Source organism: Mastigoproctus giganteus, chromosome 2 (assembly GCF_048544385.1).
Source record: "Mastigoproctus giganteus isolate SK-2022 chromosome 2, ASM4854438v1, whole genome shotgun sequence".
Lineage (NCBI taxonomy): Eukaryota > Metazoa > Arthropoda > Arachnida > Uropygi > Thelyphonidae > Mastigoproctus > Mastigoproctus giganteus.
The window spans coordinates 187,749,947-187,992,864 of NC_143576.1; the positions used below are offsets into that span (position 1 = coordinate 187,749,947).

The window sequence follows — 242,918 nt, forward strand, 5'->3', positions numbered from 1 at the left end:
TTAAAATAAGTTTTGAAATAAAAGTTTAAGAATAAAAACTTTTAAATAAGTCTTATTTAAAAGGCTTATTTATTTAAAACAATGCATATATGAAAAAGTTACTTATAAAATGAGTTTTTCAAAGTACCTTTATTTTATAAATATTTTTAAAAATTTAAAGAATTTTTTTTAAAACAATTAAAGAATTTGAGGGCCAGAATTGATTCTGCTACTTACTTGCATTTGATTGAATTTCTGAAATCAAATGAATAATGTACGGGAATCAGATTGCAAATAAAAGCCAACAATTAATCTTCAAATGGAATCAATAATATTGTATGCTGATGTAATAATAAAGGTTTACTATTTTATTTTTTCGTATTGTGGACAATACGATGGCCACATAAGGAATTGAACTGCCAATGCATTCATTCGGAAATTTCGTGTCATATCAACAGCCCATTAGTGATTGCTATATTTAGCATACCAGACTGTGCTAGCTGAACACTACTACTAAAAAAATGGAAAGAAGACAAAGATAGAAATAAGAATTCCACTTACACAATAATCTGAGCAGAATGCAAAGTCCACTAACAAAACAGGGTAACAAAAGTCAAGAAAACATCCACAATAAACTTGTAATCTGAATTACATTATCCACTAGCAAATTATAATCCACATACCACACTTTAAACTTAAACAATAACAAGTAAGATATAAAATCAAAATAAATTAATATTTCATAACTATGTTCCGCTAGAAGTAATTGGCCACGATTTCATCTTTTATTATAAATATGTGGCATTCTCAACAAATGGTTAAGACAGCTGTTACACAAACCAGAGTATAGGCATACACAAAAGGCATACACTAGACCTCGGATCTCTCTTTTTTCTTTTTTTTATGGACACCCTTCTCAAATTCAAAATGTACTGAAAGAATATTAAAATTCACATTTACATCAGTTTGATGGCAATGTAAATTTCAAAGTTTTCTCTTTTTGATGTTTTGCTGTAGGGTTAAAAATTACCACTCATATGTGTTATGGACTTATGGTACAGTGCTTAGATGCATTTTGAGCACAAATATGCATTGTGGCTGTTTGTTTGTTATTTGGTTTTTAGGAGCATTAGCAACTAAGGCCACATTGCTCCGGGATATGCGGTGGTCATTCCCTGACCTTTCCGCATCTTCCGTATTTGGTGTTGACGGGCTCGAACCCCGGTCTAATCAAGAAGCGTGTGCTACGCACTGCTGCTCCTTCCCACCTGGCTACGGAGGCGCCATGCATTGTGGCACATCACTTTTAGTGCTGTTTTAAACTTATATGTATAAAAGGTAATGAACGTGTTAAAAAATTAAAACTACTAGGGCAAGGTCTGAATAAATCACAAAATGTGCAAATGCAAAATATATAAATCAAAAATTATATATGAATAAAAATTTCCAAATTAATAAACTGTAAATAATTAGATGACAAAAATAATACCTTCATTATTAGTCACTTGACTTGGCTGAGATGTTGGCAATTTTGTAAATGGTGGATGTTTTCCTTCTTGAGGCATCATAGATTTCTTACCATTGACATTCTGCAAATATATAGTTGCCAATATTAAAACTATATTTCTAATATTAGGCTGAATGGAAATGGTAATATAACAGATAACATGATTATCATATGATAACAGATAACATGATTATCATATTATAAATTACAGGCATACCTCGGTTAACGTTACCTCTGATAACGAAGCCTCGATATAACGAAGTCCGCAATTTCAAGCCCCATTTAACATAAAAAAATATTCCATTTTTGTTTAATCACCTGAAATCTAAACAAACTGAAGAAATTACGGAAACCTTTGGGGCTTCTCGTGGTTGGTTCGAGAAATTTAAAAAACGGGCCAGGATTCATAGTGTAAAATTAACAGGAGAAGCTGCAAGTGCAGATGTTGAAGCTGCAAATAAGTTTCCAGAAAAACTAAAGGAAATAATTGAACGTGAAAATTTTCCACCAAATTTGGTGTTCAATGTTGACGAAAGCGGTTTGTTCTGGAAACGGCTACCAACAAAAAGCTTCATTTCTATTGAAGAAAAATCAGCTGCTGGATTTAAAGAAGCCAAAGACCGTTTAAGTTACTCTTTGGATCAAATGCCTCTGGTGATTATAAATTAAAATTGCTATTAGTTTACCATTCAGAAAATCCGAGGGCGTTAAAAGGTAACATAAAAATGAATTTACCTGTAATATGGAAAGCAAATAGAAAAGCGTGGGTTACCAAGGAGTTATTTACTGATTGGTTTATTAACCACTTTTGTCCTGGAGTAAAACAGTATTGTCATAAAAACAAATTTGAAGAAAAAGCTCTTTTGTTGTTAGACAATGCTCCGGGACATCCTACTGATCTTAACACGTTGGACACATGCATTCCTGTCAAAGTTGTGTTTCTTCCAGCAAACACAACTTCCCTGATTCAACCATTGGATCAGGGAGTAATAGCATCATTTAAAGCTTATTATCTGCGTCGAACTTTAAGCGATTTAACTGAACTAGAGGATAAAGAGGAAATGACAGTTAAAACTTTTTGGAAAAACTACACCATTAAAAACGCAATAGAAAGCATTGATAGTTCTTGGAAAGAAGTCACTAAGAAATGCTTAAATGGAGTTTGGCGCAAAATATGGCCAGAAGTTGTACTAGAAGAAGAAAATAACATCCAAGAATTAGAAATGAAGTTATCCAGATGGCTCAATCAAATAGGTTTTGAAAATGTCGATGAAGAGGATGTTAGAAATTTATTGAATGCAGAAGATGATGGTTTTTCAGTGGAAGATTTAGAAAGCCTTGTTAGCAACGAAGACAAAGATAGTGAAGGCGAAGTTAAAGAAGTACCTGCCGAAAAAGTGTTAACAACCAAAGATTTAAAAAGGTGCTTAAATGATATTGAAAACGTTTTAAATTTTTTTAGTGAAAATGATCCTGACTTAGGAAGAAGTGTTATAGTTAAGCGATCAGTGTTAAATGCAATAACTCCGTATAGGCAATTGTTAAATGAAAGGGGAAAAAAGCATAAACAATCAACTTTAACCTCATATTTTAAAATGTGATTTCACTTTGTATGTAAGTTGACTGTTTATTTAATAAAACTTTTCTTTGTTCGAAAAAAAGCTTTTCATTTTCTTTACGTAGGAACGTATCCCTATTCTGGCCATAGTATTTTTACCTCTGAAAACGAAGTTTCGCTTAACGAAGTAATTTCGTGGAACGCATCCTATTCGTTAATCGAGGTATGCCTGTATATTAATTTATAATATGATAAAAATATGATAAAGGCAATCATCATAACAAAAACTACATAGAAACAAACACAATGTTTTAAAATCATTATTTTCCCTACACACATACCGCTCTAAAGATAAAGCACAAAAAAGAAAAAGCATGATCTAATTAAACTAACTATATTCCAATAGTATTATAATATATTCCTACTCCATAGTATTATATTTGATAGATGTCTTCCATTCTCCAGGAATGCATTCACTTACACTTGTCAAAGGATAACGAATTTTGGGGATTCAGCAACATAAGCTCAAAGCCAAAATTATGTGATCTTGAAATGAAAAAACACCCCATTTCATGCATTAACACCATTTTTGATATAAAAAATATATGAAAATGCAACACTCATTATAATTTCACCTCAAGATTGAGATAATTGTGAAACCCATAAACTGTGTAAATACTGAATTCACACCACTTGAAAAATAAATTAGTTTGCAGTCAGCTTCCAGTAGTTTCCAACCACCAACCACCCTCTGGCTAAAAGCAAATTTTTGCACAACTATTCTACAACTTTCTTTCCTCAATTTGAATTTATGCCCCCTCAGGTGCAGAATCTGAGCAAGAGGAAGAATCCCATCTGCATTGAGCTTGCTCAAACCATTATACACCTCAATCATGTCACCTTGCAGGTGCCTAGTCTCCAGAAGCTGCAACCACAAGGGCTCACATCTGGTGAGTATGGGCTTGGCACACCCAGGGTCCTGAGCTGGATATCATCATTCTTCTCTTTCTTGGTGATTCCCTTATACTTTTCTCTCTCTCTCTCTCTCTCTCTCATAGGGTAACTCGGGAATTTTTTTTTGGCTGGTGCATCATAAGTCTCAGGCTTCCTTGCACCATAAAGCTAATAATAATAATAAAATTTGAGAACTTAAGCCTTTCTTGGAAAAAGTAACCCTTTGTAACTGTGTTACAAAAATGTTCTAAATCTTTGCAACTGTGATGGCAGGTTTGCATTATAAAGGTCCCTGCCCACCCATCGATGATGAAGCCAACCAGCTTCGAACCGGTGCCGTCTGGGTGGCAGTGCCCACTGAGAATAAGTAACAGTAGTCTCCTCTACTAGAGAAGCATTATTTATTCAAAGTAGTGAAATACCTGGTACCTCGTTGTGAAGGCAGCCGGAATATGAGATAAAATTAAACAATGCCTTTACACTACATATGCAGTTAAATTTATGGGTAAACTATGGTGTATCTAAACCGATATTATATAGTTAATTTAAACCCATATCATATCATGCCTTGTGCATTTAATCCTCAAATAGTAATTAATGCATGTTTTCCATATATGATTTGCTAATATTAAAACTGATTTCTACGGAGTATGTTTAATGAATCCATATTCACAACGTTCACCTTTAAAAGTGGGAATATGCCGTATGTGTTAAATATTAAAATGCCTTCTAATTTACTTGTATAATAAGTTTTACCTTTATTTTTTATAGTATAGTTAAAAGATACTATACAAGTAATTTAATGATCATGAACATGTCAATCCATTCCCTAATGTCTGGGCTTTTGAAGCAATGAGTTGCTTCAGTACTATACAACAAATAAGCAGAACTAAATGAAAGATGTGGTGTACAATTCAATTCAACACATCAATTTCACTCCCTTTGATGACACATGGCACATTTTTTTTAAATAATTTGCTGATTTTGAGTAAAATGGCCCAGCTGTAATCATTGGTGGGGAAAACTACATTAAACTTGTAGCAAATAAATGATTAAAAATCCCAAATTAGTGATACACTTGCAAAGAACTGGAATTTTATAAAATTAACTCTGATTATTATAATTTCTTCAATTCCTCCAATACATTAAAAGAAGTTTAGATAACTAAGCAAAACCATAAATATATACACTGAGTGATCACTGAATTATGACCACCCCTATGAAAACTGAACGCAACCCGTTGACCACATGAGGTACAAAAGTGTGCATTTAGTCGACCTATAGTGTCGTGGTTCAGTAGATAAGGTGTCAGTGGTTCAGCAGGTAGTAAAATTCCGAGCGTGATGGGTAAAAGGAAGGATTTATCGGACTTTGATAAAGGACAGATTGTGGGTGTTTGACAAGCTGGTGCCTTGATTTCCCAAACGACTGAACTGGCAGGGTGTTCAAGGGCCACCATTGTTAAAGTGTACCAGGACTGGCGTCAAAATGGTCAAACAACAACCCGATGGCAAAACTACAAAGGTCAGCAAAAGGTTGATATTAGAGGTGAGTGCCAGGTCCAACAACTTGTACTGGCAAACAGGCACAGCACTGTTGAAGAGTTGCCTACCCAATACGTGGGCCAACCTGGCACAATATCTGGCATTACCATGCGTCGCACGCTCGCACGTATGGACTATACCAGCAGACGACCCCTATGGCATCCTCTCCTAACCAAGGTTCATCGGCGTAAAAGACTCGCCTGGTGCAAAGAGCATACAAGTTGGACGTTAGAAGACTGGAAGAAGGTGTGCTGGTCAGATGAGTCATATTATTTACTCTACACCGTGGATGGTTGTGTACTGATTTGGCATCAACAACACGAGGCTCTTCATTCATCATGCATGGTATCAAAAGTGCAGGCCAGTGGAGGCAGTTGTATGGCGTGGGGCATGTTTCACTGGCAGGAACTTGGACGCCTGGTGCATGTGGAACAACATATCAGTGGTCTCTGCTATCGTCAACTGCTTGTTGACCGTATACACCCCGCCACATTAAACTTTTTCCTGAATGGCAATGGTGTCTTCCAAGATGACAATGTGTCGACCCATCAGGCACTTGTGCAAGAATGGTTTGAGGAACGTAGTTCTGACTTCCAGCATATTGATTGGTCTCCCAACTCCACCGATATCAATCCCATAGAGCACTTCTGGGACACTATGGAAAGGCATATCAGGCATCTGGATACACCAATCACCTCCATACCTGTATTTCTGACCACATTACACACAGCTTGGTTGGTCATACCTCCCGAACATTTTCAACATCTTGCTGAATCAATGCCACATCATAAAGCTGCTGTACCGAGGGCAAAAGGAGGACCTATGAAGTATTAGGTAGGTGGTCATAATTCAGTGATCACTAGGTGTATAAAACTGGAGGGAAAAAAGATGTACATTTATAAGAAAATGTTAAAAATAATATATTTGCAGTATAAGGTATTAATATAAATTTACTGAATTTGTAATGGAAAACAAGAATTTACATAGCTACATAATTAAAATTTAGTAATTGGGAGAAATCGGGCACAAAGTTAATGAAAACTGCTCACCTTCCCATTCTGAAAACTTCTAATGCCACTACTGGGTGGTAAGCCTTGCTTTTGTCTCAGTTCACTGTTACCATAATCAGAGGAAAAAGAAAACTTTCTGTCGGCATTTCCCAATAATACATCAGGTGTATTAGCATTCTGTGGGTCTACACCAGAAGTTCTAATAATTGGAAATGTTCTATCTCTGCTTCTGGATGGAGGAGTACTGCAACCTGCTGATCCTGATGCTGCCAAAATCCATTCAACATCTGCTCCAATAGGAAGAAGCTGACGACCCTGATGACCTGCTGATGATGGAACTGCAAGTGCATAGCAAACAACACCATCTTCTGAACATCGTGGTAAAAGTCGGCGGGCTAATCTAGCTTGTACTGCTGCCATCAAACCATCAGCACTATAGTTCAATTCTATATTATCTAGTGATGAAACTAAAATAGCAAGTCCTGAGGGACCCATTGCTTGAGCTAAGACAGAAAAACATTCTAATGCAGCAAGTCTAACACGTTGCTTAGAGTCAATTAGCAGTGGTGATAAAAATTCACATAATGTAGAAAACTCAAAATTATAACTAGGGAAAGTCAGAACTGCTGCAGTTACTCTATTCACTATCTCTTCTCTCAGTCTTGAGTTTCGATGAGTTCTATATTCTAATAAAAATGTAAGAACTTGGCTGGGAGGGAAAAAATGCATCAGTTTATGCATAATGTGTATACAATGTTCTCTAATAACAATTTTACTATCACCAAGTCGTTTTAACAAAGAACCAATAATGGTTTGGAAATGTTGTTTTAACTTGTGCCTCATTTTCTCTATCAGAATTTCATACAAATTAAGTACAAGTACTACAACTTTAAAATTTGAATGCTCAAGAATCTTATCAAGCATGGTCAAAATATCTTCAATGTTATTAAGGAAAATTTCAAGATTATAAGTATTGCTTAAAATTGTTTTCATTTGTTCCAAACCTTCAACTTGTAATTTCAATTCCTCTGAATTTAGCTTACTTACAATTGGTAATTCATAAATACCATATGCAACACTATTTGCTGCTTTGCTAGAGGTTGCATCAGCCTGTAAGTCAGAGTTTTTATCAAATGGTTCAAAATCCAAATGATTCATGTGACTGGGCAAGTGAAAGTTTGAATAGAATTTACTTGACACCCTTTCATAGGTTTCAAATGTTTCTTTATCAATTCTTTGAAGGAAAGAATGAAATGCTGGTGTTCCAATAACACCTTCAAGTTTCTGCAAAGCCAGAAATATAGGATAAAAAAGTGCAGCATCACCATGAACAAGATGATTTGCTAGATTTTCAATTAAAATTGATAAATTTTCACTTGAAAAATCTTCATTAAACAGCATGCCAATACTTGTTACACATCCCTTCCTTGTAAGATAATCATGACTTTCTAAACCATGCTGTATAAATATTTTTTGAAAATGCTGCAAATTGTTAGTAAATCTTATGTACACATGAAGCACTTGGAGTGTGACTCGACGGACATTAAGATTATCATGGCCAAGATTTGCTATTATATTTGGTATTACCAAGGCAATACAGGGATCTAAATCTTCTCCAAGTTGAGGAATGACAGCACAGATTAAAAGAAGGCAATGATAACGCACTTCCCACCTGACATCATCCAGAACCTGCTGCAATGCTTCAAAAATGGAATACTTGCTATCATTTTGAAATAACATATAACCTTTATTATTCTTAACAGTTTCTCTAAGTAGACCTAAAATTTCAACCCTCTTGGAAGCATTTTTGTCCAAAAGATGTTGGATTAACGTTCTCGTATCAACATCATTATGCTTCTTCATAGTTATTCCAAAAGATTTCTCGACATTTGTACTTTCAGTATCGGTGAATATCATTTTCAATAGAAATTATGCAACTTGAAAAGTGACTAGAGCGGAAATGGTATAGCCATAAGAAGTTATATTGTATAATTATTTAAACATATGTAAACAACAGAAAAAAACTAAATGTCTATATTATTCATATAGACATGATTATATATTTATATACATATCTGTAAGAGCAATCGCAACTCTTCTTTAAATTTCAAATATATCACATGTTTTTCACGGAGTTATTCAAAATCATCTGTCTAAATTAAAGACAATTTGAGGCGTTTTCAACATTGTCGGATAACAGAGTGATATTGTTTTCTAACACTTTGCAATCTCACTGCACGACCAGATGGTGTACTAGCACATAACACTACGGCAGATATCACTGTCTTAAAGCATTACAATACCCAATTACAACCATCAGCATACCCCGACCACAGACTAGTATAGTACTTTGGGAGCCACACGAAGCCTACTTTGATTGCTAATCTCTATCGCGCAAAAGATGGCGCTTGAAGCCTTATTACCTCTCCTAGTTTTGGAAGATTTGATATCCAGTTTAAATATAAAATAGTAACGCAACAGGAAAAAATATATTTTCGGTTTATACATACAGACAGCAATATGGCAAGAGAAGTTAAAAAAAAATCATTATTTAAATTATTATTATTATTATATTTTTGGAGATTACAGCAAACATTTGTGTTCTGATGCGTGTGGCCTTTGCATATCCCAATAATACAGATTCTTTGAACACCTACAACTCTATCAACTCGTATTTTATAATTTAAATTTTTTTAGAGAAGGCAAATTGTATCAGAAAATAGAATTCGCAGGTAAAAATATATATATATATTTTTTGTTTGTTTTGTTTTTTTAAATACTGTATGGACAAATACAATTGCAACATGGAGAGGCCTATTTTCAGATTCAGTGATCAACAGTAAATCCAACAAGAGATTTTATAATAAATAAATATTAAAATGCTAGAGGAAAAATAAAATACAGTGTGTTCATACGTGTGTGGGTAAATTATATAAATATTACTTTGAATGTGTTATTATTTTGATCTGTTATTGGTTTTAGTATTATTAGGTGCAAATGACAAGGAAGTAAGCCTATATTGCATCTGCCAAAAAAAAAAAAAAAAAAACTACCCATCTCATCTGTCCATTCACTCTAATAATTAGATTGCCATCAGTATTTAGTCTTCTAAATTCATTCCAAGCCTTAGACCGTTCAATCAAATCATCTTACAAATGTATAGTTTCTAAGCACTGCTTTATGAAACATATGTAGAAGGTGCTGAAATGAATGCATATTACTTTATTCCTTTGTATACAAGTGGAGTTGCCACCTCTCGGGTGATATCAGTAATAATAGTAGCAGTTAGAATGCAGTTAAGTGTACTGTAGAAAGCAAGCTTAAATAACACCAGCAAAAAAAAAAAAAAAAAAAAAAGACTTCACCCATCCATACCCTCCAAGAATTTGTCTAGTTCTTCCTTGAATTTATTCAAGCCATCTATTAAGAAGCACATAAAATCTAAGTCAGTGCATCCTGTAGACATGGGTGAGCAGTACAGTGTTCACTTGGTTTGGTGTGACTTAAGCACTAGAAAAGCAAAAATGAGACTTGGAGTGTATAATAAGCCAAATGACTGTGATGACAACAACAGACAACTCTACAAAGAAATAGAGTGGGCCAGTAAATCAATATTTTATAATGGAGGATTTTAATTTTTCAGATATTGACTGGAATTTCTAGGTTGATCACTCACAGACTACCAAGACTTTTGGGGATTTATTGGATGGCTGTTTCCTATAGCAGTATGTTAGAGAGACAACAAGAGGGAGTAATACCCTTGATCTCATTATCAGCAATGATTATACATGCATTAAGAATCGGCAGATAACAGAACAAATAGGTGGCAGTGATCACATTGTGCTGATATGGGATTTACTTAATGCAACTACCATCAGTGGTAAAGGGTAGGGTTTTTGCTTTCGTACAGTGGTTTCAGACAGTTTTTAAATTCTATAGAGTGGGACCAACTGATGATGTTGCCAGTAACAAATTCTAAATGGGAAGCATTCAAGGAATTAATCTTGGAATCTTTTATTATTATTATTATTATTATTATTATCATCATTATCATTATTAGCCACATGGTGCAAGGAAGCCAGCGGCTTATGCTGCACCAGCCAAAAAAACTTTCTGCATTACCCTGAGAGAGAGAGAGAGAGAGAGAGAGAAGCAGAACGGAATCACCAAGAAAGAGAAGAATGATGATATATCCTTCATCAGCTCAGGACCCTGGGTGTGCCAAGCCCATACTCACCAGATGTGAGCCCCTGCTTTTCATGCCAACTAAGGAATACTGTTCAAGGTTCAGGCCTAAATGGATGTTAGATCAACTGAGACCCATGGCAAAGAAGAAAAATGCATGGGATTCATATAAATTATCAGACGACACAGAAGCCTATGGTAGATATAAGCTAGTCTGTAATGAGGTCACAAATTAGGTAAGCAAAGGCTGATTACAAGCAATCTTTGGAAAAGGATGCAAAGGCTTCTTTACTTATGTAAACTGTAGAAGGAAGGGGATGAATCAGATTGGTCCACTTGATATCAATGGTTCGACTGTTGATGATCCTGCTCAGGTAGCTGACAAACTGAATGAGTATTTTGCATCTACATTCACACATGAAAAATTCTGTAGGGAAATGGAGGCCAGTATCTTATGAAACTCTAAAAGGGTGCTAAATGATTTTGTAATTGTAATAACTGAGAGGAAAGTGGAAGAGAAATTGTTGAAGTTAAACATAAGAAAGGCACCTGGGTGGATGGGATCTATCCAATTATATTAAGGGAGGCAGCAAAGGAAGTAAGCAAACCCTTAGCTATAATTATGAGAGCATCTTTGGATTTAGAGGAGGTCCCCACGGACTGGAGATGTACGAATGTATCCCAAATTCACAAAAAGAGACAAAGGGTGACAGTGGTAACTACAGACCAGTTAGTTACTTCTGTTCCAGGGAAAATAATGGAGTCACTGTTAAAAGAAGTAATGCAGGATCATCTAGACAAGGATGCAATTATAATTCAAGCACAACATGCGTTTCTTAAGAAGAAATCTTGTCTGGTCATTTTGATTGGATACTACGATGTGGTCACAAAGGAACTGGATGAAAAAAATAATTTCGATATCAAATATTTGAATTTCAGGAAAGCTTTTGATACTATTTCACATAAAAGACTTCTATACAAATTGGAGCAGTTTGGCATTAAGTGCAAGTTACTGCTATGGATAAAGGGATGGTTGATTGCAAGAAGATAAAAAGTGGTAATCAATGGACATTGCTCTTCATGGACAAATGACATTATTGGATTTCCAAATGGTTCAGTGTTGGGCCCAATGTTCTTTTCCATATTTATCAGTGACATTAATAAAGGCATACAGGCTTAATGTCCAAGTTTACAGATGATACAAAGTTTGGCAGGGTGGTTAATGACAGGAATGAATGTATACTCCTGCTACATCTAGAAAAGTTAGGCAAATGGTTGTGAAATGGCAGAAGTTTAATATTGACAAATGAAAAGTACTGCATATGGGTAGCGGGTACTCCAGAATACATACTAACTGTGTGGTACTACACTCAGTTAGTAGAAAAATGAAAAAGACCTGAGGATAATTGTGCGGTCGAATATGAAACTCTCTGATTAGTGCAAACAGGATGCCAGCACAACTCATGGGGTTTTGTTAATTATGATGTACAGGAGTTTTGTTAGCAGTGATAAGGAGGCAATTGTATAAGTCAATAGGCAGGCCACATCTATAGAACTTCTCAAATGACTACAGAGAAGGGCAATGAGATTGGTTGGGGGGAAGGACAAAGGGGTGCAATTACCAAGAAAGGCTTCAGTTCTGCAAATTGGCACCTATGTGGTGATTTAATTGAGGTGTTTAAGGTGAATTGAGCAAGCTCAATGCTGATGAAATTTTTCAGACTAAGAATCAAAGAACTAAGATGATTAAAAATCTAAGAATCACACTAATAATAATCACATCTCAAATATTCTTTGGTATGAAAAGCCTAGTAGAAGCTACTAGGCTTTTCATACCAAAGAAATGCTGTTCATGACTTAGACCTAAATGGATGTCAGATGAACTATTGAGACACGTGGCAGAGAAGAAAATTGCATGGATGCATATAAATTATGAGGTGATACAGAAGTCTGCATCAAGTCACAAAGGAGGTTTGACAAGCTAAGGCAGATTATGAGAAGTTTCTGGCAAAGAATGCAAAGAAAAACAGCAATGACTTCTGTGATTATATTAACAGCAGAAAGAAGGGGTTGAATCATATTAGGCCACTTGACATCTATTGGTTAACTGTTGATGACTCTGGTCAGGTTGCGGACAAACTGAATAGGTATTTCACATCTACATTTACACATGAGGAATTCTTTAGGGAAGGGATGCCAGAAGTTTATCAGACTCTAATGAGGAACTAAATGACTTTGTGATAACCGAAAAGAAATTGGAGGAGAAATTGTTGAAGATGGACATAAAAAACCACCTGAAAGTGGATGGAATCTATCCAATTATAATAAGGGAGGCAGCAAAGGAGGTAAGCACACCCTTGGCCCTAATTATGTGAGCATCCTTGGACTCAGGTGAGGTCCTTTGGACTGGAGATGTGCACAATCTCTGCAGGCTGAATTGATTGACAAAGCTCTCATTATATATTCTCTGCTATTGTCTCTGAGCAGACGTGCCGACACTTTCAAATTTATCACTAACTCGTGCCTTTTTTTTCCAACATTGACCTGTACTTGTTAAGTAAGTCTGCAGATCTCCTACTCTTAATGTCATTAGTGCCAATGTGTGCAACAGTATCACCTTTTCTTTCCTTAAAAGATATCTGCTCTACAACATCATCATCTTATGCCCTTGGCAGACATACCCTGCTCCTATTCCACCTATCCTTTTTGTACAGTATATTTCCCTGTCAGTAGAGTCACTGACAACAACTAGCATCTGGTCGGACCAGTGTATTCTGCCTTGGGAATTGTTGCTCTGTTTCTTGATGATTAAGTGCAAGCTGTGGTATCACGTGGTTGTAGTATCACACAGTTGATAAGTTACTCTGGGGTTACTGCCACCCATGTGCAATACTTTGCATTTGTCAATATTAAACTTCAACTGCCATTTCTCAGCCCATCCACACAATTTTCCTAGACCTTTTTGCAGTAGCTCACCCTGATGACTGATGTTACACACTCTGCCTAACTTTGTATCATCTAAAAACACTAGACATTAAACCTGATATACCTTCATCATTATCATTGATAAATATTGAAAAACAACAATCTCCACTAATAACATTAGTCCATGAAGAGCAGTGCCCATTAATAACCACTTTGTCTTCTTCCACTTAACCATCCCTTCATCCATAGCAGTAACTTGCCCTTAATGCCACATTGCTGCAGTTTGTACAGCAGTCTTTTATGTGCAGTAGTATCAAAAGCCTTATTGAAATTCAAGTATATGATGTCATTTGGACATCCGGTCCAAATATTGAAATCCAAGTATATGATGTCAAAATTATTTTTTGAATCCAGTTCCTTGGTCACTGCATCATAGTAACCTATCAGATTGGTTAGACAAGACTGCCCCTTAACAAATCCATGCTGTGATTGTATTCCGGTCCAAATGGTTCAGTGTTACTTCTTTAACCAGTGATTCCATTATTTTTTTCCCTGAAACAGACTTTAAGCTAACTGGTCTGTAATTACCCATGCAGCCTTTTGATTGAACAAACTTCCATCTGTCATCATGGAAGCTGATAGCTTAAATAAATTAAAGGAAGACATGGACAAACCATTTGAGGCAAATGGATGGGTGAAATTGCAAGTTTTTTTTTTTTGGCTGATGCTGTATAAGCTTGCTTTCTTGCATCATACGCCTCTACAGGTGCTTAACGTTTGCAGATGATACAAATGTTGGCAGGGTAGTTAATAACAGTAATGAAGGTATGCTGCTGCTGCTGCAACAAGATCTAGAAAAATTATGCATATGGGTTGAGAAATGCAATTGAAGTTTAACATCAACAATTCCTAAGTTGTATATATGTGTAACAGTAATCACAGAATAATGTATCAACTATGTGGTTCTACTCTCAGGGTAGTGGAAAATGAAAAGGCTCAATGGGTAATTGTGCAGTCTTATATGAAGTTCTCTGAGCAGTGCAGACAGGCTGCCAGGACAGCTCATGGATTTTTGTCTTTGATATACAGGAATTTTGGTAGCAGAGATAAGGAGATGAATATTCCATTGTATGGGGACAATGGTTAGGCCACATGTTGAGTATCGCATTACAGGTCTTGAGACCTCATTTTAAGAAAGGTGTATTGCTGCTTGAATTGGTACAGAGAAGGGCAACTAGATTGGTGAGGGAAAAAAGGGTTGCTCTTACCAAGAAAGGCTTCAGTGCTGCAAATTCCAGCATCTGGCAGCTGTGATGTGATCTGATTGAGCTGTTTAAGAGTTGAATATTTTGAGCAAACACAATGCTGATGGGATTCTTCCTCTTGCTCAGACCATGCACGTGAGGGAGTATAAGTTCAAATTAAGGAAGGATGGTTGCAGGATAGATGTGCGGAATTTTGCTTCAACCAATGGGTGGTTGATTGAAAGCTTCCATCCATGTTCTGGACTTGGAGGGGGAGGCACCTCCGTAGCCAGGTGGGAAGGAGCAGCAGTGCGTAGCACACGCTTCTTGATTAGACCGGGGTTCGAGCCCGTTACCACCAAATACGGAGGATGCAGAAAGGTCAGGGAATGACTGCATATTCCCGGAGCAATATGGCCTTAGTTGCTAATGCTCCTAAAAAAAAAAACCAAACCAAACCATCTGGAATTGGATAGATTTAATAAATTTAAGGAAGAACTAGACAAACTATTGGAGGGTGAACTGATAAGCTTATTGGCAGAGAATAAAAATGCATGGGATGATTATAAATTGTTGGGGGAAGATATAGATTTCTACAGTAAGCACAAACTGTTATGTAATTAAGTTAATTGTTAATTGGGGGTTAGTTATGATAAGATAACTAAGGGTGCAAATAAAAAAAGTAGAAGGAATTATTTGCTAATTTTAACACTAGACGAAAAGGGATAAATCACATTGGTCCACCAAATATAAATGACATAACTGTTGATGATATGTTCATTTTGCATCTACATTCACACATGAAAAACTTTACAGATATTGATTTAGTAGAAGTCTCTCTAATAATGATTTTGAGTTAAATTATTTTATAATAATGGAAAGGATGGTGGAATAGTAGTAGTAGTGGCATATGATGCAAGAAAGCAATGTATGAGCTTATGCAGTATCAGCCAAAAAAAAAAAAAAAAATCACACCATTCCCTCCAAATGCCTGTCCAGTTCCTCCTTAAATTTATTCAACCTATCAACTTCCACAACAACAGATGGAAGTTTGTTCTAGCAATTAACCACCTGCTGGCTAAAGGCAAATTTCCGCACATCTATTCTACATCTTTCCTTTCTTAATTTGAATTTATGCCCCCTTAGGTTCGTAATCTGAACAAGTGGAAGGATCCCATCAGAATTCAGCTTGCTCAAACCCATTCAAGGCATTATACACCTCAATCAGATTACCGCACAGGTGCCTAGTCTCCAGCCACTGCAATTTGCAGAACTTAAGCCTCTCTTGGTAAGAGGATCCCTTCGTTCCCCTCACCAATCTTGTTGCCCTTCTCTGTACGCGCTCAAGAAAATCTACATCCTTCCTAAAATGAGGCCTCCAGACCTGTACGCAGTATTCACGGTGTGGCCTGGCCATTGCTTTATACAGAGGGACAATCACCTCCTTTTTCCTGCTAGCAAAATTCCTATATATCATTGACAAAACCCCATGGCCTGCCCTGGCAGCCTGTCTGCATTGCTCAGAAAACTTCATATCTGACTGCACAATTACTCCCAGGTCTTTTTCATTTTCTACCACCTTAAGTGTAGTACCACACATTTGGTACGTTTCTCGTTTCTCTGGGGTTACTTCTACCCATATGCAGTACTTTGCATTTGTCAAGGTTAAACTTCAGTTGCCACTTCTTAGCCCATCTGCCCAAATTATCTAGATCCTGTTGCAGTAGCACACTGCCATTACTGTCATTAACAACCCTGCCAACCTTTGTATCATCTGCAAACTTCGACACTAAGCCTGATATACCTTCATCAATATCATTGATAAATATACAAAACAACAGAGGACCCAACACCAAACCCTGTGGGACTCCACTAATAACATCAGTTCATGAAGAGCAGCACCCGTTAATTACCACCCTCTGTCTTCTTCCACTCAACCATCCTTTTATCCATTGTAGCAACTTACCCTTAATACCATTCTGCTCCAATTTGTACAATAGTCTTCTATGCTCAACAGTGTCAAAAGCAACAGTAGAAACTGTTGCAGCTAAAAGTGAACAAACGAGGCAGATGGAATATATCTGATTATATTAAAACAAACTGCAAAAGAGATGTCTCTACAGATTGGAAATATGTAAATGTATCTACTTATCACAATGGTTCAGATATCTCTGTGCCAGATTAACTAATGGAGTCGATAGTTAAGTAAGTAATGCAAGAACATTTTCTTATAAGTTGAACGATAAGACAATTGCAGCATGGATTTATTGAAGAGAAATTATGCTAGACCAATTTCATTGCTTAAACATGATATATCCCCCTCCACCACAGTCTAACAATTTTTTTTTTTTTTTTTTCTATTATAAAATGATGGTTTGCAGAATGGATGTAGTTTTTGGCCTCATCCAGAGGGTAATTGATTCCTATTATTGTAGAGTTAGGTATTTTTTAATGAATTTAAGAGAGTATTGGATAAATTAGGATTGGACAAATTAGAAGGGTAAAATTTACTATGAGGTCAACAGAAAGGAACTGGATGCAAAGAATAATTTCAGCATCATATACTTAGATTTCATTAAAGCTTTTGATTATCATATATATATTTAGTAATAAAAAAAATGAAGGAAAAAAAGTGAGGGAGATAGAGAGTGAATATAACTAATAGATAACTAAAAAATATGCATAATAAGGAATAAATAATTACAAAATTGATAAAATAAGATGTTGCCACACAACTTACAAAAATGCTTTCTAATCAGTTGCCAGGATTGCAAGCAAAATAGCAACCTGTGTCTTCATTTCTGATGTAAACCACAAGGCAAAGGGTAAAAAGCATAAACATAAATAAAATTGAGAATAAAATTTTGTAAACAACATAAAAATTACAAGGATTAAAAGGGGGGGTTATAAAATGTGTGTAAATTTTACAGTTGACACTGTGAAGATGAAAAATTAAAACTGGAATTGATAACAGAAATTTCTGAGACATACAGTATAACATATTACTCTAATACAAGTTAAGGTAAAGAGATTTGAAAACAGCTGAAAGTAAATAGCCTCAAAAGAGAGCAAGAGACTAGAGATAACACTTAGGCAAAGCTACCATCAACAGCTTGCAGAAAAAAATGAAATACAGATATAAAACTAAACAAAAAAAAAGCCGTGAATTAGGGTTGAACTTGAAAGTGTCTGCAATTCTGCCCAGACACGATAGGAGGGAGTATATGATGAGAGCCTTGTCGATCAATTCGGCCCTGGAGGGATTGTGCAAGGCTCAAGGGATAGAATTTTTTTCAGCCTGGACAGTACTTGTTAACAGGAGAGATTGCTTCTACAGGGATGGGATACACTTAAATAGAAAGGGTGCAAGAATTTTTGCTGATGCTATCGAGGCAGTGTTAGGTGGGTCGGAAAACTGCTAGTTGGGGGGAATACAAGGACTAATAGATTAACAGTAGCCACTGGCAGAGGTGGAAGTGATTCTTGCACTGCTTCTATTCAAATGAGCAGAAGTCTGAAAAACAAGATGCAGGATATTTCAGAGACTGCTGGTAGTCATTGCGTTACAAGTAAACACATGGGTTGTGTTAGGGTAGCTAAGAATAGAAACAGGTGCATGTATACCTGCGTGTACACCAATGCTAGGAGTTTGGTAAATAAATTTGATGAATTTGAGGTATTGCTCAAAACATCAAAGGCAGATATTGTTGGGATATCAGAGACGTGGTGTCACACAGATATAAGTAATGCGGAACTGGAATTTGGGGAATACAATGTATATAGAAAGGATAGACAGGACAGGAGGGGAGGAGGGGTTATGCTATTAATTAAGAAACACATAAAGTCAAAGGAAGTGAAGCCAGTTGACATCGATGGACAGGGCAGTGTCGAATCAGTTTGGTGTGACATAAGCATAGGGAAATCAAAATTGAGAGTAGGAGTGTGCTATAGGCCTAATGACTCTGATGAGTATAATAATATATTGTACAGGGAAATAGAGTGGGCCAGTAAATCAGAGAGTCTTATAATGGGGGATTTTAATTTCCCAGATATTGACTGGAATTTGTGGGTTGGTCACTCGCACACTAGCAAGGCTTTTGTGGATTTATTGGATGATTGTTTTCTACATCAGCATGTTCGTGAGGCAACAAGAGGGAGCAATACTCTTGATCTGATTATCAGTAGTGATTCTTCATGCATTAAGAACCTGCAGATAAATGAACCACTAGGTGGCAGTGATCACAGTGTGTTGAAGTGGGATTTACTCAAGGAGGTAACTATCATCAGAGGTAAAGGGAAGGGTTTTTGTTTTCGTAAAGGCGACTATGATGGTCTGAGACAGTATTTAAATTCTATACAGTGGGACCAACTGATGATGTTACCAACAGCAAACTCAAAATGGGAAGCATTCAAGGAACTAATCTTGGTGGCTACCAGGCTTTACATACCAACTAAGAAATATTGTTCAAGGTTTAGGCCTAAATGGTTGTCAGATGGACTAATGAGACATGTGGCAGAGAAGAAAAATGCATGGGATACATACAAATTAATGGGTGACATGGAAGCCTATGATAGATATAAGTTGGTCTGTAACCAAGTCACAAAGGAGATTAGGCAGGCAAAGGCAGACTACGAAAAATCCTTGGCAAAGGATGCAAAGAAAAACAGAAAGGAGTTCTTTACATACTTGAACTCGAGAAGGAAAGGGATGAATCAGATTGGTCCACTGGATATTGATGGTTCAACAGTTGAGGATCCTGCTCAGGTGGCTAACAATCTAAACGAGTATTTTGCATCTACATTCACGCATGAGGAGTTATTCAGGAAGGAGAATGATGTAGGTAAAGTAAACATTGGCAGTGAGCTGGATGATTTTGTAATAACTGAGAGGAAAGTGGAGGAGAGATTGTTGAGGATAAACATAAAAAAGGCACCTGGGGTGGATGGGATCTATCCAGTTATATTAAAGGAGGCAGCAAAGGAAGTATGCAAACCCCTAGCCATAATTATGAGAGCTTCTTTGGACTCAGGGGAGGTACCCATAGACTGGAGATGTGCAAATGTAACCCCAATTCACAAAGGAGGATCAAAGGCTGACACAAGTAATTATAGACCTGTTAGTTTAACTTCTGTTCCAGGTAAATTAATGGAGGCACTGGTTAAAGAAGCACTGCAGGATCATCTAGACAAGAATTCAGTTATAGCTCAGACGCAGCATGGTTTTGTTAAGGGCAGGTCTTGCCTGACCAATTTGATTGGATACTATGATGTAGTCACAAAAGAACTGGATGCAGGGAATAACTTTGATATTATATATTTGGATCTTAGAAAGGCTTTTGATACTGTTGCACATGGAAGACTGCTGCACAAATTGGAGCAGTGTGGCATTGGAGGCAAATTGCTGCTATGGATAAGGGGATGGTTGAGTGGCAGAAGACAGAGAGTGGTAATCAATGGACACTGCTCAACGTGGACTAATGTTATTAGTGGAGTTCCTCAAGGTTCAGTGTTGGGTCCATTGTTGTTTTCGGTGTTTATGAATGATATTGATGATGGGATATCAAGTTTAATGTCTAAGTTTGCAGATGATACAAAGGTTGGCAGGGTCGTTAAGGACACTACTGACGCTATGCTGTTGCAACAGGATCTGGAAAGGTTGAACAGATGGGCTGAGAGGTGGCAAATGAAGTTTAACATTGACAAATGTAAAGTACTACATATGGGTAACAGTAACCCCAGAGCAATGTATCAACTCTGCGGTACTACACTGACAGTGGTGGAGAATGAAAAGGACCTGGGGGTAATTGTGCAGGCAGATATGAAGTTCTCTGAGCAGTGCAGACGAGCTGCAAGAGTAGCTCATGGTGTCTTGTCAATGATATACAGGAATTTTTCTAGCAGGGATAAGGAGGTGATTATTCCCTTGTATAAGGCAATGGTTAGGCCACATCTTGAGTACTGTATACAGGTCTGGAGGCCTCATTTCAAGAAGGATGTAGAGCTGCTGGAACGGGTACAGAGAAGGGCAACAAGATTAGTAAATGGAACAAAGGGTTGCTCTTACGAAGAAAGGCTTAAGTTTTGCAAATTACAGAGTCTGGAGACTAGGCACCGGCGAGGTGATCTGATAGAGGTGTATAAGGCTTTGAATGGTTTGAGCATGCTCAATGCCAATGGGATTCTTCATCTTTCTCAGAATAATCACCTCAGAGGGCATAAATTCAAATTGAGGAAGGACGGATGTCGGATAGATGTGCGGAAATTTGCCTTTGGCCAGCGGGTGGTTGGTTGGTGGAACCGACTTCCATCACTTGTTGTTGAAGTTGATAGCCTAAACAAATTTAAAGCTCAACTGGACAGGTATTTCGAACGAACGGAGGGGTGAAATGGGAGAGGGTTTTTTTTTTTTTTTTTTTTTTTGGCTGATGCTGAATAAGCTTGCTTTCTTGCATCATATGCCTCTACTAATGCTAATGCTAATGCAATAATAGCACCTAGAAATATGTATTCTGGTTGAATATAAAAGGATATTCAACCAGAATCTAGAAATTTCTAAGAAAAAAATATGTTAAGTGAAACAATTCTTGGAATTCCTTTAAAGTGATCTCCTTCGTTGGTGCATATTCATCCTTGTTGCAGTTATCTTAATAGCAAAAAGATTATTCTGTTCAACATGTATGTGTTGGATTTTATGTGATTGTTATATAAATTGGAATAGTGTGGCATTAAGGAATGCTTCTACTACATAAAGGGATGGTTAAGTGTGATAGAAGATAGTTTTTATGAATGGTCACCATTCTTTGTGTGGTAATGTGATGAGTCAGATACCATAGAGGTGGTGCTGGTCCCCTTATTTTTTTAGTATTTATTGATGAAATTGATGTTGTTATTTCAAGTTTGACTAAGTTTGCTGATGTTATAAAGATGGGCATAGTGGGCTAATGGTAGTAATCATGAGAAAATCTAGATAAACTAAGCAGCTGGGCTGAAAAATAGCAATTGAGGTTTAACATTGATAAATGCAAAATACAGGGAACCACTGCTTTTCATGATTCCAATTACCACATTTTTCAAATTAGCGTGGTTTATATATTGTTACCAAAATTTATTTAACATGGATTAAAATTCGTTTAACACAGTCGTTTTCCAGATAGTTGCTCAATAGTTTCCAAGAAATTATTCAAATGACATACTTAATATTGATCAGCAACGTACATATGAAGACGATAACTGCAACAAGGACGAAAATGCACCAATGAAGGAGATCATTTTACAGGAATTCCAAGAATTATTTTCTCACTGCTGAAATTTTAAAACAATAACTTATGGATTTCGACCCTAACCTTGATCGCAGCATGCAAGTCCACTGAAACATAGACAATGATTTGAGCTGCTATAGTGGGATGTATACATAGAAAAGGAAACAAAAGAGCGTGCAAACTACTTTGGACAAATATTTATTATGGAAGTAAATTATGTATATGAACTATGTGTATAATAAACTGAATTGTTTCAAACATCTTGTTCTCTTTTATAATTATATTGGCAGTAGAAATGGTTATTTTAAAAATTTTAATAAAGATTTTGACAGCCCATTAGATGAATTACAGTATTTTCATTGGTTATTATATTCGATTAATGCATTTTCACTCAACACAGCATCTTCACCGGATACATTAACCGTATAAAATGGGGATTCCCTGTACTACATTTGGATTGCAGTAATCCCAGAATAACATGCTGTTTGAACAGTATCAAACTGAAAGTAGTAAAGTATGATAAAGATCTAGGGGATGATATTCAGAATTTTTCCTAGCTGTACAAAGAGGTTATTATCTTGCTATGTAAGGCAATGGTTAGACCATATCTGGAGTACTGTATATAGGTGTGGAAATCTTATTTTAGGAAAAACATAAGATCTGTTGGAAAGGGCATAAAAGGATATTCTTACCAAGAATGACTGGAATTCTGTAAATTGCCATCTCAGGATACTAGACATCTGCATGGTCACCTAACTGAAGTTTAAAAGTAGGTTTGCCAATGGCATCTTTACTTTTTCTGAAATGACATGCAAAGGGACATAAGTTTAAACTGAAAAATGGTTATTCAGAATAGCTATATGACTGTTGTATAAATTGGAGGAATGTTGCAAATTTTTATTCAGCTAAAGGATAATTGATTGTTGGAATAAAGTTCAACCAAATGTTCTAGAAACGGGTAGTTTGAATAAATTTAAAGGCTGGATAAATTGGGAGAATTGGCAGGTTAATTATTCATTTATTATTTTTTTGTTAGTGCTGTATGTATAAGCTTTGATTCTTTGCATTCTGCTTCTAATGCTAATTGTAATACTAATACTAAAAGGGAATTAGAAGGGTAATACTAATACTAAAAGGGAATTAGAAAGGTAATACTAATACTAAAAAGGCATTAGAGAACCAGAACATGCCCACACCTGTACTACATATTGTTCAAGGTTTAGGCCTAAATGGATGTCAAATGAACTAATGAGACACATGGCAGAGAAGAAAAATGCATGGGATACATATAAATTAATGGGTGACAAGGAAGCCTACGATAGATATAAGCTGGTCTGTAACCAAGTCACAAAAGAGGTTAGGCAGGCAAAGGCAGATTATGAGAAATCTTTGGCAAAGGATGCAAAGAAAAACAGCAAAGAGTTCTCTACGTTCGTAAACTCTAGAAGGAAGGGAATGAATCAGATTGGTCCACTGGATATCGATGGTTGAATTGTTGATGATCCTGCTCAGGTGGCTAACAAACTAAATGAGTATTTTGCATCTACATTCACACTTGAGGAGTTATTCTGGAAGGGGAATGCCATAGGTGAACTAAACTCTGGCTGGCAGTAATCTAGATGATTTTGTAATAACAGAGAGGAAAGTGGTGGAGAAATTGTTGAAGATAAACATAAGAAAGACACCTGGGGTGGATGGAATCTATCTAGTTAAGTAAGCAAACTCTTAGCCATAATCATGAGAGCTTCCTTGGACTCAGGGGAGGTACCCATGGACTGGAGATGTGCAAATGTGACCCCAATTCACAATGGAGGATCAAAGGCTGACACAAGTAATTATAGACCTGTGAGTTTAACTTCTGTTCCCGGAAAATTAATGGAGGCACTGGTTAAAGAAGCACTGCAGGATCATCTAAACAAGACTTCAGTTATAGCTCGGACACAGCATGGTTTTGTTAAGAGGAAGTCTTGCCTGACCAATTTGATTGGATACTATGATGTTGCTACAAAGCAACTGGATGCAAGGAATAACTTTGATATCATATATTTGGATCTTAGAAAGGCTTTTGATACTGTTGCACATGGAAGACTGCTGCACAAATTGGAGCAGTGCGGCATTAAAGGCAAATTATGGCTTTGGATAAAGGGATGGTTGAGTGGGAGAAGAGAGAGTGGTAATCGATGGACACTTCTCTTCGTGGACTAATGTTATTAGTGGAGTCCCTCAGGGTTCAGTGTTGGGTCCATTGTTGTTTTCTGTATTTATAAATGATATTGATGATGGTATATCAAGCTTAATGTCCAAGTTTGCAGATGATATGAAGGTTGGCAGGATTGTTAATTACACTAATGACAGTATGCTGCTGCAACAGGATCTAGAAAAGTTGAGCAGATGGGCTGAGAGGTGACAATTGAAGTTTAACATATGGAAAGCAGTAACTCCAGAATAATGTATCAACTCTATGGTACTAATACTAAAAGGGAATTAGAAGGGTAATACTAATACTAAAAGGGAATTAGAAAGGTAATACTAAAAAGGCATTAGAGAACCAGAACATGCCCACACCTGTACTACATATTGTTCAAGGTTTAGGCCTAAATGGATGTCAAATGAACTAATGAGACACATGGCAGAGAAGAAAAATGCATGGGATACATATAAATTAATGGGTGACAAGGAAGCCTACGATAGATATAAGCTGGTCTGTAACCAAGTCACAAAAGAGGTTAGGCAGGCAAAGGCAGATTATGAGAAATCTTTGGCAAAGGATGCAAAGAAAAACAGCAAAGAGTTCTCTACGTTCGTAAACTCTAGAAGGAAGGGAATGAATCAGATTGGTCCACTGGATATCGATGGTTGAATTGTTGATGATCCTGCTCAGGTGGCTAAGCTCCCTGAAGCCACCCTGCTCAGGTGGCTTTTTATTCTCTACCACTGACAGTGGTAGAGAATAAAAAAGACCTGGGAGTAAATGTGCAGACAGATAACATTAGTCCACGAAGAGCACTGTCCATTGATTACCACTCTGTCTTCTCCCACTCAACCATCCCTTTATCCATAGCAGCAATTTGCCTCTAATGCCACACTGCTCCAATTTGTGCGGCAGTCTTCCATGTGCAACAGTATCAAAAGCCTTTCTAAGATCCAAATATATGATATCAAAGTTATTCCCTGCATGCAGTTGCTTTGTGACCACATCATAGTATCCAATCAAATCGGTCAGACAAGACTTCCCCTTACAAAGCCATGCTGTGTCCAAGCTATAACTGAAGTCTTGTCTAGATGATCCTGCAGTGCCTCCATTAATTTTCCTGGAACAGAAGTTAAACTCACAGGTCTATAATTACTTGTGTCAGCCTTTGATCCTCCTTTGTGAATTGGGGTCACATTTGCACATCTCCAGTCTTATATCTGTGTGACACAACGTCTCTGATATCCCAACAATATCTGCCTTTGATGTTTTGAGCAACACCTCAAATTCATCAAATTTATTTACCAAATTCTTAGCATTGGTGTATACCAATGGTGCTTGAGGTTGTCAGTGGTCCTTGAGGTTGTCACAGACATTCTCTCAGATATGCCAGACAAGCTGTACTTACTACCTGGGAGTCAGAATGCTAATGGAACTGATATTTGGGTGACACTCAAGTCAAGTGGACCCAATTTCGGCAAAGTCCGGACAGTAAAGTCCGGAAAGCCAAATCCTCTGCTTGCACCGTCACGATGGTGGGACTGTTAGTAATCCTGGGTATAACCTCCATTCAAAAATACATGGTGGGTGACCACCCAGGTTTGAACCAACGTAAGCAGAGGTCGAGGTGTGGCGCCCACACCACATGGAGAAACGCCGCCCCCTCTATGTTACCAGGCAGTACTAGGTGGTAGATGACTCTCATCAACCGGTGCAATACCACCACTTTACTTATTGGAGGCTTGAAGTGGTGGAACCCATGTTTAGTCTATAGAGCTATCAACCCTTCCCCATCTCTTCCATCATGCAGTATGATTGATGACTTTTGAGGTTATGATGAACATCGTGGCGAGATCCAATATTCCTTACATTTCAAGGGTACAGCTCTAAAACAGTGTTCGCAGGCCAGCCGCTAGTTAGTACACCGGACCGAACCTATTGGTAATTCTGTAGGAGGTTTCCGGATCAGCTAGTGTATAATCTAGCTACCTCTACACTGCCAGATAGTGACTGGAGAGAGTCCGAGTAGCGTGTATTGGTATTAGTAATGGCTGCATGGTGCAAGAAAGCCTATGGCTTATGCTGCACCAGCCAAAAAAAAATCCGAACAAAACAATGATAAAAAAAATAATAAATAATAATAATTAATAAAAAAAAGGAAATTAAACCTATCATCCTATGCGCTTCCCTTACCCGAAAGTACTATCCAGATGACCTTTGAATTTCCCCAAACTGTCAGCCTGTACCACCCATGAAAGCAACTTATTCCAGTAATTTATAACTCGCTGGCTAAAATAAAACTTCCTGCAGTCCAATCTAAACATTTCCCCCCGTAACTTGTATTTATGTCCCCTAGTTCTAGCATCATTTATGATCTTGAAAATTTCGTCCTCATTCATTTTACTGATGCCTCTCAGAGCCTTAAACACCTCAATGAAATCTCCTCTAAGGTGTCTAGTTTTCAAACTCTGCAACCCACATATTTGAAGTCTTTCTTCATAAGGACGCCCTTTTGCCGATCTCACCAGGCAAGTTACCCGTCTTTGCACCCTTTCAAGAAGCTTGATGTCTTTCTTTAGGTGCGGTCTCCATACTTGAACACAGTATTCCAAGTGTGGTCTAACATAAGCCTTATATAATGGGATTATCACGTCCCTATCTCTACTTGCAAAAGTTCAATAGATCATCGATAGGACACCATGGGCCTTCCTTGCAACCTGTTTACAATGCTCCGAGAATTTCATGTTTGACCGTATCATAACACCCAAGTCCCTTTCCTCCAGTACTGGGTTTAGTTGAACTCCACCAAGTGAATAAGTTATTTTGGGATTACTGTTTCCCAGGTGTAATACCTTACACTTTGTTGGATTAAAGCATAGCTGCCATTTTTCTGACCATTCCTGAAATATATCTAGGTCTCTCTGAAGATGCTCAGCTTGACAGTGATCATTAACTACTCAACCAATTTTAACATCATCTGCAAATTTAGACATCACGCCCTCTATCCCTTCATCAGTGTCGTTTATGAAAATTAAAAACAACAGTGGTCCTAATACTGATCCTTGGGGAACCCCATTTCTTACATCAACCCAATCTGAGGAATAGCCATTTATCACAACCCTCTGCCTCCTGCCCTGAAGCCATCCTTCTATCCATCTAAGGATTTTCCCAGTGATTCCAACCTGTTCCAGCGTTTAAAGCAACTGCTCATGTGGGACTGAGTCAAAAGCTTTGCCGAAATCTAAATAAACAATGTTGAAATTATTCCCTAAATCCAGCTCTTGAGTGACCCTTTCGAAATAGCGAACCAGATTTATGCAGGGAGCATTGTTGAAGCCACATTATGTCAAGGATCTGGGTATATTCTTACTATGTGTACGCCATATCCCATTGTTTACTTGTACTGCAATGACTCCCAGCAGTCTCTGAAATACCCTGCATCTTGTTTTCCAGGCTGCTGCTCATTCCAGTAGAAGCAGTGCAAGAATCACTTTCACCTCTGCCAGTGGCTACTGTTAATCTATTAGTCCTTGTATTCCCCCAAGCTAGCAGTTTTCCGACCCGCCTTACACTGCCTCGATAGCATCAGCAAATATTCTTGCACCCTTTCTATTGAAGTGTATCCCATCCCTGTAGAAGCAGTCTTTCCTCTTAACAAGTACAGGCCAAGCTGAAAAAAATTCTACCCCTTGAGCCTTGCACAGTCTTTCCAGGATCGAATTGATCGACAATGCTCTCATCATATACTCCCTCCTATCGTGTCTAGACAGAATTGCAGACACTTTCAAATTCAACCCTAATTCATGCCTTTTTTTCAATAGTGACCTGTACTTGTTAAGTAATTCCACTGGTCTCCTACTCTTAATATCATTACTGCCAACGTGTACAACAATATCACTTTTTGTGCCCTTAAAAGATGATATCCGCTCTACAATGTCATCAACCTTTGCCCCTGGTCCTGTTCCACCTATCCTTTTTACATACCATGTTTCCCATTTCCCTGACAATAGAGTCACCAACAACTACTAGTTCCTGTGTGACCAGTGCATTCTGCCTTGGTGGTTGCTGCTGTGTTGCACAATGATCAAGTGCAAGCCCTGGCATTGATGTGGGCAGCTGAGAGCTTGATGGGCCCCTCAGTTTAGATCCTTCCAGGGCATCCACCCTGTCCTTCAAGCTCTCATATAGGCCCATAACAACGCTGAGTTGTTGCCTGATTTCCTCACACTCCTTACATCGCACACACACACACAAAGACATTCACTTTGACAATATCTTGTCCCGTTCCTTGATTGCTCCACAAACATCAAGCAAGCAATGCATTTTAAAAGATTTTTTTTAAAAGCTCTATTTCTGATGCAAACCTTGTTTTCTCCACACCTTGTTTTTCTTATACAATATATATAACAAGTGTATCTATATTATATCGGTGTAAATACACCATAGTTTACCCATAAATTTAACTACCTGAGTAGTGTAAAGGTATATTATATGAAATCATAATAATACAAAATGATATTATACTATGGAAAGGATATTACTGCTTAACACACAACTCTAGTGTCACTTTTGTAATGCCCATCACCAAGGTTACATGTTAAGACAACAATATTGACTCTCGTCTTTGTTTTTCTCTTTGAAAGGAGTTTCATGAATTAGGGCCACTGATAATCAGAAAGAACCCAATGACCATGATGAACATAAGTTAAGAGATAAAAGCAATAAAGGAATAGAAAAAAAAGAGAAGAGATAAAGAAAAGGAATAAAAAATATAAGGAGAGAGTAGAGAAAGAGTAAAGAAATCACTATATACACACAAAAATAATACAAGTAAAATAGATATGAATATTGTTGTATAATGCACAACCTTGGTGTCTTTTTCAAGAGTAAACCACCAAGATTACATGAAAATATGACAATATCATGTCTCTATTTCTGACGCAAACCTTGTTTCCCCACACCTTGCTTTCCTTATACAATATATATATCAAGTGTATCTGTATAATGTCGGTGTAAATACACCATAGTTTACTCATAAATTTAACTACCTGAGTAGTGTAAAGGCATCATTTGATTTTATCTCATATTGTGTCTACCTTCACAACGAGATACCAGGTATTGCACTGTTTTGAATAAATAACGCTTTTCTAGTAGAGGAGACTACTATTATTTATTCTCAGTGAGCACCACCACCACCGAGACAGCACCATTTTGGAGCTTTTTTGGATATGTGTGGGATAATAAATCTACTATCCTCTTGTCCCTATTAGACTTAGAAAAGCACAAGGGAGAGGGAGAGTTATAGTAAGAGTGGAAGAAGAAAAGAAACGGTGTAGAAAAATGAAAGGGACTAACTCCTTCAACTTCAACTTAGGGCCACTGATAATCAGAAAGAACCCAATGACCATGATGAACATAAGTTAAGAGATAAAAGCAATAAAGGAATAGAAAAAGAGAGAAGAGATAAAGAAAAGGAATAAAAAATATAAGGAGAGAGTAGAGAAAGAGTAAAGAAATCACTATATTCAGTGATGGTGCCCACTGAGAATAAATAACAGTAGAATAAATAACAGAAGAAGAAAAGAAACGGTGTAGAAAAATGAAAGGGACTAACTCCTTCAACTCACACCACCCAAAAACTCAAACTCCTCGAATAGGCAATGCTTCCCCAGTGGGGAAGACTGTTGTTACCTATTCTTGGAAACTCCGTGAATATCAGGCTCCCCAGACAGCACTGTTTCAAGGCTTGTTGGCCTTTCAACATGCCATTGCGGTTGTGAAGTTAATTCCACAATATGAGAGATGCCACATGGTGAAGATAATGATAATATTTTGAAGACTAAATGCACAAGGCATAATGTGTTATGAGTTTAAATTAACTGTATACTATCGATGTAAATACACCTTAGTTTACCCATAGATTTAACTACCTGAGTAGTGTAATCCTGAGTTAATTCCATATTATGGAATTAACTTCACAACTGCGATGGCACGTATGCATTACCAGTGTACATGCCCACCCACCGATGAGTGAGCTAACAAGCTCCAAAATGGTGCCCATTGAGAATAAATAACAGTAGTCTCCTCTACTAGAGAAGCATTATTTATTCAAAGTAGTGCAAAACCTGGTATCTCGTGAAGGTAGCCACAATATGAGATATAATCGAATGATGCCTTTACACTACTCAGGTAGTTAAATTCATGGATAAACTATGGTGTATTTACAGTGATATTGTATAGTTAATTTCAACTCATAACACATGCCTTGTGCATTTAGTCTTCAAAATATTATCATTATCTTCACCATTTGGCATCTCTCATATCGTGCAATTAGCTTCACAGCCGCAATGGCATGTTTGCATTACCAGGGCACCTGCCTACTCACTGATAAATGAGCCAATAAGCTCCGAAATGGTGCCGTCTGGGTGATGGTGCCCACTGAGAATAAATGACAGTAGTTTCCTCTACTAGAGAAGTATTATTTATTCAAAGTAGTGCAATATCTGGTATCTTGTTGTTAAGGTAGCCACAATATGAGATAAAATCAAATGATGCCTTTACACTACTCAAATAGTTAAATTTATGGGTAAACTATGGTGTATTGACACCGATATTATATAGTTAATTTCAACCCATAACACATTATACCTTGTGCATTTAGTCTTCATAATAACAAATGTATGAATGTATTTATCCATTCATATATACACACACCATATTCATCTATGATATCATTTTTAAATATATATGCTTCATTAAACACACATTCTAATATTTTGTTAGTAGCATACATCCATGCTTATCTTCTTTCAGTCTTTTATGTGAAATGGCAGTGTGAAAACAAGATGCTAGTTTCCTTAGATTAGAGAATAATATAATGTAATCCATTAGGTAGTCATTCATTGTAATCTATGAAAATTTCAATATAACTGAAGCTTGTGTAATATAAACACATTATTTATTCTAGAAATGGCTGGAACAAAAACTAAGGACTTGGTTATTGTTTTAAAAAGTTTAGAAGCTGTGACTAAGTCTTTATTATCACTTCAAGAAAAACAACTAAAATCAGCATGGAAAAACTCCTGTCTCCTTCCACTTACCCATAAATTTATCAATTGTATTGAGGAAGGAACAAGTTCTGTAATGACTAGAAAAACTTCAAAGGTAAGCATTAAATGATATGAAATTTTTATTGTGAGTTGACTTCTTATAATTATTAATTAAGTAAACAAACTTTTGCCCTTGATAAATAAATACCAAGTTGTCAAAAAAAAAAAAAAACTGCAGTTTGAATTATTTCACTTACATTATTGTTTTTGATATCATAACACTTCCAAAGTATGCAGGATTTTATTGCATCCATGTACACTGTCCTTAAGAGCCCATCCTCATAGATTTAAACTCTTATGGTCCTGGCACTTCTATCTTTAAAACATCCAGGTTGGTGGAGGTGGGGGAGAAATACACTGATTAATAGTTTAGTTTAATAACAGCTACATAAGCAAAGGTAGAAATGATTTTTGCATTTCTTCTATTGAACATTGCCTGTAATCCCCCACACCTTGCTTTTCATGTGAAGGTCTGGAAAGCAAGGTATGGGGGTGATTACAGACCTGCATAGGGCAGGGGATCCACCTTAGTCAGCAATTAGTGTTTTCTACTAAAACACAGAACTTGCACACATTCACTTGCTTATATGCTAATGCTAGAATTATCATAAATAATGTTTGAAGAGAATAAAGCACTCAGCATTATCTTGATTATCTACATTGGTATAATTATTTATTTCTGAATTGGAAATATGTGCATAATGGAGTCAAACATTTCATATTTTCTTACCACTTCTTCAGTGACTGCAAAGACAGTAACTAAAGGTTATTATTATTGAATTCTTAAAATTTTTAGTAGAATTAAAAGTTTTAGTAAATCAAGCTGATCTAATTCAAAAAAATTTTGGTTTTAATGTCAATTTTATATAAGTAAATAACATAGACGTGCATACAGGTGTGCCATGTGTGACCGGGCACATATTAATGTTTCAGAAAGGTGGTTTTTCATTCTAATTTAATTGCAAGATACGCTCTTTTAGTTTTAAAGTGTGAATTGTATTAGCAGTAAACACCAACTTGCATAATATAAATGCTGTTAGAAATGTATATAAACCCCACGTTCGCTTGCAGCATGCATTCCCACTATTGCGGCATTGTATTACCATTGGTCCTCCCTTCTATCTACTATTCTAGAAAATTCTTTAACCTATATAAGTGGCCTGTGCAGCATCTACAGTGTTTTTAATCTTTGTTGCATGCACTTTTCTACTGAAATAGCATAACAAGTCTGTAGCTTCATGTTTTAATTCAATCATATAATGTCCGCTTTTTTGCCGACCGGGCTAGCCGAGTGGGTAAAGTACCTGCCCGGCAACCCAAAGGTCGTGGGTTCGATTCCCGCCTCGGGCTTGGATCAAAGTACTGCAAAAACCTTGGGAAGTGCAATATGGCCACAGAAGCCGATGCGCCAACAACTACCAAATCAAAAAAAAAAAAAAAAAAAAAAAAATGTCCGCTTTTAATTTTAAAATATGGATTGGTTCATTATTAAGATAAAAATAGGAGCAAAAATCACACTGATCCAGCATTTATTGATAAGGGATTCAGAAACTGGCCTAGGGCTAATGAATGTTTTAAAAACTACTGTCAAATTGTAATGTGTTTTGCATGGTCAAATTTTATTGAAGGGGAAATCTATCAATGTATTGTTAAATGAGGGCAAGTAGATTTGTCTATAAACAAGAAGAAAAACGGTGCCCATAATTGAAGTGTAATGGAGCTACTGATTAATATTGTTTGGTGAAAGGTGGGTGATCATTTATGGGTCACAGTGAAAAGGCTGACATTTATGGAGAAAGATTTATTTCTAAATCTTGTTAATGTTTCAAAAATATGAGCCCATAATGCAGCATTTCCCAAACCATGGGACAGTTTTACTCATGGAGGAAGAGGTGGGGGGGTTATACAAATTCATTTAGCACCTTTAGGGGTCATGATATCACAAAGTTTGAGAACCCCTGCCATAATGGTAATGCATGTGCAAAATCCTCCTCGAAATGCTCTGCTGTCTGAGTAATTGCATCCAAAATGATTTAATTGTGGCCTTGCACAACTTTGTGCAACAAAAGATTGTGTCTTCACTAAATGGAAAAATGGTCTCAATAATTGCCAGTGACACTAGTGACTGTGGACACTATGAACAGATGTCTGTTGTGGTGCAGTATTTTAACAACAAAAAACATAGTCCAATTGACCATTTTGTGTTTGTTCAGAGACTATTAATAGTTGATGCTCAGTATATGTTTGACAAGTTAAATGACATCCTTGACAGTCTTAAAATTGGCTGGTCATCAGTGATGTCTGTTTTAATGAAGCATCTACTGTGTCTGGATATAATTCAGGAGTTTGAATGAAATGTAAAGAAAGAAACAGTAAAATATTATATATACACTGCTATGCACATTATTTGAACCTCATCCTAGTAGATGCATGCACTTCAAATGTGGACATGTGTTGTGTCTTACGCAAGGTGGCCCCTAAACATTAGTTTATCTCCACCATGGTTCTCTGTGATAATATACAAGACTCTATACAATGGCTAGAATGAGTGTAATGCTATGTTTGCATAGTGTGTGTGTGTATGTGTTGTTTAGCTGTTTCTGGCCGCTTTACTACCAGGAAGGCTGCTTCCCAGTACCCGTACATGCCACGATAAGGCGGGCCCAACTATACATGTACTAAACTAAATGTAATATTTCAAGCACACATAGGAATAAGTGCAAGTCATATGAGTGCAGCAGTCTCCTATAATCATGTACGGTGGTGAATACCACAAAGAATCCCGCATCCACTGCAGAAAGTGTAATAGCAATGGATGCCAGCAGTTCCTGTACCCAGGAAGCCCAAATCTGGGTACAAGCAGTTTAAAATCCCATCTCTAATAAACTGGAGACCAGCGAATCTTGCCCCCTAAGGGGCTAGCGAAAAAAAAAAAAAAATTAATGGACAAAATATTATTACGTTTCAAAAAATAAAAATAAATAAATAAAATAAAGAAAAAAAAATAATAATAATAAATAAATTAATTAGATGAAATGTTAAAATAATAATTATTATTAAAAAAAGAAAGAAAAAAGTAGCTTTGTTGAGTATAGAAGTCAGCTCAGCAATCCACATCGTCTGTTGAAAACCTGTGTGGCACTGCGGAACTGAGAAGGCATTTTGATTTGCAATAAGATGTCCTTCATTTCCAGGAGAGAAATTATGCACTGTACTAGATACTGTTTGTCTTAAATCTCGGTAAACTGGGCAGAAGAATAAGACATGACTCCAGTCTTCAAAGGCGCCGCAGAAACAGGTATCGTCATGTATAGATTGAATTAAAGAAGACGCGTGTTCAAAGAACCGTGACCAGTTTAGAATGTATGATGTAAGAAGGCTTGGGTAGAACCAAAACTGATTATTTTTTGAGGTAGTGAATTTAATATCAGGTATAAAACATCTGGTCACTGTGCCTTTGGTCGAGAAATTCCATCTCACTTGCCATCTTTTATGAAGCTCAGTCAACATTTCGCTTTTTCATTCTTTGGATCGGCAGTGGAATCATAGGTCAAATCGGAAAAAGTTAGAGAATATCGTTTACGAATATAGTAAACAAAGCCTTTGTATGTAAGATACAAATCCAGAGGTAACAAGCCTGCGATGACTTTCAAAGATGCAGTTGAAACTTTTCTACAAGTTCTCAGGAGAGCTAGCAAAAAGGTCCATTGGACACTGTCTAGTTTGGTTTGAACTGTAATAAGTTTGGTTCTGTGAAACCATATGCTGGCTGCATATGTAACGATTGGAATAAACACTGTGTAGTATAGAATTCTGAGGGTTCCCTTTTTAAGCCCCAGTCCTGCTGAGAGATTTTGAATAACATGGCTGCAAAAGTTTTAACTTTTTTGTAAAGATTCTGGATGTGTGGTAAGAATGACAGTTTTTCATCAAAAATAATACCAAGATGCTTATGAGTGGTAACAAGTGGCAGAGATACTCCATTAAACTTGACAACTGAAGGTCTATTATGGTCTAGTTTTCCATGAAATATCATCATCTTGGTTTTAGATGGTGACACTCTTAATTTATTTTTCAGAGTCCAATCCAGTTATCGAGTACAGAGTTAGCCCATTGTTCCAATTTGGACCTGGAATTACCATGTACTAAGACGAGAGATCGTCGGCAAAGGCAATCATTTGCACATCACCATGTTGGAGGGAGAAGACAGTCAATCATCAAGGACGAGGTTCCACACAAGAGGGCCAAGAATGGAACCCTGGGAACACCCTCGAGAAACAGCTTTGGATACTGACTGATGTTTGGATGTAGACAGTACATTCAGCAAAGTAACTTTTGAACAAAAGGAAGAGATGTCTAGAACAACGAGCGATTCTAAGGCGCCGTAAGACACTCTCCCCCCAAACATTGTCAAAGGCACCTTCAAAATCAATAAAAACTGACAGTGTATATTTGTAAGTAGAGCTATCAATTAATTTTTTCAATTCAAAAAACGCATCTTCACAACTACAACCAGGCTTAAATCCATACTGAAGAGAGGAAGATAGATTACTTGCGAAAAGAAGTTGATTACATCTGTATGCCATTAGCTTTTCTTAGTTACTTGCCTAAGTGGGGTAATAAAGCAATATGATTTAGGATCACTTGATGGTTTACCTGGTTTTGGGATTATTCTAATGAGAACAGACTTCCAAATAAAAGGAAATTCCTAGCTACAAGACACTTGTTGAAGAGTTTCAAAAGATGGTTTGGTCTAATGGAGAAGAATCTTTTTATGAAAATGGTTTCCAGTAGATCAGTTGCTAGTTATTTGTTATTACTCATAGAAGAAACTGCATTTTTAAGTTCTTCCATAGTAAATAAAGGAGTAGAAATGGGAGAATCACATTGCTCATTTTCTTTCCTAACTCCAGAGTGGTAGGCAGAGTCAAGAATTCTGTCATCATTGGGAAAAAGTCTCTCAAGTATTTGATTGGGTCTAGTTCAGAGTTTCAGTATTATTTGAGATTATTGTATAAAAGATATCACCAGGAGTTATTTCTACTGATTTTATATATAAGACCCCATGGATCTTGGTTTCCAGTTGTTGGCGCCTCCGTAGCCAGATGGGGAGGAGCAGCAGTGCGTAGCACACACTTCTTGATTAGACCGGGGTTCGAGCCCATGACCACCAAATACAGAGGATGCGGAAAGGTCAGGGAATGACCACCACATATCCCCGAAGCAATATGGCCTTAGTTGCTAATGCTCCTAAAAACCAAATAACAAACAAACAAACAAGTTTCCAATTGTATGTACAAAATTCTGCCAAGATTTGGCCTTACTATTATATATTGCTTTAGTATATATCCTCTTCTCATTTTTATAGTTTAAATATAACCTATTGACCTCAAGTAAAGGCTGTCTATTTTGTTTTGCTCTTTGATAAAGGCACCTAGCATGATGAACCTTGCAACGTTGAATTGTTAGCTCATTTGTCCACCACAGGGTACATTTTGTATGGAAAGCTTTCCTTTTGGTAGATTTTGTGATAGCTGTAAAGATAGTGTTTAAATTTGCCAATTAATTATCGTCAAGATGGTCCACAGAGTCTGTAGAATCAGACGGAAGATCTTTAAAGATTGATTTGTCAAAGTTTTTCCAAATTATATTTCATAGGGAAAATCTGATCAGATCATTAGGTGGAGCTGTAGTAGTTTTAGAAGAACATAGGTCAAAAGATATAAGTCAATGATCGGAAACTGTCAAATCTGTATATACATCCCACTCAGAAATTAGAGAAGAGATATATCTTGTTGCCAGAGTGACGTCGATGTTAGACTGCCCCAGAGTGCTACAAAAGGTAGAACGCTTATTTGGGAGATTAAAAACATGCAATCGATGAGCAAAAATTAAATCTTCTAATAACCGTACTCTGTGGTTGGTAGTTGCGCTATGCCACAGTAAAGATTTGAAATTTGCATCCATCAGGATAATAACAGGTTCTGGTAAAAGTTTCAGAAGAGTAGTTTGTAGGTACTCCAGAAATGGATATATATCTGAAGATGGCAGACAGTATAAAGAAATCAAGTAGAAGGACATAATTTCATTAGTAGCTTGTGTACAGGCATGCTGTGAGCAGAGAGAAGTGACGGTGAGAATGTCTAGATTTCTATTGAATACAATAATAGCTATTTTTGGATCTTCATGAGGGGATTTTATTATTCTGGAGGATAAAGGATAGCCTGTAATTTTACCATGATAGTGATATAGTTCCTGTAAACAAACAATGTCTGGAGAAAGGATATCTGCAAGTCTTCGAATTTCATTAGTTACTGTCTTAGATGTGTGGGCATTTAATTGACTGATTTTTAATTTGGTGGTCGAGAGTATAGATTCTTCAGCCTCGTCACTGTTGTGATCATTAGGACTGGATGGGAATAGTTCTTTATCTTACTGTTTCCATAGCTCTCTGGTATTCTGGACACAAGACATCTCTTTGATAAAGAGAGCTGTCTTCTTCTTTCGTTTACAATTGGCACATACTGCAGGGTCACTTTTGTTGGGACACTTCGAAAATACGTGCCCCAAACGAGCACAGTGTCCGCAAATCGGTACTTCATTTTTGCAAGAGTTAGACATATGTCCGTATGATAAACAACAGAAGCATTTGGTAACTATCATAAAGGCCTTAAATTTATGAGACATTAACCCTATAAATATCCTGTCTAGAGTGGAGATTTGTGAAAAAATACGTGGGGAAAGAGCAAGCACCCAATTTGATGTACACTTAGACCTTGATTTCGTTTTGAATTTAAATACAATCTCATTTCCTGTCTGGTCACGTGTAAACCCAAGGTCTTTTAAATTTTTGAAATACAAATCATCCAAAATTTCTTCCTTAGTTAAATTGTTATCTAGATCATAAACAATTATTGTAGGATTTAGTGTGCCTCTGAAGACAGATCAGCTTCAGAAATAAATTTAGAGGATGCAATAGCATTTATATCCTCCCTAGAGTTTGTCTCTATTATTATCCCATTGTTCTTGATAGCTCGAAGTGCCTTGATTTTAACCTCTTTCAGATCATTTTTTAGGTTTTTAATAACATGTTCCCTAACTTCGTGGCTAGTAGTGAGTTGTGAACCTTTACAATAATGAGGCCGCTTCGTAGGCTGTATTTGAACAGGCATGGAGCTTGAAGAACTGGAAAAAGGTGCACATACGTCGTCTGCTTTAGTTACTGTTTCATTTTCAGAAATAGAAGTAGGTGTAACTGTATTCTCAGATAAGGAATCCTTTAGAACACTGGCATAAGACCTTTTTTCAGGGATGTTTTGTACTTTTAGTTCTTCAATGCGCTTTTGTTGGAGCTGGTCATTTGACGTTTTAAGTTCTTCAACATTTTTATTTTGTAAATCTGTTTGAACCTTCAGTCTTTCTATTTCTACAATAAGTGACTGAGCAACTTGTTCTAAGCCACTCCAGGACTTTAGAATGGTCTTGGTCTGCGTTTTAAAACAGAAGTAGCTTTGATATTTTTTTTGCATTATTCAAATTCTTTATGCCTTCATGGAAGGGAGTTTGTATGACATGCAGTAATGGAGAAGATTTCATAAGAAGTAAGATCCCAGTGGAACACTTTGAAGTCACTGTCAAAAACAAAATGGGCATGTAGAGCAGAAGCAATAGCTGATATAAAACAAAATTACCCCATCGTTTTACAAGCTTTACAAGAGATTATCGAAACACCTTGCCTTGCTGATGCTAAAATAAAAGTCGAGGAGTCTTATCCATGAACTAAATTCAATACTGATATTTCAGTACTGGCCACAGACAGATACCATAACCGTAGATTCTACAAAGAAGCCTTTTTAATAGGAGACATAGATGATATTAACCACAATAAAGGATATAATTCAAATCGTCTTCTGTTAAAAGAATCTTCTATTAAAGAAGTCTTTTTAATAGCTTCACAACAATAAAAGACATATTAACCCCCTCCTCCTCCTTCCATGGTTGTGGTATCTGTCTGTGGTCTATAGTTATGGTATCTCATGGAGGAAGTACATCAGTACTGTGACCAGTACTGATGTTTTGGAAAATGCCCATTTGTGGTCCTCTGGCCATATATGAAAATCTGGGTCTTATTTGTTACTCCACCTTTTTCAATGTCATCCATGTGTTCTTTTACTCTGGGATTTTTTTCAAGGATTTTTTTCCTTGCTTTAGGGTAATCTCTACATTGTAGCCAGTATATAGGGTTTTTAGTAGTGATGGTCTGGGAGAGGAGGGTTTAATATGTTTTTTATTGTTGTAGTTTTCGTACATCTGATAAAAATTTCATGTTTTTTTTTGGCTATTTGAGCTATTTCTTCACTGATATATGGTACATAGGAAAGGTGATGAATTGTTTAGCTTCATCAGGAATATTGTTGGATAATTTTTCTGTTGTACTTTTTATCATTTTCAGTATGAGTTTATGTGGATATTCACAGTTACTGAATTATTGTAGGAAAATGCCTACAGGCCAAAGATGTGTCTTATCTGGAGGATTTCGTCCTTGAGAGTGTGGCCCTTGCAGAGGCATCAGGCCCTCAAAGCCTTTCAGGACACATATTTTTGTGTGTAAGGGATGGATGGACAAGAATTGAAGAATAGATCCTGTGTCAGTGTGTTTTCTATAAATTTGTGTTGTAATGGTGTTGTTGGTTCTGCTTAGTAGACTTGAACAGCATTATGATGAACCTGATCCAGTAGCAGAAGTGCACTTACCTGCCCTGGATTCACTGAGGTTTGTTGTTTAGAAGGATATACAAATACTTAGAAATATGCAGGTGAAATTTTCAAATAGTATATTGTTGAGTACCCCAAAGTCATAGCTGAACATATTCATCGGAATAAGCACAGCATTAATACTGGTAATGTCCAGATCATGGGTTTCTTCCACAAAACTGGACAGGCAAAATTAGATAGGTATTCCCCGTGAAGGTCAGATCCAATGATATCAGTGGAGTACAGAGCAATGCCTGCATAGCATATGTGAGTCTGCCTTACTACCGAAGATTTCCTCCTTGAGTCCTCTCCCCACAGAAAAGAGTTAATGATCACATTAACTCTTTTTTTCCATCCTAGTATTCTTATCACGAACTCACACACACACGTGTGTGTATGTGTGGTTTTCTTGCATGCATTTAATTGTATGGTCCTACATATACACCGACGAGCCAAAACATTATGACCAGCAAGTCGTTATGCAGATCGAATCAACTGCAGGTGAACTATGGCATATGCGCAGTCAGGACACGGTATAAAAAACACCTGATACTGAGCTCCGTTAATCAGTGTTACTCTTTTTCTTCAGATGGCAGTGGACTTACGCGAGTTTGACAAAGGCCAAATTGTAATGGCCTAGATGACTGGGTCGAAACGACAAGGCTGGTAGGGTGCTCGTGATCAGCCATGGTTAGTACCTACCGAAAGTGGTTCGAGGAGGGAAAACCGACAAACCACTGGCGAGGTGTTGGACGAACATGGCTAATCGATGCGCGAGGTGAGCAAAGGCTCTCCCAGATAGTACGTGGCAGCAGAAGGGCGACTGTGGCACAGCTTGCTGATAATTGGAATGCTGGTGATGGGAGCAATGTGTCACAATGCACAGTATATCGAACCCTGCTGAAAATGGGGCTGTGTAGCCGCAGGCCGCTTCGAGTCCCCATGCTAACCACGGTTCACCAGCGACAGCGCGTACAATGGGCACGCAAGCATCGAAACTGAACTTTGAATGATTGGAAGAAGGTCGTCTGGTCCAATGAATCACGTTTCCTGTTGCACCATGTGGATAGCCAGGTACATGTGCGTCATTTACCTGGGGAAGTGATGGTGCCTGGATGCACTGTGGGATGAAAACAAGCCGGGGGTGGCGGTGTCATGCTTCAGGCAATGTTCTGCTGGGATACCCTGGGTCCAGTCATCCATGTGCCGGCCACTCTACCACCTACTTAAACATCATTGCTGACCATGACAACAGTCTTCCCCTCTGGTGATGCCTTCTTTCAGCAGGATAATGTGCCATGCCACACCACCCGGATTGTTCGAGACTTGTTTGCAGAACATGAGGAGGACTTCCTGGTATTGCCCTGGCCTCCAAATTCCCCAGACATCAATCCCATCGAACCTCTGTGGTTTGTGTTGGAACAGCAACTCCAATCTGTGGCATCTCAACCACGGACCTTACAGGAGTTAAAGGATCTGCTGGTTACGTGTTGTTACCAGATATCACAAGACACATTTAGAAATCTTGTAGCATCCATGCCTCGCCAGGTACGAGCTGTTTTGGCTGCACGTGGAGGACCAGCATCATATTAGGTGGTCATAATGTTTTGACTCATTGGTGTACATACTTATGTATAAATACACTGCTCATCAAAATTAACAGACATGTATAAAGCATGGTGTAACTCATGTAGCTTGTAATGAAGTTTAGCAAAATTTGATATGTTGGTGTACCATAGAATAACAATGAAATGAGGAGATAGCGAGAAACTTCAGACAGGTATGAGGGACATTTATAGAGGTTGTATAAGAATTACCAAAAAGGTCACATTACAGAAGTCTATACAAGATGCTTGAAAATATGGTCATCAGTACGACATATGGTGTTATGTGACCCTTCCATTCTTCAACAAATCCATTCTTCCACCAGTGCAGACCTTAGTTTGCCAAGTGACCGAGGAGTTGGCTATCGGCGTGCAATGTGATGGCCAAGAGCGTCTCACATATGTTCGATTGGATTTAAATCTGATGATTGTGCTGGCCACGGCAGTTGGTGAATATTATTATTATTGTTATTAGCCATATGGTGCAAGAAAGTCTTAGGCTTATGCTGCACCAGCCAAAAAAAAATTTGAGTACCCTGAGAGAGAGAGAGAGAGAGAGAGAGAGAGAGAGAAGAAGAAGAAGAATGATGATATTCAGCTCAGGACCCTGGTTGTGCCAACCCCATACTCACCAGATGTGAGCCCCTGGGGTTTGCAGTTTTAAGATCCACCTGTTGAGCTCTATGTGCAGTGGCGTTTTCATGCATGAAAAGAAAATCTGGGGCAACTGGGTTCAAGGATCTGTTCTCGGTACCTCTGTGCAGTTACAGTACCCCTATCAAAAACATGGGGGGGTGCAGCTGTTGATCATTATTCTGCCTCACATAAGAACACTGCCTCCACCGTAAGTGTCCCTTTGTCTGATACAAACCACTGCCTTCCTTGTGTCGGGTCCACTTGAATTAAGCCTTCTTAACACAGTCTGGTTGTAGATGAGATGTTTTCTACTGCCTTGGCAGTTGGTGAATATTATTGCTCTGTAAGGTGGTAGATCAATTTCTACTTGGAATTTGCATGCCAGGATCCTATTATATCACATATTCACCTTCGCTGGACACTGTTCACAATAAAATATTCATGAAAAACATTTTGTTCTATTAATTTTGTTGAGCAGTGTGTGTCTTGTTGATATGCATATATTAATAGTATTAATATCAGAATACATACTTGGTAGTAGTAGTCGCTAAATGATGCAAGGAAACAAACTTATACAGCATCAGACATTAAAAAAAAACCCACTTTTTGTTTGCCCGTGCTGATTTGTTTGTCCGTAGCCAGGTGGGAAGGAGCAGCAGTGCGTAGCACACGCTTCTTGATTAGACCGGGGTTCGAGCCCGTCACCACCAAATACGGAGGATGCGGAAAGGTCAGGGAATGACCACCGCATATCCCGGAGCAGTATGGCCTTAGTTGCTAATGCTCCTAAAAACCAAATAACGAACAAGCATTATAATAAACTGTTTTGTCCTCCTTTAAATTTATTCAAACCACACACACTTCCACATCACTAAGTGAAACTGTTCTCCAACAATTACTAAATCTGTGGTTGAAAGCAAATTTACACACATCTAATCTGCAACCATCCTTCTTACATTTAAATTTATGTCCCTTTTTTGTGTGTTTCCCAAGAAAGAATAAGGATGCTATCAACATTAATTTACAAAACCCATTTAAAGCATTAATCATTTCAGTCAGGTCTCTTTGCAGATACTTAGTTTCCAGACATTTCAGTTTATACAACTTGAGTCTTAGTAGCCCTAGTTACTATTTTTATTTTATCCTTGACTGATCTTATTTCTGTTCTCTGAACCCATTCCAACAGATCTACATCTCGTTACTAAAATGAAGCTTTAACACCTGTATGGTAATTAATAGGTGCTGCTCTTCATGGACTAATGTTATTAGTGGAGTCCCACAGGGTTCGGTTTTGGGTCCACTGTTGTTTTGTATATTTATCAGTGATATTGATGAAGGTATATCAGGCTTAGTGTCGAAGTTTGCAGATGATACAAAGGTTGGCAGGGTTGTCAATGACAGTAATGGCAGTGTGCTACTGCAACAGGATCTAGATAATTTGGGCAGATGGGCTAAGAAGTGGCAACTGAAGTTTAACCTTGACAAATGCAAAGTACTGCATATGGGTAGAAGTAACCCCAGAGAAACGTACCAACTGTGTGGTACTACACTTAAGGTCGTAGAAAATGAAAAAGACCTGGGAGTAATTGTGCAGTCAGATATGAATTTTTCTGAGCAATGCAGACAGGCTGCCAGGGCAGGTCATGGGGTTTTGTCAATTTAAGGAGGAACTGGACAGGCAATTGGAGGGAGTGGTGTGATTTTTTTTTTTTTTTTTTGGCTGATGCTGCATAAGCTCATACACTTGCTTTCTTGCATCACATGCCACTACTACTACTATGCATTACTCAACCATTTCATTTCCTTATATGAACAGGAGAATCACTTCTTTGTTCCTGCTGGCAAAATTCTTATATATCAGTTCAGAGAAGAACTTCATGTCAGACTGTACAATTATCTATGGGTCTTTTTCATTTCCCCCTACCATGAGTTTGGCACCACACCTGTACATGTTATGCTATTCTGGAATTACTGTTACCCAAATGATATTTTTTATTTATCAGTGTTAAACTTCAGCTGCCTTTTATTTTCAGCCTTTCTGCCAATTTTATCAAGATATCAAAGTAGCAACCCCTGATTAATGTCATTAGTCATCTAGTCTACCTTTGAATAATCAGCAGACTTAGACATGAAACTTGAAATTCTTGCATTAGTATTGTTAATAAACATTAAAAATAGTAAGGAACCAACACTGATTCTGTAGTACCCCATTTATGAACATTAGTCCATAAAGAGCAATAACATTTATAACTATTTTTTGTTTCCTACCACCTTACCATTCCTTTACCTATAGTTATAACTACTTTCTCTTAATGTCACATTGCTCTAATTTGTATAGTTGTCATTCATGTGAAACAGTATCAAAAGCTTTACTAAAATCTAGGTATATGATGCTACAATTATTCATTGCATCCTGTTTCTTTGGGCCAACCTCATAGTATTAGCTAATCAGAGAGATCAGGCATGGTCTCCCTTTAAGAAATCCATGCTGTGATTGCCTTATAGCTCCATACCATTTAAGATAACCTTGAATTACTTTTTTAACTACGGACTCTTTTGGCACTAATGATATCAAGAGTAGGAGACTGGCAGAATTGCTTAACAAGTACAGGTCACTGTTGAAAAAAAGCCGTGAAATAGGGTTGAATTTGAAAGTGTCTGCAATTCTGCCCAGACACGATAGGAGGGAGTATATGATGAGAGCCTTGTCGATCAATTCGGCCCTGTAAAGATTGTGCAAAGTTCAAGGGGTAGAATTTTTTTCAGCCTGGACTGTACTTGTTAACAGGAGAGATTGCTTCTACAGGGATGGGATACACTTAAATAGAAAGGGTGCAAGAATATTTGCTGATGCTGTCGAGGCAGTGTTAGGTGGGTCGGAAAACTGCTAGCTTGGAGGGAGACAAAGACGAATAGATTAACAGTAGCCACTGGCAGAGGTGAAAGAGATTCTTGCACTGCTTCTATTGGAATGAGCAGAAGCCTGAAAAACAAGATGCAGGATATTTCAGAGACTGCTGGGAGTCATTGCGGTACAAGTAAACACATGGGTTGTGTTAGGGTAGCTAAGAATAGAAATAGGTGCATGTATACTTGCGTGTACACCAATGCTAGGAGTTTAGTAAATAAATTTGATGAATTTGAGGTATTGCTCAAAACATCAAAGGCAGATATTGTTGGGATATCAGAGACGTGGTGTCACACAGATATAAGGAATGCATAACTGGAATTTGGGGAGTACAACATCTACAGAAAGGATACACTGGATAGGAAGGGAGGAGGGGTTATGCTATTAGTTAAGAAATACATAAAATCCAAGGAAGTGAAGCCAGTCGACATCGCTGGGCAGTGCAGTGTCGAGTCAGTTTGGTGTGACATAAGCATTGGGAGATCAAAATTGAGAGTAGGAGTGTGCTATAGGCCTAATGACTCTGATGAGTATAATAAGAAACTGTACAGGGAAATAGAGTGGGCCAGTAAATCAGAGAGTCTTATAATGGGAGATTTTAATTTCCCAGATATTGACTGGAATTTGGGGGCTGGTCACTCACACACTAGCAAGGCTTTTGTGGATTTATTGGATGATTGTTTTTTACATCAGCATGTTCGGGAGGAAACTAGAGGGAGGAATACTCTTGATTTGATTATCAGCAGTGATTCTTCATGCATTAAGAATCTGCAGATAAATGACCCACTAGGTAGCAGTGATCACATTGTGCTGAAGTGGGATTTACTCAAAGAGGTAACTACCATTAGGGGTAAAGGGAAGGGTTATTGCTTTCGTAAAGGCGACTACGATGGACTGAGACAGTATTTAAATTCTATACAGTGGGACCAACTGATGATGTTACCAACAGCAAATGCAAAATGGGAAGCATTCAAAGAACTTATCTTGGAAGCTACTAGGCTTTACATACCAACTAAGAAATATTGTTCAAGGTTTAGGCCTAAATGGATGTCAGATGAACTGATGAGGCATATGGCAGAGAAGAAACATGCATGGGATACATACAAATTAACACATAACACAGAAGCCTATGATAGATACAAGTTGATCTGTAACCAAGTTACAAAGGAGGTTAGGCAGGCGAAGGCAGATTATGAGAAATTTTTGGAAAGGGATGCAAAGAAAAACAGCAAAGAGTTCTTTACTTATGTAAACTCTAGAAGGAAGGGGATGAATCAGATTGGTCCACTTGATATCGATGGGTCAACTGTTGATGATCCTGCTCAGGTAGCTTACAAACTAAATGAATATTTTGCATCGACATTCACACATGAGGAGTTATTTAGTGAGGGGAAAGCCAGAGGTGTATTCAACTCTAGCAGTAAGCTAGAGAATCTTGTAATAACTGAGAGTAAAGTGGAGGAGAAATTGTTGAAGATAAACACAAGAAGGCACCTGGGGTGGATGGGATCTATCCAGTTATATTAAAGGAGGCAGCAGAGGAAGTAAGCAAACCCTTAGCCATAATTATGAGAGCTTCCTTGGACTCAGGGTAGGTACCCACAGACTGGAGATGTGCAAATGTGACCCCAATTCACAAAGTAAGATCAAAGGCTGACACAAGTAATTATAGACCTGTAAGTTTAACTTCTGTTCCAGGAAAATTAATGGAGGCACTAGTTAAAGAAGCACTGCAGGATCATTTAGACAAGACTTCAGTTATAGCTCGGACACAGCATGGTTTTGTTAAGGGGAAGTCTTGCCTGACCAATTTGATTGGATACTATGATGCAGTCACAAAGGAACTGGATGCAGGGAATAACTTTGATATTATATACTTGGATCTTAGAAAGGCTTTTGATACTGTTGCACATGGAAGACTGCTGCACAAATTGGAGCAGTGTGACATTGGAGGCAAATTGCTGCTGTGGATAAAGGGGTGGCTGAGTGGGAGAAGACAGAGAGTGGTAATCAATGGACACTGCTCGTCGTGGACTAATGTTATTAGTGGAGTCCCTCAGGGCTCGGTGTTGGGTCCATTATTGTTTTCTGTATTCATAAATGATATTGATGATGGTATATCAAGCTTAATGTCGAAGTTTGCAGACAATACGAAGGTTGACAGGGTTGTCAAGGGCACTACTGACACTATGCTGCTGCAACAAGATCTGGAAAGGTTGAGCAGATGAGCTGAGAGGTGGCAAATGAAGTTTAACATTGACAAATGTAAAGTACTACACATGGGAAACAGCAACCCCAGAGCAACGTATCAACTCTGTGGTACTACACTGACAGTGGTAGAGAATGAAAGGGACCTGGGGGTGGTTGTGCAGGAAGATATGAAGTTCTCTGAGCAGTGCAGACGGGCTGCAAGAGTAGCTCATGGTGTATTGTCAATGATATATAGCAATTTTTCTAGCAGGGATAAGGAGGTGATTATTCCATTGTATAAGGCAATGGTCAGGCCACACCTAGAGTACTGTATACAGGTCTGGAGGCCTCATTTCAAGAAGGATGTAGAGCTGCTGGAATGAGTACAGAGAAGGGCAACAAGATTAGTGAATGGAACAAAGGGGTGCTCTTACGAAGAAAGGCTTAAGTTTTGCAAATTACATTGTCTGGAGACCAGGCACCAGCGAGGTTATCTGATAGAGGTGTATAAAGCCTTGAATGGTTTGAGCATGCTCAATGCTGATGGGATTCTTCCTCTCTGTCAGAATAATCACGTGAGAGGGCATAAATTCAAATTGAGGAAAGACAGATGTAGGATAAACGTGCGGAAATTTGCCTTTAGCCAGCGGGTGGTTGGTTGGTGGAACAGACTTCCATCCCTTGTCGTGGAAGTTGATAGCCTAAATAAGTTTAAGGCTCAGCTGGACAGGTATTTTGAACGAACAGAGGGGTGAAGTGGAAGTGGTTTTTTTTTTTTTTTTTTTTTGCTGATGCTACATAAGCTTGCTTTCTTGCATCAAATGCCTCTACTAATGCCCCGCCTCGGGCTTGGATCAAAGTACTGCAAAAACCTTGGAAGGTGCAATATGGCCACAGAAGCCGATGCGCCAACAACTACCAAATCAAAAAAAAAAAAAAAAAAAATCTACTAATGCTAATGCTAATGCCTCCAATGTTTTCCCTGACAAAGAGGTCAAAGAAGTCAAATAAGTTTGACAAAGAAGTCAAACTCACAGGTCTGTACCCTTTCTACTTTACCCTTTGACCATCCTTCTGGATAGGAGAGGCATTTGCACATTTCTGATCTATAGGGACTTTCACGGAATACAAGGATGCTCTCAGTATTATAGCTAAATGTTTGATTATTTGTGTTTCTGCTTCTTTATCCTGGATAGATTTCATCAATTCTAGCCACTTTTACCTTCAACAGTTTTTGTTCTAACTTCCTTTCATTATTGTAGAAATCATTTAACTCCTAATCAGTATTAGATAGATGTCTGCTTACCCCGTCTCCCCTCTCTAAAAACTTATTCATGTCTAATTGTACCTGCAAAATATTTATTCATTTTGTCAGCAACCTGTTCAGAATCACCAGTACCATTCATATCAAGTGAACCAATGTAGTTTATCTCTTTTCATCTAGTGCTAACATAAGCAAAGTGGTTCCTGGATGCTCTTTTTTTTTCATGGCACTCTAAGCCAAGGACTTCACATAATCTGCCTTATCCTAAACCTTCCTCCCCCCCAACCATGAATAATTTGTTTGCAGTTAGTATAGGATTTTGTGTCCCCTGACAATTTATAATTATTCCATGCATTTTTTCTACTCTGCCACTAAAATCATCAGTTCATCTGGTTAAGGTATTTAACCTGTTTCCCTCGGTAGTTTTTTTCATTCCTTCCCTGATTATATGTACATAAATTATCAATTACAAGTGTATCTTTCATTCAAAATGTATTATACAATATAGTATTCTCTTTGTAATAAAGAAATCATAGATTTTTGTCTGCTTTACTTTTCTTAGTCACTTTCCTAAAGCACATTCATGACACTGACATAAAAGGTGATCAGTGAATTGATCACCTTTCCACTTTCTGTAATCCAAGTGTTTTGATAGGCGCCTCTGTAGCCAGGTGGGAAGGAGCAGCAGTGCGCAGCACACGCTTCTTGATTAGACCGGGGTTCGAGCCCATCACCACCAAATACGGAGTATGCGGAAAGGTCAAGGAATGACCACCGCATATCCCGGAGCAATATATCCTTAGTTGCTAATGCTCCTAAAAATCAACAAAACAAACAAACAAACAAGTGTTTTGACAGCATGCAATTGCCAGTTATAGCTCTCCAGAGTTTTTAGACTTTCTCTCCAGACATTGATTTTTTTTTTTTTTTTTTTTTTTCAGTTATTAAAAAAATATTACTTAAACTAAAATCTGGTTCAGATTAGGGTGGGTGCGTGTTGCTACCATCGTACTGTATAAATTTAGATTTAACCTTGATGATTGCTGGCCAGCCGTAGCCATATGACTGCTAATTTTGTAAGAAAACAATGAGAAAGAACAGAAATTTAGGGATAGAAGCTCTAAACTTGTGTTTCAGTATTTCCGTGTATGGATATTGTTGTGTGTTACAAATTATATATTCCTTAATTTATCAGTTTTCACTAATGTTATCAGTAATCTGTAATTGTTATATAAGTTTGTATATTCCATTCTGAAAAATAACAGAAACTTTACCTGTTTAATCCAATGCTAATCATATTGGAGGGGGGGGGGGTTCCATTAAAATTTAAAAATTTTTATTGAACAGGATCAGATTTACCCTCAAAAGTATGTAATATTGCATGATTGCCAATATGTTAACACATATCTAAAGAATATTTTTACCTAAACAACAAATTTAACAGAAAATGGCAGCTGACAATTATAAATCACCAACTTAAAACATATTCAGATTAAATGAAATAGTGTTTTTAATATCCAAGAGTTTCTGGCTAAGCCTATTGTCATTGTTGTTATTATTATTAAATATATTTGAAAAAGTTTCACTTTTTTTTCTCTTATGTCCAGGGGTTATCGTCATTATCAGAGGACATCATCTCAAAATCATCACTTCTGTTTAAGGGTATTAAACAGTATTCTCTTCTTGCATCCAGTATTCTACACAAGAAATCAAGCACACAAAAAAACAATATTCATTCTCATGATATTACTAATGAGTATGAATTTTATTCTTCAATTACAGAAGAGGATATAGCTCAGTTAGGTTCTGAAACAGGTTACTTCATGTCTCCCAGCCATCCAGTTTCTAAATTTGAAGTAAATAATAATTACTCATCTTTGCAAAAAGGTTTACAAGATGTTGAAAAATCTAATAATAGCAGCTTTCAAGATCCTAATAAGCATACAACCTCACAGACTTCACATCTAAACAGTGCACCCAAAAAATATGACCCAAAAAGAAAGGATCAGTTACTGAAAACAAAATTTAATCAGTCGGTAAGCAGTTTTGTTATGTTATGATCTTTTTCAATTTTTTCCTTTTCTTTATTATTTTTTCATGTTTATTTTCATGTCTTATTTACATTTTCTCTATAGGCAGGCAATGTAAATAATAATTATGGCTTATTGAATAGAATGAAATGCTTTTTCTTTTCAACATAGCCAAATGGCAGATGCAAAGTACAGTATGCATTTGTTGTGTGGTTATATTTTGTCATATTTGTCATGTGGTCATGCAGATTTGAACATGATTCAAATCCACATGACCACAAAATATGTTCAATGATAATCTTGTAATATGATTTGTTTTAAACTCCTCTCTATGTGATTCACTAGATTATAAATATATACAATTTTTAAATTATGACAAAATCATCAGCTTAGAAAGTAAAATGAAAGAAACAATTTTTTTCTACTTTCTAGATGCATATTCAGAAGGTGTGATTTAAGGATGAATCCATTCTTTTGTTATGCCTTAGTTATATGGAGATCATTTTTTCTCCTGGTTTACCTATTGAAGATGTAGATCCCCAAGACTAAGATCATTTATTGCTCCTTCTTAAATGATTTCTTGCAAGCATACATGCACCAGTGCGTTATGACCTCAAATTCACATTATTATCATAACAGCACTGGAGCCTGTTGATTGTATCCATATTTGTGTATTTTGTCTGTAGAAGGGTGTGCTTACAGGACAGTTTGCACATTGTGTGGGCTAAAAAACTTAGAATAACTCACAGAAAGAAACACTACTTCCACTAAGTGAAATTGACTACAGCTTAAATTGAAACAGGCCAATGCTGCTGTCTTTATTTTTCAGTATCAGAAACAATTCATCTAGAGCATGAGCTGATCACTGAAGTTTTGCATTGATTTTCATTAAAAGGCCACACTGCTGGACAATGGAAAGAATAATGACCAAAGGAGAGAGGGCTAAATCTGAATAGGCATAGGTTTCAGATAATAAACCATTTGGAAGGGTTAATTATGAAGAAGAAGAGAATCTTCATTGCAACAACAACAATAATAATAATAATGATAATAAGATGTACAAAACATAGTTTATGTTGCAACCTACCCGTCACGGCTATAGGCCAAGGTTTTACATGTTCAGGGATTGAAGAATTTAAATTATAAATGAAAAGGTAAAGGGTATATACAAACATAATATATTTTTGTAAGCACACCCTTCTACAGAAAAAATACACAAATATGGATACGATCAACAAGCTCCAGTGCTGTTATGATAATAATGTGAATAACGTGGCTGATATTTAGCATTAGCTTACGATACAAAAAAGCAAACTTATGCAGCATCAGCCAAAAAAGAAAAAAAAACTCCCATTTCACTCCTCCATTTGTTCCAAATTCCTGTCCAGCTGAGCCTTAAATTTATTTAGGCTATCAACTTCCACAACAAAAGATGAAATTCTGTTCCACCAATCAACTACACGCTGGCTAAAGGCAAATTCCCACACATCTATTCTACAACTGTCTTTCCTCAATTTGAATCTGTGCCCCCTCATATTATTAATCTGAGCAAGAGGAAAAATCCCATCAGCATTCAGCTTGCTCAACCCATTTAAGGCATTATACACCTCAATCAAATCACCTTGCAGGTGCCTAGTCTCCAGGTGCTGCAATTTGCAGAACTTAAGCCTTTCTTGGTAAGAGCACCCCCTTTGTTCCCCTCACCAATCTTGTTGCTTTCTTTGTACTCATTCTAGCAGCTCTACATCCTTCTTAAAATGAGGCCTCCAGACCTGTACACAGTACTCTATGTGTGGCCTGACCATTGCCTTGTACAACGGGATAATCATCTCCCTGTCCCTGCTAACAAAATTCCTATATATATCATTGACAAGACTCCATGACCTGCCCTGGCAGCCCATCTGCACTGCTCAGCAAATATCATATTTGATTGCACAATTACCCCCAGGCCTTTTTCACTTTCCACTTATCTGAGTGTAGTTTTTCACTTTCCACTTATCTGAGTGTAGTACCACACACTCAGGGAAATATACAGTTGGTATATTTCTCTTGGGCTATTGCTACCCATATGCAGTACTTTGCATTTATCAATGTTAAACTTCAGTTGCCACTTCTCAGCCCAACTTATCCAGATCCAGTTGAAGTAGCTTACTGTCGTTAACAACCCTGCCAACCTTTGTATCATCTTCAAACTTGGACATTAATCCTTATATACCTTCATCAATATCATTCATGAATACACAAAACAAAAATGGGCCCAGCACCGAACCCTGGGGAACTCCACTAATAACATTTGTCCATGAAGAGCAGGGTCCATTGATTACCATTCCTCTGTCATCCCCCACTCAACCATTTCTTTATCAATTGCAACTTACCCTTAATGCCATACCTCTCCAATTTGTACAGCAGTCTTCCATGTGCAACAGTATCAAAAGCTTTCCTGAAATCCAAGTATATGATATCAAAATTATTTTTGACATTCAGTTCCTTTGTGACCAATCATAGTATCCAATCAAATTGGTCAGAGAAGACCTCCCTTTAACAAACCCATGGTGTGTCTTAACTATTACTGCAGTCTTGTCCAGATCCTGCAATGCTTCTTTAACCAGACTCCATTATTTTCCCCCAGAACACAAATTAAACTAACAGGTCTATAGTTACTTGTGTCACCTTTTGAACCCCCTTTGTGAATTGGTGATACATTTGCACACCTCCAGTCCATGGGGATCTCCCCTGAGTCCAAGGAAGTTCTCATAATTATGGCTAAGGGTTTGGTTACTTCCTTTGCTGCCTCCTTTAATATAACTGGATAGACCCCGTCCACCCCAGGTGCCTTCCTTATGTTTAACTTCAACAATTTCTCCTCCACTTTGCTCTCAGTTATTACAAAATCACTTAGCTCCCTGTTAGAGTTTGACGAACTTCTGGCATTCCTCTCATTGAATAACTCCTCATGTGTGAATATAGATGCAAAATACTCATGCGGTTTATCAGCTACCTGAGCATGATCATCGATGGTCAAGTCATCTATGTTAAGTGGTCAATCTGATTTATCCCTTTCCTTCTAGAGTTTACATAAGTAAAGAACTCTTTGCTGTTTTTCTTTGCATCCTTTGCCAAAAATTTCTCGTAATCTATGTTCGCCTGCCTAACCTCATTTGTGACTTGATTAAAGACAAGCTTATATCTGCCATAGCCTTTTGTGTCACCTGATAATTTATATGCATCCCATACATTTTTCTTCTCTGCCATGAGTCTCATTCATTCATCTGACATCCATTTAGGCCTAAACCTTGAACAATATTTCTTAGTTGGAATGAAAAGCCTAGTAGCTGCCAAGATTAAGTCCCTGAAGGTTTCCCATTTAGAATTCAAAGTTGATCCTACTGTACAGAATTTAAAAATTGTCTGAGAACCCTGTAGTCACCTTTACGAAAGCAAAAGCCCTTCCCTTTAGCCTTGATGGTAGTTACATCTTTAAGTAATTCCCATATCAGTACATTGTGATCACTTTTGCCCACTGGTTTCTTTATCTGCAAATTCTTAATGCATGAATAATCACTGCTGATAATCTTTTCAAGAGTATTACTCCCTCTGGTTGCCTCTCGAACATGCTGCTGTAGAAAACAGTCATCCAATAAATCCAAAAGAGTTTTGCTAGTGTGCAAGTGACTAACCCACAAGTTCCAGTCAATATCTGGAAAGTTAAAATCCCCATTATAAGACATTCTGATTTACTGGCCCACTCTATTTCTCTGCACAATTACTCATTATACTCTTCAGATTCATTAGGCCTATAACACACACCTACTCTCATTTTTCGTTTCCCAGTGCTTATGTCACACCAGACAGACTCAAAATTGCAGTGTTCACCAACATCAATTGGATGCACTTCCTTAGATTGAAATAGAACAAAGGGGATTGAAAAACAACCAATGAATGAAAAGACTGTCTGCCTCTTCAGGTTGAAATGCACTTATTACATTGTTGGCATTAACATACAACAAAAGGAAGCATTTTCATATTCCAAGAGCTGTAATCCAGTGAGGTTTGCGATTCCAAAAAAGCTGACAAGGCATTGCTAGCACGACTGTTGGTGTTACAAGGATAACAGTTGCTTTTTGTATTGCTTGTCAAATGCAAACTTGTGAGGGTCATCATTAAGTTTTTAGACCTGAGACAACTGCAGTAATCAATGGATATGTTAAATAACATACACTGAAAGGACAGAATTTGTGGGTTACCTGGTTCCAAAAACAACATTGTCACCCCTCCCACTAGTGGACGAACCCACCGTTTTGCAGGTATATAGGTACACAGCATTCACATAGATGGTAATTCAATATCAGTATGGATAAAAATCGTGAGTTAATAGAGTTTGAAAAAGGGGTGATAGTGGGTGCCCAATACATGGATCACTCTATCGCAGAAGTGGTACAGAAATTGCATTAATTACCCTGTTCGACAGTATCAAGAGTGTATCGGGAATACTCCATTTCTGGAATAACATCTCATCGTGGACAGCGCCTTGGGCAGAGAATGGTGGTTTTTTTTTTTTTTATGTAAACCCCAAACAGGAGAGGTATTAGAACTTATAGTACTTAGTACCGTGCTTGGCTTGGAAGTTGAGAAGACGAAAGAAGATATTTGTTGACATTGGACTTGAACTTCTGTAGACTATAATTTTCAGGAAATACGTATGAAGGAAGGTTGTTCCCGAAAACAGCAGTTCAATGAATAAACGAGGAAGATGAAAAGTTGGTTCTGTGAGTTTGGAGTTGGACAGTAAATGGATTTGGCTGGAGGCGGCACGTGTTCGGACTGTTTTGAAAGAGAGAGAGCGGGAATTATAGAAGCCAATTCAGAAGAACAGTGCCCATGGAAGTATCTGTAGAAGAGGCATGCAGCAGAAACAGTACGTCTATGAGACAGCAAGAGGAGAGACTCTATTAGAGATAAGTCATTAATTAACTTAACTGCCCTCTTCTGAATGGAATCAAGAAGCCTGAGAGAGGTTTTGGGGGCACCACCCCAGATGTGGGAACAATATTCCGTGGCAGGGCGGATTTGCGATTTATACAGAGTGAGCAGCTGTTTGGAAGAAAAGTAACGCCGAGAGCGAAAGAGAAAACCAAGTTTTTTAGATGCAGAGGAAGCAATATTTATAATGTGCTTGTGCCAAGAGAGATTAGAAGTCAGGGTAATCCCCAAAAGAGATATATCATTTTGCCTAGAAATCGGAGTTTCACTAAAGATAAGCATAGGAGCAGAAGAATCCTTTTTGCAAGATATAAGACAAGACTGAGTTTTAGAAGGGTTGAAATCAACTAAGTTGCCTTTGCCCCACTGGAGAATTACCTGAAGATCGGTATTTAAGGAATTGGTAGCAGATTTTCGAGAAGTTAAAGCTAATTGAGCAGGACAAGGTTTCTCAAAATGGAAAGTGGAATGCAATGTGCTATCATCGGCAAAATTATGGATAGGATTTCCAGTCAATGGAAGAAGGTCATTAATATACAAGTGGAAAAGAGTGCGGGAAAGAACTGAACCTTAGGGGACACCAGCATTAGTGGAGAAGTTAGAAGACAAAGAGCCATCTACCATCACCCTCAGTGAGCGATCAGAGAGAAAACTAGATAACCAATTACTAAAAACAGTTGGCAAACCATAAGATGGAAGTTTGTTTAGAAGACCTTTATGCCAAACATGATCGAAAGCCTTTGAGATGTAACTGGCTGGATACTTGTGTTTCACCGAACCTTACCATTGAATTAATTCATAAATGGGTAATATAATCCAGAATATCACCAGTGGATCGACACTGACAGAATCCATACTGGCGATCGTTGATCAGACGGAAGATTTCTAGGTAGTTTAAGAGTTAGCTGTTAATTGATTTCTCCATTACTTTAGAAAGAGTAGAAGTAATTGCAATGGGACGATAATTGGATGGAAGGGATTTGTCACCCCTTTTAGGAACTGGCTGGATATGAGCAAATTTCCAACCAGAAGGAAAAACACCTTTAGAATAAGAAAGTGAAAAAAGGCAGCAAAGAATAGGAGTAAGTTCAGGAGCACAGGTTTTGAGAACAAATGGAGAAATACCATCGGGACCTGGAGCTTTCTTATCATCAAGATTCATCAAAATCCTTCTGACATCCTTTTGACAGAAGACCACAGGGGACATTGAATGGAGCGTGGTGGGAATGGTGGGAATTGTTTTACCAAGATCATTAATACATGAGTTGGAAGAAAAATGGGATGCTAGCAGGTCAGCTTTATCCTTGGCTGAAGTGACAACAGAACCATCTGGTTTGGACAGAGGTGGGAGCAGAGATGGGCAAAAGTTGCGGCCAATAGCTTTGGCAAGAGACCAGAATGCTCGGCTACCATTAGGGCAAGAAGCAAGTTTTCTACTCTTAGCCTGTTCAAACTCTAGTTTTGATTGATTAATAACTGTTTTACAATTGTTGCAAGCTTTGGTGTACGCAGAAAATGAAACTGGAGAATTAGAAACAAGCCAATTATGATATGCAACATTCTTCTCTTGAACAGCCTTAGCACATTTATTGGAAAACCAAGGTTTAGATAAAGGACGAGATTTTAAAGTGGAGTGTGGGATATAGGATTCCATTCCTGCAAGAATAATTTCACTGACACGATCTGAACAAACGTTGACATCAGAAGTTTTGAAACAGTAATCCGACCAAGGAAAAGAAGTCTCGCAGGTCATCCCATTTTGCATTCTTGTAATGCCAAACAACACGAGGTTGGGAATAGCCATGGGATAAAGGTTCCATTGGAGAAGAGACAATCACCAAGTTGTGATCTGAAGTGCCTAAAGGACCTCTCACTTTGACTGTGTACATAGAAGGGTTGTTTGTGAGAAAAAAATCAAGTGTGTTGGCTGTTTGGTTAGGATTGTCCGGTATTCTTGTAGGTAAATGAACAATCTGTGCGAGGTCATTAGTAATTGCAAAAGCCTCAGCGTCACGACCAGCTGGGTCAGTTTGACTAGAAAACGGAAGCCAGCTGGAGTTGTGAACATTAAAATCACCAAGGAAAATTACCTCACTGTTAGGAAAGTTGGACTGGAGAAAGTCAAGTTGCAAAGAGAGGAAGTCAAAGAGCTCCAAGTGATTAGTGGAGTTGGGAGAACGGTAGAGACAACAGATGAATTTGACACAATGAGGTAGAGAGATTTTAAGCCAGAGAAGATCAAAGAGAGGAGATTCCAAATTGCCAAGTCTCTGACAGGGAATATCAGAATGGACATATGCACAAGTACCGCCTTTGAGGTGAAAGGAATCATACAGCGAATAATTTGGACATCTGAGATGAGCAGTAGTTGAATCAACCGATAACTGAGATTCTGTCAAAAAAATACATGGGGTTTGGCAGACTGCAAGTGGAAATGGACATCGTTGAGATTAGAATTGAGACCACGTATATTTGTGAAAGAATTAAGAAGTGCTTGGGAGGTTTAGATCTTTTCGCAGATAAGCTTGCTCTGTTAGTTTGACAATTCATGGTGTATTCAATAGTAAGAAAAAGTGGGTGGGACATGCTGTATGAAGTAATGAAATTTTTGGATATGGCATACATATGGTAAGAATATACCCAAATCCTTGACATGACGTGGCCTCGACAATGCTCCCCGCATACACACTACTTGGACTCCCTCCAGTCACTATCTGGCAGAGTAGAGGTAGCAAGATTATACACTACCTGATCCGGAAGCCTCCTAGAGAGTTACCAATAGGTTCATTCTGGTGTACTAACTAGCGGCCGGCCTGCGAACACCGTTTTAGAGCTGTACCCTCGAAATGTACAGAATATTGGATCTCACCATGATGTTCATCATAACCTCAAAAGTCATCAATCATACTGCATGATGGAAGAGATAACGAAGGGTTGACCGGAACGTAGCTGTAGAGACTAAACATGGGTTCCACCACTTCAAGTGGCAACTCTGTAGCGAAGTGGGAAGGAGCAGCAGTGCGTAGCACACGCTTCTTGATTAGACTGGGGTTCGAGTCTATCACCACCAAATACGGAGGATGTGGAAAGGTGAAGGAATGACCACCACATATACCCAGAGCAATATGGCCTTAGTTGCTAATGCTCCTAAAAACCAAATAACAACAACAACCACTTCAAGCCTCCAATAAGCAAAGTGGTGGTATTGAACCGGTTGATAAGAGTCATCTACCACCTAGTACTGCCTAGTAACACAGAAAGACAGCATTCCTTCATGTGGTGAGGGTGCCACACCTCAACCCCTGTTTACGTTGGTTCACACCTGGGTGGTCACCCACAGTGTGCTTGTGCATGGTGGTTATATTCAGCATTACTAACAGTTCTACCATCGTGAAGGTGCAAGCAGAGGATTTGACTGTCACAGACCATCCAGACTTTGACGAAATTGGGTCCACTTGAATTGAATGTCACCTGAATATCAGTTCCGTCAGCATTTTAGACTCCCAGGTAGCAAGTACAGTTTGTCTGGCATATCTGAGAGAATGTTTGTGACAACAACCTCAAGGACCAACCTAGGATTCAATTAAGGGACTAATACTTACAAAATTCTGTGTGACATGCTGTGTAAAGATTTCCATTTATATTTATCTAAAAACAGATTTACAGAGAAAAATTTCATCATTTAAAAAATATAAAAGAAATGTAGAGAACAGCAAATAAATTACGCTGAGAAAAAAAAATTATTTTTTTATTCATACCATAATTAAATTTTTTGTTTCTCATTTTTTACGAATTAAGCAATCCATATAAGAATGTTAAGTGTGAATTCTCTGAATTGAAGGGATTTGAGCTATTCAATTAAATTATTTAACATGTTATTACTTTGCCAGTGACTGTGTTATTACCCTATTGTCGTAATAAAGTGTTATGAAAGGCTTGGGCATTTTTGAAAAGACTGTAAGAGAATGTAAGCTGTGTTTTAGTAAAATAGGGAAAGGTGTCCTCAAAAGTCTAGATTTTTCTGCCCGAATGCCCTCATTTTTAAGGTTAGAGAGGTGGCAGCATCTCTAACCTTAAGATGCGCTGGTTTTTGATAATATCATCAAGTGTACCTTAAGGGTACAGAGAACGAACCTGCAATCTGAAGGGAATGGGATAATATATATATATGTATATGTATGGTACCTAAATATAGACTAGAATTTTCTGTTGGTTACTTGCACACTAGCAAAACTTTTGAGGATTTATTGATTGTTTGTTTTCTGCAGCAGCATGTTCAAGAGGCAACCAGTCAGTAACACCCTTGATCTGATTATCAGCAGTGATTAGCATTAGCAAAGGCACATGATGCAAGAAAGCAAGCTATATAGCATCAGCCAAAAAAAAAACACACCCCTTCTCATTTCACCCAATCACTCACTCCAAATGTTTGTCCAGTTCTGCCTTGAATCTATTTAAGCTATCAACTTCTACAACGACAGATGGAAGTTTGTTCCAGCAATCAACCACTCGCTAGCTAAAAGAAAACTTCCGCACATCTATCCTATAACTGTCTTTCCTCAATTTCAATTTATGCTCTCTCAATCAATTATTCTGAGCAAGAGGAAGAATCCCATCAGCATTCAGCATACTGAAACCATTCAAAGTTTTATACACCTCAATCAGGTCACCTCGCAGGTGCCTAGTCTCCAGACACTGTAATTTGCAAAATTTAAGCCTTTCTTCGTAAGAGCACCCCTTTGTTCCATTCACTAATCTTGTTGCCCTTCTCTGTACTCGTTCCAGCAGCTCTACATCCTTCTTAAAATGAGGCCTCCAGACCTGTATACAGTACTCAAGGTGTGGCCTTACCATTGCCTTATACAAGGGGATAATCACCTCCTTATCCCTACTAGAAAAATTCCAGTATATCATTGACAAGACACCATGAGCTACTCTTGCAGACCGTCTGTTCAGAAAACTTCGTATCAGCCTGCATAATTACCCTTCGGTCCTTTTCACTCTCTACCACTGTCTGTAGTACCACACAATTGATACATTACTCTAGGGTTACTGCTTCCTGTATGCAGTACTTTACATTTGTCAATGTTAAACTTCAGTTTCCACCTTTCAGCCCATCTGCTCAACTTTTCTAGAGCCCTTTCCAGTACTGTGTACTGTCAATAGTGTCATTAACAACCCTGCTGACCTTCGTATCGTCTGCAAACTTGGACAATAAGCCTGATATACCATCATCAGTATCATTAATGAATACAGAAAACAATGGACCAACACCGAACCCTGAGGAACTCCACTAATAACATTAGTCCACGAAGAGCAGTGTCCATTCTCTTCTTCTCCACTCAGTGTCCACTCTCTGCCTTCTCCCACTCAACCATCCCTTTATCCATAGCAGCAATTTGCCTCCAGTGCCACAATGCTCCAATTTGTGCAACAGTATCAAAAGCCTTTCTAAGATATGATATCAAAATTATTCTTTGCAACCAGTTCCTTTGTGACTACATCATAGTATCCAATAAAATTGGTCAGACAAGACTTCCCCTTAACAAACCCATGCTGTGTCTGAGCTATAAGTGAAGTCTTGTCTAGATTATCTTGCAATGCTTCTTTAACCAGTGTCTCCATTAATTTCCCTGGAACATAAGTTAAACTAACAGGTCTGTAATTACCTGTGTCTCCCTTTGATCCTCCTTTGTGGATTAGGGTCACATTTGCACATCTCCAGTCCATGGTACCTCCCCTGGGTCCAGGAAAGCTCTCATAATTATGGCTAAGGGTTTGCTTACTTCCTTTGCTGCCTCCTTTAATATGACTGAATAGATTCCATCAACCTCAGGTGTCTTTCTTATGTTTATCTTCAACAATTTCTCCTCCACTTTACTCTCAGTTATTACACAATTATCTAGGTTACTGCCAGAGTTTAATACACCTCTGGCATTCCCCTCCCTGAATAACTTCTGATGTGTGAATATAGATGCAAAATATTCATTTAGTGTTAGTTACCTGAGCAGGATCATCAATGGATGAACCATTGATATCAAGCAGACCAATCTGATTTATTCCCTTCCTTCTAGATTTTACATAAGTAAAGAACTCTTTGCTGTTTTCTGTGCATCCCTTGCCAAAGATTTCTATAATCTGCCTTTGCCTGCCTAACTTCCTTTGTGACTTGGTTACAGACAGCTTTTATCTATCATAGGCTTGTGTGTCACTTGTTAATTTATATGTATCCCATGCATTTTTCTTCTCTGCCACATGTCTAATTAGTTCATCTGACATCCATTTAGGCCTAAATCTTGAACAATATTTCTTAGTTATGAAAATTCTAGTAATTTCCAAGGTTATTTCTTTGAATGCTTCCCATTTTGAATTTCCTGTTGGTAACATCATCAGTTGGTCCCTCTGTATAGAATTTAAATACTGTTTCAGACCACTGTAGTCACCTTTACAAAAGCAAAAACCTTTCCCTTTACCCCTAATGGTAGTTACCTCTTTGAGTAAATCCCACTTCAGCACACTATGATCACTGCCACCTAGTGGTTCCCTCAAATTCAGATTCTTAATGCATGAAGAATCACTACTCATAATCAGATCAAGAGTATTACTCCCTCTAGTTGCCTCCCAAACATGCTGATGTAGAAAACAATCATCCACAAAAGTCTCTAGTGTGTGAATGACCAATCGACAAATTCCAGTCAATATCCAGGAAATTAAAATCCCCCATTATAAGACTCTCTGATTTACTGGCCCACTCTATTTCTCTGCACAATTGCTCATTATACTCATCAGATTCATTAGGCCTATAACACACACCTACTCTCATTTTTCCTTTTCCAGTGCTTATTTCACACCAGACTCAACATTCCATTGTCCACCAACATCAATTGGATGCACTTCCTTAGATTTTATGTTTCTTAACTAATTGCATAACCCCTCCTCCCTCATTATTCATGCATTAATAATCTACAGATAAAGGAACCACTAGGTGGCAGTGATCACAGTGTATTGATGTGGGATTTACCCAAAGATGTAACTATCATCAGGGGTAAAGGGAAGGGTTTTTGCTTTCATAAAGGTGACTGCAGTGGTCTCAGACAGTTTTTAAATTCTATACAGGGGAACCAACTAATGATATTAGTTGGTTCTAATATCATTATCAACAGCAAATTCTAAATGGGATGCATTCAAGGAATTAATCTTTGAAAGGTACTAGGCTTTTCATTTTAACTAAGGAATACTGTTCAAGGTTTAGGCCTAAATGGATGGCAGATGAACTAATCAGACTCATGGCTGAGAAGAAAAATGCATGGAATGCATATAAATTATCAGGAAACTCAGATGCCTATGATAGATATGATAGTCTGTAATCAATCACAAAGGAGGTTAGGCAAGCAAAGGTAGATTATGAAAAATCTTTAGCAAAGGATGCAAAGAAAAACAGTAAAAACTTCTTTACTTATATAAACTCAAGAAGATAAGGGGATTAATCAGATTGGTCCACTTGAATTTGATGGTTCTATTGTTGATGATCCTGCTGGGGTAGTTGACAACCTAAATGAATATTTTGCATCTACATTCACACATGAGAAATTATGTAGGGAATTGGATGCCAGAAACTTAATCAAATTCTAACATGGAGTTAAATGATTTTCTAACTGAGAGCAAAGTAGAGGAGAAATGTTGAAGTTAAACATAAGAAAGGTACCTGGTGGATGGGATCTATACAGTTATATTAAAGGAGGTGGTAAAGGAAATAAGCAAACCCTTAGTCATAATTATGAGGTCCTCCTTGGACTAAGGGGTGATACTCACGGACTGGAGATATGCAAATATACAGGAATACCTTGCATAGCACGGTTTCGAACAGCGCGGGTTTCGCTATAGCATGGTTTACAAATTAAAAAAAAAAAAATTAACTGCATTACGCACTAATACATTTGATATGTATGTATGTATGTATTACAATGCCAGCATGTAGGCCAATGCATTTTGGATTCAACGCCATTCTGACTGTTGCCGAAACTCCCATTATATACGGACTCTGCTAGCATTCATACGTTAGTAAACACTCTAGATTCCGAGTGGTGAGGTTGTTGATTGTGCATAAGATGTACAAATATTTTTTGCTGTGTATTTTTATTAAAGATTATTTTTTAAAAACTTTACACCTTTATATGCAAATATGAGTGGAAAAAGAAATGTAATGGTGCTGAGTGTTCTTCTAGATCCAAACATCGAACGAGGTATGAAAGTAAGGCAGGCTTGCAAAATGACATTCGATGTTATAAAGAGATGTATGCAGATAAAAAGAAGAAAGAACTGTGCAAACTAAGCTGATCAGTTATTTTTAAAAATAAAAATACAGTACATACTTCACTTATATTCTTTTGGTATGTACATACTGAAATAAAAATCATTTCTACTGTATTTACTAGTATTTTTCATTTTTATCATTTTAGTTTCTTTTTTTTTTGCAAGAACTTCGTGTGCATCAATTTATAGTAAACAAACACCTATATATTTTTGCAACTCGACCCATATAATCAAATTGTCAGAACGCATTACATTAAAATACATACTAATAATACCTCGATCAGCGCGGTTTTGCATAGCGCGGTATTTTTTTGGCATTAATTAACCGTGCTATGCGAGGTATTCCTCTATCTCCAATTCACAAAGGGGGATCAAAGGAGGACAGCAATTACAGACCTGTTAGTTTAACTTCTGTTCCAGGGAAAATAATGGAGTTCACTGGTTAAAGAAGCACTGCAGGATCATCTTGACAAGACTGCAGTTATAGTTAAGACAGCATGGTTTGTTAAGGGGAAGTCTTGTCTGTCCAATTTGATTGGACATTACGATGTGGTCACAAAAGAACTGGATGAAAAAAATGAATTTGATATCATATACTTGGAATTTAGGATAGCTTTGATACTGTTGCACATGGAAGGCTGCTATACAAGTTGGAGCAGTATTGCATTAAGGGAAAGTTGTTGCTATTGATAAAGGAATGGTCAAGTAGGAAAAGACAAAAAGTGGTAATCGATGGACACTGTTCTTCGTGGACTAATGTTATTATTGGTGAAGTTGATGAAGGTATATCAGGCTTAATGTCCAAGTTTGCAGACGATACAAAGGTTGCTAGGGTTGTTAATGACAGTAAGGACAGTATACTACTGCAAAAGGATCTGTTAAAGTTGAGCAGATGGGCTGAGAGGTGGCAACTGAAATTTAACATTGGCAAATGCAAAGTGCTGCATATGGGTAGCAGTAATCCCACAGTAACATACCACCACCTGTGCAGTACTGCACTCAGGATAGTGGAGAATGAAAAAGACCTGGGGTAATCGTGTAGTTAGATATGAAGTTTTCTGAGCAGTGCAAATAGGCTGCAAGAGCAGCTCATGAGGTCTTGTCAATTATATATAAGAATTTTGCATTCAGAAATAAGGAGGTGATTATACTGACCATTACCTTTTATAAGGCAGTGGTTTGACCACACCTTAAGTACTGCATACAGGTGCAAAGGCCTCATTTTAGGAAAGATGTAGAGCTTCTGGAACGAGTACAGACAAGGGCAACAAGATTAGTGAGTGGAACAAAGGGTTGTTGTATCAAGAAAGGCTTAAGTTCTGCAAATTGCAGAGTCTGGAGACTAGGCACCTGCAAGGTGATCTGATTGATGTGTATAAGGCCTTGAATAGTTTGAGCATGCTCAATGCTGATGGGATTCTTCCTCTTGCTCAGAATAATCACCTGAGAGACATACATTCAAATTGAGGAAAGACAGTTATAGAATAGATGTACAGAAATTTCCCTTTAGCCAGTGAGGGGTTGATGTTGGAAGGAAATTCCATCTGTCCTTGTGGAAGTTGATAGCCTAAATATATTGAAGGCTGACTAGACAAACTTTTGGAGTGAATGGATGGGTGTAACGGGAAGGGTTTTTTTTTTTTTTTTTTTTTGGCTGATGCTATATAAGCTTGCTTTCTTGCATCAAATGCCTCTACTAATGCTAATGCTAATATATAGCAACACCTGCCAACATAAGAGTGCTCGTATCCTTGAAGCATAGAATTCTTTAAGATGGGGTCATCATTGGTGAACACATGGCTATACTGGCACATTGTTGTCAAACTTTCTTTCCCCCAGGACAGTACTTCTCACCATTACCAGAGCATGTTGTACAGTGAGCACACCTGCAATACATTTGCTATTCGGAGCTCTCCCGCTTTACCTGGAAGTAGCCAACAGAGGCTTGTATTATAGACTTAAAAGGGGCATACCCACAGAATTTCTGGGGATAGCCAACACCTCTAACACTGAAAGAAAAAGAATAGCCACAAAGCTCCATGAGCTATGGCAAACAAAGTGGGAGCAGGAAACCAGAGGTCTAGTTACTAAAAGGTTTTTGCCATGGGTGACAATGGTCAGCCCCAAGGCCACATAAGTAGTATGCCCCTGGACTTTTTACAACATTCATGTTGACAGGTCATGGCTCCGTAAAGGCAAAACTAACCTCCCTAGGGCTGACTGATGATCCAAACTGCACCTATGGCAAGAGTGAAGACTGGGCACACATTCTATAAGAATGTATAATTTATGACAACCCCAGAACACAGCTAATAGCACAGATTGATCCCCTTCCCAGGGGAGAAGAACATCTGTTCATTATAGAAGAGGAAAATTATAAAGCCTTTACAACCTTCACACAGAAAGTATTCAAAATGCACAGAACTATCCAAAGAATGGCAATTCAGTCCTCCAGCAATTTAACAATAATCAATAGTTAAAATTGCCCAAATCTCCCACCATGCCTAGACAATGACTTAAAAAACTATCAGTAACCATGTAGGGGAGAGAGAGATGTACAGGCAGCCATGGAAGCAGAATAGCTGAAAAATATCAGTAAGCTGGTAGAATGAAAGAAGAATGAGTGTATGAGAATGGAAGCGAGAATGAATAAGCTGAGCACTGAGTGAAAGAGTGAATTAGGAATTATGGTAAAAGGGAATAAAAGTATTCTGCTCCCTGACAGAAACCTGTCATGACAAAACCAGATTGGCCTGGGTACCCCCCCCCCAAGACTACCCTGCCATGTGTAGGAACCTGGGGCACCAAATAAGTAACCATGTAGGGAAGAGAGAGATGTACAGGCAGCCATGGAAGCAGATTAGCTGAAAAATATCAGTAAGCTGGTAGCATGTAGAATGAAAGAAGAATGAATGTATGAAAATGAAAGACAGAATGAATAAACTGAGCACTGAGTGAAAGAGTAAATTAGGAATTATGGTAAAAGGGAATAAATGTCAGTTTTGGTGAAAGAAAGAGTGACCCATGAGAGAAAGACAGTGAATGAGTGTTATGGTGAATGGGAATGGGCAGTTTGACCTTCCTACCGGATTCGACACTTCGTGGACCTGACAACCATCACTGAAGAGGACCTTACAGTGGCTTTGCTGCTAACACAGTATTTGGTGATCTGAACTGGGTACTCAAACCCAGCTCCCTTTAAAACCCCATCCTCAGGCAGCAGAAAGAGGAGACGAAGCTCTGTCTCCTCCTCTCCCTGCCTCCCCATACTTCGCCTGGTGGGGCTCATCCCCACTGACCTCTTTGGAGACGGCCACTCTTGTCCCCATCCTTCTACCTGTCTCCAGTCCTCATCCTTGCCCCCCAGTCTCCAGTCTCCCCAACTCTAACTAAACCGACCGAGTACTCACCTAACATTGCCGCCAAATTCTAATCAACTTCTAAATTCTATGCTTTCTCATAAACCTCTTACAACCTTTCTAAATTCTAGTGTTCACTATATATATAGGTCTTGCCACTGAGATCCTTGGAAATTAGGTGGTGGGACCTGCCAGAATACTTTAGCATTAGCATTAGTAGAGGCATATGATGCAAGAAAACAAGCTTATGCAGCATCAGCCAAAAAAAAAAAAAAAACACTTCCACTTCACCCCTCCGTTCGTTCGAAATACCTGTTCAGCTGAGCCTTAAATTTATTTAGGCTATCAACCTCCACAACAAGCGATGGAAGTCTGTTCCACCAACCAACTACTTGCTGGCTAAATGCAAATTTCCGCACAACTATCCTACATCTGTCTTTCCTCAATTTGAATTTATGCCCTCTCAGGTGATTATTCTGAGCAAGAGGAAGAATCCCATCAGCATTGAGCATGCTCAAACCATTCAAGGCTTTATACACCTCAATCAGATCACCTCACAGGTGCCTAGTCTCCAGACACTGTAATTTGCAAAACTTAAGCCTTTCTTCATAAGAACAACCCTTTGTTCCATTCACTCATCTTGTTGCCCTTCTCTGTACTCATTCCAGCAGCTCTACATCCTTCTTGAAATGAGGCCTCCAGACCTGTATAGAGTACTCAAGGTGTGGCCTGACCATTGCCTTATACAAGGGAATAATCACCTCCTTATCCCTGCTATAAAAATTCCTGTATATCATTGACAAGACACCATGAGCTACTCTTGCAGCCCATCTGCACTGCTCAGAGAACTTCATATCTGCCTGCACAATTACCCCCAGGTCCTTTTCATTCTCTACCACTGTCAGTGTAGTACCACAGAGTTGATACGTTGCTCTGGGGTTGCTGTTTCCCATATGTAATACTTTACATTTGTCAATGTTAAACTTCATTCGCCACCTCTCGGCCCATCTGCTCAACCTTTCCAGATCCTGCTGCAGCAGCATAGCGTCAATAGTGTCCTTAACAACCCTGCCTTAATCTTGGACAATAAGCTTGATATGCCATCATCAATATTATTTATAAATTCAGAAAACAATAATGGACCCAACACTGAACCCTGAGGGACTCCACTAATAACATTTAACATTTAGCAAAGCAAAAGGCTCAAACTAATGGGAGTGCTGTGGCTCAGGGGAGAACTGAGGGGGGCAGTTGCCCTCCGAATCACAGCCTTTTAAAATGCACTGCTTGCTTGACGTTTGCGGAGCAATCGGGTACGGGACATGATACTGCCATGGGGGATGACTTTGTGTGTGTGCGATGTAAGGAGTGTAAGGAAATCAGGCAACAACTCAACGTTGTTGTGGGCCTATATGAGAGCTTGAAGGACAGGGTGGATGCCCTCGAAGGATATAAATTGAGGGGCCCATCAAGCTCTCAGCTGCCCACATCAACGCCAGAGCTTGCAATTGGTCATCACGCAACACAGAGGCAACCCCCTAGGCAGAATGTGCCGTCCCACAGGAACTAGTAGTTGTTGGTGACTCTATTGTCAGGGAAACGGGGAACATGCTTTGTAAAAAGGATAGGTGGAACAGGACCAGGGCATGTCTGCCAGAGGCAAAGGTTGATGGCGTTGTAGAGCGGATATCATCTTTTAAGGGCACAAAAGGTGATATAGTTGTACACGTTGGCACTAATGATATCAAGAGTAGGAGACCGGCAGAATTACTTAAAAAGTACAGGTCACTGTTGAAAAAAAGCCGTGAAGTAGGGTTGAATTTGAAAGTGTCTGCAATTCTACCCAGACATGATAGGAGGGAGTATATGATGAGAGCCTTGTCGATCAATTCGGCCCTGGAAACTTTGTGCAACGCTCAATGGATAGAATTTTTTTCAGCCTGGTCTGTACTTGTTAACAGGAGAAACTGCTTTTACAAGGATATGATGAGAGCCTTGTCGATCAATTCGGCCCTGGAAACTTTGTGCAAGGCTCAATGGATAGAATTTTTTTCAGCCTGGTCTGTACTTGTTAACAGGAGAAACTGCTTTTACAAGGATAGGATACACTTAAATAGAAAGGGTGCAAGAATATTTGCTGATGCTGTCGAGGCAGTGTTAGGTGGGTAGGAAAACTGCTAGTTTGGGGGGATACAAGGACTAATACATTAACAGTAGCCACTGGCAGAGTTGAAAGTGATTCTTGCACTGCTTCTATTGGAATGAGCAGCAGCCTGGAAAACAAGATACAGGATATTTCAGAGACTGCTGGGAGTCATCGCGGAACAAGTAAACACATGGGTTGTGTTAGGGCAGCTAAGAATAAGAACAGGTGCATGTATACTTGCATGTACACCAATGCTAGGAGTTTGGAAAATAAATTTGATGAATTTGAGGTTTTGCTCAAAACGTCAAAGGCAGATATTGTTGGGATATCAGACACTTGGTGTCACACAGATATAAGGAATGCAGAACTGGAATTTCGGGAATACAATGTGTACAAAGGGATAGACAGGACAGGAGAGGAGGAGGAGGGGTTATGCTATTAGTTAAGAAACACATAAAATCCAAGGAAGTGAAGCCAGTCGACGTTGATGGACAGGACAGTGTCAAGTCAGTTTGTTGTGACATAAGCATAGGGAAATCAAAATTGAGAGTAGGAGTGTGCTATAGGCCTAATGACTCTGATGAGTATAATAAGATACTGTACAGGGAAATAGAGTGGGCCAGTAAATCAGAGAGTCTATAAGGTTGGATTTTAATTTCCCAGATATTGACTGGAATTTGTGTGTTGGTCACTCACACACTAGCAAGGCTTTTGTGGATTTATTGGATGATTGTTTTCTACATCAGCATGTTCGGGAGGCAACTAGAGGGAGCAATACTCCTGATCTGATTATCAGTAGTGATTCTTCATGCATTAAGAATCTGCAGATACAGGAACCACTATGTGGCAGTGATCACAGTGTGCTGAAGTGAGATTTATTCAAGGAGGTAACTACCATCAGAGACAAAGGGAAGGGTTTTTGCTTTCGTAAAGGCGACTATGATGGTCTGAGACAGTATTTAAATTCTATACAGTGGGACCAACTGATGATGTTACCAACAGCAAATTCAAAATGGGAAGCATTCAAAGAACTAATCTTGGAAACTACCAGGCTTTACATACCAACTAAGAAATATTGTTCAAGATTCAGGCCTAAATGGATATCATGTGAACTAATGAGACATATGGCAGAGAAGAAAAATGCATGGGATACATACAAATTAATGGGTGACATGGAAGCCTATGATAGATATAAGTTGGTCTGTAACCAAGTCACAAAGTAGATTAGGCAGGCAAAGGCAGATTATCAGAAATCCTTGGCAAAGGATGCAAAGGAAAAACAGAAAAGAGTTCTTTACCTACTTAAACTCAAGAAGGAAAGGGATAAATCAGATTGGTCCACTGGATATTAATGGTTCAACAATTGAGGATCCTGCTCAGGTGGCTAACAAACTAAACGAGTATTTTGCATCTACATTCACACATGAGGAGTTATTTAGGAAGGGGAATGTCGTAGGTGAAGTAAACATTGACAGTGAACTAGATGATTTTGTAATAACTGAGAGGAAAGTGGAGGAGAAATTGTTGAGGATAAACATAAAAAAGGCACCTGGGGTGGATGGGATCTATCCAGTTATATTAAAGGAGGCAGCAAAGGAATTATGAGAGCTTCTTTGAACTCAGGGGAGGTACCCCCTAGACAGGAGATGTGCAAATGTAACCCCAATTCACAAAGGAGGATCAAAGGCTGACACAAGTAATTATAAACCTGTTAGTTTAACTTCTGTTCCAGGAAAATTAATGGAGGCCCTGGTTAAAAAAGCACTGCAGGATCATCTAGACAAGAATTCAGTTATAGCTCAGACACAGCATGGTTTTGTTAAGGGAAGGTCTTGCCTGACCAATTTGATTTGATACTATGATGTAGTCACAAAAGAACTGGATGCAGGGAATAAATTTGATATTATATATTTGGATCTTAGAAAGGCTTTTGATACTGTTGCACATGGAAGACTGCTGCACAAATTGGAGCAGTGTGGCATTGGAGGCAAATTGCTGCTATGGATAAAGGGGTAGTTGAGGGAGAGAAGACAGAGTGTGGTAATCAATGGACACTGCTCTACGTGGACTAATCTTATTAGTGGAGTTCCTCAGGGTTCAGTGTTGGGTCTGTTGTTGTTTTCTGTATTTATAAATGATATTGATGATGGTATATCAAGCTTAATGTCCAAGTTTGCAGATGATACAAAGATTGGCAGGGTTGTTAAAGACACTACTGATGCTATGCTGCTGCAACATTATCTGGAAAGGTTGAGCAGATGGGCTGAGAGGTGGCAAATGAAGTTTAACATTGACAAATGTAAAGTACTACATATGGGAAACAGTAACCCCAGAGCAACGTATCAACTCTGCGGTACTACACTGACAGTGGTAGAGAATGAAAGGGACCTGGGGGTGGTTGTGCAGGCAGATATGAAGTTCTCTGAGCAGTGCAGACGAGCTGCAAGAGTAGCTCATGTTGTCTTGTCAATGATATACAGGAATTTTTCTAAAAGGGATAGGGAGGTGATTATTCCCTTGGGCAATGGTCAGGCCAAACCTTGAGTACTGTATACAGGTCTGGAGGCCTCATTGCAAGAAGGATGTAGAGCTGCTGGAACGAGTACAGAGAAGGGCAACAAGATGAGTGAATGGAACAAAGGGTTGTTCTTACGAAGAAAGGCTTAAGTTTTGCAAATTACAGTCTGGAAACTAGGCACCAGCGAGGTGACCTTATAGAGCTGTATAAGGCCTTCAATGGTTTGAACATGCTCAATGCCGATGGGATTCTTCCTCTTGCTCAGAATAATCACCTGAGGGGGCATAAATTCAAATTGAGGAAAGACAGATGTAGGACAGATGTGCGGAAATTTGCCTTTAGCCAGCGGGTAGTTGGTTGGTGGAACAGACTTCCATCACTTGTTGTTGAAGTTGATAGCCTAAACAAATTTAAGGCTCAGCTGGACAGGTATTTCAAACATATGGAGGGGTGAAATGGGAGTGGTGTTTTTTTTTTTTTTTTGGCTGATGCTGAATAAGCTTGCTTTCTTGCATCATATGCCTCTACTAATGCTAATGCTAAAACATTAGCCCACGATGAGCAGTGTCCATTGATTACCACTCTCTGTCTTCTCCCCCTCAACTACCCTTTATCCATAGCAGCAGTTTGCCTCCAGTGCCACACTTCTCCAATTTGTGCAGCAGTCTTCCATGTGCAACAGTATCAAAGGCCTTTCTAAGATCCAAGTATATAATATCAAAGTTATTCCCTGCAACCAGTTCTTTTGTGACTGCATCATAGTATCCAATCAAATTGGTCAGGCAAGACTTTCCCTTAACAAAACCATGCTGTGTCCGAGCTATAACTGAAGTCTTGTCTAGATGAACCTGCAGTGCTTCTTTAACCAGTGCCTCCATTAATTTTCCTGGAACAGAAGTTAAACTCACAGGTCTATAATAATTTTTTCAGCCTTTGATCCTCCTTTGTGAATTGGGGTCACATTTGCACATCTCCAGTCTATGGGCACCTCCCCTGAGTTCAAGCAAGCTCTCATAATTATGGCTAAGGGTATGCTTACTTCCTTTGCTGCCTCCTTTAATATAAATGGATAGATCCCATACACCCCAGGTGCCTTTCTTGTGTTTATCTTCAACAATTTCTCCTCCTCTTTACTCTCTTTTATTACAAGATTATCTAGCTTACTGTCAGAGTTGAATACACCGCTGGAATTCCCCTCGCTGAATAACTGCTCATGTGTGAATGTCGATGCAAATATTCATATAGTTTGTTAGCTACCTGAGCAGGATCATCAACAGTTGAACCATCGATATCAATTGGACCAATCTGATTCATCCCCTTCCTTCTAGAGTTTACATAAGTAAAGAACTCTTTGCTGTTTTTCTTTGCATCCTTTGCCAAAGATTTCTCGTAATCTGCCTTCGCCTGCCTAACCTCCTTTGTAACTTGGTTACAGATCAACTTATATCTATCATAGGCTTTTGTGTCACATGTTAATTTATATGTATCCCATGCATTTTTCTTCTCTGCCGCATATCTAATTAGTTCATCTGACATCCATTTAGGCCTAAACCTTGAACAATATTTGTTAGTTGGTATGTAAAGCCTAGCGGCCTCCGTAGCCTAGTGGTCAGGAGCGGGAGTGCAGTAGCACATGCTCTTTGAGTAGACCATGGTTCAAGCCCCTGACTGCTGAATACGGTCGATCTGCCAACCCGCACTGGACCAGCGTGGCAGATTATGGTCCATTTCCCTCAGCATGAATTGTTCAGGAGGCTTCCATCCTGTAGTGGGTTGATAATGGCTGCACTTTACTTTTTTTTATGTAAAGCCTAGTAGTTTCCAAGATAAGTTCTTTGAATGCTTCCCATTTTGTATTTGCTGTTGGTAACATCATCAGTTGGTCCCACTGTATAGAATTTAAATACTGTCTCAGACCATCGTAGTCGCCTTTACGAAAGCAATAACTCTTCCCTTTACCCCTGATGGTAGTTACCTCTTTGAGTAAATCCCACTTCAGCACTACTTAAATAATCTACTGGGTGCCTGACCTGCCTCCTCATGGCAAAGTGTGGGCAACTGTGGGTCCCAAGTAGGGACCTAGCAGCTAAATGCTCAGAGAAACAACAGAATATAATACTACACAACAAACCACTCCCCACACACTTTTTAAATCTCTGGCCTCCACAGAATCTGTGTCATATAAACAGACCACACAAGGCAGAGATGGGGAAAACCCCTGGTGCCGTCAGACAACTAACACACTTTACAGTACCTTGAGTGCTGTTTTGCATATAGGTGGTCATTTTAAAGCAGTCAATATACATTTGGTCTAAAAGGAAAGGCACATGAAATGAACTGCTTGATTCTATCAGTGCACTGATTATGTTGTTTTGTTTTGTTTTTTTATGGCTTGGTATACTTTAGTTTCTTTTTTGCTTGTGTTGAAGTTAGTTTCGGTACATAGAATAAACCTTTTATAAAATGATTTGAGTTTTGTTCTGATTTACAATGCTTATAACTAAAATTATAACTTATAACTAAAAATGTTCACTTTTATTTATAAATTTTCGGAATGCTGTTATTTCTCAACATTCCAAAAAGTGCAGCATACACATAGCAGCAAACATATTAAAATACAAATTGTACTATAAACATGTAGATCAATTTTAGTTAACTTGGTCAAGTGCATTCATTTGTGTATTTTCTGTAGATTACTGAAAAAAAAAAAGAAATATATAAGAAAATACACATGTATTTCAAAATTTAATGTATACCAAATTAATTCTCACTGAATGACTTTTTGATGAAAATAATCCTATAAAATTAAAATTAAAAACTCACTTCTATATGTGATTGAAAAATTTTAGTCCCTTGATGAATGCTTAAATGAGTGAATGAATAATTACTCACACTTAATAAAATTAATATATTAAAATATTGCCTAATTAGCTACATTTTTGGATTTAATTTCGGAATTCTATTATAAGGCATTAAAAAAAAAGAAGTAAATTTAAAAGGTAGAGTGAGATTTAAGAAATTCTAAAACCAAACAAAATATAAGAAATTAAATTAAAGCTGAGCTGAAATAACATTTAATATTGAAAACACTATTTTAACAAATTTTGTTTAATTGTTAACAGTGAGTAGCTACAGTTGTTGATTATTTACAATTGTATTAAACACAAAAATATTAAAAACTTAGCAGACTACATCATATATGCATTCTAGTCAAAGTTAGGATAGGTAGTATATTATGTTATTGTGTATATATATCTGCAGGGGAAGTTATGACTTCTCTAAAAATCCTGTGATAACCAAAAAAAGACCATAATTGCAAACATGTTGCAACTTTTGATTATATGTAAAACATTTAATAAAATAAAAATATAAAGGCATAGTAAACCATGAAAATGCAATAATATAATAAAACAAATAAAAACACAAAACTGTAAAATGCAATAAAAGCACAAAAATGTAAAGTATCACAGAAGCCCTTCGAATAACTGCTGTGCTTTTCATCAATCTGAAATATAAAAATGGCAGGTTTATATATAAGCATGCAGAGATATGTGCCATTAGGCAGAGCAGTGGTGAAGTAATGAAGAAGAGAAATGTCAAATGAGAGAATGAGCATAAAAGAAGAATAATGTAAGACAAGGCAAAGGACAATAAAAATGAGGTCACATCAATTATAAGTGAAATGTTTTACATATATTCATTAGTTGCATCAGGTTTTTAGCAGTGATTGTGAGATGACTTACAGAATGGTAATATTTTCTAAATACAAGATCGAATGACTGGCAACAAGATTAACAAATGTTTTGGAATATATCATTAAAAGTGTGAAGGCATAAGAATGGGATCCAGAGATGGCAAAAAAGATCCAGAACTATTCCTGAATTCCTCCTGACTGGGACACAAGATCTTGGTGACATAGTTAGTGATACAAAAGGTGTTGTGATAGCATCAGTTTTTCAACTGAATGAAGAAGGAAATATTAATAATTTTGGACATTTAAAAAAAAATGAGGAGTCAGTTTTAAAATTATCTCCTTATTTTTATCTAGGAAATTGATTATTTGAACAAACCAGTTATCCTATTTGGTCAGGCCCCAGTTATTTTGGGTGATTAATATCCCATTGTATTGATAACTATTTAAAATACATATATTGTGTAAATTAACATTGTATGATTTACATTTTACATAAAGCATTAATAATAAATAAATTGTTTCAGACTTTGCAGGGTATTTTTTTTTTATTCTCTTGGCTTCCTCTCTTTAGACAATTTTTCCTAGGTGTAATCATGAGAGAAATAACATTTCATGTAATTTTTTACAAGTTCCTACAGAGCAGGAACATAGGATGGATGTTTTTTTTTTTTTATTTAAAACGTGAACAGTAGATAAATTTTCAACAACTATTTACATTCTATGTACAAAAGCAAAAAAAAAGGAAAAATAAGGAACTTTTTAGAAAGAAATGCAAACGTTTAAACATTTCAATTTCAGGAATTAAGAAAACAGTTTCTTGGCATTGGATCAGTCTTATATTTCACACATTGAAGGTGATGGACGGTTCAGTGATGGTGAAGAGGTGGCTGCCACTGTTCCATTCACTGTTAACATGATCCACAGTTTCTGGTCTTTTGCAGTGGAATTCGAGTAGAAGTCTGCTCTGCAACTTCCTCCATAGGCTTCACTTCAGATGTTGCGCCAATGTGTCGACAGGAGGCACGTCGTCACTGCTTCTTGTGTGCTTCAAGTAGAAGTTGTAAATGACGGACTTGGCCGCAATGAATAGGAAGTTGCAGGTGGTGTGTGCTGTCTGCTCAGAGTGAAGCAGGTACCAGTAGTCCTCCAGAGTGTGGGCATGGTGCAGGCAAGCTTTGCTGCATCCAAAGCGTATTTGACAAGTTCATTGTTCACAGGGCATGCCAGGTATGTGTGTTCCAGGGTACCTGGAGTGGCACAGAAGAGGCAGTAGTTTGAGGAGCGTAACCTGAAGATTTGTAGCTTGACTGGGATGGGAAGGATGTTATGCCATAGTCTCCACTGGATGTCTGCATCCGACTTGGAACATTTCGTCTTGTACGGAAGGTTCCACTGAAAGTTAGATGGTGGCTCGTGGTGAGTGGAGAGGGGTGCAGGGACAGCTTGGCAGGTGGATGACGGGAAAATCGTGGTCGTATGGTGAGACGTGATTAGCTGATAGACTTTTCTGGAGGGTGCAGGAGACAGAGGTACCGTGTCTTCTGGTGATGTGATGACGAAGGTTGGTGTAGGCGAGGATCCAGCAACATTTTCAATCCCTTTAGTTGTAGTGATGTCTGGAAGAGCTTGTGTGATCGCTGATTTTAGATGTCTGTGTTGCTGCTTTGCATTTATGGTTTTAATGGGCAAACCTTCTGATCCTTTCCATTCAAGGCTTGGTGTCAGGAGGTCGCCTATGGTTCTTATTCCTGCCCAGTTCCATGTAGGAAAGAAGAGAATATCATCATTTGCAGGGTCTATTATTCTTTTATTGTAGAAGAGCGGTTCTGAAAGTATTCCAGGAAGGGATGTTCTCTCAAGATTATGGTGAAGGTTTAGCTTTTTACAGCAATACAGTGCATCTTTATAAAATGGCAGTAGTTTGAGTGGTGCCATATCCATTCTCAATATTGTTGAAAGAGATAGTCCTCTAGTGGCTGTTGCTAGTAGTTTATCCATAGTGTCGGAATATGGGTATTTTGTTTGCAGCGTCTTAAGAAGAAAGGTGATCCGGAATGCTGCGATTTTGTCGTCAAGAGAGACCAACCTTTGACCCCCATGAGTAAGTGGCTGGCTAAGTTTGGAGCAGGACATCCAGTTGGTTTTGTTCCAAAGGAAGCTTCTGACAGATGCCTGGATTTGGCGGAGGAAGTCAACAGGTGGCGTGAGAATTTTGAAAGTGTGCCAGAGAACGCTTGCCGCCATATGATTGACCACAAGCACTCTCCCTCTCAGCAAAGATGTGGCGCACACGCTTCTCCATTTCCCGAGTACTTTGTTGAAACAACTCAGCAATTTGGGCCAGTTCTTCTTGGAGAAAAGGAGGGTATTACCGAGGTACACACCTAGGTATTTCTGTCCCTCACTGGACCATGTGCATTGGATGGGGGAGTCGGTTCTAGTTTTCCAGTTGCCAGCCCATAGACTGCTGGTCTTACAGTTGTTGAGTTTTGCGCCTGATGCTTGAGCGTAGAGATCATGAGCCTTTTGAATGACTTCAAATTCGCTCTTGTGGCGTATTGCAATTGTGACGTCATCTGCATATGCTGAGTAGGTTATATTTAGGTGGGGTTCTGGTAGCAGCGTTCATCGGGATTGTATACTGGTGGCAGTTTTATTAAGGAATGGTTCTATGGCAATTGCGTAGAGTTTTCCAGAGAGTGGGCAGCCTTGTTTTATCCCTCTGTAATACAGAAAGTGGCAGGTGAGCTGGTTGTTCAGTTTCAGGCAGAATTTGGCTTCCTTGTATAGCAGATGGATTGTTCTGAAGATGTAGGGGGTCCATATCCAAAGGCTTTCAAGTTCTGAAATAGGTAGCTGCATTCAACGCTGTCGAATGCCTTTTCCTGGTCAAGGATAATTAGTGCTAGGAATTCTCTTTGGCTGTTTGCAGTGGAGAGGAGGTCTCGGATCAGATATAGATTGTCGTGAATCGATTTTCCAGGTACTGAGTATGTTTGTTGGTGATCAATGATATCAGGGAGAGTGGTTTTTAATCTATTGGCGATGGTTTTGGAAATGATTTTACAGTCCGTATTCATTAAGGAAATCAGGTGCCAGTTTTGTAGATTGGTGCGATCTCCTTTCTTGGGAATCAGTCAAGCGACAGAGGTGGTGACCGAAACTGGTAGTCCATGGGACTGAGCTTCTTCAAGCATTCGAAAGAGTAGCACTCCGAGATGATCCCAAAACGTTTGGAAGAATTCAGAAGTCAGTCCATCCAGACCTGGTGATTTATTTTTGGAAAGGGCTTTGCATGCTGCTGTTAGTTCTTGTAGGATGATTTGTTTCTCCATACTGCATGGGCCGTATGGGAGATTTTTTTTAAATCCTGAGAGGATTTCCTTGGTTGCCTTTGTGGAGGTTTCTTGAGAACTGTAAATTTCTCTATAAAATCTTGTTACTTCAGAAAAGATTTCCTCTGGGTCTTCAGTGATGTTTCCGTCTTGCAGCTGAATGGCAGTGATGATGATTGATTTGTGATGTCTGCGTTCTAATGAGAAAAAGTATTTGGTTGGGGCATCGGATAGATTTATGTGGGTGTATCTCGATCTGAGTAGGCCGCCTTTTGCAGAGTGTTCTAAGTGGGTTTGTATGGCTTGTAGTGCTGACTGATGGGTCTATCAGATGGGAGATTTTTCAGCCTTTGCTCAAGTTGATAGAGGTTATTACGCTTTTGTTGACTTTTCTGATGGCTGTAGGTTTGCGAGAATGATTTCAGTTGACTTTTAAATCTAGGTCACCATGTGTTCATGGGTTCCAATCTGTGTTTGGATTGGGCAAGATTGGATATTAGGTCTTGCAGCTTAGAGATGTATTCCTTGTCTTGAAGAAGGCTATTGTTGAACATCCAATAAGCACCTCCACTTTTGTAGTGATTGGGTGAGAAGGAGAGCTGTAGTTTGATAAAGGAGTGGTCTGAGATATGAGATGGCAAATGTATGATGCTTCTGTCCAGTCGGGCTTGGTAAGGTAGTCTTTCAGATGCTGTATTTGCTGATCTCCAGGTGTAAGACTTTTCTTTTGGGTGCTGGTGTCTAAATACGTCGACCAGTTCATTGTTGTTTATCAATGCCTGCAGGTTGTTGATTAACGTTGTGCGGTGCTCAGTGCATCGTGCTCTGTCCATTTCTGGGTCAAGAGTGCAGTTGAAGTCGCCAGCAAGAATGATATGTTCTTGATCTATAGTAGAGAGGTGGCTTTGTATGAAGTTGGTTATTTGAATAGCAAGTCTGTCCTGCTGTGGCATGTAGATGTTAAAAAGGTGCAAGGTTTCCTTCTGGGGTGTATCCAGGCGGGCATAGATTGCGTAGCCAGCGATCTCTGCTATCACATTGAGCTTACAGGCAGACTTATGATGAAGGCCGATACTCACTCCTGCTCCATGATGTTGTTGTGTTGGAGAATGATGGAATACATATGGCCAATCTGTCCATTTCAAGGATGGCCTTGTGTCTATTTTAATATTTATTTCTTGTAGGAAGAGTAGGTCGGCATGATGTCGTTGGACCTGGTGAAGGGGCATCCTCTTGCATTAAGTGATAGCATGCTAAGTGTCAGCATTATCTGCAGGAATAAAGGTAAGGGTTTTGCAAGTTTTGGGGCGGTTAACATCCTGATTGATGGTATTGCTGTTCGAGCCCATTAATCAAGTAGTACAGGCGCTTGGATCTATTTACATCTGCCCTGTCCTTTTTTCCTTTTAATTTGGAACGCAGATCTGTAAGTTGTGAGATCAGCTTGGGTATGTTAGAGCTGAACTTCAGAGCTGTCACCAGCTTCTGTAGGGAGCTGCGTACTTCCCATAGAAAGGAGCGTAGTTTTTCCACAGTTAAGGGACCTTTGGTGTAAGGAAAATCGCTTTCCTCGTCCTCTGAAGCACTTGAATCGCGAGAATCACAGTTGGTCTCTTCTTCAGTTCCCAGAAATTCGGGTTCTTCTTCATTTGGGTCGTGAGTGGTTTGTAGCTGTTTATTTATTTCCATACTTGGTGGTATGATGGACTTATTTGAGATCTGACCGTTTGTCTTCTGTGGTGTTCTGTATTTATTTTTGTCGCTCCTGTTGTTTTTTTTAGCGGTTTACTCTTTTCCTGCTGCCATGTGCATTGTCTTCTTCTTCTGTTTTGTGACTTTGGACGTGGTCTGCCTTGGGGGTTGATTCCGAGATAAAACTCTTGTTTCGGTTGGTCGGTCTCCTGAAGAGATTGCGTCCTGGTCTTCTCTGGTCTTTGAATTTTCTTTTTCTGAAGAGTTTGGTATGGAAGCATCTCAGACTGTTTGACAGTTTCTTCAGCATCCCCATTATCTCCAACAGTCAGCTCGCTTTGTGCATCTGGCCTGACCCAGGTTGGTGCCACCTGAATTTCGATATTACTTTCAGAAGAGTTAGAGATATGCAGGCAGTTTTTCCTGATGTGACCCTCTTCGTGGCAGAAGAAACATTGTGAGGGAATGGAGGTATAGAAGGTGTAAATGATTCCGTTTAGATCAGCGTTGAAGTTTTGGGATGTTTGCTGCGTCATTGTTGGCAAAGTGCATAAGTGCTTGCCTGCGGAAGCTTTTTATATGCAAAAATTCCGGTTTCATGGTTGCTGCAGAGAGTGTGCGTATTTTCCCGGTAACGGATCCGTATTTGGATAAAATTCCTCTCAGAAATTGATGAGGAATTTCAGGTGGGACGTTTGAAATTATAACTTTTGTTGGTGCTAAGGCAATTGGCACTGCTTCCAGGTGATGAAGACCAATGTCTATTCCATTTTGCAGGATAGTTTGCACCCATGAGGGGTGGCTGAAATACACCTGCACAGCTCCCGCCACACGGGATGCATGAGTGATATTTTTCAGTGGTACTTTCTTCGCAATTGCTGTAAGGTACTGCTGTAAGGGGGTGTTTTCCTTGGTAGCGAAGATTACTATTCCATTTTCCCAGGAAGTAATAGTGGTTGCTTCATTTGTAAGAATGAAGCAACCACTATTACTGAACCAACAATAGTACATACGCAGTTGTTCAACCGCGTATGTACTATTGTTGGTCGCGAGAGAGGGGTTTTTGCTGGCGTCAAGCATAATCCATTAGATATGGCATTTGCATAAGTATTAACAGTTACTGACCTTTTGGAGCTTGAGGTATTCACCTGTTTTCACAGGGTGTGGCTTCCAAAGTGACCAAGACACTGCTGGCAGTAGCTGTAGGTTCCATTGCTGTGGTTGTTTGACCTTCGCTGGCCATAGCTGGAGGCAATTAATGGAATGGGTGGGTGGAATAAGCCGTTACTGGAATGTCCAGCTTTCCATGGCTAAAGTTAAAAATTAAATTGTAACCTAACTCAAACTCCGCTAAATCTACACACACAAAATTATTATTACTCGAAAGCTCCTCCGAAGAGGAATCGAACAATATAAGTCTTGACTGAGGGTTCTCGCAGACAAACATCAAAAAGGGGCAAAGGGGCGGGAGCTCAAAAGCATGTGTCCGATCCATGTGGAGTACATTTTAGTAGATAGATAGATAGATAGATACTTGTGACATTAAAAATGGTTTTATTTTGAATTTGGCTGCTGAAAAAGCATAACATCTCAAACCTATCCAACTGTCCTTGGTCACATGTAACATACAATAAGAGTTTCTTTTTCGTTCTCATCTCAGTGTACTTTGTAAAAGAAGTGGCTACAGAATCAATATAGTTACTTTTATCATGACACAAGTATTTTAATTCCTGATGATTACAGTTTATAATGGTATTATTAATGCTCACGTGATATTATATATTTATCTTCTTTTGCTCTACTTCTAAGAAAAAAAATATTGGAAAATTGTTTCTGAGCAATCTTACACTCACCTCTTGTCACCAATTACAGGAAAAATAGTAGAGTCACATAAAAAAAGTATATAGGAGAGTTACTTAACAGTACCAGTACGTAATACTACTACTGTAAAGTAACAGTAAATCTATTGTTCCCAATTTTAACTGGTAATGTATTATTAAATTTTATAAAAATTGTTTTTCTGTTTAGTTAAATGAGCGTTCAAGAGAACGGAAAGTTCCTGCCTCAAGGGTTGGTAGATTAATGTCATATGGTGGTAAGTATAGTGTATATTCAATTAAATCAATTTTAAGTAGCTTCTCTAATTGGATGACTTACTACTCAAATAGTAATTGATTGGTAGAACAAATTTTTATTTGCTGTTGTTGAATTGGATAGTTTGAAGAAATTAAAGGAAGAATTACACAAATTATTAGAGGTAATGAACATGGGGTTTTTTTTTTTTTTTGACTAATGATGTATAATCTTGCTTCCTTGCACAATTTTCCACTACTAATACTAAACAAAACATTAAATATCCAGCATGATTAGGTACATATTATTCAAAAGGTTAAACAGTTCATTACACTTAAACTATAAAAATTTTTTTCCATCTATTTTCCATATCAGCTCACACAAGGTAGAACAGCCATGTTTACTATAACTATAGATAAGGTCTGGATGCACATCATTGGCCTGACAACCACTACTCTGTCCACTGCCCATTCACTCTTGATAGCACATGGAACACCTTAAGTACAGCACTGCAAAGAACCCCCATGATTTGCATTATCAGCAATACTGCTAACCTTCAACCAGCACCCTGAATCATCCCTTTCCAAAGTCCATCTGATCAAGTATATTGCCTGTATTGATACAAACCTGTAGTATCACATTTACTGGCTCTTACTGCAACATGTGTCACCATTTGGGAATTAATGGCCAGTTGCTAAAACATGGGGATAGTCATTATGTTTTGACTGAAGAGTGTATTCAAATATATATTTTTTAACTGAGGTATCTAAAATATTAAATTTCCTAGGAAATTTAATATTTCATGCACAATAAGTTTGAGGAGCACTTGTACTGATCTTGAATATCATAAGCACCAAGATCACTTCTTTCTATTGTTTTTTAACCTGTTGTCTAGGTAAAAAAACAATTGAAAGTTTCTGTGAGGCATTTTTGACAGATTAATTGGGGGGGGGGAATTGTGCTCTAATTTTCTCCTTTGTAAATCATGATCGTGCTGACAAACATTTGGAATAATTTCTAATTTTGTTTTGTTGGTGATTACACAGGTGTATAACTGGTCAGAAATAATTAATAAATATCAGTGTGATAAATATAACAGTTTTATCCCTTTATTTGTTGTTCGGGGTCATTTCAACTTCATGCATCTTACAGTGATTTGTGCTTCATCTACTCTGTCCTTACAGTTGAAACTCCAGATACCTGTTGTTGAAAATGGTTTCTTTGAATTGGTCACAGAAATTCTAGAAATGTCTGTTAATTATCACACACTTAGTAAAACTTCACAATTAAATTTAACCTAATTATCTGCATGTGTTGATTGGCACGTCTTGCAAAGAGATATTGACAGTAATTTCACTTCACTGCAGCATGCTTTCCTCCAGTCAGTAACACTCTCTGGCTTCATGACATTGATGCATCGTCTGGAATCAAACTGTTTATACACCACGGTTCATGCCGCAAGTGCTACTGTTAGTGTCATGCTCTCCTTGAATCAAAGAATAATTTGAAGGGTTAGGTTTTAAAATTTACATTCACTCTCCAACAGGTCTAAAGTGAGTTTTCATTTTAAAAAATTAAGTAAAAATATGTTTTAAATATAGAGCATGGATTTTTCATATTTGTGTTCAGAAAAGATTGAAATTATTGAAATTTCAAATTTTCATGGCACAAAGGAATTTTGCATTTTGTGCAACTAGTACAGAGTTAAATAAAGTCTATGAAATGGATAACCACAGAAATATTTTAATTTTAACTGTATTTGTATTTCTTTGGTTATCTACTTTGTAGACATTAAAGTTGTCATTTTTTATAGAAAGAAGGGGGCTGTTCTCAAACTGTTAAATTATTTTTGAGTTTTTATGATTTAGAAGTATATTTTTCATGAAAACTTTATCAAAAGATTATTATTTGCTATCTATTAATGGGATTTGTAATTCTCATAAATCACTTTTATGAATGCTTTGAATAATTATTTGGATAAAGAAAAAAACTTCTTGTAAAATGTTTTTATTATTTTTAAACATATTTTTTATGACAGCTTGACTACTATCTACTGTAGTAGTCCAGTGGAAAATATTCTGGTGTTCAAAATTTTGGATCAAAATATAGCTCAGATAACATGTACTAAAAGATGGATAAAATATGCGGTTAACATTTTGCATTTATTATCAGTTTATCGTAATTAATTGAATTGCAGCTTCTTTTGTTCAGTATTTAAAAGTAACATAACTGTTAATGAAATGTTTTAGGATGAGGATCATATTACAACTCACATGTGGATGTTTGTTGTTTGTTATTTGGTTTTTAGGAGCATTAGCAACTAAGGCCATATTGCTCCGGGGATATGCAGTGGTCATTTCCTGACCTTTCCGCATCCTCCGTATTTGATGGTCACGGGCTGGAACCCCGGTCTAATCAAGAGCACGTGCTATGCACTGCTGCTGCTGCTCCTACCCACCTGGCTACGGAGGCGCCTCACATGTGGAACAACATGTTGTAAATCTATGGCATTTATCATCCGGAATCATTTTAAAAGCTGAGAATGATCTTTCCAGATAGAAATGACTAGGCTAAATTTAAAAATGTGAGCCTTCAAAGCCTCCATTTGAAATGAAAATTCCTGTTCATTTCCATTAGCAAAGTCATCTAAATATAAAATCCAGAGTTTTTTTAAAAACATTGTCAAATTTATTTCTTATTTTCTCTCCTATGTCTCCAGGATTGACTGAAATTTTTAACTGAACTATGCCCTCCTCAGTTGCACTGATCAAAAAGGAAGACCCCACATTTCAAGTTTATAACAGAATTGATAACCAAGGAAAATGAGTCTATTGATGAGAGCAGATTTCTTCTAATCAAAGAATTAGAATGAATTGCCTTAGCAGAGCAGCATCTGCAGTATCCAAAGTGTTGACAACTTTTTTATACAATAAAATTTTTGTCATAAAGCAGCTGGGCTCATAACCAATTTTCCTACCTTGTTAAAATAGAGAAGAGGCATATTCCTGTAAATAGCTATGCACATAGGGACCTTTACAAAGATCTTTTTTTTTTTTTATACAAGAAAAACATGAAATTAATAATATAGTTTATTAAGCTTATAGCCCAAACCACATTTAAGGTGACATTTTATGCATCTTACCGATACCCATCATCAGACCATGCTGTTAGGGGTAAAAAAATATTAAAAAATTTGAATTATATTCCAATAATTATTAATTGTGAATTTTAAGTCTAAAGAATTTTAGGTTAAATTTCCATTTTGGTTACATTAGAAAACAGAGATTAAGAATAAGTAAATACATATGGAAAACATGCATAAAAATTAAATTCTTACCTGCTGTCAGACTCCTGCTTGCCAATGCTACCAGAACCTGATGTGCATACTGGCAAGAGGTGCTGCCAACAGTTAATTTATGGGTGAGGGATTAAATCTATCGACTAATAGAAACATGCCGAGTTTTACTATTCTGGATCCAGTAGTAGTTGGAGCGGAAGAGCGGAAGCCTTGGGGTGAACTTTGCTCTCATACACCAATCATCTATGGTTGTTGCGCAGGCTGGTTCTGGGAGTCTGGAGAGGATTGTGTGTGGGCTGCTCTTCCAGATATATGGACTATTTTCTTGTCGAATTTTTCTTGGTGGAAATATTGAGGGTTGAATTTGATTCCTTGTTTAGCATTAGCATTAGCATTAGTAGAGGCATTTGATGCAAGAAAGCAAGCTTATGCAGCATCAGCCAAAAAAAAAAAAAAAAAAAAAAGTAACATAAATAAATAAAAATAACCACTTCCACTTCACCCCTCTGTTCGTTCGAAATACCTGTCCAGCTGAGCCTTAAACTTATTTAGGCTATCAACTTCCACGACAAGAGATGGAAGTCTCTTCCACCCACCAACCACCCGCTGGGTAAAGGCAAATTTCCGCACATCTATCCTACATCTGTCTTTCCTCAATTTGAATTTATGTCCCCTCAGGTGATTTTTCTGAGCTAGAGGAAGAATCCCATCAGCATTGAGCATGCTCAAACCATTCAAGGCTTTGTACACCTCTATCAGATCACCCCGCTGGTGCCTAGTTTCCAGACACTGTAATTTGCAAAACTTAAGCCTTTCTTCGTAAGAGAACCCCTTTGTCCCATTCACCAATCTAGTTGCCCTTCTCTGTACTCTTTCCAGCAGCTCTACATCCTTCCTGAAATGAGGCCTCCAGGCCTGTATACAGTACTCTAGGTGTGGCCTGACCATTGCCTTATACAAGGGAATAATCACCTCCTTATCCCTGCTAGAAAAATTCCTATATATCATTGACAATACACCATGAGCTACTCTTGCAGCTCGTCTGCACTGCTCAGAGAACTTCATATCTGCCTGCACCACCACCCCCAGGTCCCTTTCATTCTCTACCACTGTCAGTGTAGTACCACAGAGTTGATACGCTGCTCTGGGGTTGCTGTTTCCCATATGTAGTACTTTACATTTGTCAATGTTAAACTTCATTTGCCACCTCGAAGCCCATCTGCTCAACCTTTCCAAATCCTGTTGCAGCAGCATAGTGTCAGTAGTGTCCTTGACAACCCTGCCAACCTTCGTATCGTCTGCAAACTTGGACATTAAGCCTGATATACCATCATCAATATCATTTATAAATACAGAAAACAATAAAGGCCCCAATACTGAACCCTGAGGGACTCCACTAATAACATTAGTCCACGATGAGCAGTGTCCATTGATTACCACTCTCTGTCTTCTCCCCCTCAACCACCCCTTTATCCATAGCAGCAACTTGCCTCCAATGCCACACTGCTCCAATTTGTGCAGCAGTCTTCCATGTGCAACAGTATCAAAAGCCTTTCTAAGATCCAAGTATATAATATCAAAGTTATTCCCTGCATCCAGTTCTTTTGTGACTGCATCATAGTATCCAATCAAATTGGTCAGGCAAGACTTCCCCTTAACAAAACCATGCTGTGTCCTAGCTATAACTGAAGTCTTGTCTAGATGATCCTGCAGTGCTTCTTTCACCAGTGCCTCCATTAATTTTCCGGGAACAGAAGTTAAACTCACAGGTCTATAATTACTTGTGTCAGCCTTTGATCCCCCTTTGTGAATTGGGGTCACATTTGCACATCTCCAGTCAATGGGTACCTCCCCTGAGTCCAAGGAAGCTCTCATAATTATGGCTAAGGGTTTGCTTACCTCCTTTGCTGCCTCCTTTAATATAACTGGATAGATCCCATCCACCCCAGGTGCCTTTCTTGTGTTTATCTTCAACAATTTCTCCTCCACTTTGCTCTCAGTTATTACAAGATTCTCTAGCTTACTGCTAGAATTGAATACACCTCTGGCATTCCCCTCGCTGAATAACTCCTCATGTGTGAATGTCGATGCAAAATATTCATTTAGTTTGTTAGCTACCCGAGCAGGGTCATCAACAGTTGACCCATCGATCTCAAGTGGACCAATCTGATTCATCCCCTTCCTTCTAGAGTTTACATAAGTAAAGAACTCTTTGCTGTTTTTCTTCGCATCCCTTGCCAAGGATCTCTCGTAATCTGCCTTCGCCTGCCTAACCTCCTTTGTAACTTGGTTACAGATCAACTTGTATCTATCATAGGCGTCCGTGTCACGTGTTAATTTGTATGTATCCCATGCATTTTTCTTCTCTGCCATATGCCTCATTAGTTCATCTGACAACCATTTAGGCCTAAACCTTGAACAATATTTCTTAGTTGGTATGTAAAGCCTAGTAGCTTCCACGATAAGTTCTTTGAATGCTTCCCATTTTGAATTTGCTGTTGGCAATATCATCAGTTGATCCCACTGTATAGAATTTAAATACTGTCTCAGTCCATTGTAGTCGCCTTTACGAAAGCAATACCCCTTCCCTTTACCCCTAATGGTAGTTACCTCTTTGAGTAACTCCCACTTCAGTTAATTTCTGTTAATTTATAAGGCTCCAAACATTTTTATGAAGAAGGCTTCTTTAAATTTTCTTCTATTGTAATGGTTATTTGTAGAGAGGATACTAGTATTGTTAAATGTGGTGTCATGTGTCACCACATTGGAAGCACGTAGAGCTGTGTAAGATTTTAGGATTCTTCCAATTTTATATCTTTTTTATGTTCTTTGATTCTACAGTTGAATCTTCTATACTATTCTCCACACCTACAGTCTTCTAAGATTGCTGGAATTATTGGGCTGTTGTTTTAGGATCTGTTTAATCGAGGCCGAACTCTTGAAAAAGGTGGTGGTTCCATATTTTCTTGCTTCTTTTGCTATTTTTATACTGATTGTTGGTACATAAGGGATGCACATGGTAGTTCTTCTGTCCTGCTTGGTTGTGATTGTGTGAAAGTCTTGGAGATGTCTTCTGTTGCTCTGTTAATAACATGAAGAGGAAATCCGTTCTTGAAGGGAAGCCTGGTTATCCCCCAGGGCTACTTATGGAAGTTTACAAGAAGCCTACAGACATTGGGATCACCTTAAATTACAAATCCTGCCATTCCTTCTCAACAAAAATCAGTGTTCGCAAATCCTTCATCCTCTAGTACAGAGAATTTGTAAAGAAGAAAAATATACGGCAAGAACAATAACCAAGAGTAACTAAGAGTAAGAATAACCAAGAGTAACTAAGAGTAAGAATAACCAAGAGTAACTAAGAGTAAGAATAACCAAGAGTAACTAAGAGTAAGAATAACCAAAGTAACTGCAGAAATCACTTTCATCTCTGCCTGTGGCTACTGTTATCTATTAGTCTGTGAATTCCCCCAAGCTGGCAGTTTTCTGACCTACCTAACACTTCCTTGATAGCATCAGCAAATTGCACCCTTTCTATTTAAGTGTATTCCATCACTGTAAAAGTAACCTCTCCTGTTAACAAGCACAGACCATGCTGAAAAAAATTCTACCCCATAAGCCTTGCACAATCTCTCCAAGGCCGAATTGATTGACAAGGCTGTCATCATATACTCCCTTGTATCGTGTCTGGGCAGAAATGCAGACACTTTCAAATTTAACCCTAACTCATGACTTTTTTTAACATTTACCTGAACTTGTTAAGTAAATCTGCAGATATCGTACTCTTAATGTCATTAGTGTCAACGCATATAACAGTATCACCTTTTGTGCCCTTAAAAGATATCTGCTCTACAATGTCATAAACTTTTGTCCCTTTCAGACAAGGCGCCTCCGTAGCCAGGTGGGAAGGAGCAACAGTGCGTAGCATATGCTTCTTCATTAGACCGGAGTTCGAGCCCGTCACCCCCAAATACGGAGGATGAGGAAAGGTCAGGGAATGACCACCGCGTATTCCCGGAGCAATATGGCCTTAGTTGCTAATGCTCCTAAAAACCAAAACAACAAACAACAACTCCCTTTCAGACACACCCTGATCCTGTTCCATCTATCCTTTTTGCACTATATATTTCCTATCTCCCTGACAATAGAGTCACCGACAATAACTAACTCCTGTGGAGCCAGCACATTCTGCCTTGAAGATTGCCGCTGTATTGCCTGATGCACAAGAGGCCATTTGGAGCTCTGTGATTTTCTGAGTGGTAGACAAGAAGAGGTTTAAATTTAAAATCTGCAGCTAAAAGAAAAGTCTGTCTTTGCTAGCTTTACATCCTGGTGTGGATTTCTCCATTTTGGTGATATAAATTTTAGTTGATAGACATTTCTCAAATAAGGCAGTCTCATCTCCACATTATAATCTTAGCCAAAACATGCTGATGATGCAAATGCAGATTTTTGTGATGTTAAACAAAATTTTGGTTTTATTTGTTTAGTGGTGCAACTTCGAGAATGGTACAAGTCAAAACAATGCAAAGTGGGGTCTGGGTGTGTGTGTTTGTATATATATATATATACTGTATATTTAAATAATGGCTTAAAAAGTTAGAATGCAATAACATAAAATACAGTTTTGCAACGCTACTGGCTTATTTTTATTTTTATAATTCTGTTATATATATATATATAGACCCAGATCCCACCTTGAATTGTTTTGACTGGGTGTATATATATATATATATATTGAAATGCTATTTTTCTGCTATAACATACTTTTCTCACCTACACAAAGTTTTGCGACCATCTTCTGCTACTTTGTAAGTCTTTTATTTTTCTTGCTATCCTGGGATGTCCTACTTCATATGTTTAATTCTGAATTCTCAACACACCTTCATAATATAATTTAATTTTACTTCTCCAAATTTCAACACATGGGATAATAATGGTATACAGCTACCATAGCCAGGTGGGCAGGAACAGCAGTGCATAGCACACGCTTCTTGATTAGATCAGGGTTCGAGCCCGTGACCACCAAATATGGAGGATGAATGTGGAAAGGTTAGGGAATGACCACCGCATATCCCCAGAGCAATATGGCCTTAGTTGCTAATGCGCCTTAAAAAAAAAAAAAAAAAAAAAAAAAGCTACCATAGATATATTCACACAGATTCAAAAAAAACTTTTTTTGGCTTCCTACCTGTACAGTCCTGATAGTTTTCTCTGACTGCATACCATCTCAGATTCAGTAAGTTATACTTGATTTCCACTTTCTCCTTTTGATTTTAACTTTCCTCTTTGCTTTCCACCTCTGCCAGGTAAGCCATGAAATATATATATGCCTTCCCATGCTTATCTCTACCTTTAGGCCTAACTTCCTCCATTACTACTAAATTCAAATTGTTGTGCTGATACTACCACATGCTTACATATATTTCATGTCAGAAACAGAGGTTCTACTTCTTGCTGTCTTTCCGGTGATTTTGATGATTGACCCTTGATGAAGACATTGAAATCATAAGTTTTTCAGCATATAGTACTCCTTTTTATTTTTCAGATATCTTACTGTGTTTTCCATAGCTCCAACTCCCATTTTGTAGCTCATTTTCTAATTTGGTCCTCTCAAGAAACTAGCTTATATATCTATTATGGTCATTGGGTTCCTTCTGCCAAAATATGCAGTGTCTCTAGTCCATAATCCATATTACTGTATTTTAATATTCTTCTTCAACCTTTTATAAATACAATATATATATATATAAATAAATTTTCTGTTTATACTCCAGCACGACAACCAAGTCAGTAGAGTTTACAATAAATCGTCAATACAAATATTTATCGTATTTAGTAGTCACGGGCTTGAACCCCGGTCCACTCAAGGAATGCATGCTATGCACTCTTGCTCCTGACCACTCGGCTACGTCAGGCCTTTGTTAACTCATATATATATATTTATATATTTTCTATACTATATATCTTTACAATTTTTTTCTTTGGTACTGCTACTTTTTAAATAAATAAATAAATAAATCTATATATATATACACTCAGACTGCACCTTAACTTACTCAGCTTGGGACCTCATTTCTAATCCAATGTTTTTACACTACCAAATTCTACTATATCAACCTTTTAATATATCTAGAACATATCAAATTAATACAGACCGACGTAATGTATAATCTTTCACATAGATGCCATTAATCTGTTCTGATTTTATTAATAACCTTAAGTTATTTTTAATAACCTTAAGTTATCTATGATTTTAAAATTTATAAATAATTCTTTGCCTAACATGGATATATATATATATATATATATATATATATATATATATATATATTTATTTATTTATTTAAAAAGTAGGAGGACAGAAATGTAGTGACCATGAAAATAGTAAAATTTAGTAAACCATAAAAACAATTCAGAATCAAGTTATAAAGATTAAAACTACCAAAGAGAATAAAATGTGATGTGTAAAATATCACAGATTTCAACAGAGAATTACGTACCAAATGCTATGGGAATCTTAATAAGTAAAAATAGGAATAGCAAAGAAATTAAATTAATTAATAAGGCAAAATAAAAAATAATAGTGTGCCAAAAGTTCAATAAAATTATGAATTTTGCTGTCTACAGAGATGTTAGGACCACCAGAACCATCTGAATAAGCCAGGTCTAAGCTGTAAAATGTATATAAAGTAAACAGAAAAAAGGAAGAGGAAAATGAAGAAATATCAGCTACAATCCCAAAATCTTCAGTTTTCTACTGAGATATCACAGTAGACCAGATTAGAAAGCATTTCATTAGTCAGTTGGTGCCTCTGTAGCCAGGTGGGCAGGAGCAGCAGTGCGTAGCACACACACACTTCTTGATTAGACCAGGGTTTGAGCCCATGACTACCAAATACGGAGGATGCGGAAAGGTCAGGGAATGACCACCGCATATCCCCGGAGCAATATGGCCTTAGTTGCTAATGCTTCTAAAAACCAAATAACAACAACAACATTAGTCAGTCAAATAAGTGCCAAAGCTACCTATTTGAAAGGATGCAGCAGTTCTGCAGCCGTGAGAGGAAATAAACCATAACACTAAACAAACCAAGAAATCATCATTGCAATACAGAAAGGAAGAAACTTACTTAGCTTGAAGAGCCAAGTAAGTAGTTGTAAACAGACAAAAAGTAGGTTGCAAACAGACAAAAATCTTTTAGTCTTCTAGATTTAACTGTTTTTACTACACCTCTGTCCTCTCACTATATATCTTGACAATTTTGTTTCTTTGGTAACTGCTATTCTAGTAAAAATAGTGTCTGCAGCCTGTGCTATTTTGTTGTGATTTCCATATATATTTTTCACTCAGTCCTTGTACATCTTGTTGTATAAAGGTTGCAAATGCTCATTTTGGAATATTTTGAGAGCACCTGTCAAATATTACTTAGCTTTGCCTTAACTATTAATAAATATATTTTGTTTATATTTCTATTTGTGATGCTAGTCATTAATGTAACATAGCATTGCGAAAAAGGGTTAGAAATGTGAAATTCCTAGATGATGCATTTCCTTTGAACACCAGTGTATGTATGAAGGGAGGTTGTTCCAGAAAATATAAGTTGAAAGAATAAATGAGAAAGAAGAAGAAAAGTATTATCAGAGACAAAGAAAAAGGGATGTGGAGAGGAAATAATGGGAGAATACTACCATTTTTGAGTGGAGTTGATAAGAGTGAAAGAGCAAGAGCAGGAGTTTCTATTGCTGTTAAAAAGAAATTGAGACACAACATCAAAAACTGGCAATTTATTAATGAAAGAATGATCTCATTGGAACTGAAAATGTACAGGAGAGAAATATGTATTTTGTGAATATATGCCCTGACTAATGACACCGCCGATACCTTGAAGGATGAATTTTGGAAGGATCTGAGAGAACTAATAGAAAAAATTCCTAAGAACAAAGAGATATTTCTAATGGGAGATTTCAATGCAAGAGTAGGAACTGAACAAAATAGCAAAGTTATTGGAAGATTTGGAGAGAAAGAGAGGAATGACAACGGAGATAGACTATGCAATCTTTGTGAACAGTTCGACTTGAGAATAAACAACACATTTTTCCAACACAAGGATATCCATAAATATACTTGGTCACAGGAGACAAGACAAATTAGATCAGTTATAGATTACATTATTTCAAAACATTCAGGGACATATGTATTGAAAGATGTCAGAGTTTATAGAGGAGCTGAATGTGGATCTGACCATTTTCTTGTTAAAACAACACTGAGGTGGAACTGGATTAAGAAAATAAGTGTGGACAACCAACAATGCAGGGAAGGAGAAATGCTACAAGTGGATCAATTTAACATTGACCTACTCCAGGACGACAGCATTAGAAACAACTTCACCCAGGGACTGGATGCTGCAATTAACATAGAGATGAAAGGTAATACTGAAGAAATCTACGAATATTTAAAAAATACTGTTAAAAAAATAGCTCATGAAATCCTAGGCAAAAAGAAGAGCCAAGGACAAAAAAAGACCTGGATTACAGAGAAAGTAAGAGCTGCTGTTGAGGAAAAGAAACTTGCATATCAGAAATGGCTGGGTGATAGGAATGATGCATATAGGAACATTTATGTTGAAAAAAAGAAAATAGCCAATCGGTTGGTAGTAGAAGTGAAAAATGAAGAATGGGAAAGGAAATGCGCAACTATTAATAGCAAATTGGGCTTCAAGCAATCAGCGGAATCAAGGAAGGTCCTTAAAGACTTGAGAAAACAGAATAAACACAATGCTGGTTTGCAATTAATACCTTTGAAAGACTGGACGGAGTACTATGAAAGACTTTTAAAAGAAGACCAGGAAGAGTTCAAGACGATGGAGGATTTGGTGTAGAAGACTCGGGCTTAAAAGTTTCTGTTAGGGTAGTAGAACTCCTGCTAAAGGAAGGAAGGAATGACAAATCATCTGGACCTGGAAGAGTTTACATGGAACTTCTGAAATACGGAGGAAGAGGAGTGGCTGTTCTGATACAAAAACTCTTAAATAGTATACGGAGAGGAGAAGAAATACTGAAAGAAATAACAACAGGATATGTTACATCAATTTATAAGAAGGGCGATCGAAAAAGCTGTTCAAATTACAGAGGAATATGCATCCTGAACCCGCTGTTAAAGATCCTTGGAAAATGGATCAGGAACCATTTAGAAGCCAGAATCGAGGTATCAGAAGAACAAAGTGGTTTTTCAGCTGGGAGGTCATGTATACATCATATCTCAACAGTACGACAGATCCTTGAAAAATGCCAATCAAAAGGAAAAAAAATCATTGTGATTTTCATTGACCTTGAAAAGGCATATGAGTGTTCCAAGAAAAACTCTTATGGGAAGCACTGAAAGAGGCAAATATTGATGGACAACTGATTAACATTATTAAGGCAATTTACAGGAATAATAGATGCAGAATTAAAGTGGGATCAGCTTTGTCACCTGAATTCCACACTTCAAAAGGCTTATTACAAGGTTGTTGCATGTCACCAACACTTTTCAAAATTTATATCGACATCTGCCTAAGATCCTGGTCAAAAAATGTAATAAAATGGGATTGCCGATTAATAAGAACACCTATATTGACAAATTACTTTTTGCAGATGATCAGGTGGTGATAGCACAAGACTTAGAGGATGCAAAGTATGCATGTCATCGATTGTTTGAGGAATATAAACAATGGGGTCTAAAAATCAAGTTTAGCAAGACTGAAATGTTGTCTTCACATTCTAAATATTGCAGGTTTTAAAATCAAACAAGTCAATAAATTCAAATATTAGGGATCAATCTTACAAAGTGATGGATCATCCCAAACAGAGATCAATAAGAGAATTACAGACGGCAGAAAGGCTATCGGCATGTTAAACTCTGTTCTGTGGAGCAAAAATATCCTAAATAAAACAAAGAAACTTATATTTCAAACAATTGTACAAAGTCTTCTATTGTATGCAGCGGAAACCTGGACATTGAATAGGTGAGCGGAAAACAAATTGCTCTCCACAGAAATGGATTTTTGGAGATGCTCAGCAGGAACTTCTAGAAGAGACAGAAAATGGAATGAAGACATAAGGGAAAAAAATGGAAGTGAAAAAGAGTATTATTGACACCATCAAAGAAAAGCATCTAACATGGTATGGACATGTAAAACGGAGAACTTCATATCTTCCTGCACAACCACCCCCAGGTCCCTTTCATTCTCTACCACTGTCAGTGTAGTACCACAGAGTTGATATGTTGCTCTGGGGTTGCTGTTTCCCATATGTAGTACTTTACATTTGTCAATGTTAAACTTCATTTGCCACCTCTCAGCCCATCTGCTCAACCTTTCCAGATCCTGTTGCAGCAGCAGCATAGTGTCAGTAGTGTCCTTGACAACCCTGCCAACCTTTGTATCGTCTGCAAACTTGGACATTAAGCTTGATATACCATCATCAATATCATTTATAAATACAGAAAACAATAATGGACCCAATACTGAACCCTGAGGGACTCCACTAATAACATTAGTCCACGAAGAGCAGTGTCCATTGATTGCCACTCAACCACCCCGTTATCCACAGCAGCAATTTGCCTCCAATGCCACACTGCTCCAATTTATGCAGCAGTCTTCCATGTACAACAGTATCAAAAGCCTTTCTAAGATCCAAGTATATAATATCAAAGTTATTCCCTGCATCCAGTTCTTTTGTGACTGCATCATAGTATCCAATCAAATTGGTCAGGCAAGACTTCCCCTTAACAAAACCATGCTGTGTCCGAGCTATAACTGAAGTCTTGTCTAGATGATCCTGCAGTGCTTCTTTAACCAGTGCCTCCATTAATTTTCCAGGAATAGAAGTTAAACTCACAGGTCTATAATTACTTGTGTCAGCCTTTGATCCTCCTTTGTGAATTGGGGTCACATTTGCACATCTCCAGTCCATGGGTACCTCACTTGAGTCCAAGGAAGCTCTCATAATTATGGCTAAGGGTTTGCTTACTTCCTTTGCTGCCTCCTTTAATATAACTGGATAGATCCCATCCACCCCAGGTGCCTTTCTTGTGTTTATCTTCAACAATTTCTCCTCCACTTTACTCTCAGTTATTACAAGATTATCTAGCTTACTGCCAGAGTTGAATACACCTCTGGCATTCCCCTCGCTGAATAACTCCTCATGTGTGAATGTCAATGCAAAATATTCATTTAGTTTGTTAGCTACCTGAGCAGGATCATCAACAGTTGACCCATCGATATCAAGTGGACCAATCTGATTCATCCCTTTCCTTCTAGAGTTTACATAAGTAAAGAACTCTTTGCTGTTTTTCTTTTGCATCCCTTGCCAAAGATTTCTCGTAATTTGCCTTCGCCTGCCTAACCTCCTTTGTAACTTGGTTACAGATCAACTTGTATCTATCATAGGCTTCTGTGTCACGTGTTAATTTGTATGTATCCCATGCAATTTTCTCCTCTGCCATATGTCTCATTAGTTCATCTGACATCCATTTAGGCCTAAACCTTGAACAATATTTCTTAGTTGGAATGTAAAGCCTAGTAGCTTCCAAGATAAGTTCTTTGAATGCTTCCCATTTTGAATTTGCTGTTGGTAACATCATCAGTTGGTCCCACTGAATAGAATTGAAATACTGTCTCAGGCCATCATAGTCGCCTTTACGAAAGCAATAGCTCTTCCCTTTACCCCTAATGGTAGTTACCTCTTTGAGTAAATCCCACTTCAGCACACTGTGATCACTGCCACCTAGTGGTTCATTTATCTGCAGATTCTTAATGCATGAAGAATCACTACTGATAATCAAATCAAGAGTATTACTCCCTCTAGTTGCCTCCCAAGCATGCTGATGTAGAAAACAATCATCCAATAAATCCACAAAAGCCTTGCTAGTGTGTGAGTGACCAGCCCCCAAATTCCAGTCAATATCTGGGAAATTAAAATCCCCCATTATAAGACTCTCTGATTTACTGGCCCACTCTCTTTCCCTGCACAGTTTCTTATTATACTCATCAAAGGTATTAGGCCTATAGCACACTCCTACTCTCAATTTTAATCTTCCAATGCTTATGTCACACCAAACTGACTCGACACTGCACTGTCCAGCGATGTTGACTGGCTTCACTTCCTTGGATTTTATGTATTTCTTAACTAATAGCATAACCCCTCCTCCCTTCCTATCCTGTCTATCCTTTCTGTAGATATTGTACTCCCCAAATTCCAGTTCTGCATTCCTTATATCTGTGTGACACCACGTCTCTGAAATCCCAACAATATCTGCCTTTGATGTTTTGAGCAATACCTCAAATTCATCAAATTTATTTACTAAACTCCTAGCATTGGTGTACACGCAAGTATACATGCACCTGTTCTTTTTCTTAGCCCCACCCTAACACAACCCATGTGTTTACATGTACCCCAATTATTCCCAGCAGTCTCTGAAATATCCTGCATCTTATTTTCCTGGCTGCTGCTCATTCCAATAGAAGCAGTGCAAGAATCACTTTCACCTCTGCCAGTGGCTACTGTTAACCTATAATCCTTGTATCTCCCCAATCCAGCAGTTTTCCGACCCACCTAGCACTGTCTCGATAGCATCAGCAAACATTCTTGCATTTAAGAATGTTTGCTGATGAATAAATAGAATTCTTGCATTCTATTTAAGTGTATCCCATCCCTGTAGAAGCAGTCTCTCCTGTTAACAAGTACAGACCAGGCTGAAAAAAATTCTACCCCTTGAGCCTTGCACAATCTTTCCAGGGCCGAATTGATCGACAGGGCTCTCATCATATACTCCCTCCTATTGTGTCTGGGCAGAATTGCAGACACTTTCAAATTCAACCCTAATTCACGGCTTTTTTTCAACAGTCGAGAGCAAAAGAGAAAACCCAGTTTTTTAGTTTAAAAGGATGCAATACTTCTGTTATGCTTATCTGAAGATAGATTAGCAATCAGAAGACAAGACCACACATCCCCAGTAGAGATGTGTGGTCTTGTCTATAAATCTAAGTGTCATCAAAGATAACCATAGGTACAGAATAATCCTTTTTGTGAGATATATGACAGTACTGAGTTTCAGAAGGATTGAAATCAACTAAGTTACCTTTGTTTGAAGAATTACCTGGAGATTAGCATTTAAGGAATTGGTAGTGGATATTCGGGAAGTTGAAGATATTTGTGCAAAGCAAGATTTCTGAAACTGAAAGGTGGAATGTAGTGTGCAGTCTTCGGAAAAACTATGAATAGGACTTCTGGTCAGTGGAAGGTCAGTAATATACAAGAGGGGAAGGAGTAGGAGCTAAAGACTGAACTTTGGGGAACACCTGCATTAGTAAAGCAGTTAGAAGACAGAGAGCTGTCTGCCATCATCTTGAGTGAGTGATCAGAGAGAAAACTGGATACCCAAAAAAAAAAAAGAAAAGAAAAGAAAAAAACAGTTGGCAAATATTAAGATGGAAGCTTATAATGAAGACCTTTGTGCCAAACACAATCAAAAGTCTTTGAAGTGTCAAGAGCAACTGCTCGAGTTTCACCAAACTTTTCCATTGAAATTTGTGCATAGATGGTAACATATAAGCCAGCATGTCATCGGTGGATTGACGATGACAGAATCCATACCAGTGATCAATTTAATTGTAAGGTTTCTAGATAGTTTAAGATTTGGCAATTAATGGATTTCTCCATTACTTTAAAGAGTAAAAGTAAGTGCAATGGGGCAATAATTGAATGGGAGGGATTTGTCACCCTTTTTAGGTACTGGCTAAACATGAACAAATTTCCAAGCAGAAGAGAAAATATCAGTGGAATAAGAAAGTGTAAAAAGGTGTAAGAGGTGTGCAGGAGTAAGTTCAGAAGCACAGGTTTTAGAGAACAAGTTGAAAAATGCCATCAGGACCTGGCACTTTCTTGGCATCAAGACTGTTCAGAATTCTTCTAACATCCTTTTGACTGAAGACCACCACAGGAGGTTCGAACAGAGTGTACTGGGTATGATAAGAGGTGGTTTGCTAAGATCATCAATACATGAGTTAGAATAATGTAGGATTCTAGCAGGTCGGCTTTGTCTTTAGCTCAGGTGGCAATAGAACCATCTCTTTTGACAGAGGTAAGAAAGAGATAGACAAAAGTTGCAGCCAGTTGCTTTTGCAAGAGACAATGCTTGACTACTGTTTGGACCAAAAGCAAGTTTTCTACTCTTAGCCTGTTAAAAATCTAGTTTGGACTGATTAATAACTGCATTGCAATTGAAATGAGCTATGGTGTAGGCAGAAAATGAAACTAAAGATTTGGATGCAAGTCAATTTTGATATACAATATTCTTATCTTGAATAGCCATAGCACATTTATTGGAAAACCAAGATAGGTCATCTTGGTTTCCCAATAAATGTGGATCATAAAGGATGAGATTTTAAGGTGGAGTGTGGAATAAAGGATTTCATCACTACAAGAATAATTTCAGTGACACGTTATGAGCAAATATTGACATCAGAAGATTTAAAACAGTAATACAACCAAGGAAAAGAAGAAAAGAAAATCACAGATCACCCCATTTTGCTTTCTTGTAATGCCAAACAACAGAAGGTTGAGAATGGCCACAAGAGAAAGGCTCCATTGGAGAAGAAACTATAATCAACTTTTGATCTGAGGTGCCTAGAGGACCACTTACCTCGACCGTGTACGTAGAAGGTTTGTTTATGAGAAAAAGATTTAAGTTTTGGCTGTGTGGTTAGGATTGTTTGGTATTCTTGTAGGTAAATGAACAATCTGTGTGAGGTCATTAGCAATTGCAAAAGCCTCAGCATCTGAGATGAGCAGTGGTTGAATAAAGCAATAATTGGGATTCTATGAGAAAACATACATGGGACTTGTCAGACTAAGTGGAAATGGACATCTTTAGCACATTTATTGGAACTGAGATCATGTATATTTGTGAAATGAAGAAGTGTTTGGGCGATTTAGATCTTTTTGCAAATAACTTTGTTCTGTTAGTTTGACTGCTGTATTCAGTAGTAAGAAAGAAAAGGTGGGGAGGACATGTTATAAAGTATTGATATTTTAAGATGTGGCATACATCCAGCAAGAATATATCCAGCTCCTTGTATTCAACAGTATACCCTGCATATTAACTCAGACTCCATCCGGTCACTATCTGGCAAAGTAGGGGGGGCCTAGCAAAATTATACACTAGTTGATCTGGAAGCCTCCTAGAGAGTTACCAATAGGTTCAGTCTGGTGAACTATCTATAGATGGCTGGCCAGCAAATACCATTTTAGAGCCGTTCCTTCAAAATATAAGGAATATTGAATCTTACCATGATATCCATCATAACCTCCAAAAACATCAATCACAATGCATGATGGAAGATGGTGCCTCCGTAGCCAGGTGGGCAGGAGCAGCAGTGCGCAACACATGCTTCTTGATTAGACCGGGGTTCGAGCCCGTGACCACCAAATACAGAGGATGCGGAAAGGTTAGGGAATGCCCACCGCATATCCCTGGAGCAATATGGCCTTAGTTGCTAATGCTCCTAAAAAACAAAATAACAAAACCAAAGCATGATGGAAGAGATGAAGGTGTTCATGAACCAAGTTGTTGTGAGAATTGCTGATATGCAATGCAGTTTTTCAGCTTATACCATAGTATTTAATTAAGTTAATGATGTTAAAGAATAAAGTTAGATTTAAAACACATTTAAACAATACAAAACAATATACAATGGCAAAAAATGGGTGCAATTACTGCACCCATTTTTTGCCGTTATTCTGCTAAATCATATTGTAATAATATTATCTATAGCTAACATTGTAGTCTATCTTTTGGTCTAGCTACAGCTGTTAAATACAAACAGAAACAGATAGCTTTGTTAATTATGGTTTAAATATATTGAATGGTGCTAACCTCTGACTTTGCCATTCAACATATTCTGTTGATAATTGATTTTATATATTTTGTATATAAAACAGTTGTAACAATGTTAGTAAATTTCTGTTTTATGACATTTGCAACCATGCAGTCATGTCATTATACCTTTTTTTTCTTTCTGTCAATGTAATGATTTATGCTCTTTTCAGAAGTACATTGATGTCTTTAGACTTAACCAAGTATGGGAAACAACATTCCCATCACAGTTGATTTGGCAGAATTTTAATTTAGAAATTTTAAAATCTAAATGGCAATACATATTCCAATTTTGACATAAAAAATTTCAGCCAAAATATAACAAAACAAAGGCCAGATGATAAACAGCCTAAACTTAAAACAAGCAAGATAGACTCCAGTGCCTTTTAATTGAAACACCCTGTATATGCATACACACACACACACACACATACATGTATGTGTGTGTGTTTGATGACTTGAATTATTAAGCATAATTACTTAATAGTAGAGAAAATCAACCAATAGAAATCATCATATGATTAGTGCATTGCATTGTTTACTTATAATGATTTGTTTGGAATTTATTTTGTTACAGGACTTGCAGCAGGGTTAGGATTTGGAGCCTTGGCTGAGATTACAAAGAGGACATTGGGACTTAGTTCTGAAAAAAAAGAGGAGTCTTCTCTTTTTGAAAATAATCCATTCTTGACAGAAGCCAATGCAAGAAGAATAGTAGACACTTTATGTCGAGTGAGAGGAGCAGCACTTAAAATTGGACAGATGTTAAGTATTCAAGGTATTTGCATAATCAGCGTTTTGTTTATTGAATGGCATTATTAATTTTTTTCTCACCTAATTATCTTATATTTTCATAAAAAAAATTTAGTACAAAGAGATTGTATAGTGTAAGTACTAACTAGATGAAATATGCCACTTTGAAAATAGTTTTAAAAAGACTTGCACTCACCTTAAAAGTGACTGTGTTATCAAAAAGGGAACCAAGTATTCAAGGTATATGCATAATCAGTGTTTTGTTTATTGAATTGCATTGTTAATATTTTTTCTCACCTAATTATTTATATTTTCATAAAAAATGTTTAGTACAAAGAGATTGTATAGTGTAAGTACTAGCTAGATGAAATATGCCACTTTGAAAATAGTTTTAAAGAGAACACTACACTGTGGGTTTTTCTCTCTCTCTCTCTCTCTCTCTCTCTCTCTCTCTCTCTCTCTCTCTCTCTCTCTCTCTCTCTCTCTCTCTCTCTCTCTCTCTCTCCCCCCTCCCCCATCTTTACTGTCTATGGACACTGTTGTCCCTCCAGCTTGGACTTGCACTCACCTCAGAAGTGACGGTGTTATTAACAAGTGAATCTAAAGTTACTGATATCATTTTTAAACAAATAACATCACTAAGCAAACAATCCATTATTCATTAAAAACTCAAAGGTACTGTTGATGCTGGTTTGGTGGTATTTAACTGATCGCACAACAGATGATCTCAATTAGTAGCCCTATGTCAAATGTGTATATCAAATAAATGTGGTCTCCATGCCTGAACACAGTATTCCAAATTGGTTTTACAATTGATTATGTCTTTTGATTTACAATTGATTATACCTCCCTGTCTCCACAGTATAATATTTGATAAATTATCAGTAGGACACCATGAGCTTTCCTGGCTGCCTATTTACACTGCTCAGAAAACTTCATATCTGTCGTATCATAACTCCCATATCTCTTTCTTCCTCTACTATTTATAATTCAACCTTACCAAGCTTATAAGTTATTTTGAGTTGGTATTCCCCAAATGGTGGTGGTGGTGTAGTAGTAGCAGCAGCAGCAGCAGCAAATGATGCAAGAAAGCAAGTCCTGTTGCCATTTCTTCACTCGTTCTTAACACCTCTGCTCAGAGGTGTAATTTTGTGTTGCCATTTTACACTCTCATATTCCACTGGTGTTTTTTTCCTTTTGCATGGACGTTTGTTCATAACCAGCCAGTTGCTATTAGAGTGACAGATCCATTTCTTACAGGTATCATCTCATTGTATTTACCTCAACTCCTTCCAAAGAAATAGAAAAATCTATTGTCCACTAATTTCACACTATCCTGTGACCTTCCGTCTGAGTACCAATCACCAGCAAGGATTTAGTCAATGTCAATCCACTGGTGACATCTTAGTTTACAATACTCATCTTTGGACAGATTTCATGGAAAAGTTTGAAGACACTCAGTTTCTTCAATTATTTTCTTAATTCAATTAAATTAGTTAGATTTTGCTTGTTGGATTGCTTCAGTATTCCTATTTAAAAGACTGTTCAAATTTGAGCAACATGGCATTAGGAACAAGTTATTGCTGTGGATAAAGAGATTGTTGAGATAAATAAAAGGAGAAGACAGAGAGTAGTTATCAATGGGTACTGTTACTCTTCTTGGACTAATGTTATTAGTTGTGTTCAATATACTGTGCTCATTGCTATTTTCAGTATTTATTAATGATATTGATGAAGGCATATCAGGCTTATTGTCTAAATTTGCAGATGATACAAAGGTTTTCATTATGCTTATTGACACTTATCAGGGTATGCCACTGCAACAAGATCTTAAAGGTTAGGTAGAATGGGCTCGAGAAGTGGCAATTAAGGTTTAACAAATGCTAGGTGCTGCATATGGGTAACAGTTATCTCACCATAGTGTATAAACAGTGTGCTACCACACTCAAGGAGGTAGAGAATGAAAAAAGACATGAGGGTAATTGGGCAGTTAGACATTAAGTTCTGTGAACAGTGCAGGCAAGCTGCTAGGGCAGCTCATAGGGTTTTGTCAATAACAGCCAGGAATTTTGTCAGCAGGGATAAAGAGGTAATTATTCTGTTGTATAAGGCAGTGGTTTGGCCACACCTTGAATACTGCATACAGGTCTGGAAGCCTCATTTGAGGAAGGGTGTGGATCTGTTGGAACAGGTTCAGAGAAGAGCAATGAGATTGGGGAGGGGGGAGAAAGAGTACTCTTACCAAGAAGCATTTTGATTCTGCAAATTTAGGACATAAACTTAAATTGAGGAAGAATGTAACCATCCTTCCTCTTTAAGGCAGGATAGATGTGCAAAAAATGGCTTTCAGCCAAAGGGAGTAGCTATATTGGAACAAATGTCCATCTGGTGTAGTCTAAATGGGCCATCATCAGTAATTCAGTCTTTTGACTGGTCAGTTCCTCTGATGAGCTGTCTCTACTTTTGTCTCTCCTGTTTCATTTGTTAGTTCCTCAAAATTTCAAAGTCCTGCTTCATCCAGCAACATACCAATGAAGATATTTTTTGGTGTTCCCCTAGGGCATTTTCCCTCCACAGTCCCCTCCATGGCATTCAGAAGCAAACCACCATTTCAAATCACATGACCCACCCATTTGAGTCCACTTGATCTTATTCTACCTAGAATTTTCCTTTGTTGTTGGGCATGTCTTAATACTTCCACATTTGACACTTTTTCAGTCCATTTAATTTTTTAAATCCTGCCCCAGCACCACATTTCAAAGGCTCTTTTGTCTCTCTTTGTAAGAATCCATGTCTCTGCTGCATTTAGAGCCACTGACCAGATATATATCATTATTATCTTCTTCCTAATTTCTTATGACATCTTCTGCTATGTAATCAACAATAATTTTTTCTTGAAAGATTGTTTTGCCATTGCAATTCTGTTTTGAATCTCAGTTTGACACAAAATGCCCGGTGCAAATAACTCTCCCAGATACCTAAAGTAATCTACCTGTTCTTTTCTTACTCCATCAATCTCTATCAGGAAGGGAATTGACCTTTTACCAATCATCATTGCCCTTGTTTTCATCATGTTTTCTTCATTCCATACTTCAGCACTTTCTTATTTAGTCTTCTGATCATTTTTTGCAGCATAGCAGGGCAACCTGCTAGTATGGCCATCGTCTGCAAACTTAATAGCCTGTATGTACTTTTCACCTATTTTAACCCCTCACTTCTTATTCTCAAGTGCCTCCTTTATTATCACGTCTGCAAAAGCATTGAACAATCCAGGTGAAAGTAAGCATCCATGTCTTACTCCCTTTTTAACTTTAACTTTTTCTATCAGTTTTCCCCTCACTCTTATCATTGCATTTTGCCTTTTATGTAAGTCATAGATCAGTCCAATAATCTTCTTCTTGCATCCAATTTTCTCAAGCAATGGGAAATATCAAATGCCTTTTTGTAATCCACAAAACACACATAGAGGTTTCTTCCCATGTTATACATTTTCTCTCCCAACACTCTTAACATTTCAATAGCATCTCTCATTGATCTGCCTCTGCAGAAACCGCACTGTGAGTCATCCAGAAATTGTTCAGTATGACTCTCCATGTGCACTTTGATAACTTTCAGCAGAATCTTGGATGCGTGGGCAATAAGACTTATAGTTCTGTAGTCTTGGCATATTGTTGGTGTCATCTTCTTGGGTATAGGGATTATGATTGATGTGCAGAATTCCTCTGGCGCTCATCCCTGTGTATATTCTTTATCAGTTCAAATAAGGCTTTCTTCAGATTTTCTCCACTGTATTTTAAAAGCTCTACAGGTATGTTCAATTCCTGGTGCCATGTTATTGCTAAGAGACTTTAAGGCTAAGTTGAATTCATCTTTAGATATTTCTTCCTCCGTGTTTTCTTGTTCTTCTAGTGCTGTATTTCTCCACACGTACATGCTTGAATCTTCATAAAGTTTTTCAACATATCCCCTCCATCTTTTCTTTTGTTCTTCGAAATTAACTTTCAGCAGAATCTTGGATGCATGGGCAATAAGACTTATAGTTCTATAATCTTGGCATATTGCTGGTGTCATCTTCTTGGCTATGGGGATTATGATTGATGTGCAGAATTCCTCCAGCCAGCGCTCATCTCTGTGTATCTTCTTTATCAGTTCAAATAAGGCTTTCTTCAGATTTTCTCCACTGTATTTTAAAAGCTCTGCAGGTATGTTGTCAATTTCTGGTACCTTGTTATTGCTAAGAGACTTTAAGGCTGTGTTGAATTCATCTTTAGATATTTCCTCCTCTATATTTTCTTGTTCTTCTAGTGCTGTATTCCTCCACGTGTACATGCTTGAATCTTCATAAAGTTTTTCAACATATCCCCTCCATCTTTTCTTTTGTTCTTCAAAATTCAGTACCGTCATTCCCTTTTCATCCCGCATTGCTCTCATTTCAATTCCGCTACTCCTTCTCTTTAACTCTCTGATTTTTCTATGTGCCAAGTCCATCCAACCTTGTTGTTCGAGCATTCCAATCTCTTGACAATTCTCTGCCCACCACTGTTCTTTTGCCTTCCTACATTCCCTATCAATTTTATTCTTCAGTCTACAATAGTTCCTTTGATCATCATCATTTTTTTTTTGCCTTTCAGTCTCCTCCTCTCATCCAGTTTCTGCAGTAAAATATCTGTGATCCAAGGCTTCCTCCTAATTTTTTTACTCTTCCCAGAGCCTCTGATGCAGCTTTATAAGTTATCTCCTTGAATAAAGACCAATTTTGCTCTTGATCATTCATCAGGAGCAATAACATCATCCTCAAACAGGCCTATGGGGCTGAGAAATTCCATATTCAAGAAAATTAATACTCAAACACCAGCCAAGTATTTCATAAAATAGAATAAAATAAGATGATACAGTAAACTGCACTATTACAATAAGTACTAAAAATATATACATAAAATCGGTATGCTAAGCCAGTTAAAAACAAAATACTAAAATCGATAAAATAAATTAAAATACCGGAAATCCGAAGCTTTCAGAGACAGCTGTCTCCTTTCACAACAGATTTCCAGTATTTTAACTTATTTTAACGATTTTAGTATTTTGTTTTTAACTGGTTTAGCATACTAATTTTATATATATATTTTTAGTACTTATTGTAATAGTCCAGTTTACTTTATCATCTTATTTTATTCTATTTTATTAAATACTTGGCTGGTGTTTGAGTATTAATTTTCTTGAATAAGCAATAACATCAGTCAGGCCTTGAAAGAGATTTTTTGCACTCTCCTCTCCAAATTTCTCAATGTTCATTCTCATGAATGATTTCCTTTATTCAGGTGCTTCAATTTTAGTTCCACATTCATCTTCACAAGTGAATGGTCTGAATCACCATCTGCTGCCAAATAGGATATTGCTTTCTTCACTTGGTTATGGCATCTTTGTTTAACTAAGATGTAATCAATTTGGCACCTTCGTGAGTCGCCAGGATTCTTCTGTGTATATCTCTGCGGAGTGGTGCCTTAAACCATGTATTTGCTGCCATTAGACTCTCTTCTGTACAAAATTCCATTAAGTGTTGACCTCTTTTATTTCTCACACCTGGACCAAAGTTCCCCACAGTCTTTTCTTCCCTTCTCTCTCCAACTACTGCATTCCAATTCCCCGTAATTATCACATTGTCTCTTGATCTTGTTTTCCATATTAATCCCTCCAACTGTTCATGTCTCCTCAGCTAATTCATCAGCACTATTTGAGGTTGGCATATAAACTTGTATAGTTACCATGTTGACCAGATTTTCCGCAAATCTGACCATGATAAGTCTATGTCCCCAACAATTTTACATCTGCTAGTGCTCTCATGAATCTTCTTGTCATAATTATTGCTACACCACCCTGTCCGCTACTATTTCCAAAGTGTGCAACTTTATAGTCTTCACTTATAAATTCACCCACTTCACTCAATCTTGTCTCCGCCACTCCAAACACATCAGTACCATTCCTGTGGTACTGATGTGTTTGGTATTTCTCTTTTGACACTCCCCAGATTTCCACATTTCAACATTGTTTGTAAGTTCCTTGTCCCAATTCCGCAACAGGGATTTTGCATGCTGATGACTGGAAAGCCCTGACACTTTCCTGGAAAGGGAAGTGTTGTGAAAATCATGTGTTGTGAAAAACATCTTTTTATTGAATTTCTGGCACCAGAAATGGTAGTCTGAATAAATTTAAGGAAGAATTAGACAAATTATTCAATGGTGATGGGCAGGTTATGTTGAAATGGTTTTTTTTTTTTTTTTTCGTTTATTCTGCATAAGCTTGCTTCTTTGCATTACGTGGCATTTTGTTTTTGGACATGACATTCTCTTCCAAATTAAGTGAGCAACCATTTCTTTTAGATATATATATATGTACACCGATGAGCCAAAACATTATAACCACCTACCTAATATGATGTTGGTCCTCCACTTGCAGCCAAAACAGCTCGTACCCAGCGAGGCATGGATGCTACAAGATTTCTAAATGTGTCTTGTAGTATCTGGTACCAACATGTAACCAGCAGATCCTTTAACTCCTGTAAGGGCCATGGTTGAGACGCCACAGATCACAGTTGCTGTTCCAACACAAACCACAGATGCTCGATGGGATTGATGTCTGGGGAATTTGGAGGCCAGGACGATTCTTGCACTGCTTCTATTAGAATGAGCAGAAGCCTGAAAAACAAGATGCATGGTATTTCAGAGACTGCTGGGAGCCATTGCGGTACAAGTAAACACATGGGTTGTGTTAGGGTAGCTAAGAATAGAAACAGGTGCAGGTATACTTGCGTGTACACCAATGCTAGGAGTTTAGTAAATAAATTTGATGAATTTGAGGTATTGCTCAAAACATCAAAGGCAGATATTGTTGGGATATCAGAGACGTGTTGTCACACAGATATAAGGGATGCAGAACTGCAATTTGGGGAGTACAACGTCTACAGAAAGGATAGACAGGATAGGAAGGGAGGAGGGGTAATGCTATTAGTTAAGAAACACATAAAAACCAAGGAAGTGAAGCCAGTCGACATCGCTGGACAGTGCAGTGTTGAGTCAGTTTGGTGTGACATAAGCATTGGGAGATCAAAATTGAGAGTAGGAGTGTGCTATAGGCCTAATGACTCTGATGAGTATAATAAGGAACTGTACAGGGAAATAGAGTGGGCCAGTAAATCAGAGAGTCTTATAATAGGAGATTTTAATTTCCCAGATATTGACTGGAATTTGGGGGCTGGTTACTCACACACTAGCAGGGCTTTTGTGGATTTATTGGATGATTGTTTTCTACATCAGCATGTTCGGGAGGCAACTAGAGGGAGTAATACTCTTGATTTGATTATCAGCAGTGATTCTTCATGCATTAAGAATCTGCAGATAAATGAACCACTAGGTGGCAGTGATCACAGTGTGCTGAAGTGGGATTTACTCAAAGAGGTAACTACCATTAGGGGTAAAGGGAAGGGTTATTGCTTCCGTAAAGGCGACTACGATGGACTGAGACAGTATTTCAATTCTATACAGTGGGACCAACTGATGATGTTACCAACAGCAAATTCAAAATGGGAAGCATTCAAAGAACTTATCTTGGAAGCTACTAGGCTTTACATACCAACTAAGAAATATTGTTCAAGGTTTAGGCCAAAATGGATGTCAGATGAACTAATGAGGCATATGGCAGAGAAGAAAAATGCATGGGATACTTACAAATTAACACATGACACAGAAGCCTATGATAGATACAAGTTGATATGCAACCAAGTTACAAAGGAGGTTAGGCAGGCGAAGGCAGATTACAAGAAATCCTTGGCAAGGGATGCAAAGAAAAACAGCAAAGAGTTCTTTACTTATGTAAACTCTAGAAGGAAGGGGATGAATCAGATTGGTCCACTTGATATTGATGGGTCAACTGTTGATGATCCTGCTCAGGTAGCTAACAAACTAAATGAATATTTTGCATCGACATTCACACATGAGGAGTTATTCAGCAAGGGGAATGCCAGAGGTGTATTCAACTCTAGCAGTAAGCTACAGAATCTTGAAATAACTGGGAGTCAAGTCGAGGAGAAACTGTTGAAGATAAACACAAGAAAGGTACCCGGGGTGGATGGGATCTATCCAGTTATATTAAAGGAGGCAGCAAAGGAAGTAAGCAAACCCTTAGCCATAATTATGAGAGCTTCCTTGGACTCAGGGGAGGTACCCATAGACTGGAAATGTGCAAATGTGACCCCAATTCACAAAGGAGGTTCAAAGGCTGACACAAGTAATTATAGACCTGTGAGCTTAACTTCTGTTCCAGGAAAATTAATGGAGGCACTGGTTAAAGAAGCACTGCAGGATCATTTAGACAAGACTTCAGTTATAGCTCAGACACAGCATAGTTTTGTTAAGGGGAAGTCTTGCCTGACCAACTTGATTGGATACTATGATGCAGTCACAAAAGAACTGGATGCAGGGAATAACTTTGATATTATATACTTGGATCTTAGAAAGGCTTTTGATACTGTTGCACATGGAAGACTGCTACACAAATTGGACAAGTGTGACATTGGAGGCAAATTGCTGCTATGGATAAAGGGGTGGTTGAGGGGGAGAAGACAGAGAGTGGTAATCAATGGACACTGCTCATCGTGGACTAATGTTATTAGTGGAGTCCCTCAGGGCTCAGTGTTGGGTCCATTGTTGTTTTCTGTATTTATAAATGATATTGATGATGGTATATCAAGCTTAATGTCCAAGTTTGCAGATGATACAAAGGTTGGCAGGGTTGTCAAGGGCACTACTGACACTATGCTGCTGCAACAGGATCTGGAAAGGTTGAGCAGATGGGCTGAGAGGTGGCAAATGAAGTTTAACATTGACAAATGTAAAGTACTACACATGGGAAACAGCAACCCCAGAGCAATGTATCAACTCTGTGGTACTACACTGACAGTGGTAGAGAATGAAAGGGACTTGGGGGTGGTTGTGCAGGCAGATATGAAGTTCTCTGAGCAGTGCAGACGGGCTGCAAGAGTAGCTCATGGAGTATTTTCAATGATATACAGGAATTTTTCCCGCAGGGATAAGGAGGTGATTATTCCATTGTATAAGGCAATGGTCAGGCCACACCTAGAGTACTGTATACAGGTCTGGAGGCCTCATTTCAAGAAGGATGTAGAGCTGCTGGAACGAGTACAGAGAAGGGCAACAAGATTAGTGAATGGAACAAAGGGGTCCTCTTACAAAGAAAGGCTTAAGTTTTGCAAATTACAGTGTCTGGAGACTAGGCACCAGCGAGGTGATCTGATAGAGGTGTATAAAGCCTTGAATGGTTTAAGCATGCTCAATGCTGATGGGATTCTTCCTCTAGCTCAGAAAAATCACCTGAGAGGGCATAAATTCAAATGGAGGAAAGACAGATGTAGGATAGACGTGCGGAAATTTGCCTTTAGCCAGCGGGTGGTTGGTTGGATGAACAGATTTCCATCCCTTGTCGTGGAGGTTGATAGCCTAAATAAGTTTAAGGCTCAGCTGGACAGGTATTTTGAACGAACAGAGGGGCGAAGTGGAAGTGGGTTTTTTTTTTTTTTTTTTTGGCTGATGCTGCATAAGCTTGCTTTCTTGCATCAAATGCCTCTACTAATGCTAATGCTAATACCAGGAAGTCACCTCATGTTCTGCGAACCAGTCTCGTACAATTCGGGTGGTGTGGCATGGCGCATTATCCTGCTGAAAGATGGCACCGCCAGAGGGGAACTGTTGCCATGAGAGGGCGTACCTGTTCAGCAATGATGTTTAGGTAGGTGGTAGAGTGCCCGGCACATGGATGACTGGGCCCAGGGTATTCCAGCAGAACATCCCCCAAAACATGACACCACCACCACCACCAGCTGTTTTCGTCCCACAGTGCATCCTGGCACCATCACTTCCCCAGGTAAATGACACACACATACCTGGCCCACATGATGCAACAGGAAGCGTGATTCAGCGGACAAGACGAACTTCTTCCAATCACTCAAGGTTCAGTTTCGATGCTCGCATGCCCATTGTAGGCACTATCACTGGTGAACTGTGGTTAACATTAGCATTAGCAGAGGCATATGATGCAAGAAAGCAAGCTTACGCAGCATCAGCCAAAAAAAAAAACTTCCACTTCACCCCTCCGTTCTTTCGAAATACCTGTCCAGCTGAGCCTTTAATTTATTTAGGCTATAAACATCCACAACAAGGGATAGAAGTCTGCTCCACCAAGCAACTACCCACTGTCTAAAGGCAAATTTCCACACATCTCTCCTACATCTGTCTTTCCTCAATTTGAATTTATGCCCTCTCAGGTGATTATTCTGAGCAAGAGGAAGAATCCCATCAGCATTGAGCATGCTCAAACCATTCAAGGCTTTATACACCTCTATCAGATCACCTTGCCGGTGCCTAGTCTCCAGACACTGTAATTTGCAAAACTTAAGCAGCAGCTCTTCATCCTTCTTGAAATGAGGCCTCCAGACCTGTATACAGTACTCAAGGTGTGGCCTGACCATTGCCTTATACAGGGGAATAATCACCTCCTTATCCCTGCTAGAAAAATTCCTGTATATCATTAACAAGACACCATGAGCTACTCTTGCAGCCCATCTGCACTGCTCAGAGAACTTCATATCTGCCTGCACAATTACCCCCCCCAGGTCCTTTTCGTTCTCTACCACTGTCAGTGTAGTACCACAGAGTTGATACGTTGCTCTGGGGTTGCTGTTTCCCATATGTAGTAGATACGTTGCTCTGGGGTTGCTGTTTCCCATATGTAGTACTTTACATTTGTCAATGTTAAACTTCATGTGCCACCTCTCAGCCCATCTGCTCAACCTTTCCAGATCCTGTTGCAGCAGCAGCATAGCGTCAGTAGTGTCCTTAACAACCCTGCCAACCTTTGTAATGTCTGCAAACTTGGACATTAAGCTTGATATACCATCATCAATATTATTTATAAATACAGAAAACAATAATGGACCCAACACTGAACCCTGAGGGACTCCACTAATAACATTAGTCCACAATGAACAGTGTCCATTGATTACCACTCTCTGTCTTCTCCCCTTCAACCACCCCTTTATCCATAGCAGCAATTTGCCTCCAATGCCACACTGCTCCAATTTGTGCAGCAGTCTTCCATGTGCAACAGTATCAAAAGCCTTTCTAAGATCCAAGTATATAATATCAAAGTTATTCCCTGCATCCAGTTCTTTTGTGACTGCATCATAATATCCAATCAAATTGGTCAGGTAAGACTTCCCCTTAACAAAACCATACTGTGTCCGAGCTATAACTGAAGTCTTGTCTAGATGATCCTGCAGTGCTTCTTTAACCAGTGCCTCCATTAATTTTCCTGGAACAGAAATTAAACTCACAGGTCTATAATTACTTGTGTCAGCCTTTGATCCTCCTTTGTGAACATGGGCACTCGGAGTGGCCTGTGACTATGCAGCCCTATTTTCAGCAGGGTTTGATGTACTGTGTATTGTGACACATTACTCCTGTCACCAACATTCCAATTACTGGTGAGTTGCGCCACAGACGCCCTTCTGTTACCACATACGATCCGGTAGAGCCTTTGCTCACCTCGAGCATTGATGAGCTGTGGTCATCCAACACCTTGCCGGCGGTTCGTGGGTTCCCCCTCCTCGGACAACTAACCACAGCTGACCGTGACCAGCAATGCCATTTCGGATATGCTCTGACCCAGTCGTCTGGCCATTACAATTTGGCCTTTATCAAACTCACTTAAGTCTGCTGCCTTTCCTATCTGAAGAAGAAGAATAACACTGATTAACGGAGCTCAGTATCAGGTGTTTTTTTTTACCATGTCCCGACCCGTTCACCTGCAGTTGCTTCGATTTGCATAATGATTTGCTGGTCATGTTTTGACTCACTGATATATATATATATATTAAATATTTTTTTAAAGCATGAGATGAAAGGTAGTAACTTAAAATCCAAATGGAATTTGAATTTCTAGGTTTTATATTTTTTGTGTTGAATAAAAAAAATTTTATTAAATAAATATTCATAACCATTATACTCATATTTACTTCTGCTTGCAATTTGCAATTTACTTCAATTCAATTATTATTATTTACAATAAACTTTATTAGGCATTTTTGTATGAGATGAAATGAAACCAAGTTGTTTCGTTTTTTTTTTTTTTTTTTCTCCAGATAACACAATGATTAATCCCCAGCTTCAAAATATATTTGAAAGAGTTCGTCAGTCAGCAGACTTTATGCCAACCTGGCAGATGGAAGTAAGGAAGTTATTAAATATTAAATACTTTTTTTTCTTTCTTTTTTTTATCTTCTGAATAGAAGGAAAAATATCAGTAAAAATCATAAACATCATATTTTATTGAATTTCTGGCACCAGAAATGTAAGTACAAATTCTGTCCCTCTCTCATTCAGTTTATTTAATTTTTTTTTTTTTTTTTAAATAAACAGAATATAAAAAGGGGACAGAATTAGTATTAATATTTAAATAATACTAGTATTAAATTATGATCATGAGTTCATTCAAACTTGCTCCTGCTGCTGTTATAGTAGAATTTGGTTACTTGTTGTCTTATATATATGTTTATAGCAGAAACATTTGTGGCATCTGTTTATCTTATGCACCATAGGATAGCAGTACCCACATCGCCTTTTACATGTCCAGTTAATTTTTTATTAGGTTGCCATATTGCACCTACATGTAATATTTTATTCTTTTAATTTTAATCTTAACCTTAAATTTAATTTTATTTATTTTTATTGTATTTATTTATTTATTTATTTATTAAGTACAGTTGATGCCAGTTTAAGTGTTTTACTTTAGATGGCACTCCCTGCTACAACTAGAAAACATTATTTGGTTCCAACCAGCCGGTTGTAATTTTATAACATTTCATATATAGTTATTACAGTTTATTTTCATTTTATATCATTTAATTTCAATTTTTTATAATTTAACTTTCAGTTTTTATCATTTAATGTAAGTTGTTATCACTTAAAAAAAAATGTATATTTATGATACAGAGGAAGCAGCATTTCTGATGTGCCAATGCCAAGTGAGATTAGAAGTCAATGTAATTCCTAATAGAGGTATGTGATCTTAACTAGAAAACCTGAAGACTGGCATCTAAGGAATTGGTGGTGGCTATTTGAGAAGTTATGGCTGTTTGTGCAGGGTAAGGTTCCCAAACCAGAAGATAGAATGTAGTGCACTACCCAATGGATAGGATTTCCAGTAAGTGGAAGGTCATTGATATACAAGAAGAAATGAGTGGGAGAAAGAACTGAACCTTTGAGAGCACCTGTAAAAAAGTTAGAAGACAGAGTGCCAACTACCATCACTTGCATTGGACAGGACAATCAGCAAGAAAACTGGATTCTCAATTGCAAAAAACAGATGGCATTCCATAAAATGGGAGCTTGTGTAGAAGACTTATATGCCCAACACAATCAAAATCTGAGAAATGTCAAGAGAAACTGCTTGTGCTTTACCAAATATTTGCATTAAATGAGTCACTATATCACCAATGAATTTTAGAAACATTGAAATCCTGAATACCCGCAACTAAGGAATTGGTGGTGGATATTTGAGTAGTACTGTTTGTGCAGGACAAGGTTCCCAAACTGTAAGATAGAATTAGTGCACTATCCTATGGATAGGATTTCCAGTAAGTGGTCATTGATATATAAGAAGAAATGAGTGAAAGAACGAACTGAACCTTGCAGAGTGCCTGTGAAAAAATTTAGAAAACAGAATGCCATCTGCCATCACTTGCGTCGGACAGTCAATAAGAACACTGGATTCCTAATTGAATCCAGTTTTCTTAACTGGATTAAATTAGCCAATTTCAATTGGAAATACCAAAAAACAGATGGCATTCTGTAAAATGGGAGCTTGTTTAGAAGGCCTACATGCCTAGCATGATCAAAGCTGAGAAATGTCAAGAGCAACTGTTTGAGCTTCACCAAACATTTCTGCCATGCGCCACTAAACCTCAATACAAACAAACAAACAACACAAAACATTTCCATTGAATTTGTCCAAAGATGAGTAACATAAGTCATTATATCACCAGTGAATCAACATTGATGGAATCCATATTGGCAATTGTTGATTAGATGGAAGATTTGAGATAGCTTAAAAAATTGGTAATTGGAGTTTGCCATTACTTTGGAGACAGTGGAGGTAAATACAAAGGTATTACACTGTTTTCAACAGATAGCTTTTTACAACCTTGAAAACTGATTTTGTATACCACATGACAGCTTACAACAAATGTCTTCTTTACAACTGTTTTATTTTGGGAAATAAGAGACCAGTTAGTCCTGAAACAGGCTGTTTCCAAAAGGTTAATAACAATTAATATTTTGGAGTAGCCATCTGTTTGAAAGTAGTGCAGATTTGCCTTTGCAAAACTTGTTGCAAAAGCCAGTTTAAATTCTGCTGGCCACAAAAATAGAGTAAAGGACAAGACAGTCCTGCAAGTATCTCATCACTTTTGCTGCTTGAATGCAAATTTGTGTCAAAATGAACTGCAATTTTTGTGCCTCAACGCAAATGCATCTATTGAATTGCAGTCACTAATTATCCCTGTAAATGGAAAAGCACGTAAAATGAACAACTGAGCAATATCGGCACATTGACTGAACCACAGGCCATTGCATTATGGCTGGAATTTTGCTTAGCATCAATCGCAGTCTAGAGAGCACTATAAAAACTGTATACTTGGTTCACAATTTCATACTTTCTTTGTTTATGTTGAAGTTATTTTATCTAGTTTAGTGTTTTTCACAAGAAGAAAAGGTAAAATTTTTTGCTTGCTGAGATTATGTAAGATTATGCTTGCTGAATTTTAATTCTTTAGTTTGTGAAAAATAAAACGCCATCCTGTGTGCACTGATAAAATTTTACACTAAAGAGTTGTTATAATGCATCCGCAACCTTGGACATTGGGACTGAAAAAGAACAGGGATGACAATATGTTGAAGCTGATGACTTTGAATCAGCTGTTTATAATATGCCATTCAATACTGAATTAGAATTCTATTCAAGTGGTGCAGATTCTGAATCTCATTCAAATGCATCTGATCACATTACAACATGACAAATAACAGTGCTAGCATTAACATTGAATCAGCTCTTTATAATATGTTATTTAATACTGAAATAAAATTCTATTCAAGTGATGCAGATTCCGAATCTCTTTCAAATGTATTTGTTGACATTAGAGTGCTGCAAACAGTAGACGCTGGCATTACTTGGAATGATGATTTTTCACAGATGAAATCCATTTACTAAAACGCACTGCCTACTTGTTCCAGCATCACAAGAGAAATGCCCCAGGGCACAAATAAAGGACCTTTGCAAATATAAGTGGCAGTAAATGTGATATAAAGAAAGAAATATCACCCTTTTTTTGCATGGCTTTGTGAAGGTAAATGTGATCATTGATGGATTGCTTTTTTAATATTTCCAGATTAAAAATGTTGATTTTTCTGTAAAATGTGCAGGATTTTAAAGAATTCTGAATTTCAAAGTGCAGACTTTACAGATATTTATGTATATAGTTGAAAAATAATTCATTTACTAATTCGTAATTATTCAGTAATTCGCAACAAATTTTCTCAATTTTCCTGCTTTATCAGCATTTATGTATTTTTAAAAACTATTAACTTGGCTTTAACAATAATCTACTACAATGAATATTTTTTCTGCTTTTCTTAACTCATATTATAGTAGACTTTTACTGTGTATTATTTCTTTATTTAGTTCTCCGTGCATTGTTAAGGTTTAGCATTGGCTGCCTTGGACTGCATTAGCTTACTTACTTTCCTTCTTTCACTCATTTTCATTTTTATATATATATACATATAAAAATGAAAATGAGTGAAAGAAAGAAACACACACACACACACACACACACACACACACACACACACACACACACACACACACACACACACACACACATTTATAATGTACTGGAAAAGGAAGCGATATGCACAGAGACTTTAACTGGGATTTAACTTAATGGAATAAGCTTTATTAGATGCCCTCAAATGAATGGAATCATTTGAGAGCATCTACTAAAGCAGTGGTTTTCAACAGGGGTGATGCGGCACCTTAGAGTGCTGCAACAACATTCTAGGGGTGCCACATATTTTGGGTTTAAGTTACTTAAACTTTTTTTTTTTAAATTTATATATTTATTTTATAAAAAAGTGCACAGTATCTTTTTAATTTTGTAGTGATCTATAATTGATGTTTACTTAGTACCTCTATATGAAGAATAAAAAATATAATTTGTATTATGAATTGTAATTTTGTTTATAGTTATATTATTGTAATAACTATCATACAACATATATTTTTAATATTAGACATATACAGAGAGAGAGAGAGAGAGAATCAGATCTAACAGGCAGAAAATTGAGTAGGGGTGCCTCAAAATAAAATAAATTACTTAGGGGTGCCATTATTAAAAAAAAAAAGGTTGAAAACCACTGTACTAAAGCTTACTCACCTCATCTGTATACACACACGCATCATACCCTATAATTTTTAATTGATAACTATTACGATAGCATTAATGCCACATGTGCGGAAATTTGCCTTTAGCCAGCAGGTAGTTGATTGGTGGAACGGACTTCCATCTTTTGTTGTGGAAGTTGATAGCCTAAATAAATTTAAGGCTGAGCTGGACAGGCATTTGGAACAAATGGCAGGGTGAAATGGGTTTTTTGTTTTTTTTTTTTTTTTTTTTGGCTGATGCTGCATAAGCTTGCTTTCTTGCATCATTTGCCTCTACTAATGCTAATGCTAATATATACTACACCAATCTGAAAATTAACAGTTTATTCCTTTGTGGTACCTTATAGTATTCAAAGTGTGTTAAAACTTTAGCATAAAAGTACTAGGTGGGCCATTGGGCCAAAAAAACCTATAAAGACTAAGATAGCCCATGCTGGTTTACTTTGTTATACCCTAGAAATAAACATATAATTAGCAATAAAATAAAAAATATAAAATAGAAAAAAATAAAATAATGATTGTGTGACTAATTTTTGATAATTGAATATATTGAATGGCACTTTTTCGAGGGTTAACACCATTCAATATATCCCATCAGTGCATTAGCACTGGCAAATTCCTTTGCACATGTATAAATTTAAATAAAAAGCAACACACAACTCAAGAAATTATGGTAAGTACTCATTTTCTATTATTTCCAGTATTATTTGTTTCAACGCTATCTGTCGGGCTAGCTGTTATCTTGCCTGTTTGCTGTTAAATTTAAGTATAGATTGCTTTAATGTTTATTATTTTGACCTAGTTAAACAAAGCTGGTAACAATCAGAAACAGATAGCCTTGCTAATGTATTAATGGAATATATTGAATAGTGTTAGCCCTCAAAAAAAGTGCCATTCAGTATATTCAATTATCAAAAATTAGTCACACAATCATTATTTTATTTTATTCTATTTTATATTTTTTATTTTATTGCTAATTATATATTTATTTCTAGGGTATAACGAAGTAAACCAGCACAGGCTATCTTAGTCTTTATAGGTTCTTTTGGTCCAATGGCCTGCCTTGTACTTTTATGCTAAAGTTTTAACACACTTTGAATACCTATATGGTACCAATTACTCTCTTACACTAGTAAATGTGTATGTGTGTGTGTGTGTGTGTGTGTGTGTGTGTGTGTGTGTGTGTGTGTGTGTGTGTGTGTGTGTGTGTGTGTGTGTGTTTAATGCACGCAGACTAGTGCTCCAAATTCCCATAGCGCATTAGCGCCGTTAACTAATCTCAAATGGTTGCTACCTCTCCGATAAAGTACAATTAGTCTCAATAATTTAATCCAGTTAGAAATTATGTCCGTAAATGTAAAATGAGTTTTAATTAATGCAACATCGGAAGTGAGAACAAAACGCCATTTTGGTATTTTTTTTCCCTGTAGTATTAGGTGTGTGTGGGTGAGTTTGGGTGGGTGTGTGGCTAGAAGGTTCCTAGAATGAACATGTAATATGCTCCTATCATGACCACACACAAATGTGCACATACTTGTATTGTTTTTTATCATGTATTGTTATAGTGGCCATAAATTTTTGCCCATTTGTTATATCTCACAATATTAAATTAAATTAAAAGTAGTTTTTACTTGGAAAATGTAAAAATGTAAAAAAAATTATTAAACAGTATGAAAACCTAAAATTTCAAGTTAACTGAGGTAAAATCTTACTGAAAATTAGGTATTGCCATAAAAGGCTTATTGTGAGTCTGCAGTATCAGAGTTTTGTGTCAAAAATGATTTTTTGAAGGAAAAGAAAACATTAATGACAATTCTTGATCATGCTGTCCAACAAAAACAGAAACAGATTAAAATTTTGTAAAAGTAGAAACTTCTTCATACCAATGATTATTAGAATGAAATAATGAAAACAGAACAGTTGTGGACAGATAAAGCAAATGTTCATCAAATTTTAACCATCAGTCATGAAATGAAGAATGTGTTTGTTCGCACTGTGTTACTGGTCAGGCAATCCTTCAGATAGAACAGAACTGTACTCCATGTACAGATCTTTTCCATGGTATCAAAACTTCATTGAAAATAATACATTTTGGGCATCTGTAGGAGATTCTACAGCACATATAAAGACATTAAAATCGATATCACTAAATGAATTCCAGAAATGTTTCCAGTCATGCCAGAAGAAAGTGCTTCACGTGGAGATGCCCAAAGAAAATGAAGAAACAGGCAAATAACTGGCAAGTTCAATTTCAACTTACTTTATGAAATCATTCCCGAATTTTCTAGCAGTGCTTTGTATACAGGGTGTCTCAAAAATATTGGTACAAACATTTAGGGGAGGTAGGTAACATCTAAAAGAATGTGAATAGCATAGGAACCCATAACTGGAAACGTCACCATAAGTCGGTACACGGTGCTGTTCATCAGTTCGCAAGAGGGAAAATTCAAGCAGTAGTCGCCGCACAAAGAGCATGCATCGATATACGAACTGTGAGCTGGCAGACATGCACCTGGTGTATGGATTAGCAGAGGGCAATGGACGAGCCGCTCAACGAATTTATGGAGAACGCTTCCCAGACAGATTTGTACCAGACCACCATTTTTTTGCATGTGTGCATCAAAATTTGTGTGATTATGGGTCATTTAGAGGTAACAGGAGTAGTTCGGGCAGACCACGTTCGACGCAAACTCCTGCCATGGAAGGAAGTGTGTTGAATGCCGTCCAGAATAATCCTATTACCAGCACATGTGCCGTTGCCTCTGCCTTAGGAGTGTCTCGTTGCAGTGTACAGCGTGTCTGGCACGACGATTCCTTACACCCTTTTCATCTCCAAAGGATTCAGTTACTGCTCCCACAAGATTATCCTGCACATGTGGCTTTTGCGCAGTGGTTTCTCCAAGAAAGTGTTCAAGACTTGAATTTTCCAGCCTATGTTTTGGTCACGGATGAGGCTTATTTCACTCAGGAAGGCTTATTCAATCAGCACAATGCTCATGTGTGGGCTCATGACAACCCACACGGTGTGCGCCCCCATGCGGCACAACATCGCTTTGCAATAAATGTGTGGGCAGGTATGGTCGGTGACTGCTTAGTCAGCCCATGCCTGTTACCATCCCGCTAAATATCTGATCTTTCTTGAACAAGTTCTACCAGGGTTACTTGACGATGTTCCAGCAAATGTGAGACGCAACGTTTGGTTTCAACATGACGGGGCGCCTGCCCATTATGGAAGGTGTGTTCGGGACCATTTGAACAGGCATTTTGAGCGTCGATGGATTGGCCATGGTGGACCTGTTGCCTGGCCCCCCACGCTTACCTGATTTATCGAGCCTTGATTTCTTTCTGTGGGGGGCCCTCAAATCTATCGTGTATGAATCGCCTGTGTAGATGGAAATGAATCTCGTGGCGAGACTCAGCTGCACTGCTGCTACTGTCAAAGAAACTCCTGGTGTGTTCGACCGTGTCTGCCAATCCATGCTGCATCGGTGTCACGCCTGCATCGCGTCTCATGGTGGAACCTTCGAGCATCTGTTGTAACATCATGAAATGCATCCATCTTGTACTCCATTGTTAATATTATGTCAAATAAATGTTTTCCACTAATTACTGTCTTGTGTCATTTCTACTTCTGATGCCTCTGCTACTACTTTCCCGTGACGTTTCCGGTTATGGGTTCCTATGCGATTCACATTCCTTTAGATGTTACCTACCTCCCCTAAACGTTTGTACCAATATTTTTGAGACACCCTGTATAATGAAAATACAAAAATCAAAATTATACAGTCAAAAACACATGAAAAGAAAAATAAATTTATAAAAATGAATATAGAAAAGAAAATTCATCTTTATAGATTTATTTATCTTAGTATTAGTATTAGTAATGGCCGCATGGTGCAAGAAAGCCTATGGCTTATGCTGCACCAGCCAAAAAAAAAAAAAAATCCGAACAAAACAATGATAAAAACAAAAAAAAAAAAATAAATAAATAATAATAATTAATAAAAAAAAGAGAAATTAAACCTATCATCCTATGCGCTTCCCTTACCCGAAAGTACTATCCAGATGATCTTTGAATTTCCCCAAAGTGTCGGCTTCTACCACCCATGAAGGCAACTTATTCCAGTAATTTATAACTCGCTGGCTAAAATAAAACTTCCTGCAGTCCAATCTAAACATTTCCCCCCCGTAACTTGAATTTATGTCCCCTAGTTCTAGCATCATTTATAATCTTGAAAATTTCGTCCTCATTCATTTTACTGATGCCTCTCAGAGCCTTAAACACCTCAATCAAATCTCCTCTAAGGTGTCTAGTTTCCAAACTCTGCAACCCACATATTCGAAGTCTTTCCTCATATGGACACCCTTTTGCCGATCTCACCAGGCGAGTTACCCATCTTTGCACCCTTTCAAGAAGCTCGATGTCTTTCTTTAGGTGCAGTCTCCATACTTGAATACAGTATTCCAAGTGTGGTCTAACATAAGCCTTATATAATGGGATTATCACATCCCTATCTCTACTTGCAAAAGTTCAATAGATCATCGATAGGACACCATGGGCCTTCCTTGCAACCTGTTTACAATGCTCAGAGAATTTCATGTCTGACCGTATCGTAACACCCAAGTCCCTTTCATCCAGTACTGGGTTTAGTTGAACTCCACCAAGTCAATAAGTTATTTTGGGATTACTGTTTCCCAGGTGTAATACCTTACTCTTTGTTGGATTAAAGCATAGCTGCCATTTTTCTGACCATTCCTGAAGTCTATCTAGGTCTCTCTGAAGAAGCTCAGCTTGACAGTGATCATTAACTACTCTACCAATTTTAACATCATCTGCAAATTTAGACATCACGCCCTCTATCCCTTCATCGATGTCGTTTATGAAAATTAAAAACAGTGGTCCTAATACTGATCCTTGGGGAACCCCACTTCTTACATCAACCCAATCTGAGGAATAGCCATTTATCACAACCCTCTGCCTCCTGCCCTGAAGCCATCCTTCTATCCATCTAAGCATTTTCCCAGTGATTCCAACCTGTTCCAGCTTATAAAGCAACTGCTCATGTGGGATTGAGTCAAAAGCTTTGCTGAAATCTAAATAAACAATATCGAAATTATTCCCTAAATCCAGCTCGTGAGTGACCCTTTTGAAATAGCGAACCAGATTTGTTAAACATGATTTTCCCTTTACAAAACCATGCTGAGTATCCTTGAGAATTTCAATTCGATCCAAATGATCCCGAATTCCACCCTTGATCATTTCCTCCATGATTTTCCCTACTAATGAAGTCAGACTGACAGGTCGATAATTTCCAACTTCACTTTTAGAGCCACCCTTATGTATTGGAGATACATTGGCACTTTTCCAATCCAAGGGAATCTCCCCAGAGTCTAGTGATGCTCACATAATTAGCCTCAATGGTTCAATGCACTCACTTGCCGCCTCACTTAAGATTATAGGGTATATTCCATCAACTCCATGAGCCCTACTGACCTGTGGGCTCGAAAGTTTTTTCATTAAGTAATCTTGTGAAATTTCAATATCATTAATTACATATCATTAATACTATCCCCTTTCCCTTACGTAAAGGTCCAATTTGGTTTGTCCTGCTCTTCTTGGCATTTATATATGTGAAGAATTCTTTATCTCCCCTCTTTGCTCTGTTTGCTAGTAATTTCTCATAAACTGCCTTTGCCTGTCGAACCTTTTCTGTGGCTCTATTACAGATCACCTTGTAGCTGTTATACGCTTCAGTACTTTTTATTGCTCTGTAACCTTTCCATGCCACCTTTTTCTGCTCAAGTAATGTGGCAACTTCACTATTCATCCAACTTGGAACCCTCCTCGTGGAGTATTTTTTTTAATGGTATATACACATTCACGGCATCTGTGATTAATGTTTTAAAAGCGTACCACAGTTCAAATGTATTCATTTTCTGCACGATACCTACCCAGTTAATAGAGGCCATGTAGTACCTTAAGGCATCGTAATTTCCTTTTCTGAAATTAAAACCCATTCCTTTGCCTTTTACTTCTGCTACCTCTCTCGTCATCATCCACCGTAGAACTCCGTGATCACTTCCTGCTACTGGTTCCTCTACTGTCAGCTCTGTTATGTCATCTGATTCATGTTTGATGATGAGGTCTAGGATATTCTTTTCTCTAGTACTTTCCCTGACATGTTGATACAAATAATAGTCATCTCGTTGATTTAAAAATTTTGTTCCCCATGTCGAGTTTCCTTCCCATTTACTCCAATCAATTAGAGGCAAATTGAAATCACCCATAATAAGGCATTGACGCTTACTTGCCCATTCCATTTGCATGTAGAGGCTTTTGTCATAATCTTCACAATCACCTGGTCTGTAGATTACTCCTACTCGCATTATTGCTTTGTTTCCAACTATCTCACACCATACAGACTCTACACCAGCATGTGAAATGTCTGAATCTGGGAAAGCTATCGTCACACTCAGGCCGCTTCTGATAAGAAGCATTACCCCACCACCCCTTCTATCTACCCTATCCTTCCTAAATACATTGTACAAGCCATACTTAAACTCATCATCCCCAATTTCCGGGTGGCACCACGTCTCTGTAAGCCCTATTATGTCCGCGTTACTTGTTTTAACCAGCAGTTCGACTTCGCTCATTTTATTGACAACACTTCTAATGTTACTGTATAAACAATTAAGATTTACTGTTCTTGTATATTTACCCACCCTAACACAACCCTTGAAGTTTTTTAAGCTCTCTTCCCTGGCATTAGCTACCTGCTCACTTGAAACGTTTCTGCCCCCAGAACATCTAGATAATATGTCCAGTTGGGGTAACAGATAAGAACTCTTGAGGTATGTGCAAGAGTTACTTTGACCAATATCATCAGATAAATGCGTGTCAGTATTACCCACATCCCCTCCCTAACTAGCAGTTTCCCTGAACCTTTAAGGTATCCTCAATGATATTGGCAAAAACTTTTGCACCACCTTTGTTTAAGTGTATCCCGTCTCTACAAAACAAATTCCTTCTACCTACAAGTGTGGGCCATGCTGATAGAAATTTCCCCCCCCCCCTAAAGCCTTGCAGATTCCTTCAAGTCTTGAGTTAATCCAAAAGGCTCTTAACATATAATCCCTCCTATCGTGTCTGGGCAGAATTGCAGACACATAGACATTATGGCCTAGCTCACGACATTTCCTCAGCATGGTCCTGTATTTTTCCAACAAATCGTCAGATCGTGTACGTTTAATATCATTAGTTCCCACATGAATAATAATATTCTCTTTACCCCTTTAAAATCTGACAGTCTGTTGGTGACATCATCAATAGTTGCTCCCGGCAGACATACCCTGGTTCTACTCCACCTATCCTTATTACAAAAAATATTCCCCGTTTCCCTGACAATGGAGTCTCCTAATAAAACAATGTCCTTTCATTTATCTTTCATGCATTTAGGAGTATGTAATTTTAGTTCTTGTTTTTCCATTACATAAAAATTCAGAATAGAATAATTGAATAGGTATTGAATAGAATAACAAAGTGCAAACAAGAAGCAGAAAAATTGAAAAAAGAGGAAGTAGTCTAATGCAATTAAAGGCAACAAATGTTAAACCTATGCAGAAAATACACAATAAAGTGAAGAAAAAAAAAAAAAGAGAGATAAAGTGATAGAAGGCAGTAAAAAAAATAAATAAAAACACCTATTGTCCATTCCAGTTTTTTATTTCTCATCTTCATATTAATTTCTTGCCATTTTACTCCTTATAAAAATTTTGTATTTTGTTCATAAAATTTTATTTTCATTTATTTTGGTAGCAAAAAATTTTATTCTCATTTTCACATTTATGCTTTTTACCCTTTGGCTTATGATTTGCATCAGAAATGAAAATGCATGTTGCTTGCAATCCTGGCCATTGATACCTAATGAGAGGGCAGTTTTGTAAGTTGTGTGGCAACATCCTTATTTTGTCGGTTTTGTAATTGTTTATCTCTTGTTATACTTTTTTTTTTTTTGCCTTCTATTCCCCTTCTATAATTCTGTATCTCTCTCTCTTTTTTTATTTTATTTTATTTTTTTTTTTTTCATTTTATATATGTGTATGTATATTATTATTATTTTTTTTCCCCAGGAAGTTCTTATGATAGAACTTGGACCACAGTGGAAAGATCACTTTAAAAAGTTTGAATCAAAGCCATTTGCAGCTGCTTCAATTGGTCAAGTACATTATGGAATTCTTTGTGATGATACAGAAGTTGCTTTAAAAATTCAGGTTGGTTTAATATTATATAGGTTTGTTTTATGTTTTTATTTTGTTTGAAATAATTATTTGTTTACTATGAGGGCTGTTCATTAAAGAACAATCGTAATTTTTTTTTTCACAATATACCTTTATTATCATCCATATTTTGATGGTCCTTTTCAAAGTAGACACTATTTGATGAAATGCATTTACTCCAACGTTTCTGCCAATTTTCAAAAACATGGTGGAAGTCATTTTTTGACATGCATTTAAAAATCACCTCTGATGTCTTTACAACTTCTGATGACTGCAAACATTTTTCTCACAGCTCCTTCTTTAACTTGGGAAATAAAAAAAAAATGCCGGGTGCAAAGTCAGGAGTACAGGGCAGATGAGGAACACATTTGACGTTAATACTGACTAAGCAGCATTAGTAAAGGCACATGATGCAAGCTCATATAGCATCAGCCAAAAAAACAAAAAAAAAAAAAAAAATCTTCTAATTTCATCCATCCACTCGCTCCAAAAAAATAAACTATCAACTTCTACAACAATGGATGGAAGTTTGTTCCAATAATCAAATACCCACTGGCTAAGGGCAAACTTTCTCACATCTATCCTTCAACTGTCTTTCCGCAATTTGAAATTATGCCCTCTTAGGCAATTATTCTGAGCAAGAGGAAGAATTCCATCAGCATTGAGCATGCTCAAACCATTCAAGGCTTTGTACACCTCAATCAGATCACCTTGCAGGTGCCTAGTCTCCAGACACTGTAATTTGCAAAACTTAAGCCTTTCTTCGTAATAGCAACCCTTTGTTCCATTCACTAATCTTGTTGCCCTTCTCTGCACTTGCTCCAGCAGCTCTACATCCTTCCAAAAATGAGGCCGCCTCAGCGTGTGGCCTGACCATTAATTTTAAACACTAATTTTATGTACTGATACGGATAATTGGCATCTTGAAAAGAGGCTATTAACACTGGCCATAGAAAAACAAAAAAACATTTTTGAAGCATCTGTATATTACAGAACCTTATACAAGGGGATAATCACCTCCTTATCCCTGCTAGAAAAATTCCTGTATATCATTGACAAGACACCATGAGCTAATCTTGCAGACTATCTGCACTGCTCAGAAAACTTTATATCTTGCCCGCACAATTACCCCCAGGTCTTTTTCACTTTCCACTTATCTGAGTTTAGTACCACACAGTTGATACGTTATTCTGGAGTTACTTTACATGCAATTCTTTACATTTGTCAATTTTAAACTTCAGTTGCCACCTCTCAGCCCATCTGCTCAATGTTTCTAGATCCTGTTGCAGCAGCGTACTGTCATTAGAATCATTAACAACCCTGCTGACCTTCGTGTCGTCTGCAAATTTGGATATTAAGCCTGATATATACCATCATCAGTATCATTAATAAATACAGAAAGCAGTAATGGACCCAAAACTAAGGGATCGGACTCCACTAATAACAAAAGTACTCAATGATAGTATGAGCAATGAAAGATCTTACATTGTCTTGATTCAGCATCCACCCACCTGCATGCAGTTGTGGTCATTTACAACTAATGTGATCCGGCAAAGTGTGCACTACAGTTCTATAGTAAGGTCGTGTAACATTCATATGACACAGTAAACCATTCATTGAATGTCAAAAAAAGAGAAACCATAACCTTTCCTGCAGAAACCACAGCTTTTGCTTTATTCAGTGTTGGCAATAATATAGATTTCCAAACAAAACTTTGTTGCTTACTCTCTGAGTCAAAATAATGAATCCGTGTCTCATCCACCATTATTACCTTGTGTAGAAGCTCACCATCTTCAGTAACCATCCATTGCAGCTCCTGACAAACCTCATTGCGGACTTGCTGTGGCTCAGGTGTGAGTAGTCTTGGAACCCAGCATTTACAAACACATGTCATATGCAAATGGTCATGGAGAATACCGTGCATGCATCCTACTAATATTCTGAACATCTCTGCCAGTTGCACTACTGTTATACAATAATCTTCTGTTGTGATTACAGAAGTAATGTTTATAGTTTCTGTGGTGACATTGATTTTTGTGATAGAATCATGTCCATCTTTAAACATTCTAAACCACCTACAAGCTGTGTTATATGAAAGTGTAGATTCACTATAAGCCTCTTAATATTTCATATAACTCATCCGATGTAGGATCTAGAAAATTTGAGCAGATGGGCTGAGAGGTGGAAACTGAAGTTTAGCATTGACAAATGTAAAGTACTGCATATGGGTAGCAGTAACCCCAGAGTAACGTATCAACTGGGTGGTACTAACTCAGGATGGTAGAGAATGAAAAAGACCTGGGGTTAATTGTGCAGTCAGATATGAAGTCTGCAATGATATACACAAATTTTTCTAGCAGGGATAAGGAGGTAATTATCCCCTTGTATAAGGCAATGGTCAGGCCACACATTGAGTACTGTATACAGATCTGGAGGCCTCATTTTAGGAAGGATGTCGAGCTGCTGGAATGAGTACAGAGAAGGGCAACGAGATTGGTGAATGGAGTTCTGCAAATTGCAGTGTCTGGAGACTGGGCACCTGTAAGGTGATCTGATTGAGGTGTATAAGACCTTGAATGGTCTGAGCAAGCTGAATGCTGATGGGATTCTTCCTCTTGCCCAGATTAGTTGCCTGAGGGGACATAAATTCAAATTGAAGAAAGGCAGTTGTAGAATAAATGTGCAGAAATTTGCTTTTAGCCAGTGGGTGGTTGATTGCTGGAACAAACTTCCATCTGTCATTGTAGAAGTTGACAGCTTAAATAAATTCAAGGTAGAACTAGAAAAACATTTGGAGTTAATGGAAAGGTTTTTTTTTTTTTTTTTTTGGCTGATGCTATATAAGCTTGCTTTCTTGCATCATATGCTAATGCTAATGTTTTCTTGAGACAGAAACAAAATATGAGAGCAGCATACTATTCCTTGTGTGTGTCACTTCCATTGTTACACAAGCAAAACATAAATCAACTGTGCAGTTACTATGTGATCAGCTTGATTTCATCTAAAATTCTGCAGCTCAGCTAGAAATAACTGTACAGTTTTGAATGAAAAATTCTGATCATTCTTTATTGCACAACCCTCATATATAGACATCTGACTATTAAAATATATGGCAGTTTATGGATATGAAAGTAATATATAAAAAATTCATTTGAGGGGCACAATTTTTTTTTTTAAATTGGCTATTCCTAATTAAACATTCTTTTGATGTTTCTGAATTATATTCTTTTCTCTTTCCCACAGCTGAATTATTTTTTACACAGTTAAACCCTGATTATATAATAGCTGAATTTGGTAATTTGGTTTTTATTTACAATTTTACTGCATTTTCTTTGTCCTACTCTGATATTTTTGTTCCAACAAAAATCCCTGAGTAAATCCAGACCACAACTCATTTGAGATTAAGTGATTTATGGTTAGTTTCATTAGTGTGATTTCTGTTAGTTCTTATACCATTCACATATCCATTGCAATGTACTGTCATTTCACTAGCAATATAATGCCAACATGTCTGGTGCTTTTGCCTAGCATCCTACATCAGGTCAGGTACCCATGGATTGCTCTCAATTGTCATGTCTTCAGTAATTTGCAGTTCCAATTTTTGTATGTAAATAATTTAATACAATAATACTAAAAATTGTTCGCAGACCTTTCTAGAACAGGACATGATGCAGCCAAAGGGAATGTCTGTGTGTGTTCAATACAGAGAATGTGAAGAAATTAGGCACCAACTCTGCTTTCAGATGGATGTTTATGAGAGTTTGAAGTATAGGGTGGATGCCCTCGAAGGAATTAAAATGGGGCATCAAGCTTTCAGTACCCAACTCAATGCCAGAGCTCACACTTGTGCATCAGGCAACACAGCAGCAATTCCCAAGGCAGAATGCGCTAGTTCCACAGGAAGTAGTTATTGTTGGTGACTCTATTGTCAGGGAAATGGAAAATATTTTGTGTGAGAAGGACAGGTGAAATAGGACCAGGGTGTGTCTGCCAGGGATAAAATTGAGGATTGAGGGGATATCATCTTTTTTAAGGGCACAGAAGGTGACATTATTGTACACATTGGCACTAATGATATGTATATAAGAGTAAGAGATCTTGAGGTCTTAAAAAAAAAAAAAAAGGTAAACTGCAGCCATTATCAATCCACTATAGGATGGAAGCCTCCTCAACAATTCATGTTGAGGGAAATGAACCATAATCTGTCACACTGGTCCAGTGTGGGTTGGCAGATCGACTGTATTTGGCAGTCGGGGACTTGAACCCCGGTCTACTCAAAGAGCATGCACTCCTGCTATTGACCACTCAGCTATCTGAGGACTTTTAACAAATACAGGGCAATATTGGGAAAAGGTTGAGTTGGATTGAATTTGAAAGTGCCTGCAATTCTGCCCAGACATGATAGGAGGGAGTACATGGTGAGAGTTTTGTCAATCAGTTCTGCCCTGGAAAGAATGTGCAAGATTCATGGGGCAGAATTTTTTTTCAGCATAGTCTGTGCTTTTCAGTAGAGACTGTTTTTACAGGGATGGGATACGCTTAAATAGAAGGGGCATGCAAATATTTGCTGATGCTATCGAGGCAGCATTAGGTATGTCAGAAAACCGTTAGCTTTGGGGGGATTCGCAGTCTAATAGATTAATAGTAGCTGAAAGTGATTCTTGCACAGCTTGAATTGGAACATGTCTGGTACTGAGGAATTCAAGGCCTGTTGTGGGTCATCATGGAACAAGGAAATACATGGGCTGTGTTAGGGTAACTAAGAGTAAGAACACGTTCAGGGATACTTGCATATACACCAATGCTAGGACATAGTAAATAAATTTGATGAATTTGAGTGCTGGTCAAGGCATCAAATGCAGACATTGCAAGAATATCAGAAACATGTTATCACTTAGATATAAGGGATGTAGAATTTTAATATGGGGAGTACAATGTATACAGAAAGTACAAACAGGACAGGGAGGGTGTGGGTTATGCTCTTAGTTAAAAAGCACATAAAATCTGAGGCAGTGCATCAAGTTGACATGAGTGGCCAATTCAATGTTGAGTTAGTTTGATGTGACATAAACACTGGGAAAACAAAAATGAGTAGGAGTGTGTTATGGGCCTAATGACTGTGATGAGTACAGTGAACAACTGTGCAGAGAAATAGATCAAAATTTTCTTATAATGGTAAATTTTAACTTTCAACAAAATATGACAAAATATGTAGATTATTATTATTATTAGCTATATGGTGCAAGGAAGCCTGAGGCTTATGCTGCAACAGCCAAAAAAAAAAAAAAAAAAAAAATTCCCTAGTTACCCTGAGAGAGAGAGCAAGAGAGAGAGAGAAGTAGAAAGGAATCACCAAGAAAGAGAAGAATGAAGATATCCAGCTCAGGACCCTGGGTGTGCCAAGCCCATACTCACCAGATGTGAGCCCCCGGGGGGTTTGGATGACTGTTTTCTAAAGCAGTATGTTAGAGAGGCAACAAGAGGAAGCAATACCCTTGTTCTGATTATCAGCAGTGATTCAGCATTAAGAATCTGCAAATAAAAGATCCACTGGGTGGTAGTGAGCGCAGTGCTCATGTGGTTTTTAAATGATGATGTTACCCACAGCAAATTCTAAATGTGAAGCATTCAGGGAAGCTACTAGGCTTTTCATACCAATGAAGAAATACGATTCAAGATTTAAACCTAAATGGATTTCAGATGAACTGAGCCAAATAGCAGAGAAGAAAAATGCATGGGATGCATATAAATTATCAGGTAATATAGAAACCTATTGTACATGTAAATTAGTCTGTAATCAAGTCACAAAGGAAGTTAGGCAAGCTAAGGCAGGTTATAAGAAGTCTCTGACAAAGAATGCAAAGAAAGACAATAAAAATGTCTATGCTTATATTAACAGTAGATGGAAGGGGTTGAATCACATTGGGCTTCTTGGTGTCAATGGGTGAACTGTTGATGACCCTGCTCATTGCTGAGAAATTGAATAGGTATTTTGCATCTACATTCACACATGAGAAATTCTTTAAGGTATGAGGCCAGAAATTTATCAAATTCTAATATGGAGCTAAGTGATTTTGTGAGATGAAAGAAAAGTGGTGGAAGAGAAATTGTTCAAGCGAAACATAAAAATTGTGCCTGGGGTGGATGGAATCTATCCAACTATATTAAGATAGGTAGCAAAGGAGGTATGCAAACTCTTATTCATAATTATGAGAGGATCCTTGGATTCGGGGAGGTCCCTGTGGACTGGAGATATGCAAATGAATTTATCCCCAGTGCATACTGTTGCACACAGAAGACTGCTGTACAAATTGGAGGAATGTGGCATTAAGGGCAAGTTACTGCTATGGATAAAAGGATGGTTATGTGGAAGAAGGTAGAGCAGTGGTTTTCGACCTTTTTTTTAATAATGGCACCCTTAAGTAATTTATTTTATTTTGTGGCACCCCTACTCAATTTTTTTCCTACCTGTTAGATCCGATTCTTTCTCTCTGTATATTCTTCTTCTTCTGGTTTGCCCCTTTGATGAGCTGTCTCCATTTCTCCTGGTCTTGTGCTAGGTGTTTCACTTTTGCATAGCTTCGAAGCCCAGTTTCCTTCAGGATTGTATTTATGATGGTGTTTCTTGGTCTTCCTTGTTTTCCTTTTCCTGGTATTTTGCCTTCCAGCACATCCAGTAACATCCCTCTATGCCTCATGGTGTGTCCGATCCATTGTAGCCGTTGTCTTCTGATTCTTCTTAGCAATTCTCTTTCTTCTCCTACATGTTGTAAAACCATGTTATTACTCATTTTTTTCTGTCCAGCTAATATTTTCCATTCTTTGCCAGCACCACATCTCAAAAGCCTCTAGTTTTTTCAAGTTAGTTTTGCTTAATGTTCATGCCTCTGCTGAATACAAAGCAATTGACCAAATGTATGTCTTCATATCTCTGTATATATATATATAAAATTAAAAAAATATGTTATATGATACTGTCAAGCTTATTTCAATACATAATTCCTGAGGCATATGTTTGTATTATGCCAAGTCCCACTCAACAAGGGAGCATAATAGGTTAACCATAACGTAATATTGTATGTAATGAAACTGTTATCTTTTATAATGTGAGGTTTTTGTAATTTTTTTTTTATTTTGGAATTGTAAATAGAAATAGAATGATCAGTTGACATATGTAAACACTGTCATTGTGGTTTATGGAACAATAATAAGGATGTCCCTTTTTATAACGAAATAAATGTATAAATTAAAAAAAAAAATAAGTTTAAGCAACTTAAACCCAAATTACATGGTACCCCTGGAATGTTTTTGCAGCACCCCGGTTGAAAACCACTGAGGTAGAGAGTGGTTATCAATGGAAATTGCTCTTCACAGACTACTGTTATTAGTGCAGTCCCTCAGAATTCAGTGCTGGGCCCATTCTTGTTTTCAATATTTATTAATGACATTGATGAAGGTATGTCAGTCTTAATGCCTAAGTTTGCAGATGATAAAAAGTTTAGCAGGGTGGTTAATGAGAGTAATGAAGGTATGCTGCTGCCACAAGATCTAGAAAAATTAGGCAGATGGGCTGAAAAATGGTAATTGAAGTTTAATGTTTACAAATAACAAATGCATATGGGTAGCAGTTATCCCAGAGTAATGTACCAACTGTGTGGTACTACACTCAGGGTAGTGGAAAATGAAAAGAACATGGGGTAATTGTGCAGTCGGATATGAAGTTCTCTGAGCAGTGTTGACAGCCTGCCAGGACAGTTCATGGAGTTTTGTTAATGATATACAGTAATTTTGCTAGCAGGTATATGGAGGTGATTATCCCATTGTATAAGGCAACGGTCAGGCCACACATTTGAACACTGCATACGTGTCTGGAGGCCTCATTTTAGGAAGGATGTAGAGCTGATGGAATAGGTGCACAGAAGGGCAATGAGATTGGTGAGAGAAACAAAGGGGTGGTATTTATCAAGAAAGGCTTCACTTTTGCAAATTGCAGCATCTGGAGACTAGACATATACAAGATCAATGATTAATGTGTTTAAGGCTTTGAATGGCTTAAGAAAACTCACTGTTGATGGGATTTTTCCTTGTGCTCAGACCATACATATGAGGAGGCATAAATTCAAATTGAGGATAGATGGTTTACAAAATAGATATGTTGAAGTTTGCCTTCAGCCAATGAGATGTTGATTACTGGAACAAGCTTCCATCCATTGTTGTGGAAGCGGATAGTTTGAATAAATTCAAGGAAGAACCAGTCAAACTATTGGAGGGAAGATATAGGTAAAATGTTTTTTTTGTTTTTTTTTTGATTGAGCTATATAAGCTTGTTTTCTTGCATCATTTGCCAATACTAATAACAGTATCAGTATTATTTAGTTAAATCTATTTCATTACAAAACACACAAAAAATAGCAATTATATTTTTATCACTTTTACAGTTTAAATCAAATATAATAAAAATTATAAAAAAGATATGTGTATTTAAAAATGCTACACAGATGATCTCCTTTTAGCACATATTGTCTAGAATATTGTGAACATCCAACAGTAGTATGATAACATACATTCATTCCAGAAACTTGTTAGCAATTTTCTATTTACTTAATATCTTAATGGAATCATTCCATTCCTGTTTATAACTCACCATGCAAAGGTTTTTGGTATTTTTAGTTCTAGTACACTGAATTTTTCAGAGTTTTCATCCTGCAGAATCTGTCTAATTTGTGGTCTCACAAAGTCACCCTCTTCACTTTCATTCAACTGAGCTTTGGAAATTTCTTGCTTAAGTAATGAAATTCTCTTGAATTCATCTTACCCATCACTTTCACAAAACTCTTCACGTGACCAAGTTGAATCCAAATGGATGAAAATCTTCATTAGATTTACTAATGGAACATACTACATACTACTCATTCCTGGCTTATATGTGCTTCTTTGAAGCTAGTCATGTCTGATGTAATGGTGTGTGGTAGAATGGCTGTTCTGTAGGCATAGGAAATACTAATATTTTGTGAACTCTCCTTGCATACCAATTAACATACCAATGATTTTGAGGTCACTGGAGATATTCCATTGATGAGTGCTATACTGAATTGCTTCAAGTAGTGGCTTCACATTATAGTATGTCTCTTTTAGATGGACAGAGTGAGCAATGGGGGTGGATAACTTTAAGTTCCCATTACAAGAGAACAGCTTCCAAATTTTGCTGTGTTGATTTGATAAGGAGATGCCATTCAAATGTAATATGTACTTATGATAGTTCCCGAAACACTCCATTGATATCATGGCAGTAGCAACACAGACCATTTACTAAAAAGAATGTCACCAAAACTTTTTTTTTTTTTTTTTTTGATAATGAGACACTTTGACCTTCTTAACCAAGTGTTTTTGCTCTAGTCTTGATATGAGAAGTTTGGCTTTGTCTTTACCTTTGGAAAAGGTTAGCTCTGTAAAGGTCATTCAACTTATTTTTGGATAAACAACTCCAGCTTCAATTTCCCTTTGTCGAGTGATTGTACACCATTGTGATTTATTCAGGAAAGAGCCCATACATGTAACAGAATTTGTTGAAGTGATTTTTATGCTCTCAAAGCATGATGATGAATGTGTTTCAGTAATTCATTGGATTTCACCTAAAGCAATTTATAATCAAATAATTAAATTATGAAATAACAAGGATATATATTTTTTAAACACTAACAATATATAAAAAAAATAATTATATTCTTGTAGGTTGGATAGGTAAGTGTTATTATCACTCTCATCACATTAATGTAAATTGGTCTCATTACAAAAACTAGACACACTAGAGGAAAATCAAAAACAGTTTTGAAATCAGCATCCAAAGATCTGTCTAGTCCACATTTTTTGTCTCAATCAAAAATACTTGTTGGCAGTTATTAGAAAGAATGGGTAAATGATGTAGTTTTTTTTTTTTTTTTTTTTTGGCTAATCCTATCTAAACTTGCTTCCTTTCATTATTTTGCTTATACTAGTGTTAACAAGTATAGATTGAATTACTGCAATAAGGTGCTGTTCTGTAGGTAGATTTTCCAGTTTCATTTTGTGTTTGTTTCTTTTCTTTTAACAGTATCCTGGTGTGGCAGAAGGGATTGAGAGTGATATTAATAACTTATTGAGCATTATGCATATATGGAATATTCTACCTAAAGGTAAGAAAACATGTTTTTGAATATATTTTGACTTTAAATGCTTCAGGGTATTGGTCCCTTCCAGAATATTGGTCCCTTCCAGAATAGTCTTGAATACAAGAATTTTCAATGCTCACACTTGTAAAATGTATGAACCCTCTGGAGTATGCACATACATAGTCATGTTTCATAGTCATTTCAAAATATGTTACAAATCTTCAAGCAAATGCTGCCATCTCTTATCTGTGTTTCTGAGTATACAATTTATAATATATTGCAGCACAAAAATATATTTTAAAATCAAAAAAGGAAATTGTGTCTGTCAACCATTGTTACCTGTTTTTGGCTTAAAAGCTGAAATTCTCTGGAATTCTGATCCGAACGTTGATGAAATTTATTGAAGTGATGATTAAATGTAGAATGTGGTATTACATCAAAAAAAGAAATAATAAATGGTCTACATTTTATTTATTTTATTTGTTTTTCTTTTAAATTCTTTTGAAATTTGTTGTAATTTTTTTTATGATTTTTTTTATGATTTGATTTTTGGGCAACCAAGGGAAAATAAAGAATAAATTAACAATTTAAAAGATTTTATGTACAAGGTTTTCATTTTTATGAATTTTCAAAATTTCAAAAAAATAACTGACTATTCAGGGCCCACACAGTGCTTATACACTCACCAGGGAAAAGTTAAGAAACTTTTCAATAATCTTTATTTCAGGTTTTGCCCTTTCACATGCATAAACATAACAAATCTGTTCTTTTTTTTTTTTTGTTTTTTTTTTTTTTTGTTTTTTATATTAAAATCCATCAGTGTATGTGTTGGCACAGACACTGATGGATTTTGGTGGATCCTTGTCTAAAGTTATTTCCTTTTTTTGACAGAGAGAGAATCCGACATGCTAGAAATTATTATTATCATCTTCTTTCTTCTCCTAATGTGTTTTTTCCCATCCAGTGATGGGTACTGGTACTAGGTGCATGGGGTGGTTGTTACGTCTGATTACTACTATTATCGGTCGAGGAACTCTGACTATCCTACAGGATTACTGCATTTTAGAATTCCATGTACATGTTTGGCACCATGCCAGTGGTTGACATGGTGATTGGGATGGTCATTACTTGTTCTGTATGCCACATTTCTTTGACTTCCTCTCTTAGAGCTATGTATTTCCTGACCTTTTCCTTGTAGGTTTTCTGGAGGTTGCTGGTGTTGGGCACCTCTGTGTCAATCAGGTAGGTAGCTATTTCCTTCTTTTCTACAAGGGTTATGTATGGTTTGTTGTGTGGGATCATCTTGTCCATTATTATGCTTGGTCCCAGATAGCGAGTAGAGGTTTCTAGTATGGCTTGGGGTTCATACTTGTAATATGGATCAACATATATTCATGCTAGCTTCTGATCTATTATCCTGGTGACCTGGTCATGTCTATTGGTGTACTCTGTCTGGGTGATAACTCTGCATCCCAGAGTGATTGGCTGGATTGTTTCTGGGACTGGCATCATTGTTATGTGTCACTTCAGGGTCCTTGTTCTTGGAGTATCAGTCCCTCTGTTTCAGGGAAGAGCTTCCTGCTTGTGAGCCATGCATTCAAAGCCACCTTATCTATGTAGTCTTGATGGAGGTCATTGTAGTATCTGCCATGGACTGCCTTCTTTGCCAGCTTTCTGTCTTTGTTTCTTCTGTACAACTTGGTCTCCTTGTTGAGGTTGAAAAGTGTGTGCTGTTTGTCTATCTTCCTTATGGCTTGATAGATTGGCACTGTATTTTCCTGGGAATAATCCCTCAGATTCTTAATCACCTTCTGTTGTTTTATGAGATCTGCCAAACCCCTCCCTCCATCTTTCCTGGCAATGGTCAGTCTCTTGGTTGCTGACTTCAGGTGGTGTTGGTGGCTTTTGGTCATCATTATTTTAATCAATCTCTTAATCTCCTGCTTGTCAATATTGGTCCAATCTGTGATCCTGAATGAGTTATTACTGGACTACATAGGTGTTAATGGCTCTCACCATGTTCCCACCATTCAGCTTTGATTGACTGAGCTTCACAGTCTCTAAAATGGTATTTCTCAGTGAGGCAGGCTTGATCTTCTTGTGTTCTAGCTGTTGAGCTGGCATCATCCCTATATATTTGTAGGTTTCTTCCTCTGCCATGGCTTCAATCTTTTCACTGGTCTTCAGCTGATAATTTTGGCCCACTGGATTTTTTCAATGCAATCCATGGTCAGATTGCATCCTTATGTCAGTGCTAAACTCTTCAGTGATATGGAGTAGTTATTGAAGTTGCTTCTTGGTTGCTGCATAGATTTTAATATCATCCATGTACATCAGGTGAGAGAGAGTGTACAAGTTCTTCCTCCCTTCTTTTAGGATGTATCCATGCTTGCTTTTGTTGAGCATGCTGGTCTGTGAGTTGAGTGCTTGACAGAATCAAAGTGGATTCGGGTCACCTCCCTGGAAGCTTCCTCTTCTGATGAGATTGGTCTGGTGGTGCTCTTGACACAATATGATGGTGGTCCTGCACTTTGCCATGGTTGCTTCTAGGAAGCATCAGTGCCAGATTGATTTTTGCATATCTTCAGTCTTTATCAGCCAGCTATGGGGGATACAAAATCAATGGGCTTACAATAGTTGATGTAAGCCGTGTATAGGTTGCAGTGCTTCTTGTAGGCTTCCTCCATAACTGCAGCATCAATGACCAATTGCTCCTTGCACCCTACTGCTGCTCAGCCATGATGTTCTGGCTCTCCAAGTGCCTGATATCTTCTTGGTTATGCAGTTACTCAGGATCTTATACATTGTTTGGAAACAGATGATCTGTCTGTACTTTGCCAGATTTGTGGTGTCTTTGTCCCTAGCCTTCAGAAAAGTAATTCTTTGAGTGAGAGACTCTGGTATTGTGTCAGGGTGCCTTGTCATCTGGGTAAACTGCTCCACTATGTGCCTGCATGTGCAGCTGAACTCCTTGTATCACTAACTGTGAATGTTAGTAATACAAGGAGTTTAGTTACTTAACCCTGGGGTTCACTAGTTGTATGACTTCCTGGCCGACCATTGTACTTCTTCCTTCCGAATCTCCCATTCTGTCATCTCTGCCATGGCTTCAATATCCTTGGCTTTCTTCCATTCTAGGTTTATCCAGGTTGCCTCAGAACTCCTTGAGTGCCTTCTGGTTGGGAGTTCTGTTGTCTTTCTTCTGCTCTTCTCCAATTTTCCTATAGAAGGCTCTCTAGTTTTCATGAAATATCTGGTTTTCTGTTTTCCTCTGGGCACTCTCCCTGTATTATCTGCAAAGTCTCTTTGTGAGTGTCCAGAGATTCTGTTTGAGGTTGTCAAGGTCTTCTTTGATCTTCTGATTATAGATCCCATGTTTTCTGTAGATGTTATCTGTCTTTCGGATAGTCATCACTTTTCTAATCAGCTTCTTACTTCTGTTATCCCACTGGGTCAGTTGGCCTATCTTCACTCTTAGCTCTTCTGTCTTCTGCTGTAGCCTCCTTTCCCAGGTTGTGGTTCCTTGTCTTTGTGTTGGCCTCTAGTTTCTCTTCTGTTCATCCTGGTTGCTGCTACAGCAGCACAGCAAATGGCTGTGTGTATGGAATCTAGTGTTACTTCATTGTTGTCGAGATAATCGAGTATTATTCACTAATTCTGGTGGACTTTCCTCGGTTGGATCTCTGCTCAGTATGGCATCAGTATCTGTGGGGTCTGTTCCCTTTAATTCTGCTAGGGCCTTCTTCTATTCTGAATATCTTGATCTCTTTCCACTTTGGCTGCACTAGGGGTTGTACTTTATGCATTTGCTGTTTCCTCCTCTGGTTCATTTTTGTCTGTATTCCCAGTTCATGACCTAGATGGTCACTCACATTCTGCTTGATTTTTTCCAAGATTGCAGAAGCTATCAGGTTCTTCATGACAGTGGTCTGTCTGTGGTCCACTCACCATTCAGTAACCTGAAAATTCAGGAACCATTCCATCCACTTGGTGTGTAGTTTCATTCTACATTGTCATATCAGTCTCTAGCTTGGTTACTTCATAGTATGCTTGCATGATAAAAGTATTCATTTGTATTTCCCACTTCTTGCATTGGCTCTTTCTTCCTGCTTGGATGGTCACTAGTGCAGTTGCACAGGAAGCACTTTCAGTAGGCTGTGCTGGATCATCTTGCCCTTTGGTTGTGGTAGCCATACAGGAGACAGTACCACTTGCTCCACTGTTGTTCTCAGGAGAATATCTCAGACTTTTCAAACTGATCCCCTTCCTAAGACCTGAATGCAAGTGAATCCTGCACCGCACTCAATACAGTATGTTCAATATTTTTACTTCTCATCTTCATTCAGCTATGGAGGTGGACCTGTTTAGCTTTGGCTTTTGCATCCAGTGGTGGGATGCAATACCAGATGGCACCACTTTCTGCCTCAGTGATCGCTTCAGCCTTGGGGGAAGTAGGCCCGATGAAGCGACTTTCATGTTTTTTTTTTTTTTTTTTTCTTTTGCGATTTTTTATTATTTTTTTTTCACAGCGGGATTTGAACTCACGTCCATCACATTGGTAGTCTGGTGTCATAACTGCTGGGCTGATTGCATCTGTTATTATTATTCTCTGTTTGTTTAAATGTTATGGTTTTGCCTCTGCACAGCCTGAAAGTGGGTGATACAAATTAAAATGCATCAATTTCAATGAAATTTGCATATGGATTCAAGTTTGAATTAGCAGAGGAGTTTGATGTATCATTTCTGAAGATTACAGATATTGTGAAAGGTGCCTCCGTAGCCAGGGGAAGGAGCAGTAGTGCGTAGCACACGCTTCTGGATTAGACCGGGGTTCGAGCCCGTCACCACCAAATATGGAGGATGTGGAAAGGTCAGGAAATGACCACCGCATATCCCGGAGCAATATGGCCTTAGTTGCTAATGCTCCTAAAAACCAAATAACAACAACAACAACAACAGATATTGTGCTTATTATATTCAGGTATTATATTATGGGTGAGATAAAAACACATAATAATTTATGGATAGATCAATACTCCCCCAATACCTCCCCACCACTTCAGAATTAACTTATACTAACTTCCTGTGGTTTTTTTGCACATCTTTTCTATAACACGATGGTCCTTGTTCTTTCCAAATTTAAATTAAAATCTTAATATTCCTTGTGGACAATTTCTCATAAAATATTCTTTGCTATTTTTTAAAGAATTTAATTTAAAGTAATTTGTCTAACTTAATACCCAATATTGTATTAAAATTCATTAATGTAATTTCATAATGCAAACCTACAATTTCTAATTTCTTTTCATGATTTTACTTCCCTTATAGGCCTAAAAACATGGCTCAGTTGAGCCTTGAAACATTGCCAAAGTATTAAGTATAAATTGATGTGATTCACTTTAATAAACATTTAAAACTCTATAGTATGGTGTAACAGTGTCTTTAATTTCCTTTAAATCATAGTTAAAAGAATATGCCAATCATATGGCAGGCCAATCAAGTGAAGGATAGAAAGCAAACCATTACATAAATACAGCAACAAATGAAGAAGAGGAGGAAGAAAGAAAATGAATCAAGATAAAGGCTGTTGTAGAAGGAATATACTCCTTACATAATTTATAAAGAATGCCAATTAACAAAAGTACCAAATAATGTAAATTTATGAAAATGCCAATGCAAATTTAGTGGTGCCCCTTCATGTTGGTACCAGGTCCAAACTGTGTAAAAGGTTACTATAAATGGAGACAAACACCAACCACGCAATTTCTTTTATGTTACATGGTTAGTAGGTGAGCCGAGATGCCAGTGTAAACAATGTACCACCTATACTACCATCTACAGTTCAATTTTTCATGATGTACTCTTATTTAACCTTTATATTGTGTCAGTGGTTTGGTGTTAACTTGTAAATGCTCTGATATGTTATAATTTTTCACTGCAATAAGGGCTATCCTTATTCAGATCTATTGCATTTGCAAGTTGACTGGTGTATCTACAAAGTCGACAATCAATGCATTGATTTGACCTGCCAAGTGATGCACTCCTGATTCAGATTCCAGAGAAGAATAGTCAAGTGCAAACTGCTCTGGTTGAGGCTGATCTAGTTTGATTGGAAGACCTCTTGTCGGGAAATCGATATAATATTTTTTGTAAAAAAGATAGGTGGACTAGAACCAGGGTATGTTAGCAAAGAGCAACAGTTCATGATGTTGAGGTAGATTTTTTTTTTTTTAGAACATGAGGAGTAGAATTTTTTTCAGCCTGGTCTGTGCCGTTAACACGAGAGACTGCTTCTACAGGGATGAGATATACTTAAATAGAAAAGATCCTAGAATATTTGCTGATGCTATCGAGGCAGTGTTAGGTGGGTCGGAAAACTGTTAGTTGAGAGGATACGTGGACTAATAGATTAACAGTAGCCTCTGGCAGAGGCGAAAGTGATATTCTTGCACTGCTTCTATTGGAATGAGCAGCAGCCTGGAAAACAAGATGCAGGGAATTTCAGAGACTGCTGAGAGTCATTGTGGTACAAGTAAACACATGGGTTGTGTTAAGGTAGCTAAGAATAGGAACAGGTGCATGTATACCAATGCTAGGAGTTTGGTAGATAAATTTGATGAATTTGGGGTATTGGTCAAAACATCAAAGGCAGATATTGTTAAGATATCAGAGAAGTGGTGTCACACAGATATAAGGGATATACGGAATGTATAACTGTAATTTGGGGAGTACAATGTGTACTGGTACAGACAGGATAGGAAGGGACGGGGAGGGGTTATGTTGTGAGTTAAGAAACACATAAAATCCAAGGAGGTACAGCCAGTGGCCATCACTGTACAGTGCAGTGTGGAGTCAATTTGGTGTGACATAAGCACTGGGAAATCAAATTGAGAGTATGAATGTGTTATAGGCCTAATGACTCTGATGAGTATAATAAAAAACTGTACAGGGAAATAGTGGACCAGTAAATCAGAGAGTCTTATAATGGGGGATTTTAATTTCCTGGATATTGACTGGAATTTGTGGGTTGGTTGTTGTTGTTGTTGTTATTTGGTTTTTAGGAGCATTAGCAACTAAGGCCATATTGCTCCGGGATATGCGGTGGTCATTCCTTGACCTTTCCGCATCCTCCGTATTTGGTGGTGACGGGCTCGAACCCCGGTCTAATCAAGAAGCATGTGCTACGTGTGGGTTGGTCATTCACACACTAGACACTTTTGTGGATTTACTGGATCATTGTTTTCTACATCAGCATGTTCGGGAGGCAACTAGAGGGAGTAATACTCTTGATCTGATTATGAGTAGTGATTCTTCATGCATTAAGAATCTGCAGTTAAGGGAACCACTAGGTGGCAGTGATCATAGTGTGCTCAAGTGGGATTTACTCAAAGAGGTAACTACCATTAGGGGTAAAGGGAAAGATTTTTGCTTTCTTAAAGGTGACTATGGAGGTCTGAGAGAGTACTTAAATTCTATACAGTGGGACCAACTGATAATGTTACCAACAGCAAATTCAAAATGGGAAGCATTCAAAGAATTAATCTTGGAAGCTACTAGGCTTTACATACCAACTAAGAAATATTGTTCAAGGTTTAGGTCTAAATGGATGTCAGATGAACTAATGAGGCATTAGCATTAGTAGAGGCATATGATGCAAGAAAGCAGGTGTATGCAGCATCAGCCAAAAAAAAAAAAAAAAAAAACGCTCCCACTTCACCCCTCCGTTCGTTCCAAATACCTCTCCAGCTCAGCCTTAAATTTATTTAGGCTATCAGCTTCCACAACAAAGGATGGAAGTCTGTTCCACCAACCAACTACCCGCTGGCTAAAGGCAAACTTCCGCACATCTATCCTATAACTGTCTTTCCTCAATTTGAATTTATGCCCTCTCAGGTGATTTTTCTGAGCAAGACGAAGAATCCCATCAGCATTGAGCATGTTCAATGAGCAACCCGTAAGAGCAACCCTTTGTTCCTTTCATTAATCTTGTTACCTTTCTCTGTACTCATTCCAACACTCTACATCCTTCTTAAAATGAGGCCTCCAGACCTGTATACAGTACTCAAGGTGTGGCCTGACCATTGCCTTATACAAGGGGATAATCACCTCCTTATCTCTGCTAGAAAATTCCTGTATATCATTGACAAGACACTATGAGCTACTCTTGCAGACTGTCTGCACTGCTCAGAAAACTTCATATCTACCCTCCAGGTCTTTTTCATTCTTGACCACTGTCACTGTAGTACCACAGAGTTGATACGTTATTCTGGGATTACTGCTTCCCATATGTAGTACTTTATATTTGTCAATGTTAAACTTCATTTGCCACCTCTCAGCCCATCTGCTCAACTTTTCTAGATCCTGTTCCAGTAGCGTACTGTCATTAGTTCCTTAACAACCCTGCCAACCTTCTTATCATGTATAAACTTGGACATTAAGCTTGATACCATCATCAATATTATTTATAAATACAGAAAACAACAATGGACCCAAATCTGAACCCTGAGGGACTCTACAATGAGCAGTGTCCATTGATTACCACTCTCTGTCTTCTCCCACTCAACCATCCCTTTATCCATAGCAGAAATTTGCCTCCAATGCCACATTGCTCAAATTTGTTCAGCAGTCTTCCATGTGCAACAGTATCAAATGTTTGATCTGATTTATAAGATCCAAATATATCTTATCAAAGTTATTCCCTGCATCCAGTCCTTTGTGACCAAATCATAGTATCCAGTCAAATTGGTCAGGCAAGACTTTCCCTTAACAAAACCATGCTGTGTCCGAGCTGTAACTGAAGTCTTGTCTAGGTGATCCTGCAGTGCTTCTTTAACCAGTGCTTCCATTAATTTTCCTGGAATAGAAGTTAAACTAACAGGTCTATAATTACTTGTGTTGCCCTTTGATCATCCTTTGTGAATTGGGGTCACATTTGCACATCTCGAGTCCATGGGTACCTTCCCTGAGTCCGAAGAAGCTCTCATAATTATGGCTAAGGGTTTGCTTACTTCCTTTGCTGCCTCCTTTAATATAACTGGATAGATCCCATCCACTCTGAGTGCCTTTTTTATGAAGAGAAATTGGAAGAGTTTCCTCTTTCCTCTCAGTTATTACAAAATCATCTAGCTCACTGCCAGAGTTTAATTCACCTCTGGCATTCCCCTCCCTGAATAACTCCTCATGTATGAATGTAGATGCAAAATACTCATTTAGTTTGTTAGCCACCTGAAGAGGATCATCAACAGTTGAACCATCAATATCCAGTGGACCAATCTGATTCATCCATTTCCTTCTAGAATTTACATAGGTAAAGAATTCTTTGCTGTTTTTCTTTGCATCATTTGCCAAAGATTTCTCATAATCTGGCTTTGCCTGCCTAATCGCCTTTGTGACTTAGCTACAGACCAGCTTATATCTATCATAGGCTTCCATATCATCCATTAATTTATATGTATCCCATGCATTTTTCTTCTCTACCATATGTCTCATTAGTTCATCTGACATCCATTTAGGCCTGAACCTTGAACAATATTTCTTAGTTGGTATGTAAAGCCTAGTAGCTTCCAAGATAAATTCTTTGAATTCTTCCCATTTTGAATTTGCTGTTGGTAACATCATCAGTTGGTCCCACTGTATAGAATTTAAATACTGTCTCAGACCACAGTAGTCACCTTTACAAAAGTAAAAACCATTCCCTTTACCCCTGATGGTAGTTACCTCTTTGAGTAAATCCCACTTCAGACACTGTGATCACTGCCACCTAGTGGTTCCTTTATCTTCAGATTCTTAATGCATGAAGAATCACTACTCATAATCAGATCAAGAGTGTTACTCCCTCTAGTTGCCTCCCGAACATGCTGATGTAGAAAACAATCGTCCAATAAATCCACAAAAGCCTTTCTAATGTGTGAGTGACCAACCCACAAATTCCATTCAATATCTGGGAAATTAAAATACCCATTATAAGACATTCTGATTTACTGGCCCACTCTATTTCCCTGTACAATTTCTTATTATACTCATGAGAGTCATTAGGCCTATAACACACTCCTACACTCCTACTCTCAATTTTGATTTTCCTATGTTTATGTCACACCAAACTGACTCGACACTGCACCATCCAGCGATGTTGACTGGCTTCACTTCCTTGGATTTTATGTGTTTCTTAACTAGTACCATAACCCCTCCTCCCTTCCTATCCTTTCTGTAGCTGTACATATTGTACTTCCTAAATTCCAGTTCTTCATTCCTTATATCTGTGTGACACCACATCTCTGATATCCCAACAATATCTGCCTTTGATGTTTTGAGCAATACCTCAAATTCATCAAATTTATTTACCAAACTCCTAGCATTCAGGTATACACAATTATACATTCACCTGTTCCTATTCTTAGCTACCCTAACACAACCCATCGCAATGGGTTGTGTTAGGGTAGCTAAGACTCTCAGCAGTCTTGTATCGCAATGACTCCCAGCAGTCTCTGAAATACCTTGCATCTTGTTTTCCAGGCTGCTGCTCATTCCAATAGAAGCAGTGCAAGAATCACTTTCACCTCTGCCAGTGGCTACTGCTAATCTATTAGTCCTTGTATCCCTCCAAGCTAGCAGTTTTCCAACCCACCTAACACTGCCTTGATAGCATCAGCAAATATTCTTGCCCCCTTTCTATTTAAGTGTATCCCATTCCTGTAGAACAAGTACAGACCAGGCTGCAAAAAATTCTACCCCTTGAGCCTTGCATATTCTTTCCAGGGTCGAATTGATCAACAAAGCTCTCATTATATACTCCCTCCTATCGTGTCTGGGCAGAATTGCAGACACTTTCAAATTCAACCCTAATTCACGACTTTTTTTCAACGGTGACCTGTACTTGTTAAGTAATTTCACCGGTCTCCTACCCTTAATATCATTAGTGCGAACATGTACAACAATATCACCTTTTGTGCCCTTAAAAGATGATATCCGCTCTACAACATCATCAACCTTTGCCTCTGGCATATATACCCTTGTCCTGTTCCACCTGGCAGTTGCAATTCCACGGACATCGTCCTGCTTTCAACATTTTCCAAAACCATGGTAGAATGGAGAATGCACAGCAGCTAGGAAGGCTCAAAACAAAGCATGAGGAATATTTCGTCATAACCCCACCACAGATAATTTAATAGCCTTCAAATGTGCACATGCCAAAGCACTGTATATCGTACGTCAGAGCCAAAAGGATCAGATTTTCAACTTCCTTGGATCAGATTTTCATCTTCCCTTACACGAACTGCCAATCCCAAAGCCATCTGGGACAATGTTCGGAAAATGAAGGGCAAATACAACTCACACCCTTCATCGATCCTGGAACATAATGGACGTACAATTGCAGATTTAACTGCAATTGCAAATACTGTTGGGGAGACATTCACTAAAGTGTCTTCAGAAACATCATACCCCCAGAGTTCCTCACGCTCAAACAAAGATCAGAAAAATGTCACCTGAAGCTGTCCTCTAACAATTGCGAGGAATACAATCAGCCCTTTACACAGTGGGAGCTAAAAGCAGCACTCTCACTATCCAAGGCGAGTGCTGTTGGTCAGACGACATCCATTATGAGATGATTAAACACCTTTAATCATTTGCTAAGTGTCTATATTGAAGAGACATTTCCGGACTCGTAGCATATGGCAACCATCCTTCCCTTTCCGAAACCAGGAAAGGGTCCAAAAATACCAAAAAAATTACCGTCCTATTGCTCTGACTAGCTGCTTGTGCAAGATCCTGGAAAGAATGGTCAATGCTCATCTTTTGTGGTATTTAGAAGTCAACGATCTCCTTTCCAGGATACAATGTGGCTTCTGAAGGAACAGGTCAACACTTGACCATTTAATCTGCTTGGAAACATCTATAAATGATGCTTTCCTGAAACGTGAGCACCAGGTGTCAGTTTTATTTGATATATATGGAAAAAGCATACGACACAGCTTGGAGATATGGAATTTTAAAAGACATATATAACTTTGGTCTTAGGGGACACATTGCCCTCTATTAAAAACTTCCTTGCAGACCGGTCTTTCCAAGTTCATGTAGGATCCACCCTCTCCCGGCCATTGTGCCAAGAAGAGGGAGTTCCACAAGGAACAGTTTTAAGTGTTACGCTTTTTGCTATCAAAGTTAACTCTATAATTGAACAACTTCCTCCAACTGTAAACAGTGCCCTCTTTGTAGATGACTTTAGCATCTTTTTTCAGTCATGCAATATGAGGGTCATTGAAAGACAATTGCAGCATGCCATTGACCATGTCAACTCTTGGGGAGTGACTAATGGTTTTAGGTTCTCGCGACAGAAGACTGTCTGCGTGTACTTTTGTTGCAAACAGTACCTTCACCCTGAACCAGAACTTAAACTCGAACAAGACATCATTCCAGTAGCACCTGAGACAAAATTCTTGAAGCTCATTTTCAACAAGAAGTTGACATTTTTACCCTACATTCATCAACTGTGGACAAAGTGCACGAGAGGGTTGAACCTCCTACGTGCTCTGTCCTCCAATAAATGGGGAGCAGACCGCTCAACTTTACTAAACCTCTATCGTGTGCTTGTGCGATCTAAACTAGACTATGGGTCCCAAGTGTACGCATCAGCTAGAAACAGCGTACTTAGGTGGCTGGACCCAGTTCATCACCAAGCTAGCTATATTGCTACTGGAGCTTTTAGAACATCCCCTGTCCAGAGTTTATATGTTGAAGGAACTGAACCACCACTGTCATTCCAACAAAAGCAATTGTCTTTAAAATATACCTTTAAATTAAAATCCCTGCCAGACAACCTACATGGACATCCATTTTCAACCCACGATGGGAAAACCTATATAACACTCATCAGACTGCCATCCGGCCTTTTGGTATCCGTGTCCAAGAGCTGCTCAGAGTTATTATGTGTTATTTATTTATTTTTTTTTATTTTTTTTGTTTTTAAGAGCATTAGCAACTAAGGCCATATTGCTCCGGGGGGGATATGCGGTGATCATTCCCTGACCTTTCCGCATCCTCCGTATTTGGTGTGCACGGGCTCGAACCCCGGTCTAATCAAGAAAGCTGCTCAGAGAACTCGACATCATGGCAGACAACGTTGCCCAGTCACCAAGGCAACCACTTCCACTCTGGCATGCTCGCTTACCATCATGCAACTTCTCCATTCAAAATTGGGGCAAGTCCATAACTCCATCTTCTGTCTACCAACAACTCTACGCTGTCCACCGGGCCAAATATTCCAACTTCTTGTCTGTCTTTATGATGGCTTGAAGTCAGAGTTGTCTGTTGGATCTGCTGCTATCTTTCCAGGTCGCTCTATATCTGGAAAGATTCCCCATGAATGTAGCATATATACAGCTGAGTTGTACGCTATAGAGTTAGCCTTGGACCACATTAAAACCCATAGGTATCAAAGGTGTATGGTGTACACTGACTCTCTAAGTACACTGCAGGCTTTATCGGGTATGAGGTATAATACTCATTCATTTGTGACCCGGATTCAGCAGACACTACACTCTCTGTCTGAGTGTTCTTTCGACATTCGTTTCTGCTGGATTCCAAGCCATATTGGGATTGGGGGAAATGAATTGGCAATGCTGTGGCCAGATCACCAGAAACCCACAACACGTATTGCCTGTTAGTCCCCTATACAGACTACAGGCAGCTAATACACACTAAATTATTTTCCCAATGGCAACAATTTTGGCATGAGCAAGTCACAAATAAGCTCTATCAGATAAAGCCTGTAATCCAACACTGGCAGTCTAGTCTGCGCAGGAACCGCAGAGAGGAAGTTGTTCTAGCTCGCCCCCGCATAGGACACAGTCATGTTACACATGCATTTCTGCTGAGGGCAGATGACTGTCCTGTGTGTGAGAATTGTGATACCATTTTAAATATTTGTCACATTTTAACCGAGTGTCCACGCTTTAGACACGAACATGATTTTTATTTTACTGCTTTTAGTCATCTGGCTGAGCCTTATACACTCAGTCAGATTTTATCTGACAATGACCACTTGTCTTCTGTTTTTAGTTATTTAAAATCAGTTAACCTTTATACTTGTATTTAAAATTTACCATTTTATTGCTATATTTTTATTGTTATATTTTATAGATTTTTTATGCCTTTATTGTAATATATATAGTGTGACATAATGACCTAATTTTTTAGGTCACTAAAATTTTAATTCTGTACTTTTACGATCTGGTTTTGGCACACTATAGCCTCAGTAGCTAATGTGCCAATAAAACCCAAACCAAACCAAATCCCCCTGATTTGTTTGTTGCTGTATTAATCACATATGTCCATTATGTGATTTACACCCCCTCTCATCCAAATCTGCTAAAACATATCATTCAGTGATCACTGAATTATAATCACCCCATCCATAATGGACTATGCTGCATAACTTGCAATATAAAAATCCGATAAGCTTCGTATGATAGAGCAGTGGTAATTTACATCTGGTCATGCAGATCAATGTGATAAAGTAACAGTTATGGGACATAGTAAAGATATCATGGAGTTTTGAATGGGCATGATCTTTGGATCTCGTGTGTCAGGCGCTTCCATGTAGGAAACAGCACTTCCTGTCACTTGCTCATGGCCCACTTTAGATAAGGTGTAAAGAATGGTTTTGAATAGGTCAAACCACCTCCCTTGGACCGAACTGTAAAGGATCATGCAAGGTGGATGTTCATGGTGAGCAAAGGATGCTGCATGTTGTACAAGCTCAATGGCAGGTCATTGTGCAACAGTTGACATCAGAACAATATGCGGAATGCGAGAACAATATTCCAAATGATGATGCACTGCACACTTGGATGTATGAGGTTCCACAGCAGATAACCCAAGAACCAAGAACACCCTCTCCTCGTGTGTGGCGCAAGCAACTCGAGTCCATAGACCCATTGTGCATGGTGCCCGCTATCCAGGCAAGTGGTGATGGTTGCTTAATATGGAGCATGTTTTGCTGCAAGAACTAGAACCCCTGGTGTGCATGGACCAATGTTTCACTAATGAGATCTATCAGCAGCTCTTAGAAGACCATGTGCACTGTCATCAAGTCTGTGCCATGCATGAGTGGTTCAAGGAACACAGTGAAGATATCACCCATCTTGAATGGCCTACAAAAATGTGTCTAACCTTAATCCAGTTGAACACTTGAGGATGTTTTGGAATGGGAAGTGAGGCATATGGACATGTAACTTTCATCTGTTCTGGCATTGTGAAAGCTTTGCAAGCAGCATGGCTGCAAATCCATACAGATGTCATCAGACTAGTGGAATCATTGCCTAGGTGAATAGTGGCTGTTATCCATGCGAACGGTAACCCAACATAGTATTAGGTAAGTGGTCACAATTCAGTGGTGTATATTATAATCAATTTTAAAAAAAAGAGAGAGACAGCAAATTTTGATATACATTTTATCCCAAACTGGTAAATTTTAGAAATTCAAAAGTTTTATTAATAGTAAAGAAAATCAGTGGATATATCATCTGTTTCTTGAGGAATCTCAACGTAGTGACATAATATAATTATGAAGTCACACTTGAAAATTTAATTATGAAGGAAGAAATTCATTGAAATGAAACTATATCAGTGGAAAGAAATTTAGTGGGTAACTCAATACATAAGAAGAGAAAACCAAAACCATCCACCAAGGTGTTCATGTGCCTGAAATCTGTTGAAACTGTATATCGGTAAGCTGACAATTTTTTTAAAAATTGTAATAATAACTCGTTTCCATAATGTAAAAAATTCAGCAGTTTTCTCTATATTATTCAATATAAAATCAGGAGAAAAAAAAAAAATTCTGCAACTAAATATAGCCACTTGACTAGTTTTTAGATCCTGCTTAATAAAAAAAATTTGGAATTCTAAATATTATTTTGAACCACAGATGAGAACAGCAAAGCTTAACTTGTGCCTTAACCTAGTCATAAATCTGCATGGAATGTTGGAATAAAGACTGGTTCTCAGAATAATGGTTTGTTAATTGTTTTATAGGTCTTTATATAGAAAGCGTAGCAACAATTGCTAAAAAGGAATTGGCTTGGGAAGTAGATTATGTACGTGAAGCTGAATGTGCAGGGAAGTTCAAGTAAGCATATATTTATAAACTTTAATTAAATAAGTAGAAAATAAAAGAAATAAATACAAAAAAACGGAAAATGAAAAATAGTAAAGCAAACATCGGTGGCTGCAAAGCATTATCTATACGGCCTGACGTAGCCCAGTGGTCAGGAGCGAGAGTGCATAGCACGCGTTCCTTGAGTGGACCGGGGTTCAAGCCCGTGACTACTAAATACGATAAATATTTGTATTGACGATTTATTGTAAACTCTACTGACTTGATTGTCGTGCCGGAGTATAAACAGAAAATTTATTTACCACATGTTGTGGAAACATAACTAATATACAAAAAATAAGAATATGCCAGTCATATGGGAAGCATAGTAAGTTAGAAAAAATAAACCATGTGTAACTATAGCAACAAAATAAGGGGAAGGAAATAAACCAAGATAAGGGTTTTTTTTTTTTTTATGTAAACCCCAAACGTGAGAGGTTTTAGAACCTATAGTACTTAGTAACTGTGCTTGGGTTGGAGGCTGAGAAGACGAAAGAAGATATTTGTTGACATTAGACTTGAACCTCTGTAGACTAATTTTCAGGAAGGTTGTTCCAGAAAACAGCAGTTGAATGAATAAACAAGGAAGATGAAAAGGTTCTTCGTTCTGTGAGTTTGAAGTTGGACAGTATATGGATATTGGCTGGTGGCGGCATGGGTTCGGACTGTTTTGAAAGAGAGAGAGAGGGAATTATAGAAGCCAATTCAGAAGAACAGTGCCCATGGAAGTTTCTGTAGAAAAGGCATGCAGCAGAAACAGTATGTCTATGACACAGAGAGTGGAGAGACTCTATTAGAGAGGAGTCATTAATTAACCTAACTGTCCTCTTCTGAATGGAATCTAGAAGCCTGAGAGAGGTTTTAGGGGCAAACGACCCCGATGGAACAATATTTCCATGGTAGAATGGATTTGCAATTTGTACAGAGTGAACAGCTGTTTGGAAGAAAAGTAACACAGAGAGAGAGAGAAAGAGAAAACCAAGTTTTTTAGATGCAGAGGAAGCAATATTTATAATGTGCTTGTGCCAAGAAAGATTAGAAGTCAGGTAATCCCCAAAAAGAGATATATCATTTTGCCTAGAAATCGGAGTGTCACCAAGGATAAGCAGAGTAGCAGAAGAATCCTTTTTGCAAGATATAAGACAAAACTGAGTTTTAGAAAGATTGAAATCAACTAGGTTGTTTTTGTCTCACTGGAGATCGGCATTTAAGGAATTGGTAGTGGACATTCAAGAAGTTGAAGCTGATTGAGCAGGGCAAGGTTTCTCAAAATGGAAAGTGGAATGCAATGTGCTATCATCGGCAAAACTATGGATAGGATTTCCCGTCAGTGGAAGAAGGTCATTAATATACAAGAGGAAAGCTGAACCTTGGGGTACACCAGCATTAGTGGAGAAGTTAGAAGGCAGAGAGTCATCTACCATCACCATCAGTGAGTGATCAGAGAGAGAAAACTAGATATCCAATTACAAAAAACAGTTGGCAAACCATAAGATGGGAGCTTGTTTAGAAGACCCTTATGTCAAACACAACTGAAAGCCTTTGAGATGTCAAGAGCAGCTGCTTGTGTTTCATTGAACTTTTCCATTGAATTTGTCCATAAATTGAGCAGGGCAAGGTTTCTCAAAATGGAAAGTGGAATGCAATGTGCTATCATCGGCAAAACTATGGATAGGATTTCCAGTCAATGGAAGAAGGTCATTAATATACAAGAGGAAAACTGAACCCTGGGGTACACCAGCATTAGTGGAGAAATAAGCCAGAATATCACTAGTGGATCAACACTGATGGAATCCATACTGGCGATCATTGATCCAACGGAAGGTTTCTAGGTAGTTTAAGAGTTGGCAGTTAATTGATTTCTCCATTACTTTATAAAGAGTAGAAGTAATTGCAATGGGACGATAATTGGATGGGAGGGATTTGTCACCCTTTTTAGGAACTGGCTGGATATGAGCAAATTTCCAAGCAGAAGAAAAAACACCTTTGGAATAAGAAAGTGAAAAAAGGCAGCAAAGAACAAGAGTAAGTTCAGGAGCACAAGTTTTGAGAACAAGTGGAGTAATACCATCAGGACCTGGAGCTTTCTTAGCATCAAGATTCTTCAAAATCCTTCTGACATCCTTTTGACGGAAGACCATAAGAGTCATTAGATGGAGCGTGTTGGGAATGGTGGGAAGTGTTTTACCAAGATCATTAATACATGAGTTGAAAGAAAAGTAGAATACTAGCAGGTCAACTTTATCCTTGGCTGAAGTGACAACAAAACCATCTGGTTTGACAGAGGCAGGAGAAGAGATGGGCAGAAGTCGCGGCCAATAGCTTTGGCAAGAGACCAGAATGCTTGGCTACCATTAGGACAAGAAGCAAGTTTTCTACTCTTAGCCTATTCAAAATCTAGTTTGGACTGATTAATAACTGCTTTACAATTGTTGCGAGCTTTGGTGTAGGCAGAAAATGAAACTGAAGAATTGGAAACAAGCCAATTACGATATGCAATATTCTTCTCTTGAACAGCCTTAGCACATTTATTGGAATACCAAGGTTTAGAAAAAGGACGAGATTTTAAAGTGGAGTGGAGAATAAAGGATTCCATTCCTACAAGAATAATTTCACTGACACGATCTGAGCAAACGTTGACATCAGAAGTTTTGAAACGGTTGCTGACCAAGAAAAAGAAATCTTGCAGGTCATCCCATTTTGCATTCTTGTAATGCCAAACAACACTAGGTTGGGAATAGCCATGAGATAAAGGCTCCATTGGAGAAAAGACAATCACAAAGTTGTGATCTGAGGTGCCTAAAGGACTACTCACTTCAACTGTGTACTTAGAAGGGTTGTTTGTGAGAAAAAGGATCAAGCATGTTAGCTGTATGGTTAGGATTATCCAGTATTCTTGTAGGTAAATGAACAATCTCTGCAAGGTCATTAGTAATTGCAAAAGCCTCAGCATCTCTACCAGCGGGGTTGGTGTGACTAGAAAATGGAAGCCAGCTGGAGTTGTGAACATTAAAATCACCAAGGAAAATTGCCTCGCTGTTAGGAAAATTGGACTGGAGAAAGTCAAGTTGCAAAGAGAGGAAGTTAAAGAGCACCAAGTGATTAATGGAGTTTGGAGAACGGCAGAGACAGCAGATGAATTTGACACAATGAGGTAGAGAGATTTTAAGCCAGAGAAGATCGAAAAGAGGAGATTCCAAATTACCAAGTCTCTGACAGGGAATATCAGAACGGACATATGCACAAGTACCACCTTTGAGGCGAAAGGAATCATACAGAAAATAATTTGGGCAACTGAGATGAGCATTAGTTGAATCAACCGATAACTGAGATTCTGTCAGAAAAAGTACATGGGGTTTGGCAGGCTACAAGTGGAAATGGACATCGTTGAGATTAGAATTGAGACCACGTATATTTGTGAAATGAACTAGGAAGTGTTTGTGAGGTTTAGATCTTTTTGCAGATAAGTCAATAGTAAGAAAAAGTGGGGGGGGGGGGGCCATGCTGTATGAAGTAATAAAATTATTGGATGTGGCATACACATGGTAAGAATATACCCTGATCCTTGACATAACGTGGCATCGACAATGCCCCCCCCCTCATGCCGCTATTCGAACTCCCTCCAATCACTATATGGCAGAATAGAGGTAGCAAGATTATACACTAACTGATCTGGAAGCCTCCTAAAGAGTCACCAATAGGTTCGGTCCAGTGTACTAACTAGCGGCTGGCCTGCGAACACCGTTTTAGAGCTATACCCTCAAAATGTAAGGAAGATTGGATTTCACCATGATGTTCATCATAACCTCAAAAGTCATCAATCATACTGTATGATGGAAGAGATAGGGAAGGGTTGACCGGAACTTAGCTCTGAAGACTAAACACGGGTTCCACCACTTCAAGCCTCCAATACGCAAAGTGGTGGTATTGCACTGGTTGATGAGAGTCATCTACCACCTAGTATTGCTTGGTAACACAGAGGGGCAGCATTCCTCCATGTTATGTGGGCACCACACCTTGACCCCTGCTTATGTTGTTCACACCTGGGTGGTCACTCACAGTGTACTTGTGCATGAAGGTTATAACCAGGATTACTAACAGTCCCACCATCGTGAAGATGCAAGCAGAGGATTTGGCTGATTTGGCAAGCAGAGAATGTCTGTGACAACCTCAAGGACCAGTAAGTGTGTCGCAGAAGGAATGTATTCCTTCTGACACACCCCCATCTCGATTATTCATTCAAAAAATAATTTAGAAAATTCTAAATCATTTTTTGAATACATTCCTTCAGCAACCACTCTTATCTTGATTTATTTCTTTCCTCTATTCCTTCTTTTGTTGCTATAATTCTGTATTTTTTATTTTTTATTTATTTATTTATTTTTTTACTTACTGGGCTTGCCATATGAGTGGCATGTTCTCACTTTACATATATTAGTTATATATATATATATGAGGTGTGGCAATCAAGTTCCCAGATTGATGCTGTTGCAGTCATATTTAATGAGCTTGAAAATAAACAGAAGTAGTATGTTTTAGTTCAAACTTCCTCCAGCACATGGAGGTACATAGATTGTCCAGCAGGCTGACAGGGTTCAAATAACAACTAGTTTCATTGGTAGCATTAATTCCACATCAATTTTGCTTTAAACTGAGAAAATCTGCAACAGAAATGCATGAAAGGTTAAAAACTATTTATTAGTGATGAAATGCAAAGTTTCTCCAATGTGTTTGAATGGTATAAGCAGCCAAAGACAGATGTGAGGATATTTGTGATGTGATGACACAGGAAGTGGATGTCTATCAACCTCTCAAAGTGAGGACAGAATTGAAAAAGTTCAGGCAAGAGATCATCTCATGGCCCTCAAAAGTATGGCAAATGAGATGGATATGAATAAGCTCTCAGCTGCCCACATCAACGCCAGAGCTTGCACTTGGTCATCACGCAACATGGCGGCAATCCCCAAGGCAGAATGCACTGGTTCAACAGGAACTAGTAGTTGTTGGTGACTCTATTGTCAGGGAAACGGAAAAAAAATGTTTTGTAAAAAGGATAGGTGGAACAGGACCAGGGTATATCTGCCAGGGGAAAAGGTTGATGACGTTGTAGAGCGGATATCTTCTTTTAAGGGCACAAAAGGTGATATTATTTTACACGTTGGCACTAATGATATTAAGAGTAGGAGACCGGCAGAATTACTTAACAAGCACAGGTCACTGTTGAAAAAAAAAGCCGTGAATTAGGGTTGAATTTGAAAGTGTCTGCAATTCTGCCCAGACACGATAGGAGGGAGTATATGATGAGAGCCTTGTCGATCAATTCGGCACTGGAAAGATTGTGCAAGGCTCAAGGGGTAGAATTTTTTTCAGCCTGGTCTGTACTTGTAAACAGGAGAGACTGCTTCCACAGGGATGGGATACACTTAAATGGAAAGGGCGCAAGAATATTTGCTGATGCTATCGAGGCAGTGTTAGGTGGGTCGGCAAACTGCTAGCCTGCGGGGATACAAGGACTAATAGATTAACAATAACCACTGGCAGAGGCGAAAGAGATTCTTGCACTGCTTCTATTGGAATGAGCAGAAGCCTAGAAAACAAGATGCACGATGTTTCAGAGACTGCTGGTAGTCTTTGCGGTACAAGTAAACACATGGGATGTGTTAGGGTAGCTAAGAATAGGAACAGGTGCATGTATACTTGCGTGTACACCAATGCTAGGAGTTTGGTAAATAAATTTGATGAATTTGAGGTTTTGCTCAAAGCATCAAAGGCGGATATTGTTGGAATATCAGAGACGTGGTGTCACACAGATATAAGGAATGCAGAACTGGAATTTGGGGAGTACAATGTGTATAGAAAGGATAGACAGGACAAGAGGGGAGGAGGGGTTATGCTATTAGTTAAGAAACACATAAAATCCAAGGAAGTGAAGCAGTTGACACCGCTGGACAGTGCAGTGTCGAGTCAGTTTGGTTTGACATAAGCATTGGGAGATCAAAATTGAGAGTAGGAGTGTGCTATGGGTCTAATGACTCTGATGAGTATAATAAGAAAATGTACAGGGAAATAGAGTGGGCCAGTAAATCAGAGAGTCTTATAATGGGGGATTTTAATTTCCCAGATATTAACTGTAATTTGTGGGTTGGTCACTCACACACTAGCAAGGCTTTTGTGGATTTATTGGATGATTGTTTTCTACATCAGCATGTTTGGGAGGCAACTAGAGGGAGTAATATACTCGATTTGATTATCAGTAGTGATTCTTCATGCATTAAGAATCTGCAGATAAAGGAACCACTAGATGGCAGTGATCACAGTGTGCTGAAGTGGGATTTACTCAAAGAGGTAACTACCATCAGGGGTAAAGGGAAGGGCTATTGTTTTCGTAAAGGCGACTACGATGGCCTGAGACAGTATTTAAATTCTATACAGTGGGACCAACTGATGATGTTACCAACAGCAAATTCAAAATGGGAAGCATTCAAAGAACTTATCTTGGAAGCTACTAGGCTTTACATTCCAACTAAGAAATATTGTTCAAGGTTTAGGCCTAAATGGATGTCAGATGAACTAATGAGACACATGGCAGAGAAAAAAAATGCATGGGATACATAAATTAACACGCGACACAGAAGCCTATGATAGATATAAGCTGTTCTGTAACCAAGTCACAAAGGAGGTTAGGCAGGCAAAGGCAGATTATGAGAAATCTTTGGCAAAGGATGCAAAGAAAAACAGCAAAGAGTTCTTTACTTATGTAAACTCTAGAAGGAAAGGGATGAATCAGGTTGGTCCACTTGATATCGATGGTTCAACTGTTGATGATCCTGCTCAGGTAGCTAACAAACTAAATGAATATTTTGCATCGAAATTCACACATGAGAAGTTATTCAGTGATGGGAACGCCAGAGGTGTATTCAACTCTGGCAGTAAGCTAGATAATCTTGTAATAACTGAGAGTAAAGTGGGGAAGAAATTGTTGAAGATAAACACAAGAAAGGCACCTTGAGTGGATGGGATCTATCCAGTTATATTAAAGGAGGCAGCAAAGGAAGTAAGCAAACCCATAGCCATAGTTATGAGAGCTTCCTTGGACTCGGGGAAGGTACCTATAGACTGGAGATGTGCAAATGTGACCCCAATTCACAAAGGAGTATCAAAGGCTGACACAAGTAATTAACGATCTGTGAGTTTAACTTCTGTTCCAGGAAAATTCATGGAGGCACTGGTTAAAGAAGCACTGCAGGATCATCTAGACAAGACTTCAGTTATAGCTCGGACACAGCATGGTTTTGTTAAGGGAAAGTCTTGCCTGACCAATTTGATTGGATTCTATGATGCAGTCACGAAAGAACTGGATGCAGGGAATAACTTTGATATTATATACTTGGATCTTAGAAAGGCTTTTGATACTGTTGCACATGGAAGACTGCTGCACAAATTGGAGCAGTGTGGCATTGGAGGCAAATTGCTGCTATGGATAAAGGGGTGGTTGAGGGGGAGAAGACAGAGAGTGGTAATCAATGGACACTGCTCATCGTGGACTAATGTTATTAGTGGAGTCCCTCAGGGTTCAGTGTTGGGTCCATTATTGTTTTCTGTATTTATAAATAATATTGATGATGGTATCAAGCTTAATGTCCAAGTTTGCAGATGATACGAAGGTTGGCAAGGTTGTTAAGGACACTACTAATGCTATGCTGCTGCAACAGGGTCTGGAAAGATTGAGCAGATGGGCTGAGAGGTGGCAAATGAAGTTTAACATTGACAAATGTAAAGTACTACATATGGAAAACAGCAACCCCAGAGCAACGTATCAACTCTGTGGTACTACACTGACAGTGGTAGAGAATGAAAAGGACCTGGAGGTAATTGTGCAGGCAGATATGAAGTTCTCTGAGCAGTGCAGACGGGCTGTAAGACTAGCTCATATTGTCTTGTCAATGATATACAGGAATTTTTCTAGCAGGGATAAGGAGGTGATTATTCCCTTTTTAAGGCAATGGTCAGGCCACACCTTGAGTACTGTATACAGGTCTGGAGGCCTCATTTCAAGAAGGATATAGAGCTGCTGGAACGAGTACAGAGAAGGGCAACAAGATTAGTGAATGAAACAAAGGGTTGCTCTTACGAAGAAAGGCTTAAGTTTTGCAAATTACAGTGTCTGGAGGCTAGGCACTGGCGAGGTGATCTGATAGAGGTGTATAAAGCCTTGAATGGTTCGAGCATGCTCAATGCCAATGGGATTCTTCTTCTTGCTCAGAATAATTACCTGAGAGGGCATAAATTCAGATTGAGGAAAGACAGATGTAGGATTGATGTGCAGAAATTTGCCTTTAGCCAGCAGGTAGTTGGTTGGTGGAACAGACTTCCATCCCTTGTTGTGGAGGTTGATAGCCTAAATAAATTTAAGGCTCAGCTGGACAGGTATTTCGAACAAACGGAGGGGTGAAGTGGAATTTTTTTTTTTTTTTTTTTCTTTTTTGGCTGAAGCTGCATAAGCTTGCTTTCTTGCATCATATGCCTCTACTAATGCTAATAAGGAGACAATTTGTCAAATTCTGCATGAAGATTTAGAGAAAAGAAAGGTCTGTGCAAAAGTTTTTCAGTGCAGCCTCATGGATGATCAGAAAAAACAAAGAGTGTCATCATGTGAAGACTTCATCCAGACTTGCCAAGACAATCCTAATTTCCTTGACTGTATTGTTACTGGAGTTGAGTGTTGGGCATTTCAATACAACCCAATGACAAGGCATCATAGCATGCAACATCATCATCATCAGCCATTTTCAGTCCACTGCAGGATAAAGGCCTCTCCAGCAACTTTCCAGTTCCTTCTGTTTTGTGCAATGGCAATCCATTTACTACCCATGAACTCTTGAATTCATGATTTATGGATATTCGTGACTTATGGAAGTTCACTTCCATAAGTCATGGTGGTGCACTATGGCCCTAGATGCCAATGCACCTAATAAATCCCCAAACAATCAATCATAAGTCATTGTGGGCAGTGTACAGAAGTCATGAGTATGTGAGGTGTAAACCCCCACATGTTTCAGACAAATTGGGATATTGCTTCTCAGTATGTGACTGTATTTCCTGAATGATATCCATCGGAAATTTATTGTTCTCTTGACTTCCAGCCATTTAGTATTAATATTAGTATTAGTATTAGTAATGGCCGCGTGGTGCAAGAAAGCCTATGGCTTATGCTGCACCACCCAAAAAAAAAAAAAAAAAAAAAACGAATAAAACAATGATAAAAAATAAATAATAATAATTAATAAAAGAAAAGGAAATTAAACCTGTCATCCTATGCACTTCCCTGACCCGAAGGCACTATCCAGATGACCTTTGAATTTCCCCTAACTGTCAGCCTCTACCACCCATGTAGGCAACATATTCCAATAATTTATAACTTGCTGGCTAAAATAAAACTTCCTGCAGTCCAATCTAAACATTTCCCCCCGTAACTTGAATTTATGTCCCCTAGTTCTAGCATCATTTATAATCTTGAAAATTTTGCCCTCATTCATTTTACTAATGCCTCTCAGAGCCTTAAACACCTCAATCAAATCTCCTCTAAGGTGTCTAGTTTCCAAACTCTGCAACCCACATATTCGAAGTCTTTCCTCATATGGACGCCCTTTTGCCGATCTCACCAGGCGAGTTACCCATCTTTGCACCCTTTCAAGAAGCTCGATGTCTTTCTTTAGGTGCAGTCTCCATACTTGAACACAGTATTCCAAGTGTAGTCTAACAAAAGCCTTATATAATGGGATTATCACGTCCCTATCTCTACTTGCAAAAGTTCGATAGATCATCGATAGGACACCATGGACCTTCCTTGTAACCTGTTTACAATGCTCAGAAAATTTCATGTCTGACCGTATCGTAACACCCAAGTCCCTTTCTTCCAGTACTGGGTTTAGTTGAACTCCACCAAGTGAATAAGTTATTTTGGGATTACTGTTTCCCAGGTGTAATACCTTACACTTTGTTGGATTAAAGCATAGCTGCCATTTTTCTGACCATCCCTGAAGCCTATCTAGGTCTCTCTGAAGAAGCTCAGCTTGACAGTGATCATTAACTACTCTACCAATTTTAACATCATCTGCAAATTTAGACATCACGCCCTCTATCCCTTCATCGATGTCGTTTATGAAAATTAAAAACAACAGTGGTCCTAATACTGATCCCTTACATAAAGGTCCAGTCTGGTTTGTCCTGCTCTTCTTGGCATATATATATATGTGAAAAATTCCTTATCCCCCCCTCTTTGCTCTGTTTGCTAGTGATTTCCCATAAACTGCCTTTGTCTGTCTAACCTTTTCTGTGGCTCTATTACAGATCATCTTGTAGCTGTTATAGGCTTCAGTACTTTTTATTGCTCTGTAACCTTTCCATGCCACCTTTTTCTGCTCAAGTTGTGGCAACTTCACTATTCATCCAACTTAGAACCCTCCTCGTGGAGTATTTTTTTAATGGTAAATACGCATTCAAGGCATCTGTGATTAATGTTTTAAAAGAATACCAGAGTTCATTTGTATTCATTCTCTGTGCGATATCTACCCAGTTAATAGAGGCCATGTAGTACCTTAAGGCATCATAATTTCCTTTTCTGAAATTTAAACCCATTCCTTTGCCTTTTACTGCTGCTACCTCTCTCATCATCATCATCCACTGTAGAACTCGGTGATCACTTCCTGCTACTGGTTCCTCTACTGACAGCCCTGTTATGTCATCTGATTCATAGGTGATGATGTATTTATCATTGTTACAACTAATGACTTGTCCAAGATAAGTATATGAATCCACCGTTTTAATTTCTACTCCTTCAGTGATTATATGAGTACGGAAATACCCCCCCCCTGCACTAGCTATCCGTGATTCCACAGCACCTTGCCGCCAACATGCCACCTGCTGATCTGGATCAGGCACCTTGCCTGGCCATGTTCCCTCTCCCCGGCAGGTTGGGGGAGAGGAGGGAGGTCTTTTCCCGTCTCCTCTCCGACCCCCCCATTTTTCGGCGCTTCCGTAGCCAGGTGGGAAGGAGCAGCAGTGCATAGCACACACTTCTTGATTAAACCGGGGTTCGAGCCCGTCACCACCAAATACGGAGGATGCGGAAAGGTCAGGGAATGACCACCGCATATCCCGGAGCAATATGGCCTTAGTTGTTAATGCTCCTTAATCCCCCCTTTTCCCTCCTGGTGGGGCATGGGCCTGCCCCAATGACTTCCTTGGGGGTGCCTTCTCTATTGCCCGCATATTTCTGTCTTTTCCATCCAGTCTTCAGTCTTTCCCCCCTCTATCTTAATGCCCCACACGACAAAATTTAAATACATTCAAATTAACTTTCGCCTATATTCCATGCCTTTCCTAAGGGCCTCCGTAGCCAGGTGGGAAGGAGCAGCAGTGCGTAGTACATGCTTCTTGATTAAACTGGGGTTCAAGCCTGTCACCCCTAAATACGGAGGATGCGGAAAGGTCAGGGAATGACCACCGCATATTCCCGGAGCAATATGGCCTTAGTTGCTAATGCTCCTGAAAAAAAAAAAAAAAAAAAAAAAAAAGGCCTTTCCTATTCAAGCGACATTACCCTTTGCAATTGAAATAAAACTAATTAAATGATTTTTTTTTTTTTTTTTCTTTTTTGGTCCTAGCCACTGAAATTTCAGGAAATTAGGTGGCCGGACCTGCCAGAGTAAATAATTATAATACTGGTGGTAACTGGTCTGCCTACACAGGGCAAAAGTGGGGCAACATTGGGCCTCAGCAGGGGTCCAGCAGCTAAATGACTAGATGAACAACGGTACCCAACACTACACATGTACAATATCCATACACTTTTAAATCTCTGGCATTTCCAGCAAACTGGGACAACCCATCACAAAGCAAGCAACACGGAGATAGGGGAAACCCCTGGTGCCGTTTGACACCAGCACACTTTACTATACAAGGCAGTGATTAGGCCACACCTAGAGTGCTGTGTACAGGTCTGGAGGCCTCATTTTAAGAAGGATGTAGAGTTGCTAAAACAAGTACAAAGAAGGGCAACAAGATTGGTGAGGGGAACAAAGGGGTGCTCTTACCAAGAAAGGCTTAAGTTCTGCAAACTGCACTGCCTGGAGAGTAGGCACCTGCGAGGTGATCTGATTGAGGTGTGTGAGGCCTTGAATGGCTTGAGCAAGCTGAATGCTGATGGGATTTTTCCTCTTGCTCAGATTAATAACCTCAGGGGGCACAGATTCAAATTGAGGAAAGACAGTTGTAGAATAGATGTATGGAAATCTGCCTTTAGCCAGCGGGTAGTTGATTGGTGGAACAGACTTCCATCTTTTGTTGTGGAAGTTGATAGCCTAAATAAATTTAAGGCCGAGCTGGACAGACATTTTGTACGAATGGAGGGGTGAAATGGGAGGGGGGACTAATCCTGCATAAACTTGCTTTCTTGCATCGTATACCTCTACTAATGCTAATGCTAAGCCTTTCTTTGTAAGCACACCATTTTGTTCCTCTCATCAATCTTGTTGCCCTTCTCTGTACCCGTTCTACCAACTCTACATCCTTCCTAAAATGAGGCCTCCTGTCCTGTACACAATACTCATGGTGTGGTCTGACCATTGCCTTGTACAAAGGGATAATCACCTCCTTGTTTGTGTCTGCTAGCAAAATTCCTATATATCAATGACAAAACTCCATGACCTGCTCTGGCAGCCTGTGTGCACTGCTCCGAGAACTTCATATCTGACTGCACAATTACCCCCAAGTGTTTTTCATTCTCCACCTCCTTGAGTTTAGTACCACACTGTTGGTATGTTTCTCTTGGGCTACTGCTACACATATGCAGTACTTTGCATTTGTCAGTGTTAAACTTCAGTTGCCATTTCTCAGCCCATCTGCCTAACTTTTCTAGATCCTGTTGGAGTAGAATACTGTCTTTAGTGTCACTAGCAACCCTGTCAACCTTTGTATCATCTGCAAACTTGGACATTAAGCCTGATATACCTTCATCAATATCTTTGATAAATATACAAAACAACGATGGCCCAACACTGAACCCTGGGGGACTCCACCAATAACATTAGTCCACAAAGAGCAGTGTCCTTTGATTACCACTCTCTGTCTTTTCCCATTCAGCTATCCCTTTATCCATAGCAGCAACTTGCCCTTAATGCCACACTGCTCAAATTTGTACAACAGTCTTTTATGTGCAACAGTATCAAAAGCTTTTCTGAAAGCCAAGTATATGATATTAAAATTATTTTTTGCATCCAGTTCCTCTGACCAGTCATATTGGTCAAAAAAGATTTCCTCTTAACAAATCCATGCTGTGTCTGAACTATAACTGCAGTCTTGTTGGTATGTTACTCTGGAGTTACCAGAGTAACATACTAACTAGATGATCTAGATCTAGATGATCCTGCAATGCATCTTTCACCAGTCACTCCATTATTTTTTCTGTAACAGAAATTAAACTAACAGGTCTAATTACTCTTGTCACCTTCCGATCCCCATTTGTGAATTGCTCCACTTTTATTAATGATATTAACATTGGTATTTCAAGTTTAATGTTTCTCTGATTTTACAAATGTGAACAAGGTGGTTAACAAGTTTAACATTAAATCAGTTATAGTATCTAGATCATCTTGAAGACGATCTAGATAAACTAAACAGATGGGCTGAAAAATGGCAATTGAGCTTTAACATTGATAATGCAAAGTAGGGGGGGGGATAATTGCACAATCTGTAGTCTGACAGAGGAAACCCTGCTAGTAGATACAAAGAGGTGATTATCCCATTGTATAAAACAGTGTTAGGCTTACCTCTTGTATACTGTTTACAGGTTTGGAAATTCATTTCAAAAAGGGTGCAGATCCATGGAAAAAATTTGTAGAGAAAAACAGAGTGAGATTAGTTGGGAGCACAAAAGGTTATTCATACCAAGAAAGACTGGGAATCTGTAAATTGCAGTATCTGGAAGCCAGGCATCTGTGTGGTGACATAATTGAAGTATTTAAGTGCTTAAAAAAGGATTTCAGTAAACTATATGCTGATGGCAACTTTAGTCTTTCTCAGTTAAAAACGGGGCCCCTCCGTAGCCAGATGGGAAGGAGTAGCAGTGCGTAGCACAGGCTTCTTGATTAGACCGGGGTTTGGTTGCTAATGCTCCTAAAAACCAAATAACATCTCAGTTGAAAACCTTGGGGGGTGGGAGGAATGAATGTAAATTGGAAAAGGAGATTAGCAGAAATTTGCCTTTTAATAAATTTAAAGGTTTGGATAAATTATATAGAAAGTATGAGAAAATGAAGTTAGTACTTTTTTCTTTTCTTCTTTTTTTTTTTTTTGGTAATTCTGTATAAGTTCACTTCCTTGCATGATAATTTTGCCATTACTAATACTCAAATTCATTCTCACAGCATCTATATAAAGTAATTTTGCTGTTATTTTCTAGTCTATTAAAATAAAAGATTATATTCCTGTTTTTTTATCTTCATTTTAGACAACTTTTAGCACCATATCCAGAATTTTTTGTTCCATTAGTGATTGACAAATTATGCACCAAAAGAATCTTCACCACAGAACTCATAAATGGCACTTCAGTTGATAAACTATTGTATGCCAGCCAAGAAATAAGAAATAAGGTAACTAATAAAAGTATTTTAGAAACTTAATATAAAAGCTACATCTTTTGTACTAATACAGTATTACTTCATTTTTCCCCCCTCTTTTAGTATTTGAAAGTTTTGTTTACATTTAACAATTCAACAAATGTGTCTTGGGAAACATTTATGCTACTCATACCTCCTTACTCTAATTGACCATGTAAAAAGGAGAGGGAAATTAAAAATGTATAAACACCGTTGGACAGGATATTACATAAAACAAATCTGTTTGACATGTGAAACTAATATCTCTAATGTCATTACAATAAACCAGTGTGCAAAATAAAATAAAATAAAGCTAATAAAAGCATTAAAGATAATACCATGTAATAAATATAAAAGGGACTCCTTCTGAAGCTTTGATCGATCTATAGTCTTCATTGTCTACAGTCTTTAGAATGGAAACTTTTATAGCAACCACTGCATGACATCTCCATAAATGCATAATGGCATTACCTAATTGTTCTGCATTTACATGGCAGTTGCACTTCCTGTTCTAACGTGCCATCAATATTAGCCCACTTAAAACAACAACAACAAATTCCTTCCTTCCCCATTTCATTTTAGGTGATCAGTGAAGGCAAGAAACTAGTATGGTTACTGTTTCTTTCTTCCAATTTCTTTTTTTCTTCTTCTTCTTCTTCTTCAGAATTTTGTGGTCCATTGCAGAACCATGGGACTCCTCCCTTTGGGGAGAATGTTAGTCATAAGTTTCAATCTTTGTGTCATCTGCAAACTTGGACATTAATTCTGATATACCTTCATCAATATAATAGGCGCCTCCGTAGCCAGGTGGGAAGGAGCAGCAGTGCGTAGCACACGCTTCTTGATTAGACCGGGGTTCGAGCCCGTCACCACCAAATACGGAGGATGAGGAAAGGTCAGGGAATGACCACCGCATTTCCCGGAGCAATATGGCCTTAGTTGCTAATGCTCCTAAAAACCAAATAACAAACAAACAAACATCAATATAATTAATAGCATGAGGCAATGAAGAGCAGTGTCTGTTATCATCCCTAATTGCAGAAATAGCTGTCAGAAGTGGATGCATGCATTGGACACTTCAGATCAGTAAATTTGTCATGCATACACATGCATTTGTGTGTGCGTGCGTGCATGTACACAAGTAAGAGGTATCTTCGCATGAGGTTTGATAGATGGATCACCTTCAAAGTAGTCTGCTTCACACTTCTTCTGCCATTATAACCCAGGGAGGGTCTTAGCCTTCTGAACAGCGTTCCACCAAAAGCCCTCCCAGAAGTCAAACTTCTCCAACTTCTTATCCTCATGGTCTTTAAGTCCTCTTCTATGTCATCTGTCCATCTTTTCCGTGATCTTCCTCTCGCCCTCCTCCCGGTAAGTTTCCATTTCATTATACTATTAGTTCTACTATCACCATTCTCATAACATATCCCAACCAGGCAAGTCTCTGGCTCTTCACAGATCTGCTGATGTCTGCACCCTGAATAAGTTGGTCAAGTTCATTGTTCATTCCGATCTTCCAAGATCTGTCAACATCTTGTACGGGACTAAAAACTTTTCATAAAATTCTACGCTCAAATGTTCTCAATAACTCATCTTTACTCATTATTGTCCAAGCTTCACAACCATATGTCACAACTGGTCTAATGAGGCTTTTGTATAGTCTTAATTTTAAATGTCTGTTCAATACTCTGGACTTCATAGTTTTTCATGTGCATAGAAACATCTGTTTCCACTCAGGATATGGAACTTAATTTCATTAGTAATAAGAGTTGGACTGATTTATCTGCAAACCTAGGTAGGTTAAATTCTGAACATGCTGAAACGAAAAACTGCTGCTTCTTAAATTTTCAAAGTTATCTGCCATTCTCTAGACTTCCATATATTTTGTCTTCACCTCATTTATCCTAAGTCCTGTTCTTTGTGCTTCACTACCCAGCCTAGCCACTGTTTCCTTCAGTGTTCCTTTAGTCCTGCTGATAATAGTGAAAACATCAGCAAATGCACGTCATGACCTGCACTGTATTTTTGTCTATCTGTCCAGTCACGTCTAACTTTCTGACAGCCACCTCCAAAACCAAGTTAAATAACACAACAGAGAGTTTGTCACCTTGTCTTACACCAGCCCTAATGTCAAAGGGAGCCTTTAACTTGTCAGGCGCTTCCATAGCCAGGTGGGCAGGAGCAGCAGTGCGTAGCACACACTTCTTGATTATACCAGGGTTCGAGCCCATAACCACCAAATACGGAGGATGCAAAAAGGTCAGGGAATGACCATCGCATATCCCCAGAGCAATATGGCCTTAGTTGCTAATGCTCCTTAAAACCAAATAACAACAACAGCCTTCAACTTGTCAATTCTCACCACTGCTTTAGAGCCAGCCAGGGTTGCTTTTATGAGCCTAACAATCTTTGCAGGTATACCCAAGAGAAAGAGATCATTTATCATTTCCGACCTGTGGAGGCAATCCAAAGCTCATTTGAAATCTACATATGGTTAAATAAGTGTATATTATACTCAAATGCATTTTCCTGTATTCACACTTACTGAAGATAAACAGATGATTCATGCAATTATTGTCCAGGTGAGTCACCAAACATGAAACAAGTTGCAACTTGCTGTGACACCAAACTCCAAGATACAAAGTCTGTCCCCAGATTTTGATTACACCTTGTATCTTATCCAAAAGTTCTCCACTTTGATAATTTTAAAAACTACAGTTATCAGAGTAAAAATAAATTCCATCCACTTTATGCAATGTACCTTGCTGGAATAGGGAACAGCAGAAGCAGATTGGGAGTACAAATCGGCCCTTGAAAATATTAAGAAAGCAGCCCAGGTCCTAAAAAAAATTTTTGTTTTAAAATAAAAACATGTTTCATATGTGATGTATATCCACGGGTTGGTAAAATGAAACCTCTTGTACACAGTGTAATATAATGTTTGTTAACTATCATATGAAATTATTAATCATTTAGATATTAAAATTTGGATTCATAAATAGAGATTATTTTGTAATAACAGACTTGGCAAAGGTACGTTATTAATGACCAAATCATGGTCTATTTTATGCAGTATATCTTTTTCGTTAACCATTAAAATAAATGATTCTAGATATATTTAACTATAGAAACACTTCTCACATGCTACCTGACTTATTGATAATGTTAAGTATTTATATGCCAAACGTATATTTTTGTAAGCTTCATTAAATAGATTTTAACGCTCCAATGTCATGTATATGCATACTACACAATTAACACTTAAGGCAATGTTTACAAATAGATTTATTTACATCATGAAAGTTTAAATCGTCATTTTCGATAACTTCTAAGATTATCATTTGCGCTGTTTAAGATATATTCTTCCATTAATGAAATTTTAAGTCTGTCCCAATTATTTGCCAAACTCATCAGTTCTTCTTGCAATTTATCTTTTCCTATTTGTTCATCAAACTTCATAAGTATATCACTTATTTTTTGCAGAGCATTATTGGTTAAGGAATACATATCCTCAAAAGATTTTGGTGATAAACAATCCAAATACAACTCCTTATTTTCTTCAAAATTTTTCCTTCAAACTTTCAATAGCAGCATCTAATATCTTGTTATGCACATTGACTTCAAAGTCTCAAAAAGCATTAAAAATTGTTTCTTTGGATGTACTTGTGGATTGATCACCTGCACACTAGCAAGACTTTTGTGGATTTATTAGATAATTGTTTTCTGCAGCAGCATGTTCAAGACGCATCCAGAGAGTGTAATACTCTTGATCTGGTTATCAGCAGTGATTATTCATGCATTAAGAATTGGCAGATAAAGGAACCACTAGGCCGCAGTGATCACAGAGTATTGATGTGGGATTTACTTAAAGATATAATTACCAGCAGGGATAAAGGGAAGGGTTTTGCTTTCATAAAGGTGACTATACTGGTCTCAGACAGTTTTTAAATTCTGTACAGTTGGACTAACTGATGATGCTACCAACAACAAATTCTATGTGGGAAGCATTCAAGGAACTAATCGTGGAAGCTACTATGCTTTTCATACTGATTAAGAAATATTGTTCAAGGATTAGACCTAAATGGATGTCAGATGAACTAATGAGACTAGTAGCAGAGAAGAAAAATGCATAGGATGTATATAAATTATCAAGTGACACAGAAGCCTATGGCAGATATAAGCTAGTCTGTAATCAAGTCACAAAGGAGGTTAGCAGGCAAAGGCAGATTACAAGAAATCTTTGGCAAAGGATGCTAAGAAAAACAGCAAGGACTTCTTTACTTATATAAACTCTAGAAGGAAGGGGATGAATCAGATTGATCCACTTGATATCGATGGTTCGACTGTTGATGATCCTGCTCAACTGATAATCTGCTGATTATCAGTTGAGCAGGATCAACAATCTCATAATCTGATAGCTGATAATCTGAATAAGTATTTTGCATCTGCATTCACACATAAGGAGTTATTAAGGGAGGAAAATGCCGGATGTTTATCAAACTGTAACAGGATGCTTAATGATTCTGTAATAACTGAAACCAAAGTGGAGGTCAAATTGTTGAAGTTAAACGTAAGAAAGAGAAAGGCTCCTGGGGTGGATGGGATCTATCCAGTTATATTAAAGGAGGTGGCAAAGGAGGTTAGCAAACCCATAGCCATAATTATGAGAGTATCCTTGGACTCGGGGGAAGTTCCCACAAACTGGAGATGTCCAAATGTATCCCCAATTCACAAAGGGAGATCTAAGGGTAACATGAGTAATTACAGACCAGTTAGTTTAATTTCAAATCCACGGTGAAAATAATAGGATCACTGTCTAAAGGTGCATTGCAGTATCTAGACAAGACTGCAGTAATAATTCAGACACAGCATGGGTTTGTTAATGGAAAGTCTTGTCTGACAAATTTCATTGGATACTATGATATGGTTACAAATGAACTGGATGCAAAAAATAATTTTAATATCATATACTTGGATTTCAGGAAAGCTTTTGACACTGTTACACATGGAAGACTACTCTAAAAATTGGAGTAGTATGGTATTAAGATTAAGTTTCTACAGTGGATAAAAGGGTGGTTGAGTGGGAGAATATAGAGAGTGGTAATCAATGATGCTACTCTTTGTCAACTAATGTTATTAGTGGAGTCCCCCAGGGTTCGGTGTTCAGCCCACTGTTGTTTTATATATTTATCATTGATATTGATGAAGGTATATCAGGCTTAATGTCGAAGTTTGCAGATGATACAAAGATTCGAAGGATTGTTAATGATAGTAATGGCAGTGTGCTACTGCAACAGGATCTAGAAAAAATTGGACAGATGGGCTGATTAGTGACAACTGAAGTTTAACATTAACAAATGCAAAGTAGTGCATATGGGTAGAAATAACCGCAGAGAAACATACCAACTGTATTGTACTACACTTAGGATTGTAGAAAATGAAAAAGATCTGTTAGTAATTGTGCAGTCAGATATGAAGTTCTCTGAGCAATACAGACAGGCAGCTTAGCAGGTCATGGGGTATTGTCAATGCTGAACTATATGCTGATTTTTTTTAGGCTATCAACGTCCGCAACAAAGGATGAAAGCCTGTTCCACCAACCAACTACCAAGCTGGCTAAACGCAAACTTCCGCAAAGGCTGTCTTTGCGGAAGTTTGCGAACATCTGCCTTTCCTCAATTTGAATTTATGCCATCTCAGGTGATTATTCTGCACAGGAGGATGAATTCCATCGGAATTGTGCGTGCTCAAACCATTCAAGGCTTTATACACCTCAATCGGAACACCTCACAGGTGTCTAGTCTCCAGACACTGCAATTTGCAAAACTTAACCTTTCTTCGTAAGGGAAACCCTTTGTTCCATTCACTAATCTTGTTGCCCGTCTCTGTACTCCTTCCAACAGCTCTACATCCTTCTTAAATTGAGGTCTCCAGACCTGTTATATAGTACTCAAGGTGTGGTCTGACCATTGCCTTATACAAAGGGATAAGCATCTTCTTATCCCCTGCTAGAAACATTCCTGTACATCATTTGACAAGACACCATGAACTACTCTGGCAGACCGTCCGCACTACTCAGAAAACTTTATATCTGCCTGCACAATTACCCCCAGGTACTTTTCATTCTCTCCCACTGTCAGTGTAATACCACAGAGTTGATACATTACTCTGGGGTTACTGCTTCCCATATGTAGTACTTTACATTTGTCAATGTAAAGTACTTAAATGGGATACTTACAAATTAACACATGACACAGAAGCCTATGATAGATACAAGTTGATATGCAACCAAGTTACAAAGGAGGTTAGGCAGGCGAAGGCAGATTACGAGAAATCCTTGGCAAGGGATGCAAAGAAAAACAGCAAAGAGTTCTTTACTTATGTAAACTCTAGAAGGAAGGGGATGAATCAGATTGGTCCACTTGATATTGATGGGTCAACTGTTGATGATCCTGCTCAGGTAGCTAACAAACTAAATGAATATTTTGCATCGACATTCACACATGAGGAGTTATTCAGCAAGGGGAATGCCAGAGGTGTATTCAACTCTAGCAGTAAGCTAGAGAATCTTGAAATAACTGGGAGTAAAGTGGAGGAGAAACTGTTGAAGATAAACATAAGAAAGGCACCCGGGGTGGATGGGATCTATCCAGTTATATTAAAGGAGGCAGCAAAGGAAGTAAGCAAACCCTTAGCCATAATTATGAGAGCTTCCTTGGACTCAGGGGAGGTACCCATAGACTGGAAATGTGCAAATGTGACCCCAATTCACAAAGGAGGATCAAAGGCTGACACAAGTAACTGTAGACCTGTGAGCTTAACTTCTGTTCCAGGAAAATTAATGGAGGCACTGGTTAAAGAAGCACTGCAGGATCATTTAGACAAGACTTCAGTTATAGCTCAGACACAGCATGGTTTTGTTAAGGGGAAGTCTTGCCTGACCAACTTGATTGGATACTATGATGCAGTCACAAAAGAACTGGATGCAGGGAATAACTTTGATATTATATACTTGGATCTTAGAAAGGCTTTTGATACTGTGGCACATGGAAGACTGCTACACAAATTGGAGCAGTGTGACATTGGAGGCAAATTGCTGCTATGGATAAAGGGGTGGTTGAGTGGGAGAAGACAGAGAGTGGTAATAAATGGACACTGCTCATCATGGACTAATGTTATTAGTGGAGTCCCTCAGGGCTCAGTGTTGGGTCCATTATTGTTTTCTGTATTTATAAATGATATTGATGATGGTATATCAAGCTTAATGTCCAAGTTTGCAGATGATACAAAGGTTGGCAGGGTTGTCAAGGACACTACTGACACTACACTGCTGCAACAGGATCTGGAAAGGTTGAGCAGATGGGCTGAGAGGTGGCAAATGAAGTTTAACATTGACAAATGTAAAGTACTACACATGGGAAACAGCAACCCCAGGGCAACGTATCAAATCTGTGGTACTACACTGACAGTGGTAGAGAATGAAAGGGACTTGGGGATGATTGTGCAGGCAGATATGAAGTTCTCTGAGCAGTGCAGACGGGCTGCAAGAGTAGCTCATGGAGTATTGTCAATGATATACAGGAATTTTTCCAGCAGGGATAAGGAGGTGATTATTCCATTGTATAAGGCAATGGTCAGGCCACACCTAGAGTACTGTATACAGGTCTGGAGGCCTCATTTCAAGAAGGATGTAGAGCTGCTGGAACGAGTACAGAGAAGGGCAACAAGATTAGTGAATGGAACAAAGGGGTGCTCTTACGAGGAAAGGCTTAAGTTTTGCAAATTACAGTGTCTGGAGACTAGGCACCAGCGAGGTGATCTGATAGAGGTGTTTAAAGCCTTGAATGGTTTAAGCATGCTCAATGCTGATGGGATTCTTCCTCTAGCTCAGGAAAATCACCTGAGAGGGCATAAATTCAAATTGAGGAAAGACAGATGTAGGATAGACGTGCGGAAATTTGCCTTTAGCCAGCGGGTGGTCGGTTGGTGGAACAGACTGCCATCCCTTGTGGTGGAGGTTGATAGCCTAAATAAGTTTAAGGCTCAGCTGGACAGGTATTTTGAACGAACAGAGGGGTGAAGTGGAAGTGGGTTTTTTTTTTTTTTTTTGGCTGATGCTGCATAAGCTTGCTTTCTTGCATCAAATGCCTCTACTAATGCTAATGCTAATGCTAATGTTAAACTTCATTTGCCACCTCTCAGCCCATCTGCTCAACTTTTCTAGATCCTGTTGCAGCAGCGTACTGTCATTAGTGTCCTTAACAACCCTGCCAACCTTCGTATCGTCTGAAAACTTAGACATTAAGCTTGATATACCATCATCAATATCATTTATAAATACAGAAAACAACAATGGACCCAACACTGAACCCTGAGGGATTCCACTAATACCATTAGTCCACGATGAGCAGTGTCCATTGATTACCACTCTCTGTCATCTCCCACTCAACCATCCCTTTATCCATAGGAACAATTTGCGTCCATTGCCATACTGCTCCAGTTCAGCAGTCTTCTGAAGTCTTGTCTTGCCTGGCAACCCAAAGGTCGCGGGTTCGAATCCCGCCTCGGGCTTGGATCAAAGTACTGCAAAAACCTTGGGAGGTGCATTATGGCCACAGAAGCCGATGCGCCAACAACTACAAAAAAAACAAAAAAAAACTGAAGTCTTGTCTAGATGATCCTGCAGTGCCTCCATTAATTTTCCTGGAACAGAAGTTAAACTAACAGGTCTATAATTACTTGTGTTGCCTTTTGATCCTCCTTTGTGAATTGGGGTCACATTTGCACATCTCCAGTCCATAGGTACCTCCCCTGAGTCCAAAGAAGCTCTCATAATTATGGCTAAGGGTTTGCTTACTTCCTTTGCTGCCTCCTTTAATATAACTGGAGAGATCCCATCCACCCCGGATGCCTTTTTTTATGTTTATCTTCAACAATTTCTCCTCCACTTTCCTCTCAGTTATTACAAAATCATTTAGCTCACTGCCAGAGTTCAGTTCACCTCTGGCATTCCCCCTCCCTAAATAACTCCTCATGTGAGAATGTAGATGCAAAATACTCATTTAGTTTATTAACCACCTGAGCAGGATCATCAACAGTTGAACCATCAATATCCAGGGCACCAATCTGATTCATCCCAATTCACAAGGGAGGATCAAAGGCTGACACAAGTAATTATAGACCTGTGAGTTTAACTTCTGTTCCTGTAAAATTAATGGAGGCACTGGTTAAAGAAGCACTGCAGGATCATCTAGACAAGACTTCAGTTATAGCTCGGACACAGCATGGTTTTGTTAAGGGGAAGTCTTGCCTGACCAATTTGATTGGATACTATGATGCAGTCACAAAAGAACTGGATGCAGGGAATAACTTTGATATTATATACTTGGATCTTAGAAAGGCTTTTGATACTGTTGCACATGGAAGACTGCTGCACGAATTGGAGCCGTGTGGCATTGGAGGCAAATTGCTGCTATGGATAAAGGGGTGGTTGAGGGGGAGAAGACAGAGAGTGGTAATCAATGGACACTGCTCATCGTGGACTAATGTTAATAGTGGAGTCCCTCAGGGTTCAGTATTGGGTCCTTTATTGTTTTCTGTATTTATAAATGATATTAATGTTGGTATATCAAGCTTAATGTCCAAGTTTGCAGACGATACGAAGGTTGGCAGGGTTGTCAAGGACACTACTGACACTATGCTGCTGCAACAGGATCTGGAAAGGTTGAGCAGATGGGCTGAGAGGTGGCAAATGAAGTTTAACATTGACAAATGTAAAGTACTACATATGGGAAACAGCAACCCCAGAGCAACGTATCAAATCTGTGGTACTACACTGACAGTGGTAGAGAATGAAAGGGACCTGGGGGTGGTTGTGCAGGCAGATATGAAGTTCTCTGAGCAGTGCAGACAGGCTGCAAGAGTAGCTCATGGTGTATTGTCAATGATATATAGGAATTTTTCTAGCAGGGATAAGGAGGTGATCATTCCCTTGTATAAGGCAATGGTCAGACCACACCTAGAGTACTGTATACAGGCCTGGAGGCCTCATTTCAAGAAGGATGTAGAGCTGCTGGAACAAGTACAGAGAAGGGCAACAAGAGTAGTGAATGGAACAAAGGGGTGCTCTTACGAAGAAAGGCTTAAGTTTTGCGAATTACAGTGTCTGGAGACTAGGCACCAGCGAGGTGATCTGATAGAGGTGTACAAAGCCTTGAATGGTTTGAGCATGCTCAATGCTGATGGGATTCTTCCTCTTGCTCAGAATAATCACCTGAGAGGGCATAAATTCAAATTGAGGAAAGACAGATGTAGGATAGAAGTGCGGAAATTTGCCTTTAGCCAGCGGGTGGTTGGTAGGTGGAACAGACTTCCATCCCTTGTCGTGGAAGTTGATAGCCTAAATAAGTTTAATGCTCAGCTGGACAGGTATTTCGAACGAACAGAGGGGTGAAGTGGAAGGGGTTATTTTTTATTTATTTATTTTACTTTATTTATTTTTTTTTTTTTTTTTTTGGCTGATGCTGCACAAGCTTGCTTTCTTGCATCAAATGCCTCTACTAATGCTAATGCTAATCCCTTTCCATCTAGAGTTTACATAGGTAAAGAACTCTTTGCTGTTTTTCTTCGCATTCCTTGCCAAGGATCTCTCGTAATCTGCCTTCGCCTGCCTAATCTCCTTTGTGACTTGGTTACAAACCAGCTTATATCTATCATAAGTTTCCATGTCACCCATTAATTTATATGTATCCCATGCATTTTTCTTCTCTGCCATATGTCTCATTAGTTCATCTGACATCCATTTAGGCCTAAACCTTGAACAATATTTCTTAGTTGGTATGTAAAGCCTAGTAGCTTCCAAGATTAATTCTTTGAATGCTTCCCATTTTTAATTTGCTGTTGGTAACATCATCAGTTGGTCCCACCGTATAGAATTTAAATACTGTCTCAGACCACCGTAGTCGCCTTTACGAAAGCAAAAACCATTCCCTTTACCCCTGATGGTAGTTTCCTCATTGATTAAATCCCACTTCAGCACACTGTGATCACAGCCACCTAGTTGTTCCTTTATCTGTAGATTCTTAATGCATAAAGAATCACTACTGATAATCAGATCAAGAGTATTACTCCCTCTAGTTGCCTCCCGAACATGCTGATTTAGAAAACAATCATCCAATAAATCCACAAAAGCCTTGCTAGTGACTGACCAACCCACAAATTCCATTCAATATCTGGGAAATTAAAATCCCCCATTATAAGACTCTCTGATTTACTGGCCCACTCTATTTCCCTGCACAGTTTCTTATTATACTCATCAAAGTCATTAGGCCTATTGCACACTCCTACTCTCAATTTTGATCTCCCAATGCTTATATAACACCAAACTGACTCGACACTGCACTGTCCAGCGATGTTGACTGGTTCACTTCCTTGGATTTTGTGTTTCTTAACTAGTAGCATAACCCCTCCTCCCTTCCTATCCTTTCTGTACCTGTACACATTGTACTCCCCAAATTCCAGTTCTCCATTCCTTGTATCTGTGTGTGACACTACGTCTCTGATATCCCAATAACTGCTTTTGTGTTTTGAACAATACCTCAAATTCATCAAATTTATTTACCAAACTCCTAGCATTGGTATACTGCACCTGTTTCCTATTCTTAGCTATCCTAACACAACCCATGTGTTTACTTGTACCGCAATGACTCCCAACAGTCTCTGAAACACCCTACATCTTGTTTTTCACGCTGCTGCTGCTCATTCCAATAGAAGCAGTGCAACAATCACTTTCACCTCTGCCAGTGGCTACTGTTAATCTATTAGTCCTTGTATTCCCCCAAGCTAGCAGTTTTCCTACCCACCTAACACTTCCTCGATAGCATCAGCAAATATTCTTGCACCCTTTTCTATTTAAGTGTATCCCATCCCTGTAGAAGCAGTCCGTCCTGTTAACAAGTACAGACCAGGCCGAAAAAAATTCTACCCCTTGAGCCTTGCACAATCCTTCCAGGGCAGAATTGCAGACACTTTCAAATTCAACCCCGATTCACAGCTTTTTTTCAACAGTGACCTCTACTTTAACAAGTAGAGGTCACTGTTGAAAAATTTTAACTGAAAATGTATGAGAATTAGTAAATGATATGCCTAATATCACATAACATTTTTACAGTAATGGTGAAAAGATAACTGTAGTGTAATCCCAGTTATTTGAAACATTTGGGACCAGGTGTATTTCAGATAATCAAATTTAAATCTTTATCTATCTATATGAAAAGTAAGCAGCAAAAAAAAATAATAATACTAATAAATAAATAATAAAATAATAAGAGAAACTTTCAATAATTGCTTCACAGCATCAAAATAATTGCCAAGTTTATTGGCAATTAATGTGCTTAAAGCACATTAATTGGTGCACATTTAATTCTTTTAGTAATTAGAACCAGTTAAGAGTGGTATTAAATGAATGGTATTAAACACTTGAGTGGTGGTTAGTTTCCATGATATTCATCACAGTGCTCTTCATTTGCAGTTTCTGTCTGACTTGAATTAGTGATTGAACTACTTTGTTATCTATCAAAATGTGATGATGTGGATCATGGCATTTTTTGGTTCACACCTCATTTAGTCATGCAAATTGACTATACATACAGTAGTTTGTTTGGTTATTTTTTTATTTGCAGACATTTATTTATTGGAAAACTTTTAGTCTATTTGTTATTAATTTTTTTACAGTGAGGTTTTCATGAAATTTTGTGTTTCAATGTACTTGATATTATACTTGAGTTTTTTCATTTCAGAGTGAGCTATGGTGTATTTACACCAATATTATATATATATAATTTATACTCTTGAACATATGATGCCTTGGTGCATTTAGTTTGACTTAAACATTATCATGTACACCTTTTGGCATCTCTCATATTGTGGGATTATCTTCACAACTGGATTATTTTGTCTGCAATACCAGGGTACCTGCCCACCCACTGAGAAGATGCCAACTAGCCTTGAAACGGTGTCATTTGGGTGGTGGTGCCCACTGAGAATAACTAACAATAGTCTTCTCTTTTAGTGAAGCGTTACTTATTCGAAGTAGTGCAGTACATAGCAACTCATTGTGAAGGAGGTGCAGAATATGAGATACAGATAAAATGATGCCCTTTTTACATTACTATCATAGTTTTTTTTTTCTTTTAAGAGTTATCTATGGTGTATTTACACCAATATTATATATACAACAATTGATATGGTCAAAATTTACTCTTCTTTGCTTCATTCATAATGCTTTATACGAGTGGAATCATGCTTTTATTATATTCATGTGAACAACTTTGTTTCTTACAATTAAATATTAACCCTGCAGCAGTGACACTACATCTGTGAGGTGCATCTCGAAAATAATGAGCCGACTTTAATTGTTGTTTGGCAATAAAAATATGTGATTTTCTGCAGCTTCATAAATATGGATAAATTTTAGTCGGTATGTAGTTTGAATTGTTTTTTATCATTTTCCCAAAGTTATAGATCTTTTTTTACATCAAGCAGCATAACTCAATAGTTCTGCTACAAAATATTTCTTGCATTTGTTTCTGGCTATTTGTATTATTTTCTCTCTAGCTTTAGAACTGTCTTGACTGGTATAATGATGTGATGTTTTTGTGAAATAATTTTCTCGCAAAACATGATTTATTCTCAAGGTGTTTTTGTGCAATAACAACTTCTCTATTTCATAGCATGTTGGATGCTTGTCTATTTGTTTTGGTTTCACATTTACTTCAGTCATTCTACTCAGATAGCTATATGTTTTCCTAATATAAGTTTGAGCCTGTGTTTTCTCTTCTCCTTTATTATTTTTAATATTATTATCATTTATGTATTTAAAAAAATATATGTATTACTTTTGGAAGATCGCTCAGTGTGCCGAGCGATCTTCCAAAAGTAATACATATATTTTTTTAAATATATTTTTTTTTAAATATATAGAATGCTTTGAGCATTATAGCTAAAAAGGAATCTAGTTATTAGCATTAGTAGAGGCATACGATGCAAGAAAGCTAGCTTATGCAGCATCAGACAAAGAAAAAAAAAAAAGCTCCCATTTCACCCCTCCCTTCATTCGAAATGCCTGTCCAGCTCAGCCTTCAATTTGTTTAGGCTATTAGCTTCCATAACAAAAGATGGAAGCCTGTTCCACCAATCAACTACCTGCTGGCTAAAGGCAAATTTCCGCACATCTATTCTACAACTATCTTTCCTCAATTTGAAGCTGTGCCCCCTCAGGTCCTTAGTCTGAGCAAAAGGAAGAATTCCATCAGTATTCAGCTTGCTCAACCCATTCAAGGCCTTAAACACCTCAATCAGATCACCTCGCACCACCTACTCTCCAGGCGCTGCAGTTTGCAGAACTTAAGCCTTTCTTGGTAAGAGCATCCCTTTGTTCCCCTCACCAATCTTGTTGCCCTTCTTTGTGTTTGTTCTAACAACTCTACATCCTTCCTAAAATGAGGCCTCCAGACCTTTATACAGTACTCTAGGTGCAGCCTGACCATTGCCTTGTATAACGGAATAATCACCTCCCTGTCCCTGCTAGCAAAATTCCTGTATATCATTGACAAGACTCCATGACCTGCCCTGGCATCCTGTCTGCACTGCTCAGCGAACTTCATATTTGACTGAACAATTACCCCCAGGAATAATCACCTCCCTGTCCCTGCTAGCAAAATTCCTGTATATCATTGACAAGACTCCATGACCTGCCCTGGCATCCTGTCTGCACTGCTCAGCGAACTTCATGTTTGACTGAACAATTACCCCCAGGTCTTTTTCACTTTCCACTTCCTTAAGTGTAGTACCACAGAGTTGGTATGTTTCTCTTCGGTTATCGCTACTCATATGCAGTACTTTGCATTTGTCAATGTTAAACTTCAGTTGCCACTTCTCAGCCCATTTTCCCAACTTATCTAGATCCAGTTGGAGTAGCATACTGTCTTTACTGTATGTTAACATCCTTGCTAACCTTTGTATCATCTGCAAACTTGTACATTAAAGCTGATATACCCTCATCAATATCATTGATAAATATACAAAACAACAATGGGCCCAAAACCAAACCCTGGGGAGCTCCAACAACATTTATCCACGAAGGGCAGTGTCCATTGATTACCACTCTTTGTCGTCTCCCACTCTACCATCTCTTTATCCATTGTAGCAACTTACCTTTAATGCCGTACCTCTCCAATTTGTACAGCAGTCTTCCATGTGCAACAGTATCGAAAGCTTTCTGAAATCCAAGTATATGATATCAAAATTATTTTTGGCATTCAGTTCCTTTGTGGCCACATCATAGTATCCAATCAAATTGGTCAGACAAGACCTCCCTTTAACAAACTCATGCTGTGTCTTAACTATTACTGCAGTCTGTCTAGATGATCCTGCAATGCTTCTTTAACCAGTTATTCCATTATTTTCCCCAGAACACAAGTTAAAATAACAGGTCTATAGTTACTTGTGTCACGTTTTGAACACACTTTGTGAATTGGTGATACATTTGCACACCTCCAGTCCATGGGGGGGGGGTTCTCCCCTGAGTCCAAGGAAGCTGTTAGCCTAGGGCTTACTATATATATAAAAAAAATAAATAAAAAAAAGAACACACACTTGGGGGACAAACGTTACTACACAGTTATAAGATGCCATGCAAATTTCGGGCGGAATTACGATGAACATTTCTATTAACATGGGGGAGGTCGGTAAAGGGTTCGAGGTATGCTGGGAAGTCGCGGATATATATAAGGATAAATGTCAGAAGGGAAAAGAGTTCGTAATGGAGTAACGGAGTTAATGATAGAAGGAGTTAGTGATAGAGGAAGTGGCAGAGGTGAAGTTAGTAATGGAGTTAATGATAGAGGGGATAATAAGTGCTAGTGAGGAAGAGTTCTGGAGACGTAGTCTGGTTTTACCAAGAGTAGTCGTGAAATTTTTGGAGATAGTCAGTCAGGAAGTGGCAAGATTTTTGCTGGATTTCGGAAAGGAGAAATTTCCAGCCAATATAAAAGAGTTATTCAGTCAACTAGGTTCAAGGCAGCAAGGAGGAATCGTGGTGAGTCAAGAGGAAGATAGGAATTAAAAGCCAGGTATTAGATGAGGAAGTCATCACAGAAGGTGTGGGAAGGTCAAGGTGCTGATCCTAAAGCACTGAAAAATATAACTTATTGTAAGTACTGTTTGGTATTATTATTTCTAATAATGCTATTTGGAAAGAAAAATGCATTCTGGAGTCCTAAAGTACTATTAGTTTGTTTAGCCTAGGGAACAGCAGGACTAACAAGTTTGAGATTGTAATGAAACCTCTAGTTAGATTGCCAATTAGATTAGAAAAGAGATATTCTAATTGGAATTGTTGCAATCGTTTTGTTTGGAAAACTTCCATAATAGGAAAAGTTGTGGATAAATATTTGTATAAATTTGTTTGTTCTATAATTAAACATGTTAAGTTTATCAGGTGTTGTTCATTGCCTCACTCAATCTCTAGCAAAAGGTATAAGTAATCCTGAAATTTTCTGATGCAGTCAGTGGCCCAAAAGATAACAAGTGTTACCTAAAATTAAAGTAAGCATTCTCACTATAATTAAAATAAGAAAAGCAAGGGCTTACAAATTTGGTGAGGCAGCCAGCGCTTTATAAAAATAGTGGAAGCACTACAATTGACGAGATTTAAGCTTACAATTGGTGAAATTGCCAGCCAGAATTGCTAGTAAAAAAAAAAAAAAAAAAAAAATTTGAGTGAGACAACGGTAAAAGAATTCATATTTGAATTGATGTTATGTACGATAAAGTTTTGAGTAGTATTGATTTAGTATTGAATGAATATAGTTATTAGGTATCGGGATAAGGAAGTAAAAGGTGAGACATTTAGAAAGGGAATTGTTAAAAGTAATTGTAAATTAATTTTTACCATAGTTGCTGGACTTATAAACCAGCTGGCAAGCCAGAAAAACAATTTAAGGAGTATAGTATATTTAGAATTATTAGAATGAAAAGAAATTTTGTAAAGGAAAACAGATAAATAAAACAAATAAATAAAAACAGTTTTTTATTTATTTATTTTACTTTATTTTTTTTTTTGGCTGATGCTGCATAAGCTTGCTTTCTTGCATCAAATGCCTCTACTAATGTAAATGTAAATGTAAAAAATGTAAACATAAAAGGGGACCAGGAAGGGTCAGCTCTACTTGACCAACCGTCCACAAGTCCCGGAGGTGAAATGGCAGAAAGGCCTAGAGAAATTTACCGTGGGGAGGGACGAAATGCTCTCTTTACAGACAGAGATTACTTAAGGGCGTTTACAGGGGGAAATCGAGAAAATGTAGAGTTATTTTTAAACAAGTTAGCCCAGATAAAAAGAGCAGACGGTTTAAGGGACGAAGAAATTGTACTTTTCGCAGAATTTAAATTAGAAAGCACAGCTCTAATTAAGTATTAACAGGAAACGTTCTATGAAGAAGTAAAATCGCTAACGGATTTTAGTAGAATTTTAAGAAAATTATTTGCAAAGAAGGAATCGTTTCTCACGGCAGCAGGCAAATTAGGGGGTATACGCAGTCAAAAGGGGAATTGGTCACAGAGTTCCTACAGAGGTTAAAGGCTGTTAGAATGAGCACAGAAATTGACGTTACGGAACGGGGGGTTTTTGAAAAATTTCTAACAGGGCAATTTGTAAAGGGGTTAAAATAAAATTTTAAAAAGGAGGTTATGCGGAAAAAGCCAGAAACTTTGGACCAAGCGTTTTTATATGCTGAAGAAGAAGAGAGTCTAGAAATAAAATTAAAGTCCGACACAAAACGAGAAACTTACTCGATAAATGTGAACATGAGAATTAAAAAAAAGGGAAGGGAAACATGGAAAGGGGAGGAACTAAGCACCGAAAAGGAATTCTTGTTAAGCAAACTAGAGAGAAAGGTGGATTGGTTAATAAATCAAATTAATGAAATGAAACAGGGGAGAATGCGAGTAGCTGAATGGGAATGTAAAGGGGAAGGTGAAGGTACAACACACTATGAGATATGGAAAAGGGGAAGTAACAGAGGTTGTTACATATGCGATAGCCCTAACCATGGGGCCAGATTCTGTCCCAGAAACCCTGAAGATAGAGGGGATACAGCAAGACAATGGCGACAGGGGCCCAACCATAGGCAAGGGGTATCCACAACACTAGTAGACAGAAACACAACCATTCCCAAAACTTTCTACAAAGGGGAAGTGAAGAGTGTAATTAATAAACCAGAAACGGGAGGAACCCCTAAAAATTTCAGACTGAACTGCATTAGCAATAACAACATTGAATTAGTAACCTTAGATAAGGTAGTGATAAGCGAAAACCTAATATATGTTAAGGGGAAATTAGGCAATGTACAGGGAAAATATTTAGTAGATACCGGGCCCACGAAGTCGGTCTTAACCTGGGAATATTTCGAAAAATTTAAGAGTAAGGAAACTTCAGAATAAAACCCTGTGGCAACTATATATTACAAGGGATAGGAAGAACTGAAATAATCTCCGATTATGAGGTCACTACCTCAATGACACTGGAAATGGGAAAAAAACCCATATTACACAGTTTTTTGGTATCCAAGCGGATAAAGGGGAAGAGATATGATGCCATATTAGGATTAGATTTTTGGCGGGAAGCAGGCTTCTGCATTGATTGCAGCCATGGTACAGTATGGAAAAATATACAGACAGAGGACAGGCAAAAGGAAGGGTTAGCAGAGGGGGAAATAAATCTAATGGATAGCCGTAGTCCAGAAGATAAAACTCTTAGACAAGGAATACAGGGGTTATTAGAGCAGTATAACCACATTTTTGCCAAGAAAATAACAGAAGTAGGGGTGACTAAAGTAATGGAGCATACAGTGCATATCACTCAACTGCACCCGATTTATACCAGGCAATACCGCATACCCCAAGCTCAGTTAGAAAGATTAGGGCAGGAATTGAAAGACATGGAGGCTAATGGGATAATAGAAAGGTAAACTTCATATTGGAATAGTCCTGTGTTAGTAGTAAATAAGCCGGATGGAGAGGTAAGGATAGTATTAGACCTCCAAAAATAAATAAGATCACTAGTCCAATTGACTTTCCGTTACCTCACATAGCGGAGATAATGAACAGCCTCCAAGGCTAAGGTATTTTCTAAATTATATCTAAATGCAGGGTACTATCAAATCCCCCTAAAACCGGAGCAAAGGAAATATTTGCATTTAGCACTCCATTTGGAAAGTTTCATTTAACCAGAATGCCTCAGGGGGCGAAAAACTCGGCAGCATCATTCCAGAGTATGATGAGTAATATACTTCGAAGTTATTGGGAAAGAGTGTAATTTTTTTTCTTGACGATATTTTAATCTGCTCAGAATCTGGGGAAGGACATTTGAAACTGTTAAAAATTGTATTTCAGAAAATGGAAGTTAGCAAATTTAAGGCTGAAGAAATCAAAATGTAGGTTTTTAGTAGACAGAGTAGAATACTTGGGACATACTATTTAACGGGAAGGTGTCCACCCGAGCAACAGAAACATAGAGACAATCTCTAGGTTAAAACCCCCTAAAAGTGTGAGGGAAGTTAGACGAGTCGGGAATGGTGAACTTTTATAAGAGGTACATACCTAACAGCGCCGAGCTACTGAAACCTTTAACAGTACTGACAAAAAAGGGGATAAAATTTTGCTTGACCGACGAAGCTATAGGGGCATTTACGGAAGTAAAGAAATTACTAACTAGTCAGCCTGTTCTGATCCACCCAGACCCTAAAAAAGTATTTTATCTGACTTGCGACGCTTCATTGAACGGGATAGCTGGAGTTCTAGAGCAAGAGATAGATGAAGGGGGAAGGAAACTTATTGGATACTGTGGACGACCCCTAAACAAGCATGAGCAAAATTACGCAACGTGCAAACTGGAAGCTTTAGCTATAGTTTTCGCTCTAGGAAAATTCAGGTACTTAGTGTATGGAAGGATGGTGAAAGTGTTATCCGACCATCAACCTCTTTGAATATTGGACCAGATGAAAGATAAAAATCCAATGTAAGTTCCGACGGATCAATGAGGTTGATCCGTTGGAGCTTACAAATACAGGAGTATGACATACAAGTAGCCTACATCCCTGGCAGACAGAACGTGGTGGCCGATTACTTAAGTAGAGCCGAATACGAAAATAATGAGGAGAGTTCCAACGGAAACATAAGAGAAGAGGTAGCAACATTGCAGAAGAGGGAAGATGATATGTACATAATGGAAAACGCTGATTGGGATGTAGAAGCAATAAAAAAGGCTCAACAGGAGGATGCAAGATTAAGGGAAGTGGGAAGAAGGGCAAATCTCAAGAGAGAAGTGAGGGGTTACCAAGTGAGTCACCAGGGTCTGTTAATACAGATAGGGGTGATAGACGAACGGGGAGAGCAAAGGGTTAGGTTAGTAGTACCTAGCAAGATGAAACAATGGATTTTAGAGACGCATCACGAAAGCAAGGCCATGGGACATTATGGAACAGATAAGACTCAGAAGAGAATACTGGAAAATTATACATGGGAGGGCTTAAATGCAGATGTTAAACAATTTTGTAAAACTTGCCATGTGTGTCAGGTCAGAGAACCCTTCAAGGGCCAAGCCCACTAAAACAACACATTCAACCCTCTCAATCATTTGAAGGAGTAGCATTGGACATCGTAGGACCATTAGTAACAACCGTAAGGGGGAACAGGTATATTCTCACTATTGTGGATATGTTCACCCACTATCCAGAAGCAATTGCCTTAAGGAACCAGAGTGCAGAGACAGTAACTAAGGCATTCATAGAACATAAGGCACCTCCGTAGCCAGGTGAGAAGGAGCAGCAGTGTGTAGAACACACTTTTTGATTAAACCGGAGTTCGAGCCCGTTACCACCAAATACGGTGGATGCAGAAAGGTCAGTGAATGACCACCGCATATCCCCGGAGCAATATGGCCTTAGTTGCTAATGCTCCTAAAAACCAAATAACAAACAAAAAAACATAGAACATATCGGGTGCCGATATGTTCTATGTTTGGATCCTGCAAGAGCATACTCACAAACAGAGGGACCAATTTTCAGTCGGAGCTCATAATTCAGTTACAGTGGATTCCGGTTATTTGGGCCACCGGTTAATCGGGGCAGCCGTTTATTTGGGGCAAATCTTAAAAAACAAAAACCAATCGAGAAAATAGCCACGGTTTACTTCGCTTGGGACAAAATGCCGTTTAATCGGGGCAGGAGACCTCAGCACTGGAGATTATCCTACGATTGTCTCCGACCGTACCACGTAGTTCGGTCGGATTTCTGGAGGTCACAACCATAAAACAATAAAAACAATTAGCAGTCACCTGTTTATTGGGCTTTTCTGTTAGTGCAATCAATCATAAACGGACAGTAAACTCGATCTTATTGAATTTGCGATAATACCGGCAGCTGGAATTCTGTGGGTTATTATGGTAAAATGTGTTTACACTTCCATGGAATCTTCAATCATATAAAAGAAATAATTTTCAGAATCTTCTCTTCATTCCTATTTTGAAAGCTTCCTAATTTGTTACTCCGTTCTCACTTGCGCGTGTTGTGTTACTTGCAATTTGTGTGTGCCCTGTTCTTTGTTATTGATTGCTTATCTTTTTACTGTTTTAAATTTTAAACCCCACCCAAAAATGTCAGTGAACAGAAATGTCAACTAGTTTAGTTAGTATGTACATATTACAGTACGTATTAATTATTCCGATTATCGCGTATATTCTTCCGATTTTCACGTATCATTTAATTTTTTAATTGGTAAGGTAATAAAGGGTAAATTTGTGCTTAATATATCTTTACTTTTATAGCCTGTGGATAATATTCCTCCTATTTTCGCTAATTAGAATCGCTGTTTAATAGAATTAAAATTCAATTCACAAACGTGATCATAATGACCGGCGCTTACTGCACATCGTATAGTGAACGGTACTTTACTATTTTGAGTTCGTCGTAACGTGATTTGATTGTACAGTGAACTAATTGTAAGGGGGAGGGTAAATTGTATTTTTAACTATTTACGTGAAACTTCGGATAATTGGGGCAGCAGCTTAATCGGGCCAAAATGCACTAGTCCCGATGTGTCCCAAATAACCGGAATCGACTGTATTTCAAATGCTACAAATAAGAAAGTTAAACACAACCCGATACAGACCCCAAAGTAATGGGCTCTGCGAACGTTTGAACGGGACTATTAAAAAGATCCTGACAACTTTAACAAATAAGTGTGGAAATGACTGGGACTTGATCCATTAGAAACACAGTTCATAAGAGCGTAAAAGAGAAACCAAGTTATCTACTAATGGGATTTGATCCTTGGCTACCCCTTGAATTAGAGATACAGGGAAAACGAACAGAATATAAAGACGTAAATGAATTTAAGGGAGAGATCACCGCTAGATTTGAAAGGGCCAAAGAGCTGGCAAAAACACAAAGTGAGGTAAATAGTAAAAAACAAAGGGAGAGACTAAACATGGGGCGAGAACAGAAGGCATTAGCAGTAGGAGATTGGGTATTGATTAAAGAGAGCAACCGAAAGAAAGGGGGTCGGAAAAGAGGGGCCATATAGAATAATAGAAAAATTATCAGAAGTAACATTTAAGATAAGGGAACTCAAGCGAAGTAGAGAAACCAGAATAGAACACATGGACAGGTTAAAGAAATATTTTTTCAGAGGAGGAGGATATTTTACGGATTTCCAATTTAGAAAGATGAACCCAGGTAGGCTTAAGAATCAGGAAACGCATCAAGGGGAAGGAGGGGATGAGAAAAGCGAACCCCTGGATAGACGTTGAGTGGTAAAACGGACGGACTATTTTAGGCTAAATAGGGGTGATTTTTGTGTCCGAAACTAAATTAATGATATGACGGGGGGGGGGGGGTAGAGTTTTAGGAAGTTTTTAGGCTAGTAGTTTTTTTGGAAAATTCTTTAGAAGGAATTTTCTACAGATAGGAGGAGGGAGTGTAAGCCTAGGGCTTACTATATATGTATATATATATATAAAAAAACACTTGAGGGATGAACGTTACTACACACTTATAAGACGGCATGCAAATTTCGGGCGGAATTACAACAAACATTTCTATTAACAGGGGGGAGGCCGGTAAAGGGTTCGAGGTATGCTGGGAAGTCGCGGATATATATAAGGATAAATGTCAGAAGGGAAAAGAGTTCATAATGGAGTAACGGAGTTAATGATAGACGGAGTTAGTGATAGAGGGAGTGGTGGAGGTGAAGTTAGTAACGGAGTTAATGATAGAAGGGATAAAAAGTGCTAGTGAGGAAGAGTTCTGGAGACGTAGTCTGGTTTTACCAAGAGTAGTCGTGAAATTTTTGGAGATAGTCAGTTGGGAAGCGGCAAGCTTTTTGCTGTATTTCAGAAAGAAGAAATTTCCAGCCAATATAAAAGGGTTATTCAGTCAACTAGGTTCAAGGCAGCAAGGAGGAATCGTGGTGAGTCAAGAGGAAGATAGGAATTAAAAGCCAGGTATTAGATGAGGAAGTCGTCACAGGTGTGGGAAGGTCAAGGTGTTGATCCTAAAGCACTGAAAAATATAACTTATTGTAAGTACTGTTTGGTATTATTATTTCTAATAATGCTATTTGGAAAGAAAAAGGCATTCTCGATTCCTAAATTACTGTTAGTTTGTTTAGCCTAGGGAACAGCTGGACTAACAAGTTTGAGATTGTAATGAAACCTCTAGTTAGATTGTCAATTAGATTAGAGAAGAGATATTCTAATTGGAATTGTTGTAATCGTTTTGTTTGGAAAACTTCCATAATAGGAAAAGTTGTGGATAAATATTTGTATAAATTTGTTTGTTCTATAATTAAACATGTTAAGTTTATCAGGTGTTGTTCATTGATTCACTCAATGAACAACAAATTTTCTGATGCAGTCAGTGGCCCAAAAGATAACAAGTGTTACCTAAAATTAAAGTAAGCATTCTCATTATAATTAAAATAAGAAAAGCAAGGGCTTACAAATTTGGTGAGACAGTCAGCGCCTTATAAAAATAGTGGAAGCACTACAATTGGCGAGATTTAAAGCTTATAAAGCTCTCATAATTATGGCTAATGGTTTGCTTACTTCCTTTGCTGTCTCCTTTAATATAACTGGATAGATCCCGTCCATCCCAGTTGGCTTCCTTAAGTTTAACTTCAACAATTTCTCCTCCACTTTGCTCCCAGTTATTACAAAATCACTTAGCTCCCTGTTAGCATTTGATAAACGTCTGGCACTCCCCTCATTGAATGACTCCTCATGTGTGAATGTAGATGCAAAATACTCATTCAGTTTGTCAGCTACCTGAGCATGATCATCAATAGTCAAGTCATCTATGTTAAGTGGTCCAATCTGATTCATCCCTTTCCTTCTAGAGTTTACATAAGTAAAGAACTCTTTGCTGTTTTTCTTTGCATCCTTTGCCAAAGATTTCTCATAATCTGCCTTCACCTGTGTAACCTCCTTTGTGACTTGATTACAGACTAGTTTATACCTGCCATAGGCTTCTGTGTCACCTGATACTTTATATGCATCCCGTACATTTTTCTTCTCCACCACACCCTCATTAGTTCATCCGACATCCATTTAGCCCTAAACCTTGAACAGTATTTCTTAGTTGGAATGAAAAGCCTAGTAGCCTCCAAAATTAAGTCCCTGAAGGCTTCCCATTTAGAATTAAACATTGATGAAAATATAATGAAAATATGATGAAAATATAATCTCCCATTATAAGACATTCTGATTTACTGGCCCAATCTATTTCTCTGCACAATTGCTCATTATACTCATCAGGTTCATTAGACCTATAATACACACCTAATCTCATTTTTCCTTTGCCAGTGCTTATTTCACACCAAACAGACTCAACACTGCATTGTCCACCAGCATCAATTGGATGCACTTCCTTAGATTTTATCTGTTTCTTAACTAACAGCATAACCCCTCCTCTCTATCCTTCCTGTACACATTGTACTCCCCAAATTCCAATTCTGCACTGCTTATATCTGTGTGACACCATGTCTCTGATATCCCAACGATATCTGCCTTTGATGTCTTGACTAGCACTTCAAGCTCATCAAATTTATTAACTATACTCCTAGCATTGGTGTACATGCAAGTATACATGCACCTGTTCCTACTCTTAGTTACCCTAACCCTGGGAGTTATAGTGGAACAAGTATTTACTTGTTCCACTATGACTCCCAGAAGCCCTGGAAATCTCCATTACCTTGCTTTCCAGGCTGATGCTCATTCTAATAGAAGCAGTGCCAAGAATCAGTTTTGCCTCTGCCTGCGGCCACTGTTAACCTTTTAGTCTGTGTATCCCCCCCCAAGCTAGCAGTTTTCCAGCCCACCTAACACTGCCTCAATAACGTCAGCAAATATTCTTGCACCCTTTCTATTTAAGTGTACCCCAAGTGTTATCTAAGTAATAATTATAAATTAGTTAGACTCCTTTACAAAGTAAAGCAGACTCTATGTAAGTTATCTTTGTTTCCAGAAATTAAGAAATGGGAGTTTAACCTTTTAGCCAGGCCATTCATTTGGAAGTAGTTCAATGTCATTGCAACTCATTGTGCAAGCAAAGTTTTTTTCTGCTGTGTGCTTAAAGAATAGTAAAATAGACTGTCTGCAGTAAAGAACTGTCCCAGGAGACTAACATATAAAAATCAACAGTTCTACAGACACCATTAGTCTTATAAGGGATGTTTTTGAAAGATTCGTTAATATTGCAATACCAGTGGAACTCATTGTACAAGCAAAGTTTTTTCTGCTGTGAGTATGAAAAATAGTAGAATAGACTATGTAAATAATTATCCCAGTTGTTCTATATATTATACATCAGTAGTCTTACGAGAGGTGTTTTTGAACTATTTTCTGATATTTTTTCTGTTGACTTTTACTACAACTGCAACTATTGATTCAACTTTCTAAGTTGAAAAATAATTCCCTATGCTTGAAAGCTGCTTGTATATGTATTTTATCACTTATTTGCTGTTTCATGTATATTATATTCTTATCGCTTTTAATTGCTATACCATGCATTTTATTTCTTGTATTTGATTATATTTACTTTTAATATAATCTCTTCTATTATAATATATGTTTTTGTTATTATTTTGAATAATCAACATAAAGACACAGAAGGTGATATTCACTTGGGGTAGAAGTTTGAAACATTCAAATTTTGCATATTACAGTGTGTCAAATTTTAATAAAATTTGGCACACAGTAATAAATAAAGTTTAGAAATATTGGGAAATGGATGTAAGTAATACTTTCTAAAATATTATAGAATTTTTAAATGGTTTAAAACTTTTTTTTAAATGTTTTCAAAATTATTACAATCTATTTTACAAATAATAAGCAGTAATATATGCACACGTGCACGCTTACATGTTTACCCAATTAATGGTTTTTAAAACTGGAAAAAACTAACAGGTTTCATCTTTATATTTTATGTCTATAATGTTTTTTCTTTAATTTTCAGTAAAATTAATTTTTTTTTTTTTTTGAAAATAAAAAAGGTGTAATAAAAGGTGTTAATCTTTTTATTAAAAATTTAAAAAAAAAACCATTAAATATTGCAATCCATTAAAAAAAGATGAAATATTGGTAAACTCCAAGCAGAATTTAAAGAGCTCATAAACTTTTCCAGAAATTAAAAAGAAAGTTTACACCCATCAGGTGTAGCACTACTGTTTTTTTAACAATTTGCAGCACCACCACTGCAGGATTAAATGTGTCAATTGAGTGAAATTAGGAGAAAAATCAAAGGCTAAAAATATATTTAGTTAATTTAAATAACCTATTTAGAATTCCACTGGAATTCTGCTGTTGAATTTTGTCAGTCCATTAATTATTTAATCGCATAATTAATGTTATCTTACAAATTTTATATTTCTGTTATAAAAAAAAGTTTGTATGTTATATTAGTGAACATAGTAATTTTTTTCTTATTATTGATTTAGGTTTGCAGTCGGTTACTTAAGCTATGCTTGATGGAGGTCTTTCAGTTTAAATTTATGCAAACAGATCCAAACTGGTCCAATTTCTTTTATAATGCTGAGACAGATCAGGTATGTCTAAAAAAACTGCATTTATATATGCCCTAAAGTTGAATATTTTGATTTTTTTTTTTAGATGTATTCACAAATAATTAAAGGACCTTCTTGTTTTCATTGCATCCATCCATACACATGCATGCAACAGCTGTCACACTGGCAGTGCTCATGCAGAATCTGACAGGTTCCTCTTAAAAAAAATTGATACATGTTAATCATTAATTATGATTAGAAATCTGTGTGTTTTTTTGTTTTTTTTGTATACATTCCTAAATATATTCAGTCTTTTATGTTTACAATTTTGAAAGTGAACAGTTATTGTTCACTTTAAATTATATCACAAAGGACTGCCAGGGCCTGCACAACTCATAATAACTGCAATGGAATGTACAAACCATCTATGACTAAAACTTTATTAAAATAATAATAAAATTTTGTTGTAAAAATAAAATACACTGACAAACTGTAGATTTAAAAGCGATAAAATGATAGATAAAATTTAAATATACGAAATATTACAAATTAAAAGCAATAAAACAACCAACCATAGGTTTCAAAGCTGAGCACCTCCTTTATCAAGGGTAAAACTGTGATTGTCACAACACGTCCTTAAATAACATCAGCAGGATCATGGCTCACAGCATAAGTTACTGTAGGAGCATGGGCATTATCCTCCATGGGCATTATGCATGGAGACTGGAAATAGCTCGAGAGTGTGCCAGGTGGAACCATTCATCCAGTCCAAGAATTATGGTTTCAAAGAGGGGATGAATACGGACTCTCTTATCTCTGTTGATGATATTATGTTCCGAAGAACAAATCCGCAAGCTCTCAAGCCATTTCTGGTTCCAATACCTATGCGAACAATCCAAAATGATGCCATTGCCTGGAGAAATTTAGTGGTTCACCTCGCAGAAGTATTCGACCACAGCATTTCTCATAGTCTGCAGTCTTTATTGCACTAATATGTTCTGCCATACGATCTTTGAACCTGCATTTTGTCTCTCCGACATAACACAACACTCCACAGTCCGAACATTTTATCTCTTATATAACCCTATTTGTACCCTCAATAGGTACAGAATCTTTTACCTTTGACACGACCTTGTGTGCAACCATCAACCTGGCAACTGGACACAGCGTGTCTGACAAGTTTGTAATATGTATACTTGCGTGTACACCAATGCTAGGAGTTTAGTAAATAAATTTGATGAATTTGAGGTATTGCTCAAAACATCAAAGGCAGATATTGTTGGGATTTCAGAGACATAGTGTCACACAAATATAAGGAATGCAGAACTGGAATTTGGGGGGTACAATGTCTACAGAAAGGATAGACAGGATAGGAAGGGAGGAGGAGTTATGCTATTAGTTAAGAAACACATAAAATCCAACGAAGTGAAGCCAGTCGACATCGCTGGACAGTGCAGTGTCGAGTCAGTTTGGTGTGACATAAGCATTGGGAGATCAAAATTGAGAGTAGGAGTGTGCTATAGGCCTAATGACTCTGATGAGTATAATAAGAAACTGTACAGAGAAATAGAGTGGGCCAGTAAATCAGAGAGTCTTATAATGGGGGATTTTAATATTTGGGGGCTGGTCACTCACACACTAGCAAGGCTTTTGTGGATTTATTGGATGATTGTTTTTACATCAGCATGTTCGGAAGGCAACTAGAGGGAGCAATACTCTTGATTTGATTATCAGTAGTGATTCTTCATGCATTAAGAATCTGCAGATAAATGAACCACTAGGTGGCAGTGATCACAGTGTTCTGAAGTGGGATTTACTCAAAGAGGTAACTACCATTAGGGGGTAAAGGGAAGGGGTATTGCTTTCGTAAAGGCGACTACGATGGACTGAGACAGTATTTAAATTCCATACGGTGGGACCAACTGATGATGTTACCAACAGCAAATTAAAAATGGGAAGCATTCAAAGAATTAATCTTGGAAGCTACTAGGCTTTACATACCAACTAAGAAATATTGTTCAAGGTTTAGGCCTAAATGGATGTCAGATGAACTAATGAGACATATGGCAGAGAAGAAAATGCATGGGATACATACAAATTAACACGTGACACAGAAGCCTATGATAGATACAAATTGATCTGTAACCAAGTTACAAAGGAGGTTAGGCAGGCGAAGGCAGATTACGAGAAATCCTTGGCAAGGGATGCAAAGAAAAACAGCAAAGAGTTCTTTACTTATTTAAACTCTAGAAGGAAGGGGATGAATCAGATTGGTCCACTTGATATCGATGGGTCAACTGTTGATGATCCTGCTCAGGTAGCTAACAAACTAAATGAATATTTTGCATCGACATTCACACATGAGGAGTTATTCAGCGAGGGGAATGCCAGAGGTGTATTCAACTCTGGCAGTAAGCTAGAGAATCTTGTAATAACTGAGAGTAAAGTGGAGGAGAAATTGTTGAAGATAAACACAAGAAAGGCACCTGGGGTGGATGGGATCTATCCAGTTATATTAAAGGAGGCAGCAAGGGAAGTAAGCAAACCCTTAGCCATAATTATGAGAGCTTCCTTGGACTCAGGGGAGGTACCCATGGACTGGAGATGTGCAAATGTGACCCCAATTCACAATGGAGGATCAAAGGCTGACACAAGTAATTATAGACCTGTGAGTTTAACTTCTGTTCCCGGAAAATTAATGGAGGCACTGGTTAAAGAAGCACTGCAGGATCATCTAGACAAGACTTCAGTTATAGCTCGGACACAGCATAGTTTTGTTAAGAGGAAGCCTTGCCTGACCAATTTGATTGGAAACTATGATGCAGTCACAAAAGAACTGGATGCAGGGAATAACTTTGATATTATATACTTGGATCTTAGAAAGGCTTTTGATACTGTTGCACACGGAAGACTGCTGCACAAATTGGAGCAGTGTGGCATTGGAGGCAAATTGCTGCTATGGATAACGGGGTGGTTGAGGGGGAGAAGACAGAGAGTGGTAATCAATGGACACTGCTCATCGTGGACTAATGTTATTAGTGGAGTCCCTCAGGGTTCAGTATTGGGTCCTTTATTGTTTTCTGTATTTATAAATGATATTGATGATGGTATATCAAGCTTAATGTCCAAGTTTGCAGACGATACGAAGGTTGGCAGGGTTGTCAAGGACACTACTGACACTATGCTGCTGCAACAGGATCTGGAAAGGTTGAGCAGATGGGCTGAGAAGTGGCAAATGAAGTTTAACATTGACAAATGTAAAGTACTACATATGGGAAACAGCAACCCCCAGAGCAACGTATCAACTCTGTGGTACTACACCGACAGTGGTAGAGAATGAAAGGGGCTGGGGGTGGTTGCGCAGGCAGATATGAAGTTCTCTGAGTAGTGCAGACGGGCTGCAAGAGTAGCTCATGGTGTATTGTCAATGATATATAGCAATTTTTCTAGCAGGGATAAGGAGGTGATTATTCCCTTGTATAAGGCAATGGTCAGGCCACACCTAGAGTACTGTATACAGGCCTGGAGGCCTCATTTCAAGAAGGATGTAGAGCTGCTGGAACGAGTACAGAGAAGGGCAACAAGATTAGTGAATGGAACAAAGGGGTGCTCTTACGAAGAAAGGCTTAAGTTTTGCGAATTATAGTGTCGGGAGGCTAGGCACCAGCGAGGTGATCTGATAGAGGTGTACAAAGTCTTGAATGGTTTGAGCATGCTCAATGCTGATGAGATTCTTCCTCTTGCTCAGAATAATCACCTGAGAGGGCATAAATTCAAATTGAGGAAAGACAGATGTAGGATAGATGTGCGGAAATTTGCCTTTAGCCAGCAGGTGGTTGGTTGGTGGAATAGACTTCCATCCCTTGTCGTGGAAGTTGATAGCCTAAATAAGTTTAAGGCTTAACTGGACAGGTATTTCGAACAAACAGAGGGGTGAAGTGGAAGTGGTTATTTTTTATTTATTTATTTTACTTTATTTTTTTTTTGGCTGATGCTTCATAAGCTTGCTTTCTTGCATCAAATGCCTCTACTAATGCTAATGCTAATGCTAATATTCTAGAGATCCGCTCTGTTATACCCAGATAGTAGGGAATGTATGTGGTAGCGGCGGATGAGAACGCTTCTCTTCACCCTTATTCAGCTTCTCAAATATGTTTGTTCAAGATCTTCTGGGAGTAGCCCCATTTTTGGAGATCTTCAGTGACACATTTTATCTTCTACATTCCACATTTTACTTAATAACTACAGGGCATATGCACTTAACATATTAAACATATTCTCTTAACAAGTACAGGACAGTGCTGGGAAAAAGTCACAAGTTAGGACTGAATTTGAAAGAGTGCAATTCCACTCAGACACAATAGAAGAGAGCACATGTTGAGAGTCTTGTCAATCAATTCAGCCCTGGAGAGAATGTGCAAGGCTCATGGCAGTAGCCTTTTTTCTCAGCATGATCTATGCTAGTAAACAATAGAGACAGTTTTTGCAGGAATGGAATATACTAAAATAGAAGGGGTGCAAGAATATTTGCTAATGCTATTAAGACAGTGAGAGGTGGGTCGGAAACTGCTATCCTGGGGTGGGTTTACACAGACTAACTAGATCTGCAGGCAGAGGTGAAAATGATTCTTGCACTACTTCTGTTGGAACATGCAGCAGCAGCGTGGAAAGCAAGGTGTCAGGGATTTTAAGCCCTGCTGCAGGTCATTGTGGAACAAGTAAATACATGGGCTGTTTTGGGGTGACTAAGAGTGAGAACATGTGCATGTATACTTGCATGTACACCAATGCTAGGAGCATAGCAAATAAATTTGATGAGTTTGAAGTGCTGGTTAAGTCACCAAATATAGACATTGTAGGGAAAATATGGTGTTACTCAGACATAAGTGATGCTGAATTTGAATTTAAAGAGTACAATGTGTACAGCAAGGACAGACAGACAGAACAGGAGGGGCAGGGGATTATGCTCTTAGTTAAGAAGCATATTAAATCTATGGCAGTGCATCCAGTCAACAAGAGTGACCAGTGCAATGTTGAATCAGTTTGGTGTGACATAAGCACTGAGAAAACAAAAATGAAAGTAGGATCATGCTATAGGCCTAATGGCTGTGATGAATATACCAAACAGCTAATCAAAGAAATAGAGTAGACCAGTAAATCAGAATGTCTTATAATGGGAGATTTCAACTTTCCGATGATGACTAGAATTTGTGGGTTAGTCACTCATCCACCAAGACTTTCGTAGATTTACTGGGTGGCTGTTTTTTTACAGCATGTTCGAGAGAGAGGCAACAAGAGGAAGCAATACTCTTGATCTGGTTATCAGCAGCAATTCTGCAAACATTAAAAATCTGCAGGTAAAGGACCCACTAGGTGGCAGTGATCACAGTGTACATACTAATGTAGAATTTATTTAAAGACATAACTACTGTCAAGGGAAAGGCTTTTGCTTTCGTAAGAGTGCAGTGGTCTCAGATAGTTTTTAAATTCTGTGCAGTGGACCAGCTGATGATGTTACCAACTGAAAATTCTAAATGGAAAGCATTCAGGGAAATAATCATAGCCACTACCAGGCTTTTCACAATGACGCACAATAGTTTTAGATGCTGATGTGCCATAAAACTCCTAATAACCAACCAACCAACTAACTAGCTTTTCACACCAACTAAGAAATACTGTTCAAGACTTAGACCTAAATGGATATCAGATGAACTGTTGAGACATTTGGCAGAGAATAAAAGGGCATGGGATGCTTATAAATTATTAGATGATACAGAAGGCTATAGTAAATATAAAACTAGGCTGAAACCAAGTCATAAAGCAGGTTAGGCAAGCTGAGGTAGATTATGAGAAGCCTCTGGCAAAGAACAGCAGCAAAGGCTTCTTATGCTTCTATTAAACAGTAGAAAGAAGGGATTGAATCGCATTAGGCCACTTGATGTCAATGATTTAACTCTTGGTGATCCTCCTCAGGTTGGCGCCTCCGTAACCAGATGGGCAGGAGCAGCAGTGCGTAGCACACGCTTCTTGATTAGACCAGGGTTTAAGCCCGTGACCGCCAAATACGGAGGATGCAGAAAGGTCAGGGAATGACCACTGCATATTCCTGGAGCAATATGGCCTTAGTTGCTAATGCTCCTAAAAACTAAATAACAACAATAACAACCTCCTCAGGTTGTTGACAAACTGAATAGGTATTTTGCTTCTATATTCACACATGAGGAATTCTTTAAAGAAGAGGGATGTCAGAAGTTTGTCAAACTGCAATGGAGAGCTAAATGATTTGTGATAATTGAAATAAAAATGGAAGAGAAAGTATTGAAGATAAACATAAAAAAAAGCACCCGGGATGGAAGGAATCTATCTGATTATACTAAGAAAGACAGCAAAGGAGTTTATCAAACCCTTAGCTATAATTATGGGATTATTTTTGAATTCAGAGGAAGTCCCTATGTACTGGATATGTGCAAATGTATCTCTAATTCACAAAGGAGGATCAAAAGGTGAAATGAGTAATTACATACCTGTTATTTTAATGTCTGTTGCCAGGAAAATATTGGAGTCACTGGTTAAGGAAGTAATGATGCAGGATCATCTAGACAGGAATGCAATTATAGTGCAGTCACTAAGTGGATTTGTTAAGTGGCAGGCTTATCTGACCAATCTGATCAGATACTACAATGTAGTGACCAAGGAACTGGATACAAAAACTAACTTTAATATCATATACTTAGATTTCAGGAAGGCTTTTGATACTGTTGCACATAAAATCACTTCTATACAAACTTGAGCAATGTGTCATTAAGGGGAAGTTACTGCTAAGGATAAAAAGATGGTTGAGTGGGAGAAAACAGAAAGTGGTTATCAAATGGCACTGCTCTTCATGGAATAGTATTATTAGTGGAGTCTCCCTGGGTTCAGTGCTGGACCCATCATTGTTCTCAATATTTATTGATAATATTGATGGAGTATATCAGGCTTAATGTTTAAGTTTTCAGATGATACTAAGGTTGGCAGGGTGGTTAACAATAGTAATCAGGATGAGCTACTACAACAAGATCTAATAAAATTGGGTCGATGAGCTGAGAAATGGCAGTTGAATTTTAACATTGTAAAATGCAAGGCACCATATGGTAGTACTAATCCCTGAGTAACTTATGAACTGTGTGGAAAATGAAAAGACTTGGGGGTAATTGTGCAGTAATAATTATTACTGCACAAGTATTAGTCACGTGCTCTAATACTTCTGTCAACAGACACAGAGGATATGTGATAAACAGGAAGTGATTCCGGAGTTCCACGGTGGGTGATGATGAGAGAGGTAGCAGCAGTAAAAAGCAAAGGAATGGGTTTTAATTTCAGAAAAATTCTGAGGACGAGAGTTGCCAGTGCGGACATGCCTTTCTGCTGCTCTTGGAACATAGAAGTTTTTTCTGATTTATTTTCCGCTTTATTAGTACTTAAGTTTTTATTTAGTACTTTATGGTACCTAAGATTAAAGTAACTTAGATAGAGATTTTGTAGGTATTACTTAGTATCGGAAAGGGTATCAAATGCACGTGTTTACCGTTCGTAAATAGCCGCCATTGTTATGGGAAAATTAATCGGTAAAATCTATTAATCTTGTCAAACTTCATTGGCAATTAAATTGTAATTTTAACTATACATATAACCACTTAGGTTACGTAACATAAATAATTAATACATAACTTGATACGGAAGTTATATAAAGGGATTTCGTAGATAACACTCGTTACTGAAACATAAATGTTTCATAGATAACACTCGTTACTGAAACATAAATATTTCGTAGATAACACTCGTAGATTTCGTAGATAACACTCGTTACTGAAACATAAATATTTCGTAGATAACACTCGTTACTGAAATGTAAATATTTCGTAGATAACACTCATTACTGAAACATAAATATTTCGTAGATAACACTCGTTACTGAAACATAAATATTTCGTAGATAGCACTTGTAGATTTCGTAGAAAACACTCGTTACTGAAACATAAATATAGCGTTATAACTGTGTTGGGATACAAGTTTAGGATTTCATTTTGTACTGAAATTGAAATTTTATTGAAAGTAAATCGAAATCATGCCTCAAACCAGAGCAGCAAAGCAAAAGGCTCAAGCTAATGGGAATGCTGTGGCTCAGGGGAGAACTGAGGGGGCCAGTTGCCCTCTGAATCACAGCCTTTTAAGATGCACTATTTGCTTGATGTTTGCGGAGCAGTCAGGTATGGGACATGATACTGCCATGGGGGATGTCTTTGTATGTGCGCGATGCAAGGAGTGTAAGGAAATCAGGCGACAACTCAGCGTTGTTATGGGCCTATATGAGAGCTTGAAGGACAGGGTGGATGCCCTCGAAGGATTACAAGTGAGGGCCCATCAAGCTCTCAGCTGCCCACACCAATGCCAGAGCTTTCACTTGGTCATCGCGCAACACAGCGGCAACCCCCAAGGCAGAATGCGCTGGTCCCAAAGGAACTAGTAGTTGTTGGTGACTCTATTGTCAGGGAAATGGGAAACATGCTTTGTAAAAAGGATAGGTGGAACAGGACCAGGGTATGTCTGCCAGGGGCAAAGGTTGATGACGTTGTAGAGCGGATATCATCTTTTAAGGGCACAAAAGGTGATATAGTTGTACAAGTTGGCACTAATGATATTAAGAGTAGGAGACCGGCGGAATTACTTAACAAGTACAGGTCACTGTTGAAAAAAAGCCGTGAATTAGGGTTGAATTTGAAAGTGTCTGCAATTCTGCCCAGACACGATAGGAGGGAGTATATGATGAGAGCCCTGTCGATCAATTCGGCCCTGGAAAGATTGTGCAGGGCTCAAGGGGTAGAATTTTTTTCAGCCTGGTCTGTACTTGTTAACAGGAGAGACTGCTTCTACAGGGATGGGATACACTTAAATAGAAAGGGTGCAAGAATGTTTGCTGATGCTATCGAGGCAGTGTTAGGTGGGTCGGAAAACTGCTAGATTGGGGGGATACAAGGACTAATAGATTAACAGTAGCCACTGGCAGAGGAGAAAGTGATTCTTGCACTCCTTCTATTGGAATGAGCAGCAGCCTGAAAAATAAGATGCAGGATATTTCAGAGACTGCTGGGAATCATGAGGGTACAAGTGAACACATGGGTTGTGTTAGGGTGGCTAAGAGGAAGAGCAGGTGCATGTATACTTGCATATACACCAATGCTAGGAGTTTAGTAAATAAATTTGATGAATTTGAGGTATTGCTCAAAACATCAAAGGCAGATATTGTTGGGATTTCAGAGACGTGGTGTCACACAGATATAAGGAATGCAGAACTGGAATTTGGGGAGTACAACATCTACAGAAAGGATAGACAGGATAGGAAGGGAGGAGGGGTTATGCTATTAGTTAAGAAACACTTAAAATCCAAGGAAGTGAAGCCAGTCGACATCGCTGGACAGTGCAGTGTCGAGTCAGTTTGGTGTGACATAAGCATTGGGAGATCAAAATTGAAAGTAGGAGTGTGCTATAGGCCTAATGACTCTGATGAGAGTATAATAAGAAACTGTACAGAGAAATAGAGTCGGCCAGTAAATCAGAGTCTCTTATAATGGGGGATTTTAATTTCCCAGATATTGACTGGAATTTGGGGGCTGGTCACTCACACACTAGCAAGGCTTTTGTGGATTTATTGGATGATTGTTTTCTACATCATTGTTTTCTGTTCGGGAGGCAACTAGAGGGAGTAATACTCTTGATTTGATTATCAGTAGTGATTCTTCATGCATTAAGAATCTGCAGAAAAATGAACCACTAGGTGGCAGTGATCACAGTGTTCTGAAGTGGGATTTACTCAAAGAGGTAACTACCATTAGGGGGTAAAGGGAAGGGGTATTGCTTTCGTAAAGGCGACTACGATGGACTGAGACAGTATTTAAATTCCATACGGTGGGACCAACTGATGATGTTACCAACAGCAAATTAAAAATGGGAAGCATTCAAAGAATTAATCCTGGAAGCTACTAGGCTTTACATACCAACTAAGAAATATTGTTCAAGGTTTAGGCCTAAATGGATGTCAGATGAACTAATGAGACATATGGCAGAGAAGAAAATGCATGGGATACATACAAATTAACACGTGACACAGAAGCCTGTGATAGATACAAATTGATCTGTAACCAAGTTACAAAGGAGGTTAGGCAGGCGAAGGCAGATTACGAGAAATCCTTGGCAAGGGATGCAAAGAAAAACAGCAAAGAGTTCTTTACTTATGTAAACTCTAGAAGGAAGGGGATGAATCAGATTGGCCCACTTGATATTGATGGGTCAACTGTTGATGATCCTGCTCAGGTAGCTAACAAACTAAATGAATATTTTGCATCGACATTCACACATGAGGAGTTATTCAGCGAGGGGAATGCCAGAGGTGTATTCAACTCTGGCAGTAAGCTAGAGAATCTTGTAATAACTGAGAGTAAAGTGGAGGAGAAATTGTTGAAGATAAACACAAGAAAGGCACCTGGGGTGGATGGGATCTATCCAGTTATATTAAAGGAGGCAGCAAGGGAAGTAAGCAAACCCTTAGCCATAATTATGAGAGCTTCCTTGGACTCAGGGGAGGTACCCATGGACTGGATATGTGCAAATGTGACCCCAATTCACAAGGGAGGATCAAAGGCTGACACAAGTAATTATAGACCTGTGAGTTTAACTTCTGTTCCTGGAAAATTAATGGAGGCACTGGTTAAAGAAGCACTGCAGGATCATCTAGACAAGACTTCAGTTATAGCTCGGACACAGCATGGTTTTGTTAAGGGGAAGTCTTGCCTGACCAATTTGATTGGATAGTATGATGCAGTCACAAAAGAACTGGATGCAGGGAATAACTTTGATATTATATACTTGGATCTTAGAAAGGCTTTTGATACTGTTGCACATGGAAGACTGCTGCACAAATTGGAGCAGTGTGGCATTGGAGGCAAATTGCTGCTATGGATAAAGGGGTGGTTGAGGGGGAGAAGAAAGAGAGTGGTAATTAATGGACACTGCTCATCATGGACTAATGTTATTAGTGGAGTCCCTCAGGGCTCAGTGTTGGGTCCTTTATTGTTTTCTGTATTTATAAATGATATTGATGATGGTATATCAAGCTTAATGTCCAAGTTTGCAGACGATACGAAGGTTGGCAGGGTTGTCAAGGACACTACTGACACTATGCTGCTGCAACAGAATCTGGAAAGGTTGAGCAGATGGGCTGAGAGGTGGCAAATGAAGTTTAACATTGACAAATGTAAAGTACTACATATGGGAAACAGCAACCCCAGAGCAACGTATCAATTCTGTGGTATTACACTGACATTGGTAGAGAATGAAAGTGACCTGGGGGTGGTTGTGCAGGCAGATATGAAGTTCTCTGAGTTGTGCAGACGGGCTGCAAGAGTAGCTCATGGTGTATTGTCAATGATGTATAGGAATTTTTCTAGCAGGAATAAGGAGGTGATTATTCCCTTGTATAAGGCAATGGTCAGGCCACACCTAGAGTACTGTATACAGGCCTGGAGGCCTCATTTCAAGAAGGATGTAGAGCTGCTGGAACGAGTACAGAGAAGGGCAACAAGATTAGTGAATGGAGCAAAGGGGTGCTCTTACGAAGAAAGGCTTAAGTTTTGCGAATTACAGTGTCTGGAGACTAGGCACCAGCGAGGTGATCTGATAGAGGTGTACAAAGCCTTGAATGGTTTGAGCATGCTCAATGCTGATGAGATTCTTCCTCTTGCTCAGAATAATCACCTGAGAGGGCATAAATTCAAATTGAGGAAAGACAGATGTAGGATAGATGTGCAGAAATTTGCCGTTAGCCAGCGGGTAGTTGGTTGGTGGAACAGACTTGCACCCCTTGTTGTGGAAGTTGATAGCCTAAATAAGTTTAAGGCTCAGCTGGACAGGTATTCCGAACGAACAGAGGGGTGAAGTGGAAGTGGTTATTTTTTATTTATTTATTTTACTTTATTTTTTTTTTTTTGGCTGATGCTGCATAAGCTTGCTTTCTTGCATCAAATGCCTCTACTAATGCTAAATGCTAAAAGGAAATTACGATGCCTTAAGGTACTAAATGGCTTTTATTAACTGGGTAGATATCGCGCAGAGAATGAATACATTTGAACTGTGGTATGCTTTTAAAACATTAATCACAGATGCCTTGAAGCGTATATACCATTAAAAAAAATACTCCATGAGGAGGGTTCCAAGTTGGATGAATAGTGATGTTACCACATTATTTGAGCAGAAAAGGGTGGCATGGAAAAGTTACAGAGCAATAAAAATTACTGAAGCCTATAACAGCTACACGGTGATCTGTAATAGAGCCACAGAAAAGGTTCAACAGGCAAAGGCAGTTTATGAGAAATCACTAGCAAACAGAGCAAAGAGGGGGGGATACGGAATTCTTCACATATATAAATGCCAAGAAGAGCAGGACAAACCAGATCGGACCTTTATGTAAGGGAAAGGGGATAGTATTAAATACACCAGCTGCCATTGCAGATGAACTCAACAGTTATTTTGCATCGATATTTACAAATGAAAAACCTTTTGTGGCAATGGGAAATTGTGGGAGCGAAGTTTAAAAATATGTAATTAATGATATTGAAATTTCACAAGAGTATTTAATGAAAAAACATTCGAGCCTACAGGTCAGTAGGGCTCCTGGAGTTGATGGAATATACCCTATAATCTGAAGGGAGGCGGCAAGTGAGTGCATTGAACCATTGAGGCTAATTATGCGAGCATCACTAGACTCTGGGGAAATTCCCTTGGATTGGAAAAATGCCTATGTATCTCCAATACATAAGGGTGGCTCTAAGAGTGAAGTAGGAAATCATCGACCTGTCAGTCTGACTTCAGTGGTAGGGAAAATCATGGAGGCAATGATCAAGAGTGGAATTCAGGATCATTTGGATCGAATTGAAATTCTCAAGGATACTCAGCATGGTTTTGTAAAGGGAAAATCATGTTTAACAAATCTGGTTCGCTATTTTGAAAGGGTCATTCACCAGCTGGATTTAGGGAATAATTTCGACATTGTTTATTTCGATTTCAGCAAAGCTTTTGACTCAGTCCCACATGAGCGGTTGCTTTATAAACTGGAACAGGTTGGAATCACTGGGAAAATCCTTAGATGGATAGCAGGATGGCTTCAGGCCAGGAGGCAGAGGGTTATGATAAATTGCTATTCCTCAGATTGGATTGATGTAAGAAGTGGGGTTCCCCAAGGATCAGTATTAGGACCACTGTTGTTTTTAATTTTCATAAACGACATCGATGAAGGGATAGAGGGCGTGATGTCTAAATTTGCATATGATGTTAAAATTGGTAGAGTAGTTAATGATCACTGTCAAGCTGAGCTTCTTCAGAGAGACCTAGATAGACTTCAAGAATGGTCAGAAAAATGGCAGCTATGCTTTAATCCAACAAAGAGTTAGGTATTACACCTGGGAAACAGTAATCCAAAAATAACTTATTGACTTAGTGGAGTTCAACTAAACCCAGTACTGGATGAAAGGGACTTGGGTGTTACGATACGGTCAGACATGAAATTCTCTGAGCATTGTAAACAGGTTGCAAGGAAGGCCCATGGTGTCCTATCGATGATCTATCGAACCTTTGCAAGTAGAGATAGGGACGTTATAATCCCATTATATAAGGCTTGTGTTAGACCACACTTGGAATACTGTGTTCAAGTATGGAGATTGCACCTAAAGAAAGACATCGAGCTTCTTGAAAGGGTGCAAAGATGGGTAACTCGCCTGGTGAGATCGGCAAAAGGGTGTCCATATGGAAGAAAGACTTCGAATATGTGGGTTGCAGAGTTTGGAAACTAGACACCTTACAGGAGATTTGATTGAGGTGTTTAAGCCTGTGAGAGGCATCAGTAAAATGAATGAGGACAGAATTTTCAAGGTTATAAATGATGCTAGAACTAGGGGACATAAATTCAAGTTACGGGGGGAAATGTTTAGATTGGACTGCAGGAAGTTTTATTTTAGCCAATGAGTTATAAATTACTGGAATAAGTTGCCTACATAGGTGGTAGAAGCTGACAGTTTGGGGAAATTCAAAGGTCATCTGGATAGTACCTTTGGGTCAGGGAAGCGCATAGGATGATAGGTTTAATTTCTTTTTCTTTTACTAATTATTATTTTATTTTATTTTTTTTTATCATTGTTTTATTCGGGGTTTTTTTTTTTTTTTTTTTTTTTGGCCGGTGCAGCATAAGCCATAGGCTTTCCTGCACCATGCAGCCATTACTAATACTAATATCATGTTCATCCTATTATCGAAGCAACCATTCTTGTGACTGACAAGCATTGGCAACGTTCCCATACGTCACAACCATAGGCTTTAACTTCCAACAATTAGTTGTTGCATCACGCAGTTCACTGTGCATGACTGCCATTGCATTCCCTTAAGTTCTACATTCCTAAAATTTTCAGTCCAACAGTTAACTGATGAAGGGCTACTTAAAGCCCGAAAGCTTTTTGTATTACCGGATTTTAATATTATATATTTTTTAATATATAATATTAAAAAATATATGTTATATGATAGCTATTACAATAATATAACTATAAACAAAATTACAATTCATAATACAAATTATATAATATATATATATAATTTTATTCTTTATATAGAGGTACTAAGTAAACATCGATTATAGATCACCACAAAATTATAAAGATACCATACACCTTTTTATAATGAAAGAAACATATAAATTTTAAAAAAAGTTTAAGTAACTTAAACCCAAATTAAGTGGCACCCCTGGAATGCTGTTGTGACACCCCGTTGAAAACCACTGCTCTAGGACATCCACCATTTCTTCAGGGATTGAATTTCATCATATGATTCCTACCTCAAAGTTGCCCATTATATGAACATAATGTGATGAAATTATGGTAATCATTATCTTGAATACAGTCTAGGAAATTTTAACCCCTGAGTTACATAATTTGATAATCACATACCTGGCATATATTATACCTTACCTTATCTCTTTTGTGTTGATATTTTTTTTTCATAAAATACCTTGCAGATCTCATTACTTGATTTTGGAGCATGCCGTACATTTGATAAAGAATTTACCGATAAATATATGGATGTTATTAAAGCTGCAGCAGACCAAGACAAAGACGAAGTTTTGAAATTTTCCCTTAATCTTGGTTTCCTTACAGGATATGAAAGTAAAGTAAGTGTTTCCATATTGAAAGGGCAAGTATCCCTATGTTTCTGCTGATATTTAATGTTTCAATATATATATCAACTTGAAGAATTGATGTATGTGTTGAAAATAAGTCGAGCCATGAAATATTTCTTATTCCTGTTAACTCATTAAATTAAATTGCAATATCCCTTACAAATTAAAAAATTAAAATAAAATTTTAACAGACAATTAACATCAACTTGAAATTGCTGTGTTAACTGCAAGTTGTTATTTTTGTTATTATTGTTAATTTTTATTGTTGGGGACAGGGACTGTATTTTAAAATTATCAATAAAATATCTTTTCCATGGTAAGATGTATGTTTAGATATATTAAATATGTGTATTTCAGAAGTAATGTCCCCCCCCCCATCCTCCTCAGGTAATAAACCTTAAGTTTATATATTCTATATTAATAAGATATACATAAAAAAAGAATATAAGAGAATTATTTAGACATGTCTTCTATGTATTCTCAAGCACAGCTCATATACTGGTTGTTCATTCATTTCTCTGTCGCTGTACCGAAATACTCAAATTTAGTTCAACACTTGACATCTGTTGTTTGTTTTGTTTGTTATTTTGTTTTTAGGAGCATTAGCAACTAAGGCCATATTGCTCCGTGGATATGCGGTGGTCATTCCCTGACCTTTCCGCATCCTCCGTATTTGGTGGTGACGGGCTTGAACCCCGGTCTAATCAAGAAGTGTGTGCTACGCACTGCTGCTCCTTCCCACCTGGCTACGGAGGCGCCTCACAGATGTCAAGTGGCGCCTCCGTAGCCAGGTGGGAAGGAGCAGCAGTGCGTAGCACACACTTCTTGATTAGACCGGGGTTCAAGCCCGTCACCACCAAATACGAAGGATGCGGAAAGGTCAGGGAATGACCACCGCATATCCCCGGAGCAATATGGCCTTAGTTGCTAATGCTCCTAAATACCAAATAACAACAACAACATTGACATCTGTGGCAGTTGGTGCCAACAGGGGAACTGACCTTTGCTATGAACTTTTGCCAACAATATTAGCCTATCTGTTGCTTATCCGGGTTTGGTGCACTATGCACCAAACCCAGATATCAATGCACCATTCAGCTCCCAGTAAACCAACAAAACAAACCTATCTGAGTTATTCCTTTGCCATTCCATACCCAGATAGGAAGCATATGGGCTGCCTATCTTTGAACATGAATTTAAATTATCTTTAACTTGTTTGATACCCTTATATATTGAAACCATTTTATGTCTGGTTTTCTTAATGTTTGTCCACTTGAAATATGTCTATCCTCCCATATTTTATAGTCCCTATACAGTATATTCCTTTACCATTTGCCTGACTTGCCCATATGTGATACATGGAGCTTGCACTATTTGATTTGCTCATGTGTCATGCATTTCAGTATCTCAGTTTGTTTTGAATGTAAATATTCACCAAACCATTGTAATATTGTGTGATCTGCCCATGAAACAATGTAGTTTTTTCTATAATCATAATTTAGCTAATATACACTAGATGGTTCTCCTTTCATCAGTTCAATAATATCGACATCAGTGCAATAATATGCATATTACTTATTTGCATGAATGCATAAGGTAAGATTTCTTTGATTTTCTTTGATTGTCATCAAAGAAATCTTACAGAAACTTTGCTATCAGAGATAAGGAGGTGATCATCCCTTGGTACAAGGCCATGATTAGGCCACATCTTAACTACTGCATACAGGTCTGGAGACCTCACTTTAGGAAAGATGTAGATTGTCATCAAAGAAATCTTACAGGGTGTTTGTTTTTGTCATTTTTGACAAATATAATGAAAAAATAATATGTTCAACTTTTCCTTCTAAGCTAATTTTTTGTGAAGAAAAATGTGCATTAATTTTTTGCACTGATGACAGTGATTTAGAAATTAAAATTTCTTTTGTTGAATCAGGTTCTGGATTTACAGATACTTCAAATTTGTTCATAATATACTACAGTCGATTCTGGTTATTTGGGACACATTGGGACTAGTGCATTTTTGTCCGATTAAGCGGCTGCCCCAATTATCCGAAGTTTCACATAAATAGTTAAAAATACAATGGACCCCCACTTTACTGTTCACTGTACATTCAAATCACATTACAATAGACTCACCATAGTAAAGTACAGTACTGTTCACTATACGATGTATAGTAAGCGTTGGTCATTGTGATCACGTTTGTGAATTGAATTTTATTTCTATTAAACAGCGATTCTAATTAGCGAAAATAGGAGGAATATTATCCACAGGCTATAAAAGTAAAGATATATTAAGCGTAAATTTACCCTTTATTACCTTGCCAATTAAAAAATTAAATGATACGTGAAAATCGGAAGAATATATGTGATAATCAGAATAATTAATACTTACTGTAATATGTACATACTAACTAATTGACATTTCTGTTAGGCGCCTCTGTAGCCAGGTGGGCAGGAGCAGCAGTGCATAGCACACGCTTCTTGATTAAACAGGGGTTCGAGCCAGTGACCACCAAATACAGAGGATGCGGAAAGGTCGGGGAATGATCACTGCATATCCCCAGAGCAATATGGCCTTAGTTGCTAATGCTCCTAAAAAACAAATAACAACAACATAATAACAACGACATTTCTGTTCATTGACATTTGTGGGTGGGGTTAAAATTTAAAACAGTAAAAAGATAAGAAATCAATAACAAAGAACACGGCACACAAATTGCAAGTAACACGATACACGCAAGTGAGAACGGAGTAACAAATTATGAAGCTTTAAAAATAGGAATGAAGAGAAGATTCTGAAAATTAATTTTTTTATATGATTGAAGATTCCACGGAAGTGTAAACTCATTTCACCATAATAACCCACAGAATTCCAGCTGTCGTTATTATCGCAAATTCAATAAGATCGAGTTTACTATCCGTTTATGATAGATGGCACTAACAGAAAAGCCCAATAAACAAGTGACTGCTAATTGTTTTTATTGTTTTATGGTTGTGACCTCCTAAGATTGTCTCCGACCGAACCAAGTGGTTCAGTCGGAGACAATCGTAGGGTTATCTCCAGTGCTGCGGTCTCCTGTCCCAATTAAACGGCATGTTGTCTCAATTAAGCAAAGTAAACCCTGGTTATTTTCTCAATTGGGTTCTGTTTTTTAAGATTTGCCCCAAATAAACGGCTGCCCCGATTAACCGGTGGCCAAAATAGCCGGAATCTACTGTAGTTTAAAAAGTAATGAATAAGATGAGTTTAGTGCAGCACAACTAGACTATTTTGTATTGTAAATCATGTATTGGAAATTTTGTTTCAATCAGACTGTAAACTTAAGAATATCAAACAGATTGAGCCTGTATTTCCAAGTGCCAGCCATCATGTTTTAAGATGATGAATTGAAATGGAAGTAATGCTATCAGGATATATTCTTAATCCCCCACCCAAAAGTATTGTAAATTTCAGTTTGGATTTTGGATCAGTACAGGTGATGCTTATAAAAAGCATCCCCTGTGAGCATCTTTTTCAAAATGGTTGATCCAAATCGAAATTTACAGCACTTTTGGAAAGGAAAAATAGACTAAAAAAAAAAAAAAAAGCTACGGAATGTTATCATGAAAAAAAAAATCAACTGTTAAGTGAGTAATACACTTAGGTGTATTACCCACTTTACATCATTCCACACTGATAAATTAATCCAATAAACTTTATCTATAGTTATCAAGGCTCTTCATTGTTTTGAACTTGTGATGCATTATGCTGAATAATCTGAATTGAACCTTATTTTATTTTTTATTTTTTTTTTTATTTCCTGCACATCATAATTTTCCTCAAAAGCTTTTTATGTAAGGAATTGCAAATTTATTACTGTTGTTTTTGTTTCTCTCTAGAATTCTTCGTCACATGTCACAAATTGTATTATTTACTTTGTCATAATGTGCATTTTCCACAATTTTATATGATGAGATGTAATTTTGTTCAAGGTATTTTTGCAATTACATAGAGGTCTGCAGATGAATCCTTTGATTATTCCTGTTTTTAATAAAGAATAACACTGTGTAACAAATTACAAAAGATTCTGTTTAACTGCAGTTCTTTGTTTCTTTATGAATTTGGGTGGTAATTCTGAATATGACCTTAGCATAGCATCAATAGTTTCCTCAGAAAGAAAAGAAGCCTTGAGTACTAAGCGAATGATCATAGCAATTTTCCAAGTGAAAATCCATAGCGATTCTTTTGTATCAGTTAATTACAGAAACTATTAAGGTCTTTTATTTACATAATTATCTAATGTTTGCTCTTCAAAATAAAAAAAAGCAGCTTTCTAAAAAGGGAAAAAAAAAAGACCTCTTTCTTATCATGTGCATGCATTCGTGCATGTGTGTACACTCATGCATTCTTCTTCTTCCAGTCACATAGCTCCCTGAGGAGCTGTTGTGGCCACCAACAAATTCCTCCAACTGCATCAATCATGTGCTATACAAGCAGTATTGCAAAGTGCCATGCCCAGAAGTTCACTGATCCCATCCTTCCACCTAGTTGCAGGTCTTCCTCTGCACCTCTTCCCCTCAGTTTTTCCTTCCATTATATTCTTCAACAGAAAGTTTTCCCTTGTTACTATATGACCAAAAAACTTGAGTTTTCTTTTGTTGATGCTATGAAGAAGAATTTTAGGCCTGCGAATTTTGTTCAATATCCACTCATTTGTTCTTCGATCCAAGTAAGAAATACGCAATATTCTCCTCTAACACCACATTTCAAATGCCTCAATTTTCTTCCTGTCAACTATTTTCAGATTCCATCCTTCACATCCATAAATGGCAACTGGAAAAATTAACAAATCAGTGATTCTCAGTTTTGTCTTTAGGGGCAGATCATGATCTCTCCATAATTTTATCAGATTAGCGACCAACGTTTTAGCAATTGCCTGTCGTCTCTTTACATTGTTTGAGCAGTCACTATTTTTATTTATTCTTGACCCTAAGTAATTAAATTCATCAACTTCTTCGATATCTTGCCCATTAACCTTCACTTTACTGGAATTGAGATTATCACCATAATTTTAGTTTTACACACATTCAGAAACAATCCTTTTTTCTTACTTGCTTCACATACTCTCCTCAGAGTTTCTTTAAGATGATCCTTAGAATTACAAATTAGCATAGTATCATCTGCATAATGAAGGTTGTTTATCTTCAGTCCTCCAATTTTGATGCCAGTCTCTAAATCTTCCAAAGCTTTATGCTGAAGATATCATGCATGCCCTGCATGCATGATATCTGCATCAGCCCTGTCTGACACCATTACCTATAGTGAAAAAGTCCGTGTTTCCCATGTTCGTTCTCACAGTTCCTTCCTGTTTCTGGTACAGTAGCTTAATCAGCTGAATTATATGGATTGGGAAACCCATAATAGTCTCCCATGTTGAACAACGTTTCCCATGTTGAACACAATAAAATGCTTTTCCATAATCTATAAAACACAAAACAACTGGAACATTGAATTCTTTGCATTTTTCAATAATTAGTCGTAGACTTAAGATCTGATCTCTGGTTCCTCTACCCCTTCTGAAACCTGCTTGCTCTTCTGGCATTTCTTCTTCAATTTTTCTTGAGATTCTGTTCAATATGATTTTAAGAAGAATCTTGCTAGCATGAGAAATTAAGCTAATAGTCCTGTAATTTGAGAAATTTTCAGATCTCCTTTTTTTTTTTTTTTGGTAAGGGGATGAAAATTGATTTCTTCCAATCTGATGGCCACCGTCCTGTTTCCCAAATTTTTATAACAATTTTATGAAAAAACTCAGCACCCTTCACACCTGTAGCTTTAATCAATTCCACTGGGATTTCATCAATTCCAGGTGACTTGTCACACGTTAGTTCTCTAATAGCTTTTTCGACTTCTTCCTTTGGTGGAACTGGTTCATGATCACACCCTTGAAAGCAGGTGGCAGATCATTAGTGCCAGCAGGCGCTTGGAAGAGCTGCTCACAGTATTCTTTCCACCTTCCTTTGATTGTGTTCTCCTCTGTTAAAATTTCCCCTTTGGAGCCCTTAATTACATTAAGTTTTGTTCGGAAGTTTTGTCTTAAGGACTTAATTACATCATACATCTTTTTAGTGTTGTTTCGTTTGTTGCGGTATTCAATTTCTTTACTCTTTCGATTGATATAATTCTGTTTGTCCTGGCTTAAACAGCGCTTGATGACTTTGCTTAGTTCCTGATACTCTTTGTTTCCTTGTACACCCTGAGCTTTTGCAGTTCTTCTCTGTTCAATAAGTTTAAAAGTGGCTTCTGCAATCCAAGGCTCCTTGATCTTTGACCTTTCTCTAATGTATCTATTTGCTGAATCCTTATAATGCTTTTTGTATTTTCCCACATTTCCTCAGGCAGCATATCGTCATCTAGTTCTAATAGAGCTTGAAAACGATTGCCTATTTCACGCATATATTTGTTTGGAATATTTTCTACATCCAATCATCTAGGGAAAACCTTATTCATGATCTTTTTCAGCTTCAGCATGAGAATGATGTGGAGTAGCTGATGATCACTGCCACAATCTGGTCCAGAAGTGTTTTTGCTGTGATTACACTGGAATGCCACCTTTGCTGCATAAGGATATAATCAATCTGATTCCTTGTTTTATGATCAGGAGATTTCCATGTGTAGAGCCTTCTCAGGTGCTGCTGAAAGCAGGTGTTACATATGACAAGACTGTTCAGATGACAAAATTCAATTAGACTTGCACCCCACTCATTTCTAGTGCCAAGACCAAACCTACCACATTCTGGACTAAAAGAAACTGTCTTGTCTACTTTTGCATTAAAATCACCCATGAGTATCAAAACATCCTTTTTTGGGACCAGATCAAGAGCTGACTGGAGATTTTCATAATAAACGTCCATATCTTCATCTGTGGATGTTGATGTCAGTGCATATGCAACTAAAACTGTGAGATTTACTGGCTGGCTCTGAAGTCTAACTGTCATTCTACTGTTAATAGGATTATATCCAAGAAGACACCTTGAACATTCCTTAATCAAAATGACAGCGACACCATGTTATTTTACTTGGTCACTTCCAGAAAAAACAACAAAAAGCCCATTTCCAGTTTTGAAATGACCTTATATTATATAACTTTATTAGTATTAATAAAGTTATATATGTCATGCATACATATAACTCTATTAATACTAACCACTAACAACCAACCTTATAGTTTGGTCACTCCTACCTTCACATGGCTGGGCTAGGTACCTTGGGCGCCTCCGTAGCCAGGTAGGAAGGAGCAGCAGTGCGTAGCACACGCTTCTTGATTAGACCGGGGTTCGAGCCCGTCACCACCAAATACGGAAGATGCGGAAAGGTCAGGGAATGACCACCGCATTTCCCGGAGCAATATGGCCTTAGTTGCTAATGCACCAAAAAAAAAAAACCAAACAAACTAGGTACCTTGAGGAAAAGTCATCCTGCAGGACTAAAAAGAGCAAAGATGGATTATGGAAACTACTCTCCATTTGAGCCTAAATATTCGTCTTACTCTGACATGAAGAAACTGATTACAACCACAACTTATCCCAGTCAAAAACAAAAAAAAAAACACTATAAGAAGTACATCAGGAATAGCCAACATTCCTTATTTTGCATTCTCTTTCATCCAAATGTAATCTATTATTATTATTATTAGCCATATGGTGCAAGGAAGCCTGGGTGTTATGCTGCACTAGCCAAAAAAAAATTCCAAAGTTACCCTGAGAGAGACAGACAGACAGACAGACAGAAGTAGAAAGGAATCACCAAGAAAAAGAAGAATAATGATATTCACCAGATGTGAGCCCCTGGGGTTTCACATCTGATTCTGATTGGTTCTGATTCAAAATCATTTAGAAAATATGGTGTGTTCACCCCAAGATAGGACTAACAGGGTAATGAAATGACTCAGATCCAGTGAACTACTTGTTTAAAGAATGAGGGGTAAGGTAACAAATATCTATACTTTACCTTATCCCTCATTCTACATTAAATATTTCCAAAGGGGTATTGCAGAGTACAATTTGATGAATTATACTGAAGGCGAGCTAGTTTGGAATTAGAAGGTCAAAAAGTCTTCAAGAAAAATTAATCATGATCAAAAAAGATGACAAATCTTTTTCTATGCATTCTTATTCGTTCTTATATTTGATACACAAGCCTTACCATCTAGTGTCAAAGCCAGGTACCTCAATTGCCAATTGTGACCTTACATATCCATAGCTGTCAACTCTCTGGATTTTCAAATTCAAAAGCCCAAAAAAATAAATAATAAATAATAAATAAATAAAAAATAACCACTTCCACTTCACCCCTCTGTTCGTTCGAAATACCTGTCCAGCTGAGCCTTAAACTTATTTAGGCTATCAACTTCCACGACAAGGGATGGAAGTCTGTTCCACCAACCAACCACCCGCTGGCTAAAGGCAAATTTCCGCACGTCTATCCTACATCTGTCTTTCCTCAATTTGAATTTATGCCCTCTCAGGTGATTATTCTGAGCAAGAGGAAGAATCCCATCAGCATTGAGCATGCTTAAACCATTCAAGGCTTTATGCACCTCTATCAGATCACCTCGCTGGTGTGAGGGCTGATGACCCTCCTATGTGTGTGTCCTGTGGCACAATTTTAACGATTAGACACCTTTTAATTGACTGTCCAGATTTTAGCAATATCCGTTTTACCGCTTTTAACCATCTGACTGAGCCGTATACACTCAGTCAGATTTTATCTGACAATGACAATATGTCTGCTGTTTTTAGCTTTTTTAAATCAATAAAGGTTTTTACTCGTATTTAAAATTTTTGCGTTATTGTTATTTGTTTTATTATATATCTGGACATGGTGGCCTAACTACTTAGGTCACTGAGAGAATAAATATTTATATATTACCTGGTCTTGGCGCATTATAGCCTTAGATGCTAATGCGCCAATAAAATCTAAATCAACAACAACAACAACAACCTCGCTGGTGCCTAGTCTCCAGATACTGTAATTTGCAAAACTTAAGCCTTTGTTCGTAAGAACACCCCTTTGTTCCATTCACTAATCTTGTTGCCCTTATCTGTACTCGTTCGAGCATCTCTACATCCTTCTTGAAATGAGGCCTCCAGACCTGTATACAGTACTCTAGGTGTGGCCTGACCATTGCCTTATACAAGGGAATAATCACCTCCTTATCCCTGCTAGAAAAATTGCTATATATCATCGACAATACACCATGAGCTACTCTTGCAGCCTGTCTGCACTGCTCAGAAAACTTCATATCTGCCTGCACAACCACCCGCAGGTCCCTTTCGTTCTCTACCACTGTTAGTGTAGTACCACAGAGTTGATACGTTGCTCTGGGGTTGCTGTTTCCCATATGTAGTACTTTACATTTGTCAATGTTAAACTTCATTTGCCACCTCTCAGCCTATCTGCTCAACCTTTCCAGATCCTGTTGCAGTAGCATAGTGTCAGTAGTGTCCTTGACAACCCTGCCAACCTTCGTATCGTCTGCAAACTTGGAAATTAAGCTTGATATACCATCATCAATATCATTTATAAATACAGAAAACAATAATGGACCCAATACTGAACCCTGAGGGACTCCACTAATAACATTAGTCCACGATGAGCAGTGTCCATTGATTACCACTCTCTCTCTTCTCCCCCTCAACCACCCCTTTATCCATAGCAGCAATTTGCCTCCAATGCCACACTGCTCCAATTTGTGCAGCAGTCTTCCATGTGCAACAGTATCAAAAGCCTTTCTAAGATCCAAATATATAATATCAAAGTTATTCCCTGCATCCAGTTCTTTTGTGACTGCATCATAGTATCCAATCAAATTGGTCAGGCAAGACTTCCCCTTAACAAAACCATGCTGTGACTTGAGCACTCCTAAAATCCAAGGATTGTAATTATTCATAAATTTCTCTTCTATCTTACGTTTAAGAAATACACGTGGTCATTTGATACCTGCCCTCAAAATATTTAGATATTCTTCTTCTGATTGGCATTGATTTGATTTAAGGAATTCTTCGAAATTAACATGATTATCCAATTCTAATAAGTCGTGTATTTTACGATATTTTTTTCAATAAGCTAATCTTCGATTGTCATCTGTGGCCATCGGTATCAATACACAAGTTTGCTACATTGGCCAAAAAGGTGCTTCAAATCTACATTTGCATTGGTTTGCATTATTATTTTTATAACAGGTAAAAGTATGTTTATGTTGCTATAAATTTGAATAATCTGAAGTTTCCTCTATAGAACATAATGCATCTATCATTTGGATTGCTTCTTCCATCCCGCCTTCTTTTTCTTCTAATGGTGCAGAGGGTGCATTGTTCATGCATAATAATATATGTGCATGTGGACTTCCTCTATTGAAATTCAATGCATTTAAAGAAATTCACAACATAATAATATTTCCCAAAAGGACTATAGATTTTCGATTTTAAAATTTTGAGTATACTCTCAACAGTTTTATTAAAGTGTATGGCACACGTTATGGGGTCTTCATTTATTAATGTAGCTCTTTCCATGTAAGGTAGATCCATAACTTCATTAGTTGTAATTTCTCTTTTATATCTGAATTTGTATAACACACATAGTAATACAGGCCATGTCGGTTCACATGCACTCAACATCAAGAACATTGTAGGTTTTCCTAATTGACGATTCATGGCAAACACATCTTGTTTACGTTGACTCCAATAATATGTTGAATTGGGAATTGATTTTAGAAACGACAAATTAGACTCTAATGACTTTTATAAATTCTTTCAATTCCAATATAGAATGAGTAATGTTAGCTGTTATTCCTACTGATTTAAATGCAATTTGCAAATTTTCTGCAGTATGCATTTTCATAATTTTCATTGCCATATATAGCAAATGTTGGGGAGTTACTCCATGATGATCAGATCTAAGAATTTCACTCGATGCCATCATAAAGGAAGTAATTTTCAATCCATTTTTAAATTTTCGTGCATGTCCCAAATATATAGCTGGAAAAGAAAGTTCTTCTGCATGTATATCAAATATGCAAGTTATATCATCCAAGTTTCTTGTGACAACCGACTAACTGGTTAAAATAAATTTATTAAAATAAAAATGATATATACATAAGATAAACAGAAGTAAAATAAGATAAAAGCGTTGAAATACAATAATATAAAAGTGTTAAAATATAATATAATAAAAGTGTTAAAATACATAATAGCTTTCGAAGCGAAGTGCCTCTTCATCAGCTAGTTTGTGATTGGTATATTTCAGTATATATTGATGGTTATAATAGCACAAGTCAGCTGGGCATGATCATGTATCACGATTCTGATGTGGGTAAAGCAGAATTACGTACACGTGATGATCACCAGCGCTCATCGCACTGCAATACAGTACATTCTATAATAGGGTGTAAGTGTACTCCACTCATGTGAGTCATAGTACTATTATTGTTGGCTATTTGCATTGCTTCAAGCCACGAGTGCTGGCAGTAATCACGTGAATAGTCGACGATTTCAATATCCCATTGGGGATCAAGATTGTGCTGCTCAACCCAATAATGCTCGGCGACTGTGGAGCATTCAAAATTAGTGGTTCGCAGAGCTACCTCATGCTCAGAAACTCGATCTTTCAATCTTCTAAATTCAAATTGAGGAAAGACAGTTTTAGAATCGACGTACAGAAATTTGCCTTTAGCCAGCGTGGTTGATTTTTGGAACAAACTTCCATCTGTCATGGAAGTTGACAGCTTAAATAAATTCAAGGTTGAACTAGGTGAAATGTGAAAGGGTTTTTTTTTGCCTCTACTAATGCTAATGTTTGATATTCAATGTAAATATTTAATATGTCATATATATTAAATATTAAATGTAAATATTTGAAATGAAAGCATTTAGCCTGTGAATCTGATGAATACTAATAAACTCTAAAAATTATACATTTCATGTGTTTTCTCCTCCACTTCTTCAATAGTAATCCTGCTGTTGCATTGTTGCAAAAAGACCAAAATGACAAACTGTTTTTGTCAATTTGGTCTTTTGCTGTGGTGTAACATCAGGATTAATCACTGAAGAAGCAGAGGAGAAAACATCTGTGAAATATATGAGTTTTAGGCTCTATTACTTATAAATAGATTCTAAACTTGATACAGTTGAAGTGTTTTCAATTTGAATATTTAGGTGAGGACTTTGATCATCTCCATCTTATACACTGATAGGGCTAAATAAATAAACTAATTCTGAAAATTACCAGAATTGTTTGTGGTTTACTTAAAAAGTTTATATATCATTTCAGGTAATGGAAAAAGCCCATGTTGATGCAGTGATGATTCTTGGTGAAGCCTTTGCTTATGATGGATTTTTTGATTTTGGTCACCAGTCAATGACACAACGGATACACAATTTGATTCCAATAATGCTCAGGCACAGGTTAACACCACCTCCTGAGGAAACTTATTCACTTCATAGAAAACTTTCCGGAGTATTTCTTTTGTGTTCAAAGTTAAAAGCTAACATTAACTGTAAAGAACTTTTTGATAAAGTGTATGGTCAGTATATCCATCAAAATCATCCATAACTCTGACTAATATCATAGAAATGTTTGACTGGTATTTCATGTCATCTTGAAGCAATACATAAACCTTTACAATATATAGATACTTACAAGATATGTACTGAATGTAGATATTTAATTGTAGTTGCCATTACTTTTGATGTAGCTTAACTTTTTATTAAGCAAATGATCATTTAGATGTATTAATGGTCCAGTCAAATTTAGTATGAAAATTTATCATAAGGAATATCAGCCTGAAATATTGCAGCACACTAATGCCCCATTAACTTATAATTCAGTGAAGTTGTATATAATTTGATAAATAGAATTTATTGAATAGCAACAGTAATAAATAATTTTTTTTTAAGTATTAGGCAATTATTCTTCCTGTATTATATTCTTCATATAACTGCTACAGCTAAAAGTGAAGAAAGAGCTTGGCGATGGTAGAATCTATTCAATTATATTAAAAGAAACTGCAAAGGATGTAATTAAACCTTTAACCATAATAATGAGAGCATCCTTAGATACAGGAGAAGTCCTACAAATTGGAAAGGCACTAATGTATCTCATACTCACAAGAGTGGTTCAAAGAGTGACTTATATAAGTAACTATGGATTGGCGATAATACCAATAGCTGGAATTCTGTGGTTTTTTATGTTATTATGGTGAAATGTGTTTCCCCTTCACTGAAATCTTCAATCATATAAAAAACATAAATAAATTTTCAGAATCTTCTTTCCATTCCTATTTTTTAAGCTTTGTAAACTTATTACTCCATATCTCACTTGTGTGTATCGTGTTAGTTGCAATTTGTGCATGCCGTGTTCTTTGTTATTGATTGCTTATCTTTTTTACTGTTTTAAATTTTACAACCCAAAAAAAAAAAAACAATTTCAGTGAACAGAAATATCAATTAGTTAGTATGTACAAATGTACATATTATGGTATTAATTAATCTATGTGTGTAAACATAAATTTATTTTTATTTTGCTAACCTGTGGAAAATATTCTTCCAATTTTCACGTATCATTTAATTTTGTTAATTGGTAAAGTAATAAAGTGTAAATTTTTGCTTAATATATCTTTACTTTTATAGATTGTGGATAATATTCCTCCTATTTTCACTTATTAAAATTGCCATTTAATAGAATTAAACAGTAGTTTATTATGGAGAGTCCGTCATAATGTGATTCGATCGTACAGTGAACCAATCGTTAAGCAGGGTTCAGTGTATTTTTAACTATTTACATGAAACTTCACATAATTTGGGCAGCTGCTTAATCAGGCAAAAGTGCACTAGTCCCAAATAAGTGTAATTCACTGTATTTTTATCAAAAAGTTGAGGCCCCGGGTGCCAAGCGAATCTTGAGGCTATGCAATCTTCTGTGCTATATCTACTGCGATTCGTAGAGCGACTGAGTTTAAAAGTCTTTCTGTTAATTAGCTCTACTTTTAAAAAGTATAAAAAGAGAGCCAAAAAAAAGGAAAGTACCTTTTTCTTTATTATATACTAACTGTACTAACTCCTACGCTTGGCCACAAGTGGCACTGCTCGCTGCCTCCCCGTGGCGGGGCCAGTAACCTGGGTGGAAAAGGTAATCCCCCAGGATGAAAAGGAGCCGACATGGATAAAGAAAATTATCCAGCCTCAGAGCCTTCAAGTTCAAATACCATGGATTGGTATAATTCTGATGAAGATAATGTGGAACATAAGTGCTTAAAAAAAGACATTCACCAACCTGAGTATCCAACTTTCCTGATTAACCATTCCTTAACTAGTCAACCAGTGAGCAAACTCTCTCCATTTATAATACTACAGAGATATTTATAAAATGCTGCTGGATCACCTAAAATGGTCAAAAGGATGCAGTCAGGTTATTTACTTGTGGAAACTACACAGTCAAAACATTCAGAATTGTTGTTAAAAGTGACATCATTTGGTGGAATTCCTGTTAAAATCTCTCCCCACACAACCTTAAATAGTTCTAAAGGTGTTATCTCTAAGTGGGATCTATTGAATATAACAGAAGAGGATCTTGTGCAAGAACTAAAAGATCATACAAGCTAAGAGAATTCTGACTCGTAGGGATGGCAATCTCATTCCAACCCATAGTGTAATACAATTGTAGGGATGGCAATCTCATTCCAACCCGTAGTGTAATACTCACGTTCAATACTCTATCTTACCAAATACTGTTAAAGCTGGTTATCTAAATTGCCATCATCGTCATCAGCCATTATCAATCCACTACAGGATGAAGGCCTCTCCAGCAACTTTCCAGTTCCTTCTGTTTTGTGCAGTGACCATCCATTTACTACCAATAAACTCATGAATTTCATCTATCCATCTCCGTCATTGTCTTCCAGGTTTTCTTCTAGCTCTTCTTGGGTACCACTCTGTTATTCTCTTAGTCCATCTGTCATCATGTCTTCGAGCTACGTGTCCTGCCCAAGACCATTTTAGTTCTTTAGTTTTGATAAGAACGTCCTTTACTTGAGTTTGCTGCCTAATCCATGGGTTTCTCTTCTTATCTAACAGTCTGATTCCCAATATAATTCGTTCCATTCTTCGCTGTGTCATTCTCAGCTTCTCTTCCATTCTTTTGGTGAATGCCCAAGTTTCACTTCCGTAAGTCGTGGTGGGTAGTATACATTGGTTCATTATTTTATGTTTCAGACAAATTGGGATATTGCTCCTCAGTATGTGACTATATTTCCTGAATGCTATCCATCCAAAAATTGCCATATCCGCCCCTATATACCAAATCCAATATGGTGTTATAAGTGTCAGAAGTTCGGACACTCTCAGACAACATGTCGAGGAAACACAATATGTCCAAAATGTGGATCCCAGGATCACACTCAAACAGACTGTATGGTAACATCTGGAAAACAAGATGCAGGGTATTTCAGACACTGCTAGGAGTCATTGCGGTACAAGTAAACACATGGGTTGTGTAAGGGTAGCTAAGAATAGGAAGAGGTGCATGTATACTTGCATGGAGTTTGGTAAATAAATTTGATGAATTTGAGGTATTGCTCAAAACATCAAAGGCAGATATTGTTGGGATATCAGAGACATGGTGTCACACAGCTATAAGGAATGCAGAACTGGAATTTGGGGAGTATAATGTGTACAGGTACAGAAAGGATAGGAAGGGAGGAGGGGTTATGCTATTAGTTAAGAAACACATAAAATCCAACGAAGTGAAGCCATTCGACATCGCTGGACAGTGCAGTGTCGAGTCAGTTTGGTGTGACATAAGCATTGGGAGATCAAAATTGAGAGTAGGAGTGTGTTATAGGCCTAATGACTCTGATGAGTATAATAAGAAACTGTACAGGGAAATAGAGTGGGCCAGTAAATCAGATAGTCTTATAATGGGGGATTTTAATTTCCCAGATATTGACTGGAATTTGTGGGTTGGTCACTCACACACTAGAAAGGCATTTGTGGATTTATTGGACGATTGTTTTCTACATCAACATGTTCGGGAGGCAACTAGATGGAGCAATACTCTTGATCTGATTATCAGTAGTAATTCTTCATGCATTAAAAATCTGCAGATACAGGAACCACTAAGTGGCAGTGATCACAGTGAGCTGAAGTGGGATTTACTCAAAGAGGTAACTACCATCAGGGGTAAAGGGAAGGGTTTTTGCTTTCGTAAAGGCGACTACGATGGACTGAGACAGTATTTAAATTCTATACAGTGGGACCAACTGTTGATGTTACCAACAGCAAATTCACAATGGGATGTACTCAAAGAACTTATCTTGGAAGCTACTAGGCTTTACATACCAACTAAGAAATATTGTTCAAGGTTTAGGCCTAAATGGATGTCAGATGAACTAATGAGACATATGGCAGAGAAGAAAATGCATGGAATACATACAAATTAACACGTGAACAGAAGCCTATGATAGATACAAGTTGATCTGTAACCAAGTTACAAAGGAGGTTAGGCAGGCGAAGGCAGATTACGAGAAATCTTTGGCAAGGGATGCAAAGAAAAATAGCAAAGAGTTCTTTACTTATGTAAAGTTTAGAAGGAAGGGGATGAATCAGATTGGTCCACATGATATCGATGGTTCAACTGTTGATGATCCTGCTCAAGTAGCTAACAAACTAAATGAATATTTTGCATCGACATTCACACATGAGGAGTTATTCAGCGAGGGGAATGCCAGAGGTGTATTCAACTCTGGCAGTAAGCTAGATAATCTTGTAATAACTGAGAGTAATGTGGAGAAGAAATTGTTGAAGATAAACACAAGAAAGGCACCTGGGGTGGATGGGATCTATCAAGTTATATTAAAGGAGGCAGCAAAGGAAGTAAGCAAACCCTTAGCCATAATTATGAGAGCTTCCTTGGACTCAGGGGAGGTACCCACAGACAGGATATGTGCAAATGTGACCCCAATTCACAAAGGAGGATCAAATGCTGACACAAAGAATTATAGACCTGTGAGTTTAACTTCTGTTCCAGGAAAATTCATAGAGGCACTGGTTAAAGAAGCACTTCAGGATCATCTAGACAAGACTTCAGTTATTGCTCGGACACTGCATGGTTTTGTTAAGAGAAAGTCTTGCCTGACCAAATTGATTGGATACTATGATGTGGTCACAAAGGAACTGGATGCAGGGAATAACTTTGATATAATATATTTGGATCTTAGAAAGGCTTTTGATACTGTTGCACATGGAAGACTGCTGAACAAATTGCAGAGTGGCATTGGAGGCAAATTGCTGCTATTGATAAAGGGATGGTTGAGTTGGAGAAGACAGAGAGTGGTAATCAGTGGACACTGCTCATCGTGGACTAATGTTATTAGTGGAGTCCCTCAGGGTTCAGTGTTGGGTCCATTGTTGTTTCTGTATTTATAAATGATATTGATGATGGCATATCAAGCTGAATGTCCAAGTTTGCAGATGATACGAAAGTTGGCAGGGTTGTTAAGGACACTAATGACAGTATGCTGCTGCAACAGGATCTAGAAAATTTGAGCAAATTCGCTGAGAGGTGGCAAATGAAGTTTAACATTGACAAATGTAAAGTACTACATATGGGAAGCAGTAACCCCAGAGTGACGTATCAACTCTGTGGTACTACACTGACAGTGGTAGAGAACGAAAAGTATCTGGGGGTAATTGTGCAGGCAGATATAAAGTTTTCTGAGCAATGCAGACGGTCTGCGAGAGTAGCTCATAGTGTCTTGTCAATGATATACAAGAATTTTTCTAGCAGGGATAAGGAGGTGATTATCCCCTTGTATAAGGCAATGGTCAGGTCACACATTGAGTACTGTATTCAGGTCTGGAGGCCTCATTTTAAGAAGGATGTTGAGCTGTTGGAACGAGTACAGAAAAGGGCAACAAGATTAGTGAATGTAACAAAGGGTTGCTCTTACAAAGAAAGGCTTAAATTTTTGCAAATTACAGTGTCTGGAGACTAGGCACCTGCGAGGTGATCTGGTTGAGGTGTATAAAGCCTTGAATGATTTGAGCATGCTCAATGCTGATGGGATTCTTCCTCTTCCTCAGAATAATCACCTGAGAGGGCATAAATTGAAATTGAGGAAAGACAGTTGTAGGATAGTTGTGCCGAAGTTTGCCTTTAGCCAGCGGGTAGTTGGTTGGTGGAAGTTGATAGCCTAAATAAATTTAAGGCTGAGCTGGACAGGTATTTGGAATGAACGGAATGGTGAAATGGGAGCGGGTTTTTTTTTTTTTTTTTTTTTTTTGGCTGATGCTGCATAAGCTTGCTTTCTGGCATCATATGCCTCTACTAATGCTAAATGCTAATGTCCAGTTTGCCCTAATTGCTAGGAAGATCATCCTGCATATTCTAAAAATTGCAAGTTATGGAAACTTGTGAAAAATATACAGAAATTTAAAGTTGAGCACAAAGTGACCTATCGGGAAGCAAGATGACAAATGCTGAAAGATACCCCTACACGTACAAATGGAAATGTTACAATGAAATATCGTTCGATTGCTAAACAAACAAATGACTCAGTGCCACCTAACATGTCACTTGCTGAATGGGCTAGAGCTCAGCTTTCAGTTCCTGAGACATCTTTGAAGCAAAACAACAGAGACCAGATTTGTAATACTCCAATTTCCATCCCCTCTACTAGTGGCATCAAGTCCCAAAGTGAGACCAGGATGCAAAAGCTGAATGTTTTACTAAAAGCCAAATTAATACTGCAGAAATGGATATAGATGACAAAACTCAACAAGAACCTATATTTGAAATTTATGCCGAAGAAGATATGCACACTGGATGGCCTACCTTTCCTAAAAAAGATAAAATTAAAATAGATCGCAATATGCGTAATGCCTCTAAATAAGCAACCGGATCATCTTACCACTAAAACTGAATAATGAAGTGTATTTTACAATGGAATTGTCAAGGACTACATACTAATACAGATGAACTTTATGACCTAATCCGAGATTTCAATCCAGCAGACATTTGTTTACAGGAAATATTTTTAACTCCACAAGTGACCCCCTCAATAAAGAAATATACTTTGTACAGGCGTGACAGGAATACAACAACTGCAGCCAATGAAGGTGTAGCTGTTTTGGTATCCGTTACTAACCCCCTTGAAAACTAATTTAGAAGTTATTGCTGCAAGAATAGAACTTCGAATAACTTTATCTCTTGTTTCTATTTATCTTCCTGCGCCTCCGTAGCCAGGTGGGCAGGAGTGGCAGTGCGTAGCACACGCTTCTTGATTAGCCCGGGGTTTGAGCCCGTGACCACCAAATACGGAGGATGCGGAAAGGTTAGGGAATGACCACCGCATATTCCCGGAGCAATATGGCCTTAGTTGCTAATGCTCTTAAAAAAAAAAAAAAAAACAAATAACAATAAAATAATAATTATCTTCCACCGAACTAACCATGTGTACTCAGAGACTTTGATGAGCTCCTTGCCCAGATACCACCTCCTATTTGTTTTATGGATGACTTTAATGGACACCACCCATTATGGGGAAGTCTCCATATGGATAAAAGAGGGCAACTAATAGAAACATTACTGGACACACAATCTAACTCTGCTGAACACCGTTGCACATACTCATGTACATTTTCCCACTGGAAGTACTTCTGCCAAAGATTTATCTATCTGCTCCCACGCTCTGTACCCAGGTATACATTGGGTAGTATTGGATAATCCTCACAATAGCGATCATCTTCCAATTACTTGTAAATTCCAAACTACTTCCCCTATCCGGAAACTTGCAGGAGATGGAAATTTACAAAGGCAAACTGGATAAAATTTTCCTTAAGTACAGTTTTGGATAAAAACTTCATTCTGAACTAGTCAATAGATGAAGCTAATGACCATATCACTAAACAGATACTAGCAGCAACTGACAAAACTATTCCTCGGTCATCGACTCATCCACGCAGGTGCAAAAACTACTGGTGGAATGATGAATGTAATAGAGCAAAAAAAGAAAAGAATAAAGTTTGGAATATTTTCCGCAAGCATTCCACTACTATAAACCTTATAAATTAACAAAAACAATGCTAAAGCTAGACAAATAAGAAGGAAAGCCAAAAGAAATTCCTGGATACAGTTCACTTCCACTATCACCGAACACACTGATACTAGATTAATCTGGAGGAAAATCCAACAGCTGAATGGCAAATATCCATTGTCATCATCTCTAATATTAATCTGTAATGGACAAGAACTGTCTTCCCCCAAAGACATAGCAAATGCTTTCGAAAAAATTTCAGCAGCAAATTCATATGACGCTCCATTGCAACAAATTAAACGGGTAGCAGAAAGGTATAAGTTAAATTTGAACACTGGTCTGTTCCCTTCCATATAATCAGCCTTTTTCAATATCCGAGTTAGCGGAAGCTCTTAACAGAGTACCCAATAGTGCAGCTGGCCCTGATGGTATATTTTATATTATGCTAACACACTTGAATGATACTGCTTTATAAACTCTTTTAATATTTTTTAACAGAATTTTTAAGGAACATGTTTATTCTCGCTCTTGGTGACATTCACTTGTATTAGCCATCCCTAAATCAGGAAAAGACCTCTCTAATCCAGGAAATTATCAGCCAATTTCCTTAACTAGTTGTTTGAGGAAAACACTGGAGAAAATGGTTCTCAAGCACCTCACCTGGTTTCTCGAGTCACATAACATCTTACATAAAAATCAGTATGGCTTTCGGCAAAATAGATCTGCATTAGATATGATGACCAAAGCAGAATGAAACACCAGAAACTTTTGTCAGAAATGACCACCTCATAATGGCAAGTTTCGATTTAGAAAAGGCCTTTGATGGCTTTTTGATATTCTACGGGATCTTCACACCTTTGGACTACAAGGCAGGCTTCCCTTGTTTATTCAGAGCTTTCTCCAGGGCAGAACCTTTCAGGTTAGTCATCTAAATGCTCTTTCTAGAATTCATATACAGGAGGAGGGATCCCTCAGGGATCTATTTTGAGTCCTACACTATTTTTAATAAGAATAATATCCATGACATTTCAAGCACAGTAGAATTAGATCACTGATTAGATGTTCAGATTACGAACCTAAGGGGGCATAAATTGAAATTAAGAAAAGACAGATGTAGAATAGATGTGCGGAAATTTGCCTTTAGCCAGCAGGTGGTTAATTGCTGGAACAAACTTCCATCTGTCGTTGTGGAAGTTGATAGGTTGAATAAATTTAAGGAAGAACTGGACAGGCATTTGGAGGGAATGGTGTGATTTTTTTTTTTGGCTGATGCTGCATAAGCTCATACACTTGCTCATACATCACATGTCACTACTACTACTACCACTGTGCAGATGACCTCATGATTTCGTGCCGTGGAAAAACTATGAATTCTATTGAGAGACAGCTTCAGATCTCAATTAACAAAATTGAGCTGCGGATATCTTGCAATGGCTACTGCTTATCAACACAAAAATCCAACTGTATTCATTTCTGTAAAAAACGGAAGATCCACTCTGAGCCTGAATTACCACTTAAAAATTTCACTATACGTCTTTCCAATAGTATCGGATTTCTTGGCCTAATCCTGGACAATAAATTAAACTTCTTACAACACATCACATATCTGAGAACCATTAGCTTAAAAAAATTAAATATCCTCAGACTACTATCTTCATTGATGGGGGAGTGCTGACCGACACTCTGCTTCGGCTGTATAGGGTATTAATCTGATCTCGCTTGGATTATGGAGCTCCAAAATATGACTCTGCCAGGAAAACTGCACTAACTCAGCTAGACACTATCCATCACAGTGCCCTAAGAACTGCTTTAGAAGAGCATTCAGAACATCCCCTGTACAGAGTCTATATATAGAGGCACACGAACCTCCACTCCATCTTCGAAGGAAAATGTTGCTCCTCAACATTTTCATATGCAGCAAAAATATGAAGCCTTCCCTTTCATCCTATCTCCCCATACTTATTTGGGCCCCAATGGACCACCTTTTATCAGAACAAACCTAACAAAACAAGCCAATTGGGATAAGGTTGCTACAGTTAACACAATGCTGGAATCTAGACATGGGTAATATCTTTCAGGAAACAAGCACACATGAACCTCTGTAGTCTGATTATACTCCAGTCTGTGATTTCTCATTCCAACAATGGGGGAAAAAGAAAGCAGCAGATCTCACCATCAGGAAACTCCAGGCTGCACGTGTCACAGAAAATTCTCGGTGGTTGCATATATATATATACCGATGGCTCAAAATCAAGTACAACAGTGGGCGCAATGGCAGTTTCTTCTATATTTTCTAGTTCTGTGTCCCTTCCAAAGGAATGCAGCGTCTATTCTGCTGAACTGTGGGCGATTAAAATATCTCTGGATTACGTGATTAATCTGTCCAGTAAGCAACTATGATCTACTCTGATTCTCTGAGGCAATAACATCATTGAAAAATCCATCCAAACCAATCTACCCCATTTTGAAGCAAATCAGATCACAGATAATTGTGTTACAAGCTGTTAACCAATCAGTCACTTTCTGTTGGATACCAGGTCATGTAAGCATCAAAGGAAATTAATATGTAGATCAAGCCACTAAACATCCAATCACTGCAAGCTCTCATAACTACCAAGTGCCATATACAGACTACAAATCAGTCGTTAAAAGCGTGTGAAGAGCAATGGTTTCAAATCTGGCAGGGTCAGGGCAGCAATAAGCTGCTTCAATTTAAACAGCAACCTCTAAGTTGTGGCCATCAAGCATGCAATCAGATAGGCAAGAGTAGGTGATCCTGGCTAGGACGCGTATTGGGCATATGTATGTAACCCATATTTATCTACTCAAGGGGGAAGAACCGCCTATTTGTACATTTTGTCAGTCTACACTTACAGTGAGACATATTCTAATAAATTACAGCCATTATAATAATTATCGAAATGCAATTTTCACATCTGACAGGATTATTTAACAGATTTTAACTGGTAATTGCACTACGGAATAGTATCAGGCATAATATGGCCTTAGCAGCCCTTGTGCCATTAAACAACATATGAACCAACCAACCATTAAAAAGTTGACTGTTCTGAAAACGTAAGAAAAATGCTATACTGTATTGCTAAATGCTTTAGAAAAATGCTACAAAATCTATATTTTATGTATGTTATATATGTGGAATATATTTTATTAACATGGGAAATATTTTACTGCTGGTAAAGCACAAGAATATCAGAAAACTGGTACAGTACCAAACTGCTAGAATAGTAACACCAAATCAGTAGATTACTGCCAAAAGTTCTTTGAGTGTAGTACAACCTAAAGCATGAATCAATGTACAATCCCACATTACATTCAGAATACATATATAACCTTGATTCTGTTCTTTTGATTTCCCTTTTTTATTATAAGTATAAATTTAGTATCTCAAATGCAGTACCTCGTTGCATTATGCTTAGATAGGGTATCTTTCTCACTTGATTTTCTTCCATCACTTACCTTTATAAAAGCATAATGATCTGAAAGTTGTATTACAGATAATTGAAATTTTGCAACAGGAATTTTTTTAGTAGTGTGCTCTTGGTAGGTCATGGGCTTGCAGTAAGCATAAATCCACAAAATATAATTTTTTTGTACCACATTACTGTTTTGTGCACACTCTGCTGAACTACTCGGCATTATATCAGATCTTTCCACTGACTCATATTTTTGTTATATCCATTTATGCACTCTGGCTTCATTTTCTTTTGTTTTCTTGCTTGTCTGAAGTGTTATCAGCATTCTAACTATCCCTTTTGTCCATCCAGTGTGGTGCCATTATATCTGTGCAGCATGTTGCACCCTTTGGTAATTTTTTCTCCAAGTTGAAAGGTGGTTCTACTCTGATTTTGATACTGCTTTAATTCTTTTAGAACAAACAGTACCACAAGAATTAGTTATATTTTCATGCAGTCCCTTAGATAAACAGCATTAGTAGTGGCAAATGATGCAAGAAAGCAAGTTTATGTGGCATCAGCAAAAAAATAAACTAAAATGACACCTGCCATTTCACCGATTTGTTCCTTCCAATAGTTTAGTTCTTCCTGGAATTTATTTAAGCTATCAGCTTCCACAACGACAACGGATCGACGTTTGTTCAGGCAATCAACCACCTTCTAGCTAAAGGCAACTTCTGCACAGCTATTCTGCAAACGGCCCTTCCTCAATTTGAATTATGCCCCCTCATTTGTAATCTGAGCAAAAGAAAGGATCCCATCAGTGAACTTGTTCAATCCATTCAAAGCCTTAAACACCTCAATCAGATCACCTTGCAGGTGCCTAGTCTTTGTACACTGCAATTTGCAGAACTGAAGCCATTCTTGGTATGAGTACCCCTTTGTTCCCCTCATCAATCTCGTTGCTCTTTTCTGTACTTGTTCCAGTACTCTATATTCTTCCTAAAATGAGACCTCCAGACTTGTATGCAGTACTCAAAATGTGGGCTGATCATTGCCTTATACAACGGGCCCAACACTGAACTCTAGAGAACTCCACTAATAACATTACTTGAGTCCCGCTACTCCAATTTGTGCAGCAGTATTTTAGATGTCACCGTAACTGAGTGGACAGGAGCAGGAGTGTAATAGCATATGTTCTTTGAGTAGACAGGGGTTTCAAGCCCCTGATTCCTAAATATGGTCAATCTGCCAACCCGCTGTGAACCAGCATGGCAGATTATGGTCCATTTCTCCCAACACGAATTGTTGAGGACACTTCCATCCTGCACTGGATTGATAATGGCTGCAGTTTACTTTTACTTTTTGGTGCAACAGTATCAAAAGCTTTTTTGAAATCCGGTGTATGATATCAAAATTATTTGTTGCATCCAGTTCCTTTGTGACCATATTGTAATAGTAATAGCGAGCTCGCGAGAGCCCATTGTTATTTTTTTTTTTTAAATTTGTGAGCTCATTGTTGAGACAATCATTTATTTTACAAATGAAATCCTGGATGCAATTATTGAGTATCCAGAGCCGAAACTACGGTGGGGCGAGCGGGGCCCCATTCCCAGCATTTTCATAGTGCAATCGATGGGATATGTATTTTAAAATTGTTTCATTTTTGATTTAATTACAGTTGGACCTCTGTTTAACGAACTTCTTTATAGCGAATTGTTTTGATTCCCCTTGGTAATTACATTTAAAATAGGTTCCGTTGAACGAAGAAAATTTCCACGTAATGAACGGATTAGGAGAGACAACTGTGTATGCATTGTTCTCGCCTCTGGCCTTTAGGCAATTAGAAAGTGCAAATTAAAGGTAAAAGGGATTACCCTTTCACAGTGTTAGTGGTGTCCATAAAACCTATGCAGTCACGTACCGAGAAGTCGAGCTAGTCAATATGCTTTACATAGCCAGTCAGGGGATTAAGAAGATTCTCGACACAGATTATAGCCTCTGGTGAACATGTGTTGTGGTTCCCTTTTACTCCGACAAACGGGCATATGTTTTTCGGAGAAGTGAGTGATCCATGCCTTCCAGTAAATTTCTCCGTCTATGTTTACAGGGTCACAGTAGCTGAATATCCGTGTGATTCCGACATTTTGCACAATATCAAAGAACTAGGGAGAGTGGCATGTAGAGGGAGGGGTTAAGGCAACTAAGATATATAAACTGTATGAAGATGAAATGTTGGCAGATTTTGAAACTTTATCGAGCCTTTCACTGTGTATAAAATGTTCTAAAATATGACATACAGGCAATAATTAAAAAAACTGACCATTAAACTAGCGCGAATTTAGGATGATTGCTAAAGAACTTGATGTGGAAACTATAAAGATCAGCAGTGTGTTAGGGCCTTGTTGAGCAGCTTTTAGCTTGCGGACGGCAATTGTGGGTTGGAGGAATCATCCTGCTTTGTGCAAACATTTTGAATCAGAAGATAAAAATTCCAGATTATAAAATCAACTTTTAAATTTGGAATTTCTTATCCATTTAGCACTAATGATGGACATCCTGCAGGAGCTCTCTTACCTTTCAGAAGGTTTACAGAATTCCAATGATAAAATCATATAAATTAATTATTCGAACTATCAATGCTATTGCTAATTTGAAAAATTCTGAAGCTAAAATTAAGTTTGTTTGTTATTTGGTTTTTAGGAGCATTAGCAACTAAGGCCATATTGCTCCGGGATATGCGGTGGTCATTCCCTGACCTTTCCGCATCCTCCGTATTTGGTGGTGATGGGCTCGAACCCCGGTCTAATCAAGAAGCGTGTGCTACGCACTGCTGCTCCTTCCCACCTGGCTACAAAGAACCACTAAAATTAAGAGCATGTTGAAGTGGAAAGAATTTTTAGGCAGAGGCGTAGCTAGGTTTTCGGCGCCCTTGGCAAATTCGTGGCTACGCGCGTGTTTTCGACAATTGTTAAAATCATAATAAATAATAGGTACAGTCGGACCTCTGTTTAACAAACTTCTTTATAGCGAATTTTTCTATTTAGAGATAAATGTTTTCTTTTTACCGAATTTTTTTTAGAATTTGCTAAATAGAATTTTATTCTTTACCGAATTATTTTATTTCTTCGTTTTATGGAAAAGAAAATGTTCTTCATTCTACGAACAAAAAAATTTCCGTATAACGATTGCATTACGAGACTTAACTGTGTAAATATCGTTCGCACCCGTGGCCTTCAAGCAAGCAATAGTGCTGTTGCTACGCTCGAATTAAAAGATAAAGAGATTACCATCTGCAACATAGTGGGACCCGTAAAACCTATCCGACTACCTGTCCCACATACCGAGAAGTCGAGCTGGTCAACTACTTTCTGTGTATCCATAGCCAGTGGGCAGACCAAGGTGTATTAAACATTCAGACATTAGACTCTGGTCAATCTTCTATTGTAAGCATCCTGTTAGAGATTTAGAAGAGAGTAGTTTTCCTTTTTCTCCAGACAAGCGGTCATCTGTTGTTTTGTGGAAGTGAAACAGCACCGTTTTAAAGCTATTGGCCTATCATCGAGCACAATATGAGATACAGAGGAAATGATGCCTCCCACACTACTATCGTAGTTTTTTCTTAAGAGTTATCTATGGTGTATCCACACCGATATTATATAGATATAAAACTCTTACTCTTAACATATGCATTACGAGACTTAACTGTGTAAATATCGTTCGCGCCCATGGCCTTCAAGCAAGCAATAGTGCTGTTGCTACGCTCGAATTAAAAGATAAAGAGATTACCATCTGCAACATAGTGGGACCCGTAAAACCTATCCGACTACCTGTCCTTGTTGCATTTAGTTATTTTAAATTATTTCACTTCGTACTTTTGTTGCTAACAAATTAATAAATTCATTCTGAATTTCTGGAGATAAATAATTAGTGAGGTGTTTAATATGCGATTTCAGAACATTTTTCATACCAACGTCAAATTGACTGACAAATTTTATCAAGTTTAAAAATACGCCACAAATTTTTTCTTCGGTATCGATATTACTAGCATGTCCACGAAATGCCAAATTATTTTCAGCACAGAACAATATACATTTCAATATTATTTTCAATATATGACGCCATTTCGAAATTTCGCTTCTTAGTGCCTGCTTGTGCAGCTTCATGAATTAGTCCACCTTTTTGAAGATCCTTTTCTAATAATTTCTATTTTGTGAAATTGTTTGTGTTATAATGAATTCTCATGAAAAAGAACGTTTGGGTTTAGATGTTTCCAATCCTTAAATCCATCTGAGCTGCAAAATGGAACATTATTTGTGCCAGATACAAATAAGAGGCACGGAAAACAATATATTGCATCTTTGTTTTTGCAATAAAATAACCATTTCCTCTCTTTTTTTTTTTTTCAATACCTTCATTTTTGTATTTCCACAAATTATTGAAACATCGGCCATTAGTGACAGGATACGTATTTAAGACTATACGTTCGGGACCGTGTAGCACCATAAGAGATCTGTTTTTGTGGGTATTAAAGTTCCATGTGGTCGGATCATTAAAATTCAGACTTACATGTTCCATGTTAATATTATTGCTGCCATCATTTTCTTCTGCCAACTGTTGTTTATTACTACTAGCCATATAGTGCAAGGAAGCCTGAGGCTTATGCTGCACCAGCCAAAATAATAATAATAATAAATAATAAAATAAAATTTCCCGAGTTACCCTGAGAGAGAGAGAGAAGTAGAAGGGAATCACCGAGAAAGAGAAGAATGATGGTATCCAGCTCAGGACCCTGGGTATGCCAGTCCATACTCACTAGATGCGAGCCCCTGGGGATTGATTATTGTCCACATTTTCTAATTCTTTTAAAGAACTTCAACTGTTTATGAGTTTTTTCTTGGACTTCCATTTCAGCGACATCATCATTTATTTCATCTTCATTCGAATCACGTTCGTTTTCTTTGTTACTTTCAGATTTGGAGTGGTTTATTGTAATCCAGTTTTGGAAACTAGCGGAATTTTTTTTTTTCTAATTTCCTCTTTATGCAGTCTTTCTACGCGGTACTGATGTCCACTTTTTTTCTTTGGTGGCATGTCTAAAATTAATTTGGCCTCTATTGTTTTATTTAAATTATAAATCACATCACGATTACCTGTTTATACAATATAGCAATCACAAAAACACTAACTTATAACTTATTCAGTTTGTACACAATGCGTGAATTGCGAACTACTATGCATTCGATCATGCGCTGATGAAGCGATTGCCTGATTGGTCCCTTCAAAGTTACATTCTGAACAGCAAATAGATCTATGCAGTATGTACTCAGATGTAAGAATGCATGCAGGCTTGAATCGCTGTATGAAAATTAATTTTCACCCTCCCTGTGCTGTCATCTTGATTCGACATCATCGAGGGGCGCCATTTCGTCAGATAGCCTCGGGTGTCGAAAAAGCTTGGCACTATACTGATGTGGCCTGTCCGTGGCGCCCTTCTCCTCTCGGCGCCCTTGGCACCTGCCCCAATGCCAAGGCGTTCCTACGCCATTGTTTGAAGGAATCAAAATCGAAAGTAAGAATAGTAAATTACCCCGTGACAAGTTATTAAATGCATTGTTTTATCCTTAAAGGATAAGTTATTAATGCAAAGGGCGATTTTAAATTAAATAAAGAAAATAACAATACCATTGAAAGAAATTTTAAACATATGCTACCGGAAATCGTGGAATGTGAAAGAACTTTCGTCTCAGTGGCAAAACGGTGAAAACCGAATAAGAAATTTGTTTTCCAATAAAATATGAAATAAAAATTAATGATTTTAGAGATTTTGTCGAAGACAGTTTATCTTTAAAATCGAGTGAAATTCCCTTTTCAATTAAAAAAAGCCAGAAAATATCTTTGAAACGATTGCGATTAGCAGTGCATCCTTGTATTTATTTTGGGTATTTTAGCTGAGCGAGCTTTCTGCATAATGAATAATATTGAGTGAATGAATGAATAATGTTGGCAATTAAACACGTTGCAGATTATGATATCTAAATGGAAAACCATTGCTTCAATTTGATCCGGTTCGTTACGTCAAACCATTCCTCTGTAATCATCACTCAGCTATTGAGCAAAGCAGAAGATCGACAACAAACATTAATAATGAAGTAAATTCTATAATGAAATTTTTAGAATAAATTTTTCTTGAATATTTATGAAATTTTTTTTCATGTAATCTGTGATTTTTGTGTACTTTTTCTAGAACGTTTGTTTTTTATGTAATATTTGTTTTTATATTCTGGAATGTTTTGTAGTAGTTTTTATGTTATTTGTGATATGGGAAATATTTCATGTTATTTTTTTATTCGCAATATTAAAATTTTATCATGAAAAAAATGTATCCATTATATTTCTCTAGTTGAAAAAACAAATACGAATAAAAAGGACGCAGTAGATGTCCTTACATTTATTTTACGTATTTCGATCTGTATATATCGATTACGAAATAAAAGAGCTTTTTTATTGTAAATATTTTATTGATCATTCACAGATTTTCATAATTTCTGGAAGACAAGATACAGTGGATTTATGATAACTAAAGTAAGAGATGTATACTTGCGAGTGCAACGTATCTAAATAGCTCTGTAAAATAGCACCGATTGATGTACCGATTTTGTTGTGGAAACGACATAAGCAGCTGTTAGGGGCACCTAACAATGGAATGTAACGAAAATGCGAGACGAAAAAGGAAATAGTTGACAAATATTTGTATTGTTGCAAACATACTGCAGTAGTAACTTCAGGAAGCATGATTGCGACGTCATACTGTTCAAAAATTCTAAAAAGTTAGAACTCCAGACACTGTCGTATCCAGTTATCATCGTAAGGCGAGGCATGACGACCAGATTTTTAAGTTTGTTTTTTTTTTTTTTCAGATAGACCTAGGAACGTTTTACACATTCATTTATACGCATTGTTAAGAGTCGCATCTGTCCACCCCAGACTGGAGATATCATACCGGTCACGGAAATTGCGTCACGCGCTCTAATCACACTACTAGTAGTGCGAGCGTGGGAAGCGCCACTAGTGGAAGCCGCGGATGATGTCATTTCCGAGACCGATCAAATTTAATCGGTAGAAAGTCAGAAAAACTGCGAGCCCATTGTTAAAATATTCACAGTTCACCACTGGAGATATTTAGATACATTGCACTATAGCTAATAATAATAATAATTGCACTCGCAAGTATATAACTTACTTTAGTTATCATAATGCACTTATAAAAATTCCCTTTCAACTTACCCTTAGAATTTTCAACCAAAATGTCCGGAACCTCCGAAATAAGCTTGAAACTCTCGAACTCTTGTTGTCCAACAGCATGGTTATAATTTGTCTATCAGAAACATGGCTTGAACCAGACCAGTTGTCATTAGCCTGTGCTCCGGCCGCTGGATTTTCATCGTTCTTCACATCAAGATCTCAATATAGAGGCGGCGGCGTTGCCATCTTCGTCAAAGATTCCAACTTGAAATTTGTGCACATCACATCAATACTCGTGACTGTGAAGTTTAATGCCTGTTTAATCGATTTAGCGGCAATCTACATACCACCAGCTCCAGATATTGCAACAATTGACGATGCTACCGGCTGGATAATGAGTAAGTTACACCCATCTGCTATTCATATTCTCTGCGGCGATTTTAACTTTAAACCCCATCTCTGTCCATTAAAGTTTACGATTATCAATGAGGAGCCAACGAGAGGCACCAATCGCCTCCACTTGATTCGATGTTCTGTCCTCTTAAGATAAAGTAGATCCTGGCTGCCTCCATGTGGCTAGGGATGGGAGTGAGGGGCTGTGACACAAACCTGCCACAGCCCCCTACTGCTAAATGCCAGGTGCCGGCTAACACACAACGCAAACACAACACTAATGCACACCTAATTACATATTTCATCTATCAGATGCATTTTTTTTTTTTTTTTTTTTCTTCTCAAAATTCAAAAACTTAAAAAAATTTGAAGAAATTTTTTTTTTTTTTTTTTTGTGTTAAATATATACGTGAAATTTTGATGCTTTTTAAGTTCTTTTCTGAGCCGGCAACTTGGCAAAAAGCCTAACAAACGGCGGATATAGGGGGAACCCTGGAAGCCGCTAATAACTTACAAATACACTTTATCTGTATACATGTCGCGATGGATATATATGTGAGAATGTATATAAATCTTGTATCATGTATATATAAATGGATGTATATAAATCTTGAGAATGTATATAGAATTGTGTGTGTAAATAAATGTAAATGTAAATGTAAAATGATTCGATGTTCTGGAATTTGCAGATTC

The 242,918-nt window shown here is 38.0% G+C and overlaps 2 protein-coding genes across 4 annotated transcripts in view; one reads left to right on the forward strand and one right to left on the reverse strand.

Annotated features, from left to right (window-relative positions):
• LOC150089847 (TOG array regulator of axonemal microtubules protein 1-like) overlaps positions 1-8,469 on the reverse strand; it is a 221,689-nt gene extending 213,220 nt beyond the window's left edge. Inside the window, exons 1-2 of the mRNA XM_090390111.1 lie at positions 6,592-8,469; positions 1,469-1,568 (exon numbers count right to left, since the gene is read on the reverse strand). Of these exons, the coding sequence (XP_090246237.1) occupies positions 1,469-1,568; positions 6,592-8,469 (1,978 nt within the window). The remainder of the gene's footprint in view (positions 1-1,468; positions 1,569-6,591) is intronic.
• A 709-nt stretch (positions 8,470-9,178) lies between these two features.
• On the forward strand, positions 9,179-223,933 carry Coq8 (ubiquinone biosynthesis protein COQ8, mitochondrial). 3 transcript variants are annotated; one of them, XM_090368857.1, is made up of 13 exons: positions 9,179-9,284; positions 31,324-31,520; positions 50,429-50,857; positions 82,917-82,983; positions 102,756-102,956; positions 115,140-115,225; positions 127,628-127,768; positions 137,865-137,946; positions 153,955-154,048; positions 168,585-168,726; positions 195,784-195,891; positions 210,944-211,096; positions 223,416-223,933. In XM_090368857.1, the coding sequence occupies exons 2-13, from the start codon at positions 31,326-31,328 to the stop codon at positions 223,695-223,697; spliced, it is 1,980 nt and encodes a 659-aa protein (XP_090224983.1). In that variant the 5' UTR covers positions 9,179-9,284; positions 31,324-31,325; the 3' UTR covers positions 223,698-223,933. The 3 variants fall into 3 exon arrangements, with proteins under 3 accessions (XP_090224983.1, XP_090224986.1, XP_090224984.1); XM_090368858.1 differs by lacking the exon at positions 9,179-9,284 and adding an exon at positions 9,392-9,475; XM_090368860.1 differs by lacking the exon at positions 210,944-211,096.
• The last annotated feature ends 18,985 nt before the right edge of the window (positions 223,934-242,918 follow it).

Coding starts and splice junctions, on each gene's coding strand:
- Coq8 (XM_090368857.1), top strand. CDS start 31,326: ATGGCTGGAACAAAAACTAAGGACTTGGTTATTGTTTTAAAAAGTTTA. Junction 127,769..137,864: donor AAGTTGCTTTAAAAATTCAG/GTTGGTTTAATA, acceptor TTCTTTTAACAG/TATCCTGGTGTGGCAGAAGG. Junction 137,947..153,954: donor ATGGAATATTCTACCTAAAG/GTAAGAAAACAT, acceptor ATTGTTTTATAG/GTCTTTATATAGAAAGCGTA.